The sequence below is a fragment of the Mauremys mutica genome, chromosome 2 (genome assembly GCF_020497125.1).
Source record: "Mauremys mutica isolate MM-2020 ecotype Southern chromosome 2, ASM2049712v1, whole genome shotgun sequence".
NCBI classification, from domain to species: Eukaryota; Metazoa; Chordata; order Testudines; family Geoemydidae; genus Mauremys; species Mauremys mutica.
The window spans coordinates 205,519,111-205,807,468 of record NC_059073.1 but is presented as its reverse complement, the minus strand read 5'-3'; the positions used below and the strand labels follow the sequence as shown (position 1 = coordinate 205,807,468).

The 288,358-nt window shown below is 42.7% G+C and overlaps 3 protein-coding genes across 8 annotated transcripts in view; 2 read left to right on the top strand and 1 right to left on the bottom strand.

Moving 5' to 3' along the window:
* The window catches only part of BBS9 (Bardet-Biedl syndrome 9), a 519,285-nt gene extending 502,664 nt beyond the window's left edge, over window positions 1–16,621 (top strand). For 5 of the 6 annotated variants that reach the window (XM_045005718.1, XM_045005716.1, XM_045005719.1 and 2 more), the window contains one exon: window positions 15,214–16,621. In XM_045005718.1, the coding sequence (XP_044861653.1) occupies window positions 15,214–15,254 (41 nt within the window). In that variant the 3' untranslated portion in view covers window positions 15,255–16,621. The remainder of the gene's footprint in view (window positions 1–15,213) is intronic. The other variant, XR_006576974.1, reaches the window with a different exon arrangement.
* A 33,537-nt stretch (window positions 16,622–50,158) lies between these two features.
* Window positions 50,159–262,300, top strand: BMPER (BMP binding endothelial regulator). The gene is made up of 15 exons (XM_045003070.1): window positions 50,159–50,340; window positions 51,531–51,616; window positions 78,522–78,621; window positions 91,743–91,825; window positions 93,560–93,650; window positions 94,764–94,846; window positions 158,037–158,136; window positions 173,808–173,917; window positions 174,326–174,466; window positions 175,717–175,821; window positions 184,343–184,388; window positions 193,825–194,154; window positions 200,287–200,623; window positions 243,806–243,936; window positions 260,835–262,300. Exons 1-15 carry the CDS (start codon window positions 50,214–50,216, stop codon window positions 261,014–261,016), a joined length of 2,052 nt encoding a protein of 683 aa, XP_044859005.1. The 5' UTR covers window positions 50,159–50,213; the 3' UTR covers window positions 261,017–262,300.
* Window positions 262,301–280,349: 18,049 nt separating this feature from the next.
* Window positions 280,350–280,942, bottom strand: FANCD2OS (FANCD2 opposite strand). The gene has a single exon (XM_045003003.1). It carries the CDS (start codon window positions 280,873–280,875, stop codon window positions 280,357–280,359), a length of 519 nt encoding a protein of 172 aa, XP_044858938.1. The 5' UTR covers window positions 280,876–280,942; the 3' UTR covers window positions 280,350–280,356.
* Between the last annotated feature and the right edge of the window lie 7,416 nt (window positions 280,943–288,358).

The following is a 288,358-nucleotide window of genomic DNA, read 5'->3' as shown; positions in this document are numbered from 1 at the left end:
TCCATTATGGCACTTTGTCTGTCTAGCTTTTAAATGTGCCAAACTATGTGGCTTCCATCACCACCTCCTGTGGGAGACTGTACTTGTACATTAGGCAACCTAAATATGCCTTTTCTTGTGTTAATTTCATTGCTTCTAGTCTTACTCCTTTGCATAATACTAAATTCCTAGATCTTCCTTTGCTATTCGGTTACTTGATTTTTCCCCCTCACACATTTTAGTGTTTCCTAATAACTCAGCCACTCAATCATTTATGTTGCTTGTTTCTGAATTTCTTCTGATTTGTCTACATCCTGTGGTACTGAAGAGTGGTGCCATTTCACCAGGACTGCATAGAGCGAGTGTGCCAAGTCTTTGTTGAAGGAGGTAATGCCTCTATGCAAGGAGCCAAACATGCATTAGTTTGTTTTGTGGCCATGGAAATTTCAGGTTCAGAAGGAATGCAGGACTGCACTGTATGTATGTGTTTTTAATGGGTTCACTATTCATCAAAATTTCATTAGTTCGGTTTTTACTCAAACCCCAAGATCCCTGTTATTCCACATGTCACCATGTTGATGGTACATAAAGCCTCATCTAGTTTACAACTTGCATGTTAAGTATTGTAGTTAGCCCTATTCAGAGCTTTTCCTGACATTTATATCATCCATATAAAGAGGATAGCTTCATTATTATGACTTAAATTAGGATCCCAGTCCACTTGCCAAGAGTTCCTTAGGTAGGGTTACCATATTTCAGGTTCCCAAAAAGAGGACACTGCCGGAGGGGGAAAGAGCTGGGGGGGGGAGAAGAAGAGGAGGATCTGCAAGGGGTACAGGTGGGGGTGCTGGAGGGTACCTGTGGTGGGGGTACTCACTGGACATTGGGGGCAGTGACGCTCCCTGTCATGGTGGCAGGGCAGCTGGCGCAAGCCCAGGATGCGGCAACGGCTGTCAGTCAGCACTTCCCTGGGGGAACTCCTCCCCAGGGCTGGGACCTGGGTGGGTGGGCGGGGCAGGGACCAATCAACTGTGGATGCAGAGGCGGGACCAATCAGGAAGTGGACCAATCGGGGCTCTTTCTGAGTTGCAGCTTGCCTGCTCTGCAAAAGCCCCAAACATTTCCTGTTGTTTGAAAAATCCACCCAGACAGAGAAAGGAAACTCAAAAAAGAGGCTATGCCTGGAAAACCTGGACATATGGTAACCCTATACTTAGGACATATCTACACTATGGGCACTACAGTGGCCACAGCAATGGTGCTGCAATTATAACATTGTAATACCATAGTGTAGATACTTCCTATGTTGACAGAAGGTATTTTTCCAATCTATGTAGGTAATCCCCCTCCCCAAGCTCGGTAGCTAGGTCAGCGGAAGATTTCTTCCATCAATCTAGCCGTGTCTACACCAGGGACTAGGTTGGCTTAAGTATGATGCTCACACCCCTGAGTATGAAAAATTCACAACAGAGTAATGTAGCTAGGTCGATCTAAATTTTAAGTGTAGAGCAAGACATAGATGGATGAAGTGGGTTGTAAGACTTTTTAACAAGGAGGCCATAAGTTTTCAAATGTCACTTTTGAAGTGCAATCAGCCTCCATGAATGGAAAATTTTTGTATGCAGCGTTGTTGTAGCCATGTTGGTCCCAGGATATTAGAGACATGAGGTGGGTGAGAAATATGCTTCTCTCACCAACAGAAGTTGGTCCAATAATGGAAAACTGCTGTAATTCACATATCCTTAAGGGGTCTTGACTCTTCCTGCAGACAGGCACTGGATGGCTGCCTCTATAAGAAGCATTCATTTCGCTGCCATTCATATGAAAATAGTGGAAAATCTTGCCCTAAAGGTAACCAACCCCTGCAGTTTTGCCTATCTATCACAGGGCTCACTTGTCTGGGAAGACAAAGCAGTTGTTAATTGTTAGATGTCCAATCTTACACCTTTGGTGAAGACAGTAAACCATCAGAACAATCAGTAATTGACAGAAGTCAGCTAGCTAATATAATATAACTTCTTCCAAGGAAAAGGCAAAATTACCTATGCACTACAAATGTCTTATTCTTTGTGTCTATCTAATCGAGGCATATGTGGTCCTCCTTACTATATCTGATAACCATTCATTAATTAGACAACATTTCTTATAAGGCTTATCAGCAATTCTGAATGGTATTGGATATGAAATATAATGTGTAATGAAGTTTGATGGTAGTGTTTTTGTGGCCATATTTATGTTTTTAGAATTATGTCGTGCATATTACATAACCCCTCTGAGTGTATTTCCAACACTTAACACAGTTAAAATCAGCATTAGCTCCAGACTATCCTCACATTAAATACCAATATAAACCAGCCTCCAGAATAATATCAACATACACAATACCAGCATGGGAAGCAAACAAAAGGCTTTTCAGTCATTCCAATGCAAACTCTTTGTATTCATTTCTGAGGGATTTGTAACTTGGAAAAAACTATTTGTTCTAGATGAAACTGGAAATTAAATATGGGTCCCCTGTGAAATCTGTGGATGAAAACATTTTTTTTTGTTTTGCTTGTTTTCCATCAGATTTTCTTTAAAAATGTTCAGGTTTTAATTGAAAAATCAAAACCCTGAAAACTGATTTTTGTTTGTTTTGATGACTGAACTTTTTGATGACAGCCCAAATACCTTTGATGAAGATAGAAAATTTTCAGCCAACATTTTTGCTTATTTGAAAAGCCATTTTTGTTTGAAAAACATTTAGTTGGAAAATTTTAACTCGCTTTACTTGAGGCACAAATGCAATGACCCACCTACTGCTTCCCTTAATCAACTAATTCATTCCATTGTTATCTTCACATTGTTATAAATGCACTCTAACTGGGGCAACATATAGGGGTTGTGTATGCTGCAGTCTGAGGTGTGATTGCAGCACATGTAGACATACCTAGACATACCTAAGCGAGGTTTAATCTTGTTAGTATGGTTACCAATAGCAGTGAAACTATGGCCGCATTGGCTGTAAAAGCCCACCTGGAACCCTGGGTAGCTACATGGGTGGCTGGCCCATTCTAAATCCTATGGTGTTGCAGCTTCGTTGCTATTGGTACTTGCTCGTGCTACCTAGATTAAAGATAGTTAAGGTGTGTCTACATTTGCTGCAATCATACCTGTGATGGCAGTCTAATCATACCAATGTGGTGGCCCACTTGTTAAGCAGAGTATCTAGCTACAAGCTTATGGCTGGCTGGCTTTATGGCTCATTTTAACAGTCTGTAACCCCTTAACCCTCCTTTGTCCTACAACTGCAAAGGTGTTAACTGGCCATTTCACCTTGGATGTTCTCTTGCAATATGTGCTAACTCCTTATGCTAAACAATATATTCCATCTTGTGTTTAAAGCTTTGACTCTCTGAGAATCTTTCCCAGACCTGAAGAAGAGCTCTGTGCAAGCTCAAAAGCTTGTCTGTCACCAACAGAAGTTGGCCAATAAAATGTACTACCTCACCCACCTTGTCGCTCTTATATCCTGGGATCAACACAGATAGAAACAACAACACTACAAATATCAAATATTCATGACTATTAGCTGCAGCTACCATAGTAGCTGCATTCAAATCAGTGACCAAGAGATGAAAAACACTGTATCCCGTTATCCATACTATGGTCTATCCAGTCCCCTAAGACAGACAGAAATGTGATGAATGAACAGCTTGCTCTCATTCCTACCACTTCCCAAACCAAAAGTAAAACAAACTCATTGAATTATATAGTTCTTTTGTGAATGTGGCAGTCTTGCCTTCCAGCTCCTTCATCCAGTACCACACCCCTTTCAAATGCAAAAGCCCTCACACACACATATATCTATAAATTAATATTATAATCAATCGGTGACTCAAAGAGGGTGTTCACTCTTAATTAGCTCTTCCACATAATATGGTATTGAACACAGATCTGAGTCCTATTTCTAGAGACGTTTCCCTTAAAGAAGTAAAGGAAACAATTTGTAAATAGCTTGGTCTTATCCATCACCATGATCTATCTTCATAATAACAGTAAAAATCATGAATTTATATCAATCCCCTAGGCACTTCAAGCTACTCAGTCACAGTTTTCTTGGGATTAACAAATTATTGTTACTTTCTTAGGCTTGCTGAAACACCATTTTGGCACATGTCCATGGGAGAAAGATTACATGTTAAGGAAAGGGAAGCTACAGTTTTTGCTCACACGGTTTTATAATGATAATGAAAATTATGAACAATAGATGGATGGAGTTCTTAGAAGGAAATTATCATGATGATTTCAAGCATGGCTGAAAGGTGCTGGGAAAAGTCTAAGTCTTATCTTGCTAACAAAGAAGCAAAAATAACTATTATAACTTTGGTCATTTGGTACATTTGCCCTTTTCCCCCTGTTACATATTTTATGTTAAGCAGTGACTTTAAAACTTTGGTTTATTTGAAGGCTATTCATGTGTGGTATAGGAATAGCAGTATATAAACTGTCCATGAAATTGTGTGTTCCCTCCCCTTTTGTGTGGGGGAAGTGGTGTCTCCTTTCTATAATGTAATCTAAAACCAAAATAGCTTTTTGTTCTCTTGTTATAACAGTCCTGCCTCTGAGTCACCATATGAAACAGAGGTTGGGAAGTATTGAATACTGTAGATCAAGCACTTCCAAACCAGCTTTTGGCTAAGTTTTATGCATGCTACGAGCAAACTAATGTACATGAGTATCCAGGATACTCAGCCAGTAATTCACGAGAGTCCAAAATATTCTGCTTGGAATGAATCATAACAGCATAGATGATAGGTTTGGAGCAGGGCCGCCCAGAGGGGGGGGCAAAGGGGGCAATTTGCCCCGGGCCCCGGGCTCCGCAGGGGCCCCCAAGAGAAGAGCGGAGGCTCCCGCCTCCGCCCCTCTCCTGGAGCCTCAGCGTCTCCGGCGGGGCCCCTGAGCCCCGCCCCGCTCAGAGACGATCCCGCCCCGGCCCCGGCCCCTTACCGAGCACGTCTCTGGCGGGGCTTGAGCTCCGTCCCGCTCAGAGCCACGTGGTGAGCGGGGCGGGGCTGGGAGCTCCAACGGGGCCTGAGCCCCGGCCCGCTCAGAGCGCCGTGGGGAGGGGGCGGGGCAGCTGCCTCCGCTTGGCGTGGAGCTCACAGCCCCGCCCCCTCACCACGCGGCTCTGAGCGGGACGGAGCTCAGGCCCCGCCGGGGACGTGCTCGGTAAGAGGCTGGGGCCGGGGGCTGGGGGAGGGGGGAGCGGGGGCCGGGGGCTGGGGGAGGGGGGAGCGGGACCCGCCGCCGCCGAAGCGCAGCCCGGTCTTCGGCGGCAGGGGGCCCCTTCTGTTCTGGGACCCGCCGCCTAAGTGCCCGGAAGGCCCGCGGCGGGGACCCCCCCCGCCACCGAATTACCGCCGAAGACCGGGCTGCGCTTCGGCGGCGGGTCCCGCTTCAGCGGTAATTCGGCGGCGGGGGGTCCCGCCGCGGGTCTTCGGGGCACTTTGGCGGCGGGTCCCGGAACGGAAGGGCCCCCCCGCCGCCGAAGACCCCGGGCCCCCGGAATCCTCTGGGCGGCCCTGGTTTGGAGAAGGCCCCTCAGGTCATCCAATCCAACGCCTCTGCATTTTCTATGATAATTCCACTAGAATTTCATCTAATGAATCTTTGAAAACCCCTAATGTAGATGACTCAGCTATCTCACTAGTCAGTTTATTCCATTGCCTAATTGTCATGACTCTTAAATGTTGTCTCATGTCTAACCTGAATGTTTCTATCTTAACTTGTGCACCGTTATGCCTTGTTTGACCAATTTATGACTGCAGGACACAGTCCTTTCCTCTCCCATCTGCAATCTCCCTCAAGTATTTGTAACTGGTTTAAAATGGCTTTTTTTCCCACTAGTCATATAAATAATTCTATCAAGTATCCTTCAGATGTCTTGTAGCACTTTTCAAGAGATAAGGTGAGTAAGGTAATATCTTTTGTTGGACCTCACCCACCTAGTCTCTCCGATGTCCTGGAGCACTTTTCTCATTTTGTTTGCCCTTCTTTGAACTTTCTCTCATGTTTCAGTCGTTTTGTAATGAGGGGCTGAAAACTGCACTCCATATTCTAAGAATGGATTTATTATTATTACAAATGATATCTCTGTAATCGATGACCACCTTTAACAATGTTTCAGTTGATGGTGAATTAAACATAACTGCGGTATTCTGAATACTTGCTTGTATATGAAATATCTAGAACATACAGCCCGCGGGACCCTCCTGCCCAGCACCTGAGCTCCTGGCCCGGGAGGCTAGCCCTGGGCCTCACCCCGCTGTTCCCCCTCCCCCGCAGCCTCAGCTTGCCCCGCTGCCGGCGCAATGCTCTGGGTGGTGGGGCTGTGAGCTCCTGGGGCAGCGCAGCTGCAGAGCCCAGCCTGACCTGGTGCTCTGTGCTGCGCGGTGGTGACAGCATGGCTGGCTCCAGCCAGGTGGTGCGGCTGTAGCACCGCCAGCCACCGGTGCTCCAGGCAGTGCGGTAAGGGGGCTGTTAGCGGGGGGTTTGGATAGAGGGCAGGGGAGTTTGGAGGGTGGTCGGGGCGGGGGTGTGGATAGGGGTCGGGGCAATAAGAGGGCGGGGAACAAGGGGGTTGAATAGGGTCAGGGTCCCGGGGGGGCAGTCAGGAATGAGAGATGAGGTTGGATGGGGTGGCAGGGGGCAGTTAGGGGTAGGGGTTCTGGAGGCAGTCAGGGGACAGGGAGAAGGGGTGATTGGATGGGGCAGGGATCCCGGTGGGGGGCCATCAGGGAGCAGGGGGGTTGGATGGGGCAGGAGTCCCAGGGGGAGGGTGGATAGGGGGTGGGGTCTGGGCCACAACCCTCTCCCCTAACTGGCCCTCCATACAATTTCCAAAATCTGATGCGGCCCTCAGCCCAAAAAGGTTGCCTGCCCCTGATCTAGAGAACAGTGTGAACATTGTGGGGACATTTTCTAGTTGTCAAATGCAAAAAATGGGTTTCAGGACTGTCATTGAGCAGCTGATGATGGCATCTCTTACACATTATTTATATTCAGTTTTTGATAACTGGAACTCCCAGTGTACTCCTTTAAGGTGAAAATCACCAGCACATGGTCTATGCTCCGACTTAAATCACTCCCATGGTTAAGCCCTATTTTGAGGATTTAGTGCTGGCACAGCACAGAGGTGAATTTCATCATTCCTGTTTTCTAAGTAAGGGTTTTCCAGTTCGTAGCTATGTAGATTGTTAATCTTTGTAGGTGAGTTAATGTAAATTTATCCATGACAATGTTTGCAGACTGTTTTTGTGGGAGATTGGTGGTCCACGGATGCTTTCTTGGTGGTCTGCAGAATGAAACATTTTGAGAACCATGCAGTGGCCCGGGGACTGGGAGGGTGGAAAAAGACTTGATCCAGGTGGGGGACTCTTTCTAAATGAACTAGAGAATCAGTATTTTAAATCTTACAACATATTTATTTGTGTTTCTGCATAAGCTTGCCAGAGCATGCTGATGATTAACCTCCCAGATATTAATTATCCATTGTACCATAATTTATCATATGTCGATTTAATCAATGTGCATGTTACATGGTTCTTCAGGTTAATTAATACTGCACATAGAAAAGTGTATGTCATAGCTTGCAAGACTCATTGTTGAAGGACACATCTTTATATATCATTCCATGAGATGGTTGCACAATTTAATACCAGACATCATTTACACCTCATACCTAAATGCATATCACCCATAATTTACTTATTCCATGATACTTTTAGTCAGACAGCATCTAAGTTCTTTAAATTTGTATTTGGTGCTGTGTCAAAAAGGTATGTGAAATCAAGATAAATTGTGCCCACTGAATTTCCTTTGTTCTGCAAACCTATAATTATATCAGAAAAGACTAACACCTTTGTCTGGGATAATCTACTATATATTTCAGGAATTTACATTGTTTATCATTAACACTATTTTTTATCATGGCCGATTTTAGAAATAACAACATGAAGAAATCAATGTCATGAAAATATACGTAGTTATTGAGACTCTTGGGTGTTACTTTATTTCCCAAATAACGATTAATTTTCCATTTTTAGCACAGAATCGGTGAACAGAATCAGTCAAGACACAAAGAAAAAGATGCATTAAGTCATTCAGTCCATCTCCCTGCCAGTAGACCTGTCCCCTACAGTCAGACATTTTCTGGCCGGCATCTTCAGAAGTATCTAATGATTTTGCAGGACTCAAATTCTGGTTGCTGAAATAGAGACCTATTAGAGGAGCCTGATTTTTCAGAGGATAGGTGCTCAGCACTTTCTGAAAAATCAGGCACTTTTAAAGTGTCTTAAGTTGGGCACTCACAATTATTATTCTCATTTGAAAACTTAGGCGTTTAGGTTTTCTGTCCAGTCGAATTTAAAATGTTTAAATGATGATTCTTTTCCCTTGGGGAACTATTCTGAAGGCTACAATATCTCACTGTCAAGAAGTTTTTTCTGAGGGCTTGGCTACACTTACAAGTTGCAGCGCTGGGAGTTACAGCGCTGGTCATGCAGCTGTGTAGGGCCAGCGCTGGAGTGTGGCCACACTGACAGCTACCAGCGCTGCAGTGTGGGCACACTTGCAGCACTTTCCAGCGCTGTATTGAGAGGTGCATTGTGGGCAGCTATCCCACAGAGCACCTCGTCCCGTTTTGGCGCCGTTTTGGTGCTGAGTATTGTGGGAAGGGGAAGGAAGTGTGTGGGTCATTCCGCTTCCTGTTCCAACGCCCCGTGGTGCATCGCTTCACATCCCAGCATTCTGTCTTTCCGGCAACGTTTGGCGCCATTGTGAGTGTCTTTCTGCTCTGTGTGTGAATCGCGATTTCTGTGGGAAATGGAGCCCGAGCTGCTGAGGACTGTGCTGATGAGTGTCGCCAGCACAACACGTTTGGCAGTCGAGCTATTCCTTCAGCTCCAAAGTGACAGTGAGGAGTCTGACGAAGATATCGATATGGATTTGCCTGCCGCGTGTGACACTACAGTGCTTGTGGCATTCACGGAAATGCTCAGCACCGTTGAACGCCGCTTTTGGGCTCGGGAAACAAGCACTGAGTGGTGGGATCACATCGTCATGGAAGTCTGGGATGACGAGCAGTGGCTGCAGAACTTTCGTATGAGAAAAGCCACTTTCATGGGACTGTGTGCTGAGCTCGCCCCCACCCTGCGGCGCAAGGACACAAGATTGAGAGCTGCCCTGACAGTGGAAAAGCAGGTGGCTATTGCAATCTGGAAGCTGGCAACTCCAGACAGCTACCGGTCGGTCGGGAACCAGTTTGGAGTGGGAAAGTCGACCGTTGGAATCGTTTTGATGCAAGTTTGCAAGGCAATTAATCGCATCCTGCTAAGAAAGACCGTGACTCTGGGGAGCGTGCAGGACATTGTGGATGGCTTTGCACAAATGGGTTTCCCTAACTGTGGAGGGGCGATAGATGGGACGCATATTCCTATTCTGGCCCCCCCCACCTGGCATCAGAGTACGTTAATCGTAAGGGGTATTTCTGTATGGTTCTCCAGGCGCTTGTGGATCACCGTGGGCGTTTCATTGACATTTACACAGGCTGGCCTGGAAAGGTGCATGATGCACGCATCTTTCGGAACAGTGGCCTGTTCAGGAAGATGCAGGCAGGGACTTTTTTCCCAGACAGGAAGATCACAGTAGGGGACGTCGAAATGCCCATTGTGATCCTTGGAGACCCCGCGTACCCGTTACTGCCTTGGCTCATAAAACCCTATACAGGGAAGCTTGACAGGAGCAAGGACCGGTTCAACTACAGGCTGAGCCGGTGCCGAATGACTGTGGAGTGTGCTTTTGGGCGTTTAAAAGCCCGCTGGCGTTCCTTGTATGGGAAGCTAGACTTGGGGGAAAGCAGCATCCCCGCGGTTATATCCGCTTGCTGTACCCTCCATAATATTTGTGAAGGGAAGGGTGAAACATTCAGTCAGGCATGGACCACTGAGGTTCAAGTCCTGGAGGCTGAATATGCACAGCCAGAGAGCAGGGCTAATAGAGAGGCCCAGCACAGGGCTACAAGGATTAGGGATGCCTTGAGGGAAGAATTTGAGGCTGAAAGCCAACAGTAATGTTTGCTGCCTTGCATGGGAGTGAATTGCACTGTTTACACTGTTATTCTATTATCCCTAAAATGATTTGCAGTGCCTCTTTCTTTACTGGGCTAAGGTATCTTTCACTATCTGCTATAATAAAGACTGTTTTCAAAGCCAAGAATTGTTTTATTGAAAAGAAAAAAACTTCCTTGACAGACAGAAACACAACATTTCATGAACACAAGAGGGCAGGGGGGTGGGTTGGTGAACTGCACAGTCACAAGTTTGCATACGTCCTGTCTGGAGTGCTGTGCAATGAATCCTGCACTTCAGGGTGCATAAACTGCATGGTGATGGGGGTTGAGTGCAGAGGGTAAGGGTTGTAGTTATCAGGGCTGGTTGGTGAACGTACAGGTGTTGGAGGCAGCTGGTGGTGGTAAGAACCTGGATGCTGGGGAAGGGGGGTTTGAACTGACATTGGTGCACAAGGCAAAAAGCTTTGGGACGGGGGGGGGTGGAGTAGCACGGTAGTGCTCTGCTTGCATGGCAACGAGTGACTCGATAGAGTCCGCTTGGCGCGACAGGATGCTTAGCAGCTTCTCTGTGCTTTTCCTCTTGGCCACTGCATTTCTCTGCCGGGTCCTGCTTTCCCTCTGGCGGATCCTGCTCTCCTTCTCTCTCCACTCCTGCAAGTTTTTACTCTCTCTAGCAGAGTGAGCAATAACAGTTCTCAGCATGTCTTCCTTGCTCTTTCGGGGATTTTTTCTCAAATTCTGCAGCTTCTGTGCTGTGGTACATCTGGTCAGTCCAGCAGTCAAGGTCACTTTAGAAAAAAAGAATTGACAACCAGGGGCGGCTCTACAAATTTGGCCGCCCCAAGCAGTCATGCCCGGGAGGCGCCCCCGAGCTGCGGGAGCAGCGGACCTCCCGCGGGCATGACTGCGGAGGGTCCGCTTGTCGCGCGGCTCGGCTGGACCTCCCGCAGCCGCTGGTCCGGCGGCTCCGGTTGAGCTGCCGCAGTCATGCCTGCGGGAGGTCCAGCCGAGCCGCGGGACCAGCGTCCCCTCTGCAGTCATGCCTGCGGCAGGTCCGCTGCTCCCGGGGCTCCGGTGGACCTCCCACAGGCATGACTGCGGCAGGTCCGCCGGCCCAGCCTGCCGCCCCCCCCGGGAAAGGGCCGCCCCAGGTGGGTGCTTGCCCCACTGGGCTCTGGAGCCGGCCCTGTTGACAACATTTAACAGGGAAGCATTGTGTTCATTATCTCAAGACTGAAATTCCCACACACTGAAGGAGTTCTCAGTCCTCACTTTAGCATTCTTTTACCACACACATAACACAGCAGAAGCCACAAAATGGTGAGTGAGGGGTGCTTATAGAGGGAGAATTGGGGCTTGAGTGATAGAGGGGTGCTGGTTGCTTTGGGTAAGCTTCAGTGATAGAGGGTTTGAGTGAAGATGCAGCTGCAGGGGTGATCTTCACTATCTCCCTATCTCTATCACTAGCTTCACTAAAGAGTCTCCCAACATTTTTCACAGGAGTTAATCCTGGAAGATATCTCCTTGCTGCGAGTCACTAGGGAACAGCGGGAGGCTCTTCTACAGCAATGTGGATTCCGCCCTGGACCCTATGCGGGTTGCCTGTGTTCAGCGATGGTCCCCCCCCTCGCGGCACAGTGGCGCGGACGCGTTAGCCTGACTGGGACAAGGACAACAGTGGCTCTCCCTATAAACCTGCGCAGGCATATTGCCCACGCTCTGGCTGAAACTTTTGCTGAGATAACTGCAGACGATTACTGCGACGTGATAGACCACATCAATGGGCTATTCCACATCTAGGCTGGCATGCATACAGCCCGAACCCCCCTTCCTCTCCAGAAACATTTCCACCCAGAAAATAAAAGCCGCTTACCGGTAACCCGCTGCTCTGCTTGTCCTTCTGCAACTGCTGGCTGCTGCGATTGGGTACTTTCCTCCTGGCTTGAGAAGAGCTCCTGGCTGCATGCCTCAAGGGACTCTGGGGTGTCTTCTGGGGTGTCACTCGCGTATTCCTCCCCCCCCCTGCCGCCGCCTCCACCTCCGCCTCCTCCTCCTGTCCCCCACCCGGCTCAGAAGTGTCCATCGTGGTCCTGGGATTGGCAGTGGGGTCACCCCCAAGTATCGCGTCCATCTCCCTGTAAAAACGGCAGGTCGTGGGGGCAGCTCCGGATCGGCGATTACCCTCGTGGGCTTTGTAATAGGCGCTCCGCAGCTCTTTAACTTTCACCCTGCATTGTAGTGCGTCCCGATCATGGCCCCTATCCAGCATGGACCTTGATACCTGCTCAAAGATATCGTAATTCCTAAGGCTGGAGCGCAGCTGGGACTGCACAACTTCCTCCCCCCAAACACTAATGAGGTCCTGCAATTCGCCAGTGCTCCATGCTGGGGCTCGTTTGCCGCATGGAGGCATGGTCACCTGTAAAGATTAACTGATTGCACTCCACGCCTGGCTGCAGCAAACAGGAAGGAGATTTTTAAAATTCCCGGGGCATTTAAAGGGCGGGTCACCTGAGGCAAGAGCAGTAGAGTGCAAACTGATGAGCAGAGTGGCTGAACAGGAATTCTGGGATAACTCCTTATTCCCTGGAGGACAATTAAAGTGCTGGTGAGTGTCCACACCTGCTGAGCAGCGCTGGATCACCAGCGCTGCACTCCTTATACCCCAACCCTGACGGGTTTTCAGCCAGCGCAGGGAGTTGCAGCGCTGGTTGTGCCCTGCAAGTGTGGACGGGGTGTAATTGCAGCGCTGGAAAGCCTCCACCAGCGCTGCAACTTGTAAGTGTAGCCAAGCCCTGATAGTTAGCTAAACGTTCCATTTCTTAATTGCATGACACTACTACTACTTATACCCTCCTGTCCCAACATAAATAATTACTCTCTCCATGCTATTTATGCCCTTCAGATATAGACTATCAAGTTCCATATCCACCCTTTTGTTGTTTCTGAGCTAATCTACTAGATGCATAATTAGGCTCTGTAAGATTGTTCCAAAGCTGTTTTCAGTCACCAGGTCATATTCGTTGTTCTTTGAGGGCCTGCTCTAAAGCCCACTGAAGTCCCTGGAGTCTTCCCATTGATTTCAATGGACTTTGGATCCGGGCAATTGTTTGATATCTGTCTGAAGCTGAACACAATATTTCAGATGTGATCACAGCAGAGCCATCCATAAACAGGCTGTTAACTCCCTGCTCCATGATGCGATGCCTCTGCAGTTCTAAATTGCATTGGGCTTTTTGGCCTAAAATCATGTTGCAAACTTTTGTTTCATTTGCTGTGATCTATTACCTCAAGGTCTCTTTCAGCTGCTGCGTCTCTATCTCCCAGAAGCATGTGTGTTTCAGATTGTTTATTCCCCAAATGTATTTCAATTTAAATCTGACTTTTTTTTCTGTCCCTCTTGTTAATCTCTCTAGGCTTCATTGCAGTATTTCTTTCTCCTCCCCAGTTTCTGCAGCTCATCTCAGTTTTTGATAATCTGCACATATAATTAACCTGCTGCTCACTTCCTCTTCTAAATCACTGATGAGGGCATTACCTAGGACAGAGCCTAATGCTGATCCCTGTGTGTCCCCAGCATGTGCTGCATGCTAACAGTTTTGAACAAAGGAGCTACCATGCTATAGATGAGCTTTGTAAACCCTGATCAGCTCTCAACATGGTATTTTTAATTGACTTCTTAAACAATAGGCAATTTGGTGAGGGGAAACCTCACAGCTCCTTGGGGAATTAAAGCTCTTGCTGAGAAGCCACAGTTTTGGTCTTTTGTGTCACCATGGTCTTATCCCCGAGCTCTTGCTCTCTGTTTGCCTTTCAGGCATTTTGCAGCTTCAGTCTCAAGGCTCTCAGTAAAGTTTGTTCAATTTCTTGCCCTCACACCCAGCCATTCATTGACATGTCAAAATCCCCTAGTACCAAAAGACATAGCCAACCTAACAAAATGAAACTCTGAGGGCTTCTCTACGCACAGAGTTACACCAATTAAATTGAAGGTGTGTAATTTTAAACCAGTTTAGTTAAACAGGTGAAAAAGGTTGTGTGGACATGGTTATGGAGGCAGTGTGACTTAGTGGACAAAGCAATGCTTGGGTTATGTTCCTGACTCTGGCCTCCTGGGCAAATCATTTAACTTCTCTGTGCCTCAGTTTCCCTGTCCATTGTATGGGGCTAGTGATACTCACCTCCTTTGTAAAGTGCTTTGAATCTATGGATGAAAGGTGCTATATAAGAGCTAGGCATTATTATAATTATTTATTTATTTTTATTTTGGCTTGAACCAGGTTTAGTTTGGTTTTAAGTTAGAACACAATAAACTACTTTGAAGCTGAAATAAGAGTAAACCCACACCGGGTTTGCTGTGGTTTAACTAAGCCAGTTTAATTAAATCATGCAAGTTTGTGTTTAGACAGGCTTTAATTTGATTATTCACTGTTCTCTTTTTCCACATTTACTTCAGTCTGGGAATTTTTGACCACTTACTCCCAGATTTCTGATTTCCTTCAGGTTCGCTGTGGTGTGGATTTAGAGCAAATTCAAATTTGACATGCCTCCTGTTGTACTTGTGACGTTTTAAAACAAAAACATCAACAAGGCTTCATAAATGAAATTTCTCCAAGACCAGTAGTTTGCTATATTAGTCTCTGCAAAGTGTCAGCCTTGAATATACATATAGCCATTTAAAAAGATGCATTCTATTAATAAACAAAGTGCCTGATTCTCCACTGCTTTGCAGCTTGTGTAGGCATTTATACCTGGGCAAATTGGTGATAAAATGCTACCATTTGTAGTATTTTATATCTACTTGACGTGTGTCTTGTGCCATTTTTCCTGTGGACAAAGTGGTATGTGATCATGTAAGTTTAAGACTGTATCATAATGCATATGCACAACAAGGCCAAATTAATTTGCACAGGCAACCTTAATTTTGGTATTTCCTAACTTTTGAGTGCTTGCTTTTGCAACTTTAACATTCTTTTAGCACAGAGTTTGTTGTATGCAGTAAATTATTTCCTCGAGTATAACTAAGACTTTTCCAAACTGTGGTGGAATCAACAATGTATTGTGTATGCTTGCCAAGTATAATCCAATTTTTAAGCATCCTCATTTATCTTTCTCTCCTTTAGATTTTCCGCAGGGTGCACTAGAGGAAGCAGAAAAGCCATGAAAATCTGAAGAGGATTCTCAGGAGGATTTTTCTATCTGATGTCAAAAGCATTTACAATGCAGCTGTACCAATCCATGTTATTCTAGTCTGAATGGAGCCTTCAGAAGTAGAAGGTCCCACTAATTGTACAAAAAAGTTTATTCACATCAAATTGATTAGATTTCCTTGCCAACTCCTCATCTTAGCATCCATTCTCTGGATAAAGCCTAACCACTTATGAAACTGTCGTAGCAAATGTTTATTAATCTGCAATATCAGCCCGTCATAAAGATCCTGTTGCCTGATCAAAGACTATTTACACACAGTTAAAAGCAAACTTTGTGTCATGGTATGTTTCTTCCTTTGCGATTACATTACCACTTACTCATAATGTCACAGTTTGGACAAGAAATCGCTATCTCCTTCCCTCTTCTGCAAACCAATCACAATGTTCACACAGGTGAATTCACCACAAGAAGTAAGGCCGATACTCCGCCAAGGCTTCTCTATCCCCCTCCTCCCTGATGTCTACATCTGCTCCCAAGAGATACAGCGTAAAATATGGCTATGGCAAGGGCAAAATGGCTCCTTCCCTTTTCCTGTTACATAAGTCATGTGAATAAAGTTACCCTAAGCGCACTGACACAGGGATCTTCTGACTGTGTTTTTTACTGACACAGTAAGGATGCTGATACATGTTGTTCTTATGAATCAGTCTGTTCTGGCTAGGGACAAGATTTTCGGATGTGACTAGTGATTATGAGTGCATTCAATTTTGCTAACCCAATCTGAGACAGTTCAAAGGGGATCTGATTTTCAGAAAATTTGACCCCCTTTGAAAATCAGGTCCTGTTAAAGTGTCTACAAATAGGAAACCCCAAAATAGAGGCACCCAAAATCACCTTTGAAAATCTTGGCCTAGATTTTTGAAATGTCAGGCGCATAAATGAATTGCTGAGAGTAACATGAATGCAGTGTCAATGTAAAGATGTATGGAAGGGTCTGAAAGTAATTGAGACCTGGCTCCAAGTGTGGAAGATATGCAGCCAACATCTGCTTCCTTTTGGTTTGGCCTCATGATGGATCATACAAAAGTACAATTTCTAGCCCGTTTGGCAGCATATATGAAATGAATTGTTGATCTCAGCTTATTTGCTAGTGGACAAGTGTACACATTGCAAAAGCTGTCATCAAACTTGGCACCTGTGTTCTCTATCTCAGCAGAGACAGCAAAGACTTAGGCTATCTCTATGCTAGCACTTTTGTTGGTAAAACTGTCGGTCAGGGCATAGGTGCTGACTTCTGCTCCCACCGGTGGGTGTTCAACCCCTCCTCTGCCCCTGGCCCTGCCCTGACTCCACCCCTTCCCCAAAGTCCCCACCCCAACTCCACCCCCTATTCCGACTCCTTCCCCAAATCCCCACCCCAGCCCTGCCTCTTCTCTGCCTCCTCCCCTGAGCGCACCATGTTCCCGCTCCTCCCCTTCCCTCCTAGAGCTTGCTACGCTGCCAAACAGCTGGCAGCGGCTGGGTGGGAAGCGCTGGGAGGTAGGCAGAGGAGTGGAGACGCGGCACTCTCGGGGGAGAGGCGGAGTAGGAGGTGAGGCAGGGGGTAGGGGAGCTTGGCTGCTGGTGGGTGCAGAGCACCCACTAATTTTTCCCCGTGGATGCTCCAGCCCCAGAGCACCCCTGGAGTCAGCACCTATGGTTCAGGGTATATTTTTTCACACCCCTGACTGACATACGTTTCACTGACAAAAGGCCTGGTGTGGACAGCACTATGTTGGCGGGAGAACATCTCTTGCTGACATAACTACCGCCGCTCATTGGGGGGTGGTTTAATTATGCTGAATGGAGAGCTCTCTCCTGCCAGCATAGAGCAGCTACATAGGAGACCTTACGGCAGCACAGCTGCAGCGGTACAGCTGTACCACTGAAAAGGCCATAGTGTAGCCATAACCTAAGTCAGCATAGAGATTCACTGTTCTAACTTCTCACCCACAGAAGAGATTCCTCCAGCTCAGCCGTGAAACCTGCTGGCAATGGGGTGACAATTACAAATTTATATTACTACTGTCTGCCATGTATCTGTTCCATGGATAAAGAGGGAAGTTTATTCTCCAGGACTTCCAGTCCAGTAACTTTCATAAGCACGAAATCTACTTTCAACCCCTTTCCCCCTGGCCCCTCTCCAAAAATCATTTCCTCCTTCCTGTACCAATTGTGCGTTGCCCGTTAGCCTCCCATGCAGTTCCATGGTGTTGCTCCATCAGGAGTATCAATAACGTTTATATCCCTGCAATTCTACAGAGTTGCCTTTTTTAGCTGACTTTTTAAATGGAGCCAAGCAGCCAGGGAGCAGGTGGCCCTGGATCTGGAGTGAAGCTGCAGGGCTTCCATCCAGATGGCCCTGTACCCTGGCAGCTGTCAGGGAGCTGCAGCTCATGGGGGCCAAAAACCTCTCTGGGGGAGAAACTCCACCTCTCTGGCCTGGAAAGATTCCCCCTGCTGGAGTGTTCTTCCCTCTCTGTCCTTCTCACATGTTTTCCCCCCAGGAGAGCAGTATGTGACCCATTGTAAGGAGACTCCACTGCTCTGCTAAAATCACACAATAAAATAATCTCCTGTAGTCTCCATACACACCTCAGTGACCAAAGAAAATCCATGGGGAACTGATCAATTACTTTAGCTATTAGGCTTAAACTTTAACCACAGATTTCAAATCTTCTTCTATGCTCTCAGTGGCTGCTAGGTAACCTAGAGAACTCAACTGCAATTACTATTAAAAAATCCCTTCGTTGTACCATAGAAGTGCCATTACACTGTAGAATCCTGAACCAAAGAATCCTGTACTATTATATACATATATACTATATGTGGGAAAGAAAACCATGGGGCTTTAGTGGGATATATTACACTGTAATTAGCTGACTTCATTGGGAGTTATGGGTAAGCAGTGAGTAGAGGTTCGGGTCAGTTATGTGAAATGCTTGTATTTACATTGCATTTATTTGACATCAGTGAAACATGTTTGTGTTGGTGTTGCTCCTGTTTGCCTATTTACTCCATGCTGTGGGAGGGGAAGGCTCTATGGAGAGTCAACCCATAACACTGTTGAAGGGGAAAAGACATATTGGTTATAAAACAAAGAAAGAGAAAATTGTGCATAGTAGTATTTTATGGTCTCTTTATAATGTGATGTTATGCCATTCAATAGTTTCATCAGGATTTAAAGCAGAGATATTTGCACTGGGTACAAAAAACATTTGTTTTTCCCATGGCCAAATAATCCAGGTAATTCAGAGGAAATAAGTCACTTCAATTTAGTGGTTTATATAGAACAGGGCAACAGGAAGTAGTATGAAGAAGCTCTCAGCAGTGCTCAAACTTAGTATAAATTTTTTTCTTTTAAATCTGATCTTTGTGGCTGGGGAAAAAAATCAAGGTGAAATTAGAAGATACTTTAAAAAAAAAAGTTATCCAAGCCAAAAATATGAAGGAAGCATTTCTAATTTCAGGGGACCAAATGTTCACTTCTCAACATCAATGTTTCTGAGGCAAAGAAAGATATTACTGGCCATGTCATTCTATAATGTACAGAACTTTGCACCAATACTCTGTCAGGTCTCTTGCTAATAAGTAGATCACATTACTGCAAAATGAGGTTGGGATGTAAATACAATTTTCTTATCTAGAATCCTAGTTATTTATACTATAAAAGGAATACTCATATAAAGCTTCTTATTTTCATTCAACCAAACTTTGATATGCAGAGTGTCTATGCTTCATCAAGTTATCTGAAGAGAATATTATTTTTTATGTGGTTGTTAGAGCAAAGCAAAGTTTAAGCAATCATTTTGTTAAAATCAGTTTTAGACATATCTAAATGTAGAATTAGTGAGTGCATTGTGACATTTTCATACCATCCTATCAGCGGTACCAACTATTTTTATTGTTCATAGCTACAGCACTTTTAAATGTGTTTTCTAAAATAAATCATAATATGAAATGAAATATAGATTTGATTTTCTTTGAACAGTTGCATGTTTTGTAAAATTTATTTGCTGAACAATATTTTCCCAAGGGCTTTTTCTTCCTTTTTCTTCCTCCCCCCACTCCGCCCCCCCCCCTTGCATTTTTAGAACAACATTCTAATAGGATTACTTATCTAATGACCAGAATCCAGTTCAGTTTCTGAAAACTTGGGCTCAGTTTATCTTTTGGGGTTTGAATACAATCCTGAATTCAAACCAACAGACCTTGTGGTTTGCCTAGTCCCACATTGATTCGTCTGTCCAAATAGTATTCAGCTAAGACAAAGAATAACAACATTTCTATATTTCAAGGAACTGGATTTCACTTTAAAAATAATATGTGTTTTCTCCTCTTCAACATTTACTGTACAGACTGTATTAGAGGTATATCTGAATGTTCTTATACTTGTACTACATATGAAAAGTAATTTACTGCCATGAACTAAGGTATGCTGAGCAGAGATTGTAATTTCCATGTGAAATCCTTTCGGTAGAAAAAAAATTACAGTCTGTGCATCATGCTTAATAAATATTTCCTTATCAAAATATCCTGTTTACAAAGTCTATATTTAAAAAAGAAACAAAACAAAAAAAACAAGCTTCAAAGGTATTTGCACAATATATGGCACAGTTCTGTGCCAAACTTCTGTTATTGCTTTGTCTGAAATTAGTCTTGAGTTTGCTGTTGCTTTGTATACAATTACTTTTTGACACAAAACTTTCTGTACACTGGCTAACCTGTAACACAGCATCCTTCCAATAGTTACACATTGTTCTCACATGCATGCTAGAGTGGACTTAATGCCTTTGCAACCCTAAAGATCCTTAATTTTGCAAAGCATGGATCATGTTTATTCATATAAATCATGATGTGACAAGTTTACTGAGTGCCCTCAATTCCTGTTGGAAACAGTGAAAGATTTGGGGTGGTCAGCATCTCACAGAAGGCAGGATTGGCCCTATGATTAGCAGAGCTGGTGCAAGGATGTTTCGCGCCCTAGGCAAAACTTCCACCTTGTGCCCTCCCCTGTCCCTGAGCCCTCACCCTGAGGCTCCCCCCCGCAGCAGCTCCCCCTCATCTGCCCTGAGGTGCCCCCCCGTGGCAGCTCCCCACCCTCCGCCCAGAGGCACCCCCCTGCCCCAGCTCACACCTGCTCCACCTCCACCCCGAGCATGCCGTCGCTGCTTCACTTCCCCCACCTCCCAGGCTTGCGGCGCCTAAGCTGATTGGTGCGGCAAACCTGGGAGGCGGGAGAAGTGAAGCAGCTCACCCCTGTTCCGCCTCCTCCCTGAGCACACTGTCGCTGCTTCACTTCAGTTCCCCTGTGTGCCACCCCCCCCCACTTACTTGCTGCAGGCGGCCCTCCCCGCGCTCCCCTGCCCCAGCTCCTTCCGCCTAAATTGCGGCGGCGACTGGGGCGGCCAAATATCTGGCTTCCGAGGTCGCTGCCGAAAAAAATACCGCCCCCCCAAATCCTAGTGCCCTAGGCGACCGCCTAGGTTGCCTAAATGGTTGCACCGGCCCTGATGATTAGCAAATGTGATCCAAAGCTGCCCTGTCTTCAGATGCATCCATTTTATGAAAACAGGCCATTCAGACGCTGCTGTGGATCATGAATTAAAGACAGGATGGCCATTGGCTGGAGGTGAGACTAGATAACCCTTGTGGTCCCTTCTAACCCTATGGTTCTATGATTCATATAAAGTTTGAAAAACATGGTTTGGTTTAGAGTCTGAAACCACTTCTCTACAGTTCTTGCAATTTTATGTAATAAACAATGTCAGGAATTGCTATACCAACTCCCTAACTCCACATTCTTCCAGATGAAAGGAAGTTTAGAACCTGAAATATCAAACACAGGATTAAAAATAATGTTCTGAAAGATTATTTAATTTGGGATCTTGGTATATCTGCTTTGCTGATGTCCTGTGTGCCCATATGTCTTAACTGTGACCAGCAGATCCCAGTACAGATATCTAGCAGTTTTATTAGCATTAAATGTAGAACAAGTGATTCTAATTAGTCACAGAGTAGAAACATAACACAGTTAAGTGATTTGACTTGGTATCCTCTGGCAACATGTCTTGGCCACCATAGTCTGTACATCTGCTCTGGTCAGGAGCACAAAAGAAGTGCAAAAAGCAGAGATATATCCTGACTCTTTACCTGTTATCAAATACTGTCGTATTTCCCAGATGTTTCAGTGTTGTAGGAATCTGGATGGGCAATGTAACACACTAGTAGTTAGACTCAATCATTGTTACAGTTTGAAATTTCCTTCATAGTCACTGCTTGTGGTTACATTAGCGCTCTCTCTCTCTCTCTCTATATATATATACACACACACTCTCTCTCTACATTTAAAGTTTCAGTCTAAAACCCAGTTATTAAAAAAGGTGGAAGAAGGGTTGAAAAAATTAACCAGTTATAATAAGGACTAAATAAATAACTAAGAGTCCTGGAAGGGATATAAACCCTCAGGCTTCAGGGCATAAGTCAAATGCTAACAGAGGTTAGGAAGAAACTTTACCTCTAGGCAGCTTATTTCATAATTGCCTATTACAGGACTTCTTACATCTTCCTCTAAAGCAGCGGGTATTGACTACTGTCTAAGAAAAGCTATGGAGCTAGAGGGATCACTGGTCTGATCCAGTATGGCAATCGCTGTGTTCCTCTTCAGTTTGCCAAAACAGCATTTTCCTCATGGGAAACAACCAGTCTGCACCAATTTCCTGTTTTAAAGTTAATCTAACTTATTTGTCTGGCTCCCTGTCTGTAATATTTAAGACTTGGTATAGTGCAACTACAATGTATTTCTGAAGTGCCTATCAGCATGACTGTAGTGCTACATTTTCATTATAAAATCTTCCTTTGGAAGGTCATAGCACTTGCTTTTGGAAAAACAATTAAGAGTCCAGAGGAAAATTACAAAGATAACAATGTTTGGTAAGAGCTTTTAATTCACTGTCTGGAGCAGGCTAGAGAAATGGATGTTTCCTTAGCAGGAATAACCAGTCCAAACCATCATTCTCAAAACACGACCCACAGAAGCTGCCCAGCTGGGTACTGACTGATACTGTATTCAACTAACAGAACATAAGCTACAACCTTTGTTCTGATTATATATGCTATTGGCTGATCCATGAGTCTGAGAGGAAGACATTGATATGACGCCACTACTGCAAACTGATTAAGAGCCCAGTCCTAGCACTGTTGTATTCATATAAGTATTTTGCCATTGATTTTGATGGGAGCAGGAGCAGGCCCCAGCTCTTCTTTCATTGGTGGTGAATGTCACAATAGCACAGCTATAAATAAATATTAGTCCTACTTATATTTTGACATAAATAATGAGGGTCACTCAAAAGTGCAGCTCAGTAAAATTTACAACAGGATGTCAAGGAAGACAGTAGAAATATACTGTTGTGCACCATTAGTCAGTTACTTCATTCCACCCCAGAAGTGGCTGCAGCTTAACAGTGGGGAAGGTTACGTTTTACTTAGAACCTATTAGCCTGAAAAATTCCAAAGCCTTGTACAATCTATAAAATGTATAGAAGTTATTTCACTTACTCCTGAAACTGTGTCACTTCCAGGATGTAATATGGTACCTGCTGAACGGCAACAGCATCAGTATCCAATAGGACAAGTTAAGAAAAATATCTTCTTCATCTGAAACTGTGGAAGGAACGTATCTGCAGGAGGAAGGTTTGGTAAGCAAAATGCAATTGACAAATTTAGAACGTGGTTAGCACAGCAGGCTGATACTTTCTATTCTCCTAAATAAACACACCCGTTATTAGTGCCTCAGTTTCATGTGCCATGCCAAAGATGGCACCTCCATGAGCACAATGCCATCTAACATTCAGGGACATTGGCTCATTGTGGATTCAGAGGGAAGAGTGCCACTTATTGAATGTACTCTCAGCACCACTGCCTAAAATGCCCTGAATTTTCCTTAGAGGTCGTTCATCCACATACTAGCTAAAACTAATCCTATTTAGCTTGCTATTTCTGATGAGATCAGAGTCCAAAGTGGTGTGGCAAAGTTTACAACGTGTTTTGGAGCATCTGAAATGAAATAAATATCCTACTGCTATTGTATTCATTTACTAGTATTATAGTATTCCTTAATAGATGTAATATTTTAGCTGGGGAATATGTTGAGAAGTGGGTCGATTGATGATGTTAATCCAATTCATTAAGAGGCAAACATTCAATAATTAATAGTTACTTAAAGTACTCACAATATATTTTAACCATGGACAGAATCAATTGTCAGACACATAAAGGAGTTTATTGTAGGTATCCTTCCCCTGATGGTACAGTGAGGTGGAGACAGTTGGGATCCATAAATATCAGTTTATTACATATATTATCAAGTGGGGGAGGGGGGGGTGTTTTTCTAGGAGCCTGAATTAAATTACTTCTCTTTGCTATGTTGTTAATTGTAACCAGGAACTCTTGCTGAAAAACACAAAGCTGCATGTGCTGGGATTGAATATGTAACAATACAAACAAGAAGAGTATATACTAGTAACATATTTAACTTCTGTGTTTAGGAGCTACCTAGATATTTTCTTTACAGGGTAGTAAAGACTGGGCATTTATCTTGCTTAATGGAGGCTGGGCAACTTCTTTGTGGAAATTATACATTAAGGTGTGTGTGTGGCCATGGGGGATCCCCTAGTCCTAGTGGGGGAATCAGTGTTGTTTTGCTGTGCAGGAAGAGGAGGGGTGGGATTTGGGCAGGAGTGTGCTTTGCCCAGCTATTTGGGATTGTATGTGCTTTTGGCTGGCCCTAGGATTGTGACTGGAAGGGATGAGAGAAGGGAAAAAATAGACTGATTCTAGGAGGTGCTGAGAGCATTCACCCATTTATGATCTTGCAAGATTGAAACTTTCCCTGGTTAGCTGCTTCACAGAACTGCAATGACTGATGTCCCAGGACAAGAGGCGGGAATGAGTGTCTCATCTGGACAAGGCAATTGCCCCAGAATCAGTGTATGTGGGAAGAAATCTTAAGACACCAGCCAGCCTGGTCTTCAGGTTGGCAGCAATGAGCAATAGAGGAAGACACAAAATGGAATGCTTGGGTGCGGCCAAAGCAACCACACATATACACAAAAATACAAATAAATTGTTCCTGTAAAATATTTTAAATTATTTACTGTTGTCATTTGGGTTTGCTCTCTCTCACATCCGCACCCACTCACCTTCCTGGTTTTATACCATGTCCATTAGAATAGATAGACGCCCGGGGATCACAGGAAAAATTAGGATCCTAATAACATGTGGTAGGACTTCCAGAAAACCGACAGTTTTAATTTTAACCAGCAACTTGATTTTTGCTTACTAACTCCTAATTAAAGATAAATAGAATTGATGATTACAAATTATTAAAAAGGGTGAGAAACACAAGGTGTAAGGTTATGGGGCAGAGTTGAAGTAGTATAGCTTATTATGTGCTACAGGAGGCACCGCTTGTTTTTATGAACGTACACCAATGATTTTTGTTTTGTTTTGTACCAGCTCATCTGATTTGGCTCATATTTCTTCATATGGTTCAATTGTTAATCTGATAAAGGCATCAAGCCCCTCAATGGCTTTCATTCTTTTATTCTGGTCAACTACATTTCTATAAATGGGGATTTGCCTTTGCAATCATCTAATGTTTATTAAAAAAGTTTCCCATTGAACATAAAATGATGATTTCACTGATCCACCACAGTTTGTAAATGTATTTGAAGGCTCTGAAAGAAAGCAGTAGTCTAGCTTGCAGCAAAACGAAGATAGCATTTTGGTTAAACATTAGCAATACAATGTAGCTATTCTTCTCTCTGATGAATAACATTGCTTCCAGCATCAGAAAAATAATAAATGGAAAACCAAATGGGTTCTAAAATAGTGCTTTTCTTTAAAGGGCTGCGGCCCAAGTATGTCATCCAGCAGAGGAAAATTGGTAGCTTCATTGTTTTTTTGTAAGCCAGCTACGGAGACAGTGAACTGATACCTTTTATTGGACTAAGTTAAAATTAGAGCTGAGCAAATAATTCCTAGTGAGTAACAGAGCTGATTAATTTAACCATGCTTTCTGTTTATTAAGGCCAACATTTTCAAAACCAGCTACTAATTTTGGGCTCCTCATATGCTGAGTTCCCATCTTGAGAGATTTATTGAGAGGGCCTGATTTCCAGGCATGCTGAGCACACCCTCACTTAATCGGGAATATTTTGGACAGCCAGGCCCTATGTGTCTCTCAGTGGACACACACAAATGGAGACACCCAAAATTGGAGGAGCCTTTGGCCCTGATTGTCCATTGTTCATATTTTTCTCAAGTTATTGAAATGAGCGCCCAAATCATTTCTTCAACTATTTCTTGTTCTCTACACCACTGGTACTCAACCAAGGGTACGTGTGCCTCTGGGGGCACACATCCATCTTCTGGGGTTACATCAACTCAGTTAGATATTTGCCTAGTTTTACAACAGGCTACAGAAAGAGCACTAGCCACGTCAGTACAAACTAAAATTTCATACAGACAATGACTTATTTATATTGCTCTATATACTGTACACTGAACTGTAAGCACAGTATTTATATTCCAATTGATTTATTGTATAATTAGATGGTAAAAATGAGACAGTGAGCAATTATTCAACAATAGTGTGCTGTGATGCTTGTATTTTTATGTCTGATTTTGTAAGCAAGTCGTTTTTAAGTGAGGTGTGGAAGATAAGTGAGGTACGGAAGACAAATCAGACTCCTGAAAGGAGTTCAGTAGTCTGGAAAGGTTGAGAGCCACTGCCCTACACACTGTTCACAAGCAAGTTCACCGTGGGTAGTCAATTATATAAACTTTGAACTGTGTAGGTTAGATTTTGGGTCACATGTTGTTTCTGTTCCCCGATTGGACTTGAGTAACCTAAAATCAAGTTTCTAGTACAAATAGTCTTGTTTACAACTTTCATAATTTCTTAATTTCCTTTCCATAAATATAGAAGCAGCAAAGAATCCTGTGGCACCTTATAGACTAACAGACGTTTTGCAGCATGAGCTTTCGTGGGTGAATACCCACTTCTTCGGATTCTTTGCTGCTTCTACAGAACCAGACTAACACGGCTACCCCTCTGATACTTTCCATAAATATAGACTTTTAAACCCTTAGCCTGCAAAGATTTATGCATGTGCATAATTTTAAACATGAGTGGGCCCTTTGAATTGAGTTAAGCATGTGCTTAAATCTTTGCAGGATTAGAGCCTCTGAGCTGACCCTGAACGTTGACTTTTTATTGTAGCTCTGGGTTTGTTTCTTTCTGTTTATTGTACTGGCTCATGTAAACCTTCAAGAGCTCCCACAATAACTGTAGCTGGAAGACAGATCTTTTACAGCCTGAAACACTTTTGCTCTGGTTTGTAGCTACTTATAGGGCCAAATTCAGTAGTGTCTTAGAAGGTGGGGTAAATTACGCAATGGATGTAAATTGGTCAGAAAGTGACTGTATGTGGCACTATCGTATACCATGCACTGATTCAGCATTCAGTGGGTAAGGTAAATGGGAGTCACTTACTCACCAAGATGGTGCAAAAGTAGTTGTAGCAAGAAAAAGACAACTGGAGGGTGTAAAATAAAGATGCACCCTGCCACACCTTAATTTCTTATACCTACCTATTTATTGTTTAGTTATATAGGGCCAGACTGTTGCTGGCTCTGTGCAGAAGTTGGGGCTGAGAGATGTGCGGGTTCAGGGGAAAAATCCTCATCTGATATAAATTGTCATAGCTTTGTTGAAGCCACTGTGGCTATGACAATTTACACCAGCTGAGTAGCTGCTGACCAAATGTAGGCAGGAGAAGTAGAATTTGGAGGCTCATGGGCTTGTACGTCTTTTGGCCTAGCGAGCTGTGGGTGTCCATACTGCACTTTAGAAAAGGGTGAATCTCCGATTCCAGGATGTGACTCCCCTCTGAGGAAACAGCTGGCAGCCAGCCACTGCCAGAATTCCTCCTTATTCATCCAAAGCTCTCCAAGGACTCATGCTGCTGTGTGAATCTCCCTGTCTGACATAGCAGCAAAGAATCCTGTGGCACCAATGTCTGCTGTGGCACCAATGGCTGCTGTATGTCTGACATACAGCAGCCATTGGTATAAAGTCATAGCCTGGCCCTTATTTACTTGTTTTACATCCCATGCGGTCAGTGCTTAGCAAATAATAATAAACACTATTGCCAGTTTACATCACACTGGACAGTGGCCCTTTGCAACCATTCACAGTGCTCTTGAGTATGCTCCCCCAGGGAATTGCTATGTGTTCTTACAAATTTTCTCTTTTGTGACAGGAATAGGATAACACCACCATATTTGTGTCTAGCTTAGTATCTGTCCTGCATCCGCTAGAGCCGACATTTTCAAAACTAACAGTTAATTTAGTTTTTAGGTGCTGAGCTGGAGACAACTTGGCCAAACATCTGCAACTGCAAATGACAAGAATGGAAAATCAGCGCCAAGGCAACTCAAGCTGGGCACCCAAAAACTGAAGGACCTACAATTAGGGGCCACTTTTGAAAATTTGGGCCTAAGTGAATTGATCTGGCTGTATTGGGGGGTCCTCTCTCTGTCCACATAGCAAATCTTTACTGTACATCCATATTCCATTGTATTTCTTACATGTGTGAACAAATACTTAATTTGCCTCACATGTTTTTTGTCTGCATAGAGAGACTAAACTATAGATTTCAGATACCTATTTTCTTGCTTATTTCTTCTGTCTTCTCGTAATCCTTTTCTGCACTAGGGCCAGCAGCAGAAAGAACCGCCTAGGACGTGTGCATTTTATCCCACATATATCCTGTCAAAATCGCTTTAAAAACCATAGAGACTATTTTAAAATAAATGGCCACATTTTGAAATCCTATAATTATGAAGTGGAGGGTTGATTGCTATCCTTGGAATGCTTCAGAACAGCAGAAAAATTCCTGCCTTTTGGAAATTGTACTGTCTATTCATCCTACTGGAACTGATCCAAAAATGGAGTATTGAGAAGTTGCCAGTGGTAAGTACTCACTGAATGCTAGTTTGAGCAATGTATTGCATGTACTGTCACTTCCCAGAATGTTACAGAAGTCAATTAATTACCATTTGGAAGGGGGTTAGTCTTGGTGTTTTCTGTTTTTTGTTTAATAGTGAGATGCTTAAAGATGATCTTCAGAAAGTACAATTATGTTCATGTCACTGTACTAATGAAACCAGACATGGCCCTCTTATCCTCACAATTCAATGCTTGATAGTTTGATTTTATGTTATATTTTAAAACATAAAAATGAACACATGGCCTAAATGAAGAATATACATGGAATTAAATATGAATGGCAAGGAACGCACATGCAGTATGCTGAGCGGTACTGATAACATCCTGTGAGCAAAGATCAATATCTCAATCTTGCAATGTGCTGATTGCCTCTTGCAAAGTGCTGTGATCACCCAAATCCAAGTGAAGTCAATAGACGTTGTGGGCACTAAGTAGCATCTTGTAGTAGGTCTTCAGCAGGCAGAAGGATTGAGCCACATGTGATTTGTAATGCCAGAGAGCTTGATAGATTTTAAGAGGCTTTGGAGAAGTTTCTCTTATTATATCTATCACTTGGATAAGAAATACAATTTTCAATTTTTTTTTGCTTCACATAGCTTTCATGCAACCCCTGTCCTGAATCTATAGACCCCAGCCCCTACACTGGTGTGCATGTGGCTTTCAATAACTTTCCCCCACACTGTTTTACTGTATTTTGCACTTTTTTAGTGTATAATTTTGGTGCTTATGAAGGAAATGTGCTCCAGGAAGTAAGACACTGAACTATGAGCTGGGTGACCTGTGTTCTGTCCCTGGCTGCCATTGACTTGCTATATGACCTTGTGTGCCTCAGGCTTTGGGTGTTCAACCTAAAGATAACTAAGCCCATATTTTCAGAGGTACTATGGACCTACAACTCCAACTGAAATCAGTGAGGCCTCAAAGGCTATTAGCCAGGATGGGCAGGGATGGTGTCTCTAGCCTTTGTTTGCCAGAAGCTGGGACTGGGAGACAGGGGGGTGGACCACTTGATGATTCCCTGTTCTCTTCATTTGCTCTGGGGCACCTGGCATTGGCCACTGTTGGAAGACAGGATACTGGGTTAGATGGACCTTTGGTTTGACCCAGTATGGCCGTTCTTATGTTCTTAAGAGATTCTGACAAAGTTTCAGGGTAACTATCTGTATTTCCCCCTCCGTGGCCCACTACAGGAGAGGCCAGTCAGGTCTCAGGTTTCCAGCCATCACCTGTCTCTGGGGAGGGACCCTTGTCCCACTCCCTTCTAACTGGGGGTTCTTCTTCGAGTGATTGCTCCTATGCATTCCAGTCAGGTGTGCGCGCCGCGCGTGCACGGCATCTCGGAACTTTTTTACCCTAGCAACTCCGGCGGGCCGGCTGGCGCCCCCTGGAGTGGCACCGCCATGGCGCCTGTTATATACCCCAGCCGGCCCGTCCGCTCCTCAGTTCCTTCTTACCGCCCGTGACGGCCAGTTGGAACTGTGGAGTGCTCTCTGTCCTCCACAACCCTAGCTCTCGCTACTTTCTCGTGTATATAGTTCGTTTAGTGATTAGTGTAGATAGTTTTTCATAGTTAATTAGTTAGGTTTAGGATAAGGTTAAGGGGGGTATCCCCTCCCTTTCCTCCCCCGGTGCGGGCTCATGCCCAAGGCACCGGGCTTTAAGCCCTGCGCATCGTGCCAGCGGCCTATGCCAGTAGGGGATCCGCACGACGCCTGCCTCCGTTGCCTGGGCGAAGGACATCGAACAGATAAGTGTTCTTTCTGTTCCGCCTTCAAGCCGCGAACTCGCAAGGAGCGGGATATCCGCTTAAAACAACTCCTAATGGAGGCGTCGCTCCAGCCCCCGGCACCGTCCGCGCCGGCACCGCGAGCTTCATCGGTGCAGAGCGCACCAGCGGCGCCAAGCCGCTCAGGCACCGCGGCACCACAGCCTAAGCCAGCGGTTTCGAAGACCCGGCACCGCTCGCTCTCGCCTTCAAGGAAACACAAGCTGGCGAAGGCACTTGCTAAAGCCCGCGCTGAGGACTCAGCGAAGACAATTGCGCCACCTGCGACCCCTGCGGTGGCTGTGCACAAGACGTGCACCGGGCCATTGACTCCGGCGCCGCAAGGGCCGTCGAGTCCGGCATCGCCACGCTCCCCGACACCGACCGTGGTTGAGCCCCGGCTGCCATCAACACCGGAGACTTTCTCCTCTGCGCGCGAGCTAATACAGCTCATAGAGGCACCGAGCCTCCGGCCCCCGGCACCGCCGGTGCGGGCTGTCGTGTCCGCAGGAAAGCCGGCCATGATGCTCCGGCCGCCCTCTCCGGAAAGACGGCATGACCGACGCTCCCGCTCCCGGTCACGTTCCCGGTCCCGCCGCAGATCACCATCCCGTCGATCGCGATCTCGGCACCGCTCGCCATCGCGGTACCAGTCGCACTCCCAGCGTCGCACCAGGTCCCGATCGCCGTCGCGTCGGCACCGACAAGGGTCTCCGTCCCGGCACCATTCCCGGCACCGTTCCCCGCGCAGCCACTCCCGGCACCGCAGGTCCGGCTCCCGGTCGAGCTCCCGGCACCGGTCGAGCTCCCGGCACCGCGGCTCCCGTTGGTCTCGGTCACCGTCCTGGTACCGTGAAAGCCGGCACCGATCCTCGGCACCGTCCGGGGCCGGTCTGCCTCGGTCGGCGGCGCACTCCATCACCGCCTCGGCACCGCCATGGCCATCCCGCTCTGCATCGGTCACCTCCGCAGTGGACGGCACTGCCCACCTTCCGCCTATCCCGCAAGGTCACCCTCAGGGGGCACAGCAGTGGGGCTTCTGGGTGCCGTGGGCCCAGTACGAGACTCAGGGGGTGCCATTGCCCCCAAGAGCCCCTGCTTCCGAGTGCAGGGTACCAGAGGCGACGGTTAGCCGACCGCTCCCTTCTCCTACACGGGAGCCTGACCACGAGGAGACCATGCAGCCCGACCCAGCCGGCGAGCAGTCTGCAGGTCCTTCGACAGAGGTCGCTGTCCAGGGCTTGTCTTTGTCGTCCTCACTGGACAAGGCGGTGGCCGGAGCTTCTGCCAAGGAGCCTCCGCCTATAGATCTCAAGGCCCACCAAGACCTTCTTCGCCGCGTGGCGACGGCTATGGCTCTTCCGGTGGCGGAGGTCCAGGAGGACGAGGACCCTATAACTAACGTCGTCGGGTCCGAGGCTCCCGTGCGAGTGGCGTTGCCGTTTGTGCGAACAATTCAGAAAAACGCCACCACACTTTGGCAGACGCCTGCGTCCATCCCTCCTACAGCTCGTGGGGTCGAGCGCAAGTATTCGGTCCCCCCCACGGGCTATGAGTATCTATATACTCACCCAATCCCGGACTCGTTGGTTGTCCAGTCGGTCAACGACCAGGAGAGGCATGGTCAACCTGCCCCTGTGCCGAAGTCGAAAGACGCGCGGCGAATGGACCTGTTTGGCCGCAGGGTCTACTCGGCGGGCGGCCTACAGATGCGCATCGCCAACCAGATGGTCCTCCTCGCCAGGTACGTCTTTGACATCATGACGTCCCTGGCAAAGTTTACGGAGCTCCTGCCGACAGCCTCCCGCCAGGAGTTCTCGGCAATGCTGGACGAGGGCAAGAAATCGTCCAGGTCCTCCATCACGGCCGCCCTCGACACCGCGGACTCGGGAGCTCGGACTCTGGCCTCCGGCGTGACGATGTGGCACATCTCCTGGCTGCAGTCCTCCACCCTGCCGCCAGAGGTGCAATATACATTACAGGACCTGCCTTTTGACACTCAGGGTCTCTTTTCCGAAAAGACTGATTCCCGGATCCAGACCCTGAAAGACGGTCGCGTTGCCATCCGCACCCTAGGGATGCACACGCCGGCTCCACAGCGCAGGTCCTTCCGGCAACAACCCTCCCGGTCTTTCCCTCAACAGCGGTACCGCCCGTACAACAGCAGGCGGCCGGGGCAAAATCGCCATCGTCCATCCGGCAACAGGCGTAACCAGGGCCAGGCCCCTTCCAAGGCCCCGCAAGGCTCCAAGCAGGCCTTTTGATGGGACTCCCGAGGACGGCCCATCACTCTCCCTACCGGATACTACCCCTTTATTTTACAACCGCCTTTCCCATTTCTTTTCGGCGTGGTCCCAATTAACAACGGACAACTGGGTGCTTCAAACAGTCCAGTCGGGATACCGCCTTCAATTTGTTTCGCCCCCACCTTCCCACCCACCCTCCCTGTCCCTCTTCAGGGACCCCTCTCACGAGCAAGTCCTCTTACAAGAGATCCAGACTCTGTTGAGCGTCGGTGCCATAGAGGCAGTGCCTCAAGACAGGCGGGGCAGGGGATTCTATTCCCGTTATTTTCTCATCCCCAAAGCAAAAGGAGGGCTACGTCCTATCTTGGACCTTCGCGAGCTGAACAAATACCTGCTCAAGCCCAAGTTTCGTATGGTCACCTTGGGGACCATCATTCCCTCTCTGGATCCGGGAGACTGGTTTGCCGCCCTCGACATGAAGGACGCCTACTTCCATGTCGCGATCTATCCTCCTCATCGACGTTACCTCCGGTTTGTGGTCAACGACACCCACTACCAGTTCGCCGTGTTACCGTTCGGGCTCTCCACCGCACCGAGGGTGTTTACCAAATGCATGGCAGTGGTTGCCGCAGCCCTCCGCCGTCGTCGGATACATGTCTACCCGTATCTCGATGACTGGCTGGTTCGAGGACAGTCTCGACAGCTGGTAATGGGCCAGTTGACAGACATTCTGTCCCTCTTCCGGCGACTCGGTCTTCTCATCAACACCGAGAAGTCCACCTTGATCCCGTCGCAGCGGGTGGAGTTCATTGGAGCGGTCCTCGACTCCTTGTTGGCCCGAGCCTGCCTTCCGCAATCTCGACATCAGACGATGGTCTCCATCATCCAGGACCTCGTCACCTTCCTGACCACGACGGTGCGCTCCTGCCTCCGCCTCCTGGGCCACATGGCATCCTGCACGTACGTCACCGCGTACGCGCGGCTCCACCTCCGCCCGTTCCAGTCGTGGCTCGCGTCGGTGTACCGGCCGCATCGAGATCCCATCGACATGGTGGTCACGGTCACCAGGCTGACCCTCGAGTCCCTCCGCTGGTGGCTCGACCCGGAGGTCGTGTGTGCGGGAGTCCCATTCCGCCCTCCTCGCCCATCCGCCAATCTGACCACGGATGCCTCAGCGCTCGGTTCGGGAGCTCACCTCGGCGACCTTCACACCCAGGGCCTGTGGTCGCCCTGGGAGCTCGCTCTGCACATCAACGTCCGCGAGCTGCGAGCGATCCGTTTGGCCTGTCACACCTTCTGCACCCACCTGCAAGGCCGCTATGTGACAGTGTTCACGGACAATACAACAGCAATGTTCTACGTGAACAAGCAGGGCGGAGCCCACTCCTCCCTCCTCTGCAAGGAAGCGATGCTCCTGTGGGACTTCTGCGTGACCCACTCCATTCACCTGGAAGCATCCTTTCTTCCGGGAGTGCAGAATACGCTGGCCGACCATCTCAGCAGGTCGTTCCTCTCCCACGAGTGGTCCCTCCGTCCCGATGTGGTACACACAATCTTCCAGAGGTGGGGGTTTCCCCAAGTAGACCTATTCGCATCCAAGGAGAACAGGAAGTGCCACCTGTTTTGCTCGTTCCGGGGTCACTCTCCGGGCTCCCTGTCGGATGCCTTCCTGTATTCCTGGAAGGATCACCTCCTCTACGCCTTCCCTCCGTTCCCGCTCGTACACCGAGTGCTACAGAAGCTGCGGAGGGACAGAGCCCGACTCATACTCGTAGCTCCCGCCTGGCCGAGGCAGCATTGGTACACCCTGCTGCTCGAGCTCTCCGTTCGGGACCCCGTCCTCCTTCCGTTGTGGCCGGACCTCATCACCCAGGACTTTGGCAGGCTCCGCCATCCGAACCTGCAGTCCCTCCATCTTACAGCTTGGTACCTGCATGGTTGACCCACGCAGAGAGGGACTGTTCGGCAGCAGTACAGCACGTCCTGCTAGAGAGCAGAAAGCCTTCCACTCGCTCCACCTATCTGGCGAAATGGAAGCGGTTCGCGCTCTGGTGTGACCAACGAGGCCTCAATCCCTTCGTAGTCCCTGTCCCTACCATCCTGGACTACCTCTGGTTCCTGAAGGAGCAAGGTCTTGCGGTCTCCTCCTTGAGAGTTCACCTGGCAGCAGTGTCCGCCTTTTGTCCATCTGTGGAAGGTCGGTCCATCTTCTCCAACCAGATGGTTTCCCGCTTCCTTAAAGGCCTGGACCGCTTGTACCCGCCGGTGCGGCGTCCTACCCCGACCTGGGATTTGAACCTCGTCCTGGCCAAGCTGATGGGTCCCCCCTTCGAGCCATTGGCCACGTGCTCCCTGCTCTACCTCTCCTGGAAGACAGCCTTCCTCGTCGCCATTACATCAGCGAGACGAGTCTCTGAGCTCTGTGCTCTGACAGTTAGTCCGCCATACACCGTCTTCCACGGAGACAAGGTGCAGCTTCGACCACATCCGGCCTTCCTCCCAAAGGTGGTGTCGGCCTTCCACCTCAACCAGGAGATCTTCCTCCCGGTCTTCTTCCCAAAGCCGCATGCCTCGCCTCGGGAGCAACAGCTTCACACCCTCGACGTCCGCAGGGCGCTCGCTTTTTACATCGAGCGGACGAAGCCCTTCCGGCGTTCGAACCAGCTGTTTATAGCAGTCGCCGACCGCATGAAGGGCGAGCCGGTCTCCTCGCAGCGGATTTCCTCCTGGGTAACGGCATGTATCCGGACCTGCTACGACCTTGCTCGCGTGCCACCATGCCGCCTCACTGCTCACTCGACGAGAGCGCACGCCTCATCCGCCGCCTTCCTGGCCCATGTTCCCATCCAGGACATCTGTCGAGCGGCCACCTGGTCTTCGGTCCACACCTTCACCTCCCACTACGCGTTGGTGCAGCAGTCTCGAGACGACGCAGCCTTCGGCTCAGCGGTATTACACTCCGCCACGTCTCACTCCGACCCCACCGCCTAGGTAAGGCTTGGGAATCACCTGACTGGAATGCATAGGAGCAATCACTCGAAGAAGAAAAGACGGTTACTCACCGTAGTAACTGTTGTTCTTTGAGATGTGTTGCTCCTATCCATTCCAGACCCGCCCTCCTTCCCCACTGTCGGAGTAGCCGGCAAGAAGGAACTGAGGAGCGGACGGGCCGGCTGGGGTATATAACAGGCACCATGGCGGCGCCACTCCAGGGGGCGCCAGCCGGCCCGCCGGAGTTGCTAGGGTAAAAAAGTTCCGAGATGCCGTGCACGCGCGGCACGCACACCTGACTGGAATGGATAGGAGCAACACATCTCGAAGAACAACAGTTACTACGGTGAGTAACCGTCTTTTTTTAGGCTGCACACACCGCTGCCACCCACTGTGATGTCCCCAGCAAGCCAGTCTCCCAAAAGGCCAAAGCTTGTGCATTGCTTTCTCTCAGAGGACAATGACAGTGTTTTTACCAGTGATACCACACCGCTCTTCCAAGCAAGCACTTTGATTCATAGGGTATTATAGAGAAAACATACATATAAAAAAAACCAGATTGAAACCCACTTTAAACATGTCAGAAATCACCCATCTTCCACATGGTGAGTCTGATAGGCCAACATCCCTTCCACCTCTTCAACAAAGTCAGGGCCTTGTCATGTCCATTTGCTGAATCAAAATGAAGGCGCTGTGCCAGTTCAAGCACATCCTTTTCTACCAAAAGTCCTTTCTTTGTCAGGGCTGGCTCCAGACCCCAGTGCGCCAAGTGCGCGCCAAGCGCGCGCTTGGGGCGGCGTCCCGCGGGAGGGCGGCAGACGGCTCCGGTGGACCTCTTGCAGGCATGCCTGCGGAGGGTCCGCTGGTCCCGCGGCTCCGATGGACCTCCCGCAGACGTGCCTGCGGAGGGTCCGCTGGTCCCGCGGCTCCGGTGGAGCATCCGCAGGAACGCCTGCAGGAGGTCCACCGGAGCCGCGGGACCGGCGACCGCCAGAGCACCCCCCGCGGCATGCCGCCATGCTTTGGGCAGTGCAAATCCTAGAGCCCCTGTTCTTTGTCTCCTAGTATCTGGAAAACCACACCAAGGGTAGTACCTCTCTGGTGTTGTTTAGTCTCAGAGACCCACTTTAATCACCCCCCCACACACACAAACACACACACTTTTAACTCCTACAGGAGCTAAACTGCTCATAAATTTAGTACAATAGTCCCCAAAGATAGCGTAGAGTTGCAATATCTGTCAGTCTTGGTATCTTGAAAAATCAAGCCATATTTGTCTCAGCTTGAGCACCCATCATGTGAGGCACCCAAAGTCAGTGGGCACTTTTGAATGTTGGCCATAGCCTCTCTGTGCCTGTATGAACTTTATTAATTTTTTCACACTAAGGCCCTGATCCAGCAAACACATGAATACCTTTTCACACATGATTTGGTCTTGTTAAACTGATTAGGACTGCTCATATATGTAAAGTTATCCAGGTGTGTAACAATTTGCAGGATTGGGGCCTAAATTATTTAGTCAGCGAGCTGGGTGGTCAGTTTTTAAAGTATTCCCAGTGTAGTAAAACTGTTTTGCTTAATAGCAGCTATGTTATTTATTATTAAAATTACCATACCTGTACAAATTAGACTAAATCCCTGCAGGATGCTCAGGATTTGAGCAAAAAGTATTAACACCAAAGTCAGACTGAACTTTATGACTGAAACGTAGTTGAGAGGTTATTGTTCTCAAATCTAATTTCATTAAAAATATGAATTCACTTCTAAAGAAAGTTTATCATTAAATAAACTTTTATAAAAATCAGAGAACTTTGAAGTGCTTTCTTTGAGAATTCAGTCTATATTTAAAGATATCTGAAATAAATAGCACATACCACATGTAAATACATACCAAATTTTAAAGTCTATAAAACCTTAAACTTGTTAGTTAATTGTTTGCAAACCTATTCATGTGTTACTAATATCACTTTTTTCTTTATCTCTTTCCCCCATATTTTAAAAAAATATATTTATAGATTTGCCCTTGGGAAAGAATTTAGGGTTTGGGCCAAAGCATCCTGAAGATCTCCAGTCTAGAGAGGCATTGCAAGCCCTGTTCCAGCATAGTTAGTGATCCAGGGCCGGCCCACAACATTTTGGCACCTGAGGTGAGAAGCTCAAATGATGTCCCCATGCCCCCACGCTTGGGCCAAAACTTTGAAAGGTCTTAATTCTGCCTTCTTCCTGCTCTACTCCTCTCATGGTATTGCTCTGCTACCTACCCCAATAAAGGAGAACTAACGACTTAAAATGCCTTGTTCAAAAATTTTAAGTAACACTTAACTTTCAAACGCCTGTACAGCAAATGTAACTTTTCTTGTCTGCATAGTAAACACGGGCATTTTTATCTGTTTGAATAATCAAAGTGTTGCTTTCCGTGCCTTCTTGGTTGCAAAGATTTGAACTGCTTCCTGCTGAAGGTTCACAGTCTGGGCCAGCTCATGCTCTACTGAGATGGTTGGAAGGCCGACCACCTCTCCTGTGTCACTGTTGAGCGTAAATGTGTTTTTATTAACTTCAGCTTGGAGAAGCTGCGTTCTCCAGTGGCAACTGTTACAGGAAGTGTTAGAAGTATGCGCAGAGCAACAAACACATTTGGAAAGAGGGTGGTCATCTTATTTGTGCACATAATTCCAGAACAGCCTTTGGAGTTGATCCTGCTGAAATGTATCTTGAAAGGGCTTTCAGTTCATCACCTAAATCACTCAGATCAATATCGCGCATGTCATCATGTGTCAACTTTGTCTCTAGTGCCCTGCATTGCTGGTGTAGGTCTTCTTCAGGTGCAGTGAGGAGTTTTGGAATATCATACAACATCCCAAATATACTGCTATGTTCCTTGAGCTGCATGAAATGTTCTTCAACTGATTGTATTGCACAATCTAGCACCTGGTTAAAGAATTCAATTTTGAATTGTTGTTTGCGGTCTCTTATGGTATTATCCCGTGCCTCGTAATCAAAATGTCATCTTCTTCTGTGACTCTTGTATTCTTGAATAGGTGGGAAAATAGCTTCAGTATGAAGTCCCTCTGCCAACTTCTGTTCACTCTTCAGAACATTTTGAAATCCCTCACCTGACCGGTAAGACTGTAGTTATCACTTTTCTTTGTCCAGTTGTTCCACTGTTCCAGATATATCAAGGTCAACATCTTGGAGTCTCTTGCTAACAACATTTATTTCAAACAGTATGTCATGCCACAACACTAAGCCACACAGAAATTTGAAGTTATGCCACTGTTAGCCCACAAACAGTTCCTGTCATAACATTATCCTCCATAATGGCAACTATGGCATGATCTATCTTCCCAATTTGGTGTTTGATAGGCTTGATCGTCTCCACTCGACTTTCCCATTGTGTGGCACTCAATGGTTTCAGAGTCGGAGAGGATGTTCCCAGATGTTGCTTCAAAATTTGCCATCGATGAATTGATGCAGAGAAAAATACATAGATGCTTTAAATTACATTAAAAAATTCAGCAGCCTCACTAGAAGCTGATGCTGCATCACTGACCACCAAGTTCAATGAATGAATGGGACAAAAAAAGCTCGAGGGTTTAACTCTCGGATCCGTGTCTGCACTCCTCTATTCATTCCTCTCTTGTTGGCACCATTATCGTAGCCCTGACCTCTCATGTCAGCTATCGCAATTTCCGTATCTTCCAGCTTTTTAAGAAGCACATTGGTCATACCAGCTCTTGTAGTATCATCAAGGGCAATAAATTCTAGAAAATGCTCTCTGACAGTCACCATTGCAGGGACATTTTCACTAGGTTCTGTTGTTGTTACAAAACATACCATTAAAGTCATTTGTTCCGTATGGCTGATGTCAGGTGTGCAGTCCAGAATAACAGAGTAATATCTTGCTGACTTCAGATCTGCCACAATCTTCTGTTTGACTTTTGTTGCCGGTAACTGTATGATCTCATTTTGAATTGTTTTTCCAAGGTAGTGGTGTGTGTACATTTCTTGGGTGGTGACTCTTCTTAGATGCTCCTGGAGTACAGCATCAAACTCAGCCATCAGCTCCACAATTTTAAGGAAGTTTCCACTGTTTGGCACATACAGCTGATCTGAAGTGCCATGCAGTGCTAGGTTTTGGGTAGCAGGCATTCTCACGATGGCAATGAGCCTTTTCAGAACATTTTTCCAGTAAAGAGACTCTGATGCAATCGTCTCTTGATGTTGATCATCTATGGTGGCCTTTAACCTTAGTCTCATCTCAAGCGCTTTGCACCTATGGAATGCTCTCTGGTGATTTGCTGTCTTCTCATGGCATGCCAGATTTCTAGCCAGATTTTTCCAGTCCTTTGTTCCTGTAGAACCCAGTGTGACTGGAACATTAGACTGGAAGAGTTTGCAATAAAAACAGTATGCAGCATTCTGGGTTTTTGAGTACATAAGCCATGGCCTCTCCACTTTGTCACTATTGGGGATTTCATGCCAGTAAAGTGTTGGATGGAAACTTCTATTTTCATTGTCTTTGGGGAACATGAAGTTTTTCACTTGCTGTGGCCCATGCAGTACAAGGAAGTCCCTCAGGCTACTGCTCAAGTGGATCCACAGTCCTGGATCATCTAGACTTAAGGAACTAAACTCAGCAGCGGCTGTTTCTTGCGCCTCCATCACATTCTTCTCTGATCTACACTTTTCTTCAGGAATGTGCATGGTTACATCCATTTGAGATGGAGATATGGATGCTGCAGTAGCTGCCAGGTCACCTGCACGCTGACTAACTGGAAGATCAGGCATCTCCTCACCACTCACATCCTCACTGGGGCCGGAAGACTCACCGTGAACATTTGTGTCTATGTATGTCAGGAGAGCTCCTCCCTGCTTAGATAGAAAAGCTTCCTTTGCTTTCTTTCTTTTTCTGAATGCTGCCCCAGAGGGATGTTTTCTTCTTTCACTCATGACTGTTGTTCTGTGCCAGCAATAGTGGCTCTCAACACTCAATTGAAGGGGACAAATAAGCAGGCTGGTAGCAGGGCCTGAGTGAGGAAAGATATCAGCATCTTAAAGGCCTAACTGGCTCCTACTACTTCAGTTGACTGCCTGTTCTCCTCAAATGGGTTCAGGGAAGCAGCAGGAAACAGGAAGCTCCCTGAGAAGCTGGTGTTAATCAATCCAGGCTCCTGGGGGTGCTAGAGAGGTACATAAGAGGCTCCTCCTCCTCTCTCTCCCTGCAGCTCCTGCTGCTTTCTGTTATTCCCTCTCACCTTTCCTTCTGCCTGCCTGTTATGTCTCTTGTGCCCTCCTTCCTCCAGCACAGCACTCCATCATCTCTCTGCATCTAGAGCAGAGAGAATACACATGCACCAGCAGCAGACACAATTTTCTACACTCTGGGTCCTGGTGGCACCCCCCCCCCCCAGTCTGGCACCTGAGGCGGCTGCCTCAGTTCACCTCATGGTAAGGCCAGCCCTGCCTCCATCCCAACCTTACTGAGGAATGTCACGGCAGAAAAGCAGCTCAGGCAAACCACACGGACTTTTTAAAGTACATTTTCCTTTTCCACAAGTTTTTATGTAGAAAGGGATGATCTAGGCTTTGAGGAATAGTAGAGAAGGGAGTTGAATTTATCTATTTTCCTTTCTTTAGTGTAGGTAACCATTAATTTCTAATTTCTCTGCCATAGTCTGAGATCCACTCGTGTATTGCATAAAGCACAGCAATTAGAGATGGAAAAGACCAATTAGATCGACCTATTCATCCCCCTGTAAATGCATAGTACAGTCACTCAATAGGCCATATCAGGACTTGATCTAAACCAAAAAGCCAACAAGATTAGGGTGTCAGGGGGAATTGTAACAGTCTTTATTTTGTTTCTGGCATAAGATTACATATACTATACTACTTCAAGGGCAGTAAAACCTGAATGCATTTAGGCTTCAAAGTCAGATGAGTTAAAAAATACTAAATCATGAAAATAAATCAAGATAGCATTTTTTACCCATGTAGGAACAAAACATTGGCACGTTTGGATGAGATTGTTATAAACAGAACTGTGGTTCAGGTTAATTGTGGAAGCAGCTCCCTATCTGCTCTTTCATATGGCTACACAGAGCTAAGTCAATGGCTCCCAACACTGCCATCTGCCAGCAATTCCAACACACAACAGGTTTTTTGTCTTTGCCTGTTAATATCAGCAAACCACAACTTTTTATTATATGACTTAAAATAATCAACTTTTTTGTCCTCCACTCATTTGGGTGCAAATCAGGAGACCTTGGCATGAATGAGAAGAGAACCAGACCCAATATATTTTATTACTGGGGCATCAGCTCCGCTCAAAGACTTTTTAAACCTTCAGCTGTCATTCAAAAAGACCCTGTAGAATTTCTTCTCTTAAATACTAGCTACTGAATGAAGAAAAGAGAGATGTGAAAACTGACTTTAATATATCCTGAAAAATAGTCACTTGATCTACTGAGGCTTTTAAAAATTGTATATGACTTCTCTTTGGCAAGAGTAAGAACTACTGCCTTTCTGCAGTTGAAAAAGACTGCTACTGCTGCTAAATTGCATCCTGTAAGTAGAGGGAACATTGTGTCAAAATAAACTTCTTGCCTTATTTCTTATACCATAATGATTTCCAACTGTGTGAGGAAGCTGTCATTATTATATAAAGCTTCCATAATAATCTAAAATATCTTAATCTTCCATTCTATAAAGTGTTTCTAGATTGCTCCTCACCTGTGCCATTCATTAGCTAATTTAATATCTGGAAAAATGTAGATGTTAGTCTGTCCTGCAATTTCAGAACAAAGAAGCACCTCATTCATGTCACTTAGTGTGTGATTTCATTAACTCTTACCCTTTATCAGACCCACCAGATGTTCAAGGGTAAAACTAACACAAACACATATAACTTACACACAACACCTTTTATTATCCTGGGAAGACAAACTATTTACAGCAGCTAAGTAACAAAAAGAAATACAAACACGCTCCAGCTTATTCTGTTTGTTTTGTCTGTGGCCTATTTAATGGCATCCGCTAGCACTTCTAGTTAAGATTGCATCAGCATTTCTCTTATCATACCCAGTTTTCTGGGCTCTGTGAGTGAGAAATGTAAAAGGACAACTATCCATTGTCTACATATTGGTGTGGTTCCCCCTCCCCAACCCCGACTAAATAAAAATCACTTTCCTAGTTTAAGATGTTGAGGGGGTTTTTATTAGAATTTTTTTTTGCATTTGTATAATTAAAAATGGTAATGATTTCAATGCTTTCAACAATTAAATTTAGCAAGCAACTCTCTTGGGGGACAACTGCTTTTTGGTTTCCTATAAAATATAACTAAATCAACTCATGTATGTAACTTTAAGATATACCTATATATTCCATGGATATTGAATAGTATTCATAAGGATTTTTAATATACCACTATGTATTTTTAGAATCAGATGTTATGTAAATGCCATATGTTTGTTCAAAAATACCAGGATGAAAAGTTATTTGGTATTACTTATTAATATTTATTCAGGAAAGTGGCATTGGCAAAGGCTCTTTCAGGGCTAAGATGTTGGAAGTATCTTCATTCCTGGTACTCACACTTAAATTAATTGGATTAGTTTCTGTGTAATTTTTGGTCTTGACGTAGTTTTCAACAAACCATTGAGTATTCACCAGAGCTCATATGAGTTTATTTCTCTGATTATTTCAAGGAAGTTGGAGCCACATCTTCAACTCCTCTTTTATATATTTAGGCCTTTCTCTGTGTTTATAGCAACAAAGAGTCCTGTGGCACCTTAAAGCATAAGCTTTCGTGGGTGAATACCCACTTCGTCAGATGCATGTAATGAAAATTTCCAGAGGCAGGTATAAATATGCAGGCAAGAATCAGTCTGGGGATAACAAGGTTAGTTCAGTCAGGGAGGGTGAGGCCCTCTTCTAGCAGTTGAGGTGTGAACGCCAAGGGAGGAGACACTGCTTTTGTAGTTGGCTAGCCATTCACAGTCTTTGTTTAATCCTGAGCTGATGGTGTCAAATTTGCAAATTAACTGAAGCTCAGCAGTTTCTCTTTGAAGTTTGGTCCTGAAGTTTTTTTGCTGTAAGATGGCCGCCATAAGATCTGCTATTGTGTGGCAAGGGAGGTTGAAGTGTTCTCCTATAGGTTTTTGTATATTGCCATTCCTAATATCTGACTTGTGTGTTTATAGGCTTTCTGTCTTGGAGGACAAATAATTATGCAAGATGTGCTGTTCCTTCTTAAATATGGTGTAAGGCCCTGACCATACAAACACTTACACATGCACTCAACTTGAAGTACATGAGTATTCCCACTGAAATTAACGCATTATTCATGTGTTTTAAGTTAAGCATGTGCAGAAGTTTTGCAGGGTCATAGCCCAGATTAGTAGTGCTCAGCCATGAAGACCTAGACAACCACTTTGCCTTCTGGTGGAATCACACAGTGAGCCACAGAATAGCTAAGGAGCAATGTCTTGCATGGCAGGGTAATGTTTACATCATGACAACTCTTTATTACATTTCATTGCCATGTGTTGATGAACCACCACAATGAAAATATCACCAAAAAAGTTGGAATACTATGCCTTGATTTTAGTGGTTAAAGATTACTAATAAGAAGAATTTGACAGAGTCTGACAAATCAATAATCCACATCTTAACAGATATCTATCACCCTCCCTTTTAATATTTATTAAAGCAAATAACTTATCTGGTTAACAATTTCTGTTAATCTTTAATAAAAAAATTAGTAATTAAAATACCTATAAAAGCATCATATCCATTCACTCTATACATCATCACATTTGCTGCACATTATTTATCTTTTTAAAGGACTGTAGATACATGGTTATGCAGTGGAACAGAACTCTGAAGCTGCCTATTGTGTCAGTATCCATAGCCTTCTATAAAAGATTTTTTCTAGTGATATATTTCCTCCTTTATTTTGAAAACTACCATAAAAATAAAGCAGTTACCTTTAAATGACACAATGAAGATAGATGTTCCTTTACTTGCATGTCTGATATATAAGATCTTGCACACTATATGATCTTCAACAGTGCCGTTACACAAGAGCCTTGCTAGAACAATAGAAATCCATGGGCACAAGAAAAATATATGAATTCTGAGGGATTAGGATTTTCCATGAGATTCTGCAGAATGCTTGAGAATCTAAGATTGAGGTTTTTCTAGCCATTTTGTTTTTGAGTCTGCTGACTAACCAGATTCACACTTAGGAAAGTATGAACTTCCTTATTATTTTTTAATTTAATAATAATTTTAGAAATAATCTGTTACTTTTAGATGGGTGTTAACTTTGAAGCTGAATTAACACCATCTAATAACCAACACCATTAACAATTTACTGATCATAAAGAAAACATCACTCATGAAACATTCATTTGATAGATGTATGTATATATTATGTCAATACCTAAAATTCCATCAGTTTGTTTGGCCATTCCATAGACATAAAGCTGCATGTTTCAAATATTTGTTCTTCTGAATGTATGTTTTCTTTGTTAGGACTAGACTGTACTACTGCCCCTATAAATTAAGTAAGTGGTTACGTCATTAGATACATATGAGTTCTCTGTGTGTATCTGATAGCAGAATTTGGTTTTTAGTGTCAGGCTTTGATTCTGTTAAAAGGTATCACTTCCTGAATGTTACTTAGAAACATGAAATTCTGTTCTCACACTCATGCATCTTCAAAAACTAATACAAACGAGAGTAGCATTTGAAATGTTACATAATGTATTATAATACCAAAATAGGAGTTAAAAGGGCAAGATGTTTGCCTCTGATGAGGTAATAAGTGGGGGGGAAAGGTGTGACTCATGTACCACTGAATGGAGGAAGACAAGGGGGCAGAGGGAGCATCGCTAATATGGCATAGTCCTCTCCCATGTTGGGCTGAACCTTAACCCAAGAGCAGCCACTCTGCATGGCATGCTAGCATCTGGCACCTTTGGAAATATCCCTGGGAAAGCTGGCAACTGATGCTACTTCTAGCGGCATTTATTTCCATTCCTCACAACTTAAAGAGGAGGTAGGCACATGTGCATCAAGTGAGTCAATAGCAGCGTGACTTCCCAAAAAAACATGCTATTGGGAGGCTAGGGGGTCTCAGGAAGTAGTGTAGATGTGTTGCTATCTGTAGGGTTACAGCTTCCCTTCCTCATGGATCCTCTGTCTCTGAAGAGTTGGAAATCCACCACCCTGTGCACTTTGTGCAAACCTCAAATGCAACAGTCAAAGGAGAGCATCAGTCAGGACTGTGAATTCAGCAGGGTGAACCTCATAGAGTTCCTATACAACCTTTTCTTGTTTCAGAGGTTGTTTCACCAGAGAGGGGCATTTAGGCCTAACTAATATGCTGAAAGTTCTTCAGGCAGGATTATTATTAATTATTATTATTGTATTGTTTGTTTATATCATTGTAGCACCTAGGATCAAATATTTTTGGCCAAAGAAGGTAATTCTATGCAACCAGTTCATTTATTTTACTTCATTACTGCTCTCCTTCAAATATATGATGTTAAATGCTTTCAAAGATGGACTTGCTGTGTTTAACAAGAATGAGTTAAGTTGTGAGGTAAGTGTGCTACCTCATCTACTGTTACTACCTTTCTACAGCAAAATTTTATGAAATGAGATAACATTTTCTCTTTAGCCAAATTCTTCACTGTTACTTGAATACCACTAATGTTTCTATGCAACCTGAAAGCAGAGTGCTTTAATTACTGTTCTATTTTTATTCATTTCTGACTCCAGAAAGTATTAATTTTCAGTGAATTTTTAGTCTGCAAGGAAGACAAGACCCATCATAACCAAACGTATAAGTAATTGCCAGTAGTAGCTGTCACTCAAGAAGTTATCAGGAGTACATATGCTATAAGATATTTTAATAAACTTTCTACAATGCTGTTGCTTTAAAAATATTGTTCTTGTACTAGAATGGGAGCAGGAGAATGGTAGGGGCTGATTATGGATAGAAAGCAAAAGCAGGTTTGTCAAAAGCTTCTGTATATCTGTCCAATGGAAAAACCTTCAGACTGATGAAAACATCTTCTAGAGTGGTTCTGGAGCTGCATCTACAGCAATCTGCAGTTAAACTTCTGCGAACTACTAAACCTCTATTTCTAAGAAATATCTTACACACATTGCATACACTATATTTATATACAGATAACTTTTGTTAAATATTATAGAGTAATCTTTAAATATTATGGACAGTTCTAGGGAAGGAAAAAGAGTAACTTAAAAAACCCCTCTGTCATTAGGTTTTCCCATAATGGAACCTAGATTAGCTTATCTGTCTAAATAGCTCTTGAGGGTGAATCTGACTCAGACTGAGGGTAGGTGATATGGGTTTAAGTAATATTTATTTGTTGAATATAGTGGGTTTTTTATAGTGATCCTTGTAAGGTTACCAATAACATTTTTAGACAGTCCCCATCTTCCTCAGTTTTAGACTCTGACATGCCTTCCAAAGTGAAAGGAAAAGAGAATATTGCTCTGGATGTGGGGAATGAATCCTGTGCTATGAACAATTTCAGATTGTCTTACATTTTATAACAAAGATGCATGCTTCCACAGTAATTGTTCTTGCTTTTTAAAAAAAAAAAAAAAAAAAAGCATGGATGAAAATCGGACAACCCTGCATTTTACTGGGCAACAAAAAGTCTTTCTATTTACGCAGCCTGTGGTCATGCACCTGATTTGCTGCTACTCAAAACCCTCTTTTGAATAATAATATTGAAACTCAGAACCATTTGAGAGGAAAAAGAGAGAAAAGAAAAGAAAAAGTATATCAAGCTGAAGGATCTTTTTCAAAGTGTCACCAAACTAATTTATGTATAAGAGGTTTCCTTTCCATGAATGAAACATCACAGTTGTGACGATAGGTTGCAAGATCCTTGCTGATGAAGAAAACTATGTATTACACACACTAAATGTATGTATACATTTATACTGTAGTGTGTGTGTGGATGTGAATACTTCATCTGAGTTTATATTTATAATAGCAATGGAAAATGTTAAGGAATAGCTAAGCAGATTAAGAACAGCCATGGAGTGAATGTCCTCATGAACTCAAAGCACTGTGATCAGTTTTAGGAATGGAGAAGTTATCATCAGAACCTACCTAGTGATCTGCCATTGCCCTGCCCCTTGTAGAGTAACTCACACCCCGGCAAAGTGAGTGTAAAACATTACTCAGTCAAAACAGCAATATTTTACCTCCCTCATAATTTGGTGTAAATGAGTACCAAGGTCTAATTGGCAAATAAGGGTGAAAGCCCTCATCAAAAACTCAGCTTTCCTTTTAAAATAATCTTCTTCAACTAAGGAAGGACAGAGTGAAACATTTCGCAAAAGTATGTATGCTAATGCTGCCTTCCTCCAGAAAAGACCGATTGGGTTTGCAAAGGTGCAGTGCCAGCCCTCCTGGCTGTGGGTGGGTGGCAGGAAATTGGGCTGTCAGGTTTTGTTGCGACTATAATGAGAGAGGGGGCAGCACAGGCACCGGGGCGTACAGTGGGAGGATCCCAATGGGTACAGCAGTGTGAATGAATATTCCCTATCTTACTCTCTCTCTGTCTCCCCTCTCTGCTGCTGATGAGCTAAGTCTCTCCGGGTTGGTGCAGCAGTGTGGAGTAGCTTTTCCCATGAGAGACAGAGTAAATAAATGACTGTTGTGGAATTTTAAAAAGTCAGCTCTCCTCTTCCCAGATCTCTTGCTTTCTGCTCATTGAGAGCAAGCGAACCCACCCATACAAACACCAACCCTGCTGAACTAGACTAGGGAGAAGGGGCTGAGGATGAATCAAACAGACAGAACTAAACCTAACCTCCTCCTTCACCACAGCAATCCCCGTATACACTTGCAGTGGGGATCAAACTGTTTCTCCTATTTTTATTTCACTTTAGTATAAATCTGCCCCCCCTCTCCACAACCCCATCATTAGTGCTCCAAATGCACACGCAAGGCATAGGGAATAACCCTCAAACCTTGTACCCGGAAAGGGATGAGGATCTAGTAAAGAGGGTTCAGGCAGGGGAGTGGGTGTGGGGATGCTTGGAGGGCAGGGGGTCTACACTGGCAGAGAAGCGAGGTGTGATATGCTCGCAGATGAGGGTGGTGGAGGAGAGGGGGTATCAGGAGGGTTGTGGAGGAGAGGTGCAGGGGAAGGGGGGAGGTGCGGGAGGAGAGGGATGGGGAGGGTATAAGGGGAGAGGTGCGGGCGAAGGGGGTGATGGGAGGGTATAAAGGAAGGGGTGCGGGTGAAGGGAGGGTACAAGGGGAAGGGGTGAAGGGGGTGAAGGGAGCTTACAAGGGGAGAGGTGTGGGTGAAGGGAGGGTACAAGGGGAAGAGGTGAAGGGGGTGAAGGGAGCCTACAAGAGGAGAGGTGCAGGTGAAGGGAGGGTACAAAGGAAGGGGTACGGGTGAAGGGAGGGTACAAGGGGAGAGGTGCGGGTGAAGGGAGGGTACAAAGGAAGGGGTGCTGGATAAGGGAGGGAACAAGGGGGGAGGTGCGGGTGAAGGGAGGGTACAAGGGGACGGGGTGCGGGTGAAGGGAGGGTACAAAGGAAGGGGTGCAGGTGAAGGGAGGGTACAAGGGGAGGGGTGAAGGGAGGGTACAAAGGAAGGGGTGCGGGTGAAGGGAGGGTACAAGGGGAGGGGTGAAGGGAGGGTACAAGGGGAGAAGTGTGGGTGAAGGGAGGGTATAAGGGGAGGGGGTGAAGGGAGGGTACAAGGGGAGAGGTGAGGGTGAAGGGAGGGTACAAGGGGAGGGGTGAAGGGGTGAAGGGAGGGTACAAGGGGAGGGGTGAAGGGGTGAAGGGAGGGTACAAGGGGAGGGGGTGAAGGGAGGGTACAAGGGGGGAGGTGCGGGCGAAGGGAGGGTACAAGGGGAGAGGTGCGGGTGAAGGGAGGGTACAAGGGGGGAGGTGCGGGTGAAGGGAGGGTACAAAGGAAGGGGTGCGGGTGAAGGGAGGGTACACGGGGCGGGGTGAAGGGAGGGTACAAAGGAAGGGGTGCGGATGAAGGGAGGGTACAAGGGGAGGGGTGAAGGGGTGAAGGGAGGGTACAAAGGAAGGGGTGCGGGTGAAGGGAGGGTACAAGGGGAGGGGGTGAAGGGAGGGTACAAGGGGGGAGGTGCGGGCGAAGGGAGGGTACAAGGGGAGAGGTGCGGGTGAAGGGAGGGTACAAGGGGAGGGGGTGAAGGGAGGGTACAAGGGGAGAGGTGCGGGTGAAGGGAGGGTACAAAGGAAGGGGTGCAGGCGAAGGAGCGGGGAGGGGGAGGTACAAGTGGCAGGGCTGCCTGCGAGGGGGGGGGGTGCCAGGGCTGAGAGGGGCAGGCGCTGACAGCTGCTTCCCCAGCCCCGTGCAGGCAGAGCCGGGAGGCCGGACACTGACCCCCAGGTGCCCGAGCCGCGGGGGTCCCCCGGCGGGGCAGTGTCCCCCGCTCGGAGCCGGGCTCTGCCTCTCCCCGCCCCTGGCGCTGCGGGGGCCCGGGGCAGGCAGCGGGGGCGGAGGCGGGGGAGGTGCGCGGCGGGCTGGGTCCGGGGGCAGGCGGGGGCGGCGGCAGCTCCCTGGCAGCTCGGGCTGCCCAGCCACTCGCCCTGTCAGCGCCGAGCCGGGATCCGCGCCCCCTGGCCAGCCCGGCGGCGCCCTGCACAGCCCACTCGGGCGGGGAAACGCCGCGCCGCCCTGGGGAGACTCAGAGCAGCGGCGGCGGCAGCAGCAGGACCCCTCCTCCCTGCCTCCCTCCCCGGCTCCTCACACGCCGGGAGCCCCTCTCGCCGCCGCAGCCCGGGCTCGGCTCCAGGGGACGATGCTCTGGCTCTCCAGCGGCAGGGCTCTGGCTCCGCGGCTCCGCTCCCCCGCGCTGCCCTTCGCCGCCTGGCTCCTGCTCAGCCCCCTGTGGGGCCAGATGTCTCTGGCGTCCTCCTTCCTGACAGGTAAGCGGGAGACTCGCCCACGGAGCCCGGAGAGCGGCTCTGCGCCCTGCCCCGCCAGGGCAAAGCAGCAGCGCTTCACGCCTGGCCAGCAGGAGCTGGGGAAACCCGCCTGGCAGCTGCGTTATCCCGGGGACGGGCTCCGCTCAGCATCCCGCGGGGGGGGGGGCCTCCGGGGAAGTGGGGCAGGTAGACCTGCAAGAGGAGCGGTGCCCCTTTACAAATGATGATGGGTAACCTCGGACTGCTCAAGCCCAGAAGCTCTTTGCCATCAAACCAGATTCCCACCTCCCAGGGCCACTCTGGGCTTTTGGAGTAATTCGTTAGTAAACCCTAATAACTAATAATAAATAAGTGCCCTGGCTTTGTTTGTTGTATTATTTATCGCATTGGTTGTTGAAAGTACTAGATTTGCCTTATATTCATTTGTTTTACAAATGCATTTTAGAAGGAAAGGTTAATGACAGTGGGATATAATTACATGTATGCAGGCAGGTGAAGACCTACGCTGCTGCTTTTTTTTCTTTCTTGAAGGACACACACTTTACTGACACCTGGTGCATAGAGGAAAATGTTGAGTCAATTTTTAGTAAAAGCAAGACGTATTAGGTTTCAAAAAGTGATTCCAACATGAGATAAGACAGGACTAATCGGGGGGAGAGACCGTATCTCTAATTTGACTCCTTTTGTAAATCGACTCTGATGGCAGTCTGTTCTTTGTGGATCAGAAAAAGGTGCTGGGTTGAGTTGATGGTATTGTACCAAGGGCCTGACCCAAACCCCACTGAAGTAAATGGAATTCTTTCCACTGATTTCAATAAGCTTTGGATCAGGTCATTTACAGAAGTGTCCTATTATTAATGAAATACTCATTATTGCATAGGTCATCTGCGAGGAGAAAAAGCAGCTCTGCTGTAAATGGGGCACACTAGGAAAGTCTAGATTTTGTACAGAATAAAAAGGCTAGTCATTTGCCAGCTCTCATCAGGATCTTATAGAAACTGCCCCATTTGAAACTGAATAGTCTCTGTGCATTTGTTTCCGATATTCTTGGTTAGTTAGAGCAGGTGAGATTTAAAACTGAAGGCTAGGAGCTGTACAGGAGTTTAAATCAGAGTTAGGAACCTAGATACTGAAGAGAGCCAGTGAATTACAATTTGAAAACATATTTTTTATTCTGATTTCCATCTCAGGATCTGTTGCAAAATGTGAAAATGAAGGGGAAGTTCTACAGATCCCATTTATCACAGACAATCCTTGTATAATATGCATTTGCCTGGTAAGTTTGGATTTCAGGTAATAAGAACACTAAGGGCTGTACTAAAAGTGACTGTGCAAAGAAAGGAATACATTGTATAATCAAATCTTGGGTATTTGTTGCCTTTATGCAACGCAAGGTTATCTCAGTGCTGAGCTAACTAGAAAATATTCCAGTTCGCTATCTTGGAATCATCATTTTGACTTTAAACTCATAAATGACTTTAATATGACATTGTGAGACTCACTGATTACTACATTCATAATGTGCATTCATGGTGAGAATTATTTTCACAAAGTAACGTGCTCTAGTACAAAAGATTTCTGCATAGCCAATACCTATGAGCAGAGCAAAGAGGTTGAAATATGGGGTTTGAGGGTGCTGTTGCTTTCAACCTATACAGATACTGACTGTTGAAAAAATGGCATAAGGGACACATGAGGGATACAACAAGTTAGTAAAGCAAAAAAATGCAGATGATTTAAAGTCCAAAACTTTAGTTTTGAAAGTACAACACAGTATATTTTCAGGCACTCCTGACTACACTGATTGTAATATGAAGACAATGCGAACATACATGATACTTTTATAAAAAGTGTCATTCTGAGGATGTCACTGCTGTTTGTGCTGGGAATTCAGCTGCCATAGTCATTAACAATTACACTACTTTGTAATCCTTTCCTGAGGAAATATTCTTGCACTGGCTTTCAGTTTCATGGTTAAACATTTTGGATGCTCTTTAGTTGAGCAAATCTACCGAAGTCAGTTGGAGTCTTTCCATTGCTATTGATGGATTTTGGGTCGGGCCCAATGATAACTTTTTAGATATCAGTGACAAAAGGCGGGGGGGGGGGGAGGGGGAAGAGAGGCATAGAGATGAAAGAAATAAAAGGAAAAACAAAAAAATACATGAAGATGGATTTTATAATGGGTCCAAGATTTTATGTTTCCCAAATATCTGCCACATAGCTCTGCCTAACAGAAAGGAGTTAGGAGCAGCGAAGAAACAATTTATGTAGAAGTTCGATGTCAGACTAAAAGTAACACATCAGGGAAAAATATTTATATTTTTAGACCTCAATTTGTAACATTGACTCAGTCAACACACTTTTAGAAAACATGGATTAACTTGGCTTGAAAACAAGGTGGATGAACATTGCAAAAAATACTGGAAGACTAGAAGAATTTTGACTCTATATGGTCTAAAGCAGTGGTTCTCAACTGGGGTCCAGGGGGTCCACCAAGCAGGACCAGTATTAGATTTGCTAGGGCCCAGAGCAGAAAGTCAAAGTCCCACTGCATAGGGCTGAAGTCTGGGGCCCTGAGCAACTTAGCTTCACAATGCCCCCTGTGGCATGGAGTCCTGGGCAATTGCCCTGCTTGCTACCCCTTAACGCTGGCCCTGGCTTTTATATGCAGAAACCTGTTATTGTGTCACAGGTGGGCTGTGGATTTTTTACAGCATGATCGGGGGCCCTCAGAAAGAAAAAGGTTGAAAACCCCTGGCCTAAATCTCTCTCAGGCAGTACATGAACTATAAGTATGTGCAAGAAAATCTTTAAAAGATTTTATATCTTACCACTAACTGAAATCTGATAAATTACCTTTTGCTTTTGTGTACAGGATGGAACTACTCATTAGTAATAAGTGTTTACAGGATCAGGCAACTAATCTGTAAAGAAGCAAAACTATTGCATTATGAGTGACTATAAAACAATAGTTTTAATATGAGTTCTTATACAAAAATACTTTGCATTTCTATAATGCCTCCCATTTAATAATCACAAAGCTTTTTACAAACATTAATGAATTTAGCCTCATAGCCTAATAGCCTCAGTTTTGCAGACAAGAAATGTAAAGCACAGAAGTCTCACAAGGGGTCTGCGGCAGAAGAGGGAATAGAGGCCAGGTTTCCTAACGCCCACTCCAGTGATTTAACCACAAGACCATCCTTTTCCATCCACAAGACTTCCCTTTGTGAGCAGATATGAATAGTATAGTGGCAGTATTAGCAAACAAACTTTTATTTTCTCACCACAATGAAGGACTAATTACAGTGGTAGTAGGACAGTTTTGGGTCTGCTGACTGAAATCACTTTTAAGTTCTGGGTGGGCAAAAGATGGCTTTATGCCAGCTGTGTGACTTCTGGATTTTGAGAGCTTTAACTTATGTTTGGCTGCCAACATCCTTAAAGTGCTGTTCCATATGTTGGGATAGCTGAAGTGCGGAGGTGCTCTGACTTCCTCTTTGTACTAGCAGCAAAGAGTCCTGTGGCACCTTATAGACTAACAGACGTTTTGGAGCATGAGCTTTCGTGGGTGAATACTCTTTGTACTAGCAATTCACCCTACACCTGTGGCCCTGTGCCTCCTGGGGAATACCTGTATGTCAGGAAAATTCCCAATCCCAAGTAAGCTGTCTTGCTGGCTGGTTTGCGCCATTGGAGTGGTGCAAAGCAGACTGAAGGTAACTAAGAATAGTGCCTCTGCTTTCTTGTATATGGAGGCTTTGACAGTAACTGGAAAACATAATGGGATCTGGATTTCTGTGTCTAAAAAGTATAGTGGACTTTTTCTAACAGTAAGAAATGATAAACAGGTGAAGGTGACTGTCTATATCAGAAGTTAATAATAACAAAGATTAAGTAAACCAACCTTCTGAGAAACAACAGTAGAAAAAAATATCGTCTCTGTAAATTGAAAATCTACAGGTAAAAGATGATTACTCACTTTTTACACAAGAATCCAAGTGTCCCTAGATGATACAGTATGTTCTACTGAATTATACAAAAAAATGAAAGATGGTACTTATTAATGAATTTGGCTACAAAATCAGTTTGTACTAACTTAATGGTTGAAAATTAAAATGTCTAAAATGCTCTTTCTGCAAACAAAAGCTGTGAAACTTTGTGGATTCTGTGGTTGACTGGAAGAAGTCCAGGCTTTAGAGAACATGTATGAGTTTAATGTGGTATGATGGGTAAAGATACATTTGCCGACAGTCATATGTATACCAGCAAAGTATTGAGTCAGTTCAAGGGGGTCATTCATTTATGCCTGCCATTAATTCTCTAGGACTTTTGGGGATTATAGCTACAATACCCAATGTAAGATACAAGCTGCGGAAATTCCATTCTAAAAATATCTTCATAGATCTGTGGAAATCAGGTTTATTAATGTGCAAAACAAATAACCAAACCAAAAATGCCCATAGACTAAAGGACTTGATCATGCCAGGTAATATGACCTTGGAACTTTGATTCAATGCACAGAATTATAGTATTGAGGCTACTCAGGCACAGAACTGAAACATGGGCTAGTGAGAAGTTACATACATATGAAGACCTATCATATAGGATACTGGTTTGAGTTTTTCAGAGTTCATATATGTACTTTAGACTCGAGATTTTAAAAGGAAAATGAAAAAACGAATACTATTACTGAATGTAAAGGGAAGCTTAGATTAGAATTTGTTAATATGAATGTTCTGTATATAAAATGTGCATGGAATATTTCAAGTTAAACTATGTTATACGTAAAGTAAATGGGCAAGTTTAACTCAGTTTTTGTTGGTCCAGAGTTTTGGCTGAAATTGGTCTAAAGCTGAAAATAGGCTCACATCTGATATCATAGTATTTTCTTTTAAAAAATATATATATACTTCAACATAAGCTTGGAAAAGACATAAAAATGCTACAGTCTGGCAGAAGTAGGTGAGATGAGAGCCTGCATATAATTATAGTGCAAAAACTTAAAGTCCAACGGAATTAATTTATCCTGAATTAAACTTTTGAGCTCTGAATTTTTCAAAGGTGACATGAGCTCATGGCAGCAGTGGTGGTGGTGGTGATGATGAGGATGATGATGGATGGTTGTGGTGGTGAAGAGAGCCATATAATTTCATTCTCATTCATCATCGTCTACATAAACCCAAACACCTTGCCAGAAGCAAGGAGGTATCCAAGAATAACCTTATTCATTGGCTGGAGTCAGACGGATGTAGTTTTAAAATGAAAAAAAAATTAGCATACCAGTTCAAAGGGATAGGTGAGAAGTGTCTGTTGTCCTTAATTACAAGGAACTAGGAGACTGAACCCTAGACAGGTAATGATGGCCTGATGGTTGCAGAGCTTATCTCTCATGTATTAGACCTACAGCAAAAATGGTTCTTATACGATCAAGAATACTAGGGTTTTAGTGTGGTGGTGGAGTATTTTTTCCCCATGATCCATAAGAAAAATGTGTATGTCACATATGAAATAACAGCTGATAAAAGCCAGTGGTGACCTTGACGAACCACATCTAAACCAGTTCCATTTCTTCCCCCCACTCTGCCTCCTGCCTTAAACCTGCCAACTACACCTGAGGAGTGGTAATCGTACTTCTCAACCTTTTATCAACTAAATCCAGAAGAGAAGGAAACAAATATGAGCCAGAAAGTGTAACCCAGTAATGGAAATCTGAGAAAAGCTTTGAGGCAGGAGCTCAGGAAACTAGAAATCAGAGCTTTGCTTGGCATGAGTTTTATTTCTGCTTTTAACGCCAAATATGCAATATAAGAATTTAACCTTTGCTGATAAAAATTATGTTAAATTCAGTGTTATAAGAACCAGTATTCCACCTAACTTAACATGTTTTTGATCCACATATTAAATCAAACCAAACAAAAATAACCCACCCAAGAAAAAAAGCAAGAAAGTTATCCTACCTGGATTTTCGGGATTCTTTACCTGTAAGTATCCCAGTTGGTTTCTATTGCACAAATCCATATCTGAGAGTGGATGGCCAGCATGAGAGCAAATGTTCAGCATATGTTCAATGAAGATGGCAGTGTTTTAGTACATCAGGATTCAATTTTTATTGTGTCAAGATATAATGTAGCCCAGATGAATTTTAGTGGAAAAGTGTATATTAAAAAAAATCATCAAACAGTTCTTTCATACCTATTTTATTTAATTTCAATAGATTCATCTAAAGAACCTACCAAAAGAGCATCTTCTGTCAGTTTGAATGATCCTCTCCCTTTATTACTTTATTACCCCACAAAAACGCCACCCAAACCCAAAGAGACAAAAGAGCCGCGGTCACAGTGGTTTATTAGTAACTCTCATAGACTCATAGTGAGAGAATGTTGTTTTGATCAGTATTTGAAAGACTCTTCCTACAGTGCAAACATGCCCCTATATAATGCTGGGCTTTATTAGTTTTTATCCAATTTTTAAAAAGCTAATATACACTCTGTTTCCTAAATAGAAAAATGGTGTCTGGTACAGCTGAGTGTCTGTGTATTTTTTTTTTTTTGCCAGGGACGTTGGAGGCCAGTGTGTGTACATAAAGATACTGGTGAGAGCAAGGATTTACTGAAATCATAAACTGAAGTTAATTACCTGCTGTAGAAACAACTTGGTTTAGTAGCCTCTGCAAAGGGATGAGCTAGCAGATAGTTCATAGACTCTGCTATAATTATACTACCATATACAATAAGTCAGCGTAAGGCTAGATTCTGGCTTACCTGGGTGCATAGGCCAGAAAAACAGCACACAAACCGAACCAGCACTCTTTAGAAGCACATGACACAAGATGGGCCATCTAGTTCTGGCTCTCCTGAAACATATGAAGAAGTCTGCTCCTCAGGACTTCCCCAAATGGAGTTGAGGAGAGGTGTGATATATATGTACTACCACCTACAGATATTGGTACTCTAACCAAGTCACGCTGCCTGCATACAACCTCGCATGTAATTTATTTTAGTTCTGAATGAGAATATATTATGCAGCCAGACCTGTTCATAGCCAGTGTATAGTCATAAATTATACTGCTTTTGTCACATAGTCCTTTGGGGGATCAGACCTATTTTCTGTTGTCAGCTAGTATTTTGTCTGTAATATCAGTTTAAGTTTTGTAAAGTGCTTTGGAATCCTGCCTGATAAAACTCTAAATTGTTAATTATTGTTATTTATTATATGTTACTTGATGGAGTGAGGTTTTGATTTTTGTTATCTATGTGCTTCACAAATTTTAAGTCGTTTCCAATTATCACATTTCTCCCTGCAGCGAGAGTGACACTGAATCTTGCCAAGTGTCTTGAAAAAAATTCAAGTGCAAGGTGAACTGTGGTGAATTTCCCATTTGCCCTGCTCTGATCAGTCAGATCCATTTCAGATTGACTCATTGCTTTGTACTGCCTGGTGAGATTGCACTCCCCACAAAGGTGTTTTTGCCTTTACATTTCAGCTTATTATTCTGCATCATGACATTCACTTTTGTGATTTGTTGCAACCGGATGTAATGCATCATGAGTGACACAATGTGTTTAAACTGTTCCATAAATCTGCAATAACAGAGATACGTGAGGCTTGAAGTAGCTATTTCACATTATGCTTGGACTATTTGGGATAGTGAATAATTCACTACTTGCACATCACTAACAATGAATTTGCTGCACTGAGCCAAACACACAGTGTTGGATTGATTACAGATCTTGGCACAACCCTACTGGACAGAAGCTGACAATAGGAACGCTGCACTCACGTTGAAGATTCAGTATAACAATTATGGGAAAAAGCTTCACTGTGGCATAATTAAAGGCTCTGAAAATTTGAGTACAAAAGATCATAATTAAAATGAATAAGTAATACATTAAATAAATTGTGAGAGGCACAGAAATGCCATAAACTAAATGGAAAAATGTAATATAGGTTGCAAATGTCTTTGGAACGTGTCTTTGGTAAGTACAAAATGGATAAGTCTATGTTAAGGCACTTTTTTAAAATTGCCAATAAGAACAACATTATTAAAAAGCTGGTCCAATATCAAAATGGAGTTTTAAAGGCATACAGGTACCTGTACATGGATTTTATAGGCTTTCCAGTTTCTTCCATTGAGTTGTTAAAAGCCTTTTTAAAAAGTGTGGTCCTGTAACTTGATGACTCACAGTATCAATGTTTCTGGTGTTCAACTTTGTGCTGCCATATTGGGTGAAAAAAAAATATTTTTATAACTGTTTTTGGTTCCCCATCATGTTTTAATAGAAATTTCTGAGGGGAGAAAAAAAGTTAATTTAAACAAAAATCAAGTGAAATGGAAGCTTAGTGTTTGTGGGGGGTTGTTTTGTTTTGTTTGTTTTTTTATATTAAGCTCATAGTTAAATAATGTCATAATGTCATAGTCAAATTATATTGTGTAAAAATCTTTACCTGTGTTACTAATAACACAGCAGAGTATTAAAAAACTTACTGTACTAGTATGCAATCATCTTGTACCTCCTAACGATAGTAACTGCCATCTCTCATGCTTCCTGACTTTTCCTTCTATCCACCAGGCTGCAGCTAAAATAATATTCCTTTTAACCTGCTCTGGCCATTCACCTTCATGGGCTCCCTGTACCTTTCTGCATCAAGCTCAAACTCATTGTCCTCATTTTCAAAGTGCAGTCTATATCTCTTCCCTTGTATTGCCCTACCTACTCCTTGCCTCATGACCTATGCTGTGATAACTCTTCTAGCTTTCATATTCATTTACCCGGTAGTCTCTTTCTCCCAGTCACATCTTGTGTCTGTGTTTGTGTGTGTGTTTGTTAGTTTGATACTCAATGTCTGGAACAGTGTCCTTCTTGCAGTGTGCAACACATCTTTACTCTCCGTCTTCCAATCTAGGGTGGCCAACTATCTAATTTGTGAAAACCTTCCTCCCCTCCTGCTCTGCCTCTTCTCCCTAAGGCCCTGTCCCCCACTCATCTTCCCCCCACCCCCTGTCACTTGCTGCTCTCTCCACTTCCCTCCCGCCACCAGCTGAGCAGGGCTCTAGTGGTGGAGGAGTGACGTGGGCAGGAGGTTCAAGGCCGAGCCACGCTCCAGGGTGGGAGGGGTGACTGGGGCAGGACAGGGCAGGGAGAACCATGCTCCAGGGGTGGAGCTTACTGGGGTAGAATGGGGGAGGGAGAGCCGCGCTCTGGAGGTGGAGGGGTGACTAGGGCAGGATGCAGGGGCAGCACCCCAGGGCAGGGCACAAAAGAAGCTGAGAAGGGGGCTCAGGTCGTGAGTCCAGCCACCAGCCCCACTCCTCAAATGCCACATGCTTCAGGATCTCTCCTCCTGGATGCCTGCTGCTGGTACCTCTCTCCGCCAGAGCCGCGCAGGTCCTGAGTGCCTCTCCAGCAGCAGCTGCTTGTCCCGCCTTCTCTATGGTGGAACAGAAGCCGACTGCGAACGGTTATTCAGGTAATTGGACTTCTGTGGTCCGGACAGTAGTGCTGACTGGATACTGTTGGGTCCCCTTTTTGACCAGACTTTCTGGTAAAAAATTGGACACTTGGCAATCCTATTCAAATCTCTCCCTAAAACCCACCTGTTTTAGCTAGCAATCCAAAGCTGGACCCTATGCTACTGCTATGTATTTCTCTCTTCTTGTATCTTATTTTTAAATTTTAAAATGATTTCATACAAAATTTACGATATTCCTTTTCGTTATTGGTTGTTACCCACAGATCCTCATCCATTCCCTACACCCTCCTGGTCTAAGGTTGTCATTTCTTGTGTTTTTCTATTTTAGACTTTTTTTTAGAGGAAGCTACCACAGCTTTTTGCTCCTGTAATTGGCAAAGCAGATTGATAGTGCTGTTAATTAATATTGGAGTTGGAAATGTGTTTTGTTTCAGAGAAAAAATGTTGATGAAAATGAAAAAAAGGTGTGGTTTTTGCTTAAGTTTTTCTTGAAATGTTTTTGGATTTTTGTTGAAAAACTGAAAACCCCACAATTTCTGTTTTATTTTTTGGGGGTTTTTTTTGGACAAAATAATGTACAATTAGAACTGGTTGGAAAATGCTGAATGTGTTAAAATTTGGGTGAAAGATCGAAGAATTTTCTGTGGAATTTTCTGCCATTTTTCCTCTCTGTTTAAACCAGAAAAATCTTGAAATTTATAAATTTCACTAACGCAAGGGAAAAATTAGGAACCAATTCCCTCCCCTTTGCTCCTCCCTGTCTTTCAGCCATTTCCAACAGTAATAAAACTAGAGATGGGGTCAGCTGTGCAATGTTCAAGTTTAGTCTAGAGCAGGGGTCGGCAACCTTTCAGAAGTGGTGTGCCAAGTCTTCATTTATTCACTCTAATTTAAGGTTTCGCATGCCGGTAATACATTTTAACATTTTTAGAAGATCTCTTTCTATAAGTCTATAATATATAACTAAACTATTGTTGTATGTAAAGTAAATAAGGTTTTCAAAATGTTTAAGAAGCTTTATTTAAAATTAAATCAAAATGCAGAGTCCCCCGGACCGGTGGCCAGGACCTGGGCAGTGTGAGTGCCACTGAAAATCAGCTCGAGTGCTGCCTTTGGTACGCATGCCATAGGTTGCCTACCCCTGGTCTAGATTTTGGGTTCAAGGATGAATCAAGTTCAGGCCAAGTTTAATGATATCAAAATCTCATAAGCTGTTCTCATGAGTTTTCGGCCCCAAATGTGGGGAAATGAGACCCCATACATATTCATTTTTATTATGACAGCTAAGAATTTACAGAAGCTCTGTAACTGTCTCGGGCTCCAGTGTTGCAAATACTTACTTAATGAATAACTTTACTCATATGAACAGTACCATTGACATAAACATTATCAGCATCAGGACCTTCCCTTTATCATTATTCACATACATCCTTACTATTAAGAAAAAGGCAGTAATATAATCTGGAAAATATAGACTATCAAAATGAGGCCTCTATAGTTTCATTTTCAGTCTCAGCCATGAACTATTTTCAAATAATCTGTAGAGAAAGCATTAGTCACTGAAGAAATTCACAAATAGTTCTGAATAGTGAGTACATTTCAGAAAATTGAAATCTGCTCACAGACAATTCACAAACAGAAAAAAAAGAGATGATATTTGCATTATTATTTGCACAGCTTATCAACAAATTATCCACTCTCATCCCAGAGAGGTAGTGGTCAAAAAAACAGAAATGCCACTCTTTTAAGCCCCTCTAAACTGGGATATGTACAAATCCTTTAATGGCTGGTAAGGTACCTAGGTACACAGGTCCCAATCCTGCAAAGACTTAAAACACATGCTTAGTGTTATGTATTGTGACTATTGTTTAAAGTGACGCACATACCTAAAACTTTATAGGATCAGGATCTTAATAATGAAATGTGGGAGTGGTGGCCTAATAATTTGGATTTCTGACAATCCATAGGCTAAAACTTCTGTTTTTATTTGATCATACTCACTATTACATTCCCTGAATTTAATGGGAAATGTATAGGGCCCAAAGGCTGCAAACACTGTGCCTGATTATGCTGTTGTTATGTTTGTGTATTTGTTTATTTATTTATGTGAGAGGGTCTAGTAGTGATTGGAGAGCTACAAAGAGAGGAATTAAAGATCTTGATTGTCTTGATCTTGTGCTTTGTTTCTTTAGTCTGACTGAGCCATGGCTAGTGATTATGTATAATTGAGGAGGGGTGGGGAAGAAGACGACTTAATTGATAAACAATTGCTTGAAGGCCACCTAATGAGGGTGTTTTCATGATGCCAGTTAGTGAAGCACCTGCAGGCTGTACCTTTTGGAATTCACTGCTACAGGAGGGTATCATCACGTCAAATGTTGTGGCTGGAATTTTAAAAAGGACCATTAACCTAACATGTAGCTGTGCAAGCTAAGACATTGACAAGGGTAATCAAATCACATACTTCAGAGTTCTATTTAATGACTTCTAGGGGGAAATGTTTTTTCTTTTATAAGGCACAACTAATTTTCATGTTTATCACTTTTTTTTAAAAATATCTGATGTTGGCTACTGCTGAAGTCAATCTACAAGAATTGGTGGATCAGTGATCTGAACTGGTAAATGCCTTCATGCTAAAAAATGCATGCTGGGTTGCAAATGTGGCTTGCAATAGTTTAGCCTGGAAACAAGGATTTTTTTAAAGTAAATTTTTGAAAGAATGTTGGAAAATTTTAAAAATTTTCTTTAAAATATTGAAAGAGTAACAGGTAAGAACATATTTATTTATTTATTTATTTATTTATTTTTTAAGGGCAGAGGCCTGGTAAGACTTGTGCTCTAGTCTCATTTGGCAGATATGGGGAAAGGAAAAACATTATGATGTTGAGATTTAACAAGTAGCTAGTGTACACGTGCAAAAGTATGGTTTATTTAACTTTAACATCTGTACAGCTGCTGGTACATAATTTGATTGACATGTGGTAAGGTTTCTAATCCACAAAGAAAGAGCTCTGTTACCCCAGTAATAGCTGTGGCAGCATTAATAATCTCCAAAATTCTAGGGTGTGACTATACCTTCCATTCATTACACAGGGTGATGTGTTCAATACCTTATTGTTTATAAAAGTAGGGGTCTCTTTGTCACCCTCAAATCTCTTGGTGTGTTAAGCCAACCCACATACTGAAATGTACAAATGTCAGAGTCAAAAAAGGGAACCATATAATAAAGGGAAGCTCACTGGAAATCAGCCATTTTTGAGGGATGAAGATGTGTTCCATTGGCTCCTGTCTGTTTGAGCACTGTTATCTGTTTTGTGCCATGCAGCATAGGAAGCTTTTCTGAGATTGGCATAGTTTCAGGCATACTGAGAAGAGCTAGATGGGACTTCACTCTGTGAAAGTTCTGTGTGACTCCAGAGCCAGATGTTGTAAGCACTGTTTGTAAGGATTTTAAGCATCTTCTCAAGATTTTGCACTAGTCATGTGCATTTGTGGATGTGATTCATATATAACTAGGGCCCTCATTTCTTTTGGCTGAATGTTAAAATGTGTAAGGAGTTCTCATTGTTACACACCCCATTTAACACCCCATTTAATGTCATCTTAAAGTTACTAAGGCCTCTCATGCACTATTATTGTGGAATCTCTGAATTTTAGACTGACTTTTCCTCCTCTGCTTCCTTCCTGCGTTTTCCTTTCTGCTTATATAATATTGCTGTTGGAATGCTGTCGCTTCAGACTAAAATGTGCCATTCCACACAGTGAAATCATTGGTGGCTGGGTTTCTAGCTCTGTGGATTTTTGGCCATGCATAATCCCCTTTCCCGGCATTTGAGGCTTATTATTTGAGCTAACAAGATGCTATCTGCAGTCAATACCAATGTAAATATAACCAGCTAGCAAAGATCTTATTCACACCTGATATATCATACAGCCTTTACAACCATCAAGAGACATAACTGCAGGAGCCAGTTCTAAAGCAGGTTGTGTTCTCAGTCTCACAGGGCCCCTTACAGGCTGTAAGAATTGCTGGTGGTCAAGGCCAACCATGCAGATGTCTTTAAAGTGTCCCACCGGTGACCAAAAGTCACTTTGTCAAGATGACAAATGGGTTGTGCATAGCTCATTCATGCTGTTTCTTCGGTCTGATGTCAGCTCCATTTACTTGTCAAAACCAGGTATTTTTGTTACTTCCAGCAGTGCAAGTGGAGCCAGGGATAGGGAGCAGGAAAAGGGAACACAGTGTATGAAAAATATATTTGTATTGCTTCTGCTCAATTTATTATTATTATTATTATTTATTATTGAGATTCATAAGCTGTGGACATTCTAGACTCTGTTTGTACATGTGTGAAAGAGAAGGGAATTTGCTTTCCAGAAATGAGACTGGCCCTGCAGAGCTGAGATTTTTGCCTGAAAAACTCAATGGTTGCACATGGTTATGCAATATTAGTTTCTTCTTTTAGACACAGTAACTTTCTTTCCAGAGAAACATTTACAAATAAATATGTAATTACCTGGGTCTGCTTAGCACCACAAGGCATTCTGAGTGTTTCTCCTTCAAAGAGCCAGATCTGAGCCTCTTAACTCATACTGGTGGTTTCATTGACTGCAGTGAAAGTATTCGTTGTGAGTAAGGACTGCACAAACTAGCCCAAAAGTAGTAGTGGCCCAGCCACAAAATGTGATCATGAAGCAGAGACACACAAGGAGAAGATATGTCAAATAAGGTGCCATTTTTTCATAGTCACTTTTCTGACCATGACCTCATTTGGGCCCTGACTCTGATCTCATTATATCAATTGGACAAGGATCAGGCTCTTTGAAAAGCCAACCACCGAGATAAGCTATCCATACAGTGATTAGCAACTGCCTCAATGTGACACTAATAACTGCAGCACAAAGCTCAGTCCTGTTTGACCTGAGGTTATGAAGTGCAGAGAAAGGAGGTAATGCGGGGTGAAGGCCAGAGAGAAAAGACCCTGAAAATTCTTGCCGCCTCCAAAAAGTCCAGGTTGAAATGGCCAAGTTCCTTGCACCTCCCTTTTAACCTGCTCCTCTATGGAAACTGGCACAGCACTGCTACCCCCTTTTGTCTCAGCAGGCCTCAGTGAATAATTCTTTCTTTTTGTACACTGTTGTGTATCACAGGCAAGATCACATAAGAAAACAAAAAGTAGGGTCAGCACTTTTTGTTTTCTTATGTGAAAAAAAGTAGGGTCAAGTCTGTTTTAGCCCTAGACTTGAACAGGGCTAAAACAGCAGTGTCTGGAGGCCATGTGCTTATAAAACAAACTCTTGCTACTTTTTTTGGGGCTACTATTTTTATTTTGTGGTTGTTCCTCAAGCACTTTGGTCCTATATGAAAATCTGCTTAAATGAAGAACTTCTCTGATGTCCCTTTTTTTTTTTTGTAACCTACCATTTTTGAGAAACTTTTAGGACTCCCCTTGATTATTTTTTTTGGGGGGGGGGGAAGGTGGTATGTGTATTGTGGGACTCTCTGAACAAAACCAACAACCACCATACTTCTTAAAAGTCTTTTGAAATTATTTTTAAAGGATAAAAAGAACCCCTTATGTATCCCCTGTTAGTGCTTTTGGCATACATCATATTTTTAAGGATACAATACCATGAGAACACTGTCATTTAGTGATGTATTGGGGTAATATATCATCAGAACATCTTTTCTTTAGAGGATACGGGCAGTAAAAGACCAGGCAGATCAGCAGGGGATCATCTTTTTTTCTTTCTTTTTCTTTAATCTAACTCTGTTTTTGGGTTGTACAGAAGTGAATTTCTTCATGGGATATGACTTGTTGCAAAATAAGCTAGGAGTCCCAGTGGGCTTTGTAAACCCTTTTAAAACTGCATGGCTTCAGGGGTTTCTTTGTTCAGAGTTTTTCATACAGGCTCTGGCCTTTAAGAAAGCCCCAAAAGGCCACTACGTGAATCTCCAGTGTAAAAGCTTAGCTAAGCAGACATCAGATACAAAAAGCAATAAAGGTTGCTCTCAGACACAATGATGGATAGGTCATTGTTCAGACAATATATTTATACATTTATTTCATTAAAATAACTGAGTTAATGCAACTGTTTTAAATAAATGTTCAATAAAGTCACATTACAGCACTAAAAGAGAAATTAAGGACTATCCATTTTGTGTACATAGATCAAACAGAAACACAGTGTACGGCTTCATCAGAAAATGGAAATCTTGAACTTGAGGACTGATGTGTTTCTGGGGTTTTTCTGTATTTTCATGGTGGTATGCTTCACTTTACTGCAATAAAGCCAACCCTGGGAAATAAACAGAAGACAGGCAGTGGGGCCAAGATGGGAAGAAATAGAAGTGGAAGGATTGCTCTGCTGACGGGTCGGAGTTGATGGAAGGTTCAGAGATTGAACAGAACTTGAAACTTTGGCTTGGTCAACATTAGAAAACTTGCACCAGTATAACTACATTGGTTTAAAACCGATCTTTTTAAACTACTGCAAATCCCTAACACAGAAACATTTTTAACAGTTTAACCCTTGCTTAAATCAGTTTAGTTAGATTTGGTAACTGAACTATGCAAACTTCAAAGGTTATTCTAAGCAAAGGTTAAATTCGCTCAAGTTTATCTACATTAGGGCTTTGCATCAGTTTAGCTAGATCAGCCTAGTTGTACAGTATGCGCAAGAGACACACAGCTATAACTGGGGAAAATAGAATGTTTTCTTAGTCATAGAATTAAATTCAAATTGACACACGTCCTATTTGACCAAGGTTCTACTTGTCTTACTGACTGCTAATTTGCATAAGATTCAGCATCGACAAAGAGCTATTTAGTATTTACTAGTATCAGAGGGGTAGCCGTGTTAGTCTGGATCTGTAAAAGCAGCAAAGAGTCCTGTGGCACCTTATAGACTAACAGACGTATTGGAGCATGACATGCATCCGACGAAGTGGGTATTCACCCACGAAAGCTCATGCTCCAATACGTCTGTTAGTCTATAAGGTGACACAGGACTCTTTGCTGCTTTTAGTATTTACTATTACTCCTTTAATAATGCTAATACTTAGTAATTTGAGATTTACTGCTGGAAAGGCTATATAAAAGTGCTTAACAAAGGAGGTCAGATGTAGACTTTAAAAGAAATATAAAACATATTTATATTTAATTTAAAAAAATACCCTAATGGAAGATTGTAGCTAAGATTTTTAAATGCACACACATCAGGAAATTCAAAGGTTTGGTTCCCACAGAACCATAACATCACCCCCCAACTTTTACCTGCCTTCCAGTTTATATATAATATTTTGTGTTGCTGTATAGGCTCCCAAGTTTGTACTGAAACCTGAGATCCATGTCCCTATTGACAGAGTGTTTCATATTATATTTTGTTGAATGGTGAGAAGCTTTGCCTTTGACTTCACTAGAACAAAGATTTGACCGTAGAAAAATGTTTTAGTGGATAGAGCACTGACCTAGGAGACCTTGGCTCTATTCCTGGCTCTACCATTGACCTTCTATGGGCAAATTACTTCACCTCTGTGTGCACTGGTTTTCTGTCTATCTTGTCTATGGTAATTATAACTCATCAGGACAGGAGCCATCTCCTAATATATGTTTGTACACTATCTAGTACAGTGTTTCCCAAACTTGGGACGCCGTTTGTGTAGGGAAAGCCCCTGGAGGGCCGGGCTGATTTGTGTACCTGCCGCATCCGCAGGTCCGGCCGATTGCGGCTCCCACTGGCCGCGGTTCGCCGCTCCAGGCCAGTGGGGGCTGCTGGAAGCGGCGCGGGCCAAGGGACATGCTGGCCACCGCTTCCAGCAGATCCCATTGGCCTGGAGCAGTGAACCGCGGCCAGTGGGAGCCGCGATCGGCCGGACCTGCGGATGCGGCAGGTACACAAACCGGCCCGGCCTGCCAGGGACTTTCCCTAAACAATCAGCGTCTCAAGTTTGGGAAACACTGATCACGCATAATAGGCCCTTGATCTCACTTGTACCTCTAGATGCTACAGTAACACAAATAAATGATCATATTAAATGAAGCTCCTTCTACTCATGGTGCTGCAATAGCAGGCCACTGGGCTGTCTTCAGGGAAGATCAGGCTTGCAACTGACCACAGAGGTCAATTTCCCCAAGCTGGTTAGCATCAGGCACATTGCAGAAATGATATGTTTGGTCTAAAGGGAGTTGTGAGTGGTGAGTACTGAACTACTTGTATATAGTATGTGATTTTTTTGGTTGTGGTGGGGAATATACATCTGCAGTGAAATTTGGGGGTCTTCTTTCAGCAAGCAAGAGCTTTGTTTTTAATTGTGCTTCCTGGGGGAGAACTGAAATTCTGAAGGGAGCAGTTGATACTGGCAGAGCTCCACTGCGGAGAGATCTGTAGCACTATCCCTGCTCAATGTCAACAGTGGCCTGCTGCTTTGGGCATTTGGGACACAGGAGCCTAAGAGATTATGAAAATGTGGAAACAAGCAAGAAACTACTGTGTGCTGTATTTGAAAAAAAGTGGTTTTGTGTTCACATAAGGAATTTTTTTTTTTTGCAAGCACTGAGTTGACATATTTGATTCATGATGAAATATCATTCATATCAGTATAACACAGGTTTATGCTGAAAACCTGGTAACATTTTTACCATGAGCAAGCCCCCAATCTACAACATTTAAGCATATGCTCAGTTTTACTCATGTGTGTACTCCTATTAAAGTTAATGGAACTAGTCGCGTGCATGAAGGTAAGCACATGCCTCAATGTTTGCAGGGTATAGATTTAAATTTGTAAATCAAGACAACATTATTGTTTTTTGCAGAAAATTGTCAGTTTCACAGAAAAATATTTTTTTCCATTTTGCACCAAAACAGTTTTTTAGCATACTTTTTTTGTTTTGTTTTAGTATCTTTTTACCTGCAAAAGTTTTCATTTGTTTAATTTAATCTAGATACAAATCTAGAAACAATGAAAATAAGAAATTTTTCTTACCCCACTTGTCAGTAGTGAGACATTTTCTCAGACTCCACTGCTTTGTGAGTGCTTTCTCCTCCCTCTTCTCACTCAGAGCCTAATTTTTCAATTCTTACTCATGCAGAGAAGTGCTTACTGAAGAGAGTAATCCCACTGAATTCAAGAGGGAGTACTTGATTGTGTAAGCAATACTCGTGAGAGAAGGTTGTAGATCTGGAGTCTGAATCATAAGCTAAGCAACTGTACCAAATGATCAAGGGTGGGATTTTCAAAAGCACCTGACTTCAGAGCAGATGTCCCATTGATTTTTCTATGAGAAGTGTGCTCCTAAGGCTGTGTCTACACTAGGGAGCTTACAGCAATGCAGCTGTACTGATGCAGCAAGGTCTCTCATGTAGTCACTCTATGCCAATGGGAGAGAGCTCTCCTGTCAACATAATTTAATCCACTCCCAATGAGTGGCTGTAGCTATATCGGTGGGAGAAGTTCTCCTGCCAGCATAGCACTGTGCAACATAGCACTGTGCACACTAGCGCTTATGCCAGTGGAATTTATGTCACTCAGTGGGGTAGATAATCCACCCCCCTCAGCGACATAAATTCCACCAGCATAAGTGGTAGTGTAGACATAGCCTTCATGGGTGCTTTTGAAAATTTCACCCCAAATTCTTGAAGGATGATATTTATCCTTGTTTGAAAGCTTTCAGCATGACTTACATTATTGTTTCAGAGGACAAATGCACACACTTAGGCTCCTATTCTGCAAAAATTTAAGCATGTCCTTAATTTTATGTTGTGTGGGGTAATCCCACTGAAATCCAGGCATGAAATTAAGATTGGACTATCTGAAGAGTGCAATAGTGTGACCACCATAACATAAATAGTGGTTGGAAGTAACTGCAGGATTGGGCCTTAATATCAGCTCATATTTCTATCCCATGGTATCAACCTTCTTTGTCAGTCTTCCTTGTTTCCCCTTTCTGCATAGATTTTTTTGTTTGTTTAAATGAAAGTTTAGGTAATATTTTTTCCTGTTTAACAAAGAGGCACAGAATAGATATTTAAAATCTACATGATTCAATATAAGCCTCAGAAACAAACCAGAATGTCACAGTGGAAATTTACCCTTTGACAATCAGCATCAGTGATAACCTTACAGCCAGTTCTACCCCTGCAGTGGCCAGTAAAACAGTGGACTCAGAACATAGTCAACTGGATCACTCTGGTGCATGCCCCCAAGAAACAAGGGCTCCTCATCTTTTTCTCTTCCAAACGCAGGCTACAGTAAGTAGTCCTCCTAGTGGTTGTTCTGTGAAACAGCAGAGACCCAATAGGGAATCCAGTAGGAATTTGGCTGCTGCTGCTTCAAGCTGTGGTTTGGCACAAGTCCTGTGCAAGGTCTCTGCCAAACATTCAGTTGTTTTTTACTCTTTCTTTTCATTTTATTTTACTGTACCATGTGAGCTTATGACTGTTAGTGTTGCTATACTTTGTCATTAGAATTGGGTACTATGCACAGAGTTCTTTGATGGAAGGTAAAAATATGAGCTATAAGTTGCAAATGAACAAATTATGATGAGAGGAAGCTCCAGAAAAGGCAACATGAAGTTCTAGCACTAAAATAGCCTCTGGCTAACTTATCTTTTATTTAAATGAATTTTCATCTCCTTTGCACTTACTTTGAAGAAGAGAATTTCAGTGGCAAGGTTTGGGAGAAGTGAAAAAAACGTGGGTTCCAAACAAAATATTCTAAACTTCTCTTGAACATGTTAGAAATATAATTCTCCAGGTGCTGGACTCAATTAATACAGGAAAGAAGATTCAGTCAGACTCTGCAGCCCTTCCCAAAGTCCTTTATTCCATGTGAGTCTGAGATTCCTAGCATGAACTCTACATGTCTTTGCTGAGTGGTCACAAGGGAGTTACATCAGATGTGGCAGTATTGTTAGAATCAGCTTGACCCCTTTTAAAAAATTACTTTTTCCCCAACACTAATAAAACAAACCTAGCTGCAGTCTAGTTATGGTCTCTCCCTTTCTCTCTGAGTGTGTATGAACATTAAATTAAAAAAAAAATCCCAGATGTGAATCCATAAACCATCTGTTTAAAATAACTATTGTGTAGGACTATAATTACAAGTTATTTATTATGAATCTTGGGATCCTATTATGGATTTTGACTGACTCACAGGTTTCTGATTTAGCAAATGGTTTATGTATATATGAGCCACGTTTCTCTTCTGCACTTTTCAGTGCCCAAGTGCATGTCCTTTTAATGAAACAAACAAAAAAACACTCTTATAAAAGCTGGCTTCTGCATGTTGCAGTTTGAGAGGGTTTTCTTTTAAGAACAGCAATATCAAAGTATCTGAGAGCTTTCAACAGCTTTGGAAACAATGTTGACAACACAGATGCTGATTTGGTAATATAGCTCTCCTTCATGCTGCTAGTTAACAATTCCTTAAACGTATGGCTTAGACAAGTAATGAAATGTTATGATTACTAGAGGGCGGAACTTATTTGGAAGGAAAGGGCTTGCTGTTAAAATCCATTTGGCTCAATTGTTGGCTCACCCTGCTGCACCCTTGCAAAACTAATGGGGAGGAGAAAGAGAAATTTAAATAAGCAGACTGGTGGTACATGTTACAAGCAATGTTTTGGAAGGCTGGGTGAAACCCCTCGCCCCCTCAAGAATTCCTCCTTGTTTGGTAATGTTTTATCTTCTTACTCTTGCACACCATGGGCCTAGGAGATCTGCCTTGTATAACACCAGACTACAATAGACTAAACAATGATTTACCAGCCCTGCTTTATCTTCTGTCTTGTATGAATGATATGCATAGAGTTAACCCTTTCCTCCACATCCAGTCCCCCGGTCTTGAGTTTTGCTAAAATGTGCTCTTCTATGAAAGACTAAAGCACCATAACAGTATATTCAGCAATAGTTTAAGGGCTAAAATCTTTCATGGAAGAAACAAGTGCAACTCCAAAAGCTTCAGGGGAGTTATGCTTGTTTATGTTGAAAGCAAGAGGGCTTTATGGTTAAGGCACTGGACTCAGGAGATTGGTGTTTAATTCCTATCTGACCTTAGGGAAGTCGCTTAATCTGTCCATGATTCGATTTTTTTTCCATCAGTAAAATGAATATAATAAAGAGTCCTTCTCTTTTTCCTCCTTTTGTCAGTCTTGACTATTTAGACTGTACACTCTGTTTTATCTCTTAGCGTGTGTTTGTACACACAGTGTGGCCTGGATCTTTTTTGAGGTGTCTAAATCTAGCTACTAGCTACTGTAATACAAATACTAAGAATAATAATGTCACAGCTGAATTTGACATAAGATGTTTGTCCTTTAGAATTTTGATGTCAGTGGTGCTTTCCCCCTTTCTGTGTGCATGGAGAAGTCTGACACACAGGGAGGCTTTCAATAATATATGTTATAGTATTACTTGTACTTTGAAATTCAGAAAAGTTATTCTGTAAAATTCCATGTTGGGACTATCTTTTTCTTCTGAATTATTTCCCAAATTTGCTAATATGCCTTTTCTAACCCCTCAGATCTAAGAAGTGATCTTGGAATGTGAAAATCATGATATGTTCTTATCTACCTCTTCCATCATCATCATCATCATCATCATTGATGAAGATTCTACAATCATGATGTTGTTGATGATGATGCATGAAGCAGAGTAGGATGCAACTTGTCCTGCCATTGTTTTATTAGTTCTATGGTGCCAATGATAATAAAAACTTGTCTTTGGCAGTGAAGTAAGCAGATTTATGGGGCCAAATATGAAATCTTTAATCAAGACCCAATTGTACCCCCTTTAAATGCAAGCAGAAGGCTCATCCTTACACCCATCTCCAGGCCTCAGCATGGAATGGCTGGGCAGCCACCTCCAAACTCAGAGGAAGGTCAGGATGTATGTGAGAGGAGAGGGAATTAGTGTGCTCAGGGGAGGAGTGGGTGGGCAGGATGTAGAGTTATGGTAGAGGGGATGCAGCAATCCCTGGTGATCAGGGAAGAAAGGTCATCCAAATTGGGATGTGATCCTTTTTGGTCACCTTCCTTGTCATCTGCAATAGTGATTCCTCTTTTAAATTGGGGTCCCATGGGTAGTTGCCAGGTGTTGATGCTTTGGTAGCATGGCTCCAATGGAGCTATATTGCTACAGAGCAGAGGAGGCCCATGGATACACAGGGTCTGCCTGGATCGCCCTTTCCTCCCGCAGATACCTTGAGATTCATGAAGTCTATAAATCAGCTTATATGATCTGTATTGTATTTGGGCAAATCCTCTCTTACCACCATTGCCCCCAATGAAATAACTAAACAGGAAATTTTCTAGGGGTACAGTATAGAGATTTTCTTCCCTTCAACTCCTCCAGTGGATTTTTATTCACAGGAGGGGATGATGAAGCCCTCAGTTTTTACTCTGCCTTTTCTGAGGCAAACTTCCATTAAACTAAATGAGGATTTGCGTGAATCATTTTGAATATGGATCTCAGGAGTTGGTCCACAGGTAGCAGATACTGTAGATTTGTTTCTGTTCCCACTTACACTGATTTCAGCCTGGATCAAATCAGTTTAAGGCAAGAGTGTTACATTGGTGTAAGTAAAAGCAGAATTTGGCATATTGCATTGAATAAGAAGTTGGAGAGCCAATTTCACTAATGTGCTCTGATTGCTTTGTGCCAATCCAGCATTGCAAAACTGCCATAAACTCAGTTTAACTGGCCGATTAAATCCAGGTTTATGGTTGCTTTGCAACACCGGAGAGGTGCAAAACTAGAGTAGTGTGTCAGTGAATCTGTCACACTAGTTACAATCTGTTACAATAGTCATGTTTCTGACTACAACTGCACGTTAGTTAACAACTTTAGGGCCTGATTCTCATTTACACTGATTTCACATTGATTTCAATAGTTATTCCTGGTTTATGCTGGTGTAAGAATCAAGCCCTTTCTACTCCCCACCAGATTAGGTAGTGACTGTGAGAAGAATAAAGCTGTGATTTTTAAGTCCAAAAGGCTTGTAATAAAAGCTTTACATCTTCCTTCACAAGCACCTTGAGCAAGGCCACAGGAAGCAAACAGAGGCAAAGGGGTGATGTGCAGAGCCTCTTGTGCTTCAATTTTCTGATTGACATTTTTCTATCTCTTTGATTTTTTTTTCAGTCTCTAATTAAGCCATAAAATCCATTGAGAGACACACTAGCATCTGGTAAATGGCCACCTGTGTCATTTAATGAACTGGACTAGTAATTATAGGTGGAGTTCACTTCAGAGGGCTAAATTTAAGACAGGAATTTCAAGTAGCAAAATTTTACTTTAAAAAATGTGGGGTTTTTTTGTTTGTTTTGTTTTCTACCTTTCTTCAGTGCTAGGGTTGTTCAGTGTGGTTGACAATCATAGGGGAAAACCAAAGACTGAGGCACTAACAATGGATAAGCCCCTTTGTTTTCAATTTAAACCAATTTTTACTGAAAATGTCCTGGGTTTTACAAAAAGTGTTATTCATTTTCACCCTACTTTTGTATCATTCAAATATGTAAAAATAATGTGTGTTATTTAGGAAAATACAATACATTGCATGAGATACATGTATTACATGTAGTCTGTGTGTATATGCAAAGCTGCCTGTTCAAATAAGACTATGTATTTGTCTAGGAGATGCACACAATAAACAAACAGGGAGGCACGCACGCAAGCTCTGAAGTGCATGCACATCTGAATATAGTGATGAATCTCACACCCACCACGTACACATTTCAAGCTGTTAGCAGATAACAGTTTAAAGATTTGACACTCTAAAGTGGAAAGAAAATGAAAATCTGTATCAGAATACGTTTCAGAACACAAGGAAGTATTCAAAAGTTTAAAAAAAAAACTACAACAGGAGAAAAGGATGAAGTTCAGTGTATGCGCTGCAAATGGTGTGGCCCAATTATTAAATGTAAATATTTATAGGCTAATAGTTCTAAGTCTACAATGGGAAACTTTATTCAAATGAAAAGTTTTATTTGGGGATTAGATACATTGTTTTCTTAAACTCCAAGGTGGCATTGAGTTTTGAGTTCTGTTTTAGTTCTGCAGCAAATGACATTGATAAACAGAATTGAAAGCATTAATCCACTCAGTATTTTTCCTGCCTGTCTTTCCATCCACCAAAATAAACCTTGATATTTACCCAGAAAAATTATTAATAGTTTTTGACACTGATTGTCACCTGTTTTTGTTGTTGTGGCAATAAACACTGATAAATTCCCAAGAAAAATTGAACAAAATAAAAACTGAAAACGAAGGGCCCTCGCAATGGATTACCTAGTGCTTGCTATATATTCCTGTGTTAATTCTTCTTAGTATATTCAGTGGTATACTCCACCTTGGTCACTGGCTTTTCTTTATAGGATGGTGGCAGTATAATATGTAATTATTTTACCCTCTTGGGTAGTCTGATTTCTGAACAGTTTGAGGACAAGGCATAAATTATAACAACCTCTTACTAAGAAAGGCTGGGATATTGCCAAGAATGCTTATCAACATTGGCACATGGCAAGAGGGCTGTGGTTTTTTTGTGTTGTGTGTTCTACTGGTGGAGAGGGGCAGACCTCTCCACCAGTATCTGTGCTTTTGTCACTTTAAAATAGAATCACCAAAACATGCAGTGTATGGGACTATGTCTTGAGAACCTCAGGAAACTGCAGAGAGAGCAGATTGTGGCTGCCCACTTAAGTGGGATTTCCCACATGGAGTACATCAAATATGTGATCTGTGGTGGTTACCAGTTGTTACCTAGGTGGAGGTTAAGCTATAAAGCCCTATTTAGTTTGGATCCTGGACAGTTTAGGAACTGCCTGGATCTCTCATGATCCCAAGACAGATGGGATAAACTGAGGGCTGAAGCAAACAGCTCCCTGATTTAAATGAGTTAGGGGCTGGTGGCAGGTTGTTAAAGGAAGTTCTACACCAACTTGGCCCCTTGGTAGGGTGACCAGATGTCCCCATTTTATAGGGCCAGTCCTGATATTTGGGGCTGTTTCTTATATAGATGCCAATTACCCCCCACTCCCTGTCCTGATTTTTCACATTTACTATCTGGTCACCCTACCCCTTGCTATGATAGATCCCAGAACTGATGGCCTTCAGGTTATGTTGCAAAGCTTATTTGTTTTCCTAAGACTTTTCTGAGGGGATTGGGAGTTGAGAAGGATTTCAAAATAGTTTGGGGGAGGGGTAGGAAGGGAGAACCTTTAACTGCTTTTGTGCCAGCTCATATTCGAACAACAAAAAAGAGAGAATAATTTATTATATATTTCTGAAGTATTGTTGTTCTCAATTATTTGATCATACAATGAGAGATGATACATTAGAACCATTTTGAGCCAGTGGTCGCTCCATTGAAGTCACTGTAGCCACATCAATTTATATCAGCTGAGTATTTGGCTGTGTATGGCTACTTACGTGTGTATTGTAAATCAAATGCAAAAATAACCCTTAGAGTGGTTGCCCTCTGCCTTGCACTTTGTGTAATAATTTACACCAGTGCAGTGTAGGTGAAAGGCAGTGGAGAATAAGAATTCCTATGTTAACCCAATGTAGAAACTGACACATTTAAACACAAAAATGTTAGGGAATGCAAAAGTTATACTTGCAAAATAATCTTATAGGCCCAATACTGGTATTGAGTTGCTCCTGGGAAGAACAAACCCCCTCAATTCTTATTGAATCCAAGGAGTTTTAATTTACTCAGCACAGTGCAATATTAGGCCCTAAGTGAATAAAATGTTTACTGAATACAAATTATTCATTAGATCATCTTTTAGTCTTTATTTGCAAATTATGTATTAAATGATTGGATCTTAGAATCTCCCATGTATAACTAGTTAAACACTGATTAACCCTTTAGCACTGGACAAATGAATCACCAATAAATGGATTTGTTGTTGTTGCTATCACCAGGGCCGGCTCCAGACCCCAGCGTGCCAAGCACGCGCTTGGGGCGACATTTTGCCGGGAGGGCGGCAGGCAGCTCCGGCGGACCTTCCGCAGTCATGCCTGCGGGAGATCCACCGGAGCCGCGGGACCAGCGCACCCTCCGCAGGCACGTCTGCAAGAGGTCCCCCGGAGCCGCGGGACCGGTGACAGGCAGCGCGCCCCCTGCGGCATGCCGCCGTGCTTGGGGCGGCCAAATTCCTAGAGCCGCCCCGGCTATCACTTTCCCAATTAAGCAGCATTAATGATCATTTACTCTCATGAGGCATGAAATCTGTTCCCTGGGAGATGTTCAAACAAAGCAGCAATCCCAAATAGATATAGCTGTATTAAGACTCTGATTTAGCAGAGCACCTAAGCATGTGCTTAATCCCATACCTATTTAGCAAATAATTGAGTATGTGCTTAATTTTAAGCATATGCGTAAATCCCACAGACTGCAATGGGACATAAAGCATATATTTAAAGTTAAGCATGTGCTTAACTTTATCAGGCCCTACTTGCATTGTTATGTGTGTACAAGGCTTAAATTCTCCCTGAGTGTTTCCCAGAGCCCTGGGGCTCGGGGCTTCAGCTCGTGGAAGGCACCGGTGCTGGTTTGAAAATATTTACCAGAGCTTTGCTCTGGATGGCTCCGGCTGCATTTAAGAGGGGTGTGTGTGTGTGTGTGTGTGTGTGTGTGTGTGTGTGTGTGTGTGTGTGTACAGTAGAACCTCAAAGATATGAACTGACTGGTCAACGACACACCTCATTGAAACCATGAGGCAGCAGCAGAGACCCCCCCACCCAAAAAAGTGTGTGTGTGTAAATGCAGTATAGTACTGTGTTAAATGTAAACTACTAAAAAAAAAAAAGGAGAAAGTTTAAAAACAAAGATTTGACAAGATAAGAAAACTGTTTCTGTACTTGTTTAAATTAAGATGGCTAAAAGCAGCATTTTTCTTCTGCATAGTAAAGTTTCAAAGTCAATTTAGTCAGTGTTCAGTTGTAAATGTTTGAAAGAACAACCATAATGTTTTGTTCAGAGTTACAAAACTTCTGAGTTATAAACACCTTAGTAATGGAGCTTATTCATAACTCTGAGATTTTACTGTATTTAAAACTGCTGTAATTTTAGAAATAATAGCAAATGAAAATGCTTGAAACACTTGTTAATATGGCCCTATTATCAGAGAGTTGTCCCTGTACTATGAACTTTTCATAAATATCGCCTCACTTGGCATTTATATTTCTTTTTTATTTTATACTGAAACCATTCAAAATCAACTTAGTTATTATTTGGCTTGGAACTTTAGACGGTTACACTTTAATTCATGTACTATTCGGGACTGTTGGACAGTTGTGAACAAAAATATTTGTGCACACAAGGAAGTCTTGGACCAGGTACTCCAATAGTTTGAAATATAGTTTACAAAAATATTATCATTTCTACAGTATACCAGAAAGTAATATTAGAATGGGAAAAGGAATCACACATTTCCTTTGGCATTACTTTATCTAGGTTAGATCTCTTTCTAATGTTGTGCTTTCCGCCCTCCCACCCTCGTCCTCTCTTCTCAGTATGTACCATAAGGGAAAAATACTGTCTGTTTCTGTGAGGGGACTTCTGATTATTTTGAATCACAAAGGTCTCTTGTCAAACAGGGAGTGACTTACTAAACCCATATTTCACTTTTGGAGTGTCATGAAATGGAAAATAAATGTTTGATTTTTGCTTTCAACAATTTTTGCCTTTTTTTGCCTAGAATAAGGAAGTGACATGCAAACGAGAGAAGTGTCCGGTGCTTTCCAAGGAGTGTTCTCTGGTCATTAAGCAGAGAGGAGCCTGCTGTGAGCAATGCAAAGGTGCAGTTTCCTTCATATATTCTCTCTTTTTTTTTTTTTAAAGTTTCTCAGTTCTTGAATTTGTTTTGCCAGATGCAGAGTGAAGTCTAAAGCTTTTAATCTCTGGCTACTGGTGGCCCCAAAAATGGCAGTAATTTTAAGAAATCCCCAAGCTATGGGGAGACGCGTAGTTATAATATGAACATGTAAATTAGTTAGTTTCCAAGATCTCATAATACCTTAGAAACAAAAATGTATTTTATTTCATTAGTAGTGCTTTATTATTATGATGAAATTATAATAATATTCCCAGAGGAAGGATGCCAACCTGAGGCTAAGCACTAAATGGAAACAAAATCTTAACAGCATTAGTGAAACAGACTCAAAACATTTGGAAGGACTGCCAAGTTTCCCTCAGAAGATGAAGAGTCCTTGCTGCTGCTACCTTATTACCCATATCCATTACTTTTCTATTCTGTCTCCCAAATAATTCCCCATTTGATATGAAGGAATTCACTCTTCCCTTTCCAAAACTTGTTTTCTGCATGTTTTCATTGTTTGTTGTCATGATCAACCAATGTAAAGATCAACCCAACCATCATTGCCACCACATCCATAAGAGATTGCTGTGGTCAGAAGTGAAGTGATAGCGGGTTTGAACATTCAAGCAAACCTCTTTCTTCCCCATATTAGAGATTTCACACCTACGGGCTCATAGGTTTCTGGCTTGCTGGTATTCTTTGCTGTCTCCTCCAAGTGAATAAATATGCAGATACTTACTCCATATGCTTCCAGAAGCTCCCTTATCCCCTCTTTTTCAGTGAAGAAAAAGAGAAGTGCAGTTCAGAAAATAACATGGCAGCTGCTGCTATTTCTGCGTTTCTGTTTAAAACAAACATTCCCCCTCACCAACACATTGTATTTTAGTTATTGAATTCTATTAATATACATGATAGCAATGAGCCATAAATCTTGTAAAAAGTTTAGACTTTAGTAAAAACTACTTGCATCTGGTGATAATTTAAACTAAAATTTCCTAAAAAGGGAACTAGGCAACAATTCAAACAACACATGCTTAGTTCTCAGCTAGCATTTTTCATCTTCAAAGTGCTTTAGAAATTGAATTAGCTAATTGTTAAATTCCCACTTTTTTGGGGTGTGTGTGTGTCCTTTACATTACAATACATGAATTGTGGTAATAAAGAAATACGTTCTTTACATAATTACCATACTTATACAAGTGATACATTTTGTAATTAAAGTCAGTAGACACAGTGAGGTAATATGCCATAAAACACTGTAAAACTGTTGAGAGACTGCTCAATAGTACTCAGTTGCTGAAGTAAAGAATTTCAGATTCAGCCAGCTTTTACTTTCTCTATGTATTTATTTATTTTATTCCCCAGTGGTGGTAGGGGTGATTTTGGGATGGAAGTAGGGTAGAATAAGTTGCTGGGGAATTCTGAATCCAAAACCCAATGCAAACATTCTACCACCCTGCTGGACAAAATATAATGGCAGGAAAACAGACTACTCTATAATTCAGGCAGAAGAGACATGATGGATGTGTATTTTTCCTGGATGGTTAAAGACATTTGATGGCTGATCTATTTATGCTGAACGTGCCTGGCAAACCCAAATTCATAGATTTGTCTAAAACTCTGACACTTTTTTTTTTTAAGCCAAGGAAAGGGAGAGGCCCACCTTAAAATGACATTGACATTAAACTGTTTCCTAAAAATGTATGAATTTATAGTTACAAGTTTCATTGACACAAACTACGCTGTAAAGCTAAAGCAAAATATAATGTATAAAGTTCTTAAACTATGTTTTGAACTGATTGGAAATCAAATCCCCATGTTCATACCAGATGCATAGATGGTTGCTTTCTTGCATATGAAATTACATACAAAAATCCAAGTTAAAGTACATTAAGGTTACGAATTCAAGGACTCAAAAGTTAGGAAAAGCAAAAATTTAAGGTTGCCCATGGAACCTTGATTTTCCCTCCTTGTGGGTCTTTCCTGTGTAATGAATAAAGCAGAGGTTCAGTGAAAAAAGTAGTATGTGAAGTAGTATGTGATTTAAAACTTGATCAGAACACATATGCACAAGGGGCAGAATTATGTTTGTAGGGGGAACCTTAAATTCTGGAATTTTCTATCTCTTGAGACCTTGGCTTTGCCCCTTAAATAATTTTATATTGTAATTTCTTAGAATTTTTAAAGTTTTTTTTAAAAAGGGTAACCGCTATTGGGTAAAATTGGAGTGACCCCCCACAGCATACACCATCATCAAGGTTTGAAACCTGAACCTTCAGCACTGCTTGAGCTACAGAACTAACTGGATTAGCTGGTAGCAAATAAAGACTCTTCTGCCTGTTTTTTTGGGGGGGGGAGGGTTAGGGGAGGAAATAAACCTCTGGGATATGTCTTTGTGGTGAGCCTGGTTTCTTGCTTTGTCTCTCTTGCCCTCCACCCAGGAGGCTGGAGAGAGCTCCTGTCCCATGTGGTGGCCCCCAAAGGGGCAGTGTAGTGTGTCTGGGTGGAAGTTGGGGATCCCACTTCCCTCCCTCTTCCTCTACAGCTCCCAGGATGTACCCCTGCTTTGGTGGTACCATGGGGCATGGCCTCAGAATATTTGTATTCAGATATTGTTTTGGTAGGCTGTCACCACTCCTGCCCCCCCCCAAAAAAGTTCCTGAGCAACTCAGGCAAGAGAAATAAACTGTTTAAAAATCATCATTTCACATTTCAATTAAACCTGAACAACATTTCCTGAGACAAAGAAAAGGCACTTCTTGAGCCCAATGGATTTCTCCATGTGTAATTTCAAAGGTCTATTGCAAACAATAGTGGTGTTAGAGTTTCTCAGCAAGTCACCAGAATCTTTTACAATGGAAAGTGTTGGGCAACATAGGGGTTGTTATTAATTTCCCTTGTAATATTCTTTGTTAATGCCAGGTTTCCCAACTTTATGTAGAAATGGATTGTTGGTTATTGTCATTTAAAATATAAAGGTGTCTATATAATATCAAGAACAAAAGGTCGGGAGTATAATTTCAAAATTGGTTTTGTGTATGAAAGAAGAAGCCAGTTTCAAACAGTTTGTGATGACCATAAAAAGGCAGGAAATCTGGTTGTTTTGTTTTATTATGTGGGAGGCCTCCTAATGATTGGATTTTGGAGCTGTAATACTTCCAGTTCTGTAGTCCATGTCACCACAGCAGTTGAAAATGGGATTTTATGCATTCGATTGTGCATCCAGCTGAGCACTCTGCTGAATAGCTGCATACTGAGCAGTGATCCCTTGCTACTAATTGCACACTTGTGTGTGATATTTAAATGTCTTCTAGCAGTTCTTCTCTGCTTTCACTGAAACAACAAAAACCTTACCTGCCTATGCAATGAGAGAGAAAATTAGTAGCAGGTGAAAGCTGCTGAGATAAAAACAAGATATTACCCTTAAACCAGTGGTTTTCAACATGTGGACCTGGAGGCTGGGGGTCTTCAGAATATGTGCAAGGGGTCTGCGAAAGATTCTTGTTACCATAGAACAGTGGTTTTCAGCCTGAATCCCAGTCCAGCATGTCCCGTCACTGTAGCATGCGGGAGGGAGGGGAGTGCCTTTTCTCTTCTCTCATTTTATTCAATACATTTAATGAAAACATATGAGGTCATCGAGGATTATAGAAATGGATTTGGCAGCTTTTTCGTATTTAGCTGGACAGATGTCATTTTAATTTGGGGCTCTCTCCATCTCTTAAAAATAAATTATTTGCTCTCTGAATAAGTGTTTGTCATTAGTGGATCAGAGATGGATAAGATGTGTGTACTATAACTGTGAGCCATACTCCACTCTTTGTTCCTGCTAATGTGCATCTCTCCTGGATGGCTATGAGAGTGCCGTGCAAAGATGTAGTATGTGGGAGGCTAAGGGTGTTTGTTACTTTAAGGGCTTGTCTACGCTACCTGTTGGATCGGTGGGCAGAGATCGATCAAGTGGGAATCGATTTATCACGTCTATATCGACCGCTGAGTGCTCTCCTGACGACTCCAGTACTCTACCAGAATGAGAAGCGCAATCGGAGTCGACAGGAGAGCATCAGCTGTCAACTTACTGCAGTGAAGACACCGCAGTAAGTAGATCTAAGTACGTTGACTTCAGCTATGCTATTCACGTAGCTGAAGTAGCGTATCTTAGATCGACCCCACACAATAGTGTAGACAAGCCCTAAATATGTTGTTGTAGGCTGAGTCTGGTGCTATCTTTTACTTTTCTTTATATGCAATTTGTTCTGTTCTGCACTTGTTAATTTTAAAAATATTTGTAATGATTTAAGTGTTTGTGACATATATGCTCCATTGATAATCCTTAAAAATAATCCTATTTTGTCACAGAAGTGGATTATAGCACAGGCAATGACACACTGCAAGCCTTCTTGAATATCAAAATATCTAGTTATAATTAACGAAAACAAAATTTTTGGAAGGGATGTTAAATTTCATGATTCAGGGCTTAAAACAGTCTGTAACTATTAGATTAGAATGAGCCCTAACATTTCTAGGTAGGAGAGTGGGGAGGCCAGATTATCCTATATCTGTGGTGTTTTTACACCTTCCTCTGAAGCATCTGGTTCTGGCTGCTGTGGGTAGGTCTACACAGCATTTAAACACCCGTGGCTGGCTCAGGTCAACTGACTTGGACTCATGGGGCTCGGGCTGCAGGTCTGTCAAATTGCTCTGTAGATATTTGAGTTTGAGCTCTGGGACCTTGTGATACTTTTGTGGCAAGACTCTTACAATCTTTGCATGTGGATAGATCCTATTTTTTTTTGTGCTTATCTATTATCTACTGTATGAAATGTGAAATTCTCCATTGTTTAAAGACTGTACAAGTTCAGGAACTAGTGGCACTCTAATAACACATTTTGTTGTTCTACCGTGTTCATGTCAGATTGTAAAAGAGTGGAATTCATTTGACTGCATACAGGTGAAATATAGGGCATCTGCGAAGGTGAATTTCAGCTGCCTAGAGAGTGGGGGCAGAGGGCAGACCTATATCTGTTATGTCCACTTTCACTATGGTAGTAGCTGCAGCTTCTTGGACAATATTATGGGGCCATGTAACGCAGATCCCTGGGGTCTCTCTCCTGACCCACCCTCCTTGTTGCCATGCACGTTGTACTATGTAGGGCTAGTGCAGAGAACTACTCCTTGACACACAGGGCTGTGGAGGGGTCTTTATCAGTGGCCCCTCATGCAGCCCAAATTCAAACTGAAATGTTGTGGTCCTCTGCATAAGGGGTAAATATTATCTCAGAGCATTCTTAAGCTAAATCCTCTGTCACCCCACATTAGTAGCTGGGTTGGGAGTTGGATATATGCACGGTGGGCTGAGGTAGCCTTCATAGATAACTATATGGCATCTTCCTTGTCAGGAGGAGGAGTAATGAGGGATTTATGCAGATGTAAATCCCTAACCCCATCCCACCCATGTGCTGGCACCATACCCAGCTGCTGTTATGCTATGCTGTTTGCCCCGTATGTGGCTCCTCCACATCCACATCTTGCGTGCAATGGAACTGCAGTGGTTCAGCTGCAAAAAGGACTCTGTGGCTATGCAGGAGGGAGCTGGATTTGTCTCTTGAATGTTGGGGTTAAGTGGTGTGGTGGAGATTGCACAGGCTCTCTGCTCTGTGTGTATATCACACCAAGGGAAGTATAAGCAGCAGAAACAAATGAGCCTCTAAGAAACATGTTTTTTGCACATAAATAAAAAGCAGAAGAGGAAGACTAGCTACATTACTTATACAGAATTGTCTCCACGTAGAATTTCAGCATTTGCCAGGAGGTGTCAGTGATTCTTTCTTTAACATTATGAAATATGTGAAAATAGATTTAATAATATCCACATATGGGATTTGCAGTTCTCTTAACTTGGCCGACAGGTTTAATGTCAGTGACATACAGCTGAATTTGCAAGGGGGTTTTGGCTTGATCTGATATTTCTATGCTAGTTTGTCTGGGAATTTCCCTGAGGAATAATTTATCAAAAAATAAATAAAACCTGTCTTGTGACTGTTTTCTTTATCCTGATGTTTATTTTTCATGCCAATACAGAGGTTACTTTTTAAATAGAAGGGGAGGGGAAAAAAGAAAAATAGGAAAAGAAAGATGCTTTAGAAACAGGGGACATGGAGCCAACCTACAGTATGTTAATCTGATGTTAATTTGATAAATTTCTCCTGGGACTATGGGAAATGAGTTGTCTATAGAATTCCCATTAGCCTAAAATAAGCACAAATTCCTGCTGGAATCTTGTTGGGCATTGTCAAATTGAGTAATAAAGTCGTATTTTTAATGAACTCCTGAGGACACTGTCTAAGCCTTAGTATGCTAGTCCATCTTTTCCAGCCCATTTTTTCTCTTTGGAGTACTACTGTCATGTGCCGCTAGAGAGCAGGAGGAAAAAAGTTTCATTAAAATTCTTATTGGGTGGGTGGGATGACGAGTGGCTTATTGACTGTCCAGTTTGTCTGCACGGTAAATGGAACAGAAAAAACTCACTCAGTTGTAGTTCACATCTTTAGTTACATCAGTTCAAATCAGTGTGAGAACATGCTTCTTTTTGAATAAAAACACTCCATTTTTTAAAAAATGGAAAACTGTAAAAAATTGATCTAAGTTATTTCAAAATAGGGTACTCTAATTCCAAAATAAGTGTGCCAACACACACAGGGTATGTCTGTATCTGGGACTCGCACTAGTGGAGCTCAAGCTACCAGGCTAAAAATAGCTATGTAGACACTGTGACTCCGACTGGAGCTCGGGCTTTCAAGCCTGGGGGGCTGAGGTGGCTTGCCTTGAGAGTGCATGCTCCAGCTTGAGTGACAAAATCTATACAGCTGTTTTTAGCTTGCTAGCGCTGCCAATACAAGTCTGTGGACCCAGGCTGGGAGGCTCATTCCCAGATGCAGAGTTGTCAGGGTCTGGACTAGCTAAGACAAGATACTGGCCTGCTCCCTGATTAACTTTGCTGCTAGGCAACCAGTGAGCCCAGCTGCACTGGCTTGGAACCAACAGAGTGGCCACAGCTCTGGCTGGCTGCTAGTTTAGCCACCCTGCTTATATAAGCCCGGCCCCCACAGCAGACCAGTAGCTGCTTAACCTCTGCCATGCCTGCAGCTGTGCTTGCCCTTGTTGCAGCCCCATCTATCCTCTGGCTTATGACTCTGGTTGACCTTATGGTTCTCACATTTGGCTTCTGTTTCTCTGGTACTGATCCCTGGCTCTGCCTCTGGCTTATGACTCTGGTTTACATTTCTGGCTCTGGCCAGGAAATAACTAAAGCTGTAATAACTGAAATAACTAAAGCGGTAATTTACAGCTCATTTAGTTATATTGCCTCCATTTATTATGTAGATAGTCTAGATTTAGGTCCTTATCAGTTTGCCTTTATCAGGTTACTTTAGCAGCTATTGAGTAGTTTTCACTTAATAGACCACAATGGACCAACTTCAAAAGATTCAGTGGTTTGGTGTGGTTCAGATAAGCAACTCAAAGCTTGTATGCTTATCCAGTACTTATCTGAACAATTTGGACCCAGGTAGCTTATAGGAACAAAACCACAGATAATGGAAAGTTAATATTTTACATTAATAATAAACCAGCATTTCTAGGAGAAGAAATAGGAGGGACTGTAAATTAGGGTCAGAATCTTAACTAGGTAAATCAGCATAGTTCCATTGAAATCAGTCTAGTCTGGTCCTGAATGCTGTCCTTTAAGTATGTATTAATCTGAGGTAACAAAGTATTTAAATACTTAAACTGAGTATTTAAGTTGAGTTCTGGTGTTCCTAGATTTTTATACATGGTCCCCCCACCCCTCAGATAATAAATGGCTAGCAAAAGTTGACTTAATCCTGGTGAGAATTAGGTTTACAGGATCTTGAAGAGGGATTCCATCATGGTCTGTGATTATGCAGAAGAGACAGCAATACCTTCACTGATAACATTGCACATATTGCTACTTTCTGAGCTAAATATGGTGTGTGTTCAATCATGTAGTAGGCAGAATTCTACCTGGATGAATAAGCTTATTGAAGCAGAAAGGGTTTTACTCAGCTGATTTCAGGAGAGTCTCAAACTTCCATAGTATGATTAAGTGGATTCGGAAGGCCCTGCTTTGTGTTTGCAGTGTCAGCTGAAAGATGTGTGTATTGAAAGTAAGGGTCTGGAACACTAGCTGGTATGTAGTCTGTTTTCTTTTAATTTTGAAGAATGTGTTATGGGTGCAGTTTTGGAAAGTACAAAGGACACAACTATAGGCAAAGGGGCATGCCTCTGGTCAAAAGAACATGAAAATTTCACCTGGGCTATTGTAACTACTTTCTCTCCAGCCTCAATGACTTTATCCCATCTTCAGTCTTCTTAACATTCAGCAGCTAAAACAATCCTACCTTCTCAATGCTCTGACCATGTCAACCCCTCTTCATTGGTTCCTTGTCTCTTTCACTTACAAGATTCTGGTCAACTAAAACCTCTGTCTGCATCTCACCTCTCATCACTTTGACACCTGCACTGTGCCCCCTGTTCTGCAATGTGGAGTCAAATCAAAACAAACTAGGATTAAATCCAAATAAAATTCTTTACGGGTTTGTTTGCTGTTATGTACTGAAAGAGGAGTAGTATTTGCCACTTGGTTTCCTAAGTGAGAAAGACTGAGGGTGAAATCCTAGCCCCAGTGAAATCAAAGGGAGTCTTAATTTAAAATTGCTAAAATTTTACCCTTGTTGCCTTTATTAGTTTCCTAATTTGTTTTCAGATTTTGCACAGAAATATTTTTTTCTACTATGTTATATGTTTAAAATGCTCATCCATAAAGGAAAAGATCAGTCCAGAGTCTCATTAACTGTACATACAACACACACAAAACTGATAAGCAAATAGCTGGAGTTATGTTGCAGCCAGTCCCACATTCTGATATAGAGCTCCATTGTGCAAGGTGCTGAGCACTCTGTCTTTGGTCCTTAATTTGAAGGATGTGAATGGATCCACTGCAGTGCTTGAAATCAAGCATATGCTTAAGCACTTCCCTGAATGGGGACCAGAGTGCTCAGCAATTTGTAGAACTGGGCCCATGTTGGCCTTCCAGAAGTCAAGAAGGCTGAAACGCTAAAACCACTTAAGTACTTTTGAAAATACCACATTTAGGTGGCAAAATATGGTTTTAGGAGCCTAACTTTAGACTCCTATTTTGAAAATTTTGGCCTCTGTGTACAAACAGTTCAGAATAACAATGTGAATGTGTTTGTTTCAATTTCTATTGTTAACACTGAAGCAATTTATTTTGAAGTGACAAAGGTTTTATGCCATTAAGACATTTTTAATTAATACAATTTTAGTCCCAGAGGCTGCAAACACTTATGCACATGTTAGTTTTAAAACAATGGGACTATTCATTTGAGTCCCTTTCATATGAGCAGAGTTTCTTATCTGTTTAAGTGATTGAAGCATCAGGGCCTTCAGTTGCAATATTGTGTCTTTTTTGCCTATCACAGTTTTATAGAAGACAAATAAGAGACTGTACCAGTAGTAACATTTTAAAGAGGAGTATTTATAACCTAATTCATTATAAATGTTAATCTAAAAATGCCATATCTTAAACTTTCAAATTAGCTTTACAAAACTCCAACCCTGATTTTAAATCAGTGATTTAAACAAATAATCAAATTATTTGAAATTATAGTTAAATCAGTTATTCAAATTGCTCTGTCTCGCCTGGTATTTCTGAGAATGGGTGATCTCCTCATGAAATGCCCACATGAAATAGATTTATCAGAAAACAGGACAGCTCCCACCCGTAGTACTGACAATCTTGCCCACTAACACTGAATTCAGTGTATTCCCTAAAAGAATCCCAGTTTTTACTGCTGAAAGTTTTTGAAAAGAAGAACAAATTTCTAAATAACCATTTTAGTGGGATTTGAGGAGGAAGGGCACAGATAATCTATGCCTGTTTATGTAACATTGTAATTTCTTTCATTTTATTGTCTCTGTATATTCCTCTTTTGCTGTCCCGCTAAGGCTGTTCCACAGCTCTTTGGGAGTCTTTCCATTGACTTCAGTAGCTTTGGAACAGGCCTTATCCATACAGATCTGCTTTAAAAAAGTGTGTGTTTGAAGAGACCTTCCCCAGCCCCCAGCAATCGTGTACATTTCATATAAAAGTCCCTGTCTGAGGCAACTGAGCAGTGAGAATCAATATTGTGATGGGCCCCTATTTTCATAAAAAGACCTGTAATTACTGTATTGCTATAGCTTCCAGCTTGTTCTACACCAGCACTACTGGATAAGTGCTTTAAGGGATTCTCCTAAAAAAGCATATTATCTTTAACCAACAGGAAAAGGCTGTTGGACCCTACAAGCCTGTTCCATTTTTGAGTGACATTGAACATACTCCACCCCCTGCTATTTTACTATATCCTAACATCCTTTGCTCCTCCAGAAAGACTTCTCAGTTGTCTCTTAAATCCCATTTTATGCCATTTACTCCAGCGGCTTCTCCTAGAAACTAATTCCATATGCTCATCACTTTTTGAGGGAAAACATGCTGTTTGGATTCCCTATGTATGCTTAGCTTTCTATTTTTAATTTTTAAAAAAGATTATGCCTCTGAGTTGTTGAAGAAATGAACTCCACTCTCAGGTTGGAATCAACAAAATCACAGACCGCTTTATTCAGGACATGCAATTGCAAGGGAAGAACACAGCTGACAGAGCATCTCTGCCTCAGTTTCTCCAAAGTACAAGCAAAATGACACAAGCATTTATACCTCTTTGTGATATGCATTAATTAAAAACATCTGCATTTGATTTAGGCCAGGGGTCCCCAACCCCCGGTCCGCGGCCCAGTACTGGTCCGCGGCCTCTTAGAAACCGGGCCGCGAACCGACCCAGTGGAGCTTCCGCAGGCATGCCTGCGGGAGGTCCAGCTGAGCCGCGGGACGAGCGCTCCCTCCGCAGTCGTGCCTGCGGGAGGTCCGCTGCTCCCGGGGCTCAGCTGGAGCTTACGCAGGCCCGCCGGCGAAAGCTCCACTGGAGCCGGTGGACCTCCCGCAGGCGTGCCTGCGGAAGCTCCAGCTGAGTCCCGGGAGCAGCGGACCTCCCGCAGGCACGACTGCGGAGGGAGCGCTCGTCCCGCGGCTCAGCTGGATCTCCCGCAGGCACGCCTGCGGAGGGTCCGGCAAACGAAACCGGTCCCTGGACCTAAAAAGGTTGGGGACCCCTGATTTAGGCTATTTGCTATCTATTCCAGTATTTTCTCACTTTCACTTCTCAAACATCGTTCTCTCAAGGGTAGGTCACACTGACTATTCTGCTGTTTTCCACTTGCTTCTGACATGAGCCCTGCTTCTACAGGTCTCATGATATTAGGCTAAGACTTGACAGAACAGTTGCTCTGTCTCTGACACTTAAATGGCTGCACTTAAACCCTCTCTTTCTTTGCCTGCTTCAACAAAGTTGTGTGTGTGGTGGTTGTTTTTTTTTTTTTTGGTTTTGTTTTAATTTTCATCTGAGTAAAGTAATTGCCTGGATTAAAATTACGAAGGGGACTGATAGTTAAAGACTTCTTCATTTGACTTTAAGCCTCCACATTTACAAGGAAAACAAGTCCATCCTCTTGGCATTCTTCGTTGCTTGGATGTTTGAGACCAAGGCTTGAGCTTCATTGCCCTGGATCCACACCTCTTCCATGGTTGGCCTGTGTTAATGATTTTTATAAACTGCCATAGCTTCATTGATGTTAATGTAACTATGCTGATTTACACCAACTGAGAATATCGCCCTTTAACTGTTACAGCAGGCCGCATTACCCACGTTTGTGATGCCATGCACAAGGGTATTATCTTTATGTGGTTCTGTCATTTAAAGGTGATGCTAATGTTTTAACCTGGTCCTCTTTGCATCTCCTTGGGAACATTGCTAAACTCCTGCCCATCATATTGCTACCATCTCTACACTAGCCAATCTGTGCATTGTTACTCGTTGATTTATGAACTAGAAGATAGAACTATCTATAGGTTTTAACTCTTGTAAAATATTTCTTCCAAGATCATATATATGATTTTAAAGAGAGATCTTCAATTACTACAGCCAATTCTTAAAACTGGCATGTTTTTAAGACCACTAGTTTGTTTATCCATTTCCAGACACCAGCTACTCCCAATCACCTTTCCCTGTCCCTTTTCATGAGGTCCTCTTATAACAAAAGGTCCTTGCTACTTGCTTTCAGGGCTATTGAGAAGGTTCACCATCAATATCAGGGAGAAGGCTTCTATAGCAGATGCCTTCTCATCCTTAAGGAAAAGGGAGTGTGGCAACAAATCCTGGTTCTAAGGGCAGGTCTACTCTCACTGATGCAGCTGTGCTGCTGTATTGCTTAAGTGAAGATATTCCTATGCTGATGGGAGAGAGCTCTCCCATTGGCATAGTTAATTCACCTCCCCAAGAGCGGTAGCTATGTTGATGGGAGAAGCTGTCCTGTCAACATAGTTCTGCCTACACAGAAGGGGCAGTTAAGGTTGGTATAATTATGTCACTCAGGGGTATGGATTTTTCACACCCCTGAGTGAGATAGTTATACTGACATAGGCTTGCAGCGTAGACCTGGCCTAAGACATCTCAATGCGTTCATAAAGAAGTTGAAATTCAGGATGGCTACTCTGGCATCAGTAATCCCCACTCTGGAATCAAGGGACTGGTTCCCATCTTTCAGTCTTCAGGATGCATTCTTCAACATAGCTATAATCCGATCACATAGGACGTACCTAAGATTCACGGTGGGCCAAGAACATTATCAAAATAGAGTGCCTCCCTTTTGTCTCTCAGCCACCCCAAGGGTGTTTACCAAAGTACTCATAGCATAGCTCTGGAAGAGAGGCACCACAATGTATCCATATGTGGACAACTGGCTGGACGTGGGGAGGTCTTGTCAGTAGGCCTTGAGCTCTGTCCTCCTTACACGAACCTTTTCTGCAGCTTGAGCTTGAAAATCTTTTCTACAGAAATCTACCAATTTCCTTCCAGAACATCATGTGATCCTAAAGTAAGAGACTGTGCTGCTTCTCTCTTTCTCTAGGTTGCACTTTTGAAGGAAACACCTACAACAGCTCCCTGAAATGGCAAGCCCCAGCTAATCCATGTATTGCATATCAATGTCAGGTAAGGACTGGAAGTCATGAAGTTAACAAATGCAGAATTGTTAGCTTTTTCTTTGCAAAGTCTGTATCTTTGTATTAAATCCAAACAATACATTTAAAATCTTCTTCAGTTTCTTAAGCCAAGAAAAACAAGAGATCAAGTTCAGAGTTAAGGCTGCTGCTTTGTCCTTAACTCATCCAGTTGTGACCAACTATAGTGCAACGTTCAGAACAACAGGCTTATTTATCTTAAATACTGTGATTCTAATCTAAAACATACCTGGATGAGCTAGGGATGGAGTGCTAGTGTGAACACGAGAATTATTTTGCTTTTCTCAGCAATCATTAGACTTTTAACAAAATATGAGTGTGCACCTGTTTGTGAGACGCACCAACCTGGAATACTAATTAAAATAAACCAACAAACAACCCATTTCTTTTCCCTTAGCTACTGATTTGTAGACCTAGTGGACTGCATTTCTTATAGCCTTCCTGAGTTGCACCCATAAAATCCACAAGAGTATTCATCTGCAGACACACACATTGCATTTGTGTGAACAAGCCAGGTAACTGACAAATTGATGTTTCTGCAGTCTCTAGGTTTGTCCATACAAATGGATCTGATCACAATCTTTTGGGGGTGAAAATACAAAGTTCTGCTAAAAACCCTTTACTAAGAACTGCATTTTCTTGTGACCCAACACTGATGGGGCAGTACTACATTTAGAAAGAAGGTAGATGACCAAGTTTGAATACTCTGCACAAATATTTTGAAGGTGACTGGAAATATTCAAAGGGATCTTTATGGGTACCTTTTGGCATCAGGTAGTCAGATACTTTTTTTTGCTAAGGCCCGCTACTGTGTCAATGATTTTCATGGGCATCTAAAACTGGTTGTGTCCACAAAACCTCTTTACAGAGAAAAAGTAAAAGGAAAGCATGCCAGTTTTAAAATGTGCATATGTTGAGAATGTTATGGGCTGCAATTAAACAAGAGCAACAATAGCATATAGCCATACACTTTCTTTATAATAAGATGTTCAAAGCTTACATTTGGATGGTCCGATCAGTATTGGACATGTGAAATGAGAACCTATTTGTCTAAGTGCCAGTCTGAATGTCCAAGAGTCAGAACCGGGTAATCCTATTTACCCTACGTGCTCACATTTTGAAAATTAGGCTTCCTTTGTTTACAAATGTAAAGGTATGTTCACAAAAAACAGACTTTGCATCCAGATTCTCTTGCCCAGATTCATTCAGCAGGATTTTGGCTTCTTCAACAAGAAGTGCAGGAAATGATAATTTACTAGTACCTATCAGGAGGTGCATCTTAGATAAGAGGCTCCCATCTACAGAATGAGATGCTTTTATCTCCTTTCTAAGCCCTTTTCCTCTGAGGGGAGAGTGTAGGGAATGCTTTGTGTCTGTTCTGTTTACATCAAAGCTACATGGCAGATTATTTCCAAGTTTGCTATGGGTGGGGACCCCTGATAAAGAAGAATTCTTTTTCCTAAAAAGGTGCTTAGTTTCTTACCTGATGCATTATAGGACAAATCTCATGGCTGTAGTCAGGGAGATTCAAGTGCTCTTTTGAGTGTGGATTAATCTGAATCTTGATAGTGAGCTGCAGATACAGAAAGAAAGGGGGATTTAAAAACTTTTTGCTATACAGCATATATCTTGTCACTAATTGTGCATCCAGTTTTTTTGTTTTTTCTCCTTATTATTGTGTTTAGTTTGGTTTGTTACCTTTCAGGAAGGAGTGGTAACAGAATCTGAGATGCAGTGTGTTGTTCATTGCAAAAACCCTTCTGAGCTGCCGGGAATGTGTTGCCCCACCTGTCCAGGTAAGATTTCCTAGGGACTCTACTCTTCCATCTGTGCACAATATTTCTAGTTATTAGGATTTGGTAAGTATCCACTATAATGGAGGGATTAGGAAGGAAGTTACTGAAATGTGGACCAGTAAAATAGAATGTATGGAATGGCATAAGGAATAGAGTGAGTTTTTTTTGTTTTTTTTAACACCCATATTGGGACACACTTTTTAATGCTGTGGAGTAGGGAGGGTGATAGTATAGGAAAGAGTTTAAACAGTTTAGAATGCAGCTTGTCTAGTTTTTCATGTGTGAGGTATTGGCCAGAGGTTTTGGCAGCTGTGCAGGGTCTGGCTGGGGTTCATGTTTTAGGGATGAATGTATAGAAGGCGAATGAAAAGGGGCCAGGAGTCACATGTCACAGCATTGATAGGAAGGGGGTTGTTTTGGGAGTGGGAACATGGGGATTATGTTGAGTGTGCAGGGGATTATTTAGGCCTAACATATATGACATGACTAGGCAATAAACGAAAGAGAGAGTTTGGAGGGTTGTTTTGTGGGTAGTTTTGTCAAATTAGTTTGTACAGGACTATATAACTAGGAGAACATTGCTGCTCTAGTGGTATAATTGGCTTGGTATGTTTAATTTTTCATAGAATCATAGAATTTCAGGGTTAGAATGGACCTCAGGAGGTCATCTAGTCCAACCCCTTGCTCAAAGCTGGACCAATTCCCAACTAAGTCATCCCAGCCAGGGCTTTGTCAAACCTGACCTTAAAAACCCTTTTTTATTATATCTATCCAAATTTAATGTGGACAAGCACTGTGTTAAAAAAGTGAAATCTTCTGTAAACAGAAGTTGATTGTGCCAGGACTCCCATTTTTAATGTGGCACAAACTATCTGCCATAAAAGAAATTATCTGTAAATCTGTTAAAGCTCTTCCTCCTCCATTCTGGCACCAAACTAACTTTTTAGGGCTCCCAAGGCTTACACAGGTTACTGCACTGCAATGACATTTTATTGTTGGATGCATATCACTGAAAGGATGAAGTGATTCCTTTTCTCATAATTCTACAGTACGATCATGTAACAAACAAAGTGTCCCGATCTAAGTCACGCTTACCCAAAGTCTGCTTTTCAGGTTGTATATTTGAAGGTAGACATTACCATGAAGGGAAGGAATTTCAGCCTGAAGGAAACAAATGCACCAAGTGTTCTTGTATTGTAAGTATTTCTCTCTGATATTGTAACTACCAGTACAGTCTTCAAAAGGCATATTATTATTGTCATAACTTGCAAAATATATATAGGGTAGGTGACACTAATACACGCTCTTCTCTCCCCTGATTGTTGGAGTTCAAGCTTTATTTGAAGATTTCACAACACAATTGCTTTCTATAGCACTACTTCCATTCCCAAGTTGACATACTCTTCATGGCTATGTGTAATTGAGAAGGTAGAGCAATGTATTTGGGAACTGGGGATTTGATGGTCCAAATGGTAGGCTGGTTCTGAGTGACAGTCTTTTGTTTCTTGCTGAGATCGGGTTACAGAGAGATAAGAACACAGGAGACAGGATTTTCATATGACATCTATTGGCCAACATCTGTTGTATGTGTCCTACTGATCTTGCATAGGGTTTCATATCAGAATCATATGGCAAGGGGCATAAACTTATCCTATGGGTTATGTCGTGTAATGAAAAGTGGATGGCTAATAAAGTCCTCACCACTATGATTAAAATATGGGCATGGCACCTGTCTTTGCTTGCCTTTTGTAGACCTGACTGGATGATTCAGTTGGCTTTGTTTTGGGACAGCTCTCACCAGTGAACTAATTGGTTCAGCATAAACCTTCAAAGGGCAAAGAATAATGTATGGTTGTGCTTTTCGCATCCTAGGATTTGTCCCATTACAGAGAAAGTCATCTGAGTGTGTCCATCTACAGTGTGAAGCCCCAGAATAGCTTTACCTTCAAACTTACCAAGTTGTAAGGACTGTCCTACTATCCCACTGGACCCATGTCCAACCTCTCTTCTTGGGGCTACCCCAGAGGGATTTTAGCTTGACACTTATGAAAGGGCATACTCTTGTCCTTGTCTTGAAATTGTGTATATGGAGATTAGCAATTGCATCTGTGTCATGATGAGATTATATACCTCTTAAGAAGGTTTGGGAACACATTGATAAATTAAAGAATAAGTCACCAGGATCAGATGGTATTCACCCAAAAGTTCTGAAGGAACTCCAATATGAAATTGCAGAACTACTAAGCATGGAATGTAATCGGTTACTTAAATCAGCCTCTGAACCAGATGGCCGATGGCTAGCTAATGTAACATCAATTTAAAAAAAAGGTAATTACATTCCAGTAAACTTAATGTCAGTACAGGCAAAATTGGTTGAGATTATAATGAAGAACAGAGTTATCAGGCACTTAGATGAACATAATATAATGGGGAAGAGTCAACACTGCTTTTGGAAGGGAAATCATGCTTCACAAATCTATATTAGAATTCTTTGAGGGTGTCATCAAACATGTGGACAAGAGCAATCCAGTGGATATAATGTACTTGGACTTTCAGAAAGCCTTTGACAAAGGCCTTCACCAAAGGCCCTTACACAAAGTAATCAGTCATGGGATAAGAAGGAAGGTCTTCTCATGGATCAGTAACTGGTTAAAAGACAGGAAACAAAGGGTAGGTATAAATGGTCAATTTTCATAGTGGAGAGGGTAAATAGCTGAGTCCCCCAGATCAGCAGCCAGATCTAGGACCAATACTGTTCACCGTAGTCATAAATGATCTAGAAAATTGGGTAAAGAGTGAGGTGGCAAAGTTTGCAGATGATACAAAACTACTCAAGATAGTTAAGTCCCAGGCAGACTGTGAAGAGCTACAAAAGGATTTCTCATGACTGGGCATCAAAATGGCAGATGACAGTCTATGTTGATAAATGCAAAGTAATGTACATTGAGAAACATAATCCCAACTATATATACAAAATGATGGCGTCTCAATTAGCTTGCCACTCAAGAAAGAGACCTTGGAGTCATTGTGGCTGTGTCTGGTTGGGTCACAGAAACCCCCTTGGGACTGCCACCTGATGTGCTGGGACTACCTCTGAGCCTGTTTTCTCTGGCAGCTTGGGACTTCAGTACCCTGCCTTGTTGAGCCAGACACTCTAGCCTGCTGCAAACACAGACCCACAAAAATCACGTCCCCCAAAAGCTGCAGGCTTAACTGAAAACAGCTTAAGAAGTGCTCCTGTCTCTAGCACCCAGATACCCAGTTCCCTATGGGGTCCAAACCCCAAATAAATCCATTTTACTCTGTATAAAGCTTACACAGGGTAAACTCATAAATTGTTTGCCCTCTATAACACTGATAGACAGAGATGCACAGCTGTTTACTCCCCCATGAATTAATTACTTGCTCTGGGTCAATTAATAAGCAAGAAGTGATTTTTATTAAATGTAAAAAGTAGGATTTAAGTGGTTCCAAGTAATAACAGACAGAATGAAGTAAGTTACCAAGCAAAATAACATAAAACACGCAAGTCTAAGCCTATTACAGTAGGAAGCTAAATGCAGGTAAATCTCACCCTCAGATGTTCCAATAAGCTTCTTTGACAAACTAGACTCCTTCCCAGTCTGGGTCCAGGAATCACTCACACCCCCGTAGTTACTGTACTTTGTTCCAGTTTCTTTCAGGCATCTCTTTGGGGTGGAGAGACTATCTTTTGTGCCAGCTGAAGACAAAATGGAGGGGCTTCCAGGGCCTTATATAGTCTTTCTCTTGTGAGTGGAAACTAACCAGAGTTTGCAGTCACCTGGGCAAGTCACATGTCTATGAATGATTCAGCTTTTTGCAGGCCGACACCATTGTTTACATGTTAGTTTGAATGGTCCCAGGAAAACTCAGATGTGGATTGGCATCTCCCAAAGTCCATTGTCGGTTAAGTACTCCCAATTACTTGAATAATACCATCATTCTATGTTGACCAAATCTGTCTTATGTGCTTCCTACAGCAAGCACTTTAAATATAAGCATAGAGCCAACACTCATAACTCCAGATATAAAATGGTATATGCATACAAATAGGATGAATATATTCAGTAGATCATAACCTTTGCAAAGATATGTTACATGGCATATCTAGCATAAAACATATTCCAGTTATGTCAATTTACATTCATAAGCATATTTCTATAAAGCATTATGGGATGCAATTTCACAGTGGATAATTCTCAGAAAACATCTGCTCAATGTGCAGCAGCAGTCAAAAAAAGCTATTTGAATGTTAGTGTTAGGAACCATTAGGAAAGGGATAGATAATAAGATAGTAAATATCATAATGCCATTATATAAATCCAAGGTACATACAGACCTGGAATACTGTATGCAGTTCTGGTTGCACCATCTCAAAAAAAGGATATATTAGAACTGGAAAAAGTACAGAGAAGGACAACAAAAATGATTAGGCATATGGAACAGTTTCTCTATGAGGAGAGATTAATAAGACTAGGACTCTTCATCTTAGAAAAGAGACTACCAAGTGGGCATACGATAGATGTCTATAAAATCATGAATAGTGTGGAGAAAGTGTTGTTTACCCCTTCACATAACACAAGAACTAGGGTTCACCCCATGAAATTAATAGGCAGCAGGTTTAAAACAAACATAAAGAAGTACTTTTTCATACAACACACAGTCAACCTGTGGAGCTCATTGCCATGGGATGTTTTGAAGGCCAAAGGTATAACTTGGTTCAAAAAAGAACTAGATAAGTTCATGGAGGATAGGTCCATCAATGGCTATTAGCCAAGATGGTCATGCTCTGGGTGTCCTTAAACCTTTGACTGCCAGAAGCTGGGACTGGATGATTGGGGATGGATCACTCAGTAGTTTGCCTTGTCCTGTTCATTCCCTCTGAAGCATCCGGCATTGGTCACTGCCGGGAAGACAGGATGCTGGGCTAGATGGACCATTGGTCTGACCCAGTATGGCTATTCATATGCTCTTGCATTGAGATCAGAACTTAATACCACTTGAGAGAGAGGACCTACTTCATTAAGCTGTTTTCTAAGATCAGTGAAGTGCAAGACTTGATTATTTGCTAACATCACAATAGATGGGCAAAATATCAGTAATAATTATGTGATGGGTGCTTTAAGTTTCAATAGAGACATCCAGTGTCTTATAAGTACCACTTACAGATGTCCTGTTTTAAAAACTAAAGGAAAAAGGAACAAAATGGGGTTTTAGAAACCTCTTTTTTTAATGTTACTACAAAGAAATAAAAACATTTCAGGGAAAAAGTCATTTTTGATAGAAGTGTTGCTCAGTATTAACTCTACTTTAAATCATCATTGTTACTGTAATAAGTTAGCATGTTCAAAGTTTTTTTGTTTCAAGTTTTTATCCTTAAAATGCACTGGAAATAGCATCTCACAGGCCCTATGCGGACTAAGTGTCTCCTGTGATGTGCTGAGCAGCCTCAACTTCCAGTGGAGTCCATGGACTCTCTTCTCTCATTTAAAACAGTTTTATGACATCTTTTTACATTGGTGTAACTTCACTGACTTCAGTGGGATTGCTCCTGATTTCCACCAGCCCAAGTGAGAGCGGAATTAGGTTTAATGGTGGTTGAGGCTGCTCAGTGCCTGGCAGGAAATGCTTTCTACCTTACAAGATCTTACCAATAATGGGCTAAATTCATCATTGGTTTAAGTAGGTGCAGTCCCACAGAAGGCAATGGTGTCATGCTTGCTGCTGTCAGCAGCATATTTGGCCTTTAGTGGATACCACCCTGACTTCATCAAACAGGAGTCATATTGTTCTGTATAAATGAGTTGTCAATATGCAATATTTCCTATATCAACTCTCCTCCATTTCAAAAAACCAAAATGAACGAAGCATAACTGAGTGAGGTAAGATGGGGTGTTTGTCATGGGGAGGAAAGGGGAAGGAACCTACTGGATCAGATCTGAGATACATCTAGGCTAGTGTCCTGTCTCTGACAGTGGCCCGCACCAGATACTTCAGAGGAAGGTACAAGAACCCTGCAGCAGGTAGACGTAGGACAATCTGTCCCCCATCTAGGTCTCATCAGTCTCTACTAATTAGAGGTTGATTTAAACCTTGAAGCATGAGTTTTAATATCAATTCCAAAAAAAGGCTGATGTATTTCGTTATAACAGCTGCGGATATTTGTGATATCCATACAAAAGTCCAGTCCCTTTTGAATCTTGCACAGAGTAACAAGGCAGTGTTCCTTTTCTGACTTGTGCTCATTGTTATCTCTCTTGCTGCCCCCCTTCCCCCAACTGCTTCTTGCCTATTTTGTTTTCTTCAGAATTTGGGGCCATATTACCTTCTATGTAATTTAAATTGGAGGCAAACAATGGACCATCTTAAGAACTCTGATAGCAGTTTACTGCCTGTTCTGTGTCCTTTTCCTTTAAAGAAGGGGTTTGTAGAGAATCTCTTATCTGAGTGGTCAGCGGATGTCTTATTTAAGATACCTATCTAGTCATGCGATAGTATAGGAACAGCCTTGTGAGTGATGTGCTGTAACATGTGAGGACTTTATTAGATGAAAGGTATTTCCTCACCCCTAATTAGATTTCTACTGTGAAGTGAGATTGTAACTATTCCACATGGCTTTTGGGGAAGAGGAGAGGAGATGAAGTGAAAAAAAGTTACTGCAAGGATATTGTTTGAGGTGTTGACAAAGGACTTGTGGATTTAAACACCTTGTGACAGTCACATTTCAGTGTTAGACAAAACTATGGACTAAGAATTTACCTTTTTAATGACCTATGGTAGGGGGTCCAGCATATAGGTCCATCAGAGCTGGTAGGATAAATGGCCAGGGGATTAAAGTTAACTATTAAAGTTGGAAGAACAGCAAAAATGAGTATTGTCTTATCTGAATGATGATCTGCACTCAGTAAATTCATAAAAAGAAGCTATACTGATATTACTTACAAAAATCTACCTTTAAAATGTGTGGAAGCAGGGAAAGAATTAACAAGGATTTGAAGGGAATTTTAATGCATGTCAGTCAGTTAGCAAGAGTTAGGCTAGCTGTGACCCTAATGACGTAAGACTTATAAAAGCAAAAATAGTATAAGGCAAAGAAAAAGAACTGTGTAAAAAGTTATTACGACCTTGCAACTTAATAACCAAATATGCAGGCTGGCGTCTTCTAAAAGTAAGACAAATAAAATAGCAGAAAGGCTTATGTATAAACAAAATGTATTTGTTGCTTTTTACTGTCTGTATTATTGCTAGAAATTGTCTGTAACAAAGGTATAAAGGCTTGCTGTAATTGTTTACCAGTTGAGAGACCTGTCCGGGACTGGGGCGACCCTGTGTCCTATGGCACTCTCTCCCTCCATTGTAATTACTGAAGAAATAATAAAGTATTTGATTTTGCTGCACCCAAAAGAAAAAGCAAGAACTGAGTTTTTCTCTGACAAATGTTAAGGTAGCAAATTTAAGCACTCCAAAATCAGGAAAAATCAGAATTCCTGCACATCTTCACCCAATGAAGTGGTGCAATTCTGTACTGTTTACAACACAAGTTTGCCTATTGAATATGGCTGAGCCCAAAAAGCAGAAGAGAGGGTAATTATGACTTGTTTGTTTGTTTCTTTATGTGAATGTAGTGCCTCAGAATAGTGCCAGATTGAGTGCCCTGGAGACTGAAGTATCTTTTTTCATCTGTAGACCATATACAGACTAGGCAGTGGCTGAGCAATCTTCCTCACACTGCTATGCCCATGTTTCTTAATTCTGAACTAGACAGAGCCCGTTTCTATGGGTGTATAGGTAGTTCAGTCTCCAAGGATATTCAATCCTTATCCTCTTTGCTGAGCTCACTAACAAGGCTCCCCACTTAGCCGCATTTGTGCTGCTAGCTATTCTCTACTTGAAACTGGACCGAAACCTCCAGATAGGTCCCATCATACGTTGGTGTATGAGGAAGTGAGATACCTGATGACCTGGTAGGGATATGGAGAAGCAGCGGGGTGGAGTGGGGAGGTGAAAGGGCAAAGCAGGAAGAGGGCAGAGAGATGGGGAGCATGTAAAGGGCTGATGGGTGGGCAGCAGAGGTGACATGTAACTGGCTGGTGCCTGCCCACACTTACCAGCCACTACAGCGATCAGCATGCAGACAGTGCCAGTTGGAAATGGGATGGGGAGGCGGGGTCCTGCTGGCAGAGAGCCGGCATGCAGTGGGGGATGCACTGACTGACCAACAGGGGGAGTGGCCTGGCCCCACCAGGGCCAGCTCCAGGCACTAGCGAAGGAAGCAGGTGCTTGGGGCGGCCAATAGAAAGGGGCATGTCCGGGTCTTAGGCGGCAATTTGGCAGCGGGTCCCTCAGTCCCTCTCTTCCTCTTTGAGCTGCTGCCGAAGTGCCACTGAGCGGCTTTTTTTTTTCTCCCCTTTGCCATTCGGGGCGGCAAAAAAGCCGGAGCCGACCCTGGGCCCCACGCACTACAGTTTTGCTCCACCCCCAGCCTTGCACCTTCCACCCCCATCATCGGCCACTGGACACCCCCCCACACTCACTGCTGGCAGGGAGGTGGCTGGTGAGCAGAGATCCGTCCAGCAGCAGGACCCACCAGTACTGATTTGGAGGGGATGGGGGAGACAGAAAATATGAGACAGTTTGCCCATTTTTAAGAAAAAGTAGGGACACTAGTAGAAGGGCTTAAATACAGGACTGTCCCTTTAAAAACAGGATGTCTGGTCACCCTAATTCTTCAACTTCATGGCCTAATATGATGATCACAGGACAAGACAACAACAACTACCATCCTATTCATTTCACATGGGTCACTAAACAACTACTAGCTAATAACTTTTGGGTCGTTGTTGAGTCAGGCTGTATTCATAGTCGTGACATGGAGATGAAAGACTGTATTCTATTAGCACTTCACTGAGCTATTTAGTCCTTAGGGTGACTCCAAGTTTTTTGCTGGAAATGAAAATGTGTCACCACTCTATTGCCTGTCAGGAGTGAACTGGCTTGAAGTGACTCACTCTGGGGAAAGGTGGCCAGGATAATGTGGATCTCTTCCCACATAGACTGAAACCCAGCTGTTTTACTGTAATTCTTCTGTCTAGCATTAGTCTATATTTCTCGATTTAGGCCAGTGGAGTCTTTAGGAGAAGACCTGGATATTTTCCCCCTCAGTAAGCACCTACTTAAGTGAAGGACTGGTGACTGTAATCTGTTATTTCTCAGGTACTATTTCTACAAGACTGAGAGAGTGAGTTCCTGCTCACATAGTGGGGGAAAAAAAAGTTGGCTTACATGTTTTCTTTCTTACAGCCTATATTAAAATAGTCAGACTCTAATTATCTTAAGTGTCTCTTCTTTTGAAGTAGCACTTTTTTTTTTAAAGCGGGGGTGGGGGAAGGCTTGGCAAGAAAGTGACTCTGTGTGAGAAACTTCTCCATGGTTACAATTATCTTTAAATGGTAGTTTTCCAAACTCATAACTAGGTCCTTTTGATTGCACAAGCACTCATATACCAGTGTTACCCAGACTCTAGGCTTTGTGAGCTCTGGCATGTGAGGTATGTGGAGGTATGAGGTACCACCATGCTGAGAGAAGCCAGAGCTATTGAGTAGCTACAGATGAGGACCAGTTTTACATGAAATGTCCAGCTGGGGAAGAGGGAGAGAGGTAATAGGTTACCCGATAAGTAAAACAACTGGAGGCTGGATTATTGCATTGTTGGGATGGCTGAGTGTTGCACTATATCTGAACTGGAGGAATGAGGAATAGATGTCTTCTATGGAATTCCCAGGGAAGCAGTTACTGATGTTGGTCTTCCAAAAACATAATTGCCATTTGTTTCCAAGTAGCTAAGTTTCACACAGGCAATACCAACCTGCTAAGCCAGTCTTCTGAAGTGATTGGTAACAAATTATGTTTGAATGTGTTAAATTAGTTAAACTGGGGCACATGAAATTGGAGCCTATAACAAACAGAAATTTAAAAGTGGCCTGAACCCCAATCTCATTTGTACATGTGTAAATGTTTCATGCTATTGTGTAAGTGTACCAGTTGTAGAATTAATATGTAGAAAAATAATTTGCTCCTGATTTGCATCTATAAATGTGAGTCTGTGCAGGAAGTGTGTGACATTTATGTTTATGGAATGTTAGTGTGCAAAAACGGTATGAAGAAAGTTATGCACAAAGAAATGGAAGTTGCACTGAGAAAATTTGGTTCTAAACCAATAAGTAGACACATATTAACATTTTAGACACCTACAGTCAGTTAATAACTGATTTATATGGCACCATGATACCATTAGTTTGATTTTACAAATATTGAGAGCTACTGAAAAGTGATTCTTTTCCCACAAGACTTGAATTTGGAGGACAGGTATTCCAAGAATTTGCAGACAGTTTTTTTTTTTAAATCCCTATAGCTGGCAACTGAAGGGGGCACAAACTGTTCATAACTCCATCTTTCAACTAACCGCCAATTTGGTGGAAGCAGTTTCAGATGTCGTCCATATTGTTGTTTTTGTGCCTAAGACCATTGTTGGTTGATCCATTCATTAGGTGTGCTCTGATGCAACTCCAGATTGTGTGGATCTTTTGACTCAGGGGCAGAGTATGGAAACAGAATTTTGTGCAGAAATGGGAAAGTGACCAGTTGGGCTTTTGGTAAGAGTAGAGTATTCACTTCCCCTCCATCAGAACCTAAGTATAAAAAAGATTTATATAAAAAAAAGATAATGGAGAACAATTAGCACTAATACCTGAGATCTGAAAGGATTTTCAGGGGAGGGAGGCCTTACTAGGATATAGGGATAGTGTGAGGCACTCAAGGGCTGTGTTGGACCTTATGTAGCTATCTAGGGAAACATTTGCAAGTTTATTTTTCTGGATCGCTTCATTAGGGACCCAGTCCTGAGAGCTGCCTCTAATAGGTGAAGGGCTCTGAATGCATCGCAACCTGCAGGGTGAAGGGCTCAGAGTGCACTGAAATCAGCAAAACAAAAAACAACCCCTCCCCCCACCAGAAACCACCTCAAACAATGGACTGCAGACTTTCCCCTTGCTTATACATTACTTGTTCATTCAATAGATTTTCTTCAAACTTAGAAAAATATGCATTCCTCCCTGAAGACTGCGTACTGTATGTGCCAAGTCTGAAATTGTAAATCCATTTAATTTTGGATATATCCAAATACAAAAAAGTGTTTGAACAATCTTTTATTTAAAAACAAAATGGCTGGAAAAATACTGATTTTTTTTCATCCTTTAGTGTCTGTTTAGCCATTCAGACTGCCCTCAAAAATTCAATGCAAGTCTGAGAACTTTTAGTCCAATAGGAACCAACAAAAATAAGGCCATAGAGTAAAAATACAAGCAAAATAAACCACAATTTATTTGAAACACAATTAAATACTTTAATAATAATGCACAGAATCATAGAAATGTGGGGCTGGAAGGGACTTCAGGAGGTCACTAAGTCCTGCCCCCTGGGCTGAGGCAGGACCAAATAAACCTGTTACCTAGGCCATCCCTGACAGGTGTTTAGCCAACCTGTGATTAGAAGCCTGCAATGATGGGGATTTCACTACTTCGTTTGGAAGCATATTCCAGAATTTAACTACCTTTATAGTTATGCAATTTTTGCTGATATCTAACCTAAATCTCCCTGGCTGTAGATTAAGCTCAATAGTTGTTCTACCTCCAGTGTACCTGGTGGACAGTTGATCATCATCCTCTTCATAACAGTCCTTAATGTATTTGAAGATTTTTATCAGGTCGTCCCTCAGACTTCTTTTCTCAAGACTAAACATGCTTTATAACCTTTCCTCATAGGTCAGGTTTTCTAAGGCCTGGTCTAAGGGGGGGGAGGGGTCGAACTAAGGTACGCGAATAGCGTAGCTGAAGTCGAAGTACCTTAGTTCGGGCTACTCACCCGTCCAGACGCTGCGGGATCGAAGTCCGTGGCTCCAAGGTCGACTCCGCCACCGCCGTTCGCGGTGGTGGAGTTCCGGAGTCGACCGGAGCGCGTGGGAGTTCGAACTATTGCATCTAATCAAGACGCGGTAGTTCAAACTCCGAGAAGTCGAACTCTCCGCGTCGACCCGTGCGGTAAGTATAGACCTATCCTAAGGTATTTATCATTTTATTAGCTGTCCTCTGGACTGCTCTCCAGCTCATCCATATCTTTCCTAAAGTCTGGCACCCTGGATTGGACATAATACTCCAACTGAGGCATCATCAGTGCTGAGTAGGGCAGAACAACTGCGTCCCATGTCGTACCTGCAACAGTCCTGTTAATATACCCCAGAATATTTGCTTTTTTTGCAGCTGCGTCACTTTGTTGACTGATATTCAATTTCTGATTCACTATAATCCCCAAATCCTTTTTGGCAGTACTACCACCTCACCAAATATCTCCCATGTTGTAGCTGTGAATCTGATTTGTCTTTCCTAAGTGAAGTATTTTGCACTTGCCTTTATTTAATTTCAACTGTTGAATTCAGAACAATTCTCCCATTTGTCAAGGTCATTTTGAATACTAATCCTATCCTCCAAAGTGTTTGCATCCCTCCCAGCTTGGTGTCACCTGCAAATTTCATAAGCATACTCTCCACTCCATTATCCAACTCCTGAATGAAAATATTGAATAGTACTGGACCCAGGACAGACACCTGTGAGACTCCCCTAGATATGCTCTTCCAGTTTGACAGTAAACCACTGATAACTACTCTTTGAGTGTGGTCTTTCTAGTTATGCACCTGCCTTATAATAATTTCATCTAGACAGCATTTCCCTAGGTTGGTTATTTTATTTTATTTTATTTTATTTTACTTTATGAGATTGTCATTTGGGACTATCAAAAACATTACTAAAATCAAGATCTATTACATCTACTGCTTCCCTCCTATCCACTAGGCCAGTAACCTTATAAAAGAAAGAAATTAGGTTGGTTTGTATGATTTGTTCTTTACACATCCCTGTTGGCTGTTCCTTATAACCCTCTAAATGTTTAGAAATTGTTTAATAATTTGTTCCATTATCTTTAAACATACTGAATTTAGGCTGACTGGTCTAATTCCTGGGTCCTCTTTGTTCCCCCTTTTAAAAGATAGGTACTATGTTTTACCTGTCTCTAGTCCTATGGGACTTCACCCATCCTTGATGAGTTCTGAGAGATAATTGCAAAACATTCTGAGATTGCTTGAGCTGGTTCCTTAAGTACCGTAGGATGACTTTCATCAGGCCCCGATGACTTGAATACATCTAATTTATATAAGTATTCTTCAACCTGTTTTTTCCCTATTTTGGCTTGCATTTCTTCCTTCTTATTAATATTGTGTCGAGTATCTGGTCACCATTAACTTTTTTGATTTGAAGACTGAAGCAAAATAGGCATTAAATACTTCAGCCTTCTTGATTTCATCAGTTATTAGCTCTCCATCCCTGCTAAATGAAGGACCTACACTTTCTTTTGTCTTTCCCTTGCTCCTAATGTATTTTTAATAAGTCATCTTATTGCCTTTTATGTCTCTTGTTAGGTGTAACCTTAGCCTTTCTGATTTTTTGTCCCTACGTGCTTGTGTTATTCTTTTGTACTTAGCAATGTGTCCATGTTTCCATTTTTTGTAGGATTCCTTTTTAATTTTCAGGTCATGAAAGAGCTTCTGATGGAGCCAGATTGACCTCTTACTATTCTTCCTGTCTTTCCTTTGCATTGGGATAGTTTGCAGTTGTGTCTTTAATATTATCTCCTTGAGAAACTACCTACTCTCCTGAACACCTTTATCCTTTAGATTTTCTTACCTACCAGTTCTGAGTTTGTTGAAGTCCATTACCTTATTCTGCTCACTGCTTTCTTTTCTTAGAATCATGAAATCTACCATTTCATGTTCACTTTCACCCTAATTGCCATCCTCTTTCAGATTCACAACCAATTCCTCCCTGTTGGTCAGAATAAGTCTGAAATGGTGTCCACCTCATTACTCCCTCCAGATTCTGAAACAAAAAGTTGTCCCCAATACATTCCAATGACTTACTGGAAATTTTGTGTTTTGCTGTATTACTTTTCCAACAGATTTCTGAGTAGTTAAACTCACCTATCTTATTCCCATGTCTTGTGGTTTGGATATTTCTGTTGTTTGTTCAAGAAATGCCTCATCCACCCACTTGTTCTGACTTGGTGGTCATTAGTAGACCCCCCTACAATGATGTCACCTCTATTTTTCCCCTTTTATCTCTATTCAGAGGCCTTCATCTGGTCTTCCTCTCACCTCCTTCAGGACCTTAGAACAAGTGTGTGTATTCTTGATGTATAATGCAACACATATACTCCCTTTTTTTCCTGAACAAGCTATCCCCCTCTATACCAATATTCTGGTCATGAGATTTATCCCAACAAGTGTCTCTGATGCCAATCAAGTCATAATCTAGGTTAAGTACTAACACTTCCTGTTCTTCCTATTAATTCTGCATACTCCTTGCATTTGTATATTGACAGCTAAGATGTGGAGTAGATTTCCCCTCCATGATTTCATTCTTGTTGCTCCTGTGAGTCTATTGTAATTTTCCATTTCTTCCCCAACATTAATACTTTAAGATCACCTTGTTTTTATGCTTACCTGTATGCTTTTGTCACCTGCCTTCTTTGAAGCTAGTTTAAAGTCCTTCTCACTAGGGTGGTAAGTTGGTGCATGAATATGCTCTTCCCCTTTTTGGGTGGGTGGACCCCTCGCTTCTCAGTAATCCTCTTTCCCAGAGCAGCATCACATGGTCAAGGAAGCCAAATCCCTCCTATCAACACCACCTGCACAATTATGCATACATTTCCAGGATGTGTGTCTCTGCCTGTGACCTTGTGCCCTACTTGGAAGATGGATGGGAACACAGCCTGCACCCCTGACTCCTTCAACCTCACTCTGAGCCCTGTCGATGCTACTGATCTGCGCAAGGTCATACCAGGCAGCATCATTAGTTTGTAACTAGACATAAAGTGCCAGCATTGAAAACAAAAAAAATAGATACTGAATGGGAATATGTGACTGCTGGTAAAGGGTTAGGTATGTGAAACAAGTGATTAATTGCTATTACCCAAAATTGTAGTTAATTTAAAATGTGATCAGCAGTTCCCTTCTGCTTTGCACTGAGCCATCTTTGTCCACATTGCTTCCATTAAGAATTTTCCAATCTCATCTCTTACTAGAGCAGGGGGAGAAATGCATTTTTCAGGACACCAAAGCTATTCACTTATTTGGAACAAATTTGGTGAATACTTTTGGCAAATAAATCTTTGCATTTTGGCATTTTCAAAATGTCAGAATGGTTCATTTCATTTTGAAAATGTCATTTCAAATTGACATTTTGTTAAGAAAAAGTTGTTTTGAAACTATATTTGGAACGTTTATTCAACCCAAACTATTTTTTGTTTGTTTTTATTTTGGCAGAAAAAAAGGAAATTGTTATAAATTGAAACCAGCCAAAATTTTTTTCAGATATTTCAGTTTGGTCACCAAATCAGAAAATCAGTTATTTGCTCATTTCTGTCTGTCACTACAGCTGAGTCATCTACCATGTTTTTCCTCAGGAAGGTGTGTAAGAAAGTAGTTTTACTCCCATCTCTCATACTGCCTCTCACACAACTTTATCCGTGGCCATTTATAAACTGGATTGCACTCTGTCTATCTTTTACAAAGTGCTCTTTCCCAGGTACTAATGGCCTACTTGGTTTTGATGAAGGTTTGTTCTCCACTCTTATTTACCTTCACTATGAGACAGACATTGACAATGTGGATCACTCCATCTTCCTGGACCACATATGGGCATATTTGGTTCAGCTCCTACCCAAACACATCTTTTCGGCTCTATGGACTTTATTCTCATTTGTACTAAGGCCCCTTTACATTGCTCCAGTAGTGTAATTTTCATGAAGTGGGTGTGTTTCCAGTGGGGTCCCTGAGGGACTGGTTCTTGGCCCTATGCTAGTTAACATTTTTATCAATGGCCTGGAAGAAACCATAAAATCATCATTGATAAAGTTTTTAGATGATACAAGAAATTGGAGGAAATTGTAAATAATGAAGCAAACAGGTCATTGCTTCAGAGTGGTCCAGTGGGATGACATGGGAGAAAGCGTGAAGGAGTCTGAGGGAGAAACTGAGTGGTGGACAGCAAAGGCTGGGTACACTGGTAAAGTAAAGGCAGGATATTGGAGCACCAGCTCTGTCCTCTCGCTATTGTGAGAAGAGCATTTGTCTTTTCAGTTCCTGCCTTGCTGTATTGTATTTTTCTGCCTCAAACCTATCACAAATCTCATCTGAAAAAAACATTTCTCCCTTGCCTACAACTCATAATTTCTGTCTCCCTCTGCACTGATCTTGATTTTAGATTGGCCCTGTTTACATTGAGAAAATTCATGATGGTGTAACTATATTGGCAATATGTCTAAAGGAGATACAGTGCACTGACACAATGTGGGGCTGCCACCAGAGCCGTTTTCTTCAGCGTCTTACCAGATAAATCAGCACAGCAGTCAGCCCAGCTTTGTGGTAGCACACTTCCTTTAGTGGTTTGAAGCAGATGTATCAACATTGATGTAGTTGCGTGACTGTACATTTCCTTGATGTAGACAGGACCTCAGCAACTGTGTTGTTTAACTTGCTGCAGCATTGTGGGCTATGGCTTGTATGAAAGACACTACACAGAATGCAGTTTTATGGGGTATAAAAACTGAGATAAAAGTGACCTTTGCCTGTTCATTTCATTTAACCGTCTGAAGGACGCTATAGACAAAATGAGTACACAGGGGAAGATACTTTTATGTTCTTAATGTTTATAAACTGAATGCTGCTTGAAAACTTGGGGTATGTCTACACTTAAAATACTACAGAAGTGCAGCTGCAGCACTTCAATGTAGACACTACCTATTCCAGTGGGAGGGCTTCTACTATTGGTGTAGGTAGTCCACCTCCCTGAGAGGTGGTAGGTGGATTTTTCACACCTCTGACCAATATAGTTAAACTGACTAATTTTCTGTATGGACCAGGCCTTATATGATAATGCTAAAGGGCAACAAATCGTATGAGCATGTCCTCAGTAGGTATAAGCTGTCAAAGCTCCCTCAACTTCAACAGAGCCAACAATTTATACCATCTCAGGATCTGCCCAGTAGTTTGTAAAACCCTCCTAATTAACAAGCCAGAATTGGTTGCTCTTACTGAAAAATAATTAAGTACACAGAGTTTTGACAATAAAAGTGGGCTGTTAGTAAGCTGCCTGTGAAGAAGCTATCTCCCAGAGAAAACAAAACAGAAAGGGAGGCATGCAAGTGAGGAAACCAAGGGACCTGGTTAAAAAACAAACAAAAATAAAACCCTATAGCCAGCAGTGGATGGAAGGGGGACTGCACGTTGCCTTGTGATGTGTCCAAAAAGCATAATTAATTTATATTTGGCTGCGGTAGCACTCTTATAAATTGCTTTAAATTGAATGTGTATGACATCTCAGGGGACAACTTGTTTGTAAAATTGATTTAGGTCTAAAAGATTCCCACAAGTTGTTGTAGGAAGTCATAAAAGCAACACTTTGTCAATTATTAGAGCATTTGTTTGCAAAACATTTTATAATGAGTCCAAGAGCCACTTGGCTGGTATTATGCTGCAGTTTGGATACATTCTAAGATTCACATCTAGCTGTTTGTTTCTTTTTTGTTTTTAATAGCAAAAGCACTGTGTGAGCCACTCCACATTGTGTTAGACCCTCTTCTTCCCCTCATGAAAAGTATGGTAAAACCTCAAAGTTATGAATAGCAGAGTTACAAACTGACCAGTCAGCCACACACCTCATTTGGAACCAGAAGTGCGCAATCAGGCGGCAGCAGAGACTGCTCCCTCTCCCCCAAAAGCAAGTACAGTACAGTACTGTGTTATATGAAAACTCTTTTTTTTAATAAAAAGGGAAAACAGCATTTTTCTTCTGCATAATAAAGTTTTGAAGCTGTATTAAGTCAATGTTCAGTTGTAAACGTTTGAAAGAACAACCATAATGTTTTGTTCAGAGTTGCGAACAGCCTTCATTCCTGAGGTGTTTGAAACTCAGAGGTTCTACTGTATGAGAGGGAGAGACCCCGAAGGGTAAGAGTGCTTGTTTTATTGTTTATTGCTGTTGTGATTGAAACTGAACTTGTATTTCTTGAGCTCTGTGATCATAAACAGATTGGGGGTAGTTACACATCACTTCTGAATTGTGCCACAACATTTTAATAGCATATATTGCTACTAAATTGAACTTTCATATGTGCACAAAATACACTATATAGTTCATATCTGATTTCTTTTGATCTACACAGATCAGAAAATTTTAAAGATTAGAGGAAATACACTGATGTTTGGAGTGTTTTGATTTTGTTTTCACTAATGCTGATCTTTATAGTGCTTTACATTTATTTTTAAAGCATATTTGAGTAAATGTAGGCACTGAAAATGTTCAGAGTTAGTCTTTTGTATGAGACATAAAAAGTGATCTGTCCACTTGTAATAATTAAAATTCCCATTTATAAGAACTCATGTCATGCTTTAGTGCCAGGGCCAAATTCCATCTTGTCAATACAGTCTATCTACTTAAATTCACATTGTGGTTTAAATTGGATATTACTTTATTCTTTAATTTTCAGTCCTATGAGTGTTTGTGTTGTTAAACCACAGATGTGTTCCAACCTTGACATAGCTGAATGTCACTGATGGGTAAAGTGATTACTATATATTGTAAGACTAATCTATGCTAATAAAGCACTTTTGAGATCCATGGACTTTTTTTTTCTTTTTTAAAAAGCTAACGCACCTATTACTGATTTTTCAATGCCTCTTTTAATGATGGGAATTAATAAGTATTTGGGAGCTCAGTGGAGGAAAATAGTGTAAAATTAACATGTCAGGTAGATAAAGGTTTGCAACATGTAACGGATCCTACCAGTCTGACTGAGAGAGAAGCAGACAGAATTATTCCATAACTACTGAAATAGGTACAGAAAACAGAGAAGAAAAAAATGGCTTCACTACTTGACCAATAATTTGATCTTTCCTCCTTGCAGCTATCTTGAGTAAAGCTTGGCTGCCAGCCAACCTAGCACAACACATTTGGCACTGAACTATTCTTGTGGTTCACTGTAGGTGTATGAGTCTGAAGGCAAGATATAGGAGCTCCCAACTTACTCAGTACCTGTCTTCCATCATCTTATCTCCTTTGTTTCTCTTACTTTTCTCCTGTTTTGTCTTCCATGGCCACATTACTGTTGTTGCTTTTTCATGTCACAGTTTCACTCCTAATTAGGTATATTGTCCATGGTTATTAATTTAAAGTACAAGATACTTGAATTTTGTCACAACTCTCATTTTGTCAATGATAAAAAGTTCAGTTGTTTTCAAAGGGTTCTTGATCCGATTCTTCTGCATTTATTGTATTGTCCTCTCTGATTTTATCCAGCATTAGGTTTTATCCTGCATAGTTGGAACATGCTTGTTTTTTCTGGTGAACAAAAAAAATATACAAAATCACTTCCATAGAAATTTTCAGTGGAAAATTTTGACTTATTGAAAAAACAGGTTTTGGTTTTCTGCTGGAAACTTTTATGCAGTGTTGAAATTTTCCACTTTTTCACAAAAATATTGTCACAAACCCAATTATTCTAATAAATTGTAACCAGCCCTAGTTAGGTGTCAAAATTAATGTCCCAGAACTAGAGAAAGGTCTGACTTCCAATTTCAAGCAGGTTCAGATCTCACATTTCAGTTTGCACCCATATTTGCCCAGAATAGGCAGGGTTTGGGTTTTTCCCCCTCCAGAGTATAACACCTGGAAATTTGCTGTGGGCAGGATGAAGTTTAAAATGCCGTTATCACTAACTTTTTTCACCGGAAAAAAAATAGGGGCTTGTTTAAAATCTTAACATTGAATAATTATTCAAATATAATTCTTTCTATGAGCTTCACTCACACACCAGAGTGTTCAGGGTACTGCACTGCAATTTAAAAACAAAGCAATCTATAGTCAAAATAAATAAATCCAAACAGTATGAGGAATTAGTGTCCATCAGCACTTTGTCCTCAGACTCCACAGTGTAAGTCTCCTTCTCCTGAATCAATCTGAATAGCAATTAATCTTAGCAATCCTAATGTAGCAATTGCTGATGCACTACTTCTCTCAGCAACCAGCTGAGGGACCCTCCTGAAAGCAACTCTTAACTCCCTTGAACTTTTTGCACACTTTAGATTTACATTAAGGCAAGGGCGTGTATGTGTTTGTCCTTATGTTCAATAGTGATAGCCTACAAGTACAATACACTGTCATAAAAACTTGGTCAGTCTCTCCTATAATGTCTCTTTTTTTTTTTGTTACCATGAATCTGTTTCTAACACATCAAACATTTTGTGAAATAGCTAAATCGGAACAAGAACCATAAATTTTGGCACCTGGAGGAAACCACCAGCAAGACATTTTCTTTCTCTTTGGTATTACATTCCTGGTGGTCAGCTATAGGATTACTGCCTTCTGAAGTGCAAGGAGTAGAACTGTCCCACAGGTTTTACATAGCGTTCACATGGGCATTACTTGAAGTTTCAGCAGTTGATTCCTTTGGCAGGGTGTAGGCGGTGATATTGAATACTGAGGTAATGAGTATAGCAAAGATTAAAATAGCGAACAGTTATCTAATACTTCTGAGTCTTCATAATAACAGTGAAGTCAAAGGATAAAACTCATTTGGGGGAAGCTATAGAAGAACAATAAGCCAAATTTGGTATCAAATGTTTAATATTTCAATGAGATGATTGCTTGTTGTGGCAGCATTTTCCACTGATGCTGAGGCAAATTGGGATATTTATAACACGTATATTGACTAGAAAGGTTTCAGAGTAGCAGCCGTGTTAGAACAGGAGTACTTGTGGCACCTTCGAGACTAACACATTTATTTGAGCATAAGCTGTCGTGGGCTACAGCTCACTTCTTCGGATCTGAAGAAGTGGGCAGTAGCCCACGACAGCTTATGCTCAAATAAATGTGTTAGTCTCTAGGGTGCCACAAGTACTCTTGTTCTTTTTATTGACTAGAAAGGCACATCACATTTGCATAATGTATGGTTAGGTACGTATTTCTACATATCTTATTTTATCAAACTGGTGCCCCTAGAAGTCAGTCTCTGTTGGGTACGTCTACACTTCAGGATTCTTTCGGCAACATGTAGTGCATGTACATGCATAGCCTCCACTTAGCACAGGTATAAACAGCAGTGGAGACATGGATTAAGCCAGTAGAGTAAAGGCTTGCCTGAAGGCTGCAGGTGTAGACCTGGAGTACATACTCTATGCGTTCTCTACTGGCCCAAGACATGCCTCCCTGCTATACTGATATTTCTAGCAGTGTAGTGTCCCGCTGCAAGAGCCCTTCTCCAGTGCAGGGAAAAGCTTCAGCCGGCGGGGATGGGGAGGGATAGCGGGGAAGCTCCTCTGTGTGGAAATGCTCCCACAGTGGGGAAAGGCTGAGCCTTTCTCCACTGTGGGAGCAAGGAGAGAGGCTGTGGCAGGGGGAGCAGCAGAAATCTTTCCCCTCTGCTTTCTCTTTGCCATGTAGCTATGCGCTCTAGTGTGTATGCGGTTTGTTTTTCAGTGCTGCGGTCTGTAGTGTGGACACAGCCTACATCATTGTTCCATCAGACTAGAAGTTTTAGGGAAAGAGATAATGGTGGACACATTTCTGTTCTCAAACTAAACGGGGCTTCGGCCTGTCTGCTGTCTTTCATTGCTCTGATGACATGTGAGGAGCAGCTGGGTGTGTATGCCGCAAAAAAATTTCCACCAATATTTGTTCAAACTTCTACATGAATTTTCTTCTACTGTGTTTGCTTCCTATGAATATTCTAGTGACCAAGTTTACTGGCAGTAATGTTTACTGAAACAGCAAGTTTTAAGTAAATATTGAAAAATATTTGCCAAGCAAATTTCAAATTAACAATCATTTTTAGTCATATAGGATACCTGATCCTAGGGATGATCATTGCCAAATCAGAGAACAGAAGAATAATACGCAATGTACCAAGTCTGTCCAGTCAAAACAGCTCAAATTTTGCCTCTTAAACACTGGCAATAAATCTGCTTGTGAATAAGCTAAAAACCAAGAATGAATTAAACAAGTGATTTTTGTATAGTGGATACATTTGAATAAATTACACCCTTTTCACAATTTATGAGCAATAAAGGCCAAATTTATAAAGCATACATTCATTAAGAATTATATTCCTGGTTCTAGATGTATCAGAGATAGCATCAGACTCCAGCCTCTCTCTCCAGCTCCCTCTCTGTGGGAGCAAAAACAAGGTTTGAAAAGTACATATTCATTCTAGAATAAAATTTAAAATGTAAATAAGCAACTACCCTCTCTTCAAATACCCACAGTTCAAAAGTGTTTGGATAAAAAAATTAATTTTCATATGTGGTCCTCTTTACAAACTTCTAAAATTAATACTAAAATAACCCTAAATCAAAAAAATTATAGAGGAATACATTTGAGAAATGACAGTTTCTCTTTTAGTGGCTGGAAATTAGAATGAGACTGCCAACTCTCTATAGTACCACCAAAAACTCTGAGGTTTTCCTTTAGCTTATTAATAGATGGAATTGCTTGGAGAACTCAAGGTTCCAAAATTTCAGCCGAAAGGAAAAACGCTAAAAAAGACTAAAGCCAACAGTTTAAATTTGGTTGCTTAAGGTTATGTTCTTAACTCCATTTTTAGATACCAAAATATAAAAGGCCCGATTTTCAAAAGAAAAGAAATCACCTTCAGCTCTCGTTAGAGTTTATGGGAATTCTGCAGCTGCAGCAGTAAGATGAAGAATGAAATCTTGGCCCCCATGGAATCAATGGCAAAACTCCCATTGACTTCACTAGGGTCGTGATTTCACTCCTTCCTTAACGCAATTCCCTTCTGTCTTCTTTTGTTGGAGTTTGAAATGTATTTATCTTTTACCTCAGGGAAACAAAACTGCAACAAAGAGATTAGAACATTAAAATATAAATGGCTACTCTAGTGGAATATTCCACCATTTTGAGATTAATTTTCTTCATCAACATTAGATTTCACTGCCACAGTCGACGTTATGAAACTGACAACTAAGTAAGCTCAGTATTATATAATTTTTTATTACATATTTCTGACAGCCTAACTAGGAAAAGAGATTGGTAGTCACTAAAAGTTTGTCTATGCTATGTCTAGGTTTTAAAAATAGGGCCATTTTGGGTAATTTGAGCACAAAAACTGTGTAAATCATTGAGATAATTTAAGCTCTGGTTTAATTACATTAATTTCAGTAGACTTAATTCAGGGATGAATTGGGTTTAGAATTTTTATTTATTGTTTTACTATCTGGTAAAACAAAAATGGGCAACGCAAATGTCAAACATTATACAAAATTACTCGGACTAAGATCAAGCATGGAAAATTTTGATCTGAAAGGATTATTTTGCCAGAGTTTTTGACCGGTTGAAAATACACTTTTTTATAGAGATTATCCTTCTTGACTGGTGCAATGCTAAATATATACACATAGTCACGCACACATTGCATCTACAAGATGAGGACCCAGAGACTTTCTCTGTAGAGAGCCATGTATAACCATCTTGTTTTCCAGCACCACCTAGTGGCCTTGTAATGAAACTATCTTGCTCTCAAGGGAAAGGTGATTATCTCACCTTGCCAGAATGGGAATTATTGCTGGTAATGGGGCTAAGAATAATAAAGAGAATAAACTGCAGACCAGACCAGATTGAAAAGACAAGGTGAAACCCCCCAGTGTCTCATAACAGAACAGCTTGATCTCACTGACTGTAGCAAGAACCGCCCCTGTCTCCTTCCCCTTGGATATATAAGGTTGGTAGGCAATGGAGACCCCGTTCTGGGATATTTAAGTGCCCTGAGCTGAAGTCCAGAAAGCACACTTTTAAAAAGATTTTATATACATAAAAATTAAGAGGTTTTAGTGTACACATGTCATTTGGCTTGTTTATTACTGCTCTTAAAACAAAATTAAAACGAATAAAAAAGGCAGATACTCAATGGGTTGCAGTGCACCATTTCCCCCCTCCTCTTAATTTTAAAGCAAGTACAGAGGAGGATAGAGCTTTGTGTGGTTTTTTTTAATACTGCCAGTTTTTTTTCTTTGTATGTTTTAAAGGATCCCTGTGCACTTATATTAAATAATGACACATATTCTATTTCATTATTGTTTTGTAGTCATTTTATAAAATCCAAAATTAGGAGTGCTTCAGTGTTTGTTGCACATATCTAATGATTCTATTATTCATTTAATGAAAAAGATTATGTCCAAAGGAGTTTATGGGGTTTGTCCTTATTTCTACTAGTGTCTTATAAAAACTAAAGAAAAGGATTTTAAAACACTGTAGGAATGTTACTGAACCATTTGCTGACATCACCACATACTTTTAACTACTACATTTCAAAAATGCTTTAAAAACATGGAGCAAATAAATTTTATTGTATCACTTAACAGTATTCAAAGGCTGGAAAGGAAAGGGAGGTAATTATCTACTATCACCTTCACGATTCTGCAAAGTAGTTTAGGTACATGCTTTAGTTCCATTGTCTTCAAGGGGACAGATGCTCAAGTTAAGTATGAGCATCATAAATAGTGCTGCCAACTGCAAGCATTCAAAACCATGAGTCGGAGTCCAAAATTATAGAGATTATCATTAAAATAATGAGATTTAAAAAAATACATTTAAAATTTGCTTTCAGGTTTGAGTTTGGAGGCTGACCAAATTCATTTTCACTTGCAGTCTAAAAACAATATAAATCAGGATCTGCAGAACTGAAAGGCACTGTACTAACATCTGACATTTTTCTGATGTTTACACTAATTCTCTTGTTTTAAAATGTTATCTTATACATATTTGCGCCTTGCTATTTGAGTGATGCTTTTTAATAGTCCTTTCCTCTTCCTCTTCTTTTCTCTAGTAAGGAAACTCAAGGCTTGGCCCTACAGAGTTGTTGAATTTGATTACTAATGACACTGGTTTTTGAAATGTGTAATTTTTAATATTTAGGCTGATAGTTGCAGCATTGGAGTGCGGGGAATTAATAAGTTGCAGCATTGGAGTGTGGGAAATTAATACATGGGCTTCAGGTTTTAGCTACATTAAAATTAAAAGATGCCAAGTGGGAAGGAGATATAAGCAACTAGGAAATTAAAAGGCAATATCTACATGAATTCTAGTTATAAGTATTGAGTTAAAAATATGCACACTGTTTATTATATAAATAAAACAACATTAAATCAGTAAATCATTAGCATAAAATGGTTAAGGGTGAATTGAAAACCATAATCCTAACTTTACATATAAAACGATGGAGGGCTAAATTAGCTGTTATCACTTGAGAGAGATCTTGGAGTCATTGTGGATAGTTCTCTGAAAACATCCACTCAGTGTACAGTAGTAGTCAAAAAAGCGAACAGAATGTTGGGAATCATTAAGAAAGGCATAGATAATAAGACAGAAAATATTGTCTTACCTCTATATAAAGCCATGGTATACCCACATTTTGAATGCTGCATGCAGATGTGCTAGTCCAATCTCAAAAAAGATATATTGGAATTGGAAAAGGTTCAGAAAGGGAAACAAAAATGATTAGGGGTATGGAACAACTTCCGTATGAGGAGAGATTAAAAAGACTGGGACTTTTCACCTTGGAAAAGAGATGACTAGGAGGGGATATGATAGAGGTATATAAAATCATGACTAGTGTGGAGAAAGTAAATAAGGAAGTATTATTTACTCTTTCTCATAACACAAGAACTAGGGGTCACCCAATGAAATTAATAGGCAGCAGGTTTAAAACAAACACAAGGAAGTTTTTTTTTTTTTCACAAAATGCACAGTCAACCTGTGGAACTCCTTGTCAGAGGATGTTGTGAAGGCCAAGACTAGAACAGGGATTAAAAAAGAACTAGATGTGTTCATGGAGGATAGGTCCATCAATGGCTATTAGCCAGGATGAACAGGGATGGGGTCCCTAGCCTCTGTTTGCCAGATTCTGGCAATGTGTGATGGGATGGATCACTTGACGACTACCTGTTCTATTCATTCCCTCTGGGGCACCTGGCCTTGGCCCTTGTTGGAAGACAGAATACTGGGCTAAACTGACTTTTGGTCTGACCCAGTATGGCCGTTCTTATGAAATTTCCTATCAAACCATAACAACAAAACACGCAAACAGGTAATGCAGTATAAATAATTGGTCCCAAACCATGGCTGCTTTGGGCATAGTTGTAGGAAGATAACTAAAGATCTGTCTTCACTGAAGAGTTCCTTTCAAGTTAGCCTAGCTTGAGTGAATGCAGCCGCACTGTAAAATAACATGTGAGCTACAGAGTGATTGCGTTAGCAGCTGACTCAGCTGTGCTAACTCATGCTGTAGCTTGTGCCCCCAGACAAGTCAGTCAACTCAAGTTAAAAGCACCATGGGGCACACAATTAAGGGTTTTTGTGTGTGGACGGGACTCAAGTTAGGAGTAATACCAGAATTATAAATCAAATTAACTCTGCATTGTTGGCAAGCTATAAGTAAAACTGCTGTAAGGCTGGCAAGGGATAGGGAAATAAAAAGGAAAGGTCCCACTTTCAACCCTTCCCCTCTTCCTGTAATGTTTGGAAAACAGTGAATGACCAATTACTTACAGACCTTCACTGCTCTACCCTCTCTAATCGGTCCCCTCTTTAGGACTTAGGGAGAACTTACCTTTCCTTATTCTTTTAAATAGTCTGGCTGGAAATTCCAACCCATGAGATAATTAATCAGTGAACCACTGATAGACAGCTTCAGACATATAATCAGACTCTAAACTGAGTGAAATATTTTTCATTTTCTGTAATTCGACTCTGTCAAGCAGAGACCAGAGTTTTGTTGAGCACAGAATTGTGTGACAGATGACTCTGTACTCCAGGTGATATTGGGGATTGAAATTATCTCCCAAACCCAGCTGATTATGATTTCTAAAGTTTAGCCCAGTGGGAAATCATTATTAAGCAACTTCATAATTACCACAAAAGATGCTAGTCAGTACAGGGACATAACTGACATATTAACAGAGTTAGGGGAAATAGAGAAGTGGAAGGCATTGGACTGGCTTCATGCATGAAGCCATGTCTCCCTCTAGTGGCTTGTCTCAAACTACACAAGCCTAGAAGCAGCAAAGAATCCTGTGGCACCTTATAGACTAACAGATGTTTTTGCAGCATGAGCTTTCGTGGGTGAATACCCACTTCTTCGGATGCAAGAGTTCCTTTCAAGTTAGCCTAGCTTGAGTGAATGCAGCCGCACTGTAAAATAACATGTGTTTCACAGCTAGAGGAATGATCCTTTGGATGGTAAAAGCCTGTGATTTTTAGTGCTGAAGGCCCTCGGTTTTATTATCATTTATGACTGAGGTGGCTGTAGGTGTATGTGATTGTGGTTTGTAACACTGGTATATATTGGATGTATAATTACCATAGCTGTGGCTTGTACAGTACAGTCCGGTTTACGCGTGAATCTGCTTAACGCACGGTAGCACCATGGCTCCCAGTGCCACCTATTTAACACGCGAGACTTGTTAACACGTGGTTCAGGAACTTGCTATGTAGCGCTACAGATTTGCTCACTAACTCACTGACATAGAAATGGACAGGAAGTGTGGAGCAGAAATGTGTTGTACGTCTTTACCACTGATGAGAAGTGGGTGGGGGGGAAGGGGCAGCAACGTTAAAGTGCTGCCACGGCAGCGCTTTAAGGATGGTCCTTTGCTGCAGCAGCGCTTTAAGGATCCTCAAAGTGGCAGCGCTTTAAAATTGCTTCCCCTTCTGCCCCTCCCCCCGTTGGTGGCCCTGCCGGTAGGGACCCTACCAGCAGGGCTGCCGATGGGGGAGGCAAAAAGGGCAGGGACGTTAAAGGGCAGTGCTTTAAGGATGGTCCTTTGCCACGGCAGCGCTGGGCCACCGCTGGGGGTGTGTGCAGCAACGTTAAAGCACTGCTGCAGCAAAGGACCCTGCAGCGCTTTAAGGTCCCTGCCCCTTTTGCTCCCTCCCCCCCGGCCCCAGCCGCCAGCGAGGGTGGGCAAAGGGAGCAGCTGCCCCGGGGTTGACGATTTAAATGGGCAGCAGCGGTGTCCAGAGCCCCGGGCCCTTTAAATTGCCACGGGAACCCCGGGCAGCGCGGAGCAGGCGGCCTGGAAGGGCTGGCTGGGGGTGCTGACCCCTAGCCCTGACCCTTCCGCCCACGGCCCTGCCCCTTCCAGGGGCCAGAGCTGCCCCCTCCCCATACCGGTAAGTGTCCTGAGTTACTTTCAGCCCTGTGTAGTAGTAGTAATAATGTTTTTATTAGATTACACATTTGAATTTATATTCTTGCAAAGCGCTGTTAACAGATAGGCCTGCAGTATTTGGGACGCTCTGAATACGTATGTAATCCTAGATAATTATACATGTGTGTATATATAGATATCGTAAGATATTTCAGCATGGCCCTCTTAACCTGTGGCCCATTAACACGCTGGCGTGACAGCTTGACTCCTGACATCCGCGCGTAAACGGGTCTGTACTGTAACTTGTGTTGAAAGCAAATATAAACATGTTAATCAGTAATCAGTTTGTAATCCTTTCACACATGCTAGCGTTATACCCTGCCCTACCACAGCTACTGTCAAGTGAGAGCTTTCCGGTATATCTCTGCCTCACTGATTCCCCATAGATATTCAATTCTCATCTGACAATGTATATTTTCTCCCTTGCACAGACTTCTTCACTTTTTTCTCCCTCTGCTTTAATTTGTATAGTGTGACTCTGAAATAGTGTAATTTGACTCTGTAGCTCTGTTATTTTTAATATGGGGGGGAGGGCTGAATGGGACATCCATATTCTGCATGCTCAAATGGAATACAGGTGGATATAACTGACACTTATATAACTATCAGTTTTGACTGTCTGATTATGTGTTTTGGATGCCCTATTGAGGCAGCTCTACTGGGAAAACTGGGTTGTGCAGTGTTTTGAGAAACAGTTTGTATGAAGTATACCTTACAAAATAGAGCGACATTGCATTCTAAGGTCCAGATTTTACAGATGCGTATGTGTGTTTTTATGAAGACTGCATACTTTGACCCCAGACTAAAGCCAAGCTGTGAAGAACCCTAAACGCCTGCACAAGGCCCATTTAAAATAGAAACAACGGGTAAGATTTTTCAAGATGTTTACATTGCAGTAAAAGTCCCGAAGGTCACGGCTGGCCCAGGTCAGCTGACTTGAGCTCGCAGTCCGCACTGCAGGACTATAAAACTGCTGTCTAGACGTTCAGGCTTGGGCTGGAGCCTGGGCTTTCAGGCCCTGCGAAGGGGGTGGGTTCAGAGCCTGGGCTCCAGCCTGAGCCTGGACATCTACTGCAATTTTTAGCCGTCCAGCCCCACAAGCCTGAATCAGCTGACCCGAGCTCTGAGATGTGGTGCCACCGGTTTTTTTATTGCAGTGTAGACATACCTCGAGTGACTTAGGCATCTAAGTTCCATTGAAAGTCAACAGAATGGGAGGGAGAGGGTGATCAGCCAATGGAAATTTTCCAGAGGAGAACTATGCACTCTCCTGCAGTTGTGAAATAGTAGTACTACCATGGTAGCTTACTGCACTGCCTCGTTGGGGAAAGGACAAGTGACCAAGGGATTAGTTTACTCTAGGGATCCACCAGAGCCAAACTCTGTGCAGGAGGAGAGACAAAACGCCACTTGTACTATGTCTCCCCATAAACGGCAACAGCCAACTGCAACTGAATGTCCTGAAGTACTTTTTAAGAAAGAGGATTTTTTCCCCCTCTTTGTTGGACTTGAGACATTTCCTTGGACCAAACCCCTTTACCCAGGATTTGCTCATTTGTCAGTATATAGGACCTGGAAAAACCTCATTAATTTCAATAAGCGTTGGTTCAGGTCCTTAGCCTTGTTCTGTCTGTGCTCAGGGAGACCCTTGCCAGCCGTTTTGTGGCATTATTTGGGAAGAGATGCTTTAGCTTTCTCCATGCCCATGTACTTGTACCCAGACAGCTTCCTTTGCCTTTGGTCTATGTCCTTTGAAAAGCTAATGTACTTTTGCTTTCTTGGAGTGCACCAGTCCTTGTAAAGTTGACCTACTCCAATTTGTTGGTCAGAATCAAACTGCATTTTTTATTGGCAAATCTTACAGAAACAGAGAGCATCCTAAAATAAAAGTTAGCTAAATACAGAGATGTTTGTGTGGAAGTTTGCAAAAACAACCATTAAACTGGTCCTTGCCAGAAAAGAAACACCTAGGGCACATATCTGTGGGTTAGCCCTCACTATCAGTCATAAGACAGACCGTTCAACTCCTTTCATATGGAGGTGTCCTTTCATTATACCAGATGATTGTTTCCTTGGAGTAATGTCTGCTGGATAATAAGACAAAATATATTAATTTTTGCATATCATTTTGTTCTAGCTAACCAGTTTCTCCCTGTCCCAAACATATATGATTATTAGGCAATATTCTTTAAGAGCCCATTTCCATTGGGTGCCTTCAAATAAGGACTGCTGCAAATGTGATACCTGTTGCTGCTGTAACCACTCAAGTGTTGCTTGCATATTAATCATCCACCTTTTTGTTTCACTAACAATTCCACAACAACATCTTTAAGTAATATCTCAACACGTTTGCAGAACAAGACTTGTCAGGAAGTGTTGGCATGCAACAGAGCAACAGAAAGAGTTATAAAAATACCAGGTATCATTAAATATCTGAGCATTAAATCTGCCCAAGTGTGACATATCTATGACATGCCCTATCACAACAGCAGAGAACAGCCTTGGATTAAAAGAAACTTTTAAAATATCACTTATTCAATTTGCAAGAGAAATAGAGAGTTCAGAATGAGCGGTTTTAAATTTTCAAAAATTAAGTCTTAACTGCAGAGAGTGTAATCTGCTGCTGTTTGGAAACACACATTTTTGCATGTTATATTGTTACAAGCCTAATGAAGAACAATTTGAGGGAGTAGGGATAGGTCCATGTGAATTAAACCCCAGTTATATCCCTGGACTGGAAACACCTTCTCTGAAGAAAATAGGCACCAAGCCAACTGAGCTGTAGTATGAGCTCACCTTCCACTGGGACTGGCCCTTCCTGACTTCTTGAAAGGCATCTGCATGCAAGGTCTATTTGCTGTACTCTTTCCTCAGTTGTGGCTTGTCTTGTGTGAGACATCAGAAGAGACCTGACCCTTGCTTCACACCTTATCTTTCTCCCCACATGAAGATCTTGTGAAGTCGGGCAAAGAGCCAGCAGGAGAACAGAAAAGTACATTTCATTCCGGAATGCTTAATCTCTTTACATTTTCCCATGGTTTCCCTTTTGGTGTGCTTTCTTTCTTTCTTTCTTTCTTTTTTTTTTTTGGTACTTAATAGTGTCCATTAATCTAATATCCTTGAAATGTCCAAAATGAGACAGTTGTAGAAATTATAGCACTATTTACCTTGTAAAAAAGAAAACCCCCAAAATGCAGGACATGTTACAGAAACAACCATTTGAATCAAGGTATTTAATCATAGAATGATTTTTCTCTGCTGCTCATAGATGAATCTATCAGTAGCAAATGAAGCAGACATACCGGTACTTAACCAAGCATGTTAAGGGGAGAGCAGGGAAGAAACACATCTATCTTCTGGTAATGGAAGGCACATAATTTCTGTGTGATTTTCAACCCAAGAAGGTGAACTTAGTGTTGCCTCATCTGCATGGACCTAAGGCATATAGTGGGGTGTGACTGGTGCACTCTGAAGGGAGGGAGGATTGGGAGGAACATAGAGACAGATTCCTAAATATTTGTTTAGGAAACAGAACTGAATGTTATGGCAGTAAGACTGAAACAGTCAGAGAAATACTGCTTGTTGTTTCTTAATTTTCCTGGGCAGAGTTCACCTTTCTATACAGAGCACTTCAAAACCCTGACTTGTCTTGACCTCCCTGTAGATTGGACTTCTCCAGCAAAAGGGAAATAGACCCCAGTTGTGTTGAAGTGCTCAGTCATCTCTCCACAACCTTGCTAATCTCTACTTCTGACTTCTTTTTTTCTTCCTGGCTCAGTTTTTCTGTCTTTCACTCACACTCATGCTTCCCAGAATGGCACTGCTGTTCTGCCGGACAAGAGCCATACAGAAGTTCCCCATAGTGATCTAGTTTGGAGACATACGTCCCCTTTTAACTTTCTCTTTGTACAAAACACTCAATTTAACACTGCTTTAAACATGCAACTAGGATGCAAATCTTACTGTACTCTGCATAAAAAACACTTGTCCTGAACTTCCAGGGTCCTACACTAGGGGCTCTTAAGACTAAAAGGTAATAATTGGAGATATACCAATCTCCTAGAACTGGAAGGGACCTTGAAAGGTCATTGAGTCGAGTCCAGCCCCCTGCCTTCACTAGCAGGACCAATTTTTTTGCCCCCGATCCCTAAGTGGCCCCCTCAAGGATTGAACTCACAACCCTGGGTTTAGCAGGCCAATGCTCAAATGCTAAAGCCTGGGTTTAGCAGACCTCCTGCATGGTTGTGCTGACCTGCCTGCTGTTCCTAGGTTGATCTAGGAAACAGGTCTGTCGGGCTGTCTGATCCTTGGAAATTACTTCTGTTTTGGCTCAGTTAACAAGGAACGGAATGTGAGTCTCGATTCTTGTACAGGTGATATGAAAATTATAAATCATCTTTCTGCTGTCCCATGGTCTGCTAAATGCATAAATTGACCCAGATGCTAAATGAATTCTGTTAGAAGGGCCTTGATAAGAACAACAAGTTTTAGCACAAATGGTTTGAGAAGAGGACACCTTCAAGACACCAATCATGGGGTCCACAATAGAAATGTTAGTTGAGATTAAAATAAGAACCAGCCTGTCCCATCATGCAGAACTTCAGCAGAATCTTTTATTTAAACTTCAAAAGCAGGGTTGAACTTATTTTTTAATTTTTCACTTGCTTCTGCATTTCCTGGTTACAACTGGAGATGGAATAAAATGAGAGAGACAGGCTGCTCTTTCAATGCTGCCCTCCCAGCAGAAGCAAGCAATACTTTCAGGGCAAACTTTGAGAACATAAGATCAGGATTTTTCCAGACTGAAGAGATTTAGATAAGCTTTGGATAATAAATATTCTCGCTTAATGTTTACCAGCTGTGCTTACTGTGCAAATGTTATTACACAATTAGAACTCTTAGGTAGAGATTGGCCTGAGTTTCTAAACTCCGATCAAGATCTGGGTTAGAATTCAAAACTTCTCTCAAGAGCATAGGGTACATGGAGCTGATGTTTTGGTTTGGGTCCATCTCAGCTCTTAACAAATGTCACTTAGCGGTGGTAGCATTTCCTAATGCACGATCCATGGGGCAACACAGATGTGAGGAACAGGACATGGCTGACGATAGCATTAGCTTGGTATCTGATAGGCTTGTCAAATCCTCAGCAGTGCTCAGGAGAGGGCCCCAGAGGGTTCGTAAATAATGGCTCTGCTTACATATAGAAGCACTGCTGGACAACTCATTTAATTACTAGCTGGAAAATGTTAAACTTGAGGGAACATATGTCATGGTTTTTGGAAAGAAAGCAGTCTGAGGGAATTGCATCATTATTACCCTACATCTACAGTAGACTGCAGCATGGGTAAGGCTATAAAGCCATGTGGAATATTTTCCCCTTCCATTCTCCAGTCTTATTTACAGTGTGGCTCATCTAGACTAGTACTGCGTTCAAGAATCAGTCAGATACACCATTTTCCTAGAGCCTGAGCAGATATTTGTATTATGTGCAGACGTGTCCCATAGGGTGAGTCTGAGGGTAAGTCTACACTGGAGCTGGAGGTGTAAATCCAGCTTGAGCAGACATACCTATGCTAGCTTTGATTGAGCTAGCATGCTAATAATAGAAGTGTAGCATCAGTGGCATGAACAGCAGGATGAGACGGTCCCCTATCCAGGACCCTAGGTACATACTCAAGCAGCTAGCCCCTTCTGCCTTGACTACACTGATATTTTAAGTGCGCTGGCTCTAGTGTACGTACCTGTAGAAAGAGTGTTGCCTAGTGTTTGGAACACGAGACAGAGAGTCAAGACTTCTAGGGTCTGATTCTCAGTTACTCCATTCCTGTTCTTGGGGCAGGGATGGGGAAAAAGTAACTTTAAATCACCTTTGTGCTCCCCACATTCTGAGACTGTGCAAAAAGTGCCTGACCCTCTCTAATTAGAGCAACCTCTAGGCTGCTGTAACTGGTGCTGTGCTTCTTATGATCTTATATAGAATATTTCTAGTGCAGTGTTGCCTGGCCACACTCCCATCTGCTCCTTACTTCAGGGATTGGGAACAAGTCTGGCATATAACCTTTATACCAGCTCTGTGCTGACAGGGGAGGCTCTTTTTCCGAGGGGATTATATTTTTTTGAGGTGGCTCTTTCGGCTCACTTTACTAAATGTAACTGAGAATAAGGCCTATGGGTTCTATTTCTGACTCAGTCACATGTGACTTTAACCTACCTGTGCCTCAGTTTATCTACCTGTAAAATGGATATAAAATTACTTACCTACCAAGCCTCATAGGGATGTTGGATGCTTTATTAACTCACAGTTATTAAGTGTTTTGAGATTCCTGGAGGAAATGTCCTGTATAAGTGCAAAATATTATTCTAATTAAGCCTACTGAATTCAGCTGTTTCCATACAGCTGTATAACGATCACACAAAATCCAGCTCCTATGGAACAGACAGTTCAGTGAGAGAAAACAAGGGCCCAGTGTGGCACGGTGGCTGAAGAACGCAGCTAGAGGGCTGACTTTCAAAGCTGATTGTGGCTCAGTTCCCAGTTGTCCTTTTGCCAAGACACATTGGAAAGAGTTCTCTGGGGTTCCACAAGGGAGAATCCTGCAGCGATGTTACTGGATGACATACTACTACTGGAAGTCACTCTGGGCAGTGCAAAGAGAACAGCTTAATACTATGTTTCATCCAAATGAGAAAAATCCTAGGGATGAATTATAAAATAAAATCAAAATGGAAGTTTACGAGGGAAAAAATATTGTGAAGAACACAAAGAAGGAGGGGGTGCAGAGGGAGAGAGGATGAGAGAAACATTGCATAGTAGTCTTTGGTGTAAATAATTTTATGTAGAGAATCTGAGCTTTCAAGTTTTCTTTATGTGTGGCTCGTGACAGACAATTTGGTGAATACAGTATTCTGTGGTAAGATTTACAAGAAACCCTTTTGCAGTACGTGTATTGTACTGGGCATCTGCAGTGTATCACCGTTCTACTCAGACACCATATTGTCCTACTGTCTTTGGGCAAAAATTCCACTCACTAGTGTGCACTCCTGAGGTATCCATAGAGAAAGTCTCTATTGTATATTCTGCTTCTTATTTCCTGAATTTTTGTTACCTTCTGGGGAGTCAGGGACATGGCATGAGTGAAGATCATGCAATAGAGATCCACCCTTCAGATAAGAAAAGAGCAGTGATGATGGATTGTAGACGAAATTTATGAGGTTCTGAAGGCCTTCTATGTCAGGCCTTCAGAACAAGGAAGCGTCACACCACCCATAGACCACTGATTTTTCAAAGTCCTCTACATATAGAACCTCAAGTTTCTGAGGGGATTATATTCTTCTGAGGTGGCTGTTTCTGCTCACTTTACTAAACATAACTGAGAATATGGCCTATGGGTTCTATTTCTGACTCAGTCATGTGTGACTTTAACCTGCCGGTGCCTCAGTTTACCTACCTGTAAAATGGGTATAATACTACTTACCCACCAAGCAATAGGAAATGGAAATTTATTCCATGTTCCTCCATCCTTGCCATTCCATTTAATTCATTGCCATCTAAGGAACTGTTTGGTGTATGGAGAGCTTGTCTTTACAAATCCTGGTGCAGCAGAAACACAGAGAAGTGGATGTTGCTGATCTCTTTTCAGGCAAGACTGTTGGGATCATGAAAAGGAAGTACAATGTATTGTTTTGTTTAAGAAGTTCACATAGTGAAACATTACTTTACAGAACATTTTAACTGTTAACTTTATTATGCTCAATGTTCTGCTATTTCCTGATGGATGTTGTGAGAGAAGTTTTAGTAATTCTATACTGCAAGCAAGATTTCTTATTTGTATAATTCGACTTAAAAATAGCTAAACATGTTGGATTGCTGTTTCATTATATAGTTCTATAATACCATTGAGAAGCCCTGTTTGTAATTAAAAAGCTTCACTATCAGGAATGAGCTCTCTCTCTTTTTATGGATTTGTAAATGTGACAGATGCATGCTGCAATCTACAAAGAATTTATACAAAAACAGTAGAATCCTTTTTTATTGGTTTCTTACTGTTTTAAAGAGGTTTGTTTTCTTTCTCTTTTTCTTTAGAAAGAGCAAATGGTGAATATTTAATTGCAAAAAAAAATTAGCCTTGTTGTAAATGGCTTCGTTGTGTTCAAAACAGACTTTATTAGAGTGGCACCTGGTTACACGGGTTTAAATTTGGCCCTAAAATTACACTGAAAAGCATCAGGCCTCTTCATAAGAATTCCCTGCATTAGGAAAATTCCTGTCAGAGGTCTTGCTTAAACAGGGTTCAACTGTATCTATTTAGCCATTTTGAGGGGCTTTTGAAAAATCTGAGTTAAATTTTGTGTGTTGCACTAAAACTTGGAAGAAGATGGAAAGAAAGAAAATGCCTGAGAACATAATTCAGCCCTGTCTTGACTAAACGAGATTATTATGGAGTGGACTGATCCCTTTAGGAGTTGCCAAAAAATAAACAAAATCCATAGGATCTATCAAACTAGGGGAAAATATACAAGGAGTCCAGAGTCTGACTGAGATACAGTAGTTGCCTCATGCTGTTGATAGTGTTAACGTGACTGATCATCCTTCCTTGTTTCCTCTTGGACGGAAAAAAAAGAACAGTAATATATCTTCTGTTGCTAATGTTGATGTGATTTAAAGGGATTTGAGCCAACTTGGAAAACTCTTTGAAACTAGCAGTAAAATGAATTAAGAATGTTTGAGAGGGCCATGGATGGAAGAGATAACACAGAGAATGCTTCATTTTGCTTTGAAGGAGAGCCTTCCTAAGCAAGTGTTTAACATTTAGAGGTGCGGGGAGAGGGATGCATAATAATCCCCCTTGCTTTACATTTATTTCAATTACTCCAGATTGTTTAAAACAGAGCTAGAAAAAAATAAAATGTTCTATAGAAATAGTGATGGGATCTATTCCGTGCCCTTAGTAAAGATTTTTTTCTCCTTTTTTGCTTCTTGTATCTGTGTATATGTTTTGTGTGTCTGAAGGAGGAGGCAGCATTTTGGGAGAGGCTTTCAGCATGAATCTTTAGTCCTCGTGTTTTTTATTTTGTCTTCTGATCCATTTGTGCATGCTTCAGCACTCCTGTGATGAAGCAGCACTACCCCACAGCTGCTCTGCCTATGTCATCTCTCTTGCTAGTGCCAGTTTTAGGTCCTCTGGCAGAGGAGAGGTAGTGGCCACTTTCCACCATTGCAAAGCTTCGCCACTTGCTGGGGGGACCATGCCAGAGTAGATCTTTGAGTAAATCTGACTCATCAACTTTACAGTCCTAGCTGGCACAGGGAAATGCAATTTGCATCTGGGAATCTATACTGTAGAGGTCCTGGGAGAAACAGAGAGCCCCAAACACATGGTAATATTTTTTCCTCTTCCCAAAATGTTACGTTTTTGCTAACTACTTGACTAGGAGTTAATGGTACCCAGGTCATTCTAGGATCATGCTTTATACATACAAAAAGCTAAACTTGCCTCTCAGCAAAAAGCACTTCTCTCCATAAGTAAATTGTTACATGATTTTGAAAATAGAGTTTTAAATTGCAATTGGCATTTTGAAGCCTTTGAAATACAGTGAAAGACGCTGTAATCCAGTGTCTCTTGTGTTTGTTTTAAATACTGCTTTAAAGTTCATCAAAAGAACTTAATTTTTTTTAAAATATTAAATGTTTCATGGTTGTTAAACAGGCACTGAAATAGGATGTTTGCCAGTGCTAAACATGATTACCACTTGCACTAAAAGGAAACTCTAAAATGTCAATTACAATTAATATTTTAATATTAATTTCCCTTGGACAGGAAATCACATATACCCCCCTGTAAAATCCCCCTGATTCCTATTTAAGCCTGCTCTTCTGCCACGCATCTACTTCTAGGCCTATCGTTAAAAATACACTTTTCCCAGCAAGCCTGGAAATGCAAGTAAAGGAAAGAACACCCGCCTAATTAATTCAGACAAATAAAAAAACCCCAAGGCATTAAATGACATACACATCTTCACTGTTTAGTTGCACTGCCTTCCATTTCCCAGCCTTTGTTTGCATATTGTTTATTAAGACTGTAAGGCTCTTCAGTGACGTTTGGACTTCCCCTCTCTCCCCATGAGTTTTCCACCTGCTTGTTTCAGATTTGTCAGTCAGTGCTTGCTGAGTTAAGTGATGCCATACAGGAATGAATTCTCTTCAGACCATTCTCTAAAGCACCTAGTACACTGTCGATTTATATACCAATAAATTAATAATAAATTTACTGAGGAAGGACTGTGGGATTTGGCCCACTCATATTAACAATAGAAAAGGTCTGCTATGTCATCTAGCTTCACTGCTTCCTTCTAGCATCTCTTAAAGTGCTAACCATACCAAAAATGTGCAGCCCCTTCCCCTTGACACCAGCCAGCAAAATGTCCAGTGCGGGGTAAGGGAATGGAGAATATGCCCTAGGCGCTACATGCACTCTCCCTCCTGTAGAGGTTGTGCCTCTGAGAGGCAATCCAAGCATCATACTGCTCCCCCACAATGTGGTCTGGTGCCTCCAGTGCACAAAACTAGCCCTGCGTGTTCTGTAAAGCAATAGACAAGTTTATTGCTCTCTCTGAATTATTTATAATACCATTACTACATTAAAATAATATGAAAATGATAACAGACTCTTAGGCCAAGCTAAATGGTTGGGCTTTGTCTTAACCTCAGGCCAAATCTAGAGTATTATATTTTATTTGTGCTTTTGCAAATAACCTCAGGAGTCACCCAGTGGATTCCTGTACAAGCCTGACGTCACTCAGCAAATACCGACTCGCAAGTCTCAAACAGTCAGGTGGAAAACTCATGGGGGCAGGGAAAGAAGGGAGTGCAAACATCCCTCATTCGGAGAAGAATGAACCTGTTGAATCCAGCCACTTTGTACATCTAACCAGACCTAACACATGTAGCCCCAGTGACATCCTAATAAAACGGTCAGGCCTCAGTATCAGTAATTCACACCAGTATTTTTAGATTCTCTGTAAAAAGTGTGTGTGGGGGAGACCCTTCTTCATAGATGAAAAATGAAGTGTGAATCTGAAAGGCTAGGCTGAAAAAGAGCAGATGCCGACATCTCGAGTGAATATATTTCCCTTAAAAACAGATCAGCCTCCACTTAGACGAGGAGAGGGGCACTTATCTAAATAAATATGGCAGCGGTTTCATACAATGGACCTGCCTTTTAAATAGTGATAAGAATTGTTATATCATTATGAAAGATATGCCCTACCATTCACCATCGACTTACAGTTATGGGTTAGAGCACATAGTTCCTCTCTTTCCCTTCTACAGTAATTTTAAACGACACCTTCTCACCCTATCAAGAAAACCATTAGCACTGCTAGAACAAAACTAGTAGGAGAAGGGTTAATAATTGCAAGATTATACAGCTGAGAACACTACAAACACTGAAAACATGCAGGGGGAAAAAAGAGAGGGGGAAATTCTTTTCAATATTCAATGAAACTAAGAAAAGAAAAAGTCTTCAAGAACTTCTGTCGTGTACATTTGTACAAATATTATATCCAGGGTAGAGCTACTTACCTAAGAAATAGGGGTGTAAACGAATGGCATTTTTAGAAATATGTCCTACTAATTAAGGTTATCCTTTCAAATTAATACATTCTGGCAAAACTTTCATATAGAAATGTGAGTATCTGGTTCTGTTTCCCCTTATCTGTCCCTGCTGTATAGCACTGAAGTTTGTTTCCCTGTTTATCTGTATTAGGATTATTATTACCTCATGTTAATGAGGTCATGGATCAAATCTGAGAAATGTTTTATTGTAGTTTCCTCAGGATTTGCATTTCCTATGATATGTGGCATGACCCGCAAGTCCTAGACATTTAAGGAGGAGTGTAAATTGGTTGCATATGTACAAGGACACTTCTGAGGTGCTCTGCTTTGGCCTAGCCTGGTGACAGTTGGCTAATGCTCTCTTTGTAGTAGTATGCATCTATCCACCTGCTTATCTGAGAATCTAGATTCTAGGTGCTTTGGTTGGGATTTTCAAAGATGCCTAAAGAAATTAGACTTTCAACGGGAGTTGGGCACCATCCCTCAGACTCTCTTGAAAGTCCCAGCATTTGGAATAGTAGCTTTAAATAACATTAAGCAATGTGCATATGTTTGTGTTAGTACAGTGCATACCTTAGGCATTAATAAGATGAACAGCAGCACAAAGATATTATGGAAGTGTTTATCCAAGGGGTAAACCTCTTACGATTAAAATACTGGAAATGAGAAATTGGTAAATCAGTAATTAACAATATCATCCTAACAATAAACTACCAATGATGAGTGGACATGATGTGATGATATATTTGAGAAGCCCTTGGAAACTTAATGGGAAGAGGGAAAAGGACACTGTAGGCCAGATTGTGATTTGGACCAGGCAGGGTAGTAAGAGGGAATAAGAACCCCTTTTACATGGTACATGGTGTACCTGGATGTTACATATGGGCCTGAAGGGTTACTTCCTTCCCTGAGTAGCTGGTTTCAGAGTTGGCAGAGAAGGCAGAGCTTTGGTTCCCCTACCACACATACATTTCTTGGCCAACATAGAAAAATGTCATAGTTTGCTGCTGGTACAGGCTAGCAACAAATTATTACCCCTGGAGCAAGGAGGAAGCAGCGGAGGAAACTGTGACTCACACATGCATTTCTTAGGGCTTGTCTATGCCCCATCACAGTGTGGCCTATGGGGGTGGGGATTACAGCACACACTCAAGTGTTGCATTATAACTGACTCCAGTAGACCCTGCTACAAACAGGACTACATTAATGTAAACAAGGCAACTTTTAGTTTGTGCTAGCGGGGTCTGCAGAAATCACTGCTTCACACCCCTGTCGTCCACACTGCCTTAGTCCCAACAGCTCCCAAGGCTAATCCTGAAGCACTGTAGATTCCACAGAATCCTTTGCTCAGGCCTGAATCTAAACCAAAATCTAGCTTAAATTTTTCTGCTTCACCTTAATCACATCCTAGAGGGAAGAGGGTGGCAGTATAAACAGCACCTGCCCTCGCCCAGAGTTAATCTAAACTTTGTTCTTGGGGTGTAGCCATCCTAGTTAGTGCACGGTGAAGCAATTAGACATTGTCTGTACTAGTAAGGGTACTGTATGGACTATGTATAAATCCCATGGTGTTACATAAAATGTAATCACATACATTTCAGATATATTGTCCTTGATTGCTGAAGTAATTTTTGTGATAATTGTACTATAGATCTAAGGAAGCTGGTTTTGTACATGTGTCAAAGATTCATAAAATATTCCAAGGAGTGCTTTGAAAGACCTACTATGTTGCATTTTCTCTTGGTGAAGTAGGCATAACACTTTGCAGTATATTTTTACCTCTCTCTTTGCTAAATGCTTGGAACAAACAGGATTTCCTGTTATTACAAACCTTTGATGGGTGCATTAAAGAAGCCACATATATGAAATCCCATATTTCCTGAGGTTACATCAGTAATATGTGTGGAGTGCAAATGTTTTAAGTGGAGTGTGTATAAATGTCCTTTATAATGCCATAAGCACAGCATTCCTTGTGTTATATACAAGGCAGACCATGCACAAAGAAGAGAAATAGCTAAAATCCAGTAATGAATAAGAATGTCCTGAGTTTATGTACAAAGAATTGGGTACCCTAGCTTCAAATCCTGGGGAAAGGTAATCCACAAAGCCGTGGAGAGGGCAAGTAGAATGTTGATAAATGCAAAGTAAGGAACATTGAAAAAAATAATCCCAACTATGCATACAAAATTATGGGGTCTAAATTAGCTGTAATCACTTAAGAAAGATCTTGGCGTCGTCATGGATAGTTTTCTGAAAACATCTGCCCAATGTTCAGAGACAGTCAAAAAAGCTAACAGAATGTTAGGAACCATTAGGGAAGGGATAGATAATGAGGAAAAAATATCATAGTGCCATTATATAAATCCAAGGTATACCCACACCTTGAATGCTGTGTTTAGTTCTGGTTACCTCAGCTCAAAAAAGATATATTAAAATTGAAAGAAGTACAAAGAAGAGCAAGTGGATAAGGAAAAGTTATTTACTTATTCCCATAATACAAGAACTAGGGGTCACCAAATGAAATTAATAGGCAGCAGGTTTAAAACAAATAAAAGGAAGTTCTTCTTCACGCAGCGCACAGTCAACTTGTGGAACTCCTTACCTGAGGAGGTTGTGAAGGCTAGGACTATAACAATGTTTAAAAGGGGACTGGATAAATTCATGGTGGCTAAGTCCATAAATGGCTATTAGCCAGGATGGGTAAGAATGGTGTCCCTAGCCTCTGTTCGTCAGAGGATGGAGATGGATGGCAGGAGAGAGATCACTTGATCATTGCCTGTTAGGTTCACTCCCTCAGGGGCACCTGGCATTGGCCACTGTCGGTAGACAGATACTGGGCTAGATGGACCTTTGGTCTGACCCGGTACGGCCTTTCTTATGTTCTTATGTTCTTAAAGATGATTAGGAGTATGGAACAGCTTCCATATGAGGAGAGATTAAAAAGACAGGGACTGTTAATCTTAGAAAAGAGATGACTAAGGGGGGACGTGATAGAGGTCTATAAAATCATGACTTGTGTGGAAAAAAAGTGTTATTTACCTCTTCATATAACACAAGAACCCAGGGTCACCTAATGAAATTAGTAGGCAGCAGGTTTAAAAAAACATAAATGTACAGTGAACCCATGGAACTCATTGCAAGGTGTTGTAAAGGTCAAAAATACAACCAGGTTAATACCCCCCCCCTCCCCGATTATATAAGTTCATGGAGGCTAGGTCCATCAGTGGATATTAGCCAAGATAGTCAGGGATGCAGCCCCATGCAGCAGATGTCTCTAAACCTCTGACTGCCAAAAGTTGGGACTGGACAACAGGGAATGGACCATTTGATAATTGCCCTCTGTAAGGATCTATAGGACTAGAACTTGGGTGTGCAGAGCCTGGGTTAGCTGAGGGTCCCACATTTGCCACCAAGAGGCTATACAGAGCACATCCAAGAAGCACTATTAAGACTGGGCACCCCAGGGAGTACCTCCCAAAGCGTTAAGAGTGACAGCACTCTGCAGCCTTCTGATTGGTCACTGCTCATTTTAATCCAGGTGGGTGTCCTTAGGAAGTTATCTGGACAACAACATAGAGCTCTGGCCTACTGTGACTCCAGACCTCACTTTGCTTTCTGATCTCTGGTCTCTGACCTTGGCTTGACTCTTGCCTGTTGATTCTGCACTAGTGATTACTCTGATCCCTACTCGCAGACTACTGCCTCTAGGCCATCCTTAACTCATGGACACCAGCCCAGATGTGACAGCTAGGCCAGACCACATATGCCCCCATCCCTTACACCCTGTTTTGTTCATTCTCTCTGAAGCATCTGGCACTGGCCACAGGATACTGGGCTAGATGGACCATTGGGCTGACCCAGTCTGAGCATTCTTATGACTACAGGAGAAGTCCGACAACATACCTCACTGTGCTGAATCACTGTAGAAAGTGTTCTCTTCCCCCCGCCACCCTCCTTTTGAGTTGAACAGTGATTTGGCAGGAGCTGATCAGCTTTTCTGGCACTTGTGGAGCTAAGGGCATGTCTACGCTGTTCCACAGTTTGGAGTATGGAAGTGCAAATAGCAGTGTGCACCGAAGTGCTGAGCTCTAACTCTTCTGTGTGGTGTGAACTAAAAGGTCCCTAGTTCACACTAATCTAATCCTGTTTGAAGAGGACTACGTTAGTGCGAACTAAGGACCATTAAATTCATGCTTGCAGTGTCCATGCAGGGAAATTACAGTGAGGCCCTGGAGTGTGGACTGCCATACTCACCCGAGTCGTCCAAACTGTGGGGCAGTGTAGACATGCCCCTAAGACAAAAAAATTCAGATTTGGGTGCCCAAAACACACAAGTTCCTTTGTGGGTACCTAAACAAAAGCAGTCTGGTTTTTCAGAATTGCCAAGTGCAATTCTTGATGACTTCATTGGGAATCATGGGTGTCTGGCACCACTGAATATCAGGCCACTTTTTAAACTCCCATCCTATGAGTTGCTGAGCACTGTCTACTCCTATTGCCTTTGAGCCAGCACTCAATGTACTACAAAATAAAGCCCTTATTTCAGTGCCTAACCATACATTCTGGTGTCTAAATTTGAACTCTTTGGGTTTTAATCCGTCCAAATCCAGTAATTTTTTATTATTTATCTGCTGCTAATCAAAGCACTTTACAGAATTGTGATGGAACAGTGAGGGAATATGAATGACTCACTTCCCTGGGTCACCCCACTCCCACTATTCTGGATGTATAACTAACGCAGGGCATTGAAGGTATTTATTTCTCTGTTAATGAACTATGTTAAGGGAATGGTCGTTCTCAAAATAGTAGACACAATGGCAAAAATAACTACGCTAATGCAGAGTTAAGGTTGCTGGGTGGTATGTCAGCTCTGTGGGTTGAGCTGAGCAAAACTCAAACTTCTGAAAACCAGGAAATGCAGTTAAGGCTGCCCATTCAACCTTAACTCTTCTCTCTTTCACCAGTTCCCCAATATGCCCTGTTAACACACACAACTTTACTCTGCCAACCCTACAGTTGCTGAAATATACAAGCTCTTCACCTCCTTTTACAACCCATTCATTCTCACCCACAGGATTCCATCTAAAAGTTAAAGGACCAAAAAAGAAAAGAAAAAGCACACAACAAGGGAGAGATGCTAGGTGTGCTTGTTAAGCTGAGCAATCAGGAAAAGGCATTTCAAAAATATGAGGGGTTTTAAAGGTGTTCGTGGGGGTGGCTTCCGGTCTCCATGACCCCTAGGCAGTGAAGTTCACAATTGTGATCAGAGAGGTGAGTATCCGGCATTGTGGGACAGCTGCTGAAGGACTGTTAGGGTCATCATAGGTCACACTGTCTACTCTCACATTGTGTTGACCTCAGCAGTTCCATCACAGCTCACTGCCATTCAGGGAGATGCTGTTACTGCATCACCATAATGGGGCACTTGTGCCAGCCAGTGACAAATTTGAGTGTAGACATGCACAAATAGGTTGATGCAGAGTGGCTTATGTTAACCTAACTCTGTAGTGTAGACCAGACCTCACTCTTTTTTCTCTTAGGTGGGGGCTTGTGACTAATTTAGCCTTAGTTATGTTAATTGAAGGGTGAGTTCACAGCCATCAAGAGGTCTGTGATTCATCCAGTCATTAGTATCTCTCTGTTTAACAAAGCAACAATGATTTTTTTGAGGGGGGAGGGGGCTGTAACTTGGGAACCCCTTGGTCAAATGACACCAAATTTGGATCACTAATGCTAGTCCATGCCTCCATTAGGCATACCACATATCAAAGCAATCCAACTAACTATTCAGATTTTTAGAGCACTTACAAAGGTTGATCTTTAAAGCATATAAAATGGCAGGAATGGAAACCCGTTAATTGTGTTTCTGTACTGGTGGATGCAAAAAATGTACATTTTCTTAAATACCATTCTCAATTTGGGTCCCCAAAGATTTAGTGGGTGCCATGCACTACCTTGGGTAAAACTCAACAAATTGAGACTATTTTAACTTGCATCACATCAATAGTTTGCTCTTTAGCTGTGGGCAAAAGAAACTCCACCTAAAAACTTTTTGTAAATGGCTATTCTTCGATGGTCCCTATATGTATTCCAAACGTGGGTAGAGCCAGAAGGCTTTTGTAGCAGTGTCTGTGGAACCATTGGCTGAAATGATACTAATTCTGCCATGCACCCAATTGCAACAGATATACATTTATTAATTAAAGCTAATGTTTAAAATCAAATTTACACAAGTTAAGAGGGAAGGTACTGTACAGCTGGGGTCAGACTTGGGTTATGAGGGATTACAAGTATTGGTTATAAGGTTCACAGGATACATACGTAGTACATAACCTGCATAGACTGTGATTGGGGTGTGGGAGTTTTTAAAGCATCAGTGGATAAATGGTCTCCAGTTCACCACCCATAGAATATATTTAGAGTCCAAGTCAGTATTGGTGTAGTGAATAAGTATACTGGTGGGGTGCATCCCTTGGTTTGTCAGGGAAGGAAGGAAGTGGATTATTTTCCTGATCAGCGGTCTCGATTACTTGACCTGGTACTGACAGTGTCCTGTGATGTGTTCCGTGTAGATGTCTCTGGACCACCTGATGGTGTCAGACACCATTTCAAAGAAATCAGACTAAGCATATCAATTTTAGAGGACCTAGAAAAGTCGACCTTTAAACAGATGTCATGATGCAACATTAACTATAACGATGCTACCATGCCACTACGATATACTGTAAGCCTTAATGTTGAATTTACAGGAATAACATCTGTCTGTAATATTAGCAAAAGGATCTTGTAAGTGCATATCATAAATCTTATACTGCAGTGAGGTAGACGAGTTACCAAAAAATCCTTGGAAAAACAACCTTTTGCACAAGTTTATTTTATAAAAACACAGTGCTACTCATATACATATATTATGACAGTGACTATCACATTGTAAGTATCAAGTTAGTCTTTTGAAACTTTATGCAAATCCATTGGTGATGTATACACCACTGCACACCCATTGAACTGTACTTCATGTGTTCCTAGTGCCAATGAAAACAAAGTGTTCTCCAAATAATTCAGGGAAATACTCATTGCTGGGAGAGGCCAGGATCTAGTTTTCAAAGTCACTACTTTGCTGAGCAGCTAAAAACTGAAGCTAGAGGTGTCTCCCTTGGCTTTAACTCTAACTTTCTCATTATCTGGAGGGAGGTAGGAGTAAACTGAGCAAGCCTTTAGTTGTTTTTCTGTCCAGAGAAGCTTCTAATATAGCATGTTCTATTACAATTTTATAGAAACAGCTCTTTTCAGAAAAGAAATAAATAACTCTGCAGTAGCTCATAGTAAAGCTTCCATATACTCTGGAAATATCTGGTGTAACAATTACATTAATCACAAATAGTTTAGCTCCTCCCTCTATTTTCATTGAAGTTTCTTAAAACATTTTTTTAAAATGTCAAAATAATTTTCCTTGCCAGCATCAGTCTATTACTTGAATGTCTTCTCTACGCTCCATCCACATCAAGCTCAAGTTCTTTGTTCTTGCCTTCAGGGCCCTGAATAGCTCGTCTTGTGCCCACATACTGGATCTCATTTCCAAATGCTGCCCCACCTTGTTCCATGTCTCCCTGTTCAAGCTTCCAGTCTCTAATTTCCCCTCCTTCCACAGACAAGGTGCGTGAGGTAATATCCTTTATTGGATCAACTTCTGTTGGTGAGAGAGACAAGCTTTCAAGCTCACACAGAACTTCTCTACAGGTCTGGGACACATACTCAGGGTATCACAGCTAAATACAAGGTGGACCAGATTGTTTAGCATAAGTAAATACATATTTCAAGGTACCACACAGGGTGAAGTGGCCCACTAACATCCCTCCAGTCATGGGGGGAAAAGCAGCATGGTGGGGTGTTGTTAGTGGGTAGCTGATTTTTGTAACAAGCCATAAATCCCATCTCTATTCAGTCCATTATTTTTTTTGTGTCTAGTAAAGTTATGAATTTAAGCTCCCAGGCTGGTCTCTTAAAAGTGTTGTGCAAGTTTCCTTTGTTCCTGCACAACACTTTGAAAAGACAGTAGGAGAGAGGCTGTGAGGAGCAGCCAATCAGAGCCCAGCAGGTGCATGTAAAAAGGGCTGCAGGGCCAGAGGTAGTCAGTTGCTGCTGGGAGCTCAGGGAGTGAGGAGCTTTTCCTTGGAAGGCTGAGAGAACTGTAAGTACCTTGGACAGAGCAGCTGCTGGTAGGGACTGGGGGAGTGAGAGGGAGCTCCTGGCTGACTGCTGGGACTGAGCACCTGTGTGCCCTGAGGTCAGGCTGAAGAAGGGGCTGGGCGCCATGGGGAAATGGCCCAGGAAACATAGCAGCATTGGGAGAAGTTAGAGTTTCAGCTTGAGGCTGCCATCCACAGGGTCTCTGGGCCAGGACCCAGAGTAGTGGGTGGGACCAGGTTCTCTCCCACTCACCACCGGGGAAGCGGCATGATTATTGGCCTGAGACACTAACCCTGGAAGGGGGAACATGGATGCTGACACAGCCGAAGGGCTGAGTTGCGAAGAGGGCACAGCGGTTCCTGAGGTGGCAGGCAGATGCAGAGATGGAGCCATGGACAGGTGGCGTTGGTCTTGAGCGAATCTGCAGAGTGACCAAAAGGAGGCGCCAGTCCAGTGATGACTGACATGCCCCATGACAGTGAGCAAGACGCTGTTGCCAGGATTAATACCCGAAATACTGGAACAACTGAATAGGTGTTAGAGGAATACTGGATCCTAGACAGAATGAGGCTTTAGAAAGATTTTTTTAACCCAAAACCAAGAAGCAGAAGAGGGAATAGATGCTTACATTATAGATCTGAGAACTTTGGCATCCACAGGTAACTTTGGAGACATTAAAGATTCCCTAATTAGACACAGGATTGTTTGAGAGACATATGATTCCATCTTAAAGGAGAGATTATTGAGAAAAACAGATCTAAACCTAGAGAAATAATTATAAATGCCAAGGGCTGCTGAACTGTCCTGGGAAAAGATCAAAACAGTAATAGCCACTAGTGCAGAACAAGTACACAGACTCAAGCTAAAGGAAGCCAGGAGGCAGGTTAGAGACAGTCTAACTGAGAATGCAGACATGGTCCAGTGCATATATCACTCCTGGGGGAAGTCTGTGCCAACAATTCTGCACACAATATTTAAAAGTCTGCAAAATTCTGCATATTTTATTTGTCAAAATAACACAATATAATCATGCTCCCTCTGTCAGCCATGGATGCCCGTGCCAGGTGCTGTGGGGAGTGCTAGGGCAAAATAAATTCTGTGGGGAAAAAAATAAAAATTTCCATGGAACATTAATTCTGTGCAAATTCTGCATTGCGCAGTAGCACAGAATTCCAGCAGGAGTAATATACTGTGAAAAGTAACAAGAAAGGCAGAAAGAAAAATTCCCACCTTATGGGCAACAGTGCAAGAGGCTTGGGAAACAAAACCACTTTCTATCCCAATGTTGCAGCTATCCAGGAAGAAAAAAGCAGCATTACATCAGTGAATGAGGATTTAGAGACTTCCAGTGAAGGAGAATATCTGCACTGTGACTTTAGCCGATCCCAAACTCTCAATATATGCACCGCAGAAGAAGTCTGCCAACCATTCAACTGCCATATTTGTAACTATGCTATTAGATCAACAACCAATTCAATTCCAGCTGGATTGACGCGCCAGCTGCAATGTAGTCCCAGCAAAACTGCTAAGCAACAATATTAGATTGGAGAAATGTGATCAAGTGCTGGTGATGTACACTAAAACCATTCTGAGGCCAGTGGGCAAATGTACAGCCCTGCAAATGCACAAAGAAGTCTCCATGGAAAACTGTATCAGAAACATGTTCAAGAATTCTAGGAACAGTGAAACCTTAGAAGCATTTTCTCTGTTTGCATACAAGTAAAGGGAACTACTGTGTAACCCAAAGGCTTCATATTCAAGAATGCTCCCTTTAATTGGGAACTTCAAGATTAAGCAACTATGCTTGGCCTTATCCAACTCTCACTTATGCAGGTGTAATTTTACTAAAGTAAATAGAATTACATCATTTTTTAAACAACAGGAAAGAATCAGGCCCTTTGGATACTGACAACCATAAGATGGTAAGTATGGAGCGCCAGACTGGTGTGCCACAGGTTAGCTCCGCTTCTTTGCTAAGAGAATAATTTGAAGTTCTGAGGATGCATTTTGCAAGGAAGTACCAAACAGCACTTACACCTGAAAAATGCTTTTTCCTCTCAGCCATCACCGGAAACACAGCTCTTGAGAACTGGAAAAGCTGACAAGTGGCTAGATTGATTTGGCTTTTGGTACTAGCCACTTTATATATGTTGTTGTTGGAAAACATGACTGTAATTTAGAGGCTTGTCCTGATCTAAATTACTAGCTAATGGATAGTTTAGATAATCCTCAACAGCTGGATGCAGCCATTATGAAGATTAATTCCAAAAAAGGAAGGCTTGTCAGTTCATAGTTAATTTAAGTCACAATATCCTAACTTTGAGATATCAAAGACCACACTGGTAACTTGCTAGGAACCTCAGGAACACAGCTAATTTGCATAAAATGGAGCCAATTGGTTTAACTTTCCCATTAATACAACCAAGTGACACATTTATCAGTATGACTGGCTACTTGCATCAAAATAAAGAATTGGGATATGAGACCAGATCCTCAGATGGTGCAATCAGCAGAGCTCCATAGACTTCAGTGTGCTATGTCGATTTACACCAGTTGAAGATCTGATCCGTTGTCTCCACAGGATGCACCTGAGCATTAGAGAGAAGGGCAGCTGTGATCCCAATTTTAGAACTCCATGGATTGCCTTTGGGCTGCACTTTGGCTGCCTCTGCTTTAGATTTAAACTTAATGACTGGGGGAGGAGGAGTAATAACAGTTTGCTTCCTTTGTTCAAAGTGGTTTATTGCAACTAATAAATGTGCTGTGGGGTAGTACTACAGCTTTACTATCTGCAGCATGGATACCAGTTCTCACGGATTTTTAAAAACACATCACAAGCATTTGATACTTCTAAACAAATGGCTTAATTATTATTTTAAAATTCTGAAGCTATAACTTTGTTTACTTGTGACTTGAGGCAGCTTTACTATTACAAGCACTCTAATGTAAGTAGAATGGTTTTGTTTTGTTTTTCCAAAACTTTGACATGCAGGTTTTGGCTTTGCAAAACCAAACTTCTGAGTTATCCAGATATTGGTCCTATTTTATCCATATCCCCCCAATACTAGGAAAGCTCAACTAGGCTATGTGTTAAACAAAATGTTTCTCTTCTTGGGTCCTCTCTAAGTGTATGTATGTGCATGTCTGAATATACATAATTCAGTATTACCTTCCTTTTGTCTATATAAATTATATAGAACGTGGTTATTTTTTGTGTTCCATGAATGGTTAGTAAGTCCTACTGAATTATACCTTTTTTAACTCTCAGAAGATGGTGAGATTGGTGATAAATTATTTGTAGATGTGGCAGAAGTTAGCTTTAGTTACACTGATGTGACAAATTTTAAGTTTTACTTTTGATAAAAAGAAAAAGGAAACGGCCACTGTTTCCCTATTCCGAGAATTGCTCACTGGTCAAGTCACAAGGGGACTGTGTAAGTTGTTGGAACCTGTGAATTTTAAAAATATATAGCCTACTTGGGGAGCATCTGACTCCTGTGGCTAGTATTAAGCACAGACAGTGCTCAGCTAAGAAATTAGGTCCTGTGTACCAGCAGATAGTATCTACTGGCAGTAGAAGCATGTGCTCCTGCCCTCTGTTGCTCTTCTCCTTCCTCCAGAGAAAGAAAACTGAGTGAGAGATGGGGAAGGGCAAGTGAAACTAAGCATAGAACAGAACAGTTTTTGGAGGAAACAGAGAACTTTCTGTAGCTCCTGAGAGGAGAAAGATGATGTAATTATAAAGGGTCTCTCAGTACAAAACTACCTGCTAATGCTTAAAACAATCCCCTGTCCCATTTAATGGAACTTTTACTGGGCATGCTGAAAGAAAAGGAATAACTGCTCAGGGAGTGAGCACTATGTAACCACCTGTGGGTAGCTGAGGTGAGCTGCTTTCTCTGCATAACCAGCTTGTTCCTGTTTCTGAGATGTACAGCCCTGCAAATCTGCGGATATTCACGGACCATTTTGCAGATCACGGATTGGATGCAGATATAAATTTTGTATCGCTGCGGGGCTCAGCCCTCGTACAGATTAGCTAATGGAGGAAGCCTAATGAAACAGGAGTCACAAATGCTCTTGCCTGTAAATCTGGATTTCCACCCCCCAAAATAGGAATACTATCATTACCTGAATCCCAACTGAAGATTTCTCTTACTTGCTTATGTCCCTATCAGCATGGTTCCACTCACCACCTTTACACCATTGATGTTGTCAACTTGGCATTGCTTTAACATATATTTATTATAGGTTTTAGTCCCCTGAAAGGACCTGGGAGTAGTTTAGAATGAACAGCAATCTGATTGGTTAATCTGTTCCGATTACCTGGGCTTCTTTTAGCCACTTACTTGGGGGTGAGCCTGTTCAGCAATGTCCCTGATTGAGGCTTTACTCATCGAAAGCTAGTTTTGGTCTCTAGCTGAGTAAAATGCTTATTCAAAGCCCAAGACAAGCTTGAACATCTGTCTTAGTTTCTACATCGACCCCTGTTGTGACTATAGCCTGCATCTGACATTGTTCTGCATCTCTATATGTATGTATGTCCTGAGGTTAGGATAATGCTATTTTAATAGGTTTTTCCTAGAAGAAAAGAAAGTTTATCTGGTGACACATGAAACCTTTCAAACTTCTAGAATGAAACCTAAGAACAAATGTGTAACAGTTCATCATGGGCTAAATCCTGAAATTTTTGCTCTGATAAAATTCTCATTGAAACCAATGAGAACTTTGCCTGTGTAAAGATTTGGCCCTACAGTGACAAGGTGAACATAGATCAGAATCATGGAGGGGATAGTTTTGTCAGTAGATTATGTATTCAATGAACACACAGAGAAAATGCTGTGAGTGGAATGGAAGGGGGATGATGACGAAGAGGCCAAGGCATGTGATAATGTCAAATAATGCCTTTAGACCTATTTGTTATCAATGAAATACAAATTTGTGAGGGAAGCCAGTTATTGCAAGAGTTGTGTCTTCAGTTTTCCCAGACCCTTTTCAATATGTTTTTTTAGATCTACTTATGGTACAGAGACAGCCCTGCTCATATCGGACAATGATTTCTCTCTGGTGGTGGACAAAGATCCAGGGGTTGAGGCACACTCCTGCAGTGAGGTGTGCTGCTCCAGGGGGAGTTCTGGAAGGGATTGTTCCTTAGGTAAGCACATTCCAGCACATCACAAGAGAGCCCTCAGGGAAAGAAAGGCAACCGCAGTGGTCCCTCTTAGAAAGACAAGAATGGAGCTACTCAAATACCACTTCTTCCAACCCTCCCAGAAGTTCAGAACCCACAGTCATCCCACAACAGTTTATGCTCAACAGTATTAAGGGCAGCTGATAGATCTAAGAGAATCAGAAGAGACAGGTGGGGCCAGATTGTAGCTGGCCTTTATAGGGGTGCACTGGAAGAAGGAGAGGGTGCAACTGATTTTCCCCACTCTGCAGCCTACATATAGGCCAGCCACAGTTGCAGTCCTTGTACTCAGGGCAGCACAAGGATGGCTTCTATATGTGTCCCAAAAGACTGTGGCTCTGCTCCACCCCACATACCAGTGAAAGCAGGATATAGCATCCTAACAGTTTCTGTGCACTCCCCCTGACCCAAGTGCACCAGGATGTGTGGGGAAGAAAGGTGCTATTTTGTCACCCCCTCTGTTTGATGTGTGCATGAGAACACTGGAGGAAACAATTAGATGTCTTGGACTGCAGTGCCATCAGTCTGCTGATGTTAGTCATTTTGCCTGACTCTGGTGACAGGGTTGCTCAGGTTTTGCAATGGTTAGCAGAGATGTGGAGATGGGGGAGGGTTAGTTGAGGGGCTCTTGGATAATTCTTAGGTGAAGTTAGCTAACTGGTGAAAATTAATATCTCCTTCCCCTTTATAGTGAGGTAGTCTGATTTTAAGTTTTATGTTTTTTTCTTTTCGTCTACATCTGGCAAGGAGATTGACAAGATCTCTGTCTGAAGAGAAAAGCTGCAGAGTTAATTGGAATTAGACCTGGACATCACTCAGTAGTTCAGAATACATCTCTATTTACTTAACAGCATTACTGACAGGAAACATATGGCACCTGTACTTCCTTAGTCTGTACTGGCTTCCAATTTGTTTTCAGATGCAATTCAAGATGTTGGTTTTGACCTGCAATACCCTTCATGATTTGACACCTGGTTATCTGAGACAGGTAACTGGGACACTTGAACTAAAAATCCCCAGATTTAAATGGGGAAGTGGTGGCAGGGTGTTTACTCTGATTTCTATTGTGCCAGGCCTACAGAAACCTTTGGGATATTCTGAGAACCCTGTATATTTACAGACTTTTGTCTGTGTTGGGTGACTGTCCAGGGGTCCAATGTTTTTTTTAGGTTTGTGAGTTAAAGTCCTTTAGCCAATTCATGAATTGTCAATTAATGTATGTTTTTAAAATGATAATACAGTCACTTAAAGTGTTTCTGCAGTTTTGAAGCTATTTACCTGTTGGTTAGATATTTCCTATACATACAGTATGATAGGCCATACTAATAGAATCAGTAAAAAGTCTCAAACACTTTTAAAGTGAGACCACTGTACATGCACAAATGGCCTGATTTTCCCATCACATCAGTTTTATACTATTGTAGCTCCATTGACTTCACTGCATTTCCTCTTGATTTTTATCAGTGTGAGAGCGGAATCAGACCCCAATTAGATTCTGACCAGCATTTTTTCATAAACCTAATATAAATATATTGTTCATCCCACAACATACTTTCCTACATGATTAAAAGCTTTCTCTTGGATTTTGGCAGACAGGTTCACTTCAGCAGAAGCTACTGTATGAGGAATTCCTTAGTTAGTTCCACCTTGAAGTTAGCACCATTCACAGAGTTATAGAATCATAGAAATGTAGGAATGGAAGGGACTCTGAGAGGTCATCTAATCCATCCCTCTTCCATGCTGAGGGAGGACCAAGTAAACCTTAACCATCTCTGACAGGTGTTTGTCTAGTCTGTTGTCAACTCCCCCGTCACCCCAGCAGTGACAGGGATTCCACAACCTCCCTTAGTAACCTGTTCAAGTACTTAACTGTCTTTATACTTAGAGAAAACGTTCTCAATCTCCCTTGCTGCAGATTAAAATAATTACTTCTTGTCTTATCTACAGCAGATATGGAGAACAATTGTTTATCGTCCTCATTATATAAAAGCCCTTAACATATCTGAAGACTGTTAACAGGTCCCCCCTCAGTCTTCTTTTCTCAAAACCAAATATGTCCAGTTTTTTAAACCTTTCCTCAACTTTCTAAGGCTTTTATCATTTTTGTTTCTCTCCACTGGATTTTCTAGTTTGTCTACATTTTTCCTAAACTGTGGTGCCCAAAACTGGACACTATTCCAGCTGAGGCCTCACCAGTGCTAAGTAGAGTGGGACAATTACCTCCTGTGTCCTGCATTTGATGCTCTTGTTAATAGACCCCCCAGATATGAGCCTTTTTCACAATTGCATGATATTGTTGGCTTCTGTTCAATTTGTGATCCACTATAACCCCCAGATCCTTTTCAGTATTACTACTGCCCAACCGGTAGTTCTCCATTTTGTAGTTGTGCGTTTGATTTTTTTTTCCATTCTAAGTGAAGTACTTTGCACTTGTCTTTATTGAATTTCACTTTGTTGATTTCAGACCAATTCTCTAATTTATCAATGTCATTTTGAATTCTAATCCTGTCCTCCTTACTGCTTGAAATCACATTTCCAGATGACTGGGAGGGATAAGTGTGCTCTCCCCTCCATTATCTAAATCACTAATGAAAATATTATTTAATATCAGACTCCACTAGATATGCCCTCCCAGTGTGACAGTGAATCATTGAGAACTACTTTTTTAGTATGGCCTTTCAACCAGTTGTGCACTCATTTTATAGTAATTATCATCTAGAGCACTTTCCCCTAGTTTGCTTATGAGAAAGTGTAGCGGAGCGTGGCAGGGCCCCCTTGGCTCCTGCCTCTGATAAGTCCACAAAATCACTCTGAGACCCTGCGGTTAGTATCCATTGGTGCAGTTTATTCACAGGCTTGTTCCCACCACCATTTCACCATGTACAGTTGGCCCTCCAACTATCTGTTGGAGGGAGGCACTACCTCCCTGCTTCCACTCTTTGCCTTTTCCCTTTCTTTCTACTTCCCCTTTGCTTCCTTCCCCTGAAGATTTTATACAGCCCCAGGATAATTAGGTAGCAGCTGTCTCTGCTTCCCCAATTAGGGTGACGTTATCTCCAGCCAGCTGTAATCTATCCCCCTAAATGGGAGCTGGCGTGAAAGAGGGCTGAATCAGCAACCCTTTGCCCAGCACCCTGTCATACACCTCCCCCATTTCTCTGACCATCAGGTTCGCTCCTCCACATCCTCTCCTTCCTCTACTGAGGGGGAGGGGATCTATGCGTGAGTCTTTTCCCCTCTTTTGGGGCAGTTCCAGGGTTTGCCATGTGGGGATCCTTCATTCCCCACACACAGAAACTACACTGTGCGGGGGTTGGACAGCCCCACAGCTCCATTGCAACCCCCAGGTCCTCATACCATTCACAGCCCTCTGGGTGTTCTCTTGTTTTTCCCCCTTCTTTTCCATCAGGGGTTTGGGATTGGTCCTGGCTCTCTCCCAGACAATCAGGGCTTCCTGTCCCCCCAAGCTCATCCAACAGGGCTGGGCTCTTCCTCTGGGGTCTGCTAATAAGGGCCTCCACCAGGCTTTGCTCTCTGGTCAAGGACCGTGGGGTGGACATCTCACCCATAGTTTCCCTCTCCTTTCTTGGGCTCTGTTGTCTAGGGGTTTTCTGCTTGGGGGTCTCTACCCCCGTCCTTGGGGATTCTCCCTCTGCCTACCTTCCCTCCTGCCTGGGAAGGGGTCCCAGTCCATACCCACCATCACTGGATAAGGCAGGCCCTTTACTATCCTGACCTGTTGCCACTTAAACCTGCCCCAAACCTTGGGAGGCACCTGGGCCATAGGTTATTGCCTCCTATCCGAGTGGATGCAGTCTAATCCATCTTCACACCGGGAATCCACCAATGCGGTCTTACCAGCTTCCTTTGTAACAGAGAGCAGGCCAACGGCCAGACCAAGTCCACCAGGCCTCGCTGGGGTTTCCTTCCCACCATCACTGGAATGGTGGACAGCTTCCTCCCCTTCCCTCCAGCATTTGCCTAGCCCCAAATCTCTGCTCACCCACTATCCATGTGCAGGGAGTCTCCCTTCTTGTGTCCCGGTTGTCTGCACTGCCAGTAGACAACCAGTCTGGATCCTGTAGGAGCCCCTCGGATGTCCTCCAGTTTGTTCTCCGGCCTCGTCCTGGGTAGGGGTTCTTTGGGCCTTCTCCCAGTCTCCACTTACATGCTCAGCCATCCCTCCTTCCTGGGGAAGTCCGCCTCCGCATACTCCTCCGTAAGCTTTACAGCCGCCCCAGCTGTATTTGGTTGGTGCCACCTCACCCACACCTTTATGATCTCAGGGAGGCCCTGTAAGAACTGCTCTAGGACAAGCATGTCTATGATCTCCCCCACTGTCTGGATGTCTGGCCTCAGCTGGGGTGGCCCAGTGCATTGACTTTTGGGCAAATGTCCGGGGCCTCAACCCCCCGTCCACCTCACCCACTGGAACTTCTGGGAGTACTTCTCCACGAACAGCCCCACCCGATCCAGAATGGCTGCCTTAACTGCTTCATTCCTGGGCTGCTCTTCACTTAGGGCCATGTAGGCCACTGGGCTTCACCAGCTACATAGGGAGCCAGTTGAGGGCCCAGTGTCCAGACCCCATTAAGCTACCTGCTTAAATGTGCCTAGGAAGGCGTCGGGGTCATCTGTTGGGCCCATTTTACACAGTCCTTAGCCCGGCACCTGAACGCTGTTACCAGATTTACCCATTCCTTTGGGGTATGCTCATTTATTCGGGTTACTCTTCTGGGAAAGGGGATTCTGTAATTCTATCAATGTGCTGCTTGTGTCACTTGTGTTTTCATATGGAGCTTTACTTCTCCTGTCTGCAAGTTCCCTCCCAATGGAGCTATCCTGCAGGACCTGGGTTCCCCAGGGCTGGGCTTCTTCAGCCCAAAACAGGATGAACATCCACACACTAGGGAGAACACTAGATTTGTTTATAGGTAAACTGATGATTCAAGGGTTTTCTTTAGGCTAGACAATAGGAGCTGATCACTGTTGGCTATGGGTGGTGTTTTTTTCCAGGGAGCTCACAATGCAACTAGGCTGCTTCACTATTTGGATATCAATTAAGGATTCATTACTACAATTGGTCTGATAATTGCTGAGCTGGGTGTGGGCAGGCATAGGTTCATTAGCATCTGGAGCAGAGATTCCCATGATGCAGTGCTTCCCTGCTTTTTCTGGTCCCAGAGTTCAGTGTGGTTCTCTGTTCTCCATTCTGTATGCTTATGGAGATGTCTCTCTGTCCCATCTCTCATGCAGATGAGGCTAGGAGAGTGGTCTCTGCTCTCTATTCTGTATGCTAATGGAGATGTCTTAATCTTGTTACCCTTGTCAGGAGGGATCTAGGTGTGTCTCTCACCCCCCCCTTCACTGCTCTCTGCAAGTTTTTTCCTCTGATGGGTTTTGGTTTCAGCGGGGAAGGGGGGGGGGGCTTTCATGAGTCTGGCTGGATACTGCACCCTGGTTTCCCAAGAACACAGAGGTGTCTGGTATCAACGCCATCACCTCCCATGGGGCTCACCACTTTCTGCAGGAGCTACTGTTGGATGCCAGTCTGCTCCTGAATGAAGTCCTGCAGGCTCTTCTGCTGTTCTGCCTGCCAGGTGAGCAGGGCCTGTCTCTCCAGCTGGTGAGCTTGCTGAAAACTGCATTGCCTTCTGCATTCCTTGTGCTGCTTGACCAGCCACTGCAGGGGCTCCTCCATCTCTAGGCTGCCAAAACTTGCTCTGTCACAGGATCCCAGACAAGCCCCCACGCGTAGCAGAGCGCAACAGGGCCCTTTGGCTCCTGCCTCTGCTAAGTCCCCAAAATCACTCTGAGACCCTGGGGTTAGTATCCACTGGTGCAGTTTATCGACAGGCTTGTTCCCACCACCGTTTCACCATGTGTAGTTGGCCCTTCAACATCAGGAGGGAGGGACTCCCTGCCTTTTCTTTTTCTTTCTGTCCTTCCCCCAAGGCTTTTATATAGTTCCAGGCTAATTAGGTAGCAGCTGTCTCCACCTCCCAATTAGGGCCACGTTTTCTCCAGGCAGCTCTAATCTGTCACCCTAAATGGGAGCTGGCATGACAGAGGGCTCAATCAGCAACCCTTTGCCCAGACCCTGTCCAGAATGTTATGTGGGTCAGTGTCAAAAGCCTTATTAAAATTGAGATAAATCATGTCTCCTGCTTCCCACTCCATCCACTAAGCCAATAATTAGGCTGATTTGGACTGATTTGTTCTTGACAAATCCATGTTGGCTATTTTTTATAACCCCATATCCTCCAGGTGCTTAAAAATTAATTGTTTAATAATATATTCGAGCATGTTTCCAGGTATCAAAGCTAGACTGACTGGTCTATAATACCCCAGATACTCTTTGTTCCCCCTTTTAAGTTTGCCTTTCTTCATATGGGAACTAACGCTTCCTCCATGAGTTCTCAAAGATAATTGCTAATGGTTCTGAGAATGCTTGAGCTAGTTCCTTAAGCAACCTAGGGTTGAATTTCAGGCCCTGCTGACTGGAATACTTCTAACTTATCTAGATAATCTTTAACCTGTACTTTCCCTATTCTGGCTTGTATTATGGATATAGCCATTTGATTTTGTCACAGCAAAATAATTTGTAATTTTCTGCAGGAATTTTCAGTTCACCAAAGTTAATACTGGGAAGGAGAGAGACAAACTATTTTCCATTTGCTTTTTTCTTGACCTATTGTAGCAACATATTGTATTTGTACACAACTTCTTTTCATGCTGTTTGAAGCACTGGAGATTCCTGCTGGGACTTTGAACTCAGGACAAGTAATGCTACGTGTTTTAAGGAGAATAAAGGTCCAGATCATAGCATTGTACAGGTTTTGATGTTTTCTTAAATCTTGAAACTCACCAACTCTCTATAATAACTGAAGGCCAGGTGGAGTTACTATAATTTTAAATGACATAGGTTGATTTGTTTTATGTCTTTTTGAACATGCACTATATGATGATATGTAAGCCTGGAATATCTATCTCGAGTAGCAGAGACCTGGAATGTTGCTTCATTCTTAGGACCTAAACAACATAACAGCTGGAATCAGAAACCAGTGATAAAAAGCCAGACATGATTCAGTTTGAGAGAAAATTCCTAGATGAGGGAAAGGAGAGGTGAATAGAAGGGGAAAAGGTGCTGAGCACAAAGGAACTAAAAATAAAAGGCAAAAACAAACAAGCATTTAGCATTACTTATCAATAGAACCCTCCCAAATTCACCACCGTGAAAAACGCATTGTGGACCGTGAAATCTGGTCTCCCCGCATGAAATATGATCTTTTGTGTACTTTTACCCTATACTGTACTTATTTCATGGAGGAGACCAGTGTTTCCTAAACTGGGGGTCCTGACCCAAAAAGAGGAGGTGGGGGAGGCACAAGGTTATTGTAGGGGAGGTCCACAGTACTTCCACCCTTACTTCTGCACTGCCTTTAGAGCTGGACAACCAAAGAGAAGTAGTGGCTGGCTGAGAGTCCAGCTCTGAAGGTAGTGCTGCCACCAGCAGCAGTACAGAAGTATGGATGGCATGGTATTGTATTGCCACTCTTTCTTCTGTGCTGCTGCCTTCAGAACTGGGCAGCCGGAGAGTGGTAGTTGCTACCCGAGGGCCCAGCTCTGAAGGCAGCGCTGCTGCGAAAAAGCAGTGCAGAAGTAAGGGTGGCAATACCTCGACCCTCCTACAATAACCTTGAGACTCCCCCACACACACCCTTTGAGCCAGGACTCCTACAGTTACAACACCATGAAATTTCAGATTTAAATACTGCAATCATGAAATTTATGATTTTTAAAATCCCATGACTGTGAAATTGAACAAAATGGACTGTGAACTTGGTAGGGCCCTACTTCTCAAATTAAGACATTTCTGTTTGGTGGAAAACACATTTCCTAGGGCCTTTTCTGAACAACATTTTGTGAGATTCTTGATGATAAAATATCCCCTAGAATTCTGTGTAATATTTTATATATTGGTTATGTTTAGTGACAATCAAGATTTAAAAAAGTGGCTAGTGGCTTTGGGTGCTTTAATTTCTGGATACCCAACTTCCGACACATTTTTTGGGGTCTGATTTTCAGAAGGAGGTGCTTTTAGGTGTTTGGGGGGATAATACCCTCCCCCCATTTAATTAAGGTTCAGCTGGAAATAACCGGACCTTCTGTACCATGTGATATAATTTAAGCTGAGCATATTTGCCAATTGTGGCTTTGCAGCAGCCAATCTTGTTGAGGAGATGGACTGAAGCTGTTTTGTAAATAAATGTGAGCCAGGGCTGAGGTGATCTGGAGGAAAAGAGAACATTTTTTTATTAGAGGCTCCCCCTTTTTTTAGGAACTTCATTCAATTCACCAAGGGGATTATAAATCAAATGCAGAGATGATGAAATTTATTTGAGGTAGGATGAGCAAAACTGCATTAACTCCCGTACTCAGCCCTGAGCACAGGCTTGACAGGGTAACCTCAGAAACCACACTGTGTCTGTGTCTGTGTCTGTGTATACACACCTAAACTCTTCAATGCACTGTGAGGAGTGCAGTATAAAAACCTAAGTAGAACAGAACAGACTAGAAAGGGGTTTCTCAAAGAAGGATTACACCTGAGTTTTGCCTTGATCAGTCAAAGAAGTAGGGCACCAAAACAGTTCTGGGGATGTGTATATGCAGAAAACAAAATCCTTAGGTGAGGTTATGGGGAGGGGCCCTTTCAGATTTCAGGGCTCTGGTCAACCAAGCTACTAGATCATTCCTTAACTCACCATCAGTGTTGTGTTCTCTCTCTCTCTCTCTCTCTCTCTCTCTCTCCCGCCCCCCTAATCTCATCAACAGCTCCATGCCCTAATTACTCATTCACATTATCTTTTCAGGATGGGTTCTGTCTTCTATGAGCTTTCCCCTCCGTGGAGTGACAGCACCATTTCCGTGAGCCAGGGAGAGAGATTTATTCATTCTCTCATTCTGCACCTGTGCCTCTTCCTAAAGAGCTATTCCCTGAGCATCAGAAGAATCCTCAGTGAAGGAATTCATTTAGTTTTGTCAGAGTTTCCTGTCTGATCCATAATTTAGATCAGCAGTTTCAGCTCGCAATAAACTCTGTATTCCTGGATGCTGCGATGAAAGAATTATGAGCAGGCCATAGCCATGTGCATTCAGGATACTTCACTGGTCCCCTTGGGGCAGATGGAAAAAATGTTATTTCTGGAGAGTTCTGGGTCTGAAATCTTGTTACAGTATGTGGTACAGACAGTACATTATTTTTTTTCATAATAGTATCAGTCTGGCCATTTGTCTACATTAGTCTGCCCTTGCTACATAAAAGCTCACTCATGGTGCACTGTGCTATTGTACTGTTTGGGGGTGGAGTCTTGTACCATAATTTCAAACAGTGAACTCTTAAAAGAATGGCTTTTTCCATCTGTTTCAAGGGAGGTCAGAGAAGCATCCTGAATGCATATGGCTGTAGACTACTCATAATTCTTTCATTGCAGCATCCAGGAATACAAAGTATATTGTGGGCTGAATCTTCTGCCCTAGATTATGGATTGGGCAGGACTTTTAGATTTAACCAACTGAACTCCCTTCATGGGACAAAGGTGACTAGATTTTAAAAGTGAAAAACCTGGATACCAGTCCTGGGTGTGGAGGACATTTTGGTTGAGGTCTTGAGATGTGCACAGAAAGGTTTTGGCAACAGTGGAGAGAGGAAAGGTTGCGCTCTCTCTCTCTCTCTCTCTCTCTCCCCCTCCATCTTTAGCCAAAAAATATCTCCGCCCCACTAGGTTGACCAGACATCCCAATTTCACAGGGACAGCGACTGTCTTATACAGGCACCTATTACTACTCACCCCTTGTCCCAATTTGTCACAATTGTGATCTGGTGACCCTACTCCCCACCATCCCCTACAAACCTCCTTTTTAGAATAAAACATAGGCTACTATTTAGACTGAAAACTCATTGAGACACAAATGGTCTTTTCTCACTGTATGTGTGTACAGCATCTAGGACAATAGGGCCCTGATTTCTGACTAGGGCCTTGAAGCACTACTGCATTACAGGTAATAAATAATGTTTCAGTAAAGAATATTGATCTCTGTGTCACCTTCACTTTTTTTCCTCCAGTCCCAACGCTTTTGCCTCTTTCTCTACCCAGTATCTGCAAGGCCAACATCTTTTCCCTTTGAAATCACCCCTGAACCAAGCCCTGCCTTATTTCTACTCTTTCCCCCTTGTCGCAATATTGTTGATTGATCTCCTTCAACTGGTTTCTCTATTCTTACACTTTCTATGCTGTTTCTCTTTTGTCTTTTTCTCATTTTCTCCTGCACTTTCCCCTGCTCCTTCAGTATATGCTTCGTTCCTCTCTCTATCTGCCACACTCATTCTATCTCATTAACTATCTGTTCTTTGTTCTCTGAACAGTGCAGACTTTTGGGGTGTGCACAGTTGGACTGAGAATGGGCTTTCAGGAATGATTGTGGCTACTTGGGATTCCTGAAGTGGTGAAAATACTGGGAGAATACCCATTCTCCTCTTACTTTTGTTCTTTAACTCTGCTTTCTATCACAGACAAACCAAGAAATCTTATGCAGCGGCATACGCGGTAAAAAATAATGGAAAAAAGTGTTCAGCAACTGTTTGGAACCTCAAGAAAGGTTGATGTGTTATGTTTTTATTCTATTTGATTTTCCCACATCCATATTGAGAAATCAGTTAGCCAGGCACTTCTCTTCGTGAAGCTACCACTTGCTTATTGTTTACCAGAGTGAAAAACAGTAATACATATAGAGATTCTGCAAGGAATGTAGGAAGTGCTTCATGGCAGTTACATATAATCTCTGACAGGTATGAATAGAAATATATGTGGGCAAATATTGTTTCTGCTAAGGCTTCTATAAGACTTGTCACCAGTGTGTGTGTGTGTGTGTGTGTGTGCACGTGTTTGGTTTGTTTGTTTTTTCTTCCTAATTGAGCCTATTTTCCCTTAGGGAGGCAGGACACACTGCGTACAAGAAGTCTGTCCCATTCTGTCATGTCCCCAGCATCTCAGTCACATTCCTTCTGGACACTGTTGCCCCAAATGTTTAGGTGAGTGGTTCTTTTCGCAGGCATATAATGTATGTAATGCAATATATTTCTGCATAGTGGCTTTCATACAAATATTTCACAGCCAATAAAAAGCAAAAATTAGTGATGCTTAGTAGTAAAGGTTACAATTTGCTTTTTATACAGGTGGCCTCAATAGATATGGTAGGGTCTTGAAGAAAGATACAAAGGACACATTTTGGGAGAGGGGTTGGGAAATTTGTCGTGAGTGAGAGAAAAGAATATAATTGATTCCCAGCTTTACCACACATGTTTTGCAAAGCAGGGTGAGATTGGGGGCGGCAGCTCATTGAAATGTCCATAAATCCTAGAAAGATGCTTCACCTCCTATTCAAGCAGGTTCCCCCATTTTTGGTTTTGAGGAAATAGCGATCGAAGAAAGACCGGCAGCTGAAGTGTCCTTATTAAAAGCTATTGTCAGAATGGATAGGGACCTATTAATTTGTGTAATTGTTCACTCCCTGGAGGGGCATCATAGTCTGAACTGGCAAGATTTTCAGCTGGATTAAGATAAGGGGGGAGGGATAACTCAGTGGTTTGAGCATTGGCCTGCTAAACCCAGGGTTGTGAGTTCAATCCTTGAGGAGGCCACTTAAGGATCTGGGGCAAAAATTGGTTCTGCTAGTGAAGGCAGGGGGCTGGACTCAATGACCTTTCGAGGTCCCTTCCAGTTCTAGGAGATTGGTATATCTCCAATTATTACCTTTTAACTCAGTACGTGCTTTTGCATCAGATGGTTTCTTCTCCCCCAGAACATCAAGCAATATAAACAATGTGAAATCTTGAGGGAAGAACATCTGCCCTCCAGTTGTTGACACTGGTGGGGGCCCAGTTTGGACCAGAAAGAATCAGTCTGGCCATTTGTCTACATGCAAGGTATTAAAGTTATATTAAAGATTACAGGGATTGGAATAGAAATGAGTTACCTTTAGTAAAGTATTGTATGACACACTTACCTCTAATCTCAGATACTCCCCGCCTTAGCTCACCTCTGCTTTTGGTTCCAGAATGGCATCATGATCTCCAGGTACAGGCTGGGGAGAGAGTGCTGCTTCCTTCTAGTGCCAAGAAAGCTTTTTAGGATTGCTTTGCCATTATTCTGCATGGCCAGCACCTTGAAAAGAGGGGAAGTCCAGAAACCCTTTCCCTTGAGGCTGAGGACAGTTGATGTTACCTAGTGGTCTCTCAGCTGGGCTCTGTTACTGGATGTCGAGAAGTCTCAGAGGACATGTACTCTGGGCTTCCTTAGGCCTGGTCTACACTAGGACTTTAAATCGAATTTAGCAGCGTTAATTCGAATTAACCGCTCAACCGTCCACACCAGGAAGCCGTTTAATTCGACCTAGAGGGCTCTTTAGTTCGAATTCGGTACTCCACCCCGACGAGGGGAGTAGCGCTAAATTCAACATGGCTATCTCGAATTAGGCTATGTGTGGATGCAAATCGAACTTAGTAGCTCCGGGAGCTATCCCACAGTGCACCACTCTGTTGACGCTCTGGACAGCAGTCCAAGCTTGGATTCTCTGACCAGCCACACAGGAAACGACCCGGGAAAATTTGAATTCCTTTTCCTGTCTGGGCACTTTGAATCTGATGTCCTGTTTGGACATCGGGGCGAGCTCAGCAGCACCTGCAACGATGCAGAGCTCTCCAGCAGAGGAGTCCATGCAATCCCAGAATAGAAAGAGGTCCCCAGCATGGACAGACCGGGAAGTCCTGGATCTGATCGCTGTGTAGGGCGATGAGTCTGTGCTTTCGGAGCTGCGCTCCAACAAACGGAATGCAAAGACCTACGAGAAGGTCTCCAAAGCCATGGCACTCAGAGGATACAGCTGGGATACAACGCAGTGCCGCGTGAAAATCAAGGACCTGAGACAAGGCTACCAAAAAGTCAGAGCGGCAAACGGACGCTCCGGAGCCCAGCCCCAGACATGCCGCTTCTACGAGGCACTGCATGCCATTCTAGGTGGGTCTGCCACCACTGCCCCACCAGTGACCGTGGACTCTGAGTATGGGATAGTGTCGACGGGCAGTTCCTCGGCGATGTTCGCCGATGGGGAAGATGAGGAAGGGTTTGTGGAGGACGACGCAGGCGACAGCGCTTACAATACCGCTTTCCCCGACAGCCAGGATCTCTTCATCACCCTCACAGAGATCCCCTACCAACCCTCCCCGGCCGTTAACCCGGACTCAGAATCAGGGGAAGGATCAGTCGGTAAGTGCTATAAACATGGAAACATTTATTTTTTAAAAAACAGGAATAAAAACTATATAAAAACTATATAAAAACTTTTCCATATAAAACTATATAAAAAGAAGGTCCACACATATAGGGATGGAACAGAAATCCTCCTGGGACACTTCCACGAAGCTCTCGTACAGGAGCTCGAAAAGCCTCCGCAGGAGGTTCCTGGGGAGAGGTGCCTTATTTGGTGCTCCGTGGAAGCACACTCTTCCGCGCCAGGCCATCCTAATGTACAGCGGAATCATTGCCTCCACCAGCATGGCAGCATACGGTCCTGGTCTGTGCAGGGATTCTAGCAGCATCCTCTCTCTCTCTCTCTGAGTGACCCGCCTCAGGGTAATCTCGTTCGGCGACTGCTGCATCTAATTAGGGCAATTAGTGTACTGTTACTATTGTGAATGCTTGACTTTTACTTTGCATAGCAATGACCTTCGTTTAACAGCCACGTGTTGGAGGCCGCAGAGGAAAAGCATACAGTGATCTTTCCCGGGCACAGCCGCGAGGGGCTGGAACAGGGTCAGACTTTATGCTTTCCAGATTGCCTTCAGCGGGAGGGCACAGCTATCCATTAACTGTTAAGCAGCCTATAGTGTAGTGCTTACCAGGCCTGGCTGCTACACGGATTCAGCTGTACCGCCCCGCTTGTCCGATCTCCTGTGCAAGACCGCAGCCAATGAAAGCATATTCCGAAATCTCGAACTTGTCCTGAGAGCTCGTGAGATTAGGTGCCCTGTATGGTCTTGTTCACTGAAACTGAGTAGACTGTGTTCAGTGTTCGCAAACATGTATCTTTTCAAGGAAATCACTTCCTTTTTCCCATCACACAGCTGCGGCTCTTTCACAAACTGCCCCGGCATCCCCCTCACAGAGGCTGGCGCAGATTAGGCGGCGAAAGAAAAAGACTAGGGACGACATGTTCTCGGAACTGATGGCTTGCTCCAGAGCCGAGGCGGCCGAGCAGAGACAGTGGAGGGAGACCCTATGTCAGCAGCAGCGCTCACACAGCGAACGGGAGGACAGGTGGCGGCAGGAAGACCAGCAGGCGACTCAAACGCTGCTTGGGCTAATGAGGGAGCAAACGGACATGCTCCGGCGCCTTGTAGATGTTCTGCAGGACCGCAGGAAGGAGCAGAGAGCCCCCCTGAACTGTATCTGCAACCGCCTTCCCCCGCCACAAAGTTCTGTCCCCCCCTCACCCAAAATCACAAGAAGGAGGGGCGCTAGGGGCCGTGAAAACTGTCACTCCACCCCAGCAGAGCGCTCATGTACCAAACAGCTCTCATGCCATAAATTTTGAGAAGTGCTTCCCTTCCTGGATCACCCAGTCCCAAATCCAAGTTTCATCCCCCCACTGTGTAGTTGAGTATTAAGAGTAGTTTGTTGTTATTCACTGTTTCCGTCACGTTTTCCTTGTCAGAAGACTTTGTGTGAAGGGGGGGAGGGGTTTTTTAATTGCATAGGACAGCCTCCATTACCAGGGTACAGACTTGGGGGCAGGATCAACAGCAGGACACACACAGACTGCAGTCACTAGGCACCAGGGTCATTCTGTGAGGTGTATGCTGCCCCAGGGTCCTAGCGCCTGCCATCCACAAATGGCAAGGCAGGCTGCCCTTACCATGCCCTTCCACCCTAGCCACGAGCCTCTCCGATGCCCTGAGCCCCAGCAAGAGCCCTCATCCACGGACACATACTCACCCTTCCCACACACCCCTCACCCCTTCCTACGCCCCAACCCCCAGCCCAGAGCCTGGATCCAAACTCCGTCCCAAAGACGGCACCCCTCACCCCTTCCTGCACACCCACCTGCAACCGTCCTCCCCCCAGAGACCGCTGTAGGAGCAGGAGCCTGTCATTCCTCTAGTGTAGAAGCGGTCTGTACATCAGTGCACACCGTACCCACCACAGTCTGCGTCCATGTTTCAACCCTTGAACAGGAATTCATAATTAAAGAAAACTTTATTAATAATCAGTGTTCCATTAAATTTATTTTAAAACGTGTGTTGGAAGGGGGGAAACCTGGAGAACGGGGTATGTAACCGCAGATCGAAGTCAACAGTCACTGAAACAGGCTCAGGTTCAGCTTCTCTGTAAATCAACTGGATAGTCATAGGTTACCCTGCTCTCCGAGGAACCTATCTTTCAAAGCCTCCCGGATGCACAGCGCTTCCTGCTGGGATCTTCTATCGGCACGGCTGTCTGGCTGAGCGTAATCAGCAGCCAGGCGATTTGCCTCAACCTCCCATCCCGCCATAAAGGTCTCCCCCTTGCTCTCACAGAGATTGTGGAGCACACAGCAAGCAGCAATAACAACGGGGATATTTTTTTCACTGAGGTCCGAGCGAGTCAGTAAGCTCCGCCATCTCCCCTTGAGACGTCCGAAAGCACACTCCACCACCATTCTGCACTTGCTCAGCCGGTAGTTGAAGAGTTCCTTCTCACTGTCCAAGGCGCCTGTATAGGGCTTCATGAGCCAGGGCATTAGCGGGTAGGCTGGGTCCCCGAGGATCACTGTAGGCATCTGCACATCCCCAACCGTTATTTTGTGGTCCAGGAAGAAAGTACCTCCCTGGAGGCGTTTAAACAGACCAGAGTTCCTGAACACACGCGCGTCATGAACCTTGCCCGGCCACCCGACGTAGATGTTGGTAAAACGTCCCCTATGGTCCACCAGTGCTTGCAGCACCATAGAAAAGTAGCCCTTTTGGTTAATGTATTCGCTGGCCTGGTGGGCCGGTCCCAGGATAGGGATGTGAGTCCCATCTATAGCCCCACCGCAGTTTGGGAATCCCATCGCGCCAAAGCCATCTATGACGACCTGGACGTTTCCCAGGGTCACTACCTTTGAGAGCAGTTGCTCAACGATTGCGTGGGCTACTTGAATCACAGCAAGCCCTACGGTAGATTTGCCCACGCCAAAGTGGTTCGCTACTGACCGGTAGCTGTCTGGCGTTGCAAGTTTCCAGAGGGCTATGGCCACTCGCTTCTGCACACTCAGGGCTGCTCGCATCCGGGTGTCCTGGCGCTTCAGGGCAGGGGACAGCAAGTCACAGAGTTCAAGGAAAGTGCCCTTACGCATCCTGAAGTTTCGCAGCCACTGTGATTCATCCCAGACCTGCAGCACTATGCGGTCCCACCAGTCCGTGCTTGTTTCCCGGGCCCAGAATCGCCGTTCCACACCATGAACTTGACCCATTGCCACCATGATCTCCACTGCGCGGCGTACCCTGCTTTGTGAGAGGTCTGCGCCACTCTGTGACTTCCTGTCCTCACCGCGCTGACGGAGCCTCCTCGCCCGATTTCTCAGCAGCTGACTGTGGAAGAGGTGGACGATAAGGTGCGAGGAGTTGACAACGGCCATAAGTGCAGCGATGATCGCAGCGGGCTCCATGCTCGCAGTGCTGTGGCGTCCGCGCTGTCACTGACCAGAGAAGGGCGCGAACAGATTTCCCGCCGGCGCTTTCAGGGAGGGAGGGCGTGATTGACGGTTCAATGATGACAGTTACCCAAAACCACCCTCGACACATTTTTTCCCCCAGCAGGCATTGGGGGCTATACCCAGCATTCCAATGGGCAGCGGGGACTGCGGGAACTGTGGGATAGCTTCCCACAGAGCACCGCTTCCAAAGTCGACGCTGGCCCCGTTACTGTGGACTCAGACAGTCGAATTAGTGTACTTAGTGTGGATACACAAATTCGACTTCATAAGGTCGATTCCACAAATTCGAGTTAAGTAGATTCGAAATAGTCTTGTAGTGTAGATGTACCCCTAGACACATCTCATGCTCTGGATCACAACTCCAGGGGAAGCTCTAGGGAGATATCAAATTTAAGAGGAACGGCAGCAGGTTCCCAAAAAGAGACTTCTGGGCCTAAAAGGCATCTGTGATGTAGAGATTCAGGGACTGAGCCAGACTCCTTTTGGGAAGGCAGACTGTTCTGCAGACTGTTTGGGAAGGCAGAATCTGAAAAAGGTTAAGACTTTGGCTTGCTCTTATTTTGTTCATACCATCTCCACTCACCCCTTGATTCAATAATCCTCAGTGAATCACTCTAATTCAGGTGCAAAGAATAGCAACAAGCTATCATGAAGGGAATCTGGGTTTTAATTTTGTCTGCTATGTCTGAAAGAGCTGGGACCATTACAAACTTGATACAACTCCTCTCACCCAGTTAGAGGGGATTTTGTTGTCTCAGCTATATCCCGTACTAGAATCTTGAGCCTATTTTCAGGGCTGGCTTAATGAAAGGACACGAAAGGGCCATGGGCCTCAAGGCCTATAGATTGTTCCAGCATCTCATAATATTTAACATATTTTGCCTTCTTGAAACACAGCTTTTTATTTTATTTTATTTTATTTTATTTTATTTTATTTTATTTTATGAGAAGCTTTATAAATACCTGGCTCAGACATAAAACTGCAGCACCAGAGAGTACACTCCCTTAGTTGTCACCTACCACCCCACACTGAAACCCATAAGGGGTATCATCAAACAACAACAACCCATACTCGATGTGGACCCCATCGTGAAAGAAATATTTCTTTAACTCCCTCTTCTGGTCTTCAAACAACTCCCAACTTCTCATCATCAGAATCAAGCTCACCACAGACCAGGACACAACAACTCAAAGTGGTACCATACTCTGCCAGAACAGATGCAAAACCTACAGACATATCTCCACTACTATAATGATCAACACCCCCTGTGACCCGGGGTGCCTCGAGGAGCCCTCACTGGAAATGCCAAGGTCAGGGCAGGCTGCAAAAGGGAGAGCAGATACTCCTAAGACTGGTGGGTAACACTGAAGTTAAGCCTTCCAACCAGTCACAAACTGTGCTTCTGATCCGTGACACTGGTTATCAAGAAGCAAAAAAGAAATCACACAGCCTCCTTTATTGCATTCCAGTTCTCTGGCTCCCAATCAGCACCCAGGACCAGTACAGTGAGAAGTTGTTTTAAAACTCTACTCACATATACAAAATGTTCTTCTGACCCCAAAGGGTCAGCCACATTACCAAGTCAGTATAGGGTTGGATCTTACCCAAAATACCATGCTGCCAGCCAATCCTTTAGTATCTAAAACTAAAGGTTTATTATAAAGAAAAAAGAGAGAACAAGAAGAGAGATGTTAAATGGTAAAGCAGTCACATACATATAAAGATTCAAAGTCCATGAGGTTCCTAGCAGTACTGGTGAGTTTGCTGGCTTGAAAGTCCCTCTGGATCACATTCACAGCCTGGATGGGTCATTTGGTCATTTGTTCAAAGCTTCATTTGTAGAAAAGTTCCTCCAGAGGTAAGAAGCAGAAATGAAGAGACAATGGAGAAGATGCAGCTGCCTTTTATAGTCTTTTGCCAGGTGGCCTGTGCTTCCTTTGTTTCCAACACAAACTGCCCAGCACATGGCTTGGAAGCCTTTTCTGTCCATAGGCATACCCATGCATGCCTTGCTGCATCATAAGGTGTATCCTCTGCCTTCTCTCAATGGGTCAGTTGTATAGCTGATGGTCCCTAATGGGCCATCAAGCAGGCTAGGCGGAGCTGATGCCAAACTGTCTGGGGTTGTAACACAGAAGCATAGCCCAAGTTTGAATACAGACATACATACATATCTATAACTCATAATACAAAAGGTGATACAAACATAAACAAAATTATTATATTTGGCAAATCATAACATTTTTACAGATCTCTTACATGGCATACCTGGCATATGTCATTACAGTTTTACAATATTGGTATTCATAATATCTTAAAGTGTCCCCTAGATTCCATACAGTGTCACACACACCCTCCCACAACACACCATTTAAGATCCATGGATCCCACACATGCCCATCACAATGTGGTGTCCCTCATCCAGGGTACTAAATGCCCCAGTAATATGTGGGTGATACCAGACAATCTCTACGCTCTCCAATGAATTCACACAGGAAGATAATAAAAGACAAACACACCACATCACCTGTGGGTGAACACTTTTCACAAAGGAATCATTCTATATGTGACCTATCAGTCTTCATCCTCAAAGAAAACCAGGTGCCTGCCATTCTTTCTTTTTTTTTTTTTTGCTTCTCCCCTTCTGACTGAAGGGGTGTTAATGAGCCATTCTTTTTAGGTGACAAATCTGAAGAACTGTCCCAGATTGAGGTATCAGTAGAGGAGGTTTTGGAACAAATTGATAAATTAAACAATAATAAGTCACCAGGACCAGATGGTATTGACCCAAGTGTTCTGAAGGAACTCAAATAATGAAATTACAGAACTACTAACTGTGGTATGTAACCTATCACTTAAATTAGCTTCTGTACCAGATGACTGGAAGATAACTAATGTGATGCCAATTTTTAAAAAAGGCTCAAGAGTTGATCTTGGCAATTACAGGCTGGTAAGCCTAACTTCAGTACCAGGCAAATTGGTTGAAACTATAGCAAAGAACAGAAATATCAGACACATAGATGAACACAAATTATTGGGGCAGAGTTGACATAACTTTTGTAAAGGGATATCACGCCTCATCAATCTAGTACAGTGGTTCCCAAACTTGTTCCACTGCTTGTAGAGGGAAAGCCCCTGGCGGGCCGGGCCGGTTTGTTTACCTGCCACGTCCGCAGGTTCGGCCGATCGCGGCTCCCAGTGGCTGCGGTTCGCTGCTCCAGGCCAATGGGAGCTGCTGGAAGCAGCGCGGGCCGAGGGATGTACTGGCCGCTGCTTCCAGCAGCTCCCATTGGCCTGGAGCAGCGAACCGCAGCCACTGGGAGCTGCGATCGGCCGGACCTGCGGACGTGGCAGGTAAACAAACGGGCCCGGCCCGCCAGGGGCTTTCCCTGCACAAGCAGCGGAACAAATTTGGGAACCACTGATCTAGTAGAATTCTTTGAGCGGGTCAACAAACATGTGGACAAGGGTGATTCAGGAGATATAGTGTACTTGGACTTTCAGAAAGCCTTTGACAAGCCTCACCAAAGGCTCTAAAGCAAACTAAGCAGTACTGGGATAAGAGGAGGGAAGGTCTTCTCATGGATCAATCACTGGTTAAAAGACAGGTAGGGTAGGAATAAAGGGTAGGAATAAATGGTCAGTTTTCAGAATGGAGAGAGGGAATAGCAGGGTTTCCTAAGGATCTGTATTGGGACCAGTGCTGTTCAACATATTCATAAATGTTCTAGAAAAAGGGGTAAACAGTGAGGTGACAAAGTTTGCAGATGATACAGAATTACTCAAGATAGTTAAGTCCAAAATAGACTGCAAAGATTTACAAAGGGATCTCCCAAAACTTGGTAACTGGGCAACAAAATGGCAGATGAAATTCAATGTTGATAAATGCAAAGTAATGCACATTGGAAAACATTATCCCAATTATACATACAAAATGATGTATGTTTGCTACTCAAGAAAGAGATCTTGGAGTCATCATGGATAGTTCTCTGAAACCAATGTTCCCTCTAATTTTTTCCATCCATGTGCAGAATGAATTTTTGTATGTGCATCACCAATATCAAGGGAGGGGATGTATATTTCAGTGGTTTGTGCATTGGTCTGCTAAACTGAAGGTTGTGAGTTCAATCCTTGAGGGGGGCACTTATGGATCTGGGGCAAAATCAGTACTTTTTCCTGCTAGTGAAGGCAGGGGACTGGATTCAATGACCTTTCAGGGTCTCTTCTAGTGTTATGAGATAGGTATGTCTCCATATTTTTGATGTGCGCCACCAGTAGAAACAAAAAACTTAGATATAATATACATTTTTAAAAAGTTACAATCGGTATGGAAGAAACAACAATAATAATAAAACCAGGGATAATTAACAAGGTGCACTACTTAAGATGTTTGTTTAATATGAAATCAAATAAAAAGAAAATTAACATTGCAAAATTTTCAGTAGTCCTCTCTCCTCACCCCAGCCCCGGGGCTGGGGGAGAGGCATCTCTCCCCACTGCAGCCCCAGAGCTGGGGGAGAAGCACCTCTCCCTGCCACAGCCCTGGGGCTGGTGGAGAGGCGTCTCTCCCTGCCATAGTCCTGCATGCCCCAAGCTCCTCCATCACTGCCCCACACCTCACCCAACAGCCCCCACCCAACCCTATTCCCCACCTCACCCTACATATCCTCCAGTCCCACCTGTGGCTCTACCGCTGTGTGTGCGCCTGTACTAATAAGGTGCGTGGGCCTTGATGGCCTCTTTTGTAGCCATGCAGGGGTGCAGCATAGAGGGAACACAGCTGAAAGCATTCGCTCAATGTGCAGCAGCAGTCAAAACAGCTAACTGTTAGGAATCAGTAGCAAAGGGATAATAAGATAGAAATTATCATTGTGCCACTGTATAAATCCATGGTATACCCACACCTTGAATACTGTGTGCAGTTCTGGTCACCCCATCTCAAAAAAGATATATTAGAATTGGAAAAAGTACAGAGAAGGGTGACAAAAATTATTAAGGGTATGGAACAGCTTCACTATGAGGAGAGATTAAAAAGACTAGGACTGTTCAGCTTGGAAAAGAGGTGATCGATAGGGGGGATATGATAGAGGTCTATGAAATCATGAAAGGTATGAGAAAGTGAGTAAGGAAGTATTAATTACTCCTACATATAACATGAGAACAAGGGATCACCCATTGAAATTAATAGGCAGAACGTTTAAAACACACCAAAAAGAGTACTTCTTTACACAGTGCACAGTCAACCTGTGGAACTTGTTGCCAGGGGATGTTGTGAAGGCTGAAACTATAACTGGATTGAAAAAAGAACTAGAGAAGTTCATGGAGGATAGGTCCATCAATGGCTATTAGCTAAGATGGTCAGGGATGCAATGCAATGCTCTGGGCATCTCTAAACCTTCCACTGCCAGAAGCTGGAACTGGATGACCGGGGATGGATCACTCGATCAATTGCCCTATTCTGTTAATTCCCCCTGAAGCATCTGGCATTGGTCACTGTCAGAAGACAGGAAACTGGGCTAGATGCACCATTGGTCTGACCCAATATGGCCATTCTTAGGTTCTTATGTTGATGGGCCGCCTCACTTTGAATAGTACCTTGAAATATGTGTTAACTACTTATGCTAAACAATCTGTTCCACCTTGTATTTAGCTATGTCACCCAGAGTACATTTCCCAGACCTGAAGAACAGCTCTGTGTAAGCTCGAAAGCTTCTCTCTCTCACCAACAGAAGTTAGTCCATTACAAGATATTTCCTCACCAACCTTCTTTCTCTAATACCTTGGGACTAACAGGGCTAAAACACTGCATTCTTTGATAAAAGCCTTCTTTTAACGGGGACTGATTTTAGCATTTGTGGAAATCTCATGTTAATTAAACAGATATTCTGTTATCTGTTTATCTTTCTATTTAATCTTATCATTGGACAAACTGTAAGCCTCTTTGTTTAAGTGGTTTTACTCCTTTACCAGATATTAACTAAAAATAAATTAATTGCGATTTGGAATATAGTGGTGAGCTATTAGCATCCCAAATGCCAAAATATGGGTTTCTCGCCAGTCTGAGAACTAAATTACTGGCATAATAATAAGTTAGTGCCATGCTGCACTTATTTGCAGTAATCATTTTATTCCTTGGAAATGACAGACAGCTATCAATCTGACAGATAGATAAACTCTCAGAAGGTTGGAAGATCAGAGCGTGGCTCTCACCAAAAAAAAGTAGGTGAAAGCATGTTGTTGCTTCAAGTTTGCTTTGCTCAAAAGGGAAGATGAGGTTAGTGATTTTATTTGAGTCTTAAGTGGATTTTTGTTATATTAGAGAACCAATATATTGTCCATCTGTTCAAAAGAATTCAATAAAACAGAATGTGAAGAACAGAAGAGAGACAAGTGGAATAGCAAGCCTGGGGTTTTGCATTGCTTGCAGAATTGCAAGGTGTTGGAAGACTGAGTTGTTGCAGTGCTTTGCAAGGGAATTGATGCTTCTCTAAACTTTACTCTGACCTATGCTGTCAGATCCCTTACTATCGTGAGAACAAAACATTTCTGTAATATTTCCTCTCCTCCACTCCTTCCAAAGCCATGTTATTTGCTTCATGGACTGTATATTCTCCACACTGATTTCCTTTCCTTTATTTATTTTTTGATGGTTCCATTCTGATTAATATAGGTAACTTTAACATTATGTAAATTCCTATAATTTCTGTAGACATGTTTGAGCATAAGACATAAAGCTATACTAAAGGAGTCTATCAAACATCTTTATAGATTGTAATAATTTAATGGCTGTCCAGCACATAGCACTTTTGCGCCAGTGTAACTAAATTGCAAACTCCTAATGTTAAACCAGTTTGAATTATGCTTTAACCAATTTAGTTTAATTCAGTAATATACTGAATGAAGAAACATAAATGTAGTTTAGACTAGTTTAAGTGCATCTATGTTGAGGTTTGGACTGGTTGATTTTAAATTGATTTAGTTACATGGGTGCACTTGTGTGGCGGAGGGGGCGGGGGAAAATTTTCTAATAGAAACATGTCCTAAATAATATTTAAATCCCCTCCTTTATGGGAAAAGTAGTTCTTTGAGTGATAGTCCCTATTGTATTACACTGAGGGTTTACACATATGCATCATGCATCCAGAGCCAGAGATTTTGAAAATAGTAGTGTCAGTTGCTTCATGAATCTGCCTGGGCTCTCTTCATGGTTTCATCCAAGGTGATAAAGGTTGGGTCAGACCAACCTCGTCTCCAGTTCCTTCTCATCGCCACGTGGTCCAGGTCAGAACTATTAGTGTTTTCTTGTATGTGATGCACTTTAAAAATACATAATTGTACATAGTAAGTTTTAGAGTGGTTTACTGTTTTATTGTTTTTATAGTAGTTTTTAGTAGTTTGATAGTTTTAGGAGTAGAATTGGGGTTCTTCTGGGATAGTTTAGTTCTGTGTGAATACCCCCTGCTTTCCCACCCCTATACCCACATGCAGGTACTGAACCCTGCTAAAAATCCCAGGCTTTAAAATCTGTGCCTCCTGCCAATGTTCCTTCTCAGTCAGCGACGAACATCAATGCTGCCTCTACTGCTTAGGAGAAGCCCACATTTCGTCCACATGCAATATCTGCCAGACTTTCCCCAGACGTACCTGAGAAGGTTGGGCTCTCCACCTCTGGAAGCACCTTATGGAAGTTGCCATGAGACCTGATTTGGACCCTGGTCAGACAACCCCCTTCCTCCCCACTGTATATCGGTCTGAGGCCGCCAAGAGTGTGCCTCAGCTACTGAATCTAAGGCCAACACTGGCAGTGCCATGACTATGGACTCTATGCTGGGGCCTACTCGGGAGATAAGGAAGCATGCACATAAGCATGCCAGTTGGTTTTCCTCTAAGCTTAAGAAGAGAGAGACTCCTTCCAGTAATGGGGACAGAGTGTGCCCTAAAGCGCACAAACCTGTAAAGGACCACATAAATTGATGGATCCACTGGTACCAGGTGTGGACCAGTCAACATCATCATCCATCAGAGCTAGAGTGCCGTCTTCTCCCCAGAAGACCAGTGCTTCTGTACTGATTCCGGGGACTGAAAAAGTATCCTTGACTTCTGGGAGGTCTGGAAAAGCACCAGAGTGCCAGGAAGTGTTTGCCTTGGGAGAGCCAAGTCTTCACACCTTCTGGGGCTCTCTACTTCCAAGTAGAGTTTATCTCTGGGACAGAACATGCCACATCTAAGGCACTCCTCACCCCCCACTCCTGGTGTGTACTTGCTTCCGTTGGTACTGCCAATGGCACTAGTCTCCGAGTTGTCTTCGAAGGAATCAGATGAGGGACAGGCAACATCCATCCCTTTCCACCGCTACAAGTACCAATGGAGGCCTTCTACATTGTGGCAGTATCCCCCACTCCAGCCACCACAGAGCCACTGGCTTCCTACGCCATGGGGCTCTCCGCAACACCCTCTGGATCTATCATGCTGACTCTATTGGGGATCCTGGCCCCAATATTCATTCTCAGAACCTGTCCATTACATCAGGGAGGGTTTACTAATAAGCAAAAGTGATTTTATTAAGTATAAAAAGTAGGATTTAAGTGGTTCCAAGTAATAAGAGACAGAGCAAAGTAAGTCACCAAGCAAAATAAAGCAAAAACATGCAAGTCTAAGCCTAGTACATTAAGAAACTGTTTACAGGTAAAACCTGACAGCTTCTTTCTAGTCTTCTCACAATCTAGTCTGTGAAAGCTTCTTTCACAGACTAGACTCCTTCCTAGTCTGGGCCCAATCCTTTCCCCTGGTACAGTCCTTGTTAGTTCCAGCAGAAAGCAGGGGTGTTCTCATGACTGGCAGCCACTTTTGTTCTGTTCCACCCCCTTTTATAGCTTTGGCACAAGGTGGGAATCTTTTGTCTCTCTGGGTCCACACCCTTCCTTCTAAATGGAAAAGTACCAGATTTAAGATGGATTCCAGTATCAGGTGACATGATCACATGTCCTGTGAGACCCCAGCCTCCATTCTTCCAGGGCCGACCTGCAGGTACCCAGGAAGGTTTGCAAGTAAACAGAGCCATTTACAGGTCATTGATTCTGAAGCACCCTTAATGGCTTCCACTTAAAATGTTTACATCAGTAATATAAGTTTATATCTTATTCTCCTAACTCCAGACATAGAAATAATACATACAAACAAACAAACAAATGGGATAAACACACTCAATAAATCATGAGCTTTGTAATCATACCTTACAAGAGGCCTTTTGCATAAAGCATATTCCAGTTACATCATATTCACACTCATAAGCATATTTCCATAAAACATTATGTAGTGCAATGTCACACTATGTACCAGCTAAGGGTCTGAGTTTAGGTACTCGCATCCTCTTCTGATTTAGGTACTGCTTGTTAATTACCCATACTGGAATACAATGCAAACTACCACTCGAAGAAGAAGAGGGGGTTACTTACCTGTAACTGGAGGTTCTTTGAGATGTGCAATCCTTATCTGTATTTCACTTCCCATCCTTATTCCCCTCTGCTGTGGTTCCTTTGGATTTGTGGTGGAGAAGGAACTGGAGATGCGGTCAGTCCATCCCTCCCTTTATCATCTTGGATGAAACTGAGGTGGTAAAGGGAGGGATGAGGTGAACGCAGGGCACATGCATGGACCAATGGACAGTACTATTTTCAAAGTCTCTGGCTCCGGATGCATGCATAAACCCTCAGTGGAATGCAGACAAGGACCACACATCTCAAAGAACCTCCAGTTATAGGTAAGTAACCTCTTCATCTTACCCAGATTAATATCTGCCTAATGAATAGGGAACTGTTAAAAAAAACTTTCTAGACACCCAAATGGAAATATATAGCAAATGACGCATTGCACGTGAATTTGGTCTGCGAATAGTAAACTGTGTTATTTTTGTTGACAACATGGCATCCTTTCAACCATATTCTGTGTCTCTTGTTGTTTGTATTCAGGCCAGAGGAAAGTGTTTGACCTCCCATTTGGAAGCTGCCTCTTTCACAGTGATGTTTATGACAATGGATCCTCTTTCGTTTATGACAACTGCACTACGTGTACCTGTAGGGTAAGTCAGTAACAACATTCCTATGCAGTGTGCTGTGTTTTTTATTGCCTAGGAGAGATGTTTGTAAGATTTGAGTACTACATGGCCTGACTCTGTACTGTGAAGTACCTTGTGTTGTTATTTACATCCAGGCAAAGGGAATGTAAAGGGCTACCAAATCAACATGGTCAGATTTTACATGACTTCAAAAGCGCAAGTTGAAATTTAAGCCCTGATTGCATTATTAAATGAATACACTCTGAAAGATTTATAATAAAATATTTTATTCTAAGCAGATCTGATCAAAGTAATTATTAGCTACATTGGGTGGAAATGATTACCTCAACACACACAGATGTTACGATTCGGGGTGAACATTATCCTAATAAATTAGTGTCCCCTTTGCTTTTCTTCTGTCCTTTTGCTTAGAATTCTACAATGGTATGTAAGAAGAAGTGCTCACCTCCTGGAGAATGCAATAAAAGCAAGGAACACTGCTGCAAGGAGTGTGTCTCATACGTCTCTCTGGAGGAACTGAAAGTGTGCAAATTTGGGAATAAGATCTTTCGGGTAATGTTTTGGGTGTGGTTCTGATTTTTACCTTTTTTATACAACTGTTGGAAATAACTCTATAAGTCAATGGAGTTACATAAATATAAAACAGGCGTGAGATCACAATCGGGCAACTGTTGTATCTTCTTTTAGTTGCTCTCGTGCTTGGAGATAATTTCTTTTGCCATGGTGTCTGTCAACTTATGCTGCACCAAAATGGTTAGACAATTCTGCATCACCTCAGAATAAAAGACAAGGCAGGACAGCCCTTACAAATCATGCTGTGCATAAAAAATCAGGCTGTTTTGCTACTTAAAATTTGAGGGTGCTTTCATTCTGATCCCAACACTGAGGAACTCTAGTGTAGGTGGATCCATAATCACTTTCTGTCCTCTTGGACTGCCTCTACTCTCTTTCTGTCTGCCTGCCCCTCACCTTTCCTCCTCAAGCGTCCTGTAAACAGAAAGCTTGCACATTCAGGCTCTACACGGGCTAGCACAGGACTGTACGTGGGTGAGGTGGAATGCTTTATAAACTGCACTTGGCAAATGCAAAGGCATGTAGAAATGAGCCAGGACAGTTCCCCATACTTTCCTGGGTATGTTAAAACTATACGAAGAGCATTCTGCTGCCCACTTAATACTTTCTTAGAGAGACAGACTGTCTTCTGGAAGAATACTGTTCCTGCTATACATTTGGGTAGTTTAGTGTTATATCTGTTCTAAACATTTTCAGATGTTTAGCAGATCAAGGGTCTGCTAAAGCACTGTAAGCAATCTAAATTAGAATTCATTATTTGTCCATTCCTGTGGACCCAGAATGATGCCACATCTGGTAATAAATTCACTGTATTCTGACATCTTAATGAAATGCTTTCACATCCAATAATTTAAACATGTCAGTTATCTGAAGGTAATGAATCAGATTTTTCTAATTATGTCAGCTTAAATGAAAATTCACAATAGGTGTGATCACATCCCACTGGTGCGAGAAACAATGCAACAAATCAGGTCATTCAAGGAAAAAGAAAACACGGACTTGGAAGAATGATTTTCTAACCTGAAGGACCAGAGGGAAGAAATCCCTGCTTGTCTTCATTTTTAACTGGACTGGGTGTGGATGAGCACCTCATAATAATTTAGACTAAACAATGATGTAACTCCAAAAGGGAAAGCAGTGCTTTTCTGTGCAATGAAAATGATACATTGTTGGAATAGCTTCCTTCCGCCACCCCAGCTGATAGCTATATCATGTTCTCCCTCCTGCAGGATGGAGAGATGTGGTCCTCTGTTAACTGCACCATCTGTGCTTGTGTGAAAGGCAAGACAGAGTGTCGCAAGAAGCAGTGCATTCCAGTCAACAGCTGCCCTCATGTGAGTTTTTAATGGAATATGTTCTCTGCCCCGACCCTCATTTATCTTTGTCAGTGTTTCTCAGTTGAACTGGTGTACACGAAGCCTTGGGAAGAAGGAACCGTCAAAAATTCTAGGGTCTATAGTTGAATAGGATTCTCAATTGTTGTGTGCAGTGTTGTAAACTGTGTTGGTCCCAGGATATTAGAGACAAGGTAGATGAGGTAATATCTTTTATTAGACCAACTTCTGAAATGTTCTGTGTAAGCTTGAAAGCTTGTCTCTTTCACCAGCAGGAGTTGGTCCAATAAAAGATATTACTTCACCCACCTTGCCTCTAGAATTCTCAAAGCACTGCAACATCTCCTTTCAGGCTTGCCTAGCTCTGCCCTCAGGTCTCTCTCTTTGCTCTGAAGGCTCCTGTGTTTTTACTCTCCCTTTTATATCTGAACCAAAGCTGCTCTCTCTGCTCCCAGGCTTACTTCTCTCTCTCGGTAGCTTTATTGGTCTAACATTTTCTGTTTTGGATGCCTGTAATTTGCAAATTACTTAGTTTAAATAGTGCAAGCTTTCAGGAAAAGCAGATCTCAAATGACATCTTATGCAGAGAGTCATTTTAAAGCAACCCACTGAAGAGATCTCCAAGTTATCAGCATTACTCCTTCTTAATGTTTCCTTCACAGTCATAGAAGCCAAAAGGAGAAAATATTAATCACAAATACCTGCGACAAACTCCCGTGAATAGAAATGTGTTTTGGTGACTTTTTGACAGCCCAGGGCAGTGGTAGAGGTGTTTGTTTGTACTTTGGATCTCCAAATGTTATAGAGGCAGGGTCACTGCACCAGTGAGCCTTCGGAATTCTGTGCAGTAGAGGCAATCTTCTACTTCACCTTTTTGGTGGTTCAAAGGAATTCAGTCCTTCTGCCATGAGTCTCCTTAAGCTTCACAAGAGAGGAGCTCTGCTACTGTATACCTTCGTAAGCATGCATTAATGCAACTCTTCTGGGAGTATTAGCAGGTAACGGGATTCCCTCATGCAATTCTTAAGGAGTGCGTAGGAAATGAGAACCTGGGACCATAGAAAACTTTTTATCTAGCACATCAAGTTTTCTATGAGAATTCTTAGGAGCGTGGCACCATAGAAAAAATTGGATGCCTCTCTATAGTGTCCTTCATTTACCCAATTTAAGCTTTTAGGGCTCCTCAGAGCTCAGGTTGCTAAAGTAATTTAATATGACCCGGTTGCAAAATACAACATTACATTATATTTCATTTAAATAAACTTATGAATAGAAAAGACTGGAAATGATCCATTAAGGTAATAAATAAATGTACTGTTTCCCTTGTTGTTCATACAATCAACTGCGGAAAACAATGCCATGTGAAAATTCACCTTATACATTCCAATAATAGCTTTAACTCTCCAACCCATAAGGCACACTTACATGTTCTTTCAGCATTGTCATACTACAATCCTAGTGTGGGAGGTGTGAGTCCTAGACTCATAAGTGAAGTCAAGAGCAAAAAGAGTTATAAGTCCTCCATTAAAAATATAGAAAGTAAAGGATTTTAAATGTTGAGAAGCATAGGAAGCATGTAAATTTAACTCACAAAATGCCATTAGCAGCTTCATAAGAAATAAACATCCCTTTATAAATCCCCAGTTAGAATAGAAAGGCTTTAACCTGAAACTGATTACTAAATTATACCAGCCCTGGGTTCTAGCTGGGGTTGGAATCCCAATCCAAATTAAGCTTCTGAAACTGGGATGGTTTCTCAGGAATGGAGTAAGTTCCCAAATCTAGAATAAGCTTGTGAACTAAGCTAAATTCCCAGGCTGCTGCAGGCTTCCAAACAATACTAAACTTCCAAGCGGTAGTGAGCTTCTGAACTACGATACACTCCTAGACTAAAACAAGCTTGTGAGCTAAACTAAACCCCCAAACTGAGTTCCCAAACAAGAGCCAGCTCCTCCTCAGGGAAAAATAAACAGCTATGCCATCTCTCCACTCCTAATAGGTTCTAACCCAGCGATCCTGTCCCAGGATTCAAAATGGCTGCTCACAGTCTGCCGCAAACACTATTGCCTTTCCTTTTCCAGCTCCAAAAACCCCCAACCAACAAATCAGCCAAAAAACCAGCCCTTTGCCAAGACATCACCCTAATGTAAAAACACATTATTCTCATTTTTTCAAGATAAGGGCTATTAGAAAGAAGAAAGCAACTCTATAGTTGAGTTCTAATTTTCTCTCTCTCCTTAAGGAATTTTAAAGCCAATAACATGTTACTCGTTTGTTCCTTTTCACAAACATACCTATACTTTGCGTAATACAAGATATAGATTTGGTAGTGATGTGTATGCTGCAAGTTTGTAAGCATATTATGAACTAGGCTGAAGAAAAATTGTATAAGAGAATACTGTATTGCTTAGAAAAAATATGGGTAGTATCTTGATTTCCTTACTAGTTTTAAATAGCATTATAGGCCATTAGACTCACTCCTGTGGTACTACTTGTGGAGTAAGGCGCTGCTTGGTGCGAGTAAGAGTGGCCTCATGTGATTGTGCCATTAAATTCTGTGTCATAATGCACACATACAAGGGTGAAAGAGTTAAGGATATGCAGGCAAGCTTAAATATTTATACCTTGACTTATAAAAGCTTAACTCTTCAGCTTTAGCATTCTGTTTGTGAAGTTTTCCTGATGGAATATTGATTCATTCATTAACCTAATTCTAAATTAATTAGGACTTTTATATCTGACTCGGAACAGGCTTCACACTGGTAAAGCTGTAGATGTTTTTTATACCCAGTAACCACTTGTATTACTGTCTGGACTGGTTGCCACATTTTGTGAGGCCTGGTCTACACTACGCGTTTCAACCGATTTTAGCAGCGTTAAACCGATTTAACGCTGCACCCGTCCAAACAACGAGGCCCTTTATATCGATATAAAGAGCTCTTTAAACTGGTTTCTGTACTCCTCCCCGACGAGAGGAGTAGCGCTGAAATCGGTATTGCCATGTCGGATTAGGGTTAGTGTGGCCGCAAATCGACGGTATTGGCCTCCGGGCGGTATCCCACAGTGCACCATTGTGACTGCTCTGGACAGCAATCTGAACTCGGATGCACTGGCCAGGTAGACAGGAAAAGCCCCGTGAACTTTTGAATTTAATTTCCTGTTTGCCCAGCGTGGAGCTCTGATCGTGGCGATGCAGTCCCAAATCCAAAAAGAGCTCCAGCATGGACCGTACGGGAGATACTGGATCTGATCGCTGTATGGGGAGGCAAATCTGTTCTATCACAGCTCCGTTACAGAAGATGAAATGACAAAGCACTTGAAAAAATCTCCAGAGACCACAGCAGGGACTCAGCATAGTGCTGCGTGACAAGCGTAACGGAAAGCCAAAGAATCAAATGGACGCTCATGGAGGGAGGGAGGGGGTACTGAGGACTCCAGCTATCCCACAGTCCCCGCAGTCTCCGAAAAGCATTTGCATTCTTGGCTGGGCTCCAAGTGCCTGAAGGGTTAAAAACATTTTCCCGGGTGTTTCAGGGTGTATGTCGTCAATTTACACCCTTCACCCCCCCCCCCCAAGAGAAAAGGGAAAAAAATCGTTTCTCGCCTTTTTTCAATGTCACCCTATGTCTACTGCATGCTGCTGGTAGACGGGGTGCTGGAGAGCTAAACAGCAGCATCCTCTCTCCGGTGGCAGACGGTACAGTACAGAAGGACTGGTATCCGTTCTCATCATCAGCCCGTGAGTGCTCCTGGCTGGCCTCAGGTAAGGCTGGCCGGGGGCGCCTGGGTAAAAACAGGAATGATTCCTTGTCATTCCCAGTAGATGGTACAGAACGGCTGATAACCGTCCTCATCATAGCAACTGGGGGCTGAGCTTCATCAGTCCCCTTCCTTTCATGTGTAAAGAAAAGCTTCTGTACTGCCCGGACTATCATTGCAGCGGGATGCTGGGCTCCTCTCCCTCGCACCGTTTAATGTCCTGCCTGTATCTCATAGCAGCGGGATGCTGGGCTTCTCTCCCCCACACTGCTTAATGTCCTGCTTGGACTATCATAGCAGCTGGAGGCTGCCTTCCCCTCATTTTATCTCACTAACAAATCACTGTTTCTTATTCCTGCATTCTTTATTACTTCATGACACAAATGTGGGGGACACTGCCATGGTAGCCCAGGAAGGTTGGAGAAGGAGGGAAGCAACGGGTGGGGTTGTTGCAGGGGCACCCCCCGTGAATGGCATGCAGCTCATCATTTCTGCGGGGTCTGACACGGAGCAGCTGTGCTCTCTGGTTCTCTGATACACTAGTTCTCTAGTACACTAGCCCCATATTCTAGGCAGGACTGATTCTATTTTTAGATACCATAAAGGAGGGATTGACTCGGGGAGTCATTCCCATTTTTGTCTTTGCGCCCCCGGCCGACCTCAGCCAGGGGCACCCATGACAGCAGCAGACAGTACAGAATGACAGATAACCGTCATCTCATTGCCAATTTACAATGGCAGCAGACGGTGCAGAACGACTGATAACCGTCTCTGCTATCATGCAAAAGCAAATGAATGCTGCTGTGTAGCACTGCTGTATCGCCTCTGTCAGCGGCATCTAATACACATATGGTGACAGTTACAAAAGGCAAAACAGGCTCCATGGTTGCCATGCTATGGCGTCTGCCAGGGCAATTCAGGGGAAAAGGGCGCAAAATGATTGTCTGCCGTTGCTTTCCTGGAGGAAGGAATGACTGACAACATTTACCCAGAACCACCCGCGACAATGATTTTTGCCCCATCAGGCACTGGGATCTCAACCCAGAATTCCAAGGGGGGGGACTGCGGGAACTATGGAACAGCTACGGAATAGCTACCCACAGTGCAACGCTCCAGAAATCGACGCTAGCCTTGGACCATGGATGCACACCGCCAAATTAATGTGCTTAGTGTGGCCGCGTGCACTCGACTTTATACAATCTGTTTTACAAAACCGGTTTATGTCAAATCTGAATAATCCCGTAGTGTAGACGTACCCTGAGATTGTGTCTGCCATTTCTTTCATTTTTCCCAAGGTTATACACATTTTTTCTTACTTTTTTTTTTTTTTTAGTATAGAATCTTTTATTATTTCTGATAATTTCAAGAAGTGCCTTTCTGAGTTATTTGCATGCTGAGGCAATGTATGTGTCTCTATTTTAATGCCCTCCGGCCACACCGATAGCAAAGTCAGCCCTGCTTTGGGTTTCTACTGAGCCTTTTGGTTCATGGTTTCTGTTTCCACTTTCTGATCACTGATTCTGCAGCCACACTTCCTCCGTTGCCTTGGGCTTCATTCGACAATGTGTTGAGCACTCTGGCCTTGATCCAGCAAAGCATTTAAGCATGTGGGTAGTCCGGCTGAAGCCAACAGGCATGCCCATATATTTAAAGTTGAGCGTGTACTTAGGTGCTTTACTGAAATGGAGTAAACTCATCCTCTTCAGGATTGAGAGATTCTCTAGCCCTCTTCTTTTCTAAGGCCATGTCTCCGCTACAAACTTTTATCAGTGTAATTATGTTGTTCAGAGTGTGAAAAATCCACACACCTGAGTGATGCAGGTATACCAACGTAATCCCTGGTGTACACAGTGTATGTCAACGGTGTATGTAGACAGTGTATGTTAACGAGACCTTCTTCTATCAACACTGGTACCGCCTCTCGGAGAGGTGGATTAACTACACTGATGGGAAAAACTCTCCTGTCGGTGTAGTAGCGTCTTCACTAAAGCACTACAGGGTGCAGCTGCACTGCTGTACCTGAAGATAAGCCCATATTCTCCTCACTTACCCCTTTCTCCTCTCCACATTCTTTACTCTTCCAAGTCCTTTGGTTCCTTTATACCATCTCCATTCTCTCTCTCTCACTATCATTTTCTACCTTGCTGCTGTCCTCCTCACACCACCAGTACATACCTGTAGCAGGGTGCTGGTGCACAAGCACCTAATTAGCCCCTGCTCAGCCAGCCTCAATCAGGGGAAATAGATTGGGGCTGGGGAGAAGGCTGGTGCCTGGCCTCAGGAACTGGCTGCACCTGTGGGCCTGCTCAGAGAAGAGCTATAAAGGCTGGCTGGCAGCCAGTGTAAAGGGGGGATTGGCCAGGGAAGGGGTAGTCTCCAGAGAGAAGGGAGAACCCCTGTAAAGAGGAGACCAAAGCCTTGTAAACTTTGTATATAGTGTTGCTGGTGGTGGGTACTAGATGTAAATAAAAACCACGGGTGCTGCAAAAGAGAAGCCTGATGGTGCTTTATTAAAGGAAGTGGGGGAAGGCAGTGGGAAGGCAGGCCAGGAAAGGACCCAGTTACACGACCACACTTCTAATTAGTGATACCAGCCTGGGCTAAAGCTGAGTTGCTGTAGAGATGTTTCTTCCAATGCTACTAAGAAAGTGCATGGTGATTTTGAAGCATAAAATTGGTTCATTGCACACAAAGCCTTTCAGAGGATTTGATTCTGTGGATAAATTTTGAACCCGTGAACTTCATGTGAGTTTAAAATTTATTCAGAACACGTTCTCCCATCCCAAGCACAGACAGTGTTTAATTTTATACACATCTGTTATTATTGCAAACAAAAAGTTGCTGTTTTTACTGCAGTGCCAAATGAGGCACAAAAAAACAACAGCTGTTGCTATTGCACAACCAACCAGCGTCCCCCCAAACCCTAATTATTCTTGCCTTTAAAAAAAATCCCTCCTCAAACATAGACTTGAAAACTCATGAAAAAGAAGACAAATCCTAGAAAATAAAGAGACTTGAATGCAGTCTGCTTATAAATATTCATAGGTAAAAATGGGATCACATCACTTATCCCACTCCTAAGGGAACCCTCAGTGCTAACGAACTCTTGCAGCACATGTTAGCAATAATGGGCTTCCTTATTCTACAAGACAAAAACAGGATCCCATGCCAACATAGTGGCTCAAGTAACCAGCCTCAGCAGGCTGCCTTGCAGATTCCAATTTCACTTGAATTTCTGCCATTTCCAGCTTGGCTGATGATTTCAACTCTTTTATTGAAACAGAGAGGTAAGAATATTCAGTATAATGTGTGGGCATTAAGCTGCATGTCTCCCATTAATGCTAATAAGGGTTGCCCAACTAAATATCTCTGTATATTATTTTGGGGGTTTATATGGCACTTAGTTAAAGGTGTTTAAAAGTGTTTTATTATAACAGGTGCTTGAGAGACTCGGAATCACAGTCTGGTCCCTGGTTCTCCCATTGCTCTGGGAGAGAGGTAACCCACATGAGCTCTGTACCTGCTGCTGATTACTTCTCCACTCTTTTCAGTTCTGCTCTGGCTGGTGCACTGAGAGGGGCAGAGCCAAAGCTCTGCCCAGTTGTAAGAGAACCAGAGTAGTGGCCCTATAGAGGCTGCTCTCCCCTCCATGAGCTGCCACAAGTGATGTGGAGAGCCAATGCAGGGAAGTAAGGAAGTTCCATATGCCTCTTGCTTCCTTGCATGTGTATGGTGGGCGACTTACAAAGCAGTTTCAATTATAATCACCCTAGGTTTCACCAAGGGTTTGTCTACGCAAACAAGTAGTTTGTGGCAAGCTGGGCTGTGAATCTACCCTGCAGTAGCCTGCTGCAGACTAACTTTTTGTGTTGGACAAATCCTCAAAAGCATCCACCTTTCAGGTTGAGATGTTTTATGATTATTCTCAACTTGAAGGTCAGTTTCAGCAAATTTGAACTAAATCAATTAGGCCACTTTTTAATTCAGTGAAGATTTTAAAAGGACACATGCACACACACAAACAAAAGCACATATTTCCTAATTCTAGCAACCTCTATTTGAGACAGAACTATTTAAAACACAAACACACACACACAAACAAACAAAAACCTTGGCCTGGGCAAAGTGGATTGAGCCTTTGCTCAATATTACTAATATTGGACCAAAGTCTTTGCTGATGTAAATAGTACACTTATGGGGTTTCACCCATTGGCTCCAGCAGAGAATTTGGTCCACTGTTTCTAGTTTAGTAATACCATTTTGTATGGGATATCACCGTATTTACCCATGGAAGAGAATTTGAATAAACTTGATTTGTACCAGTGAGATCTCTTACTAGTATTTGTAGCTGGATGAATGACTCTCTTTAGTAAGGATTTCCCATAAGCAACTGAAGGGATACAAGCAATCTGCATCAGAAATGAACCATATGTATTTTATGGGAAAAAGGTTGGAGTCTTAGTTACATAAAACAACTAGTGTACTTTAGATAGCCATGAATACATGAGTACAAATTCCCCCTGCTCTCTCTAAGAGAAAAGTAGCAACAGAGAGTCCTTTTAGTATTTTATTTCTTAGGGGACTGCCAGGAAGCTTTTTGAATATTCTGTCTGTTTTTAACACCTGATATTTGAAGCTGTAACCAGGGCATTGAGTTCAAACACAACTTGAACTATTTTCAAAGGTTTATCCAGCCTTACAACATAACAGTCGTTGCTCCAAAAATGCTTTCAGTAAACCAGTCTATCTTTTTCCCAATTAGGGTAAGATCCTGAACAGAAAAGGATGCTGTCCTATTTGCACTGAAAGTGAGTAAGTTCCCTCTTCACATTTTAAAAATTCTCTTTTATTTTATCAGGAAAAAGTTATAATCAAAACATGCTCATATTTCATCTCCCTCTTTTTTGATGGAGGCATAGACAGGCGCTTTTAGCAGGGGACAGAGTTAGTATAATATCTCCCATAAATTAAAAATAAAATATCTGTCAAAGAGAATTTTTAATCTTCCAAATACCACTTTTTGTGTGTGTCAAATTAGAGGAAACATTTCTCGCTATGCAGTATAAATTATAGTTTGCCTGTGAAATTTGCAAATGTTATTTGATTCACCCTGGCTACAGTTATCCAAGCTAAGGAAGTGATATGAAGAAATACGAAGCATAATCAGATTTCATGCTCCAGGTCCTTATGCTGATTTGTGGGAGTCAGAAAAGGTTTGCAAAGGTCAAACAGGAAGTCTGTGGCAGAGATAGGGAATACAGTGGAACACAGGCCTCTTGATATAGTTCTGTGCTTTAGCCATAGCATCATCCTTTCCCTCCCATAGCCCTATTATCAAAGTATTTAAGCATTTCCTTAAGTTCATCCCTATTCAGCAAAGCACTTAAGCCCATGCTTAATTTAAAGGTAGGCACATGCTTAAGTGCTTTACTGAATAGGGATGCACTGCTGAATCAGGGCCTTAATACTTTGTAACAGAGCAGTCCGAAAACTAAAAATAATTTCTATGGAAAATGGTTTTTGTCTAAATTTTTTAACCTTTTGAAATTTGCCAATCAGCTGTAATTTATAATAATTTATGTTGGCTGCTATCAGATTATACCAATGATGTACATTACTTCTTCCATTATGCATCTCAAATGTACTGAAGCACTCTTAACATATTGCTATTAGACATGTTTAGAGCAATTGTATAAACACCATTTGGCCTTAGTGAAGGAATTTATGGTTGAATTGGTGTCGTGAAAATATCCTGTATTAATAGATTAATCCAACACATCTCTTACCATAAATCCAGTTCTCAGTATTCCAAGGCTAGAATGAGTGATATTGGTCATAGAAATATGTGACATAGACTCAGAATGAGAGACAGAAAAGAGGAGCGGATGGAAGGATTTTGAAATGAAGCAGGATTTTTTTTAACAGATATACATTTTCTGTGTACTCAGTTTCAAAGGCACCAAAACTTTCAGAGACCTGGGTTCAAATATGACCTTTCACAAGTGCCATGAATTTGGTGACTTGAGTCTTGCCTCTAGTGGTCCCCTTGTCAATTACAAAATCACTGCCTGACTTCACGTGATGGGCAGGTTCTTGTAGAAATTCTTAGGCAGTAATTTATAGTAGGGCAACATCAGGATCATTTGAGAGGGAGGTAAATTAAAATCTTAAATGGGTGATGCACTATGTAATTCACTACCACTGAAAGCCTTCCTGAGTTGAACTCAAAGTATTTGCAAATGGACAGTGTGCCCTTTCTTCTCAAGATGGATAAAAGGAAGAGGATGATGTCATTTTTTCAGAGCTATTTCTCTCCAGGTACCAGGGGAGTTGTTGTTTTTGTTTAAAATAAAAATAATTAAATTAAGATTAAAACGACTTTTGAAGGTTACAAAAGACTCCGTGGTGATTTATGTAAGCAATAACCCTCAAGACAAGTGAAACTAAAAGCCAAGTGCCTTCACCACTGAAGAAGAGTGTGATGCTTATATACCTGCTGTTATTGAAGTACCAGCTGTAGCTCATCAAGTGACACCTTACTTAAGAACAGAGTGAGCCAGGCCCTGGGCAAGTATACAGACAGGGGAGTGCTAAAGAAACCATGCCCCTCTTGCATTCTGGGCCTAATTCAACTCCTTCACAAGTCAGTAAGTGTCTTTCCATTCACTTCAATGGGCCGTAGATCAGGCCTTTTCTGTGCAGGGGCTCGGGATAACAGCAGTCCCTCCTAGCAGCTGTAGAGTTTCTAACCAAAACAGACAGAAGGAGAGTTATGGCCCCATCCCTCCTTCCCACACTGGCTGGCAGAGCTGCCTGGATGCAGAAATTGGAGCATTTTACATTATCCTAAAAGTTGATGCAGTAGGCACGCTCCTCTAGGCCGACTAAAGGGACAGTTCTTCTTGGATCTCCCTTTGGGGTGGTGTGTCTCAGCACTGGCCCCAATGCTGAGGGGGAAATATTAAGTAGCTTTTATAGAAGAATTTTTTTTAATTAACTAACAAGTTCCGAACTGGTATACTTATAATGCAAAGTGTCAGATCATCAGAGGTCTTGCAACAGCAGCCTGCTTCTGATAAGATAAGATGTACACACATTACACCTATTAATACACTAGACATTTCTGGCTGTCTAGCAGACATGACTTCCCAAAGCAAAAACAACATAGGAGGTACAAGAACACACTGTGCTCAGGAGAGCTGAGTACTGATGTGCATAGCCAATTTCTGCAAACTGGGTCCAAAACAGTGATTGTTAAAAGACAATTTTTTTTTTGTAGTTTAAAATGTATTTTTCAAAACAGTTTGTGGCAGAAGGAAAAAGGACCTAGTCTCCTAAAGGGGTAGTGAGTCCCTTTTGTCTATTGCTGCTGGGATTAAGTGTCGTTAGTTTTGGCACATCATTTCCTAAGCTCCATGGCTGGGGTACAGTTATTACTAATTAGACACAGTGGTCAGACTGGTGGAAAATGTCGTTTAGTTCAACAGTTTAGTTTATCCTGTTGTAAAAGTGTAATGAAATATAGTCTTTTTGGCCTGCTTTTCAAAAAGTGCCACTGACGTCAATTCCATAAATTAGTAAACCTATGTTATACCAAGGTCATTGTAATATACCCCCCAACCATCACTAAACTACATTCAAATGATATTAATAATCTAACCTCAACTCAAGACTAAAAGCAAGGAATTCAGGTTAAATCTATCATCCTTGCTTAGAAGGACTGACAACACTTACTAGAGGTGTAGAGGGCTTAGGCACTGTGAAAGCTTCCCACCACATCTCCGTGGATGCGCTTTAATCCTGATCAGTTATCCCGCCTCCTATCATGACTGAGCCACAACTTCTCTGTACTTCAGTTTACCCGTTGTACCTGCCACCATTTGGTGTTGTGTGGTTTCATTAATTAAGATTTTTAAAGGCACTCTGAGATCTTCAAATGAAAAGTGCTATATATGTCTACTAGTATCATTTATTATTTCAGTTATAGGCCTTTTCTGGGCAGAATGTGCCAGTCATGCCAAATCATTCTGTGATTTTGTAATAGGCAAGTGATCACTATAGGCAAGAGTGAGGTCACCAAATTCTAGACACCTGTGACGTATCATATTAGAATCCAAGTCTCTGGTAGTAACAACTTGTACCTTAATTTACTATAGCACATTGCTCCCTTTTATAGTAATCACTTTTTAAAAAACTTCTCTCATGGAAGTGTATATCAACAAAATAGACTGCAAGGGTAAATACCTAGAAAAACTGCATGTGATTTGCACATACAGACTTTTCAGCTGTCATGTTCTACTGCATGAGTACATAATTAGACAAATCTGAATAGCCATTTTATTTATGAATTAGACCATATCTTCTCCAATAGAGTTGTGGTGGTTGTTTTTGTTTTGTTTTGTTTTTTTGACAAAACACCTTACAATGTGCATTATATCAAGCTGTACCATGGGGCAATTACGATGAAAGTATTATATGGATTAGCATTTTTAAATTTAAAAAAATATGAAATTCTGTTATGCATGTGCCGTTAATAATTTGCCCCGTTTAATTTAGGGCTTAGTTTACCATTTGGCTAATTACATTCAAAGTTTCATTTTGGTTTTAAAAAGCTCAGTCCTTTTTGAGTTATAGATGCACAAATAAATCACCTTAACCAGTAAACTGCTATTTCCCCCCTCTCTTTACTTAGAAAATGTCCAAACCAGTTTCCTCAGGGCTCACTCCAGTGACTAAATAATAATTTATTTAAGGTATCTACTCTGCACTGCATGAGCTCTTGCTTTATGAATGCCAAATTTAAGCCAATCTGCTAGGAACTGGAACTATCTAGGTCACAGGCAAATTTTTAGATCCTTTAGGTTGGTGGAGACTGAGTATGAGATGCACACACAGGCCAAGATTTTCAACAGCAGAAGCCTAATGGTAGGCTCCCAAGTCCATGTTTAGGCTGCTAAATAAGTGATATTATTTTTAAAAGATCTCACTGAACTCAGCAGTTTGGAAAATAAGGTCACTTATTTAGGAGTCAAAAGGTGGGCTTAGTATGGGATTTTCAAAGGATCCCCAAGGGAATTAGGGATGCAACTGGGAGATAATCACCTAACTCTGTTCTGCCCTTTTGAAAATCCCAGACTTTCTGAAAATCTTGGTCAAAGTCTTTAAGAGGTGAGGACAGAATGTGTGTGCATGTAAACACAGGGGAGTGTGCTAGCCCCTTTACAGGTCCAGTTGTTGGCACATCCACTGAGTGACTTCAATATTGCTGAAGAGGGCTGCTCATACACTGTTAACTAGAGAACCACTTCTTCCAATAGGTCTCATGGGGGATATCTCTGGGGGGAAAAGAATATAAACAATCTGTGATTGAAACCCTTCAATCACAGGGGGGAGGAGGAGGGGGAAGCAAGCTACACATGGTGGCTGGAACCCTTTTTGTGTACTTTGCCCTTTACAATCCGGTTACACTCTGTATTTAAGCTTCCTTTTCAGGCCAACAGTTATAGACTCATAGACTTTAAGGTCAGAAGGGACCATTATGATCATCTAGTCTGACCTCCTGCACAATGCAGGCCTCAGAATCTCACCCATCCACTTCTATGACAAACCCCTAACCTATGTCTGAGTTATTGAAGTCCTCAAATTGTGGTTTGAAGACCTCAGGCTGTAGAGAATCCTCCAGCAAGTGACCCGTGCCCCATGCTGCAAAGGAAGGCGAAAAACCTCCAGGGCCTCTGCCAATCTGCCCTGGAGGAAAATTCCTTCCCGACCCCAAATATGGCGATCAGTTAAACCCTGAGCATGTGGGCAAGACTCACCAGCCAGCACCCAGGAAAGAATTCTCTATAGTAACTCAGATCCCAACCCATCTAACATCCCATCACAGGCCACTGGGCATACTTACCTGCTGATAACCAATGATCAATTGCTAAATTAATTGCCAAAATTAGGCTATCCCATCATACCATCCCCTCCATAAACTTATCAAGCTTAGTCTTAAAGCCAGATATGTCTTTTGCCCCCACTACTCCCCTTGAAAGGCTGTTCCAGAACTTCACTCCTCTAATGGTTAGAAACCTTCGTCTAATTTCAAGTCTAAACTTCCTAGTGTCCAGTTTATATCCATTTGTTCTTGTGTCCACATTGGTACTAAGCTTAAATAATTCCTCTCCCTCCCTGATATTAATCCCTCTGATATATTTATAAAGAGCAATCATATCCCCCCTCAACCTTCTTTAGCTTAGGCTAAACAAGCCAAGCTCTTTCAGTCTCCTTTCATAAGACAGGTTTTCCATTCCACGGATCATCCTAGTAGCCCGTCTCTGAACCTGTTCCAGTTTGAATTCATCCTTCTTAAACATTGGAGACCAGACCTGCACACAGTATTCCAGATGAGGTCTCACCAGTGCCTTGTACAACGGTACTAACACCTCCTTATCTTTGCTGGAAATACCTCGCCTGATGCATCCTAAAACTGCATTAGCTTTTTTAATGGCCATATCACATTGGCGGCTCATGGTCATCCTATGATCAACCAGTACGCCGAGGTCCTTCTCCTCCTCCGTTACTTCCAAATGATGTGTCCCCAATTTATAACTAAAATTCTTGTTATTAATCCCTAAATGCATGACCTTACACTTTTCACTGTTAAATTTCATCCTATTACTGTTACTCCAGTTTACAAGGTCATCGAGATCTTCCTTTATGATATCCCCAGCCTTCTCTGTGTTAGCAATACCTCCCAGCTTTGTGTCATCCACAAACTTTATTAGCACATTCCCACTTTTTGTGCCAAGGTCATAATAAAAAGGTTAAATAAGATTGGTCCCAAAACTGATCCCTGAGGAACTCCACTAGTTCTCCTTGTTGGCTAGTGTTTGAGGTATCTCTCACACACTCATGCAAACTGTTGATTTTTTTAAAAAACATTTCTAACAAAACTTTCAGAAATATTTTATACAAAGGCACTGTAGTATCAGCTAATTTAGACTATTCCTAGGTAACTCTTTTTAAATTTCAGTTCTTAAAGTAAACAACAACATTTGCATCAGACACTGAATTGTCCAGCCCAGAATATATTCTTTTTTTATTGTAAGTGCACTGCACCAAGTTGACATATGATGTGACACAATGTAACATAACATAAAACAAAATTACTCTGCATAACACATTCAAAATTAAAAATAAATATTTCTTTTGGATCCTGTCAGTACTAACAATTTAGCTGGCACATATATAAATGATGTTTGTTCTCTGTGTCTTGATTCTTAACCATGTCTGTCTTAGCTGAAATAAAAAGACACTTAGTTATAATATATACAATAACTCCATATTCTTGGCCTCCAGAAACACAGACCAAAAACAGTTCTTTTCATTGAAATTTTCAATATGGTTTGGGCTATTTCCTCATTTTCTTAGAAGTTCCGTGCCCACATGAATAGAAATGTTATCTAATTTCTTAAAACAAATAAGGAAATAAATTTTATGCAAATAATTGCATTAGTATACAGGAAAATGAAGACAAAATGCTAATAATACTTACCAGTAGCATCAGAACCTGATGCTACAATTCTTTAAATGGGTAACCATTCCTTGAAATCAGTAGAACTTGTCATCGGTAAAATAAGACTCCTGTGAGGTGAATAGTATTATCCTTATCCTTTTCAGATGAGGAAACTGAGGCACACAGAGGTTGGTGCACACATTTTCAAAAATACCCCTTAATTTATTTATTTTTAGGGTTCATTTGGTAATTCGTAAGGCATGATTTTCAGATTTCTACAGTTCTCATTGACTTCAGCTGATGTTGGGGGTGCTCTTGTCTTTGGAAAAAGTCAGACTCAAGGGGTCCTCAGCTAGGCATCCAAACATAAAAAAATGTGACCTAAGTGGCTTACTTAAGGTGGTAGAGGAAGGACGGATGTATGGCATAGCTCCCAGATCCCAATTCTATGTCTTATCCACAAGACCATGCTTCCTTTCATCTTTGTAGGTTTGTATTAGTCCATTTTAGACCCAAGAGGCTGGATTAACCAGATGGATCATTGATTAATGTTTTTTTTAAACTTTTCAAAAGATAAGTGGTATTTATATAACTTCTTTATCCACTTTCATCTTTTAATGAATAGTTCTAGTGATAACTGCCTGATTGCTGTGGTGATTGTATGTTGATGCTTCAAGAGCAACATTAATGTACATCTCTATTCTGTTGATTGCAGCACTATTCCTGCCAGGAACAGCAGTAATCAGCTGATGGTAGTGTTGCTAGTGTTTATTGCTGCATCAGGAGGCTGAAACTCTAAAATATATGAGCCATTCCACTTAATCCCTAGACCCTGCCACTGAAGTCTCATCCGTATCTCTGGTCATACATAGCCTACACACAGCCTCTCCGTTGGAGGGGAGTTAGAATCTAAGGGCTGGTCTTCATTATGGGGAGATTGAGGCTGCTGCAATCGATACAGCAGGGGTCGATTTAGAAGGTCTAGTGAAGACCCGCTAAATTGACAACAGAGCACTCTCCGGTCGACCCTGGTATTCCAGCTGTCCAAGAAGAGTAAGAGAAGTCGACTGCAGAGCATCTCCTGTCAATGCAGTGCAGTGAAGACACTGGGGTAAGTCAACCTAAGCTATATGGACTCCAGCTATGTTATTCATGTAGCTGGAGTAGTGTAACTTAGGTGGACTTACCCCCGTAGTGAAGACAAGCCCATACTTAGGTTATATCTACACAACAAATTACTTCTGTGTAATTTACATTGCTCGGGGGTGTGAATAATCCACATCCCTGAGGCATGGAAATTATGCCAACCTAAGTGCCAGTGTATAACTACCACCTCTCGCAGAGGCAGGAGTTATTTAGTCGATGGGAGATCTCTCTGTCGGCTTGGAGCGTCTTCACCAGAAGTGCGGCAGTGATGCAGCTGCATCAGTGAAGCTGTGCTGCATTAATTGATGTAGAGTAGACTTAGAACTACTTAACTCCTCATGGAGAGATTGTCTTTTTGTTGAATTTTTGTGAAGTGCCTAGCACAATGGAGTGCTAGTCTATGATTGGTTCCCCTACGTGCTACAGCAATACAAAAAATTTATAAAAATAATAATCAGGGTGAAAAAAATGCACTTTGCTCCCCATTGATCTGTGACTTCTCTGACATGTTCACAGATGAAAACGCCAGCCAGAAATTTGTCCTACATTTGTAGAAAATAATTATGTAAATAAATCACACTATTAGATATTCACAAAGTGCTTGTTTTTCAACCAATATTGACTTAAACCAGGTATCAACAGAACCATATCGACTAAAAAAATCAAAGTGGCTAAATTATGTTAGTGGCTAGATTATGTTTTATAGAATTATATAGGGAATGTGAGAGTACATTTTATGTGAAGGCATTAGATTCACTGGTAGGCAAATTTACAGCTACTTTATGTCTCTAGGGCAGAGCAGGCCAGCCAGAAAAAACAAGTGAATCTGGCCAAACAACTATATCTGTCTATGTCTATAATATAAATGTTATGTATATAAATATATAAACATGTAAGGGCAGATCCAGAAACTGCTGAAGTCAATGGCACAATGCCCATTGATTTCCGTGGGGTCAGGATATAACCTCTCTGTGTGTGTGTGTGTGTATGTATGTATGTATGTATATATATATATATATAATTAAAATAAGTTATATCATGGAACATATATAATATGTTCCATATTTCTGTCACTGTTAACACCTTCAGCCTGCAATAAAACCTACATGCCCAGACCCTTGCGCCTGCCCAGAGCTCCAATGACTTCCACTGGGCTCTGCACAGAAACAAGGTTTTGGGCACAGGCACAGATTTGATTGCGGGATCAGGGCCTTTGGTTGCTGGAACTGAATTTTTAAAAATAATCTAACATAGTTTACACACACACACCCGTTAATTTCTTTTCTATGTTTCATTCAGCTTGAGTGGTGGAATTAGACTGGTTGATTTGTCTTTTGTTTCTGGCTAGTTTCACAGATGTTGATGTTTATTTTCCCAACCCTGAAAAGAATGTTTAAATTGAAAAAATAGAAAGCAACAAGCTTGTCATTCAATTTAAAAAAAATGTATTATTATTATTAGTTGCCCTCCACTTCCACCTAACTATAAACTTTTGGGCGTATAAGGGTGGGCTGTCTCTCTTAAGTTCTTATCAACTGCTGCTTTTCAAACTTCAATTGGTCTTGATGGTGCTTTTGTTTCTCACTCACCTGCAGAGCCTGGAGTTTGCACTGTATTTGGAGACCCCCACTACAACACTTTTGATGGAAGGACATTTAACTTTCAGGGAACATGTCAGTACGTTTTGACAAAAGACTGCTCCTCCTCTGCCTCGCCCTTCCAGGTGCTGGTGAAAAACGATGCACGTCGGACCCGTTCTTTCTCTTGGACAAAATCTGTGGACCTTGTGTTGGGCAGAAGCACTATCAGCCTCCAGCAGCACCTCACAGTGAAATGGAACGGGACCCGGATATCGCTGCCTTGTGAGACTCCTCAGTTTCAGATCGACTTGGATGGTTACTTGCTGAAAGTGACAACCAAAGCAGGTGGGGCTTGCTCCAAATCAGAAACATTGGAAGAAGCATAAAAGTTGCTAATATAGTGGTATTTGACCTGTATCTAGTGAAATCTCCAAATGCAACAATTCCAGAATTGCAAACATGAAGAAACAATAATTCAGTAGCAATAATCATGTGCATTTTGTGCTTAAACCGAGCTTTATGCTTGAGGATCTCAAAGAACTCTATCAATATTAATTAATTCAACCTTACAACATCCCTTTGAGGCATGCAAGAACAGAGATTCATCTGCAAATTACAATTTGTTTGCAGAATCTCTCTTCAGAATGTGTTCCTTTCTGCAAATGGAAAACCTGTCCATGGACAGTCCATGTATGTAAATGCATATACGATTTTCACTTCCAGTGACTTCTAAATGGTTTGCCTATGGTCACCAAGTGACGTGCTGTAACACTGAACAATAGGAAGCTGATTATCAAACAAGACTTCATGTTTTCAGTCACAGCAAAAAATTGTGCCCCATGTTAGTGTGTATATAATCACAATTCCACACCTGCAGTGAATTGGCAGGCAAAGACTGAATGAGTTGCATATGCAAAATTGTGGACAAAATTCACTGGGCATACCAAATTATGCCCATCAAAATGGAGGCTCCAGTTTGAAAACCAGGCCCTGGCTTGCTGTATTACCTCAGCTACTTGCAGGGTTCTTTCTTTATCTGAATGAGAGCGTATCTGTATGGAGCTGTAATTCAGGCTTTTGGTCTCCTTTGTGTTGTTAGACCCAGAAGCAGGGCTGGCTCCAGGCACCAGCTTATCAAGCAGGTGCTTGGGGCAGCAACTCCTGAGCGGGGCGGCACTTTGAGGTATTCGGAGACAATTCGGCGGAGGGTCCCTCACTCCCACTCGGAGCGAAGGACCTCCCACTGAATTGCCGCAGATCGCGATCCCGATTGCGGCTTTTTTTTTTTCTCCCTGCTTGGGGCGGCAAAACCCCTGGAGCCAGCCCTGCCCAGAAGTGGGAACAAATGGGAACAGTCAGAACATCTGGTAACTTTTGTGAAGGAATAAGGAAGTGAGAGAGCAGACACTCAGGTCTGCTGAATCCTAGCAAATATGTTAATTGTCGAAATGTTAGACCATTGGGCATACAGCTGTTTTGATAAATGGATCTGAGACTGTAGAACTCCAGCATAGATAAACACAGGGTGGAAGTTAAGAAATTTCTCATTAGCACGTGTCAGGTAGGTAGCAGTCCTGGGAAATTTTACTTATACAATGGAGTACTGTTTCAGTGAGAATAATAATTACTGTTAATTCAATTAAATGCCATGTGAAAGCAGTGAAACCAATCCCGCCTATAAAGTGATACAGTCACAGACATGAGGCATAGTGATACTCATTAGCTAGCATGATTATTTTACATGTACCATAGCATCCACTGCTGAGATGAGAATTGAGATACCTATTCACATATCCACTGGAAATGTAACCTGCATAATGTGGATCCCAGCTATGGGCTTGTTCCTCAAAACGGCAAGGCAGATTTTTTTGCCTGTCTGTAAAATGCACACAAGATGACCGTTACTCAAAAGTCTTAATTTAAAGCATCTTGAGGGTTTCTTTTGCAGTCAGCTGAACACTAAATTCTAATGATGTGGAATTCATTAGCCGACCACAGCCCAGAGAGAGGTTCTGAATCAAAGACGACTGGCAGCTAATCCTGCTGCTGTTCCATTTGTTGTTGACATAAGGCCAATAAACAGCTGCACACATCTTTGTCCCTGTGGTGGAAGATGTAGTGCAAATATGGCATATGACAACGTCCCAAATAGTATGTAATTGCTGCAAATTATAGTCCAAATAATTCTTCCCTTTAATGGAGGAGGATCAGATTTCTTTCAGTGAACACACCACTAAGGGCCAATTCCTCTTTGCCTGGGCAAACAATGTCTGAAAAGCAGCAGAACTACCTGGCTCCTCTGCACAGTGGCAGAACTTGCTACAGAGAGGCTGTGCAGGGAGAAGGAACGTGTTGAGCACCAGGAAGCAGCGATTCTGGTGCCATGCTCCCTGATGGTGCAAATAGTTGGTCAAGTGTATTGTAGTGGATTTGTGGTTTTGTAGAGACTTTGTCTAAAATCCCCATGTTGGAAACAGAAGGGAGCACAGCTGATATTATGCGGGAATTCTTCATTCTACCATCAAGATGGGGGAGTATTCTGTCTGCACAAAACCTTCAGAGATCCTCTGCACAAATCCCATTTGCTGAGGCTTTGTGTACAAGCATTTGGACCTAAACCCTTAGAGCAGAATCTTGGCTGCCAGATCTTGAGGATGCCTGAACTGTGAAAAATCCTGCAGAACAATTGATGTGAGCCTCCAGCATGTGAGACTCAGTGTGGGACATGCATAAATGAACAATGAATTTTTTAAAATTCAGTATATTGTGCCAAGTTAAGCTGAGTAACAAGTTGGTTTAGCATCTCTCTAAAAAGGAAAAACTGGAAACCCCTAAAAAGTAACTCAAAAAATGTTCCTATTCTGCACATCCGCAGATGGGACAGATGCTGCATCCTTTGGCTTCAAACCCTGCCAATTACTTACATCCTGACTCCCATCCAAGAGAATGGGAAACTCATCTATTTAGTGGGGGGAAAAAAATATGCACCAAGTAACACTTTCAAACAGTTTCTGTCTGCCAAAGAGACCATTTCAAACATTGTTCCATAGAATAATCCCCTTTGTTAGTTGGTTTATTTAAACAAACTAATTTTTCCACCTATGCACAAATAAAAAGATACACGTTATATAGTGTGATTAGGCAAGAATGAAAATATCATGTATATTATAGTATTAGCTAATGTCATAATATAAACATGATTCCTCCTATCCAAAAGCAGAAAAGGCTCCATTAGAGAGAGAGATCTTTATTTTGTTCATCAAAACCAAAGAAGCATCACTGAATGACTCTGAAAAATAATGAATCTAAAAATGTAGCATTATACAGTAACAAAATGTTCACTAAGATCTGAAAATTAAATCAGGATATAGTATAATTAAACTATATGGAGTTTTAGAAAAATCCTGTTTTACTAGTGCAACAGTTGCTATCTTGGTCAACACTGGGAGTTGAACCAGGAACTGACACATTTAGAGTACAAATGTTTACAGCTTGAGTTAAAGAGCCAGAATTTGTAGTGGGAGACTGTAACCAACATCTTCTCTGGATGGGGCTCAGAGAGAGGGGGACATGAAGACACACTAACTAGCTCTTTAAAATATTGTAAAGCAGTGGTCTCCAACCTTTTTACGCCCAAGATAACTTTTTGAAGTTAAGGGCAACCCAGGATCTACCCCGCCCCTTCCACAAAGCCCCGTCCCACTTACTCCATCCCCCCCACTCTCCGTCACTCGCTGTCCCCCACCCTCACTCACTTTCACCAGGCTGGGGCAGGGGGTTGAGGTTCGGGAGGGGGTGCAGGCTCTGGGCTGGGGCCAAGGAATTCACAGTGTGGGAGGGGGCTCTGGACTGAGCCTGGGGCAGGGGGTTGGGGTGCAGGAGGGGGTGAGGGGTGCAAGCTCTGGGAGGGGTGTCAGGGCTGGGGCAGGGGGTTGGGGTAGGAGGGGGTATGGGATGCTGGCTCTGGGCGGGGGCTCAGGGCTGGTTTGAGGTGGTGGCTCTGGGAGGGGGCTCAGTGCTGGGGCTTGGGGTGCAGGAGAGGGTTCAGGGTGCTGGCTCCGGAAGGGGGCTCAGGGCTGGGGGTTGGAGTGCGGCCTCCTGCCAAGCAGCACTTACCTCTGGTGGCTCCTGGTAGGTGGCGTAGTGTGGCTGCTGCTAAGACAGGCTCCCTGCCTATCCTGGCCCCATGCCGTTCCTGGAAGGGGACAACATGCCCCTGTGGCCGCTGGGTGGGGTGGGTGGCACATGGCTCCACGCACTTTCCCTCTCTGAAAGCACTGCCCCACAACACCCATTGGCCAAAGCTCCCCGTTCCCGGCCAATGGGAGCTGCAGGGGTGGTGCTCGCAGGCAGGAGCAGCGCGCAGAGGGACACCCCTGCCCCTATGCTCCCAGGGCCATGCTGGCCGCTTCTGGGAGTGGTGTGGGGCTGGGGCAGGCAGGGAGCCTGTCTTAGCGGCAGTTCTGCTGTACTGCTCGAGATCGACTGGGAGATCCTGTAGGATCGACCCATAAATCGCGATCGACCGGTTGGTGACAACTGTTGTAAAAGATACAGGCACATTTTGAATAGTTTATTTAGGGCTGGACTGCACAAGCCTTATTAATTCTGGCAATCATGAGTAGTTCCACTGAAGTCAGTGAATCACTTTTTAGAAATCAAATTGCTGATGGAAAATAAATATGGAATGCCTGAAAACACCCAGTTTAGACACCCATTTTTCAGAATTAAAGTGCTTACCAACATGAGTAAGGGCTGTGTAATCTAACCCTTGCTGAATCAACATTAATCCTGAACACTAGTTGGGTGTGGGCCATTCTCCCTTCCCATCCCTTTGTGACTCCACTTCAGGTCAGCAGCCTGATGAAGCTCATTAAGGGAATGAGTTGAGCATAAACTCTTAAAGTAGAGTTATGTTCTAAACCAAGATGAACTAGAACTTAAGAAACCATACTCTATAGAAACAATCTATGTGGGAAGGAATATTGTGCAGGTACTTGCAAAACCTTGCTTGCTAACTGTCTCCCAAAACAGTTGTTGCTTACATGTCTCAAAGCCAGGGTGTGACCAAGGCAATATATGCCAATGACAAAGCACCTCTTTTGCAGCCATTGTTCTGACCATAATCACCATTTAGCCACATCCAGTTTTATTTGAGGGCTGTGCACATTGGAATTGTAGTGTGAGACAATGAGAACTTTTTACAGGAGAAACTGTGCCAGTTTTGAATGGAGTGATTAGTTCTTTTAATTAGTTGTATACATAAACATAGCGGGGAATACAGATGGGATTATGGGTGACAAGACTGGGCGTAATGAAATCCAGGTTGTCTTCTGGTCTCTGCCACTAACATCTTGTATGAATTTGACAAAGTCATTTATTCTCTCTCATTTCCAATAAAATGGGGATAATGATACTTACTTTCCTCAAAGGGATGTTGGGAGGAGAAATTAATGTTGGTTGAGTGCTTTGTTCTGCTTTCATGGAAACATGCTACATAAGCGTAAAGTATGATTATCAGGTGATAGTGGCGTTAAGAATTAAAATAAAGGTTAACAGTTTCTGGTGGGAGTTGAACCTTAGCAGCTCCCAATGTTCTTTTTTTTTATCCAAAATAATAACAAAATGGTGGGGATTTATTATAATACTTTGTCACAGAAAACAATTTAAAATTCAATGTCCCAAAAGTGCTAAATCTTAGTTTAAAGAAAGTGTTGTCAGACACAGAATGTAGCAACCCATCTGAATCCCAGCTACTGGGTGAGTATTCGGTCCCTCTCCCCCTTTCAACTGGGTTGGTACTTTATGAAGATTAGTTGGGTCAAGGATTGGTAATGGTCTTACAGAGCCCTTAACCCCTTTGAATTAAGCATTTTGAAACCATTTCAGGTTGGTACTGTCTGAACATTGTTACCCATCAGACATATCTTTATTGACCTGCGTGAGATGAATTGTTGGTCTCAGACTACATGTCCATATCCAAAAGAGTTATCAGTTGGCAACATGAAAATAGAGGGCAGGGACTGAATGCTCTTTTAGAGCAAGTGGCTTCTCCAGAACTCATTGGTGATGTACTGTGGTGTAGGCAAAGTTTGTCCAGCTGCTGCCTGTGCTGTACCTTTTTCTACATAATGGGTGAAATCCTGTCTCCATTGAAATCATGGGAGTTTTGCCATTGACTTCAATAGGGTCAGGATTTCACTCAGAGTACTTCTGTTTCATCTCCAGATCTGTCAATCAAGCACCTTCCACCAGAAAAACAAACGTATCCAGATCCACCTAACAGTTATAGTTCCTTGTAATCGTCTCTGATCTGAGTAATATTGCACTTCCTGTAGAGGAGGCCCTTACTGAGGCATGTATAGATTTTATAAAGGAAGCCAAATGTTTTTACTTAGGTTCCCATAAAAACGTGTTTATAAACACAAATAGCTGTTAATTATTAACCTTTCCCCCTCTTCTTCTTCTCTGAAATAGGCTTGGAAATCTCCTGGGATGGAGACAGTTTTGTCGAAGTCATGGCTGCACCACATCTGAAAGGCAAACTCTGTGGCTTGTGTGGCAACTATAATGGGCACAAGAGAGATGATCTGGTAGGAGGTGATGGGAATTTTAAGTTTGATGTGGATGACTTTGCTGAGTCCTGGCGCGTGGAGTTGAATGAGTTCTGCAGTCGCCCACAGAAGAAACCTGTACCTGAACTGTGCCAAGGAACAGTGAGGGTAAAACTTCGGGCCCACAGGGAATGCCAGAAACTCAAGGCTTGGGAGTTTCAGAATTGTCACTCAACGGTGGATTATACTACGTTCTATCGGTAAGTGCAGCTGGCTGAGAAGTGAGGAGGGAAATAGTGGAGAGCTGTTGTGTGGGAATGGGGTGATGCAAATCTGCACTTAATTGGCCTTGATTCAGGAAAGTACTTAAGAAAGTGCTAACTCTAAGCAGGTTCTTAACTCCAATTGACTTCAACAGGACTCAAGCACATGCTGAACAGCTTTCTTGAATCAGGTCCTAGAACTGGAAATAGGAACAGAAAGGACAGTAGAGCAGCTACAATTGGAAAAAAAGCTTTATAATTGCCAGATTAGAAGAATGCTGTTTGAAACGCCCACAGAAGAGAGTAGGGGTAAATGCAAGGCCACAGACCGTATTGCTGGAGTCAGTTGTAAAACTCCTGTTGACTTTGATGGGACCAAGATTTAGTTCACAGTGCTCCATGTTTCCCATGGGCTTTTTAAAACTGATTTTGTTTAAGACAGTTGTACCATAATTTCCTGACTGACCAAATGTGTGTGTTTTAGAGTTTAAAAGGATACAGTAAATAGAATGAGCCTGGTCTGTCTGTTTCACCCTGGGAGCAAAGAAAAAGGGAAGACAACCAAGACACTTGGCTTGAGTAATTTATCTAAACCTTTTTATCATTAAAATGCCGCTGGCCTAAACCACCGAGAGATTATTTCTGGTCTTTAATTGTCGTGAGTTTATTTGCTCCTCTCCCATTAAATAAAATCCTATTTTCTTTAGATTGCCTGACATAAAAGATAAAAGCAAACTGGGTCAGAATTGCATGATTGTGGATGGAACTGACTAACTTCATAGTTGCAGCTTTTTGTACTTGAGCACATCTGCTGAACTAGTGGGCTCATTTATAATGGCTTTTTAAAATTACTGTATTTCCCTTATGAACTGCCTTTCTTCCTCTTCTGCGAGGAGACTGAAAGCCTTTTATCTACTCTAAAAGAGTATGGCTAGAAAATTCAACATATCCTGGTTTCTAGGCTATGTCTGTCTGGGTCCTCAGTCTGTTGCCTGGCTCGTAAGATAGGGAGATAATGTAAGAATGAGGGAGGTCCTCTCTGTAACTTTTATAATGTTTAATTTTGGTGGTGGTGGTGGTAACAACAGAGAGTATTAGAGATGCTAACACAAGTGTTGAGTGTATTTTGAAAATATTCCTACCTCACTTTTGCCATTATTTAAAGGTAAGTGTTGAAAATGAAAATAGAGAACAGGCACAGAAAGTTTAAACTAGATTTTCTCTTTCATTTCACATTTAGTTTTTTTCTCTTTCCTTTAAAGTGGCTTGTGATTAATTTATTGCAATGCACTCTCTGACACCATGAAAGAAAATGATGTATATCTTGGCAAAGGCAGCCAGGAACGATCTTTGAATCCTCACACAAAATACCATGGTGGATTTCCTTTTCTTGCTTTAGAAAATAGTATTTTGTCAGATCTGGAAACACAATGAAAGTTTGCTTGATTTAATTATATGTCTTTTGTGGAAAAGGGTGTTTTACATAGAGCTGTGTGGGAACTGGAATTTCTATCCTATGGAAAATTTCACATTTCTGAAAAAAAATACATTCCTATTTGAAATGAAAAGTTGGATATATGAATTTTTCCACCTAATGGACAGTTTTAAAAATTCTGGTTTGGCGGTCGGGCAGCCCAGTGAACCCAGGCTAGTTTCCATTGACAAGTTCGTGCAGAAAGTTTCAATTCAGTCTAGTTTGCGTTTTCTGATAGAAAAGTGTTTTGTCAGCAAATTTTCTAGCAGCTCAAGTTATACAGTTTAAAAGACTCTAATTTGGACTGAGCATCAAATTCTTTTGGAGTTAGTTCCCTGAAACTTTGCATTCATATTTTCAGACTTTAGGGTGACTTAGATACAGCTATGAGAATCAAAAGCAAAATGCCAAATGACATTCAGTACAGACATTATCTATTATTAGAACCAAGTGAAAAGTTTGCTGTGAACAATTTATTAAGTGAATTTGGCCCTTTTACATATTAGCAAAATTTCCACAACCTGACAGTGACTTTTGCAAATTTGTTCATTATTTGAAAAATGTTTGACAAATGTTTTGCAAACAAATTTTAGCCCATGGATTTCCCATAAACTAAGAGGATTCCCTTGAGTGTTCAAATTTGTAAAATAAAATAAAAAATTGGTATTTTGTTATGTGATTAGTTCCATAAGTCAAATAATTTTGTTTTTTACAGAAATCAAATTATAAAGGTGTGTAAATACCACCAAAACAGTTTGATTCAGAATTAACAAAAATATTCACAGCATGCACATGATTCTATCCTCAACACCTGTCAAGAGAATTTCATTGTAGGGTTTTATTCAGATTTTTCCATTTGTGCATTTTTAAAGAGAAACAAAGTTTGTTGGTGGAATATAAATGTACCTGAAGTAAAATGGATAGGTGCCCATGTGTCTGCTTGTTTCTTTCCATCCAGCTGTCTTTTCAACTGAGTAGCTTGAATGGATGGATTTGCATATCATTGCCTTCTTCCCAATCATGCATTACATATCTTCTCTGGTTGTAATATCATGGTCACAAATGTTAACCTTTCTTGGTCATTCTCATCTACATTAGTAACACTGCCTCATTTTCAGTAAGTTGCTCTTTAGCTGACCTGCTGTTAAAAAGAATTCTCAGAAATAAACTCAGCAGGAACATTTCAAATTAGGATGTGATTTCTTCAAATACCAAAAAAGGCACTGAAAAGCATGTTGCAAAATCTGACACTGTGTTACTGAAAAGATTTCTCTGATGACATCTCAAGTTCAATTTAAAATTCCTTTTTTTATAGCTGTAGCTTATGCTATTGTTAACCATCCAAAAAACATATTCAATCTATTTGTTTGAATATGGGATGAGGAACCACTAACTCCTGAGTTCTGATCCTGATCTTTACACACCCTTGGTGTCCCATGGGAAGTCACTGAGCACTTCTGCCTCATTCCCACTTTATTAGGGTATTGTGGGGATTTGTCAAGTATGCTGAAGGTTAAAAGATCAATATAAGCATAAAGTGTTAGAATTTTGGAAAGATCCAAAATGTAATCTAACTTTTCCTTTAATATGTTGATGTGCAATAATCCTGTAATTCGTTGTTTTGAAACAAAAATGTTTTATGGGCTCTTTGTTGTGGTGGTTTTGAAGCAGCGCTAGCAGTTCACTGCTCATGAGCAACATTGTAAATATCAAGGGTCTTTGTCAGGGTTTGAGCGACCACAGAGGAAAATTTATTTAAGTAGGGAAACAATTTCAAATTTCCAAGAGTTTATGGTAAAGATTGAGTGGAGAAAAGAATTTTTAAATGATAGATTAGAATGACAAAGATGTTTTCTATTTAACTGGATATTTGTAAGTGTCCTGGGTTAACTCTTTACATGCAAAGTCAAAATGGAACTACACTGACTTAGGCGCAGATTTTTAGATATGTATACGATCTGTGTGTGCAAACAAGCAATGTACACTGTTTGCATCTACAACTACTGTCATTGTAAGCATGCACGCATGCCACGCGTGCAGGGGACTGGACTAAATGCCTCTCGAGGTTCCTACCAGTCCTGCGATTCTACAATTGTGTACTCAAGTGACCTGTTAGATCGTATATAACAGTTAGGGCAGGGGCAGGCAAACTTTTTGGCCCAAGGGCCACATCGGGTTTCCAAAATTGTATGGAGGGCTCGTTAGCAGAGGCTGTGCTTCCCCAAACAGCCAGGCGTGGCCTGGCCATGCCCCCTATCCGACTCCTCCTGCCTCTCGCCCCCTGACAGCCCCCCGGGACTCCTGCTCCATCCAACCCCCCCGTTGCCTATCCCCTGACAGCCCCCGGAACCCATGTCCCTGACTGCCCCCCTCTGCCCCATCCAACCCCTCCTCTCATTCCTGACTGCCCCCTGGGGACCCCTGCCCCATCCAACCCCTCCTCTCATTCCTGACCTGACTGCCCCCTGCCTCCCCACCCATCCCCCTTCCTTCCTGACTCCCCCCCCCCCCCAGAACCCCTACCCCCATTCAACCCTCCTGTTCCCCGCCCTCTGACTGCCCCAACCCTGTCCACACCCCGGCTCCCTGATCACCACCCCAAACTCCCCTGCTGCTACAGCTGCACCGCCCAGAGCACCAGGACAGGCAGCCGTGCCACCCGGCTGGAGCCAGCCACATCACCGTGCAGCACAGAGCACCGGGTCAGGCTCTGGCTCTGCAGCTGCGCTGCCCCAGGAGCTCACAGCCCCGCTGCCCAGAGCATTGTGCTGGCGGCGGAGCAAGCTGAGGCTGTGGGGCAGGACGAACAGCAGGGGAGGGTTCGTGGATAGTCTCCCAGGGCAGGAGCTCAGGGGCTGGGCAGGAAGGATGTGGCCCATGGGCCATAGTTTGCCCACCTCTGAGTTAGTGGCTATGGTAGCATGAAAGAATTATAAAAGTGTGCATTTCTAAATATCTGGGCCTTAATGTGCAACCAAACCTTTTACTTCAGGTTATATAAATTGTACTAACAAGCTTTTTAGGGTTTTTTTTTTAAAAAAAAAGACTTAATATTGTAATTTAATCACAGGCTAGATCATACAAACTGATTACAGTACCTATTATTGTCTGTTGTGTTAAAGAAATTGCCATAAGACCAAGACCTGAATTTTTTTTTTTACCTTCAATCTCTATTTTTAATCATATCCAGTCTGGTCTAGAAAAGCAGTAGTTGATTAACAACATGGTAATTGGCCTCATTTGATTCAATCAGTTAATCAAATACATTCAGTAACTGCCAATTTATTTAATTATAACCCTTCTCATAAACATTCAAACTGACTGTGCTGATATTATTCAGTCTTAACTCTAATTAGATGATTTCCTTCAATGCAGTTAATTTTGCAGACTTTGCTGTTACTCTAAGAATTCCCATGTAACAAGAGAGAAGATTGTTCAGAATTAGAACATAAATTATAGGCATAATTTCCATCTTCTTATGTTATATGGGTGCTCCAGTGATTAGCCTACAAAGAGTGCATAAGCCCTCGCATTACTACAACTAATGATGAGTTTCCTTGACATTAAGTGATAGTGGATTGTGGTTTCGGAGCAAAAGGTCCTAAATTCTAGACTCACAGTTGACTATGAAGTTCTATATCTGACGACTGAAATCTGTAAGGCCAAGGAATCGATGCTCTATGCTCATACAGTAGGACTGTGCAAAGGAAAATCTTGTTGGAAGAGTGAGTATAAACAAGACAGTATCAGGAATTAAAGGATTGGGAAGAATTGGTGTCCTGATAGCTCAGTGAGTACTACTGGTACTTGGTAAGTCCGACCACAATTTTACATAATACCCAAAGTACTGCCTCTGAAAAGTGGTACATCTAAAATGGATGTTGCAAAGTTTGCCATCTAGGAAATTCTGATGCTGCAGTTCCTGGGAGGAGAGTGTTTCCAAGATCATGGAGTCTACACTGTTTATCAAAGCAAATGCTCATAGTTGTCTCAGGTTCTTTGATCTCCCATACACTTGAAGCTAGCCACTGTATTACAGCTACACTGCAGCCGTGAGTCTCAAAGGGGGCTCTTGCTATGGGTCTAAAAATAGCAGAGCCTGGGCTCTGAAATCTGGTCTCGAGGGTCTCAGAGCCTGGGCTCCAGCCTGAGCCTACACTGCTATTTTGAGCCCCATAGCATAAGTCACAAGAGCTGAAGTCAGTTGACCTGGGCTATGAGAGTCACTAGTATGGGGATTTTTTCAAATGTATTTTTTTAATTATTTGCAGTGTAGACATACCCTTGGAGCCTTCCCTATGTGGTTTATTAAGTGCTTGATAGTTCAAGTTTTCTTTACAGAAATATAGACTGTTTTAAATCATTCTACTGATTTGCAATGATTCTTTGCAGACTGATTTTGGTGAAATGTGCAAAGGAATAAATCTGACAGTGTAGGCATTTGAAGAGCTGGTGTGCACAACCCTTCTAGGAATCCTGTGCTTCAGAGTAATTTTTTTCTCGTGGCTATTCAGCTTGACCATCTTCTCTAATTTGTGATTGAATATGATTCAGATCACTCTCAAAACCACTCAAATGCCAGCTGTTATGGCCTGGCTGCAAATTGGCAAATATCATATTGTCTTATTTATACAGTATATAGGCCTGAGGTACCATGGCATACAGTGCTTGCAGTGGGCTAATAATGCATGGGGAGGGGAGAAACACAAACTTTGTGGGATCAGATGCATTTAATAAATTCTGAAAGCAAGCATCACATGCACACACCAAGATGCTTCTAAAGAAGCATACTACAGATACACTTTATTACATGTATATCAAACCCAGAAATCACCACTGTTGTAAGCATCCTCCTTGCAGCATTTTTCATTTAATTTGACATAGCCAAGAATGAGTACAACCTGCCAGCAATACTGTTTAGATTTAAGGATTAGAAGTTTGGACTTGGACAAATAGGCTGAGTGGGCAGGGAAGATAAATCAACCTGAATTGAGATCAATTATGCACAGATCATGACTCCCCTTCATCTTTTCCCCATACTCCTCCCCTGGTGGGGTATTATTCCTTGTACTGAGTCCCACACACTTGCATCTGTTTAGAAAAATACCTCAGTAATCTTGGGCTAGAAAACACTCTTCTCTTTAGTTATTACAGCTGTAAAACATTGAAGCCGTGCCAGAGGATTCACAGATGTCTCCCTTCCTGCTGAGGTATTGGGAGTGGGGTGGTTAGAGGCAGGGGGCTGGAGGTAAGGGGGTGAGAACTTTGGAATCTGACAGACTATGGTGTTGGACAAACACCATTCACCTGGGACTGTCCATGGCTCTCTTCCAGTCTGACAAATGCATGCTTCTCTGATGACCCACTCTGAGCTTCCCTATTTGGAAAGATTTTTTTTTTTAAGTAAAAGATTTTATAGGAAAACCAGATGAAACCACATACTATTCTATGATTAAAATCCAGAGACTCTTCCCTTGCATGTCCGGAACGTTTTTGCTTTGCTTACTCTAATTACATAATGGGGATCATACCTGATATAATGCTCATACATTAAACGAGATGTTGTTTTCTAATACGTTGTGAGTGTAATCTGAGGCGTTCTCTTTCCACTGGTTATTTCCAATAATTATGTGCGCAGATTGTATGTGATTATTGCAAAAGACCACTTCCAGTAAAACTTCACTGGCTTTTGGTTTGTTACCTGTTTCAATGAAATTCAAGTCAGTTGTTTCGTAATAAAGTGATGTCTCACTGGTCTCCCAGTGTCTGACACATGTGAGGATGTATATGTGGATGTGTAAGGTCAATTTGAATAAGATAAAATTGATCCTGATGGTGGGTGAGGGACGACATCTACAGGAATAACCTGGGGCCATGACTGCACTTTCTGTTGCCAGAGTGTTTCCCACTATGATTTGTAGTCTTGGAGTTATACTGGTAGTACTGCTGTTTTTGGATGGCCTGGTGACAGTAGTCGAAAACAGTGATTTTTTTTTCTTCTACACTTGGCTTGGAACCTGCAGGAAAAAGCTGGCACATTTTAGTCAATGGGAATTTTGCTATTGATTTCAGTGAGGCCAAGACTTCACCTTGTGTCTGTTCCTCTCCTATGCAGACTTTGTTACACTCATCGTGTTAGCCCCAAGGCTAGCTTTCTACAATTTGCTGTACTGTGGGCAATCTTTAAAAAGATCCAGGTGGTACAGAAGTGGATAGAATGCTGCACTGGGACTCAAGAGACCTTGGTTCAATTTCTGGCTTTAAAACTGGCCTGCTGGGTGACTTGGGAAATTCACTTCGTCGTGCTGGGCCTCAGTTTTCTCCATCTGTAAAATGGGGATGACACTGATCTTTTTTTGTAAAGTGCTTTGCGATCTACTGATGAAAGGGGCTATATAAGAGCTGGGTATTATTTATTTATTTGATTTATGTATTTATTTATTATCTCTTGAGTGGAGTGAGCCTCTGTGAACATACCTCTAGGGCCCAGTGCTGCGCCCAGCTACTTCTTTCTTTCTGGGTGCAGTTTGAGGTGTGGCTTTGTACGTTGTAACCCTTACGTGACCTGGTACCCAGTTATCTGAGCAATTGCTTCTTCAACTATTGTGTATCCAACTTGGTTCTTCAGTCTGAACATCTGGTTCCTGAGAGCAAGGTGCTCACAGTGGAAAATTTGCACTTCTGTACCTTGCTTCCTAAGGTGGTCTTCCAAAGCCCAGTTGATGGGCTTTTAAATGCCCTAGAAGCATTACTGCTACCAATATATTAACAGGGAGCTCCCCCCCTTGATTTTTGTCACTAAGGCTCTGATCCAGCAAAACCTTTATGTTGCTTCAAGTGATGAGTGATCCCAAGGATAGATGAAACACCATTTGGCATACAAACTTTATGTAAAGTACATTTACTAGAAATATTTATTTCTGATAAATTTCCTTGGTGTCCTGGTAGAATAGCACAATATCCAACTTGTATAACTAGACAGCATGCAGGTGTGGGGAGAACCTTGTAGGAGGTCTTTGGGATTATCTTCCCCTCTGAATTTTTTTTTAAAAAAAAAAACCCTGCTATTTAGTTCAATTTGATCCATACCCAAGGCAAAAGTATTTGCTGTTCAGAAGTATTGTTTCTAGCTGCAGGGATAAATATCATGGCTGATTGGGATGATTTAGCACAGGGGTAGGCAACTTATGGCACGGGTGCCGAAGGTGGCACGCGAGCTGATTTTCAATGGCACTCACACTGCCCACCTCCTGGCCACTGGTCCGGGGGGCTCTGCATTTGAATTTAATTTTAAATGAAGCTTCTTAAACATTTTAAAAACCTTATTTACTTTACATACAACAGTAGTTTAGTTATATATTATAGACTTATAGAACGAGACCTTCTAAAAACGTTAAAATGTATTACTGGCATGCGAAACCTTAAATCAGAGTGAATAAATGAAGACTTGGCACACCACTTCTGAAAGGTTTCCGACCCCTGATTTAGCACTATCTGGAAAGGGGGTGAGCATCATCAGAGGCAGTGAAAATCACCCCAAGTCTCCCTTAAATGTTTTAGCAGTCTTTTAGCTGCTAGAAACCCCAGGTCTTGGGTTCACTTTTAATTAACCTCTGTGACACTTCTGCAGCAGGGAATTTTTTTTTAATTTTATTTTTATGTGTTTAAAATTCAATTTTAGACCTTTCTGTGGTGCTTTCTTGAGGCATCGGGAACAGGCAAGCCACTGTGTTTTACCCTTCTGCCTCAGCAAGAGAGAGCTTTGCTGGAATCTAAACTGTGTGTCAGCTCCCTGCCACACCATTCTGTCTGCCTCACAGGCAAACTCCTCAAGACTCTGCCAGTCATAACCTTGCTTTTCGGGTAACATTTAATGAACCCAAGTTCCCGAACCCCTGGAAGAGCATTCCTCTGCAGTATCCACGCCATATCACTGGGCACTCATAGAAATTACCAAGTCTGCTGCCTCCGAAGAGAGAGTGCACACACCAGCCTGTTAGTCTAGCTGAGGACCCACTTTAATACTGAGATGATTTAGGGTCAAACCAAAAATAAGTTTATTAAAGAACAGAGATGTAAGTGAGGATAATAGAAACAGAAAATGGTTACAAATAAACCAAAAATAATACATGCTTTCTAGTGTCTAAAATTGAACAGATTACAACCCTGGTCTCAGGCAATTTCTCACTTAGTCAGTTTTCGGCATCTTCCGCCCACATAGCTGGGGGATCCACCTTTCACAGATACCAAAAGTGCTTTGTCCCTTAAGTGATGGATGCCAAAATGGCTTTTTGATTCTCTTTAAATTTCCCAAAACTCAATGTTTTGTTCCCAGAGTCAGGATGACCCCTGGCTGTTCATCTCTTCCTGTTGACACACGTGTAAATGGGGCTTCTATAATGCTTAATTTACATTAGACACAGGGAGATAACTACCTTCCCTCCTGCCTGGGAGAAAACCTGTTTCTGCCTTTGTTTGGTCACAGGCTTTAAAGCATAATTTCACTAGGTATCCATAATTTCACATATAGTGCTTATAAATACATTTAACAATGATATTAATCACCCGTGTGTCATCCCATTTCATAAGACCTTACTCCAGTGGTTTTCAGCCTGTGGTCCGCAGTCCACTGTGGGTCCACAGTCTATGTCTACATTTTCAAAAGGGGTTCACACCTTCATTCACATTTTTTTAGGGGTCTGAAAATGAAAAAAGGTTGAAAACCACTGCCTTACTCGATACACTTGTATAGTACAATAATATTGTATACAATCAGTTGATTCAATTATTCTCTGAGGTTCAGACCCACTGTTCTTCCATGAGGTGCCTGTACCCTGTTTGTCACACTATATTTTAAGTTGAAAACCCTGTTGATTATAAATCTAGGGATGCTGAGGTGATGGTAAATAAAAAAAACATAGGGTTCACCATACCAAATGTTAGCACATCAAGTCCACTATCCTTTCTCTGGCAGAGGCCAATATCTGGTGCTAGGAAGGTGAAGCCCATCCAAAATGTAGCTGACCAACTGTGTGGTGGCATACATTGGAGAGAAAATCCATTTCACGCCTCTGAAATGATCAGTTTACATCTCATAGCATGAAATTTTATTACCTTTCCCTTAACATGCATAACTGCAAAACCACTATATTTCAGCCCCTATTTAAAACCAATGCATTGAGCAGCTACAAAATAAACTCCCAAAAGGAGTAGGGGAAAGGCATACAGGAAATAAGGATATATAGAGGTAAGGTTCTTATGCTTGTCTATCTAAAGTACTTATCACTGTGATCGCTAATCCTTGATAATATAATGTGTAGCATACTCATACATTAAAGGCTGAGTCCTGCTCTCACCCAAATGGAATGGGAGGGTTTTGCAGTGAGGAAGGATACATCACCTACTGCACTTGCCGCTAGTTAATTTAATAAGATTCTAGCATGGTGGCTGTGCATATCTGAGAACAGGGCTGATACTTGAGGTCTTGATATGGAGCAATTGAGACTATTTAAGCATCCTCCTGCCTCCCATTTAGCTCAGTTGAAATTAAATATGTTGGGGAATGTGAAAATGTTGAGAAGGGAGTTGAAGCTGCACATGCTCTTGCATTCCTGTGTACTCCTACAACTAATGTTCTGTTTATATAATATTTCTGAAGCATAAAAGCTAAAACAAATCCAGCATGTGAAAATGAATATCAAGTCATTTCTCATATGGCCAGCCCAGAGAAAGCTGTTGTAAGTGGTAAGGTATTCAGACAGCTGATATTTGTACATCATCTCTCAAGTGAGGTATGCAGTTTACAGAGATAGTGAGCGTTTAGGTTAGGTGCTGTATGTGTATATCAAGAGTAAAAGACTATGGATCAGAGTGGATACCATGGCAGTGAAGAAAAAATTTACGAAGTTCATTTCCTAAGTGATCATACTTAGCACCTTAGATTTTTAGACTGTTGTGCAAATATTAATTTATCAAATCTCGGCACCCATTTTAAAGTTGAGAAAATTGAGAATGAGATCCTAATACTGCCTCCCTTCCCCCCTGTGGAAGTCAAGAGTAGAGCTGAGATTAGAACATATGTGCTCCTAGTTCCCAGCCCAAGGCTTCAGTCCACAAGATGGTCACACCTGTCATTGCACAGCACAGGGTAGTGCTATTTCCATTGAGAAAATCAGTCCCAAACAGCCACACTCCTAACCACTTTCACTCACACACATGCCCTTTAAGGAGTAGGCAAGTGTTTATCACACCCACAGCAAGATGGAGTCTCTTCTGCCTGGAGGAACCTGAATTGTTTCTAAATCCTTTGGCACAGAACATTGGTTTGACTGAGGTAGTAGTAATAGGATTCTCAGGACCTGAATCAAATCATAAAATCATAGATTCTTAGGGTTGGAAGGGACCTCAAAAGATCATCTAGTCCAACCCCCTGCTCAAAGCAGGACCAATCCCCAAATCCCTAAATGGCCCCCTCAAGGATTGAACTCACAACCCTGGGTTTAGCAGGCCAATGCTCAAACCACTGAGCTATCCCTCTATTAAAAATGCTCTATTAATGTTTAATTAAAATCCCTTTAATTAAAGTTGTTTTTACCTCATTGTCATTTGACCAGAGAAAACCAATTTCCTGTGCTTTATGGCTTTTATTTAAGAGCATAAACAATGATAAGGCTAAATAATTTATTACACTTCCCTAAAACACTAAAGGAATATGAAAATCAGATTGAGGTTATAACGTAAATGGAATTAATCAAATACAAAAATTAACAATAGTACATTTTAAAATTGCTTAACTAGTATGAAAACAATTCGAAACCAATAATGGATCATATCATTGCATGAGCCCAGTCAATAATCATTTAACCAAAACCAATATAATACTAATGATTAAATGGCTTACTTAGGCTTTCTATCTCTATGCCACAGGACTCTTTGTTGCTTATCTCTATGCAGTTTGCTTAGCAGCTTTCCTGGTGGAAAGAATGGGTTAAGGTTAGACTCTTTACATACCTAGGGTGACCTCTAGTGAGCTGTGGTAAGATTTGCTTTGAACCTAGGTTTACTGATGTCCACTGGTACTGCAAGGCTTACACTTTCTTAAGGCAAGAGAGACCTCGTGATCACAGTAAGAAATTACAGAACTGTCACCCTGCCTGGGAAACTACGTGAAAGGTTATTTTGCTCTACCAAAGCTCAAAGCCAAGCTGCTTCAAAAGCTACTTGTTAAATCCCATGAACAGAAACTTATTAAAAATACATCAGCCCACTATTGTAAACTTGGAGTGATGCAGCGGCAAATCAAGCCCACAGTACTTCATACTTGGTTTGTTTTCTGATTCTTCTCTTACTTGCCTACACTGATCTCCAGACTGCAGTCTTGGCCAATAAGAAAGATCCATAATCATAATCTTTGTTAAAGGGTGTCTTGGCCAGGATAGCGGGTTACTATGTGATTTTGGAAGTTTGCACTATGTGGGTCTCCTACCAGTCACACACAAATCTTGCATTGACTAGCACTGTGAGAATGTCATTTATCCATCTGTCATACCTCTCTTTGGCTCTCAATACTGTCTATATTTTTTTTCTTTTTAAATGAAAAAGTGCTTATACAGGATCCTTTTTTGGTAACCAAATACCACAGGGATTCTTGTCAACATTTGCCATGTATCGGAGTAACAGTTTTATATGGGAAGGGGGAATTTGGATAAGAAACTGGAGTTAATTATTTTAGCATAAAAGAGAGGCTATTTATTATCTGTACTGTCTTCGCTGTCCTTAGAGTACATACAGTCACTGGTTTCAAAGTCTTATCCCAAAGTAAAGAACCTGTGTATGTACTAAATAATTGTAGGTGGAATATACCTATGTTCTACAACCAGGATGGGACCAAAGACAAGCAGACTATTCAAAATGGTTAAAAGCTTTTCCATATGAAAAGGAAACCAGGAGATTGAAATCTTCCTTTAGCCTTTATAATCAAAGCCAAGAAGAAGTTATTAAGCAGTTACTGGTTTCTATTCTGTGGTCAAGATTTATTGACTTGAGAACCAACATTGACTGTGGGAGGAACCTAATTCATTATGTACCCTAAGGCGCAATAAGTATAGATCCTGACTGAAAACAGAAGTTTGCATGCTATTGCAATCTGTTTACAGTATAATTAGTAGTTCCTTCAATTTTCAAAACTACTCTGAAGTTTGCTGTGTTCATCTGTACAACATATATAACATAAAAACATGGCATTGCAATGGGGAGTCTTTGAAATGACAGCAACTACTGCAGGGCCTAAAAAATTTTTTTTAAAACAAAACGAAGCTGGTTTAAGAGCAAAAGTCCTATCCATTTACTGGTGTTGAGAACAATAGTGAATGGTAACTTTTTGCTTTGGATATGCAAATTTCCTCATTTAAAAGAACAAAACAATCTTTGTGGAGGACAATATTTTCACATTTCTTAATTAGGAAAACAATTGTTTTAACACACTTTATATGTGTTACTGTTATAGATCTACTTTAAGGAGCCTTTCAAACTGGGATGTGCTGCTTTAAGATGTATTGTTAATACGTTAATTTTAGAGTTCATGGAAGGTGCCGTATTGGCAACTCTGGAGTAAAAGCATCTATTTATCCTCAGAACAGGTACAATATAAGTAGCAGTAATGTAAGCTTCGCCACTCTGACCTGCCATTATGTTTCATCCTTACTCTGTGAGAGGAATATTCAGGCCTGGTCGACACCTAAAACTTAGGTTGACCTAGCTACATTGCTCAGGGCTGTGAAAAATGTCATACCATACGCAATGTAGTTAGGTAGACCTAACACTCACTTGCAGATGCAGCTAGGTCAATGGAAAAATTCTTCTGTCGACCTAGCTAATGCCTCTCAAGGCTGAGGTCAGATGGTAGTTCACTCCTCATGCCCAGTCAGTCTTTGACCTCTTCTGAGAGGTCCAGAAGTGGGCTGATTAACATCATTTATGGTGATGTCAATACATGTTTTATAGGAAGCAAGAAGAAACAACTGAACTCACTTCCCACAGAACAATGCACAGCCAATACCGGATAACCATTGATCTTGCTTCTGTGTTGGAAGTTTTATTTTCTGAAAACCTGAATGCAAGATGAGCTTGAGCTAGGAATTCAGATCCTGATCTTATGAAACCAATGTATTACATAACTGTCACTCCTACATATGTGGCACATGTATTTTTATCTACTTCTGACTGCTGCCTGAATTGTGTACATTGCTAAAGATCTGAGCACAACTGTTTCTCGCATTCTCTATTAACATAATTGCTTACAGATGTTGGCTTGATGTTGGCAGCAGTCTCCATTTTCAGGCTTAGCTGCTAATGAAATTCTTGAGTCTGCTATACATTCAGATGTGAACCAACTCTCCAATCTGATGTGAACCAACTCTTTGATTCATCCTTTGTTCGGTGCTGAGAGTAGGGCTAACCCTAAGCAAGTGGATTGTTTGGGTGCTTTATATTTTGTATTGTATTTTGTGGGCTAACCCAACCTCCCATTCAGTAGCTGGACTGGGGAGGCAATTCATTCAGTAGTTCCATGACACCTGCTTTCCCAGGCAGCCTGGGGCCTGCCAAATTATAAAGTCTGCCCTGCGTTAGAAAGAATTTGGGATCCTTGATGATTGAATGCAGGGACCAAGTTGTTGTTTGAGTGTGGAATGATCCAGGGGAGGTTTATTGCATATATGTGCAGTAATAAGCTGAAACCATCATGATAATATTGGTGTGGGGTCTGTAACACAAACATATTTAGATCCTTTTCTAGTGGCATAACGAAATTGGCAAAGGGATGTGTGGTTTTTCACAAGCTGATTTTTTTTTTTTTAATTCCCAGTGTCCATTTTGAAGTGGAGTGTCCTGTAGGGTTAGGAGTGCTTCAGAGTGCCTCTTTGTCCAGGAATATGGATTTACCCCCTTCCTTCAAATGGTACCTCCAAAAAGCCATAATAACTATTCTTCCTGATAAGTCTAACATGAGACCAGTTGCCTCAACTTTAAAACTTAACCCCTTGATATCTTCTAAACTTTAATGCTGGCCTTTCTGCTCCAAAGGATGCAGACTGTACAGAAATCAGTGTGCAAGTATCAGTCTCACAACATTTTTCTTTTACTGCCTTGTTTTGCCTTATTTCAGTATGGATGTGATGGTGATGGTGGAACACATTTACGAGTCTGTGGGGCTGCTGGAAGGAGAGATCCCTCCCAGGGTTATTCACAAAGTGAATCATTTGCCTGACGGTAACAATAAATACTATCACAGAGAACATGCAAAGCTCTATCCAAAGGTCAGACTCACCCAGAAGGTTTCTCTGCTGAAAGACGCTTGCAGCTGTGTTAAGATTAAAGAGTGTTAGAGTACCATAGTGTGTGTGATTTGTTCACTCTGTGTAAAATATGAAGTGTTTGCCTAAGAGCCCCAGCTGAGAGATGCTGGTCCACTGGTCCTGGGGTGAGACTGCCTTGGGGATGCCATGCAAATTTCCACTGTGGTTTTAGCATTCAGGAATAATCTCCCTTTTGATGCATTGATCTGACACATAAGAGTCTCCAGTACCTATGATGTGATCTTCCTCCTGCTGAGAAAATTTAAGCAGCCATCATCAGGAAAGGGGTCTGTAATGTGAACTGCTTGGACAAATTATTATTGGATTCAAATTATTGCATCCCAAACATGGAACTAGCTTAAATGAATCGCTCTCCTTCTGTCCTGGATGTGCTTAACGAGCAGTGAGCCCGACTGTAAGCAGTGAATCCTTACTCATCCTGGTGAGCATTTACTCATGGGAGGAGACCAGCTGGCTTTATTGTGGTGGTTCATCCATGCCTGGAAGGGCTCCATGATCTACTCAGAGGTCCCCAAACAGTGGGGGGCGCCACCCTAGCACATTGCCGAGGAATGTTTGGGGGGCTGGGCAGGCTCTGCCCCCAGCTGTGGCCCCAGCCCTCTTACACCTGTCCGCATCCCCCCTTCTGGAGCCGTAGCCCTGCTCCCAGTCCCGTCTCTGGGGAGGGAGGGGAGGTGGACAAGGTTAAGGGGGTGCACGAGGTAAAAAGTTTGGCGACGAGTGATCTAGAGCATTATTTGAATGGAAACATCTCAATGATTAATCTATTAATCTGATTTTCCTCTTACTTAAGTCAGGAGTAACTCCATTGCTATTAATGGAGTTTCACCATATTAAAACTGATGTGGGTGCTGAAACAGCACCTATGTCTCCACTGCTACTCTACCAGTCACACTAATGGTTCATATTATAACCCACACATACACCCTGGGGATCTCTGTCTCCATCTAGTGGCTGGAATATATACAGTTTTGTGAGTCTGCTACTGGTGATGAGGTAACAGACGTGGTGTAGGGGCTCATGCTTCCAGATCCAGAGGTCTTGTCTTCAGTCCCTGCTGCTGACAGCCTGCCCAGGGACACTGTGTTCACGAGCATGAGGGAGAGAGAGGAGTCTGAGATGTAGCTGTACAATATGTCTTTTAGGAAGTTAATGAATGAGAACCTGTGGTTAGTACTGCATTTGCGAACAGTAAAATTAAACAGATGAATTTTTACATCTGCATTGTAGAAACATTAGAGCCTGACTCTTAAGGAAATTCATTCTAACCTTAACTGCCCTTTGTCATTTTCTGCTCTTTAGTCTTTCTTTTTTTTCTCTTATCAGAGTTCCCTCCCCCACCCCCATGAGAAATATGTGAGAAAGTCCGAGAGGGAGGAAGAGGGCTGCATTCTCCAGGTTCTTTTGTTCTTTACATTTTGTTTGCCGATGTACATTGGAATTATCTGGTCTCCGAGCACTTATGTTTTAGCCTCACGTTTCAGAGGAGTTTTAATTGGTTATATACATATAAAGGTACATAAGAATGACCCTACTGGGTCAGACCAAAGGTCCATCTAGCCCAGTATCCTGTCTTCCAACAGTGCAAGGTGCCCCAGAGGGAATGAACAGAACAGGTAATCAAGTGATCCATCCCCTGTCGCTCATTCCCAGCTTCTGGCAAACAGAGGCTAGGGACACCATTCCTGCCCATCCTGGGTAATAGCCATTGATGGACCTATCCTCCATGAATTTATCTAGTTCTGTTTTAAAGCCTGTTATGATCTTGGCCTTCACAACATCCTCCAGCAAGGAGTTCCATAGGTTGACTGTGTGTTGTGTGACAAAATACTTCCTTTTATTTGTTTTAAAGCTGCTGCCTATTAATTTCATTTGGTGACCCCTAGTTCTTATGTTATGAGAAGTAGTAAACAACAATTCCTTATCTACTTTCTCTACACCAGTCATGATTTTATAGACCTCAATCATATCTCTCCTTATCTGTCTCTTTTCCAAGCAAAAAGTCCCAGTCTTATTAATCTCTCCTCAGACAGAAGACATTCCATACACCTAATCATTTTTGTTGCCCTTTTCTGAACCTTTTCCAACTCCAATATATCTTTTTTGAGATGGGGCAACCACATCTACACACAGTATTCAAGATGTGGGTGAACCATGGATTTATATAGTGGCAACATGATATTTTCTGTCCTATTTTCTATCCGTTTCTTAATTATTCCCAGCATTCTGTTTGCTTTTTTGACTGCTGCTACACATTGAGTGGATGTTTTCAGAGAACTATCCACAATGACTCCAAGATCTCTTTCATCTAATTTAGACCCCAACATTGTATATGTATAGTTGGGACTATGCTTTCCAATGTGCATTACTTTGCATTTATCAACATTAAATTTCACCTGCCATTTTGTTGCCCTGTCACACAGTTTTGAGAGAGTAGCTACCAGTAGTACCCAGAACAGCTTGCACCCAAACCAAGCCTATTGGAAAGTCAGCAATAACATTTTTTTATCTGTTAGCAATAACAGGAACTGGAGTTTCAAAAATGAACACTCTCTCAATAATTTAGCCAGGCTGGTTGGTGGTTCAGGTTTGAGTTTGTATTATATCACAGATATCCCACACAGTGTTTCTTCACAAGTCTGGCCTGGTTGATCACATATGTATAAGAAATGGGTTTCCATATGGATATCAGCCTTCAAACATGGAGGACTGCCATCAAAAAACCACAGCCTGAAGAACAGAACACCTGGAGCTGAGCTGGAGTCATGTTTCTATTTGACTTCCAAAAAAATAACTCATATCCAAATTACATAACACAAAATAGTTTAAGTCTGTTGTCTTAGCTTGGGCTGAGCTCCTAGAGGACCGCCGTTGATGCAGAGCACACAGCTTTTGGCAGAAAACACAGGGGAGAAGGTTGTTTGTTTTTTTGATACAATTGAGATCCAGGGCTGAGTTATTTAGAAAAGGAGATGAAAATTACACACTTTAAATGTAATAATATTTACCCTATGATACTAAATAGAGAATAACATAAGCAGAGATGTGACTGTAGTGCTAATTAGCTGATAATCCATTTTTTCCAAGTTCCCCAAACTTTCATTTTGAATCTAGAAAAGGAAGCTTTTCCTTAAACAAATAAACACACTTCCTTACATAAAAGGTCTTTAGTAAGCACCACTTCACAACAGGATGTGTGGTCTAGTGATTGAAGCATAGGTGGTCTGGGTCCTATTCCCAACTCTGTCACTCATCATGTGAACTAGGTCAATACACTTAAGCCAAAATCTTCAGACTTAAGTACTGAAAGTTAGGCACCTAAATCCATATTTAGACATCATTGGTTGGCTGCTATTTTCAGAGTTGTGGAGCATCTGCAGCCCACACTGACTTCAGGTATATACAAGTTAGGCAGTTGCACGTACAAACAGATACTTAGCCATGCAATTATCTCATTTAGTGCAAATGCTCATTTATACTCACTGATACAGAGTTTTCCATATGCATACATAATACCAGCAACTGAAAATCTGGCCCTGAATCTCCAAAGCAAAAAGCACTTTAAAATTTATTTTGGATCTCAATTTATACTCCTCCTCTCCCCTTCTCCTCTGTACCTCTCTGCTCCTCTAGCCTCAGTTTATACATGCGGACAAAAACCCCTCTTTATCATGAGATCTTAAAGCGGTGACCTCATTGTGAACTCTACAGCATGGTTTCCATTGGCTGTCATGCTTGGAACAGTTTGAAATTTCCTGGTGGCTTATCCGTTGGCTCAGTGCTGGGGTTTTCACACCGTCTTCATTGCCCATCTAGTGGGCAAAAGGCAGAAGTGACTTTGCACATATGGAGGGGCTTGTTCTCCAGAGTTTAGATCACTGGGAACAGCCCCCAACTGCTTTACATGTAATTATTTTTTTGTTAGTTTTACAGTAATAGGGGTGGGGTTGAGGAGGGAAAGTTGGAAAGGTTATTTATACAGGTTAGAGTTTGCATCCTGTTCAGTTGGATTGCTGCAGCTTTGAGGTAAATGCCGGACTGCAAAGCCTCTAAGGGTTGGGGAGGGGAGGTAGTGTTGAGAACAACAGCTGGGTGCCTGATTTGGAAGCCACAAATGTGACATGTTTGTTGCTTTTCTGATCCTTTGTGCGTCTATTTTCTGACTTACGTGCTGTGTGTTCCTGTGATATGGAAGAAGCAATAAAAATGGATTTAAAATAGAATGGTTCTGCTGTGCGACTGTTCAGAATGTGATGGATTTGCTAAACAGGTTTTGGGAGGAAGGTTGATATGAGAGCAAAAGGTGTTGGTGTAGGGCTCTAAGACTTTACAGTCCAGTCTAAATACTAGGAAGCCCCCTGGAAATGAGCCCTAGAAAATGATTAACAAATAAAGAAAATGGAATGACTAAGGATAGTGATTTCTATTAATCATTGCTAGCTGAAGGAAACATCAATCTATACAACACGGGCCACATTGCCCCCCACTAGTATGGGTGCATGGGAAGGAAGCAAGGATCCTCAACTTCCCCAAACATACCATACAGGGACCAGATAATTCCAATATTTATTAAAGGGGGATCACAGGGACTGCTTTCCCCAGTACTTCTAGATCAGAGCCTTGGTATAATTAATCCTAAAGCTACTTCTTGCTGTCCCAATACAGACCAATGACTTAGTGACATAATCTAGCCCAGTGTAGGTGAGATTGTTCTGCCTGGCCCCTATTTCCTTATGCATGTACTTAGATGCTATTCTGAATAGGGATGGATTTAAGTTAAGCATGTGTTGAAGTGCTCTCCTGAATAAAGATGCTTTCTTGAATCGGGGACCCTGCAAAGTCAGCTGTATAATATGATATAATGCACTGTTATTTGTACATGGACAAAGAACTACACCTAGCTAAATGCTTTCTTTTTAGCCTTTCACCTTACATTCCCCTGTTTGGTTCCCTTTTTGGTGGAAAAATATCTGTATGATTAGATGTGGTTTATTGACCTGCACAGAGGACAGGAAAAGGAAAATCGGTGTTGGGATTGCCATCATGATTGATGACGCTTAACCAGTTTAACAGATTTTTACAAGGTTATTGGAAAAATGAAGCCTTTTTTATTCAGGCAGCACTAGCCTCTTCCATTGTCAAGACAAGCCTTTCATTATGAGTTCAGCAGTAGCTCTAATACCCACCTTCTTACTTGGACAATCCAAACAAGATGTGCCTAAAGTGACACGCAGGATTCAGCCAGTGTGATGAGGTGTACCTGGCCCTTCTGGATCCCTCAAGGAGGCCCCGAGGCTCTACTGTGCTCCGCTGCAGGAAAGCAGCAGTGAAGGTGGGTCCTCCAGGCATGCCTGGAGAGGCCTCACAGAAGCAGCCAATCAGAGCCCAGCAGGCTCAGATAAAAGACGCTTTAGGGGCTTAGCAGGGTGGATCCTGGTTGGGACCAGAGTGGTGAGGGTCCTGCCCCCAGGTACTTGAGGGATAACCAGAGTTTGGCTTTTGCTGCACTTGCTTATGCAGGGTAGGGAGAAAGGACTCGAGACCTTTAACCCTGTGGTGTGAAGATAAAGGTGCCAGATGGGAAGAGGCAAAGGGAAGAAGCAGCAACAAATTGAAGTGAGCAGGACATGGCTATTGTTTATAGCAGGGGTCGGCAATCTTTCAGAAGAGGTGTGCTGAGTCTTCATTTATTCACTCTAATTTAAGGTTTCGTGTGCCAGTAATACATTTTAACATTTTTAGAAGGTCTCTTTCTATAAGTCTATAATATATAACTAAACTATTGTTGTATGTAAAGTAAATAAGGTTTTTAAAAAGTTTAAGAAGCTTTATTTAAAATTAAATTTAAATGCAGAGCCCCCTGGACCGGTGGCCAGGACCCAGGCAATGTGAGTGCCACTGAAAATCAGCTTGCGTGCCGCCTTTGGCACCTGTGCCATAGGTTGCCTACCCCTGGTTTATAGGGTCCCTGGGCTGGAACCTGGAGTATTGGGCAGGCCTGGGTTCCCCTGCTGACCACGGTAAAAGTGGTGTAAACACCATGAAGGGGGCAGGCTTGTTTGGAAACCTGAGCAACTGGCTGTATTTAAAGGGGCCCAGAGCCAGAACTAAAGACCTTATTAAGGGCTGCTAGTTTATCAGACTGTTTTATGCCCTGGAAGAGGTTCATTTTGGCAGGAGCCCCCCCACCCCCTTCTCTTCCAGCAGCAGCAGATAGTTCTCCTTCCCCCTGTAAAGAAGGTTTAGATATGGGGAGGAAAGTGGGAAGGGGCACAGTCTCAGGGGGATTCTGAGGGAGGATGCAAGCTCAGTGCAGACCTTGTGCAGAAGACCTGGGGTTAGCAGTCTCATGGGTTAGTGACATTTAGGATGGGTCTGTGTATGATGTGATTCCCCCCTAGCTCCCCAGCCCTGCTGCAAAGTTACTCGATTAGGGAAAACAAATTTAATGCTTCATTGTTAACCTAGCATTTGGGCAAGGAAAGTGTGTCAGAGATCCCAGCCTGGAGGCTTCAGAGAACCTCAGCCATTTGTAGTGAAACTGGGCTGATTTATGGTTTAGGGTAGAAACTAGAATAGACCCAAGATACAAGGTATGAATCTGGATTCACATTCAAACTTCTGAGGATCAGCCTTTCATATCTGGAAGGGATGGGGTTGTTTTTGTCTGTTATTGAGATAAAGACAAGACAAAGTGTTTGGATCTAGATGTAGATGTGGGAATGCTCTTGGATCTAGGGTTTTGGTTCATATCCCCGTGTCACAGGGCACCTGGCCTCTGGGGTCAGGCTCTGAGCCTGTCTGTGACCAGCGACGGCTCCAGGCACCAGCACTCCAAGCGCGTACCTGGGGCGGCAAGCCATGGGGGGCACCCTGCGGGTCCCTGTGAAGGCAGCAGTCAGGCAGCCTTCGGTGGCTTGCCTGCGGGAGGTCCGCCGGTCCCGCGGATTCAGCGGCAATCCGGCAGTGGGTACGCTGAATCTGCGGGACCAGGGACCTCCCGCAGGCATCACCGAAGGCAGCCTGACTGCTGTGCTTGGGGTGGAAAAATGCTAGAGCTGCCCCTGTCTGTGACAGACTCCAGTAAGGAGAATGAGCCAATCCAGATCTACTTGTGGATAGTTAATTGCCTAAGTAGCTGGGTAGGAGTTAATTACATGGCAGCTTGCCTAGTTACATAAAGGCTTCTGAGGGTTCAGTTAGGAAGCTCCAGAACTGAGAAAGCTCTGGAGGAGAGGGAGACACCCCTCAGGGGATGCCGGGCTGGTTAGGAAGCTACTCCCAGTGGGGTCTCCTGGACAGCAGAGGCTCACAAAAAGGAACTGGTCCAGAGAGAAAGTGCTTCTAGGCAAGAGACTGGAGGAGCCCAGGAAAACTAATTGGGTGTGGGACCTCCTGTGGGGCTACTAGGGACTTGCTCAGCAAAGAGTGATGCACTGTCTGGGGATGAGTGGCATCTGGACAATGCTTGGAGCTTGGGTCTCTGCTGGGCAGGGAATTCAGCCTGAGAGTGCTCTGTAGCTAGAGGGGCAAGACATAAGACTGATTAGCCCAGAGGTGGAGGCTTTCCTGTGGCATAGCTGAGTGAAGCTTTCATTTGTTTTTGTTCTGTCCTTTTCAGTTAAATAATGAGACCCGCTTAGACTTGTGTATGCCCTGGGTAAGGGGGAATTGAGGCAGGTGCTCACCTGCAGTGCCATGCCTGACCAGAAGGGGGCATGCTCAGATTACCTCCAAGCCATCACATCCTGCCTAATGGAAATGATGCAACACTATAGTTTCAAGCTGAATGCTATGGTTTCAACACTGGTGGTTTCAGCTGTGTTATTCTTTGAGTTCCGGGGTTTGTTTGAAACTGAAACTCAAAGGACACAAATATGGAGAACAAAACTGGAAAAAATAAGATTCATATGAACTCCTCTGTGGACAAAACAAGTTCACAAAGCTTTATTTGTGATGTCATGAACCATTGCAGGGGAACTTAGATCTTGGAAAATATAGCAAAATCTGGAGAAGGAGCTGCTTTCCTAATATTTTGTTGTAAAGTATATTTTTAATGAAGAAAAATCTTTTTATTGACAACTGCAAAATATAGTTAAATCATACACAAAATAAACAGAGAAAACCAAAGTGCAAGAGAGAAAGAAATAACAAAAACAACCAAATGAAAATACACTAAAAAGGCCCTTTATTCATCCAAAGGATACGTTCATTTTATGGAGTATTTGAAGTTAGATAGTTGCTCCTGTGCTTGTTCAGGGGTCAGAGGGGGTTAGTAACTGGTACAGATACATAACATGCATCACTTCAGAAAAGGAGACAGTGATTTGGTTGGAGGAAGCCATTACAGACTGCTTGTTTCAATGGGATGAGGAAAATATGTATACAGCCATGGTATAACCATTCTTCTCCATGCCGGTGGGATTTTTAAAAAGCTATCAACATTGGCTTAACTATTCTGCTGCTGAAGTCAGTGGGAGTTTTACCAATGACTTCAGGTGGAGTAGAGTTAGGCCAACACTAAGCATTCTTGAAAATACTAACCATGAAACAAACAGCCTTAGTATTCCAAGCAGCCAACTAATGTAATTTCCCTGAACACCTCTGGAAAAAGAGGGGAAGCTGAGCTGAGGCCAACCACTTCATCTGAGACCAGGTATTGCCCCTGCACAGGGTATATGTGTGTGAGAGTTAATAGTTTAACTTGTTTCCAACTACAGAATATGTGAGATGCATTTGATATCCAAAGAACCAGTATGTCTTTTAGCATTTATAAAGGATTAGCAACTTCCTGCTTCCTCCTATACCACACTTTAGTGCAACCTATACCCAGAAAACACAGAGGGGACTTCTAGTCAGATCTAAATACAATAGTTTTTTTGGATTTGGATTTAGGATGGTTTCTCCTGCACAATATTTTGTACATTTTTCCACTAGTACTTTGCACCATCTGATGGAGAGTTGGTGTGCATTTTACATTGCCTATTACAGCTTCTTCATCACGATCAGACTGCTTCCTCTGCTAACATTGTTGTTAGCCTGAAAAGTGGTTGTGCTAAGAAGCAGATAGTGGAAGTCAGATTGCTTAATGGGGTGCTTGTCTTTGGTAATTAAATAAATAATCTCCTTTTTGTTGTCTCCTCCAACTTCTTTTCTTTCTGCAACCTTGTAGTAACATATGTTCCACTCTCACAAACTGAGCAAGGTCAGACCAGGCTATTACTCAGGTAGGAAAACCCTAAGAAACACACAAAACACTGTAGGAAGTGGGGTGAGTGACAGCATTCTTCCCTGTAAATCTGGGTTGAATCAATGCCCCCAGCATGTGTTAGGAGGCTTAGTGATGTTGGAAGTGCCTTTTAAAGGTAGATGTAAAGAACTATAATAAGGGAGCCAATTGCAATGCAAAAAAATGTTTTCTTGGTTTACAAAGCCCAGAAACTATGCCAATGTTCATGAGCACCATCTACCGGCACCTTATCTATTAACTAATTACTGGTTACAGATACCTAGGGCTCCTCTTGAAATGTCATATGGCATAAAGCCAATAATTGACAACTTGTGTTTGTACTTCCTGTAACAGCAAAAAGGGGTTAATATCCATGATAACATGGCTAAATTTCAGTTCTAGGAATTACATTCTGCCCTACCTGAATTTCTCCTGCTGTTTAAATTAACTATGGAACTTTCCTTACTTCCTCTTCTGAAAAGAAGTTTGGTTGTGCTGTGTGTTGATAAACAAGTGTATTTCACTCAGAGCCATCTGCATTTCAGTGCTGGATGAAAAAAATCCTTCCATTAAATATCTACCTTACAGTGGTGTAGTGAAGCTCAACTTGTTTGGAAAATGCTTTGCAATACTCAGAGGAAAGGCACTGTAGAAATTCGAAGTATTGCTATTCCTGCACAGCTGGTGGTCTACACACTGCAGATGTTTCTCCCATGTTGTTGCATGGTTACTTAAGTGGCTTCTTACAGCAGATATTCCCATGAGTGAGAGTGTGCATCCTCCTTCCATCTACATTTTTCAACACAAGAGGCAGATTTTATTGCTGCCAGACTTTTGATCTCAAAGAATACTTCTACACCAGTCGTGTTGGTTTTCTTTTTTTGGGCTGCTAGATGCTAAGTGGGTGTGTGCTTTCCTCCTCACTGGTTCAGCCCTCACCACAAACAACTGCTTCTGCAGATGTTTACTATGGGCCTTTCTATTTTAGTCTCCATTTCTTTCCGTGTCTTTTGTTCCCATGGTGTTTGACTCTCAGGACTCTGCCTCTTCTGCTAGTATCACATCAATGTCACATTCTTCACATTTTGTAATTGTACCTTGGAGCCTAGCCATTACAATTATCAATGCCTTAAAGAGATGGTAGACAGCTAACTTTCCAGTCAGAAAAGCTGCCTCACATTTGGCAATGTCAACTGCCAGCAACTAACCCTATTCTGCCAGCAACTAACCCTAGTCAAACCAAAATCAAACTCTGTTTGACTTGATTGGTTTACTTGGAGAGAGAGATGCTTAACATCTCTTGGGTTCATGTTGCCCTTAACAAGGAAATCCTTTTGCCTTTCATTCTCCTCTTTTTTGCTTTACTCTTTCTCATGTAATGAAATATGTCCCATTTCCCTCTTCTTGCCCCACCAAACCTACCTATCTGCTCATTCCTCTTTCCAGCTCCACAGGAACATTAAATTGTAGCTGCTTTTTATTTTTAATGAGTCTTAAAAAATGAAATGGGAGAGCCATCAGTGGGTGTATGTTATCACCGCTCCCCGTGGAACTGTGACAGTTCACACTGGCTGGCGCTCTGCCCCTCAAACGCTAAACTCCTAGACACACATGAATTGAATGGTAAAGAACTGGCAATTTCCCCCCTTATTTTAACATATTTTCCTGAAGTGCTCATGAATTTTTTATTGGTGCTTATGAAGTTTTCAAGAAACGCAGCCCTGGAGACCAAGCCCTCTTTTTATCCACAGAACCAGTATGGCACTACAAGTTTCTGACCTCCTAGAACCCCATTAATGTACTTCAACCTTGTTCTGGGTGGAACTTGGTAAACGTAGCCAGCACTTACCCAGTACTCCCGCCCAACACTTCCTGGTGTCTAGGAGCCAGGAACACGGCCCTGCCCTCATCCCACTCAGACTTGCCTTTCCAGGGCTGCTCTTGTTGGTATTTCTTCCCTCTCCAATGCACCTATCCAAACTCTGTCTATAAACTGCATCCAGAAGCGGGATGTGTGTCGGGGTGGCGGGGAATGAGTTTCCAGCAACCGCTCCTGATTCTAGCTCACCTGCTCTTGACCCATAGACTTTGTTTCCTTTTCTTCTCTGTGTGTGGGCTTGTTGGTTAGTTTTCTTTGGTATCCCAGTTGAGATGTAGCCACCATGTGGATAAGGTTAGATACATCCAAATGTCACTTCAGCTTTGTTCTTCAGCACTATACCCATTGTGAGGTGATCATTTAACAGCCACAAAAAGCAAACTTCTTTTGCATGTGGTAAAAACCAGTTAAATTCTTGCTCTGAAAATCGGTGGCAGAAATTAGATGTGGCTGTTACTCCTGCCAATCTGGCTTTAGATTGAAATGTTTCACACACAGTAGCTCTGCTAGGAATAAACTGCGCTGCCATGCTAACATAATAAAATGCAGACCTCCCTGAGGGCATGAAGGAATTGCATTCCAAAACTTGCACTGCAAGGAACCAAAGTTTAACGGAAAATGTTGAAAAGATCCTATTAAAAAAAATTCCTTCTATTTATCATACTGTATTTTATGTTTTCCCTGTTCTCTCCTCTCTTGCTAGGGATATTGTCATGAAAACAGGATCTTTGTTTTCAGAGAGTTAATCTGCTCATGATTTTTGATCACATGGGCCCTGAGGCTCCCCACCTCTGGAAAAATCCATGGGAGCAGAAAAACTACTGCCACGTTGGTACCACATGCACACCTTTAATCTAAGGTGCTCAGTGTGCTTCATGTGTAGCCGTGAATTAAGTTTAACACCCCCACAGGGAAGTAACTTAGTAAATAAGTATTATAATCCCCATTTTAAAATTGGAGAATCTGAGGCACAGAGAGATTAAGTGACTTGCCCAAGACCCTACAGGAAGCCAGTCAAAAATAGAGCACACAAATGTTGAGGATTAGAATTCAGGTAAGAAAGATCAGATGGACTCTTATAATAAAAGATCCTGTTTTCAGTCAAATATTTGTAATAAAGAACAAACAATGAAACATCTTTTAAAATACATTATGGGCCTGCTCCTGCAAAGGCACTGGGAATTTGGCGGTTGTTTTCAGTTGGAGCAGGATCAGGGCCTACCTACAGAAAGAAAACAGCTGTCTAAATAGAATTTCCAGCTGGAGACCATGGCTTTTTAAATGCTCTGTGGCCACCTAGAGGAAAAATAAGTTTGATTGTCATTAATTTTGTGCGAGTTAAGTCAGGGAGGGTGCTGTAATGTGTTTAAGAGTGTGAGACTTTAAACTAGACAGCCCGTTTATTATTATTATCACAAGACCTCCTAGGATATGAACACAGTGAATCATCATCAGAAGCTGAAGATAACTTCTGTTGTGATTATCTTTTGGAAACAGTTCCTGCACCTTGCTCTCATTTTGCATTTCATTGGATGTGATGTACTTTTTGTTGGGCACTTCCAAATACATAGAATCATAGAATATCAGGGTTGGAAGGGACCTCAGGAGGTCATCTAGTCCAACCCCCTGCCCAGACAGATTTTTTTCTCAGATTCCTAAATGGCCCCCTCAAGGATTGGGCTCACAATCCTGGGTTTAGCAGGCCAATGCTCAAACTGATGCGCTCTCCCTTCTGCCCTCTCCCCACCCAAGCTGAGTGCCCGTACCTAGTTATAGTGCCTAGTGCCTAGTTATACTGTACCAGCACTTTGTTTTTGTTTTTTAATGTGAATAAGGAAATTATCTATTGTGACTTTTTTTTTTAAATAGAGGATCTAAACTTTGCAGTGTTCTCACTATAGCAATAATCTCTTTATTTTGTTTATATTTCAGTGGAGCTGTAGCTTTAAAAATCTCCCAGCAATTTCTGAGGCTTTAAAAATTGTTTAGAAAAATCCTGAAAAATATGTGGCTTTTGTTATCGTTTTTCAAATGAGGGCTGTCCCATATACTGATGAGCTTTCTAACTACTAGAATAACTGGTGCAGTGATAATACTTGATTGATTTCCACTGTGTTTGCAGAGTGTGAAAAAATTCTATCTTTTTCTATGCCTATGAATATTTACTTCTCTCTCACTCTCTCTGTAGATCACATGATTTTAAAAAAGAGCTTCTAGTTGTACCTGCAAAAAACCTAAGCCCTCTTTAAAATCAAGCCAAGACAAAGAGAAAAATATGAAGTGATACATATTATGTACTTCCAAGGCTGCTTAATATCATTGATTTTTTCCATAGCAGAAGAGACTGAAAATTTCGTTACAATGCAGTGGCTCTGCATCTGCAATGCAATTTGCGATAACAGCCTTAGAGTTGAGCATATACATATATATGTAATAAAAGACCCTGAGACAGCAGAATAAGTAATAGGTAACTTTGATTGGTATAACATTGCAAAATAATTGCTTTTGGGGGGTTGTTGGGGGTGGGCAGGTTTGGCCAGAAGTTTCCAGCAATTATTACAATCCTCGTTATACCCCCAATGAGAAAGTGATGATGAGAAAGTACCCGTAGGCTGTCAGGCGTGAGAAAGGGGTACACCTGGACCTATGAAAGATCCTTAAGAGCTGAACTATCATATTTATCATTGAACTCAAATATGCTTTGTATGCAATGCTCCTATCATTTTTCCTCCATGTGGTTTTACAGATGGACATGCTCAACATTATCTGCATTACCAGACATAACATTGGAGCAATTTTTACCACATCTTAGGATATATATTTGCAAACAGATGAACACAGATGCGAATTAGTGAAAATGGTATGTGGTTTGCAGACACTGAGTTCCTGTATTGCAGATGGGAATCATAAAATTCCCTTCTCTTTCTTTATATTGGTCTACACGTCCTATGAATGTTGCCTCTCTGTAACAAGATCAGGGAGATGCCTGCTCCAAAGCAGATTTATTAAGGTCCTTTTACTCTTCATCTCAACCACACATCTAGGTTGTAGATGACTTCAGAGGCCCAAATTCTGTTTGCAATGCTTACAATGAAATAAATGGGACTACTTGTATGAATACTGCTAACAAGGTTAAGGTAAGCAGGATTTGACTGGCAGGCTGCAGAGTGCTCAGCTATTTGCCCCTTGTCTGAAAGATGTTAAGATATGAACTCTATTGGCTTACTGTAGTCCAAAAATGTTCTTAATGAGGAGCCCCTTACGATGTTTATCACTTTAAGAGCTAGATTGTTACCAGCCCTACACCAATACACACAAGGAGGAAGAGGGCACAAAATGCCTCCTCTCTCCTGAACAGGGGTGGAGTGAGGGTGGGACTATGGCCCCAGACCTCCTGCACCCCAGTTGATGGAGCTGGCCGGCATGGGAGTAAGTGCCCGATGGACTGTTTCAAAGGGTAGTGGATCTGCTGCTGTACTGTGTGTTTTCCTGCAGCTCCAGAAAACATTCTGACTGAGTCAGGCATAATTCCGCCTGAGGCTGAGTGTAAGACCTGATTGTCGTCTACAGCCCAACTTCAAGTGTTTTTTACTGAAGAGCTTATATACAGGCTTTCCTTTTCAAGAACCTGGAATTTTAGGACACAGCAGCTCAAGTGGCTTTCTAGCGCAAGACAGACAAAGCCCGCCCAGTGCATCATAGGGAGAATATTGTGAGGAAAGGAGAAGGCTTTTTTTTCTTTTTTGTTTTAACTGCCTTTAACACTGGCTCCGGATTCAAGGAAGATTGAGGTGCATGTTAGGATTGTGCAATCCTGAGAACTTTATTTTGTGTGGTTTTAGAAAATGTTCCAGGGCATTTCATTATTCATTTTATAAGATTAATGTGGAGTATTGTTGTTTAAAGCAATAAAAAGCAAATCTGGCTCAGAGTTCTCATTGTATAAAGGTTAATAATACATGTATAATAGTTCTTGGCACTTTCAAAAAAGCCTTTGGTTAATATTTTTAGCAGTACATATTGTAGGTTTTTAGAGATGTTGTGCAGCATAGTATAACTTTAAAAGGTTTTACACTGACCTGCATTTATTGTGTTGAGTTGAAAAATAGCAAATTTTCTTACATTTTGGCTGGGAAGTGTGGGTTCTGAAATTGCACACCCAGAAATATTTTGAAAGGAATGGTATGTACTGAGAAATCCAAAATGCATTGTAGGTTTTTTCCAGTACTTTGAAAGTTAAAAAAAAATCACTGAATTTGAAGCATCTTATACCGCAAATTACAAAACTCCTTTAACAAACATATTTGAAAGGATCTTTTGGCAGTGGAAGGGTGAATAGGGGCTCTCTCTCTCTCTCTCTCTCTCTCTCTCTCTCTCTGTGTGTGTATATATATATATATAGAACAGGAAGCTTGGCATTTGCAGAAAATTACATTAGAACTGTAGAAAGTGTATGCGTGTAACACACATGCCCAGGAAACTTCATCTCAGATGCAGCATCCAGTTTTCAGTGAGATTCTGCGTCTTACCAAATTTTTCAGCTGGGCTGTCTGAGGCACAAAGAGTTCAAGTAACTTAGCCAAGGTCACATAGCAAGTCCGCAGTTTAGATACATTTGAATCCCAGATCCTTCTGGTACCTAGCCTATTATTGTAACCTATAAACCACAGGCTTCCTTTGCAACACAGAACAGTCGCAAACATTCTCAAACATTCTCAAAACAGTCTCAAACATTATAGCCAATGCCCCTTTTTAAAAGAATGAGTGCTCCCTACAGTAAACATCTCTGGGCTGCAGTTTTAAGATCTGGCCAAGTTGTACTCAACACAGGACTCAAGGAGAGAGGGGTTGCATTGAAGCCTTTATGCTCCCACACTCCCAGTGGTTTCTGGGAGCAACTTCAGCAACCAGGTGGCTGGGGGTTCAGGAAGGGGAGGTGAAGATTCAGTTATGCTGGCTTTATTCCACCTGGGGATTCCCGCATTTCAGAGGAATCCCTATGTGATGGGTGTACAAACCTCACACCAGGCAAGAAGGGGTAAGAAGCAAACAGCCTTGCCCCAATGCACCTACAGGCTAGTCTTGGACAGGGTGAGCAGACAGCAAGTGTGAAAAATTGGGACGGGGGTGAGGGGCAATAGGAGCCTATATAAGAAAAAGACCCCAAAATCAGGACTGCACCTATAAAATCGGGACATGTTGGCACCCTAGTCTTGGAGGAGAAGCCTTGAAAAGGAGAAGTGGAGTTCATAAGGCCCCAGCCTAGGGAGGTATAGATCACTCAGTCTCTGCTCCCAGAAAAGAGCATGGGAGAAAGTCACAGCTATATTTAAAAAGTGACAGAGTCCTGTGGCACCTTTTAGACTAACAGACGTATTGGAGCATGAGCTTTCATGGGTGAATACCCGCTTCGTCAGATGCATGTAGTGGAAATTTCCAGAAGCAAAGAATACTTACAAGATAACGCACTGATACACAGATACCCTCCCACCAACAGCATAAGAAGAAGAACTCCACATGGACTCCTTCTGAGAGCCAAAATTACAGTCTGGACCTATATATAGAATGCTTCTGCCGACGTGCACAGGCAGAAATTGTGGAAATACAACATCACTTGCCTCATAACGCAATGCCATCCACAGCCTCAGAAACAACCCTGACATTATAATCAAAGAGGCTGATAAAGGAGGTGCTGTTGTCATCATGAACAGGTTTGACTACCAAAAGGAGGCTGCCAGACAACTCTCCAATACCAAATTCTACAGGCCACTTTCCTCAGATCCCACTGAGGAATATAGTAAGAAACTGCACCATCTACTCAAGACACTCCCTACACTAACACAGGAACAAATCAACATACCCTTAGAGCCCTGACCAGGGTAATTCTATCTACTACCCAAAATCCACAAACCTGGAAATCCTGGACGCCCCATCATCTCTGGAATTGGCACTCTTACTGAAGGACTCTTACTGAGTCCAGATATGTGGACTCTCTACTCAGACTCTACTCCACCAGCACTCCCAGCTATCTCCGTGACACCACTGATTTCCTGAGAAAACTACAATGCATTGGTGATCTTCCAGAAAACACCATCCTAGGCACCATGGATGGCTCTCTACACAAACATCCCACACACAGATGGAATACAAGCTGTCAGGAACAGTATCCCTGATGATGCCACAGCACAACTGGTTGCTGAGCTCCGTGACTTTATCCTCATGCACAATTATTTCAAATTTGGTAATAATATATACCTCCAGACCAGTGGCACTGCTATGGGCACCCGCATGGCCCCACAATATGCCAACATTTTTATGGCTGGCCTGGAACAACACTTCCTTAGCTCTCGTCCATTCACGCCCCTTCTCTACCTACATTACATTGATGGACCCATGGGAAGGAGACTCTGGAAGAATTCCACCACAATTTCAACAGCTTCCACCCCACCATCAACCTCAGCCTGGACCAATCTACACGAGAGGTCCACTTCCTAGACCCCACGGTACAAATAAGTGATGGTCACATTAACACCACCCTATAGCGACCACTGTGCCTACCTTCATGCCTCCAGCTTCCATCCCGGACACACCACACAATCCATCATCTACAGCCAAGTGCTGAGGTACAACCACATTTGCTCCAACCCCTCAGACAGAGACCAACACCTACAAGACCTTCACCAAGCATTCTCAAAACTACGATATCCGCATGAGGAAATAAGGAAACAAATTAACAGAGCCAGATGTGTACCCAGAAGCCTGCTGCTGCAAAACAAGCCCAAGAAAGAAACCAACAGAACCTCACAGGCCATCACCTACAGTCCTCAGCTAAAACCTCTCCAATGCATCATCAGTGATCTACAACCCATCCTGGATAATGATCCCTCACTTTCACAGGCCTTGGGAGGCAGGCCAGTCCTCGCCCACAGACAGCTCGCCAACCTTAAGCATATTCTTACCAGCAACCACACACCGCACCATAGTAACTCTAATTCAGTAACCAATCCATGCAACAAACCTTGATGCCAACTCTGCCCACATATCTACACCAGCGACACCAACACAGGACCTAACCAGATCAGCCACAACATCACCAGTTCATTCACCTGCATGCCCACCAGTTTAATATACGCCATCATGAGCCAGCAATGCCCCTCTGCTATGTACATAGGCCAAACTGGACAGTCCCTACATAAAAGGATAAATGGACAGATGTCAGATATTAGGAATGGCAGTTGTGACAGACCCAGACCAGTGGGGTACAGGAGTCTGGTAGAGGGCAAATATACTGGTCACTGGATGAGTAGTTTTCTGTTCCGTGAGCGACCAGAGCAGGGGCTGCACTAGAGTAATCAGGAACCTGCTAGAACCAGTTAAGGCAGACAGGCTGATTAGAACACCTGCAGCCAATCAAGGCAGGCTAATCAGGGCACCTGGGTTTAAAAAGGAACTCACTTCAATTTGTGGTGTGCGTGTGAGGAGCCGGGAGCAAGAGGCGGAAGGAGCTGAGGGTGTGCTGCTGGACGACTAAGGAGTACAAGCGTTATCAGACACCAGGAGGATGGTTCTGTGGTGAGGATGAAGAAGGTGTTTGGAGGAGGCCATGGGGAAGTAGCCCAGGAAGTTGTAGCTGTCATACAGCTGTTACAGGAGGCACTATAGACAGCTGCAATCCACAGGGCCCTGGGTTGGAACCTGGAGTAGAGGGCAGGCCTGGGTTCCCCTCAAACCTCTCAACTCCTGATCAGACACAGGAGGAGTTGACCTAGACTGTGGGTTCCACCAGAGGGGAAGATCACTGAGGTGAGCAAATCGGCTAATAAGCGCAGGACCCACCAAGGTAGAGGAGGAACTTTTTCACACAGTATACAAAAACCTGTAGGAGAACACTTCAGTCTCCCTGGACACACAATAATATATTTAAAAGTAGCCATCCTACAGCAAAAAAAGCTTCAGGACCAGACTTCAAAGAGAAACTGCTTAGCTTCAGTTCATTTGCAAATTTGACACCATCAGCTCAGGATTAAACAAAGACTGTGAATGGCTACCCAACTACAAAAACAGTTTCTCCTCCCTTGGTGTTCCCTTAACTGCTAGAAGAGGGCTTCATCCTCCCTGATTGAACTAACCACGTTATCGCTAGACTGATTCTTGCCTGCATATTTATACCTGCCTCTGGAAATTTCCACTACATGCATCTGACGAAGTGGTTATTCACCCACAAAAGCTTATGCTCCAATACGTCTTTTAGTCTATAAGATGCCACAGGCCTCTTTGTTGCTTTTTACAGATCCAGACTAACATGGCTACCCCTCTGATACTTGACAGCTCTCTTTGGTTGCCTACAAGCACTGAGTGGTTGGGCAGATGGCTGGAGGATCCTGGTAGGACAGAGAAGTTGGTGCTGCTCTTATTTATGTTAATTTAATTTCCTTTCCTTTGTTGCCTTGAGAACTAGAACTAAGGTCTGAGCCCTGGGACCCCACCCCCACCTACCTGAGAAATTGAGCTCCCTGAGGAGAAAGCAGGCTGATGTAGTAAGTAGCTCAGGAAAGAAGCATGAGCAGGGTGCCCTTAACCACTTGTTTCAAGGATCCCTGGGCTAGAACCCAGGGTAGAGGGTGGGACTGAGTTTCCCTGCAGCCTCACTGGGAAGACCCCAAACAGAAGGGGACAGAAAGAATATTGGGCCTGGACAGGGCTGTTGCCCTGGTGTGAAGCCCTGGAATTACCCTGAAAGGGGTGAGACCAGGCTGGAGGGCAAAGTCCCAGGGCAAAAGGGGACCACCAGTAGATCTGGTTGACAGGACTACAGAGGAGAAACCATAAGGTGATGTGCTGACTAGCGAGTTGCTTTGCCATACCCCAGTTGCTTGATTTAAGGCTGGTTTACACTGTTCTGCAGTGTTGGAGCTGCCCACATGGGATAAAGATCTGGCACTCTAGTCTTGAAAGAAATGACAGATGAAAAATGATTAATCTTTAGCGTACTAGGCAGTTCTGTTCCCTAGGCAGGTGTTTTGAATGTATTCAGAATGATCTAATGACTTCTGTATTTCGCTCAGGCTCCAACTTTACCTTTCCCATGAGTTATTTGCTGCTCTGGTGTTAGTGTCAGTATCTTCCTGAAGGAGACTCAAGAAATAAGCGTCTCCAGCGCCAAATACCAAGCTTCAGACTTGAGTAATTGTCATTCCCCCCACATACACACCCAAAAAGGAAAAGGGAAAAACCACACATACACACACACACTGCTTACACAAATAAAAGCGAAAGAGTGACCATTTCTATTATATTTTGGGGTGTGGCATCCTCTTCCCTTCTGAGGTTCCTTCTATACAAATTTAATTTAATAAATTAATTTAATTTAATAATAAAAATTAATTTAATTCAAAAAAATTAATTTAAAAATTAAAGTACTTGGGAACAACAAATAATGAAAACCCTTTAGAGGCCTTTGTTTAAAACAAAAACAAAACCCACCAAACCCTTATAACAGTTCAAAAACAATGTTGATGTTGGTAGAAACCATTTTCTTTTCTTTTTTTCCTTATGAGGGAAGAAAAATTAGGTCTCATTGTGGATCAGGGAAAAAACCTCCTGAATCTTGCTGTTGAACTGTGAGCATTGAAATGTAATTAAGGCAGATTTACTTGCTTGGCTGCCATATAGTCTTTGGATGTCTTCACTGCTGGTGTTAAATTAGGTGAGACAGCCACTAAATCTTGGATTTTTGCAGTCCAGTAAATGGAGTTCTCCCAAGACAACTATCTCACAGGATGCTAGGCTTGCTGAATGATCCTTGTCTTTGAAATGGTGGCTCTTCGAATAGTCTTCTCAATTTATAAATGTGCGGGTGATCCCATTTTCCACCTGTCTAACTGAGGTGTGGGTTAGATTATGGAAGGCTACACACAGTAAAGGAAATGTAGTGTTTAAAATTTAGGCCTTCAAGATGGCTGGTATCTGTTTTTAAATCCAAAATGTTCATGTCTTTTAACTTGACTTTTATGTTGCCTTTCATCTATGTCATTGTTTGGAGGTTCTGATATGTTTTCATATGTGCTACACCATATCAGTGTTGTGAAAGGAAAGGAGCAAAATATTAAATGCAAAAGATATTCTCTTCTAGTGACTGATTTTTTTTGACTGCTTGTTCCCTGTGAAGTAAAGGGAACTGCAGATGTTCAGTGAAAACACCAAACATCTGCAATTTCAATACTGCCCAGCATTGTAAGAGGCAGCAGCAATCACTGCGCTGCACTTCTGTTCTGTTCTTTTCTTTTTTTAATAGTACATTTAGCATAGGACTCATTTCTCTGCCCTCTTTGGGACTTGGACACTTTCCATGGTTTAATGTGAAAAAGGCCTTTAGCTGAAGGAGTGCACTCCTCTGGTTTGCTTTGAAGATGTGGGAGCAATGTGGGCTGTCTAATGCAAGGGTGTAGCCGACAGCTGCCGGATGCCTTCACTTTCATGGATTTCCCCTTGCAACAGTTTGTGATTATACACACCCTATTAGTGCCATCTCTCTCTCTCTCTGTCTCTCTCTCACACACACACACACGCACGCGCGCACACACACACACAAAATATACGGCATCAAAAGGAATCCAGTTTGAGATATTTGTCCCCAGCAAAAGAGTAAACAACTGGCTGCTCCAGGCCAGTGATTTGAAAAGGGCCCCAGTTTACTCTGAAGTATCCTCAATATAGGAAGTTAAGGCAGAAAAGAAAAGAGTTTAGGTCCTGAATGAACCCACTTCTTCCTCAGCCTGAACAAAATGCAAGCAGATTTGAAGTCCTGTTGTCTATTCATTCTGGGCTCTGTTTAGTCTTTCTCTTGCCCTGTATAATACCACTTCTGTACTTGATAGACTTAAAGATGCATTCCACTGCAATCTCAGCTGTAGTAGGCAAGAGAAGGGGTGTATTTTCTAAATTGATCAGTCCTGCTTCAGCCATGGGCACCAGTCCATTATTTACATAAGCCCACAAACTAGTTAATCTCTCCTTGTTATCAAGAAGGTTCCTTTCTGAAGAACAGCACACCCAGACTGAAGTCAGAGAACACTGCAGGTTACACCGAAGGTTATAGGAACAGAATGAGGAGTTTGACCTCCCTATTTGAATTCAGGATTGTTCTGACGCTTACAGAGATCATCCTCATGATTTTGGACACAACATTTCTTGCAAATCACACAAGTGCCCGGTGGTTTGACAATAGGTTTTGTATGTATCCAAAAGTAAACTAATTACATCAATTCACATAAGGGCAGTGTGCCTGCTCTTTCAATCAGTGTGTGTCTCTGAAGCATCTCTAGTGTCATCAGGGAGATATTTCCTCACCCCATGTTGTACAGTTTTTGATCCCTGTGCAGGATTTTGTCCTACTGCTAAAGGTGGTGAAACTGGGGAGCCGGGGGCAGGGGAAGATATATGTTTAAAACCCTAATGTGTCTTTAAAATCAGTTTAATCTAATTTAGGCCCACAAATGCTAAAATGCCTTTATCATAATCATTTTTTTTATCGCATGGTGTCACTACAGCGCAGAGTTAAGGCTGTTTTGGTTGCCTTACCTCACTTCCTTACCTAATACATTTGGATTTTTTTTTTAAGTGTAACCTTAACTCTGAATTTCCTGGACTTGGTTAGGGGAATGTTACAATATGTCTGTAATGTTTTTATCTTAGGTTATTTATATATACTCCCAGGCCTGATCCAGGGGCAGGCAATCATGGCCATCAGCCTGGGTGCCAACTTCTAGCCATACTGCTGTGCCACTTGGGTGTGTGGTACATGTGGTACATTTTTTGCTCTACTGATTGACTGGTCTTCTTTAATTTATTTATTTAGACTTGATTGCTCTAGTGGAATAGGGGAGGGACACCAAAAAGCTTTTCTGCCCTGGTCGGCAAAATGTCTTGGACTGGTTCTGTATACCCTCAGTCTTAACTCTAATTAAACAAAAGTTTTTATCTTGGAATAGAATTGGAACACTTCAGAGGACAGCAAAGTCAAAATGTTCCATTATTAGAGAATATACTATCATAAGAAAATGGTGTTTCTTTGGGTGAAACTGGGCTTCAGTTGTAGGACATGGACACTCCCTACGCCTCCAGATACATATCTATAGCTACCTGTTTATTAGTGTCTCCTAATTTATTTGACAGAATCAGAGGAGATACAAAGAGGGGATGGGGGTGGTGAGCAGAACTTTGAAATTAGCTATTCACTGGAGTGCAGGAAATAGCTCAGCAGAAAAATTGAAAAAAAGAAAACAAAAAACAGTACCTACATCACAAAAAAAAATTTTTTTTACACTGATCACCATTAGAACTTGTAAGTTGCACTTAAACTGTTTTTTTTCTGGGCAGGGAGTGGAGGCATGCTACTTGTGTGGCAGGGGAAGTTTCAATAACTAAAACAAACAAAATCACAAACTCCCAATGGGAATCTAATAAGGTTGAAATTAAGGATTTTACTGACAAATAAGAAAAACAATTTTTTTTAAACTGACCCAGAGTACTTACCCTATTTTCTCTCAATCATTCGGCCCTCAGCAAACAAGCATCTTTTGCCTGAAGAAGTTCTCCCAAAAAGCTACCCTTTCAATCACACAAAGGGATTGCCTGGAGTTCCCATCTTGGACCACGAGAGGGAAGCAGCGACTGTATTTTGCTATCTAATGCATCAAATACTTTCTCCCTTGTAGCTTCAGAAGTGATTTTTGTAAACAATTTTTAATATTAATTTATTAATTTTGTTAATAAAGAATCTCATTAGAAAAAAAGTGTCTCTATTTTGATGATAGATGAATATTTACTTTTATACAGTTTTGTTTACTTTTAGTTTTGTTAAATAAGTAGAAAAATTATCAACAGTAATAATTAATTAATTAAAGCAACAAGAAGATACCTACCCCTTGGTGCTGGGCCCTGCATGATTGTACCTCAGCCAAACCAGAGGATTGGGCCCATCAGCTATTTTCAGGATTATACAACTCATGGAAATAGAAATAACTTGATGCCAAAAAGAATGGAGTAAATTAGAGAACTGTTCATTCTTTCTTAGGGAATATTTAATGCTACCCATACCAGGCTTGATCCTTATCTAGGCAGAAAGGAATGGCTAAGAACTAGAGCTGTTTGGATCTGGATCCAAATTAGTCCAAGGTCTATGGGTGTTTGAAACTGGAGTTTTGGGTTTGGCTCTTCTAGACACATTAAGTTTTGTGCCTGGAGACTTATCTTTAACTTAAGGCAACTGATCTGGCTTGGTGTTGGAACTGGCATTCGTCTCTGTGGCCAGAAACTCTCACAGCAGGAAGCTCTGTGATTTTTTTGTGTTCTCAAAACCAGATGAAGTGACTAAAATGTTACATTTTATAAGTCCCAAGATGGGAACTCAGCATGCAAACAGCCAGCCTCCCATAAGCAAGCATGATCCCACCTCTCCCGCTCCCCAACACCTTGGATACCAATAATATAATAATTGTATGAAGAATTATACATAATAGTAAAAGTTGATAAGGCAAGGTTAGTTGAGGATAACAGGATGCCTAGGAGAGAATAAAACTATCTTGATATCTTAATTGGTCTGCAGGGAATACAACAGACTCTCTTTGCAACAGTAATTTCCCGTGATAGCATGTCAGGAATCTGCTTTGTGAAATGAGGTACATTGGTTGCCATGTGTTTGGTTTTCAAATGGAAAGTCTGGTCAAAAGGGGACCTGTGCAGTTCCAGTCAGATGCACTGACCAGATACCAAAAGTCTGGTTATCGCGGGGGGGGGGGGGGGAGGGAGGCGCAGGGTCATCAACCCACAACAGCCCCTGCTGAGCCAGGGCCACTTCCAACCTGCATCTTGTGGGTGGGCAGGCTCCGCATCAGGGGCTGCATCTCCCGACCCAGCCCTGGAACAGAGGGAGCTCAGCTGGTGAGGGAGACGAGGGAGGTGGAGAGGATCAAGCGACAAGGAAGGGGGAGAGGGAAGCAGCATGTGACAGAGATGGGGAGAGAGGAGTGGGCAGGGGTGTGGCCTTAGGGAGAGGCAGAGGGAGGTTCCTGAGCTCCTGCTGTAGTGTCCAGTTTTCAGATATTAGAAAGTTGGCAAGCCTAGATATATACCTCCTAAATGATATGAGGAATATGGAACCACTTATGTTCGGTAACAGAGCCTGATGCATTCAGAGCACTGCTTTCGGATGTCAATGAAGATTTGCAGGCATGCTGTGGTAGGACAATACTCATCAAGGGGAACTTGTTCAGTGAATCATATGTAAGGCTGCGAGTCTGTCATGGAGGTCACGGAAGTCACGGATTCTGTGACTTTCTGTGACCTCCATGACTTCTGCAGCGGCTGGTGCTGGCCCAGGGGCTGCCAGAAGCAGCAGTGGGAGGGGGCTCAGGGCTAGGGAAGGGGTTTGGGAGCACGGGGAGGGTGCTTACCTGGGGTGGGAGGCCATCCTGCAACTCCTAGGAGGTGGAGGGGTGGGTGGGGGTCTCCACGCCACACGCTGCCCATATGTGCAGGCCCTGCCCCCACAGCTCCCATTGGCTGCAATTCCCAGTTAATGGGAGCTGCGGCAGCCGGTGCTTGTGGCGGGAGCAGCAGAGGAGCCCCTGCCCTGGCCCCTGCCTCCGCCATCTAGTAGCTGCAGGGACAGAGCCAGTAGGACGCCCCGCCACCCCCTCTCCCAGTACTAGCAGGGGTCCCGGGTCACCTCCCCAGCACCTGCAGCACCCCCGGACCGCCCACCCCAGAGCAATCCTGCCCAAGTTTTAGACACAGTGGGTATTTTTAGTAAAAGTCATGGACAGGTCACGGGCCTGTGAATTTTTGTTTACGGCCTGTGACCTGTCCGTGAGTTTTACTACAAATACCCGTGATGTATGTAGCTTTAATCATACGTGAGCAAAATAAGGAGATGAATGTGAATACTAAAACGAGAAATTATTTTCAGAAAGCTGAGCACTACCACAGGCTCCCACTGACTTCACTGAGAGTTAGGGATGCTCAGCACCTCTGAAAATCTGTTCCTTAATGTTTCCAGCACACTTCAACAATTTAAAGCATACACAAACAGCAAACTTTGCAAATCCATTGCCTCTTACCAGTTCTCATATTTTCAGCTTGTGCCAAATTGACACGTTCTAGATGAGCTAATTTTGTATACAAACATGTGCAGTAGCAGATTTACTTACTGCTGTGTTTTATGATTATTCAGTGAAGTAAGACGGTTAAATTGAGAGCTGAATGAATAATTGGTTCTTGGGGAGTTTGTGGCTTTTTGTTTTGGGTTGTTTGTTTGTTTTTTTCGTGTTTTGTTAGGGTTTGGTGGCCAACCTGAAAAATCCAGAAAAAAAATTGATTTGTTTCAAGCCAAAACTAACATTTTCCAATTTTTCTCACTGAAACAAAAAATTATTATTTCAGGTTTCTAGCTTTTACATTTTTGAGATATTTGTACATGTAAATCTCTTTAAAACCAACTCTAGCTAAATTTCAAAACAAAACATTTCAAAATGAAAAATAAAAAAAGTCAAAATGAAATATTTTAACATTTTTCAAAAATTTTAATTTTAATTTATTTGGCCAAAAATATTTGCCAAATTTGAGCCAAATTAATGAATAGCTTTTGTCATCCCATAATTGCATTTTTCAGTGACTTTCCTATTCAACTGAAAATTTTTGCTACACTCTAGTTGTATCATGAACCCTGAGGACTTCATAGCATAGTAACTGCGTGTCTTCATTGCTCCTTATAACACTCTTAAATCTGGGAATTAATCTTAAATGTTGTTGCAATAGATGTTCTTCAGGAAAGCCAAGATGGAGCCTTTATTAAGACAAAATTGTATTTGCTACAAATTGTCTTTGCCTTGCTCCATAATTGCAGTGTACAACCTTTGATCCTTATTGCATTGCAGTTCTTGACTCTCATGTTCTGGGCTCTCTACTTTGATATGACTTCGTGGTAGGACATTGATGTAATTGGGAGCACTGAGCATATAGAACAGAATATAGCAGAACTGCAGAGGTTAGATCATCTATGTGGATTTGGGAGTAAAAAGTGTTCGATGTGTTTGCGATTTCTCCAGCACAGGTTATTGCAGCGTTAAACTGTATATGATTATATAAAAAAAAAATTCCAAACTTTGAGGGCTCTTTGTCAAAACTTTTATTTCTTGTTTGTTTCTGCTGGTTTTTTTTCCAGGTCCTGTGTAACAGATATGTGTGAGTGTCCAGTTCATAAAAATTGCTACTGTGAGTCTTTCCTTGCCTATGCCCGAACCTGTCAGAGAGAAGGGGTGAAAGTCCAGTGGAAACCTGAGCAGCACTGTGCAGGTAAGGATACTCTGAGTGCTTTGTTGCAATTTAATGCACAGTCTGAAGGAAAGAACCTTGCAATTTTTTATATCATTATAATGCTGGAGGGAAAAAATAGACACCAATAAATGGCGAGGCTGGAATTTGATAAGCAGCCAGCCTACATTCTGAACTATAGGTGTGTGTCGATAAAATATACATAATCACCCACCCACCCACACACACACACACGTAAGGTATGTTATAGGTATATTGAGAGAGAGAATGCCAACCTGTGGTGGAAATATATAGTGTTCATGTGCATTAATTTTGGTCACTGAGGCAAAGTTCCTATGTGATTTGCACTGCTTTAATGGCAAGTAATTATTTCCACAGAGAAGAGAAGGTTACTTCCTGTAACTGGAGGTTCTTTGAGATGTGTGATCCCTATCTGTTTTCCACATGTGGGTGCACATGCCTGCCATGTGCCTGAATCCGGAAGTGTTTCTTAGCAGTGTCCGTTGACCTGCACTTGTGTTGTGTGTCTCCTCAGCTGAGGATATAAGAGGTTGTGCAGATTGACACCTCTCCAGTCTCCCTCATACTGTAATGGAATGCAGTCCTCAGTGGAGGAGATGGAGGGCAGGTAGTGGGATACAGATAGGGACCACACATCTGGAAGAACCTCCAGTTACAGGTAGATAACCTCTTCTTCTTTTTTGACTGATGGTCTCTATGTGTATTCCACACGTGGGTGACTCACGAGCAGTGATCAGTGTGGAGGTGGGTGCAAGGATTCCAATGGATGTGTGGTTTGCAGTACAGCCTGGCCCATGGGATGTGTGTTGCTACTGCTCATGTGATGGTATAGTGTGTCATGAACATGTGGATGGAGCACCACGTTGCTGCATGAGAAATGTCTTGCCAGGATATGTCCACCAGTGAGGCTGATGTGGCGGCCTGTGCTTGTGTAGAGTGCACCATGACTCTATCAGATGGGGGTATGTTGGATTAGTTGTAGCTAGGGCTGTCAAACGATTAAAAAAATTAATCGGGATTAATCGAATGATTAATCACGCTGTTAATAATAGAATATCATTTCTTCAAATATTTTTGGATGTTTTCTACATTTTCAAATATATTGATTTCGATTACAACACAGAATACAAAGTGTACAGTGCTCACTTTATTTTTTTATTACAAGTATTTGCACTGTAAAGAAACCAAAAGAAATAGTATATTTCAATTCACCTGCTACAAATACTGTAGTGCAATCTCTTCATCATGGAAGTTGAATTTACAAATGTAGAATTATCTACAAAAAAACTGCATTCAAAAATAAAAATGTAAAATTTTAGAGCCTGTTAGTCCACTCAGTCCTACTTCTTCTTCAGCCAATTGCTCAGACAAACAAGTTTGTTTATGTTTGCAGGACATAGCGATGCCCACTTCTTGTTTACAATGTTGCTTAAACTGCAGCAAGGGAGGTTTAGGTTGGACATTAGGAAAAACTTCCTAACTGTCAGGGTGGTTAAGCACTGGAATAAATTGCCTAGGGAAGTTGTGGAATCTCCATCATTGGAGATTTTTAATAGCAGGCTGGACAAACATCTGTCAGGATTGGGCTAGATAATACTTAGTCCTGCCACAAGTGCAGGGATTGGACTAGATGACTTCTTAAGGTTCCTTCCAGTTCTATGATTCTAATATCACCTGAAAGTGAGAACAGGCGTCCTCATGGCACCGTTGTAACAGGCATTACAAGATATTTGCGTGCCAGATATGCTAAAGATTCATATGTCCCTTCATGCTTCAACCACCATTCCAGGGGACATGCATCCATGCTGATGATGGGTTCTGCTCGATAACAATCCAAAGCAGTGCAGACCGACGCATGTTCATTTTAATTATCTGAGTCAGATGCCACCAGCAGAAGGTTGATTTTCTTTTTGGTGGTTCAGGTTCTGTAGTTTCTTCATCAAAGTGTTGCTCTTTTAAGACTTCTAAAAGCATTCTCCACACCTCGTCCCTCTCAGATTTTGGAAGGCACTTCAGATTCTTAGACCTTGGGTTGAGTGCTGTAGTTATCTTTAGAAATCTCACATTGGTACCCTCTTTGCATTTTGTCAAATCTGCAGTGAAAGTGTTCTTAAAATGAACAATGTGCTGAGTCATCATCCGAGACTGCTATAACATGAAATATATGGCAGAATGTGGATAAAACAGAGCAGGAGACATACAATTCTCCCCCAAGGAGTTCAGTCCCAAATTTAATTAATGCATTTTTTTTTAACAATCATCATCAACATGGACGCATGTCCTCTGGAATGATGGCTGAAGGATGAAGGGGCATGCAAATGTTTAGCATATCTGGCACGTAAATATCTTGCAATCCCAGCTACAAAAGTGCTGTGCAAATGCCTGTTCTCTCTTTCTGGTGACATTGTAAATAAGAAGAGGACAGTATTATCTCCTATAAATGTAAACAAACTTGTTTGTCTTAGCGATTGGCTGAATAAGAAGTGGGACTGAGTGGACTTATAGGCTCTGAAGTTTTACATTGTTTTGGTTTTGAGTGCAGTTATGTAACAAAAAAATCTACATTTGTAAGTTGCACTTTCACGACAAAGAGATTGCACTACAGTACTTGTATGAGGTGAATTGAAAAATACTATTTCTTTTGTTTATCATTTTTACAGTCCAAATATTTGTAATAAAAAATAATATAAACTTTGGTTTCAGTTATAACACAGAATACTATATATGAAAATGTAGAAAAACATCCAAAATATTTAATAAATTTAAATTGATATTCTATTGTTTAACAGTGCGATTAAAACCACGATTAATCGCAATTCATTTTTTAAATTGCAATTAATTTTTTGAGTTAATCGCGTGAGTTAACTGTGATTAATCGACAACCCTAGTTGTAAAATTCACGGATGTACCTGAGACCCATTTGGAAATGCATTAGGATGAAAGAGCTTGACCTCTGGACCATTCATGATGACCACAAATAGTTTCAGCGATGTGCAAAAGGGTTGAATCTTGTGGAAGTAGAACACCAGTGCATGATGGACATGGAGGGAGTGCAAGGCTCTGTCAGTAGGGGAGGTGTGTGGTTTGGGGTGGAAAACTAGCAGGTGTATGCACTGATTTAGGTGGAATTCAGACACCACTTTTGGGAGGAATTTAAGGGGCAGCCATAAGGCCACCTTGTCCTTGTGGAATATTGTGTAGTGGGAGTCTGCCATCATAGCTGTGACTTCACTGACTCGTCTGGGTGAAGTAATGGCTACTAAGAAAGTCACTTTCATCGAGAGCTGGGAGAATGTGCATGCTGCTAGCGGCTCAAAGGGTGGCTTTGTGAGGGCAGAGAGAACAAGATTATGATCCCATGGTTGCATGGGCTTCAGTACTGGTGGAAAGGGGTTGAGTAAACCTTTCATGAAACTGATAGTGGTGGGATGGAGCTGTCCATAAGAGGAAGAAAGGCTGCATTCTAATAGAGTTGAGGTCCAGGTCCGACATCTTGAGGATGAGGAGATAGTTGAGAACAAGTGGAATAGACACCGTGCTCAGTGAGTTGTGGTGGTGGCAGTGGGCCCTGTCCCTGCCAGCAGGTATATGGGATCTTGGGGAGCAATTACCACACGGGTGGGGTGCAAAATAAACTTTATTAAGAAAATACAAAAACAGGGAAAATTCAATAGTGAGGGGTATGGGGTTGTTAAGGTAGACAATTGGGGAGGGGTTTCTTTTTGGTAAACAGTAAGGGGGTTTCAATAGTGGGGTACAACACAGTAGGATACAATACAGTGGGTAATCAGTTAACACTGAGGTATAAATGTAACAGGTAGCTAGCGATTTCTATGTAAAAAGGTGTGTCACAGCAGCATATAACCAACTAACAGTTATGGATAAAATGTGTTAAATAACAAACAATTTCAGGTAAAAATGTGTCACAGTGGTGTAAATGTAGAATGTGAGGGGTATCAGAAAGGAAGAAAGTAACCAATGGGGTTTTATGCTAGAGATTTAAACTTAGTGAGACAGAGCAAACAGGCTGCAAGTTTAAGCAGCAGAGAGAGTGTAACAAGGTAGAAAGACACAGAGAAGCTGGGGTGGGGGGTGTTTGCAGTGGGAAGACAGACAATTACAATTATACAGAACACAGCAAAATCTTATCTATGAGCTAACTTAACCAAGACTACACAAATTAAAACACAATGCAACAATTCTCTAAGCCTAACTTACAAAGTATAATGCTAAACTTAACTTAATGGGTGCACCTTATGCTAAGGATAGTTCCAGAGGGCTGAGTGGTGTGTGTCCAGGACACAGCTCCAAAGAGGGGAGGGGGTGACTGCAGCAGTGGATACAGCTGAAAACAGTCCAAGGCAAAGCCCACAGGAGCAGAACTTAGCAGCAGCACAAACTTATTTTCAGTGGCAGAGTGCCACGGGGTTTAAGAGAGAGGTTTTAAAACACAGACCAAGGTTTAGCTTGAGTCTGTGTGCTGGGGAGACAGAGCCAGCAGCTAAAATAATACAATAAAAGTATAGAAAGTTTCACAGAGGGATTCTTACCATCCCCCAAGGCAGCAGCAGAGGTAGAAACAGCAAGCACATCAGAAGGCTCGGTACAGTCTTGATAATCAGGAGATCTCTCAGGCAGCAATTCGTTCTTCATGGGGGGGGTTTTCAAAAACGGCGGTACGCTCAAAAATAAAACGAGAGCGGAGAAAGGACCCCCAGAACCCCTGGTTGATCAGACCAGGCAGCAATGCAAGAACCTTTCTGAAGTCTGTTCAAAAAATGTCTGTTTATAAAGGCAAACCCTGGCAGCTTCCCACCAGTAACTCTGATTGGCTCCCCCTCTTACAGGTAGGAGAGAAGGCAGAGAAAAAAAACTGCAGGCAGCCACCAAGACATGTTTGGACTAGTCCTGAGCCCAGAGGTATGACTCATGCCCAGGATCTTAAAAACACAATAGGTCTTGCAGCTCTGGACAGTGGCCACCCTACACCAAGCCCAGGTTTTAACAAGGTGATAACAGGACTAACCCTTTGAACAGGGCAGTGGTCCCACTTAGCATAAGTGGCCATCCCTTTGAGAAGGGCAATGGCTTTTGTTAAACAACTTACGGGGCCCTCCCTTTGAGAAGGGCAGAGGCCCTGGTAAACAACTTAACAGCCAGGGAGGGGCGGCCACAGAGGAGAACAAGAACAAAATGGAGTAAGGGGGCAGCTTTAAGAAACAAAATGGAGCTGTAACAGACAGGCCCATGATGTGAAGCGTCTCCATTTAGCTCAGTAGTAGGCTCTGGTGGATTCTCTGCTGCTTTGGGTAAAGACTTGTCAAACCGAGGTAGAACATGCACCATCTATGCTTGACACCCATCCAAATACCTGGGTGTGAGGTGAAGAGGGCCAGGATTGGGATGACAGAGTCTCCCCCAATCTTGTGTGAACAGATCTGGGAGTGTGCAGAGGTGGAATGGTGTGCAGGCAGACAGTGTGAGGAAGTCTGTGAACCAGAACTGACAGGGCCAGATTGGGGCTATGAATATAATGGTGGCTCTGTCCTGGTGAATCTTACATAGCACCTGTGGCAGGAGGGGAATGGAGAGAAAGGTGTAGCAGAGGTTGCCAGTCCAGGGGAGAAGGAGAGCATCGCCCTGATAGTCCTCCCCTAAAGCACCTCTGGAGCAATAGAGGGGCAGCTTTTGGTTCTTGTGAGTAGCAAAGAAATTGGGGAATGCCCCACTTTGCGAAGAGGTACAGGAGTGTGGTGTCATGTAGCTCTCACTTGTGATTGAGGTACAGAATCCCGCTGAGCACATCGGCCAGGGAATTCTTGGTGTCCCATAGGTACGTGGTTTGAAGCATCCCGTGGTTCTTGATGCACTCTCCCTGTGTCCCTGCAGCCTGGGGGAAGGAGGAAGCAGCAGAGTAGCTGGCTGCCGGCTGAGCTCCTCACCCACTATGTGGGGCTGCTTTGCCTTCTCTGCTGCTGCAGTCCCAGGGCTGCTGCCTGCTTTGCAGACCATCTGCCAAGATGAGTCAGGGTTTGGAGGCAAAGGCAATGTGTGGGACTCCAGCAGCAGAGAAGGCGAAGCAGCCCCATGTGGTGGGGGAGGAGCTCAGCCGGCAGCCAGCACCTAACACAATGGGGTCCTGGTCCATGACTGAGACTCCCAGGTGCTATGATAATACAGCCAGCCGCCCTGCTGCTTCCTCCCTCCCTAGGCTGAACACCTCTGGGCTGTGGGAGGCATCGTCAAAACTGAGGTGTGTTCTGCTGCTGGAAGAGGGTCGAGGAGGTGGTTGTGAAAGAGGCAGGGATGCAAGGCCACTGTGATCGGTGTCTTTGATATGGGGGCTCCTGCTGCCAGTAGTGGTAGGCTAGGTAGGGAGTGTATGAGCAGGGGAAGAAGATCGTAGTGTGGCTCTGGAGTCCTTCAGCGAGTGGAGGGACTTGTCTGTCTTATTGTCAAACAGCTTGTGCTTGTCAAAAAGGAGGTCCTCAATTGTATTTTGGACCTCCCCTGGGGAAGCTGGATGATTGTAGCCACGAGTCTCTTCACATAATGATTCCGGTCACTAGAGAGTGAGAGGATGCGTTGGCCACCTCCACAGCTGCCTGAAGGCCCACATGGGGTGACCAGTTCCCTGTGTCCAGCAGTGCCTGGAATCACTGATGATACCCTGGTAGCAGCTTGTCCTTGAACTCTGGTAGCCTGTTGTAGTTGTTAAAGTCATACTTGGCTAGCAGAGCCTGGTAGCTGGCAATGCAGAATTGTAGTCCCACAGAAGAACTGACCTTCCTGCCCCAGCAGGTCCAGTCTCTTAGCTGCATTGTTCAGAGGAGTAGATTATTGTAGTTGCTGCCGTGCCAGTTCCACAGCCTCTTGGACAGCCATGGAGCTAGGGGGTGGATGAGTGAAAAGAAAATTGGCTGCTTTAGCAGGCACAAAATATCTCCTCTCCTCTCTGCCTGCCTAGATGTGGGGGCACATGAGGCAGGGGTGTGCCACATTGCTCGTGATGGCCTCACTAATGGGTAGGGCTACCCTAGGTGGCCCCTGAGGTTGGAAGAGGTCCAGGAGTTGATGTTGTGGGTCCTGAACCTCTTCCAACGGGATTCCTAGGTCTGTCACTACTCTCTGCAGCAAGTCCTGGTATTGGTGGCAGTGGTCCAGCAGAGAGAGTGGGAAGAGGATGATTGCCTCATCCAGTGAGGAGGGTATTCCAGTTGGGACTAGCATAGCCGGTGGTACTAGTTCTATGTCTCCCTTTTCTTCGTACACTGACAGCACTGGTGGGTGTGCAGGGGATGGCCGATAGGATGCCTGAGATGGTGTCTGTGGTAGGGATCCCAGGGTCCCCTGTATGGCCAAAAGGAAGGGTGCCTCAGATGTGTTGGGCCCCATGGGAAGCAGTACCAGGCCTCTGTTGTTGGGTCATATGCCGGAGGGTAGGGTGTACATCTGGACTCTGACATGACATCGGGGAGAAGGAGGGTTTCGGTTCCGAGAACTCCTCGGACTCTGAATATGGTGCTGGCAAGGCGGGGACCATTGGTACCAGAGGGCTGCTGTGTGGCAGACATATGGGCTTTTCTTGGAACAGCAGAAGGGGTTCATACTTTGGGGTTGGGATGTCGTGGTTGAGCAGGGGGCTGAATAAGAGGGGAGACTGCAGGTACGGGAGGATCAACTCTTCTGCCAACAGAAATGCTTCTGAGCATCCAGGGATCCGTGGTGTACATGCAGAGATGCCGGAGGGTCCTGGCAATGCTTGGGTGCCTAGGTCACCGTCTGTACTATCACATCCCATTTGTACCTGGCCTGACCCTCCATGCGGGGAATCTTGGGTGCTGGTCTGGCCGGATCTGCGCGTGACATCTCACCAGACCTGGTACGTCTCGGGGAGGAAATGCTGTGCTTGGGAGCAGTCTGCAGCGGGGATCTGCTCTTGTGCCTGTGAGAGTGTTTTTCTTCTCTCCTGCTGGGACATGTGCGGTGCTTGGAGCGGCACTCACTGCTGGTGATGGCCACTGTACAGGGCTGTCTCTGTGGCCTGGATTGGAGTGCACCCTGGGTCTCATCGCTTCCTCCATCAGATATTTATGAAGGTGGAGCTTGTGGGCTTCCCGAGTCTAAGGCGGGAAGGATTTGCAAATGGTACAGCGAGCTGCCATGTGTACCTTGCTCAGGCAGTAGAGGCACCACTGGTGCTCGTCACTCACAGAGAAGGTGCGCGGGCAGGAAACGGCTTTTGAAGCCCGGAATCAGGGGTACAGTCCCTGGCAGGGGAAGTACAGGCCCCAGTCAGGGGAAAGAAGAACTACACACTAACGATACTAAATTATCTAACTAACACTATAAAAACTATTCACAATGATTTACAACAAAGCAGAAGTGATTCACTCTCTTAGAAACTAAGAGCACGAAGGAACTGGGGGTTCCGACTCAGGCCACGTGGTGGTAAGAGGGAACTGGAGAGGTGTTGACCCACATTACCTCTTATATCCTTGTCTGGGAGCATGAGAAGACGTACTATGCTCATGTGGGTCAATGGACACTGCTAAGAAACACTTCTGGACTCAGGTGCATGGTGTGACTGCGCACCCGTGTGTGGAAGACACACAGGGACCATCACTCGAAGCAGAATGGTGACATGTGGTCTTGGCCATTTTAAAGTGAGACAATATTTCCCTTGATTATGGCCCTTTTAATTCAGGTCACTGTATAATGGCATTAGATTATCTGAAAATTTATGTAAAGATTTATATAATCTTAGTCTTATAGTTAAGACTAATATTTAGTAATGGATATTTTTAGTAAAAGTCATGGACAGGTCACGGGCAGTTAACAAAAAATCATGGTCCATGACTTGTACTATATACCCCTGACTAAATCTTGGCTGTTCTGTGGCAGGGGGTGGCCGGTGGCACTGCAGGGCTGGAGTGGGGGTGGCAGCAGCGACGCACAGCCTGGGACCACTGCTGGGCCTGGGGTGTTGCAGCATCTGGCCTGGCACCCCCACTGGTGCTGGTGGTGGGCGACCTGGGGCTGCTGCTGGAGGGGGGACGATGCGGGGGGGGGTGTCCAAGAATGCCCCAGCAGCAGTGGGTGCGGCTGGCCCAGGGGCCTCTCAAGCTGCTCAGGTAGCCAGTCACGCCGGCTGCTCCAGAAGTTCTGGAGGTCCTGGAAAGTCACGGAATCTGTGATTTCTGCAACATCCGTAACAGACTCGCAGCCTTAATTATAGTTTAGAAAGATGAGTGGGATACTCTCTGCTGGTCAAAGAGCTGTTATTCTGCTCTCTATTCTGGTGATTGTGTGACTCAATGTCTACCCTCTCATCATAATTTTTTCTGTTTCCTGGAGGATACAATAGCAGGAAGGGGTGAATGATACAGATAAATATATGATTGCTCCTGAAATCTCTGATTATTCTTTACAAAGGAACAGAGCAATCCAGATGGAATGTCTCTATGTGAATGTACTGCTCCCTAAATGAAGCCCCAGAAAGCATTAATGGCATATGTTGTTTTAATCCATTGACACATCCAGTAGCAGGTCAGACTGGAGCCTAAAGAAAACAGCCCTTGGCTTGTTTTCATGAGCTGCCTGGATTCTCTTTACTTTTTATTATTACAGGACTGCCTAGGATCTCTAGTAATAGACCAGGACCCCACTGCACTAGGCGCTGTCCAAACAGAACAGAAAGATGGCCTCTGCCCCAAAGAGTTTACAATTGCTCTGTCTCCTGTTTTATACTTAGAGTGGGGAGTATTAGGAAACAACAAGACAACATTAGTCGTCATGAGAGGCAATGGTTTCAGCACACCAGTGGCCTAACCTAACTTTTGCAATCATAATGGCTAATGCTCTCTTGCGTTCCTTTGACATAAATGGGAAACTAATGCAGTCTTCCCTGGAACCATGAGCCTGTTGGAATGGCACTGTATCAGTGAAAGAGGCTCCTTTAATAAGGGGATGTCTATATTGATAGAACATTTTGCCTTTTTTTCTACCGTGTCATCAAAGATAAGAACTTTTCTAAGGACAAAACACCCCTTGAGACAATATTTTGCACAAGGAGTGTCCATAAATCCTCTACCAAGGCCTTGAAAGGCTATTAGTAAAGACAGCCCCCTCCCCCCCCCATTAAAATGGACATTTGTAGAAACTTCTCATCTCTGTGACATCCCCTCAAACACTAGCACCCTTTTCGTGCTTTTTTGGTTGAAAATCCTTGGGGATCGCCTCAGGAAAGTAGCATGTGTTTGACTAAGTTTCCACTTGATGCTCCATTCAGAATGTGAGACTAAAGTATAGGGGCTGGACTTTTCAAAGGGTGAGTGAGGCCATGCCTACGCATACAGTGCTGCAGTGGCATAGCCGTTCCAATGCAGCTGTGCTGCTGCAGCACATCTGGGGAAGACAATCTACGAACACTTATGTTGGTGTAACTTATGTTGCCCCTTGAGCTACATAAATTATGCCTACATAGGCTGTAGTGTAGACATAGCCTAAGGCACTTAAATCTCATTGGGATCTGGGCCTCCTTTGGGCCCATTAGCAAATCCTAGCCAGGGTTGAGACTATTTTCAAAGCCAGCTAGGTGATTTGTACATGCATCTTTCATTAATTGTACTGGAAGTTGTGTCTTTAAATTCCCTGGGCTTTGAAAATCTCAATGCTGCCTCAGATTTGCAAAAGGACATAAGGGAGGCCCAACTCACAAAGGGTCTCTACAGTTCCTCCAAAGGGTACATCTTGTTCCCATGTACAAATATCCAGGGGCCAACAGATACTCTGTATCTGATCGTCGAACCTTTAGTTCAGCTCATGCTATCAATATGGTGTCAGGGTGGCACATTCTATACAGCAAAACTGTATGGACTGTGCAGGGAACTCATAAAAAATAAAGTGCTTCCTTACACTTATGGTAACAATAACCAGTATCTAGGTTTTAAGCTTTAACTGCCTTTTGTTAAACCCTATCATTACAATTATTTTGTCCTATTTAGGGATAAACATTTCTAGTTATGAAACAATATATATGTCATAAAATTTAGTAATCTGTGACTTTCATTTCCTGTTTGACATTTCATAGACAGCAGGATATTTGAAAGGCTCTTGTTCTAATGGGAATTGAGTGTACTTATTAATAAAGTCAGGTTTTAATTATTCTTTTGTGTGTTATAAAACACAGGCCTGGTGTGCTTGCCAATTCTTATACCCAGGGTGCTCAGAGATAAATAATATTCTTTAGAATACTTATGCTGTCTGGACTGTCAGCCAAATGGGATGCACAGGAGACTAAATATATGTCCTGTTCTCTACACACTTCCCCCCCTCTAACCAGAAAGTGGATCATCTAGCTACTCATTTCCTAAATGAATAGCACATGTTCACTGCTGTTTAAGGCATACAGTGCACAGGTGATATAAGATGACACTAAAGAGAAGGGTGTGGAGAAGACATTAGCGAATGGGAGATTTGTTACAAAAAGATAAAAAGGAAGAAGCTGGGTTATGGTATGAAGGGGTTGGTGAGACCGGTGTGTAAACTGAGAAGGTTTGGAAGGGCAGGAAGGGATGTGTGGGAAGCAGATGAGTTAAGGGGAGAGTGAGAAGCTTTGAGGATGGATATGGGGAATAAGAAAGCGTATGAGGGGAAGAGAAAGGAGCTTGGAATGGTGAGACAAGGGGAGAAATAAGGGAAGGAGGTTTAAGAGGATAGAAAGAGAAGTGACAGGGCTGGTGAGGAAGTGACAGAGTGGGAAAAAGGAGATGAGAGAGAGAGAGGCTGATGAAGACAGAGGAGAGATGTTTATAGGGCTGAGGAAGGAAAAGAAACATCCTGGCTGAGGGGAATGCAAAGGTGTTTGGGCAATGGACCTTTAGCCTGTGGAGCTTGGAAGACATATGTAGAAGATGCAGTATGGTAAGGGGGAAGTAATTCCCTGTGAAGGGATGGCTGTGGCAATACTAAAGAAAAGGGAAGGCATGGTTTGGGCAATGACAAGGAGGGAGGTGCAGGTAATAAAACTGAGAGAGCCACTTAATCCAGGGACTGGCTCTCAGGAGCTCTTGTCAGCTAAGTGATTTTCTCCTTTGATTCCTGAGTTGTTGAGGGTGATTCCAGATGTCATCATTTCCACTTATATGCTGGTTTCAACCAGCTGTTTTGCCCTTCTGGTTCCCTCTCATCAGCAGAATTTAAGTCTAAAGTGCACAATTTTTTTTTTCAAATAATTTTGTCCCTGGTGGAATTTCTTCTAGATCTTACTCTAATGAGTTTCCTCTGTGTCTCTGTGAGAGAGGAAAGAGCTTCTATCTTTTTAATAAATATTTGATAGAAGTTGGAGCAGTTAGAAATACAGGCAAAACTGTATAATTAAAAGGCTCGTTCAGGTCCCCTCCCTTCCACTGGCAAGAATGCTCCTGAAATGATGTACCCAAATTGTAAGCAGCAAGTACCATGAATGAGCCCAGACTGGGCGTGCTAAGAAACTCCAGGAAAGGGAAGGCTGGGCAACAGTAACAGAAAAAACAGCACCCTGTAATCATTTGGAAATCCTAACTCAGAAAGTTCTGTAGACTTGAGAATGCAGAAAAGCAGCTAGAGGCTGACTTGAGAAAGGCAGCTGTTTGGGACTCTTATTAGACGTCAGACATTATCTTAATTAGATTTGTCAGTTATCAGTGAAAAACAAAGCAGTTCAAAAGTTCATATCTGATATCTGTGTTTTTGTGCAGTGGAACAACAAGAGACTTTCACTGCACAGTGGGTAACTCAAAGCTGTAAATCCCCATTAATGCAGTAATAAATATGGACAATTAGGAGCTAGTTGTTAAAAGCCTAAAGTCAGGACCAGATTGTAAGCAGCAGTGCCAAACATATGTTTTTGAAGATGAGTGGGAAAATGCTAGTGGACTGGTAATGGTGCAAAATGTTGTATTATTTGCAACATTGGTAGTAAGTTTTTGTTTTGTACTAACATATTAGGAAAGTTAACATCACTAGTGTTCAAATTTTTTTAAAGTATTTGCATCAGAAGGTGGATATGAAAGCATCCCTTCTGTTTTCTGTGTCAATATGGTAATGACCCATGTCAACAATCCAGGGGAAATTTAACTGTATATTGTCCTTTTTCTTCTTTTTCTTTTTTTTTAAGTTGTTGGTTGACTTAAAGTCAAAGTGGAATGTTTTGGCTCAATCACAGTTTAAAATGCAAAATGCTCAAACAGGTTTAAATGTCAGCTATTGTATTTTTCAGTATTCCACTTCCAGAGTAATTATCATTTAATTCCACAGTAAATGGCAGCAGTCCTATCTTTTAAATGGTATCACTGAGGGGTACAATTTCAACAGTTTTACTGCTCACGAATTTCATGTTTTGAGTAGCTGAAAATGCCATGTTTTAACTTTTCAGTGAAAAGTCACCACAGTGCTAGGAAACTATTGGTGCCAACAGTGCTGAGAGGAGCAGCCTTTAATCTGTTCTGAATTACTCTGGGGCAGAAATGGCCCCCAGATGGCTCCAGGCTGGGGTAGTGGAAAGGTGGCTTGGAGCCATCTCTTCTTCTTCACCTTGGGTATTGTGCCAAGCACAGCTCAGCTGGACCAAATACCTGGCCTTTGTACAGTAAAACTTTATAGGTTGAAGTCTTTAAAGTTGAAAACCTTAAGATCATAGAGTGTGCTCTAACGCCTAGATTTTCAAAGGGGCAATTTTCGGTCTCTCAATTTTTGAGTTCCAAACTTGAGATCCCTTAAAGGGCATCTGATTTTCAGAGGGCAGCTACTCAGCAGATACAGATACCCTGTAAGGTAGCTCAAGCTGACCATCCAGAATCACAAGTTACTCTTGAAAATCTTGGCCTACATTTCATCAAACATTTAATACACAGTTGCTGAAGGATTTTTAAGCACTGCACATATTCTTGCGGAGATTAGATTCTGCATGTGCAGAGCTTGTTTTGTAGCTAAAGGTGTTATGTGCTTGATGTACATTACGTAACTTTCTTTTACCTCTCAATTTCCTTTTTGAAAATTTTGCCTTTTCTTTTAAAAACTAGGATAATTACAGTACAAAATATCCATTAATGTTGCAATTTTAAAAGGTTCTCAGGGTTACATGAATCTGTCTCCTGTCCACACAAAGAATCAGCTCCTCACTACCATCCATCAACAAAACTGTACTGAAATCAATGGAGCTACGTTGATTTGCACTGGCTAAGGAGCTGACCTATGTAATTTTTTCTTCTTTTTAAAAAATGATGTATCTTGCTTATTACACGACTGTGTTACGAGGTTAGATGGATATCTTAAAACAGTGGTTTTCAACCTTTTTTCATTTGTGAACCCCTAAAAAATGTGAATGAAAGGGCGGACCCCTTTGGAAATCTTAGATGTAGTTTGCTACGGACTGTGGAACAAAGGTTGAAAACCACTGTCTTCGAATATGCAGGATATGCAACTTGACTGAGTTGACATTACTATGGAGACTGTAACTTCTTACTCCCACTGAGGATCTGACCCTTAATTTTCTGATTTCTTAGGCTATGTCTATACTTTCTTAAAATGCTACAGTGGTGCATCTGTTGTCTACACTGGGGTTAGGCATGGTCATGGTTTGGGAGAGTGCGTGGGGGCACTGCCCCCCCAAACAGAGGCAAGGTGTGCGGGGAGGGGTTACACAGGGTCATGTGCCACTTCCTCTCCCTTCCCCGCCCTGATTTCTGCGAGCACTGAGCTGCCTTGCAGGGCTTGCTCTGCTTGGCCTGCTGGTGGGGGGGTGGGGACTCTGTCCTTCCCATGTTGTGCCTCCCCGACCCCAACATGTTTCCTCCTGGGTCCTGGTGCCGGCCCATTTCCTATACAATAGAGAGTGCCAGCCGGGGGGCAGGGCAAGGGTTGGGGTGGGGGGAAGCGATAGTGAGCAGTGGGAGGGGGAGGGGACAGGGGGAAGAGAAGGGAATGGGGCAGAGGACAATGGGCAGAGGAAAGGGGAGGGGATGGGATGGGGAAGGGAAGGGGATACAGGAATGGGCAGGGGGGAAACGGGTCTGGCATGTGGCATCCTCTCGGCAGCAGTACTAGCAGGGAGGCGGCCGCAGCAGCACCAGAGCAGCGACATCGCTGCAGCACCTGGTGCCAGAGTAACCACCAGCCAGCAGCAGTTGGGGCTCCCCTGTTAAGCTGTCCCATCGCACTCCCCAGCACCGGCAGCCCAGGTATCCAGTCCAGGTGGGGGGAGAGAGCCAGTGAGCCATGGCTACAGCGTGCACATGTGTGTGCATGGGCACACCAGTACTTTGCACCCTCCCCCCCAAAAAATATAGCAGTCAAATGACACCTATGGGGTTTAGCTCAGAATTTTTCACCCCTGAGTGAGGTAGCTGGGTCAACCAAGATTTTTAGTGTAGACCTGGCCTTAGTGTTTAAACTCCTAACCTTACCATGACAGTACTACAAGATTTTGTATTTTAATAAGAGTATCTCTGCTTACTTTTTCTTTGTGAATAATGGCAATGTTGTAATGGCATTCTAAGCCCCATACATGGAAAAAATTAGCCCTGTTCTGTCTCTAACAGAATCTGTGTGACTTGCATTCTTTAACAAGTGTGGACCTATAATACTCTCAAGAGAGAAGCAACCTATTTTCAAGCAGCCACTTGACTGTAAATAGCAAGATAGGATTCTGGATACTTGCAAGTCTATTGCCACTTGATTGTACTTTTCTTTTTTACATCATCACAGCCCTTTGAAAGAGTAACAGCCTTTTATTTACTATTGAGCCATGCATTATTCTCCATGCTGGATAGAGTATACAATGTGGAGAGCTGAAAGTTCTAATCTAGTAGTGGTACAGTGCTTTTAGCTTAGCCCTCCATAGTCATTTATATTGAAAATGCATTGAAATGTCAACTGCATGGAGCACATACTGGCATCACCAAACATAAGAATCATTGACCTCAGTGACTCCTTGATATAAGCGTATAGCAGAGAAATCATTGTGGGGTTTGGTTTGTTTTTTTTCGCAATATGTGGTGCTGCTGTTGAACTAACAGCATTGTCTTGACTTACTGCAATGTACAGTTCTATTCGTGAAATTAAAAGCAATGCCTGTGAGTCAGAAGACTTGTCGCTGTCAACTTTGCCACTGGTTCTTAATGGAAACTTGAACAAGTCACTTCACCTTTCTGGTTCCTTAGTTTCCCCATCTGAAAAATGGACATAATGAGGTTATTTATCTGCCTTTGTAAAATGTTTCCTGAATTTCAGATGAAAGACATTATATCATCTATACAGTCAAAGCAGAGATCAGCCTAAGGTACAAAATTCAGATCTGGTTCTAGATGTGAACTTTCCCCAAGTTTGGAGGTATTCTGGATCCAGAATTTTGTTTCTGGACTTCATACTGATAAAGACAGCTTTGAAGTTAGGATCTGGATTAGAATTCTTGCAAAGATCAGGATTATTTTAGATACCTGGTTTTGCTTCACGCTCATCTTTAGCACAATATACACCTCTACCTCAGTATAACACGACCCGATATAACATGAATTTGGATATAATGTGGTAAAGCAGTGCTCTGGGGGGGCAAGGCTGTGCACTCCGGCGGATCAAAGCAAGTTCGATATAACGCAGTTTTACCTATAACACGGTAAGATTTTTTGGCTCCCAAGGACAGCGCTATATCAGGGTAGAGGTGTAGTGGAATCTCTATATAAAGCACTTTTTCATATGTCTCTGATGCTATGATGTTCTATTAAATATCTGCAACTATGACAAACATGTCATAAAGGATTGAATTATGGTCTTAAAAAATGTAATTAAAATGGCATATCTTTAATCCTAGTCCTGTGATCTTTATCAATCACGTGTGTTTTCTTTTAACTGCCTTTCAGCAACCCAGTGTAAACATGGTGCAGTGTATGATACCTGTGGCCCTGGATGTGTCAAAACTTGTGACAACTGGAATGAGATCGGTCCATGCAATAAGCCGTGTGTTGCAGGTTGCCACTGTCCTGCAAACTTAGTTCATCACAAAGGAAGATGCATCAAGCCAGTCCTCTGTCCACAACGGTGACGTTAGTTCTAAATCCAAGGACTATAATATTGGTATCTTTGATACCTTTGAAGCTCACAGCCAATGAAGGACTGCACTGTTTGTATGCAGATTCTGCAAAGTACACACATACTCAACGTTTGTGTATATATGTGAGTCTATGTATATGTATATTTATGTGTCTATATATACACACACAGGCACATATATACATTTATTTATATATACACACACACATGTATATACATGTATACTGTGTGTGTGTGTAAATACACATGTGTACACAAATATAAATATAACATATACATATATATATACACACACACACACAGAGAAATATACATCATTTATGTAAACAATAGAAGGATGAATTATTTTATGTATATTTTTTGCTATAAACGTTATGTATTATTTGTAGGATCCTAATCTGTAAGCGATTTGAGTCGTTGTACAAATAAAACAGGTGTTTTTAATACAATATAGTGGCATGAAAACATTGGGTGACTTTGCCATTGCATCAACTTGTAGTTTCCCAGGAAATTTTTCTAGGGCCATAGCATTGCCAGACTGGATTATCTTCAACAGAGAACCTGGATTTACAGTTGTATAGGAAACACTTTTCTCTGGAGATGGAGGATTTATCTAGGAATATTTCATGTGTACCTCAGAGCTGTCTAGTGATTGGTGACAGTGTTTAATGGTGCAGAGAAAGCTAGGGATTGGATTTTATGCTTAATTGAATCACTGTATAAAATGACTTCCAAAACTGGATTGGCCAACTGCCAATAAAGAGAGATTTGTTTTTGGAACAGAACCAAAGAATCAATGGCCAGATTCTCAAAAGTGTTCAACATGCAGCAGCTCCCATTGAAAAACTGACCTCTTATCATTTAATAAATTAAATATCCTATATGTGTTGTTATATTTGGCATTAACTGGGAATGAACAGTAAAGAACCAGGGAAAAAAACTTTCGCCCCCTTACCATGTTTTAAGCCACTGGTTTTGTTTCATGCATTCTTAGAAATATTATTGGATAAACAAAACTTAAATATTGTGAAGTAAGATGCAATTTGATTTTGCTGCAGCTTGATACTTAAAATAACCTTGGCTCCCTTTTTTAGTAACGCATTTCATTGGTCAGCATGTTTAGAACCCAAAGGCAAATTCTCCTAAAGAACAGTGTAGAAAATGTTAAATGATAAATGCCAGCAGCTCACCAATTTCATCTATCTTCATGAACTAAGGGTATGTCTTCACTACCAGCTGGATCGGTGGGCAGCGATCGATCCAGCGGGGATCGATTTATCAGGTTTAGTCTAGACCAGTGGGGATCAATTTATCACATCTAGTCAAGACTGTTTGCAATCAGTCCATACAGTAAAAAGATGACTGATTGCTATGAGAGGTGCAGGCAGAGTTGACAGGGGAGCGGCAGCAGTCGACTCACCGTAGTAGAGACACCGCGGTAAGTGAGCAGTAAGTTATTCACGTAACTGAAGTTGCATAGCTTAGATCAATCTCCTTCTCCCCCCCACCCCAGTGTAGACCAGGCCTTATGGATTTGTGAAGTTTGCTTGACTGCTGAAATCTTCCCAATGGAGATGCAGTGAGATGTGATTCCACCAGACATCATAATTTATACCGTACAGCTCTCTCAAGCTGGCGGGCAAGGGGGTGGGGAGTTACACTTCCCTTGCCATGGAAACCTCCAGTAGGGTCTGATCAATGGGAATCTTCAGTAGGCATTTGATGAGAACTTATAACGAAGTAACCTTTTTTCCCCATAGCACTACTTCACTATAATTCAAACTTCTCTAACCTGAATTGAAATTGCACTTCATAATGTCTGGGGAAAAAATCAGGACTTTAATCTACTTCTCTTCAACAGAAGCTTCACTGTGTCTGAATTCAGTAATTTTACTCCGAGTAAAAGGGTGTAACAGTTTCTAGTTATATATGGTTATGATGGTATCATGGGTGAAGCTATTTGGTAAGCAGATCTAACATAGCATAATCATATGCAAAATTCTACATACACTAGTGTTAAACAGAGCTGGGTCAATAATTCCAAAAGTTTTCCATGAATGTTTGTCTAAAACTTTTAAAATTTGACGGTCACTTCATGAGCACTCCATGTTTGTTTTTTCTGTCAACATTCAAGTGATTAAGTTTTATGGGCAAAAAGGGTTTATGGAAAACAAATTTCAAAGTCACACATACAAGTATTTGTGGAAAACCAAACTGTGAATGTGCAAGTGCTCATCCAATCAGGACACAGAAACAATACTGTGTGACTTATCTAACCAATCACACATTGTAGCAATGCTGCTGAAATTCAGAATGTTTGCAATCAGTCCATAGAGTAAAAAGATGAAATGATAGTTGCTAACAAATTTCAAATATCAATTAAATCTGAGGAAATAGCAATCTGTTTGGGATAGTCCATGGTGGGGCTGGGAGTGGGGCTAAATCCATTGAACATGTTATTTGCCCTCTTCTAGTATTAAGTGGGTTTTTTTTTAATTTTTACATATCCATCAATAAAACGTACTTAAAATGAACAAAGGTTAAGCAGAACACACACAAACTGCTCATGGTGAATACTGTGCATCTCCTGAGATTTTTCACCAGGTTTTTGTTCTGAATGATCATGATGAATGAAAGGTAAAGAGACACGTCCTCAGTTGCTATATGTCAGTATAGCTCCGCTAGTAAATAAAGCTAGGCCTGTGAAAAAACAAACTCTTAGGCTAGACTGTTTCAGTCTGGACCCTGACCTGGGTATCAGCTCAGATACATCCTAGTTTAGCTTTGCTTTGTTATAGCTTCCTAGTTAATTACACTCTGGGGCTGTAGGGTACCAACGGTTCCTTTGCCTAGCACTCAAGGGAACGGTAAGGCTGCACTCTGCCCTGCTCATGGGGGTAAAGAGGCTGCCTCCTTCTCCCCTGAGACCAATGCATGACTGGACAGAGTATCACTGTTAAGATTCTATTCAGCAGAAATTCCACATGAACATCTGTAATGCCTTGCACCCAGCTGAGGAATTCAGCATAAATATCAGCTGGGAATGCAGAAGCTATTTGCCTTTCCCCTTTCTCCCAAAATATTATAGGGCTGCAGTCTTGACTTGCTTGAAGTCAATAGCAGAAATCCCATTAATTTCACTGGAGCAAGGATTTCATCACAGATGCCTCCTTAATAGAGCTACTCAGAGATGCTGAATTCATTTTACTTCTGCCATCCTTCCGCTGTGAAATATTAATCCTGGTACACTAGAGCTGGAAACTTCTGGTATATGGCTGTAGATATTATTTTTGTAATTTGCAAAACAGATCTAGCTTTAATATGCCATGGCAATGGTGTATTTTTAACCATTGGCTCAGGAGCAATGTATGTGTTGCTGTTTTGATATTCTTGGATGGAACTCATACTCTGATACCTGCATCAAGTTTTTGCATTAAAACGTTGATATTGCTTATGCCTATCTGTTAGTGTGACTTTGTGCAAATTCAAAGGGTGATGGATGTTTCAAAAGATCACAGGGTTCTAACCAAACAATGGTCTAAAAGAAAAGCCCGTAGAGAGGCACTGTAGTCCAATGGGTGAAATAGAGGACTGGGAATCAAGAGACTGGAGTTATATTTTTAGTTCTGCTACTAACTTATGTGACCATTTAGCAAGTCATTTAATCTCTGTGCCTCCATTTCCAGCTCAAGAAAATGGAATTGATATTTACTCATCTTTGTAAAGTGCTTTGAGGTAAATTGATTAAAAACATAAATATAATATAAGTTGGTCGAATTCAGTGTGTTATTTTACCAGGGTATGAAGATCTGCCTTGGGTTCAAGCAATCCCAAATTTTTGCCATTGCCTTTATTCCAAAGGGTCTCAATTTATTGACAAATTTGAAGACAAAATACATTAGTATCATTGTATTTTCTTTCTGCTCTTCTTTTATCTAATTGGTGTCATTGGTGGGAGTTGTGAACCATGGAGAGGTAATATTATTCAAAATAAATAATTTAGGTGTATCACACACCTCTGTAGATGCTTCAGTATTTCCTGGAAGGTCTTTCTCATGGAAAAAAAGTTATGAATCTGCTAAAAGTGAAAAGATGGAAATGAGAGGGTTCCTAATATCCTACCCACATGTAACTATTTCTTTGCAGGAGATGAGACATTTCCAGCAGCAACCCTAGAAGATATAACTTGCTTCTCTGGTGCAGGAGAAGTACAAACACTGGAGAGCACCAGCTGGCCTCTCACTGACAACACTTTACTGTTACTAAAATGGACTTTGAGTGCCTGGATAGAAACCTTCTATTTGCCCTTCTTCAAAGTATGCTAGAGGGTCCATTGCATTGCATCACAGAACAATGACAGAGGAATGTGACAGAAATATGCAGAGCCAGAAGAGTAGAAGGGTCAGATTTAAGCAACAGAATTTGGCAATGCAGTGGTAAGATAGTCAAGCCTTGGGAGCTCCTTGCAGCCTTATTAGTCTCAGACAACCCTTACCTAAGGACATATTTTTGACAAAGTCTCTACATTTGGGAGATGAGTTCTTTACAGGGACACAGCGTTAGGACACATTTCTTCCGTGTTCCCTGATTCCACTGTTTCAGGAAGCCTTGTGTTGAGAGAAGAATGCTTCAGAGGGTATGCAGGGTAAGCCCATGCTGGAGCTCTGGCTCAAGGCTGACCCCTTTTATGGCTACACTGCAATTGCGTTAACCCAGGGCTCAGACCCAGGTCCCCAGGACCCTGCAGGGCTGGAGGGTCCAAACTTGAGTCAAGCTGGGAGCCAGAGTTCAAGCCCTGTTGCTTTGTAGTGTAGCTGCAGCCTGCTTGACTCAGGTCCTGGGAGTCATCCAGAAGTATCCCACAATTCCATGTGACAACTTTCCTTAATCCTGTCTATCCCAAAAATCTGGTTAAAAAGACAATGTAGATGCTCAAGCCCAGGGTTCCCTAACATGGAACAGATTATTTTAGTCCCACTAACACTGGGCTTACATTGCAGTGTAGACATACCCAGAGAGACAGTCTCCTGTGAAATTTTTTTCCTGGAAAAAGGCATACACCTGTATGGACACTCACAATGCTTTTGTTCTCATCTTCCTGTCCCTAGTCAGTGAAGATAGTTGTACATATTAGGAATTTCTAGTGCCTTTGTCACTGTAGAATATGAGCTCCAAATACCATATTTAAGAATTGCATAGAATTATCCATAGTAGACTGTAAAATCCAGACCTTATCTGAGTGCCTGAAATGTCCTTGACTGTGTTCAGAAGGTGGTGCAATAACATAAGGCAATGAGAGAAGCAGCAGAGCAAACTGAAGCGAGGGGCAGAAAAGAGTGAAAAAAAAAAAGAACCTAATAATTGTAATCAAAGAATTTCCTCATCAAGGTTACACTGTCATTCTCAGAGAATGTGTTAAATTCAAATCTGAACATGTGATTTCCTCCTCCATAAATGATAAGTGACATCCTTATGTTCTGCTGTGAGCTGGGCTGGGGTTGTGACCAAACATAGGAATGAGATCTGAAGCTAGGAAAAGGTTTTTATTTCCTGGATCAATACGCCTGCAGAATTCAAAGAGGGCTGCCTGGTGCTCCCACTATATAACAAGCATGTTTTGGTTCTCTGTGGGATATATATTTTAATGAACATAAAACAATCCCCAAGCGTACAACAGTGAAGAAAGGGTTGCAATTGTTCAATTATAATTAGTACTAGACTTTTTTCCCCCTCTATATTAAGAGCTCACAAGTTTTCAGCAACGCAGATCTTATTTTGCAGTTTACATTGTACATAAAGCTGCATTTTAAAAATTGTAAAAGATTTTAAGCGTGGAATTATCAATCTGCATAGTCATTCATTTGTTGTTGTTTTTTAATTATTATGGTTTATGCAGATCCATGTGAAGGGGATCGGTGGCTTTCAGGGAGAACGGGTCAATATCTAAAGAATATTTTATGGATTGATATGATTTACTATGCCCCATTTGATTGGATATCGTTCCAGCAGCATCAGTATAATTCCTTTTTTTGCACGTCCAAGTGAAATTATTGGAATATAAGAATTGCTAGACCTGACAAGCCAATGATCTATATAGTCCAGTGATAGATAGTACCATATTTCAGAAAAAGGTGTGTGAAATCTCAGGATGGACACCCTAACTCCAAGTAAGTAGCTGGTATTTTAAGGACCCAATCCTATAAGCACATTTAAGGATGCTCAATTTTGAGCATATAAGTAATCCCATTGATGCCAATCTGGATCAGGGCCAGAGTGTTCAGCACCTGGCAGGATCGAGTCCTAAACTCTTGGGCTCAATAATACTATGATAGCTTGGTATAGGGTTACCAGATAGCAACTGTGAAAAAAATGGAACAGAGGGTTGGAAGTTATAGGTGCCTATATAAGAAAAAGTCCCAAAGAATGGGACTGTCCCTTTAAAAAATGGGACATCTGGTCACCCTAGCTTGGTGTCTCATTATTAATTCTATAATGAGAGCTTTTATAGGAGCATGCCACTGAGACCTGCTAGAGTATTACAGCTCTGCATTACGTATTACGTCTGTTAATCTATAAGGTGCCACAGGATTCTTTACTGCTTTTACAGCTCTGCATGTGTTTTCTAGCATTAGTTGGCATTAAAGTTTTAAAGGGTTGGAAAGATTGCACCTGATGATTTTGTGCTTGAAGGTTTCAGACTGCCTAATTTCCAGCTTTATTTTTGTACTTTTTGCTGATGAAAAGTGAAAATATAGTGGGCTTGATTCTGCTCTTGCATGGGTGTAAATCAGGAATAACTTCACTGAAGCCACTGTAATTACACCAGCGTAAAACTGGTTTGAGTTGAGAATAACACTACCATGGCTCTAGTGGAGGACTATCCAAGTCTTTGTAGTAGTGCAAGTAATCCACACTACTGACCTGACTGCTATAAACCGATTGTCTTTTAAGAAATCACTTGGCTTATTAAGGATAACTGGCTTTGGCATCTTGCCAAGACTGAATCTCTGGTACTATTCTATTGGAATAAAAATCTCTCCCAATCCAACTCAGTGTATAGTTTGTTACCATCATTCTTGTTGTGGCTGAATTCTTATGTGTGAGCGAAAGAAAGAAAAAAAATATTTTGAAAGCAATTTGCTATATTTAACCTATTTTCATGAAAATGAAATGGGACCTCAGTGAATATAATAAGGAAGAAGTAAGTGATATGTGTAACTTTAAGAAGGAAAGAGGATTTTTGAAACAGGAAATTAATTGTTTTCATTTAGTTCCAGTATTAATCATCTTCATCGGCCTGATCCAATGCCCATAGAAGCCAATGGAAATACTCCCATTTACCTCAATGAATGCTGGCCCAGGATGTGTAGTAGTGCAGATGCACTGTTACAACGTCACACTATTGGGGAAAAAGGGTGAAGCAAAAAAATGGGTGTGGAAGAGAAAGTGTCTCCTCATATGAAGGGTTTCAGCTGCAGGTTAAGATCCCAACGGGACTTAGGCACCTAAATACACTTGAGAATCTGAGCCAAGTGTATATAAGAATCTGAACTCCCCCAAACTGAACTTTGGTCCAGATTCTCCTGGCACTTACACAGATGTAAATGAGGAGTCACTCCACAGGAGGCCACGGAATGACGCTGGTGTCAAATCCGGAGACTGAAGCTCTTTCTGTCTCTCTGTTGGTTTAGAGTAACTGTTGATTACCCTGAGAATCGCTAACAGAGAAAATGGAGGGATAATTACAGTGTGTATCATACATCTTAGATGTCTGAAGCCATTAATGTATATATTGGTTACTTGAAATATTTTATATGGAGTTTAAGGTTAATGCCCAATAATGTAAAACATCCCAGAAAAATGTTCTTTGACAATTGCATGTTTAAAGTCTCTTATTTTTCTTTTTCTAGAATTTTAATGGTATCCCCTGAGGTTCATATAAAATATATTTAAAATTCTACTAAATCTCCTTCTACAGGTTGTCAGAATTTATATCTCTGTTGATTGTGCAGATTAATGTACCTGATATGTTACTGTACAGTTTTCAAATGTAACTTGACATTAGTTCTAAGACTTGTTTATAAGTATCTATGCAGTTTTGGCAAAATATTGTACTAATGTAATTTTGTAAGAACAGGATTATGAGAGCATGTTCGCAAAAACATTATTTATCCCCTTATAAATGTCATACTTATTATCTTTACACTGGTAAAAATTGTTGCTTGATTATTTCCTACCTACCACCTACAACAGCTTTTCCTATTTGTCTCCATAAAGGCCCTGATTCAGCAAAAACAACATCCCCCAAGCAACGAATTATACTATTTTCCAGCAAGGATTTACGAGAAATTCTAATATATATGTGATGAGGTTTATGTATCCATCCCCTGTGAGAGGAGAAGACAGCGTGATCCACTGGTTCAAACACTGGATTGGGAGTTGGGAGCTCAGGGTCCTATTCACAGCTCTGTTATTGGACTGCTTGGGTTAAGTCACTCTACCCTTCTGTGCCTCCGTTTCCCCATCTGCAAAATGGGGAATAATTATACTTTTGTAAAGTGCTTTGAGATCAAGAAATGAAAAGTCTTATACGGACATGAGCTAAATCTCATTGAAGTCAATGAAAAGATTGCTATTGACTTTAGTGGGCTTTGGATTAGGGCTTGTGATTGCTATGTTTTCTTTAAAAAGAAGGGAAAATACCTGCCCTGTCCCAAAGGGAGTGTAGGAGTCATAAGTCTTGAAGGCTAAAGCTGACAGCTGACCCTCATTAGGGAAGCAGGCCTTTGAAAGGGAACGTTATGAAAGAAGCAGACTCCACCTACACTAGGAGGGACTTTACCTACAGGGTTTAAGGCTGGATGGCATAGAACAGGGGTTGGCAACCTCTGGCATGCAGCTCGCCAGGGTAAGTGCCCTGGTGGGCCGGGCCAGTTTGTTTACCTGCCGCGTCGGCAGGTTCAGCTGATTGCAGCTCCCACTGAGCGCGGTTCGCTGTCCCAGGCCAATGGGGGCTGTGGGAAGCGGCACGGGCTGAGGGATGTGCTGGCCGCAGCTTCCCGCAGCCCCCATTGGCCTGGAGCAGCGAACCGCGGCCAATGGGAGCAGCAGGTAAACAAAGTGGCCCGCCCACTTACCCTGGTGAGCCGCGTGCCAGAGGTTGCCAACCCCTGGCATAGAAGGTAAGAGACTCACCGCTTTGAACTCATGTGAATGTTGGTATAGCATGTCCTGTAGAATTAGGGACATTTGTTATTAGACAAAACCGCCAGAGAGCTTGGAATCATTGTGTCATGCCTGGAGTGTTAACCCCAGTGTTGGATAAGCCCCAGTACCATGTTGGGGCTGCTTCAATATCCTATGAAATAGTTTGTATGTTATGTGGGAGCTTGGATTATGTTACCATATCTTATTTTCTCCTTTATCTGCTATTGTATCTAAAAAATCCTATGTTAAAAAAAAAATTTAAGGCTGCAAAATCAGGCACTCAGATTTCAGAAATGCAGCCATAATTTGCCCCCCTAGTGAGTAGTCATTATGCTGGTACACTCTTTAACTGCATTATCACTTTCTTCCCCATTGTCCCCTCCCCCACCCCAGAATCCCTGCCTCATTCAGCAAATGAGTTATTCAATATTCCTTTTTATCCTTATTCAGTGTGTGTGGTCAGTGCCCTGAATACAGATGAATTTTCCCCGGGTGTTTCTGTGGCTCTCAACATAGTACCTGATGGCTTCACAAACAGTAATGAATTCATCTTCACAACACTCCTTTGTTGTGATATTATTTCCATTTTACAGCTGGGGTACTAAGGCATGGTGAGATTAAGGCCAAAATTGTCAGGAGTGTCTGATTTTGGGGGCCCAGTTTGACACACCTAGGGCTTAACTTTTCAGAGTACTTAACACTTTTATAGCTCATCATTTAGTCAAAGCACAGTTGTAATCAATTTCAGCAGCAGCAGCAGCAGTAGCTGAAATTGGGGGGAGGGATAGCTCAGTGGTTTGAGCATTGGCCTGCTAAACCCAGGGTTGTGAGTTCAATCCTTGAGGAGGCCACTTAGGGATCTGGGGCAAAAATCAGTACTTGGTCCTGCTAGTGAAGGCAGGGGGTTGGACTCAATGACCTTTCAAGGTCTGTTCTAGGAGATAAGTATATCTCCAAATTATTATAGCAGATCTGAGTGCTCAGCGCTTCTGAAATCAGACCTCAGGTGTCTCATGGTAAGCTTCCAGAAAATGAGGATGACCCACTTGATTGCCACCTGTGAACATTTTGGTTTAAATGACTTGCCCAGCATCACACAGTGATTCTGTGGGCAGAGGCAGAGATAGAATCCAGGTCTCCAGGGCCACATTCAACTGCCTTAGCCATGAGACCCTCCTTTCTCTTCCAGCAAGCCACTGCCTCATTCATGACACACCTTCCAACTTCTGTACAAATGAGGCAGGGTTCTACAGACACCAGCTTCCTCTATTACACAACCCTCATACATCCCCAGAGCAGATGCATTCAGTGCACTCAATTCATGATCAGTCTTGGAAACTGGGGGACAAGAAGGAGCAATTCACTGGCAAAGCCAATGTGGGCAGGGAAGGTGGCAGGTGATCCAGAAGTGGCAACTGGGCCCCCTGCTGACTTCTAGTTCCTGTCATACACCAGGCTCCAGCTCTGCTGCCTGGTTCAGTTTACGGGACCCCATGCTGAACCTGGCTTAATGGTCCCAGTTCTAGTCCCATCCAACCCAGCCCCATTTTCTCTATCTGGGAAGAACCTCGTGGAGGCAGGCTGGAGAGCTCCACAGGAAGCAGGTTAGCCTCCTGCAGGATGTCTAGAAATAAGGCCTGAAAGAAACAGGGGAGGTTCTTGGGAGAAGCTGCCAGGGCCCCTGGAGAGGGGAGGCAGTGGCGTAACCTGCTAGGAAGAATGACCTCCAGGAAAAAGCCCTGTGAGGCAGCATTGAGTCAGTGGAGCAAAGAAGGAACTCTGCAGTGCCCAGGAGTAGGGGTGAAGAACAGGGACCTTCAATGCAGCCCAAGAGGGGTGGACAGAATGTTTATTTGGATGATTATCTGGATTTCTTAGTTGGACTTTGTTAGCCTGGAAGGGGACAGAACTGGAAGGAGGTGACTTGGCTGGAGGGTATAGCCAAAACAGACCATCAAAGGGCCAAAGAAGAAGTCAACAGGGAGTGCTAGATATAAAAACCCCTGCAATGCCACACTCTGACACCAAGATTTGCTGTGGTGATGAGTGGAACCTCTTACATAAGGCAGATAATTTGCCTTTTTAAAAGGGCATCTGTTTGTTTTTATGGTGCTTTTCTTGCCAACCAGTGTGTGATGTCTCTATTGAGGAAAACAATTTGCCTTTTAACTGTTCTTTATGTGTACTGTATTTATTCTTGAAATTATTAGGTCATTCAGACTAATAAACATGTATAATTGGTTTTATTTTTCTGAAGCACCTACAATTCCTAGTCAATAGGGTCTGTGACTACTCATTTTTTTGACAATAAGCTAGGCCGGCAGGATTGTAGGAAAGATATTTATTAAGCATGCTGATAGGCGAGTCTTTTGTGCTTAGACATGCTAGCAGCTTGGCTTCCGCTTGTATTCCTGAATCCTGGTGTCACACCAAATTAGATCCCTCCTGAAAGCTGGCCCATGTTCTCCAGTTCTTTTAGTCATATTGCACTCAGAAATGCTGGGCTTGGTTTTTCAGAGGTACTGATATTTATCTCTTGTCTTCTGCAGCACCACATGGAATTGTGTAGCATTGCTTCCTTCTGTCAGTGCACCAAGGCTATCCATGCCCATTCATTTAATGTCTTTCTTTTTCTGTCTTTCTTTTATTTAAATGAATAATGTAATACCAAAAGAGGATTGTATACATATATAGTAAATATATTACATTTTCAAGATGTCCAAGTAATGTATTGGATAGTATGAAGGAAACTTTAAATTATTTTATTTTAAATGAATAAAACACATGGTATAGAACGTGAAGATTATGGTAACTTGGATTTGTAATCATTATTTGTTACTTTCCGTCACTGTTTCGTATATACAAGTGCCATCTAGCGTACACTTCTGAAATACCAAACAAAGGTCTCTGAACTCAATGGGACTACTCTGCATAAAGGAACACAACACATGTAAGGGTGTGCAAGGTCAGGGCCTAACCATGGACCTTCCAAAACACCATCTTGTGTGATAGGTCAGTTTGCTGTTTGTTGCTATTATCAACCTTTAGGAAGAAATTAATCCATAGGGAGAGTGTATCTCCCCTAATTTTGCTTGTTCCTCAAAGCAAATCAGGGTTAACTAGTATTTTCCCTGGAGCGCCCGCTAAGTAGATGATGGGTCATGCATTGAAAATGCAAATAAATGATGCACACCAACTCATTCAAGCAATATAGCTAAGTAGTTTCAAATATCAGTTCCATTTTACTTCACTAAATTAACTGGAAGCAATATGGCTGATGCCTGGGTGTACATAGAGCCCCTTCTGGATTGTGGGTGGAGGTGTCTTTGGTACACAACGAGTGGATCACATTCTTACACAATCACTTTCCTTTCTCTGATTCCCATTAGCAAGTTAAGGATGGAGCTGCAATTTTGAGAGATTATTTACATTCAACAAGGTCGAAAACTTGAGACACATCTTAAGATATAGCAGCTGCCATTACATATTAACATATGTTACCCTGAGCCAGAGCCAAAAGAATGTTGTTAGGAAAGGCAGTGAGTTGGATTGTTAATGAGACTTTAATGACACTTTTAGTTTTCGCACAAGTGTTATTGATTCTGTTTTAAAAATGAAAGTTCCTTGGCATTTTTAACTGAATTTATTTTTATGAGAACTTACTGCTGATGAAAGGAACCAAATTGACCATCTTGGAGGAGGGTGGTGGTGGAGATTATCCATCACAGAATCTGAAGCAGCACTAGTAGCAGTGCAAGTATTCTCATGTATTCTTCTGCCATTGTGCCTCAACCCTGACCTGCAAGGATCACCTATTTCATTAGTGGTGGACTGCTTAGCAGTTGGTATCTCTGCAGCATCTGACACCATGGTTGCTAGTTCTGATGGTGGTATTTGTGAAACATAGACCTGCTCATGGACCATCACGTTCATTTCACATAAGCCACCCAGCAGCCTGATTCTCCTCTAGATTGTTAAATGCCAGTGGAATTTTTAAACACTCTCTACATACACATTAGCTAGTCAGTAATACTCCAGTATTAAGCATTCTTTAACTACAATAATAAAATCTAAGTGTTCCTTCTGAGTTATAGCAGTTTATCTGTTATTTAGGGCCAGATTCTGGTTCCTTATGCAAGGGCTGAGAAAATGGGCTTTGCACAGAGGATCTCCCTAGGGATGATAATAGATGGAGCACAAACACAGCTCCTGGGCAGTAGCAGCAGATGCTATCTCTTTCCTACCCTTATGCAGGAGTATTGGGTTTGGGAAGTCCCTAAATATACAACTTGACAACAGTGAATAGATCAGTGATGATAGAAGCTTTAGTAGCCTTCTGCCGGTTTTTGTTTACAATGATATACGAGAGCCTCTGAATTTGAACCTGTAATTCTTGCACGTGAGATCACTTCTAGAAAGAAATGTCACCTGCATGCTGGTAACATAATCTTACCTGATTTACATGCACAAGTACTACTTGCATGAACAAATCTAGGGTCTGGTACTGTGGCAGGGTGGACTATATCCGGAAGCCTTCTGGTTGAGGCCTCATGGCCCGCAATCACCCTGTCCCAGAGAAGAAGAGAGAAGTCTTCCAGGCAGCCTAAATGGCTGCAGAGGAGTGGCCAATCAGGGGGGCTAATGGAGCAGCCAATCTGGGGCCAGAAGGGCCCTATATAAAATGAGCAGCAGAGCAAAGAAGTTCAGTTGTTGTGTGGTGCTTGAGGAGTGAGGCTTGGGTGACTGGCTGAAAGAACAGCAGTACCATAGACAGCTCACTGCAGACAAGACTGAAGCCCAGGGATGGCTGCTGAAGATTTGGTGCCTGGCTGGTAGGAAGAGCAGTAAGACCAGTGGAAGGTTAGTGTGGGCAGGCTGAAGCCCAGGGGGACTGAGTACAGAACCTCTGCAGGCTAGCGAGGGTCCCGAGATGGGCTGCCCTGGTCTGCTGAAGACTGAGCCCAGTGAGGCCTGTTGAAACCCCACCAGTTGTGGGCACTGAGATGGGTTCTAGCTGGGTGGTTGAATAAGGCAGTGCCTCTGGGAGAAGCCTAAGAGCTACGGTCCCATACCAGGGCTGTGATAAGATCTTGGGACTGTATACACTAGAAGAGGGGATTGTGTGTGAGGCTTGGCTGGAGGACTAAGCTGCCGAAGATCAGGCAAGAAAACCATCAGCTGTGGGGTGCTCATGAGAGGTGGGTGCCACCATGATATAAGAACAAAAAAGAAAAGCAGGCTCGTACCCAACCAACCAAAGAGTGAGAAGAGGGTGCCACCCTGGTAAAAAAGACCTATTGTAGGTATATCGGCCAGAGAAAAAGGGGTGCTCATGAGAGGTGGATGCTGACCCTGTTACAGATACATACATACATACAATTGGTTGTATTGCAGATCGAGTGGCTGGGTTAAGATCTCTTTAAGAAGTAGAGTCTATAAACTCTACTCAAAATCTACCTTATTTACACTTCCTGTATATTGAGAAATGTGCTACAATTAGACTTTTTTTTGCCATATCTGCCTACAGATCTGCATGATGACTTACCAGTTAGACTTCTAAATCCAAATCCAACATCTGCACTATATTTGTGTTCAGAAAATCAAGGATTTGAAATACAATCCAAAAACTAGGGGGTCAAATACCTTAGTCGTTACTCAGGCAAAACTCCTAGTGGCTTCAGTGAGTGTTTTGCATCAGTAACAACCGAGGGGTGGGGGGGAGCATGAGCAACTACTTAAAGATATACCTGATCAGACCACTTTTGAAAATAGGACTTAAAGCACCTCTAACCAAATTGGGGTGTGTGTGTGGCGGGGGGGTGGGGGAACAGAATTTAGAGCAGCAGCAGCAGACTAGTCCATCGAAGCCTTAGACTGAGATTTTTGTGTGTGGAAAATCTGCCCTAGATCCAGCAGACAGGCTGGGTATTTATTGGGTCCATATTGTACAGCTATATGGAGGGGACCTGCTGCTTGCTCTGGAGTTGAAGACCGAGAACTGTGCTTGTGGTCAATATGCTGCTAGCATCTCTGCGTCATGCCAGAAGATGGATGGCTTAGATGAATGCGAAGATCAGAGAAAACATGTTAACATCTCAGCTGGATCCAAAGGCCAAATTTTCTGCTTATGTAGACTTGTAAAATGAGACAGGTCCACAGAGCTCCGGCCACTTACACCAGTAGAGAACTAAAAGCGCCTTTTATTCTTAGAAATGTTAATCACTTGGGCAAACCTACTAATGCTTATTTTTCACCCGTTTGCAAATGAACATGCATCCAATCACCATTTGCAATTGCTGGCCAATCTTGCCTCTTTGTTTAAATCCTGTTCTCCTCAGGAAACAAAAGAGCACCCAAGGATCCCTGGTGGGTGAATCACAGCACTGTTAGGCAATAATCAATAATGCTCTACTTCACTGTCAGTTTGTCACTGCCAAAGCCAAGTCTAATCCTCTTGACTTTTTGATAGATGAAAGGATCAAAATGAAATCGGGCAACACATTGTCATTTAAGTTACAGATTTCCTGTGGCTATAAAGCTGTGCAAAAAAAATTGACTAATGTGCCTATCTGCAATTTGCCTACATCACACACATTCTCTCTCTTTTTTTTTTTAACCCCATTTTATAAAACTCTGGATGAATTCCAGATCTGACTGTGCCAGGACTTTTTACCAGCTACAATCAAAAAACACTATTTGTGTAATAAGATTTCTCTGTGTGCGCTCTTTGGTGCATATGTGGTGCAGGGAGAAGGGGAAGAAGTAACTTCAGCTCAGGCACTTAAGTGGGAACTAGTGCTAAGAGCCATATATCAATCAGTCGATTTCTATCCCAGCTAAAATAAATACATTCCTGTTGTGATCTCAGCACAGGTGTAACTCTCCATCTTTACAGAGTCTGATGGCCAAGGAGACTGCTGCTGTGGTTAAGGCCAAAGCAACATTAAAAGATGATCTGATCATGACTGTCATGAATCAGTAAAAAAAAGCCACTCTTTTCAATTGTCTGTCACTAACTGATAGGGTGATAGATAGGGGTAAACTTCAACATTAAAGGTGCCCCCCACCCTGCTGCTGTTTATGCTGTGCTACAGTTCCTGTTATCTATGTGTGAGTAGCAGCAGAAGTTGGGAACCAGTTGCAGAGAAGCTGAGAATACAGCCAGGCTAGATTATACATTCACTAGTCATGCTGCTGTAAAGTAAACAGTCTCTTGTTAGTTAAGTTATCCTAAAACCTGCCTCAGTCATTGCTAAAATACTAATTAAATACATTCTGTGGTAATGTGGGGGCAGGGTTAGATTTTTTTCTTCTGGTTTAGATTTTCAAAGGTATTTAGGTGCAGGCTGGTGCCTAATGTGACTCTTCCCCCCTCTCCCCCCATCTCTATCTTTAGTCATAGCTTTAAAAATCTTTGTGTAGCCTGCATATTTTCACAGAAAACAGTCTTGACCTGACAGCAGACCAGATGAGCCCAAAAAGGAGCCTGCCTTTGGCAACACCGTTAGGATCTTCGCTAAACTTGTCTTGTCTGGTAGCATACAATAGCTAGCATACCAACTAACATTACAAATTGTATGGCTGAAGGTGAAACTTGAAAGGGTGGTATTGAAATAACACTTTCTATTCCACCTGTGCAAATATTTGCAAGTGGAATAGATACAATACGTGTGTTTTCACAGCATGCTGATACCATTTTTCTCCAAAGCAGAAATGCTAACAGGAGTAGGATAGAGTAGGGGAGTCCAATTCCGAGCCAAAAGGGCCTCTTCCTTTGTAGCTTGATCCTGCAAACATTTGTGTGTGTGTGTGTGTGAGTGAGATCGGGGACATGTGGCCCTAGTAGGAATTTAATATGTATTTTGTTTAAATGCTGAATGGGGCTCCTGTACTGAATACACTTTAGTGACTGCTAAGGTATATCTGGCTTAGGGGATAGATCAATATTGTTGGACTAGAGAGTGTTAATGACTGCTACTGCCAGCAAATGCCCTTTTAATCAATGGGAAATTACAGGCTTCCTTGAAACTGATGGGTGTGCTAGCTACCTTTCATTCAGGCTAAACGAGGGAGCAATTAAATACCCCTGTTTAGTGTTAATGGAAACAGTAAAGGCCCCCACCTCAGGCAGACCAGTATGGCCAGACCTGATTAGAAGCTGAGCCATCACCCAATGTGTTTCTCTGGAGACTGGTTGCAAGCACAGGAGCTGGGGCACTGATTTGGTCACGAGTGTGAAAGGAACCAGAGAGTGAGTAGGTGGCAATAAAACCAGTCTGGGCATGGCCCTGAGAGGGAGCAGAAACAGAGCTCCTTGGGGCACAACTGGCTGGTTGGCAGGCTTGGCTTTGTGAACAAGGAAATTGTCCACCAAATTCCACAGGAATAGGTCTGGGCCCCAATGTCCCCCAAGGGGGGAGGGGTCCCTATAACTTATTAAAAGCTGAGCTACTGCTAATAAACATTTTAGTTCATAACACCAACATGGCTAGCACCCAAACACTGAAGAGTAATTCTCTTGTCAAATTGTGACTTGCAATAGTAACTGAACACATTAAAAAAGCTTTTCCCTATGAATGAAAGGGAAAGGTGTATTTATGAATGTCATACATCAGCTGTAAACCTCTTGATTTGAGGTAAAACAAAAGTTGCACTTTTAATAAACTGCCTGCATTGGCTGGAAACAAATCACAACTATTTTTATTTTGACTGTTACAAGGCAAAGGTGCTTTTCTTGACTGTTGTATCCATTCACTGTAAACAAATTATCAGGCATCTTCTTGGAATGTTTTAAGGCAAAGGTGCATTTCTTTGTAAATTACATCTTTGAGCTGTAAACAAGTCATCAAGAGTTTGTCTTACAGATTTTAAAAGTATAATGATGCTTTTATCAGTTGCATCCATTTAGATGTAAACAAATAACAGTGACTTTTAATACATGTAAGGCAAAAATGCATTTACAGTAAATTGTTTGTTCATTTGGTTGTAAGTGCCTCTATTCATTAGGAACAAATAATATTTCAATGTGAGTAGTTTACTTGAATGTTGCAAGGTAAAGGTAAAGGGTGCGTTTCTTTGTAAGCCTCATCCATTAGCTTTAACCAATTCATGCAGATTTTACTTAACACTGTAAAGCAAAACTGAATTTCTTGTAAGATCATAAGCTGTAAACCAGTCATAACAATTTTTTACTTTGAATGCAGGAAGAAGCCACTAGCATAACTCTTGTTAGTCTTGGTGTTTTGTAACTTGATGTGAATTAATAAGGATCTTTTAAATGTTGTATGTGAAAACTGCGTGTCTAAGACGTTCTAGCTGGACTGTGAACGTCTTCATACATTAGTAGCAAATAATAAGAATAATTTTACTATGAATGTTGCAAGGTGGAGGTCCAATTGGTTGCAAATGATTTGAATATTACTCTTACAATTTGTAAGACAAATTTGCACATGTGTATCCATTAACTAAAATATTTCATACTGTATATCTGCATGTCTATCAAGTTGGAGTGGTTCAATCTGTTTGATTTGTGAGATCCTTCCTATACCAATTCTGAACCAAATTAATAGTATTCAAAGTTACACTTGTAGGCTTCATCCTTTAGGTATAAACAAACCATAAGGATTTTGACTTTAAATATTGTAGAGTGCTCTTTATGCAGGAAAAACTTGTGCATCTTAGTTGCCAGCATATTTTAAAATTCCGTGTTGTAATGCAAAACCTTCATTTCTTGTAGGTTGCATGCGTTAGCTGCAAACAAAACACTGTTGGGCACCGCTAAAGTTAGAAATGTAGCGCAATCCCCGCCCCCCTTTCTATCGGTTTCAACTTGACTGGAAGAGCCTTCAAATTTAGCTGTACACACACATGACTGGTTGCAGTTCCACTTAGCGTCCGCTGAAGCTGCAGGTCTCGCACAGAGTCTCCACCGGGGGACTCGCAGGGTGAACGAGGCCCGCAGAGGCGCTACGAGGGCAAGGCGGAGGTGTCAGTCAGCAGCTACAATCCAGTCAGAGCCTGGGGCTGCGGCCGCTTCGGGCACCAGCCGCGCGTGCGTGGGGCAGGCTCCTGCCGCCCGGGTGGGAAGGGAGCGGGGCCGGCGGCGGGCGGGTCGGGCCCGGCGGCTCAGCGCGAGTGCTGCAGGGCGAAGGCGCACTTCTTGTAGGCGGCGTAGAGCAGCAGGATGGCCCGCAGCATCTGGCGGCACATGGCCACGGCCACGCGGACCTGCGGCTCGCGGAGCCCGCGGGGCCAGCGCTGCCGGGGGCTGATCACTTGGCAGAAAGCCGAGCGCTCCGACACCCGGAACGAGCCGGTCCAGCGCGGGGGCTGCGCCGTCACCAGCCGCCCGAAGACCGAGTCCAGCCCGCTGAGCCGCACCGCCTGGGGCTTGCGCAGCGCCGCGCTCCGCCGCGCCTCCCCCGCCGGCGGGCCGGGCCCCTGGGCGCCCGGCTCCAGCAGCAGGCTGAGCCCCTGGAAGCACAGCTGCACCTCCAGGTCGGCGGCCGCGCTCTGCGGGCAGCCGCCGCGCGGCGCCGCCCGGAACGGGTGCTTGGTGCACTGCCGCGGGGTGGCGCCCCGCAGCCACTGCAGGGACTCGTCCAGCGGCGACCAGGGCGCCCACAGCTGGTACCCGCCGGCCATGGCCCCCGCCAGCCAGCCACCCCGCAGCGGCTAGCGCCGCCCGCCCAGCTGCATCTTTCCTCCGCCGGGCGCCTGGCAACCCATTGTGACGCCGCGTTCGGCTTGGAACCCGCGCTCCCACCCGCCCCTCCAGCCCTGCCCAGCTGCCACCCCCCCCCCCCGCGCGCCCTCATACGCTGCAGCCCCCGGGTCTCCCCTGCCCCTAGCTGCCCCCCCCTCCGAGGACTCGCGTTTGAGCTCTGCCCGCTTCCTTACAGGAAGCGTCCTCACTGTAGTGCCGCTGACAGTAGCAAGCCTAGTCAGGCACAGGTCCGGGAGCCTGCTGCACGCTGCAAAGATGGTGCATGTGGTTAAAGGCAGCAGCATCCTCTTTGGGGCCTCTGCATCACTCCTTGGTCTGAACGTGCCAGGGGCAGAATCTTGCCCAGTTACGTGGTATCCATGTCTTGACCACTGAGACCAAGAGGTTGTGTGAAAAATCATGCATACAAATTCTGCAGTTATGTGTAATTACTGAAGTTTGCTATGCTGTTAGCAGCATCTTTGAGGTCTCTGCCACTTGCCCAGTTTCAACTACCATTTTCACACTGGTCACTTAGGAATTTACCTGACAATTCCTGACCGGCCTCCATCTATTTCTGCATCTCAGTCTCTCTTCAACATATCATCATGGATATCTTGTTGCTAATTTAATATGGCCAAAACTGGCCTTACTCTCCCTCCCAACTCCTCTTCTCCACTTATCCTCTGACAAGCTTGTGTAAGTAAGACAGATGTTTTCTGTCAACTAGGGATCATCTTTGGTTTGTCACATCCAAATGTTCTTTAAATACTGCAGTTTCTTCCTCCGGAATATCTCTCATATCCATTCTCTTTCTATTCCTACAGCTAAAATTCACCATGACCTGGCCTGATTAGTATACCTTCCTCTTCTCTTGTCTCCCTGATACCCATATTGCCTTCCTCCAGTCCATACAAAATATAGCCACTAAGGACTTGTCTACACTGGTGCTTTACAGCAGCACTGAAGTGTAGACAGTGCATTAATGCTGGTCACTACACCGTGTGTGTGTGTGTGTGTGTGGCGCGCTGGGAGAGCTCTCTCTGCATCAAACTTAAACTTCTTTCTTGTGCCTTAAAGGCCCTTGCAAGGTATTGAATCTCTACCAAAACATTTTTCCCCAAGAGTTTTAGCATTGGTTTTTCCCACTACTTCATTTTGCATCTGTTAGTAGCTATCACTGCTGAACCCCTCTCTTCTGTCCCGTGTGTGTAACAGCACCCTACACTTAGTCACCTCAGTTTACCATTGGGGGACACCGGATGTCACCTCTGAATGTGACCCAGTCTTCTGTGGTTTTGATTTGGACATCCTGATAAATATAAGAATCACTTCAGTCTTCACCAACGTTGGCCCTAGTACTAAACCTTTTCGTGGGGAAAAATTCCCTCTGACTCCAGTGGCAGCTTTGCCTGAATAAGGATTGCCAGATCAGGCTGTGTGGGTATGGGTGTGTTCCCCCCCCCCCCCAGCACCTCACTAGGTTTGAATGCTTTGACTAAATTCTCCTTTTCATCCATATTGGGGTTACTGCAGATAAATAATGGGAGTTGTAGAGTGTCCTTTGAAAACTCCTATTATACAGATGGCTACATTCCATGGTTCTGTACAGATCGAGTAATGTTATAGTAGTTGCTGTAGAAATCAACAAAAAAAGGTAACCGTGAACAACAAATGGTCTGAAAATAACACACACTCAGAAATAAGACATGAGGTTTCAAGAATTAATCAGCTCTCAAATGCTTATCTTGCAAATGCACAAACACAAATAATGTGGTGCCCGGGGAAGTTTAATTAGTGCTGTACGTGATGTGCCTCAATTCATATTCAAGAGGGAATGTTAGATGCCTATTTGGATGTGACTGGATGGCCAGAGCCTGCTATGATACTGGGCAGTCACAAAACTAGTATTGGTCTTACCTGGCAGCTGAGCTCACAGAGAATAACTTTAAAAGTTTCCAGGGAATAATTTGCTCAATTTAGTCAGGTTTGTTTTTGATTCGGTGTTGGCTGGCTTACTCACCACCATAAACCAGAACTATTTCAAACTTTCTTTTCAAAGATGTTATAATCTGTTGCTGTCTGACACACAAATGCTTGTAACTATTAGGGCATTTTAGGCTACGTCAAAAATATTCATGCCATTGAAAGTATGTTAAGGGTCCACTGGAAACACGAGCACAGGAACATCTGAAATACTGTAAGTCTGTCTATGAGAATATAAGACAAAATGAGTGGTCTAATATCTTTTATTAGACAACTGCTGTTGGTGAAAGAGAAAAGCTCGAGCAACACAGAGCTCTTTATTTCACCATCAGCGGTCGGTCCAATAAAAGATATTAGCCCACGCACCTTCTCATATTCTGGGATCAACATGGCTACGTGTGCAAGGTCACAGGATTCACCAGCATGGCGCCTTCTGCTGGCTGTCTTGGGGAATTAGCTCTTTGCAGGCTGGTGTCTCACCTGCCACTGGCCTCTGTGTACCTCCTGGGCCCCGGTGCCCTTTTTCTCAGGGTTTTGCCCTCCGCAGTACCAGGGAACCACCAACCCTCTATCCCCATCTTGCCTCAGTGGCTACTCCCAGTCGTGATCTAGCCCCCCTCCCTGGGGCAGACTGCAGTCTGTAAAGGCCACTCTTTAGGAGCAGGATTTTATAATTGTACTGTAAGAATTAATGTATAATTTGATTTAATCCTGCCAGCCACCCTTTTTGAATAGCAGAAAGGAATGACAGACCAGAACAATCCTTATGACTGATTATGGTCACCCTTTTGTTTTAGGATAAGTTATAATGTCTACTAAGGTTTCCTGTATGTATTACAAATTAGGCACTCTAGTTAAATATACATTTCTATGTTTTAAGGTTCAGAAAGTAAGGGTACGTCTACACTACGGGACTATTCCGAATTTGCATAAACCGGTTTTGTAAAACAGATTTTATAAAATCGAGTGCGCGCGGCCACACTAAACACATTAAATCGGTGGTGTGCGTCCATGGTCCGAGGCTAGCGTTGATTTCTGGAGCGTTGCACTGTGGGTAGCTATCCCGTAGCTATCCCATAGTTCCCGCAGCCTCCCCCGCCCCTTGGCATTTCCGGGTTGAGATCCCAGTGCCTGATGGGGCAAAAATCATTGTCGCGGGTGGTTCTAGGTACAGCCTCACCCCTCCCTCCCTGAGCAGCAGACAACCGTTTCGCGCCTTTTTTTGCTTGGTGAACTGTGCAGACGCCATAGCACAGCAAGCATGGACCCTGCTCAGCTCCATACCGCAATCGTGAATGTTTTAAATACCTCGCGCACTCTCGTGCAGTCTATGGTGAACCAGGACCTTCAATCCGAGGCGAGGAGGAGGCGGATACGGCAGCGCGGCGATGACAGTGATGAGGACGTAGACACAGAATTCTCTCAAACCGCGGGCCCCTGCGCTTTGGAGATCCTGATGGTAATGGGGCAGATTCTATCCATTGAACGCCGATTTTGGGCCCGGGAAACAAGCACTGACTGGTGGGACCGCATTGTGTTGCAGGTGTGGGACGATTCCCAGTGGCTGCGAAACTTTCGCATGCGTAAGGGCACTTTCATGGAACTTTGTGACTTGCTTGCCCCTGCCCTGACACGCCATAATACCAAGATGAGAGCAGCCCTCACAGTAGAGAAGCGAGTGGCGATAGCCCTGTGGAAGCTTGCAACGCCAGACAGCTACCGGTCAGTCGGGAATCAATTTGGAGTTGGAAAATCTACTGTGGGGGCTGCTGTGATGCAAGTAGCCAAAGCAATCACTAAGCTGCTGCTACGAAAGGTTGTGACTCTGGGAAACGTGCAGGCCATAGTGGATGGCTTTGCTGCAATGGGATTCCCTAACTGTGGGGGGGCGATAGATGGAACCCATATCCCTATCTTGGCACCGCAGCGCCAGGGCACCCAGTACGTAAACCGCAAGGGGTACTTTTCAATGGTGCTGCAAGCACTGGTAGATCACAAGGGACGTTTCACAAACATCCACGTGGGATGGCCAGGGAGGGTTCATGACGCTCGCGTCTTCAGAAGCACTACTCTGTTTAAACGGCTGCAGCAAGGGAATTACTTCCCAGACCAGAAAATAACAGTTGGGGATGTTGAAATGCCTGTCGTTATCCTGGGGGACCCAGCCTACCCCTTGATGCCATGGCTCATGAAGCCATACACAGGCAGCCTGGACAGTGGTCAGGATCTGTTCAATTACAGGCTGAGCAAGTGCAGAATGGTGGTGGAATGTGCATTTGGCCGTTTAAAGGCGCGCTGGCGGACATTACTGACTCGCTCAGACCTCAGCCAAACCAATGTCCCCTATGTTATTACTGCTTGCTGTATTCTCCACAATCTCTGTGAGAGTAAGGGGGAGACCTTTATGGCGGGGTGGGAGGCTGAGGCAAATCACCTGGCCGCTGATTACGCGCAGCCAGACACCAGGGAGATTAGAAGAGCACACCAGGAAGCGGTGCGCATCAGAGAAGCTTTGAAAACGAGCTTCATCAATGGCCAGGGTACAGTGTGACTGCTGTGTTTGTTGATGAACACCCAACCCCCTTGATTGACTCAGTCCCTGTAAACAACTCCCCCACCCCCTTTGAGTACAGCTTACTTATGCAAATAAAGTCACTCTCATTTAAAAAGCATGAATTCTTTATTGATTCATTATAAAAAGAGGGAGAGAAGTAAGGGTATGGTTTGGGAGGAGGATAGGAGGGATGGAGAAGGCCATTTAAAAAAAAATTCACAGTAACGACATCCTTCTGGTTGGGCTGTCCACGGGGGTGGAGTGGGCAGGTGCACGGAGCCTCCCCCCACGCGTTCTTACACGTCTGGGTGAGGAGGATGTGGAACATGGTGAGGGTTGAGGGTGGTTATACAGGGGCTGCAGCGGCACTCTGTGATCCTGCTGCCGTTCCTGAAGCTCCACAAGATGCCGGAGCATGTCAGTTTGATCAAGCAGCCCCAGAGTTGCATCCCGCCACCGCTGATCTTCCTGCCGCCACCGCTGATTTTCCTGCCGGTCTTCCTGCCGCCACCTCTCATCTCGGTTGTCCCTCCTGTCCTCACGTTCATCCCTCCTGTCCTCACGTTCACTGGCCTCTTTCCTGTAATTTGAAACCACGTCCTTCCACTCATTCAGATGAGCTCTTTCATTGTGCGTAACTTCCATAATATCCGAGAACATCTCATCTCGCGTCTTCTTTTTCCTCCGCCTTATCTGTGCTAGCCTTTGGGATGGAGGAGGGATGGTTGAAAAATTTGCCGCTGCATGAGGGAGATAAATATTTAGAAAGATACATTTTACAGAACAATGGTTATACTCTTTCACAGTGAAAAGCAGTATTCACCTAGCACATGTGATTTCCCTACAAGGTCGCATTTTTCATCTTAATAGTGAGTGCCTGCAGCTCTGGGATTACAGATCTCACAGACACAGGTCCAGGCATCAGAATTCAGCTTGCATGCGGCCATGGTAAGCCACTGTCTTTCGGCTTCTGTATTGATTTACCCCTCCCCCCCAACGCATGGCTAATACCACGCTAGCTCCCTGCTAATCAACAACCTCACCACCCCCACCCACTGCGTGGCTGGTAGCTTGGGGAAGATCGCCGGTGACCAAACACAGAAAAGATCATTGGCATTTCATTCCTCCCCTCCCCCCACTTCGCTACGTGCAGGAAAGTTTTTTTTTTTAAGCTGATGCAGTCCAGGAACCCAGTAGAAAAATGGCCACCCCCCTTACTTAAATTCCTGATTTTTAACCAGGTTATCCTGAACGATATCACTTTGCTGAGGATAACAGAACAAGAGAAAGAACGGATGCTTCTTGAATGCCAGCAGTCACCGGGACCATACGCTGCTATGCTTTGCCACGCAATGATACCTGATTACTTGCTACATGCATGGCGTGGTAAAGTGTCCTACCACGGTGGGCGGAACAAGGCTGCCTTGCCCAGAAACCTTCTGCAAAGGCTTCTGGAGTACCTACAGGAGCGCTTCATCGAGATGTCCCTGATGATTTCCTCTCAATCCCCGGACATGTTAACAAACTTTTCTAAGTAACTATACTGTCTGCGAATGCATCCCAAGTCCTCAGGGCAAATCAATCATTAAAAAAGGCTTGCTTAAAAGAAAATGTTTGCTATTTGCAAAGGTACACTCACCAGAGCTCCCTTCCATGGCGTCATTGTCTGGGATAGTGGCTTGTGAGGGCTGGGAGGACGGTAATTCCGTCAGGGTGATAAAAAGCTCCTGGCTGCTGGGGCTCACGGAGTGCTGTGTGCTCTCTGCTAGGACTTCCTCCTCTTCTTCATCTTCATCTTCCCCGTCTGCATAATCCTCAGCCATGACAGAGATTACAACCCCCACCTCGGAATCCACGATCAGGGGTGGGGTACTTGTGGCACAGCCCCCTAAAATTGCATGCAGCTCAGCATAGAAGTGGCATGTTTTTCGACCTGCCCCGGACCTTCCGTTTGCTTCTTTGGTTTTCTGGTAGCCTTGTCTGAGCTCCTTAACTTTCACTCTGCACTGCACTGAGTCCCGGCTGTGGCCTTTATCTGTCATAGCCTTAGAAATTCTTTCAAATACTTTTTCATTTCGTCTTTTGGAACGCAGTTCTGTTAGCACTGAATCCTCTCCCCAGATAGCGATCAGATCCAGTACCTCCCGTGCAGTCCATGCTGGGGCTCTTTTACGATTCTCAGGAGACTGCATTGTTAACTGTGCTGATGAGCTGTGCGTGGTCACCTGTGCTGATGAGATCTACACGCTGGGGAAGCAGGAAATGAATTTCAAAAGTTCGCGGGGCTTTTCCTGTCTACCTGGCCAGTGCATCCGAGTTCAGAATGCTGTCCAGAGCGGTCACTGGTGCACTGTGGGATAGCTCCCGGAGGCCAATGCCGTCGATCAGCGTCCACACTAACCCTAATCCGATATTTTAATACCGATACTAGCGTTACTCCTCTCGTTAGGGAGGAGTACAGAAACCGGTTTAAAGAGCCATTAAAATCGATATATGGTGCCTCCTAGTGTAGACGGTTGTGGCGTTAAATCGGTTTTACGCTCCTAAAACCGGTTTAAACGCCTAGTGTAGACCAGGCCTAAGAGACAGGATCTTGTATTGTGTCTCTGTTAAGGAGATTAGAGGAGCATTGAATGCCTGAAGCCCCAAAGTGAATTGTTTTAGTTTTAAGATTTAGCAAGGCTTGATTTACAACGTATTCTGCTGAATATAAAACACTGCTGTCTGTATACCTCTGAAGGTTTCTGTAAGAGATTGTGTGAATGAGGAATGCATGCATCAGGAAAAGATAAGGTGTGAAGGCCATTGTTATTACCAAATGGTTAAGGAAGGAGTGAAGAGATTTAACTTGACACCATCAATGTGCATCCATAATGAAGAGA

Bases quoted from the DNA above. Each gene is read 5' to 3' on its own strand.
- BMPER (XM_045003070.1), top strand. From the start codon at position 50,214: ATGCTCTGGCTCTCCAGCGGCAGGGCTCTGGCTCCGCGGCTCCGCTCC. The intron at 94,847-158,036 runs GTAAGTATTTCT...ATTTTCCCTTAG, and splicing joins GCACCAAGTGTTCTTGTATT to GGAGGCAGGACACACTGCGT. The intron at 243,937-260,834 runs GTAAGGATACTC...ACTGCCTTTCAG, and splicing joins ACCTGAGCAGCACTGTGCAG to CAACCCAGTGTAAACATGGT.
- FANCD2OS (XM_045003003.1), bottom strand. From the start codon at position 280,875: ATGGCCGGCGGGTACCAGCTGTGGGCGCCCTGGTCGCCGCTGGACGAG.